The following is a 264,146-nucleotide window of genomic DNA, read 5'->3' as shown; positions in this document are numbered from 1 at the left end:
GGCAGCCCGGTTCACCCACAGGAAGCGCGGATCTGACAGAGCAGCCCCGCTCACCCAAACGCCAGCGCAGACGTGACCACACAGCACCGCTCAGCCAGGCGCCAGCGCGGATGTGACAGCGGGGCCCCGCTCACCCAAACGCCAGCGCAGACGTGACCGCACAGCACCGCTCACCCAGGCGCCAGCGCGGACGTGATTCCCCGGCACCGCTGCCCCACACGCCAGAGCTGACATAACCGGGTATCCCTGCTCACCCAGCTGCCAGCGTGGATGTGACAGCGGGGCCCCGCTAACCGACACGCCAGTGCCGACGTGACCGCGCAACCCCGCTTACCACAAGCAAGCGCGAACTTGACCTGGCAGCCCCGCTCACCCAGGCGCCAGCGCGTATGTGACAGCGGGGTCCCGCTAACCCACACGTCAGCGCTGACGTGTCCACGCAACCCTACTTACCCACACGCCAGTGCAGATGTGAGTGGGCAGCCCGGTTCAACCACCGGCAAGCCCGGATCTGACAGAGCGGCCCCGCTCACACACGCCAGCTCGGACGTGACCGTGAGGCCCCGCTCATGCGGACGCGAGCGCGGACTTGAGCGCGCGGCCAGACCCGCTCACGACGACGGCTGCGCGGATGTGGCCGCGCGGCCTTGCTAACGGTAATGCCACCGCGGATGTGATTCCCCAGACCCCCTCGTACCAGCGCGGACGTGACAGCGGGTCCCCGCTCACCCAAATGCCAGCACAAATGTGACTGCACAGCACCGCTCACTCTGGCGCCAGCGCTGATATGACAGCGGGGCCCCGCTCACCCACACTCCAGCGCAGAGGTGACCGCACAGCACCGCTCACTCTGGCGCCAGCGCTGATATGACAGCGGGTCCCCGCTCACCCACACGCCAGCGCAGACGTGACCGCACAGCACCGCTAACCCAGTCGCCAGCGCGGACGTGATTCCCCGGCACCACTGCCCCGCACGCCAGCGCTGACATGACCGGGTTGCCCTGCTCACCCAGGCGCCAGCGCTGATGTGACAGCGGGGTCCCAATAACACACACGCCAGCGCGGACGTGACCGCGCTACCCCGCTTTCCACAAGTAAGCGCGAACTCGACACGGCAGCCCCGCTCACCCAGGCGCCAGCGCGGATGTGACAGCGGGGCCCCGCTCACCCAAACGCCAGCGCAGACGTGACCGCACTGCACCGCTCACCGAGGCGCCAGCGCGGACGTGATTCCCCGGCACCGCTGCCGCACACACCTGCGCTGACATAATCGGGTATCCCTGCTCACCCAGGCGCCAGCGCGGATAGGCCATGTGTGTAGAGGAGCCTCTGAAAGTGGCTTGTGAGGGCTCACGATGTCGGTGGAGCTGGGTCCCAGAGAATCACCAATGCAGAATGAATGTTGTTAGCCGTGCTGATGCAGACTTAGACTTGAGGCTTGCTTGGGCCTGCAGCTTGATGCGAAGAGGCCTCAACAAAGGACAAAGGCTTCTGCCAGCACCTCAGCCCTGGAGAGAACTGCTCCTTCAGCCCTCAACTTGAAGCCAATAAACATATTTGGGTATTAAATCATAGAATCCAGAAATGTTTCAATTGCTTTGGTTGTCACATGCTTATAGTAAAGAAAGCATGGTAGTCATGTTTAAAAGTACACTTTACTTGAGTAATAGAAAAATATAGTGAGTTAAGCACAGAACAATGATAGCTTAAACTATGGCAATAGTCACAAGATGTTTAGTTTCTGCTTTCTCATTTAAAAATAGCTTCACTGATGCATGATTATGAGATATTTTGTGGAATCCTGGTTCTTCAGCCTAGCGCCTCTTGTTCTACAATATAATTTGGTGTTGCTGATGTACTGTCAAGCAGGAGGAGAACTCCAGGTCACAGGAGAATTTATGAGTTTGTTTTTGCAGAAGGAATAAATGCCTTTAAGAAAGTTGTCACCAGCTGCTGACGCTCAGAATTCTGTTTGCCCAAAATATTATCTGTGACTGAAGAAACACAGACTATCCACTTAGTTCTCTGAAACTCCCCCTTGCTTACTCCCAAAACATATAAAATTCTCTAATTCTGCTTTTTGAGGAAGACAGATATGAGAGATCTTGCTTTCCCATCCTCTTGCTTTGGCTAAATCAAATAAACCTTTTTTTTTTTTTTAATATCTCCAAGCACCAGTGTCTCAGTGTTTAGCTTACTAGTATATCAGGTACAAGAACCTGAACTTGGGGAAATGGTTCAGTAATAGTTCCTCCCTGTAGGAGCCTGGCACTTTTTGAGCTGCTGGCTCAGTGCCTGACCTCAAAGTGAGTAAGTCTAAGTCCATGATCCAGTCTTGTAAGAGAAACGTCTGCAATTCAAGAAGCCCTGTATCTCACTCAGCTACAATCTCTACTGGTTTTCACAGCCAGAAGTTATGGGGACTTCTCCTTCCGGCACTGGAACCCTGGGCTGGTGAGCACTGTCTTAGGCTAGGACACGTAGCTCCTCAGAGGGGACCTCTGCATCTGAGATATCCCTCCTGTTTCTTAACAGCCATATGTGGGTGTGGGACCAGCCTGTTACATGTCTCTACCCCTCCTACCAGTCTCAGTGTGGCTTCTTTATATGCTTAATCATAGGACTTCTGTTCACCTAGCAGTCTTCATGGGGTTCTCAAGGGTGGTTGTCCTATAGTTTAGTTGTAATTTTAATGTGGTCATGGGAAAAGGTGAGTGCAGTGTTTACCTACCCTGCCATCTTGACCAAAACTACACAGAAGAAACATTTCCCCAGCATTAGCTCCAGTAGAAAAGTCCTGGGAGAGCTCTCTGAACAGTCCTTAGTTACAGGACCCATCTGAGTGCTGGAGGAACAATCAATGATATCAGTGATGTCAGATGGGTAAAAGCAAATGTCCATCCTCTACCACTGCCATTTCCATGTGTACTGAGCACTCATGGGTCCCACAGGAGGCTCCAATGGATTGGCAAGCAATATTGATTAGGAACCTGAACTCTCTAGTCAGCCTGGGTTCAAATCGCAGCATTTCATTTATATATTGCAGGTTTGGGATTAGTAGTTAACCTCTATAAATCTCAGATTCACCTGATAAATGATGATAATTCTTTTTACCTCGCAGGGTTTTTGAGAGAATTAAAAATGAAATATTACTGTAAAGCACTAATTACAGTTCCAGGTTTACATATAATAAGTACTCCATAAGAGTTAGGAATGATGATGATGATTCATTATGGAGTATCTCTGATGGATGACTTTTTATTTCAAATCAGCAAAAAGCAGCTGACACCTTTGTCCAGCATGGAGAGGAGAGGGCAGCTGTTTCATTCAATGTACAATACATTGTCTTGGTGCCCTTATATTACATAAAGACCCTCTTGGGGCTGTTTTTCTCAGCAAGGGGCTGTAAGGAGAAAGGCTAAGTAAACTTTGTAGATCCCTGTCATGGGTATTCATCCTATTGTGCCCGCCCATTATGTTTTGAGTCACCTTTTAATATTTGGGGACATTTCTACAGTTGAAGTATCTCCCACAAAGTGTTGAGTTCCTAGCCTGCTTTGCAGCCATGTCACAGAGACATTACCAGTCATAACCACCTGCATGAGTCTTTGAGTCTAGAGATCAGCATGAATAAAGAAGGTCTGTGATGAGCTTTCGTTCTGTAGGTGGCAACAGAGCTGTCTGGCCTTTGGGGTAGGAGTGCTGCCTGGCTGAGCTTCCCATGTCAAAAACGCATCTGATGTGCTCCTAGCAGTCACAGCTGCAATAAGTTGGAATACTTGCATTTAGTGCTTAGTTTTGGTGGCAGCAATGGCAACCGATTTCTCACTGAGCCCTTTTAAAGTGAAACTTTGGTCACTATTCCGGAAAAATTAGCCTTGAACCAGTTTCTCCAATTCTCTTAATGGTAATGTGAACTACCTTCTATTTTTAAATGTGTCTCTTTTATAGCTTGAATTGGCCAGAGTGGACTCAGTTGTTTGTCTAGAAGCCTAACAAGTACAATTCCCCTTCAATGTTTTATTCTTGGAAAAAAGTGGGGGAGGTCTACTTCCTAATGTGTGTTTACAAACATCAAAAACTATTGAACTGCTAATTCTAAAAATTCTTCTTCACAAGAGTATCTACTGATGGATCTCTGCACAATAATTCAAAGATTATAGGCAGTTCCTAAATGTTGAGAGTATCTAAGAAGCTGAATTCAGTTCCTCAAAAAATTAAAAATGGATCTGCCTTATGACCCAGCAATTTCACGTCTGGGTATTTAGCCTAAGAATCCCAAAACACTAATTCGGAAGAATATATGCACCCCTATGTTCACTGCAGCATTATTTACAATAGCCAAGCTATGGAGGCAACCCAAGTGCCAATAGACAAATGGATAGAAAAGTTGTGGTACATATATATAATGGAACGTTACTCAGCCATAAAAAAGAATGAATTCTTACCATTTGCAAAAGCATGAATGGACCTAGATGGTATTGTGCTCAGTGAAATAAGTCAGACAAAGACAAATACCATATGATTTCACTGATATGTGGAATCTAAAGAACAAAGTAAATGAACAAACAAAATTGAAACAGACTCATAGAAAAAGAACTGATGATTGCCAAAGGGGAGGGGCATTGGGGAGATGGGTGGAAAAATGAAGGGATTAAGAAGTACAAATTGGTAGTTAAAGAATAGTCGTGGATATGTAAAGTGGAGCATAGGGAATATAGTCAATAATATTGTGATAACTATGTTTGTTGTCACATGGGTATTAGACTTATTGTGGTGATCAATTAGTAAGGTACATAATGCCCAATCCTGGGTTATATACACCTGAAACTAATATAATATTGTATGTCAAATGTAATTGAAAATAAAAATTTTAAAAATAAATACATAAAAAATAAAAAGCTAAATTCAGAAAAGGCAGTTTCATTACTAAGGTATCATCAATATTATAACTACACCATTATATTTTCCTAGATAAAAGAACATGGGGAAATAATCAGTTTGATAGTTCTGCAGAACTCAGATGTTATGGAAATGTCATGAACATTTTATTGTCACTCAGTTGGGCTGCATAAAAGAATTCCTGAACTACAGTAATTACTTTCCAGATACTTTTAATTCCTGTCATATATTTGTCACACTTATAAGTCAAGAGGCTATGTGCTGCAGCTGGAGCCCCATCATGTTCAAGGAAGCACAGACCACACCTGAGTTCTAGATATGGCTCACACCTTTAAAACACAGTGAGAGGGAACTAAAGATAGAGTCCAGCCCCCATTATCGTTTCTCCGACCCTTTCCCCTTCAATCTGATGCAGTGCCCTGGATTGTTGCTTGGCCACCTTTCAAGATAATTGGAGATTCCCCATATCTGAGATTAATTGTATTGGAAAAGGCCAGTTAAATTTTACTCAAAACGGGCTTCAGATTTTCATGGCATATATCATTTAGGATTTTATTTTTAAAAACAAAACTGAAAATTAAAAAATTAAATTTATTTTGTATTTAACAAAATATCGTTTATATTTGCAACTAAGTGCCAATTCTCATAATGAACAGAGAATGAATTGCACGTGGATTTTAAAACATATTTTTCTCTACGAAAATGCATTCTAGCAAAATACAAACATCCCTTAGCTTTGACTTTCACAGCATTAGAATGTAGATTACTTTTGAAAAAAAATATATCGTAGGGCCTCTTCATTTTTCTCACCAGTTTTTCTTTAATATTTTGGCATTAAAAAAACACTTTTTTGAAGGAAATTTTGATCAGCAACCTCTTTAGTTTCTTTCCTTCAGTTTTTCAATGAAGCAACTCATCCAGGTCTTCATTTGTCAAAAGAGCCCATCATTCCCCATTTCTTTCAACATCACCTGCATCCATTTTATGAAGTTATGGGTATTTTACAAGGTCAGTACCACACTACAACTTGAATGTGCACTGTATTTGCTAGCCTTTCCAGATGTTTACAAGGTTGATGAACTGACCAGAGACTAACCAACAACGATGTTGACATATTGGGCCTAGCTAGATGTGAATAATATGCAACAAGGAGTGAAGTGCAATTTTATAAGTGGTCAGTTCATTGGGGAATATCTCCTTATTCCCATGACTTTGATTCTTTGTTCAACCTGGAGAGAATGGGTAATATATACTTCGAATCACAGGGATCCTTTTACCTACCACTCTGCTTTTCTTTGAAGAATCCACCCACAGGGTTTTTGTCCTCTCTACCTCACCCCTTTCCTACTGCCTGAGTTCTGAGGCTCCCCGCCTATATCAGTTCTTCTTGGCTAATGTCCAGAAATCGGTCTCACAGAGGTGGACCTTCAGACACACTTTCAGAGTCCACTTGGCTCTGTCTCAACTTTAACACATTAAACCAGTCAAGACATTTAAGGTTTATAACTTTGTTCAGAACTACAGTTCCAAGTCAAATGTGTGTTTTTAAGATGAAATAATATGGGTTTTGGTAAACTTTTAATGCCACATGGTAACATCAGTGTCTCAACAACAACAGAACCATCAGTGTTGGAAACCTAACTCTTTACTGAGGATATGAACACAGTCCATAAATTAAGAAATACTGTTGCATATTTATGTTCGAATAGTTTCCTATCTATTTAGGCATGTTTATTACTTTGTCTTTTAATTTTAAATTTTGAAAACTTAGCTTACTACTCAGAATGAAGTATTTTCTGGCTATGATAAGTTCAAATCATTACCAGAAAGTGAATTGAGCAATATTTTCATGTTATAATTTAAAATATGGCTTTTTAATAAAATATCATCTAAAACACTTATGCTATTAGATAACATTCTTGAAATGTGTGCAGAATAAATGATTGTTTATTTTGCTCTTTGCTATTTTAAAGCAATTTTTATTGGTTTGAGGGAGTATGCTTCAGGATATAAAGTACTTTGCCAAAGTCTGTAATTCCTTTTTTTTTCTTTTTTAATGTCATACAGGGTGTGGTGCCTTTAGAAAAATTTTTAAAAGTTGTAGTTCCTGGTGTTTATTTTTTCTTCTCCTTTTCAAAAATGATAAAATAATGAAAACTTCAACAGGAAAATTCTAGTTCCTATTGCTGGCTGCTGGTTTTCCCCACTGTTAAAAGTCAAATTATTCCCTGAAGCTAGTGTTTACTTATTTCCTTGCCAACATCATTTATGTTCTTAATATTGTAACACAGTATTAGAAATGGAGTCTTGATAAGTACTAATTTAATGGGGTTTTTTTGTTTGTTTTTTGCCAAATGAGGCATTTAAATCAGGCTATATCCCTTTTGTGGTGGTACAGTTGTTGAAAATCTCAATAAACCCATCATCTTGTTTTTTTGTTTTTTATTTTATTTTATTTATTTATTTTTAGAGAGAGGAGACAGGAACGAGAAAGAGAGGGAGAGAAACAATGTGTGGTTGCCTCTTGCGTGCCCCCAACTGGGGGCTTGACCTGCAACCCAGGCATGTACCCTGACTAGGAATCAAACCAACAACCCTTTGGTTTACAGGCCAATGCTCAATCCACTGAGCCACACCGGCCAGGGCTGTTTTCTTTTCTTAATCCCTAATTATTGGGAAGCAATTAACAAAATAAAGATTTTAAATGATTTTTCTGTAATTAAACGGAAGCCTTGATTTCACAAACCTGAAATTGTTCTTCTTAGAAGAACATATTCTCTGTAAATCTTAACTCAGCAATACTACAAAAAAAAAAAAATTGTTGGTAAAGATCTTTCAAAGAGATACCAGCAAAGAAACCTCATTTTCAGAACATGACACGAGAGGGTGGCATGTAAGATTCTGGTTCTGTCTTCATTACTTGACATATATTGACAATTCGCTCACAAATCGCTTGGCTAAAATCGCATTTCTAAAACCCCGCACAGAAACTCTTTCCGTATCTCATAGACCAATTAAAAAGAGGCGTCTCCAGATAGACATTCTAGTAAGACTGTAAGTTAAAATATAATAGAATTCCTCTTCTGTTTTCTTGCCTTGGATGTGGCTGTTTGAAGGATGCAGAAATAAAGGAGGAACCCCGGGTTTTCGAGCAAGCACTAATACTTTTTATTTAAAAGCAACTAGGGGAAAACACTCCCCAAAGCAAACTATGACCCCCACCCCGTGATAGTCTGTGGATCACGGAGCAGGGTCCCGCTTGGGTACCAACGGGTGGCGGTGGGGGAAAGGAGTGCCCCTTTCATCCTTCTCGCCACAGGCCTGCAGGCAGGACGTGACCAGGCTGTGGGTCCCAGGTGCCGGGGAGGAGACGCTCGCCCGCCCCGGGAGAGGAGGCGGCTCAGTCTTCGGAGCCGCCCCTCCCGCCCCCGAGAACAAACGGGATATTCAGCAGTGGCCAGTGGCTGCCAACAACTCCTTGGGGAAATGAAACGTCGAGTCAGGCTGCCCAGCAATCGCTTTTAAAAGCGCCCCCACACCGCCAGCCGCTCACACCCGGATACCTGGGCTGCCGCAGCCGCGCGCGTGTGTGTGTGTGTGTGTGTGTGTGCTCGCGCGCGCCCGCACGCGCGGGTTAGAGTGCGCGCAGCGGTGTGCCCCAGTGTGCGCCGGGCTGTGAGCCTGGGGGCGCGAGCGGGCGTGAGCAGGGCGGGCAAGCCCGGAGCGTCTCTACTGGCCATGAGCGGCGCGGGCGCCTGGGCTGTGCTCGGCCTGCTGCTGGCGGCCCAGCTGTCGCGGCAGCAGCCCCCGGAGAGGTAACGCGCCCCCGCCCGGCTCCCTCTTTCCTCCCTCGCTCTGTCTCTGCAGCCTCGCGCTCAGCTTTACTCAGTCCGCTCCGAGCGCCCAGGGACCTAGCGGTGGGCTGTCCCCAGGCTCCTGGACCGCGCAGGGCCGCGGGGCTCCCAGCTGCCCCCATCCCTGGCCGCCCGCGAGCCACTCGGCTGGCCCCGCCACCACGTGGCGAGGGCGTCATCTGACCTGTGTCTTTCCTCCCCGCGTGTTTATGCGGGCGGAGGGAAGAGTTAGGGCCCAAATATCTGGACTTCGGTTTACTTCTATTTTTTTTTTTCCCCCGGGAGAAAGACGTAAGCTTAGGGAAAAACTCGAGCCGCTCCCGGAAACTTACCTCTTCGCCAGCCCCTGAGCTGCCAGGCGGCCCCAGCAGCGGGGCCGCAGGACCGACCCATCTCTTTCAACACCTCCCTTTCAAGGGGAGGAGAATTAGGCATCTCTCCAAATATGGGAAATTAAAACTTTTTTTTATACTAACCAGTTGCTTGTCTGTCTTTAAACCACACAGCCTAGCGCTCATCTTTCTCACTGCCCGTTGTTAAAATTTCCGTTTACTATTTTCCTACAAGATTTTACCACTACGTGGAAGAGGACTTGGTTACATATGAATGGATGGATGGATGGATGGATGGATGGATGACAGAATGATCCATCTTGTGTTACTATGATGGAGACAGGTGACAGCTGGAGGAATGTTTTGTCAGTGTAAAGAATTACTGAGCTTTCAGGTCCCTTATATGGTGCAGGCATTTATTAATCAATATTGTCATCTATATTAATAGGCTACACCTTTCTGAAGTTGACATGTTTCAAATTGTTTCCCTTTTATTTCCCAGACCTGTTTTCACATGTGGCGGCGTTTTTATTGGAGAGTCTGGATTTATTGGCAGCGAAGGTTTTCCTGGAGTGTACCCTCCGAATAGCAAATGCACTTGGAAAATCACAGTAAGCGTATTTTAAAAGGGTCTTCTCCTCAAAGTTTGGGTATTAGAAACAACGGAAGACTGCTGCTTTTTCCTTTGAGATCAAGATTTGAGTTAGACAAATGCCTGATAGTGAAATGCTGGATTTATCTCAGCTATTTTGGAGATTTTTATTAATAGAACCAGTGGTGTCCTGCATTAGCAGTTGGAAAGGGCGCAAGATGAAGCTTGAAGGAATAAATTCTTACAACAGATGTGTTTCTGAAAACGCAGCCTGACTCAATTGAGTTTCATGGATTAAAAATTAAAGCTATTTTCAGTCAAAGGTCTGTGGTAAAGATTCTTAGAAGCTATTTGTTGCCTGGGTCTTGCATAAACGTCTCCCAGTGGGGAACAGAAGATCAAAGGTGGTGCTTATCCCTGACTACTTTACACCCATTACAGAAAAAGGGGTGGGGGAGAGAGAGGAGAAAAAGAAAAAAAAAACTCAGTTAATGTCCCTGACTTGAAACCACCACTGAAGACAGTTTAAGAATGAGAATAGATTTCATTTGTAGGTGAAATCTAAAGAACAATGAATGAACAAATAAAACAAACAGACTCACAGAGAAAACAGACTGATGGTTGGCAGAGCTGAGAGGAGTTGGGGGACTGGGTGAAAATGTGAAGGGAATAAGGACTACAAGTTGGCAGTTACAAAATAGTCACAGGGATATGAAATACAGCATAGGAAATATAGTCAATATATTGTAGTAACTGCATGGTGACAGGTGGGCACTAGAAATATCAGGGGAACACTTTCTAAAGTGTATGGTTTTCTAACCCCTATGTTGTACAACTGAACCTAATACAAAATAATATTAAACGTAGAATAAATAAGTTAGCAAAAAAGTGAGAATAATAATAATTGGGAACTAAATATCAAACAAAGGCTAATAAAATGCCCAGCTGGTCAGTAATGGCAAAAATTATGCTGAGTTAAGATAAGATGTCAGATTTACAGCCACACAGCTTTTAAAAAAAAAAATTGGATTTAGAGTCAGCTAGATGGAGTCTTCTTTTCGTCAGCATAGTAGTGACTGTTTTCTTTTTCTTTTTATTTATTGATTTGAGAGAGAGAGAGAGAGAGAGTGAATGAGAGAGAAACATCAATTTCTTGTTCTATGCATTTATGCATTCATTGGTTGCTTCTTGTATGTGCCCTGACCAGGCATCAAACTCAAAACCTTGGTATATCAGGACTATGTTCTAACTGAGCTACCTGCCCAGGGCAGGAGTGACTGTTTCCTCCTTCATTCTTTAGTTGTTGGGAAATTGTTTGGTAATTGAACACACTGGTTCACTGATTTTGCTGACCACAGATTATGATTTTTAAAAGTAGCTACCTCTTATTGAGCCCTTACTGTGTGCCAGGCACTTTGCCAAGTAATTAACAAGTACAATCTCACTGAATGCTCCAAATAACTCTAAGAAGGTAACATTATTATCCCCATTTTATAGCTGGGGAAGCTGAGACCTAGAACAGTTGTATAAAATGACTGGATCAAACATTTGGTAAGACCCACTTTATGTACAGTGAAACCTATTTTACAATGAGGTGTTCCCACCAAGAAGGTCATTTGACAGGCTGATAAGAGGGGCCCCTTCCATAATATAAACCATGGTTCTTAGCTGCATTGATGCCCTCCTATCAAATACCAACTAATTATCTGATGAACCGGCACAGATTTCGTTATTCTATTTCAACACATGGGACCAGGAGAGCATAAATCGTAGACAATAGCTCTTAAATATTGATATTAACATAAATTTGAAATAAGGCTTTGAAATAAACATAAAAAACAGCCTAGTTTTCATATTATAGTGTGTTTCAGTTGGAATTAAATGGCTGAGAGACATCACGTGCCTCATAAGGAGGAATTCACAGTTGGCCATTTGTTGGGGGTACTATGGGACATTGTTGGTGTGGCTTCAGACTTTGATTGGGGATAAGGGGTGTCCAGTGAAGGTTTTCCTCGGTAAAAAAGTGATGTGCCTCAGGAGAGGCCTGGTTGCCTTGTCCTTTCATGTGGGAGCAGAGGCAGTGCAATGGATGCTCCACCTGGATGCCATGTAAGTCATGGGAGCTTAGCAGTCAGACATCCCTAGATTCAAATTCTCGATCTATCATTCAAGTTGTGTGATCAGGATTTATCTTCTTTAAAACTCAGGACCTGTTGTGAAGATGAAATGAGATAGCACATATAAAGCCCTTTAGCAGTGCCTGGGACATAATAAGTGCTCAGTAAATGTTAGCCATTACTGTTTGAGTTCTCATTATTCTTGTTATTGCTGGTATTGCATAGTCCTGTCTTCTGCCCTAATATGGCAGATCACTGCCACCCCCTCACCACACTGGGCTTGGCATCGGCTCAAAACAATGCAGGCTTTTAGGGAACTGTCTACATTGTCATCTGTATCTTAATGACCTTATTTCTGTGCTTGCATTCTCCTATATATAATCTTACGGAAGCAGTTCTGTGTGAGTTTGGGCTTAGTCAGCTTCCAATAAGAGAGACCTAAAATAACAATGGCTCAAACAGAGGTTTGGTTCTCTCACATAGGGATCTGGAGTTAGGCAACACAGGAGTGGTATGGCAACTTCACAGTCATTAGGCACCCAGAATTGTTCTCTCTTCCTGCTCTGCATGCCATCTCCTTGTCCAAGATTACTGGCCAAGTTCCAGCCATCATGTTCATGTTCCAGACAACTAACAGGAAGAGAAGGGCATTCATCCTCCCTTTAAGGGCATTGTGCAGACTTACATGCAACTTGCTACCTACATTTCATTGGTGGTTCTTAGTTACATGGCCACTTCTAGCAACAAGGGAGCTGAGAAATTCAGGTCTTCTACGACTGTGGAAAGACAGGGAAACAGGCAGGCAACATATTTATTTGTGCAGTGAAATTGAGAAATAAATGCCAGCCTTTTTTGGAAAAAAAAAAAAAAAAGGTCTTTTGAAAGCATAGTTAATGCAGAAGAAATGACGGCACAATGTGCTTTTCTAGTTAAAAGCTTTATAGTTTTAACTCTTAGCCAGTTGAGTTTATTCTGTTTCAAGGGGCTGCCTCTTTTACATTTGCATATGAATAGCTGCCGAGAACTTCCAGAGGAGCCCAGCACTGTCCTGGTTTTAATTACAGCCTCAGTAGAATGTTCACAAGGCCATGGGTGCTCCCAAGGTCTCAATGTAACATCTTTATTTCTTTGTATTTCACAAAGAATAGCACTAATTTGTAAAAAATTTTCATGGACCTCTCGTTTGTCAGGGTAGCAGAAGGGGGCTCCCCAGCTCCTGCAGATCGTAGGGCAGATGAAAGTATGAGAACTGTGGTATAGCTGCAGCTGGTAGTTGTGAGGTCTTTCACCCATTCAACAAATGTGTGTTGAGTGCTGGGTACTGCTGCAGTTATGGCAGCAAACAAGGCAGCCAAGCTCCTTGCCCTCCTGCAACTAGTTTGAGGAGACAGGCAATTGATGTTTACCAGAACAACTAAATAAGAAAATCAAGTTTTGATAAATGCATTATAAAAATAGAATAGATATTGCCATTAAGAAAGCTATTATGAAAAAAAACAAAACAGAAAATAACAAGTTTTGGCAAAGATGTGGAGAAATTCGAATCTTTGTTGCTGGTTTAACTGCGAAAACAGTATGGTGATTTCTCAAGAAACTTAACATAGAATTACCATATTATTTAGCAATTTCACTTCTGGGTATATTCCCACAAGAAGGGGAAGTAGGGACTTGATCAAATATCTATATGTCCCTGTTCATAACACCATTATTCACAATAGGTAAAAGGTGGAAGCAGTCTAAATATTTGTCCACAGATGAATGGATAAACAAAATATGGTATAGACATAATAAGAACAGTATTCAGCCTTAAAAAGTAAGAAAATTCGGACACCTGCTACAACATGGATAAAAACATTTTGCTCAGGGAAATAAGCCAGTCACAAAACAGTAAATATTGTAGGATTCCACTTATATGGAGCACCTGAAATAGTCAAATCATAGACAGAAAGTAGAATGGCGCATGCCAGGGGCTCAGGGAGAGAGAATGGGTATTAGACTTGGTGGGGACAGAGTTCCCATTTGAGAAGATGAAAAAGTTCTGGAAATGGATGGTGGTGATGGTGGCACGACAGTGTGAATGTACTAACGTCACTGAACTGTACTCTTACAAATGGTTAAAATGGTAAGTTTTATGTATATTTTATCACAATAAAAATATATTAAAAATAAAGTTGTGGGACGTTTTATAATTCCATTTACATGAAATGTTCAGGAAAGGAAAATCAGTAGAAATGTAGAAGGAGATCAGTGGTTGCCTAGTACAGGGGATAATTATGGGAATTAATAGTAAATGGTCAGGAAAGTTCTTATTGAGAGGATGGAAATGTTTTAAAATTGACTTATAGTGATTGTTGTACAACTTGACATACTAAAAATCATTGAATTGTGCACTTTTATAATTTATAAAATATACCTTAAGAAAGCTGCAAACATACATACACAATATAGAGGTGGCATGAGAGTGGCTACAGTGCTGGTTTGGATGGCATTGTCTGAGAAGGCCACTTTGAGAAGGTGACGTTTACGTGGAGGCCTGAGTGATGAGGAGCTAGTCATGTGAAAGTCAGGGGAGGAGCATTTTAGGCAAAGAGACCAGCAAGTGCAAAGGTCCTGGGGTGTGAAGAAGCTTGATTTGTCTAAAGAACAGCCAGGTCAGTGTGGCTGGGACACATGAACAAGGGGTACAGTGGAAGGAGAATTTAAAAAGGGGAGCAGAACCTTTCAGGCCATGGTGAGGAGGAGTTTGAATTTTATTTTGAGCAGGAATCCACTGGAGATTCTTAAACAGAAGAATGAGATTAGAATATAGTCCCCCTTACCTGAAAGGGGTATGTTCCAAGGTCCCCGATGGATGCCTGAAACTGAAGATAGTACTGAATCCTATAAATACTATATTTTTTTATGTACATACAAGGTCTGTCCAGAAAAAGTCCAGCCATTGTTAATGTAACGAGAACAGTTTGTGTGACATCTAGGTAACCTGGCACCCAAGGAGAGTGACCTGGAGAATGTGCATGTGTGAACAATGACAACTGTACTACTAGTCAGTAGGGATGGTAGATACCATTGAGTGAGCATGTATACTGTGTGGCCATCACATTCAAAATGACTGAATGAGTAGAGCAATGAATCTGCATCAAACTTTGCATTAAGCTTGAACATTCCTACATGGAAACTATTGGAATGATTCAGAAGGCCAGAGCTATGGGCAACTGGTGACTGGCAACTTCATCACGACAATACACCACTCATGCATCATGTCTTGTGCAGAGTTTTTTTGTGAAACATCAAATCACCTAGGTGATTCAACCCCCCTACAGCCCAGAATTGGTGCCCTGCAACTTCTGGCTTTTCCCAAAACTAAAATCACCTTTGAAAGAGAAGAGATTTTAGGCTGTTGATGAGATTCAGGAAAATATGAGAGGGCAGCTGATGGTGATTGGGGGAACTGTGTGAGGTTCCAAGGTGCCTGCTTTGAAGGGGACTGAGGTGTCATTGTCCTATGTACAATGTTTCTTCTATCTTGTATCTTCTTCAATAAATGTCTCATTTTCATATCACCTGGCTGGATACCTTCTGGACAGACCTCATGCATATATACCTGTGATAAAGTTTAACTTAAAAATTAGGCACAGTAAGAGATTAACTATAATAACTACTAATAAAACAAAACAATTAGAGTAACATATTGTATTAAAAGTTATGTGAACGTGGTCTCTCTCTCTCAAAATATCTTATTGTATTCTATGTACAGTGTGGTTATGCTGGAGACAGGGGTGATTCACATCCTGGGTGAGATGGAGTGAGATTTCATCATACTACTCAGAAAGATGAGCAATTTAAAACTTATGAATTGTTTATTTCTAGAATTTTCCATGTAATATTTTCAGACCGCAGTTGACTATAGGTAACAGAAACCATGGAAAGCAAAATCATGGAAGGGGGAATGACTATCTGATTTTAAAAGATTATTCTGGCTGCTGTGTGGAGGATGAATTGTAGGGAGTTAAGAATGGGCTCAGGGAGGCCAATTGGGAAGCTAACATGCTATTGAGGAGAAAGAAGATGGTGGAGCGGACAAGGGTGGTAACGGAGGAAATGAACAGACATGGAATCTTCTGCCTTCAGCAGTTGTCCTAACGGCTCTGAATGCAGTTAGTGGCACCCGGCGAGAGGCTGGACGTGCCTGGCTCTGGATACTCACTTGCAGCTGCTCCAGACAGGGCTGTGCTCTGGTTTGTCCTCATCCAAGGCTGTCACTTGAAGGCATTCCCAAAGCTGGTTGATCCAGTCTGTGTTTTCCCTTTTTCCTGCTCCTGCAGTCAGTAAACCAAGAATAGCCTGCTCAGTGGGCAATTCAATACCACTTTTATTAAAACATCACAGAGACCTCTCAAGATGGAAGGGTCTCAGCATAGCCAGAGAGAAATATCCTGCTTCTCACCGTTCACCTGCCTCCCATTCGATTCTTCCAGAGTGGAAGTATGTCCAACAAGGAGGATTTCACCACCACATTGTTTTTATTAAACTCTATTTTATCAGTGGGGGATCGGGGAAAGTTTGATTTTAGCATCTGTATGCTTTGAGAAAGATGAATGCTAGTTGTGTTGAACTTTCTGGTATGGGAGTACAGCGCACAGACTGGAAATTTAGATTTGTCCTTAGTATATAGTATTTTAAAATTTTCCTAGTGATTTCTTGGGCTGCTGTACTGTCTAATACACTATCTACATTGGCTATTTCGATTTAAATTAATTAAAATTAAAGTAAAAATTAAAACTTTTGTTTGTCAGTCACACTAGCCACATTTCAAGTGCCCAGTAGCTGCATGTGGGTAGTGGTTGCCATATTAGACCGTATAGAATATGAATATTTCCATCATCACAAAGATTTCCTTTGGACAGTGCTGTTCTACAAATATTTTGAGGTTAACTTTTACTCAGGTAAAGATATGTTGAGAATGAAGACGCTCCATGCTGTTGTATGTGTGCTTTGCAAATGGGGAAGCTGATACTTCTGCATAGTTGTTAGAGCTGTGACTGGAATCAAGCTTCTTGACTCGGCTTTATTTTTCTGGCCACCACCTCTTTTTTTTTTTTTTTAATCCTCACCCGAAGACATGTTCATTGATCTTAGAGTGAGAGAGAGACAGACAGACATTGATGTGAGAGGGAAACATTGATTGGTTACCTCCCACACGCACCCTGACGAGGGATTGAACCTGTAATCTAGGTGTGGGCCATGACTGGAAATCAAACCCATAGCCATTTGGTACGCTGATTGACACTCCAACCAATTGAGTCACCTGGCTAGGGCTGGCCACTAATTCTTGGTGATCTCATGAAGTCTTAGGTTTTACTCATTAATTTTGCTGAGTATGTCCTCAAAAATCAGAGATTAAATCAGATAACTTGAAGGTTAAGAAATCATTAAATATTTTGCAATCCATGATGGAGTTGAGGGTTTCTTAGTTTCCTGTTGATTTTTAAGACTGTAACCTAAGGGCTTCTGCATAAAATACCTAGTCTACCAATGTAGGCAGCAGTTAAATATGACTTGACAGCTAAGATATGTATAATCCTTTAAAAAATGGTGAGTGGTTTTCTTCTGAGAAGCTTGTAAAGACAATAAGATTGGGCTGAGGCAAAAATCACCCCAACTGATTTAGGATGAGAGCCAATAACAACCTCTACCCAGCCCTGCAACAAGTAATGAACTCCGAGTATTGGCATACAAACATCTGGATGCCTCTATGACAGTGGTCCTCCTGCCGGGTATACATGTCCAAAGAGGCAAAACTCTGTGCAGCATGTACATAAGACAGTAAGAGAGCTCTGAGATCTCTAGAGGAAGTTGGGGAGAGTGGATCATTGTCAACAAGAACACAGCCAGTATAATATAATTCACTGCTACAGAGGCAAGGTCCATTTACAAAGAGCCCACCAGACATCATAGGTGCTAGAGACACACAAATTAATACAAAGGCTATGTGAGCATGGGGGACTGCCTGTGATGATGTTCTCCAGGCTCCGAGTGGGAAGTGAGATAAAACCCAACAGGCTTGCCTTCTTGGCTCCAAAGGCACCCAGCAGAAGGTCACCATATGAGAGGTCAAGGAAATTGCCAGTCAGGCGGCCACTCACTGGAAAAAAATGAAGTTCACCTCGCCACCTCAAAGCTAAAAAATTTTCAAAGGGTATCCATTTCCAACCGAATCAAGTTAAAACTCCTCTCTATGAGTTTTAATACCCTCTGCAATATGGTACCATCCAACCTACTTGGCCTCATTGCTTATCGTTTCCCTACATGGGCATTTAGTGCCTCATAGTGCTTAGAACAATGCTGACTACATAGTAAGTGTTCAATAAATGCACACTTCCTGATGGATTTTTAAGGATAAAAACAAGATGTTCCCATAGACTTATCAATAAGATAAAATTTCTGAAGCTGTTATAAAAATATATAACAATTGGGGAAAGTTGAACTTTGAGTAAATATTTGATATTAAGAGATTATTGTTATGTTTTTAGATGTGATAATGGTATTGTGTTTATGTTTTTTAAAAAATCCTTGTGTTTTGGACTGAATTGTTTCCCCCCCAAAATCCGTATGTTGAAGCTCTAACATCCATGAGACTGTATTTGGAGATAAGGCCTTTAAGGAGGTAATTAAGATTAAATGAGGTCATACCTTTGGGGTCCTAATCCAATAGGATTGTTGTTCTCATAAGAAGAGGAAGCGACACAGGAGGGCAGGAGCACAAAAGAAAGGCCTCGTGAAGACACAGAGCAAAGGCAGCCACCTGACAGTCAGGAAGAAAGGTCTCATTAGAAAACAACCCTGATGGCATCTTGATTCTGGACTTTCAGCCTCTAGAATTATATGCCAATACAGTAGTCCCTCTCTATATCATGGTTCACTTATCGCGGCCTCACTGTATCATGGGATTTTAAAAAATATTATATTTAATTATTTATTGTGGATTTTTTTCTATATCGCAGGATTTTGCAGTACTGTATATGTATGTTGTTAAAGTTACGTAGGTTTAAGAGTATAGAATAAAAGTAAGGTTCCTACTTTGTGGGGGGGTCTAGAATGTAATACCCGCGATAAGTGAGGGAATACTATAAATTTCTGTTGGTTAAAAAAAAAATCACCATTCCATTAATGATTTCATTATGAGTTCATTGCAAGCCTAGCAGATGACCAAAACTACTATTTCTTGGTCTTTTCATCCATAACTTGTGCATTTATAACCTCATAGTAAAATTAGAGATTCATATTGATGATTTGACACAATTTTTTTTAAAAAGAAAAATAGTTATTGGTAACAAAATAATACCTTGTGAAAGCAACTCTATTCAGAGTTTGACTTGGGCTACAAATGGTGTGGCCTGCTGAGTGGAACCAGCTGAATCTTTGTTTATAACAACTATGCAAATTAGAGGAAACTTGAAGCTTAGAACCTCTGTAAACTATCCTCTAATGGGTACGTAGGAATTGTTATTTAAAATTGGTTCAGGAAGTTAAAACTAAATATCACATTTGAATGTGTTAGGTTGTTGCTGTTATTATCCAGCAGAAACAGCAATTAATATGAAGAGATTGATGAAATGATTTTGTTTTTAGATTAAAGCGGGATATGATTTTCAAAACAGTTTTAAAGTGAGATAATCCATGTATGTGGTCCTATTGTTATTAATCATTATTGAAAATACAAGGTATTTACTTATTATTAGATCTCTTTATTTCAAAAAAGTTTTAGGTACAGAAATTAGCCAGTTATTGAAGAGTTCGTTTATTATTATAAATTGGGCTTGGGTAAAAGCAGTAAACATTTGAACAGTTTAAAATTTGATATTTGTTGAGGTCCTTCAACTCTAAAGTAAATAATGTGGAAGGACCAGAAAGTCACAGACCTTTGCCATAAATTTCAGAATTCTAACAATGAAAAGAATCAGTCATATTTAAGTTCAAAAGTATGTGGAAGGTTTTTCTTATTTAGCTAATTCATGCAGAAGGGGGGAAAAAGCATAAATTGTCATATTTAGATCTTCAGATTCCCCGGGTAATGCATGTGCTATCATTTTGAGAACTACCTTTTTTCTATTTAGCTGGAATGAAATATACAAGTTATTGTATAGATCATGGATCTAAAATAATGTGTCTGATTTTCAGCCTACTTTCTGTCAGCTGATGGTTTTGGTGCCAACTCAGTGCCAACAGGAATCCCCAATTTGGGGTGTGGTGAAGAGAGAAACTATACAGTTACAAACAGTGCAACTATGATACAGCATAGCTGTGGAAAGCATGACCATGAAAAGAGCATGGCTTTGAGGTGGCTCAGGGGCCAGGACTCTTTTGGGCTAGACAGCTCTGCTCCTCACTGGTTTTCTTCATTCTGTAACAGTCTCTCTCTGCTCTGCACTGCTTTGCACTCTGTTCCGTTCCGTTGTTTAATCTTTAGTGTTTCAACTCCAGCTGGGGAAGGCTAGTGGAAATAGAAAGTACTCTCTCAGAGCCACAGGAAGCTGGTTTATATACCAGAAGTTCCCGCCCCTGGTCCCTGGTTGGTCTGTCATCATGCAAATGAGGACTCCAAATCCTTGTAGTTAAATTGTTCCAAAAGGCACTGTTCTGACTGGTCAGAATGGAAGTGCTCTGATTGGTGGGTGAAGAAGCTGATGGGGATATAGCTGCACAGCTCTGATTGGATGGGGAGTCTCAGGGCTATTGGTTGAAAGAGGATTCCAGGAACTTCTTCCTAAGGGCTGGCTCAGATGGCAGGAATGCAGTGCAGGCAGGCAGTTCAGGTCAGGCTTCTCCCTGAAGTGCAGTGTGCATGAGAGGTCTCTGTGGAGAAATGGCTGCTAGGCTCCGTTTTCTTTTTTGTTTGTTTGTTTGTTTTGCTTTGCGCCCAGACAGCCACTGGTAGCCCTTTTTAGTACGTATCTTCTTTCACAGATTCCACTCTTCAAATATATTGTATCATTTCATTTGCATCCAATTCTGTGAAATCAGTGGCATACATGTTAGTATGCCCATTTCACAGGTGGGGAAACTAAGGCCTAAAGAACTTGTATTTTGTCTCTTATTGTCATGCTCACAAATGGTATGAAAAGACTAGCACAAAATTTCTGGCCAAGTGGTATAAAGGCACTATTAGGCACTTATTTCGCAAATTAATATACATTCACTAAATGTTTATTAAGAACCTGGTACATACTAACCATTGAGTTCAGCCCAAGGATCTAAAAAGACAAGGCATAGTTTCTGTCCTCAGGGAGTTTATAACCTCATACGGAGTAAACAAGAAAATCAGCAGTAGTTATGTGTATAAATAATTAATGCTCACTGTAAGTAGTTTTAAGTACTGAAAATTTTAAATTTAAATTATTAAAAGTCTTAGATTGTTTAAGATGAAAATATTTATTGCCTCATGCACACAGTAAAAGCTATTATGACCCATTTTACATCTACACTATTCTAAGACTTGAGAAATTGTTTCTATGCCCTTTGATTGATTTCACAGATATTTTTTTTAATGTGTTTTATTGCTTATAATATTACATTTGTCCCAATTTCCCTTCCCTCTGCTCCCCTCCACCTTGTGGTCCCCCTCTCTCCAGTTGTCCCCCACTTTTAGACCATGTCCATTAGTTGTGCATATAGTTCTTCTCAACCTCTCTCTGTCTATTCCATTCCCTCCTACCATGATCCTTAATTCCTATATCATCTCCCTCCCTCTCCCCGTTCCCCCTCCCTGTTGACCTCCTCCCAATATGTTCCCCGTACCTATAGTTCTTTTTCCACTCTCGTTGCCTGTTTAGTTCACCTTTGTTTCAATTCCCTAGCTTCTGTTGTTTCTTGTGATGCAGTTTTCATTTTAGATTTCATAGTTTTGATCCTCCTTTTTCTAAACCAGTCCCTTTAACATCTCATATAACAGTGGTTTGGATCTAATGAACTCTTTCAGTTTTATTTTGTCCTGGAAACACTTTCTCTGCCCTTCTATTCTGAATGACAATTTCGCTGGATAGAGTATTCGTGGTTGTAGGTTTGGGATTTTCATTACTTTGAATATTTCTTGCCAGTCCCTTCTTGCCTGCAGGGTCTCCCTTGAGAAGTCAGCTGGTAGTCTAATTGGGACCCCTTTGTACATGATTCTTTTCTTCTCTCTTGCTGCTTTTAAGATTCTCTCTTTATCTTTAATTTTTGACATTTTGATTATAATGTGTCTTGGAGTGGTTCTCCCTGGGTCCAGTCTCTTGGGAACTCTCCTTGCTTCCTGGACCTGCAAGTCTATTCCCTTCCCCAAGTCTGGGAAGTTCTCCTTTATTATATTTTCACTCAATTTTTCAAGTTCTAGTTCGTCTTCTTCGCTCTCTGGCAAGCCAATGATTCTTATGTTGGGCCTTTTATAGCTGTCCCAGAGGTTTCTGATCCTCTCATTGTTGCTTCCCGTTCCTTCTCTATATTCTGGTTTGTTGAGATGAACTCTGGATTTTTTTTCCTCACCATCTGTCTCGTATGTGGTTTTGTTGCTTTCGTTATGAGTGTTTTTCGCTTCTTTCTCATCTTTTTCCAGATCTTTTGTTAATTCTGTAAGCCACCTGATAACAATGGCCCTGAACTGAGCCTCTGACAGGTTTCTTATTTGTTCATCTGTCAGATTCCTCATCTGTTGCCTGGTGAGTTGTGCCACCGGGATTTCTATAGTTGTCTGCCTCATTTTGACAGATGCGTTTTGTTTTCTTGGGCCGGCTATAGGGGGCTGTGCCTGTGTACTCGTCACGACCCAGCGACCGGCACCGTTCGGCAGCCTTTCTTGCTGTGCCGTGGTGCTTTGTCGTCACAACCCAGCGACAGGCGCCTGTCCGCAACCTATTTCGCAGCCCTGTGGCGCTTTCTTTGGGGGCGGGGGTCCAAGATGGATTCACACAGTTATTCCGCTAGGAGACCGGGATCCGTCCACCCGCCCCCCTGGGCCTCACTGTTCAAGGCGATGTGGTGGCTGCTTTCCCCAGCGTTGGGGTCGCGAGCTGCCGGGGGTTCGACTGCAGCCGGGATTGTTCTCCCCACCGCTGTCCCAGGTGTGACCGACAACAGCTCCGCCCCCTTTCGCTCGTCCTACCTGCCCAAAGGGCGCCGCTGGTTTATAACTTCATACGTTGGGCTTCCGTGTAGCTTTATTTTCTGGAATTTCTAGTTATCTTTTGTTTTGAAGTAGTTGTAATCCTCTTTAGTTGTAGAGGGATACCGAGCGTGTCCGTCTAAGCCTCCATCTTGGCCGGAAGTCCTGTTACTTGATTTCACAGATATTTTCTATACATTTCTTGATTATTTCCAAATGTGCCTAATAAACAATTATGTACCATTGCCTTGGGAGTAATTTTGTTACTAATGTATGTTAAAGTCATTACACTGAATCCATGTTCCAAAAAACCTGGTTAAATTTAAATGATATTCATATTTATTTTAAAGAAATAATAGGTTAAAAATGTGATGGGGTTTATGTCTTCATATGGCTTCATGAGAATAAATTCATCAGTGATGGGGTATGGGGTTGTGTGAAAATTGAAACATATAGTGATGTTCTAGTAATATCAGTACAAGGTGTATAATTTGAGAAAACAAATAGTAAATTTAGACAGAAACTCAATATTTAAGTCAATTATACCTAAGGATATAGCACGGGGTTCTGAAATTACTGTGACTATTATTTGCCTGAAATAACCACAGCAGGAGCTATGGGGAATGGAATTTTGGCCTTAAATACATTTCCTGGATTTAAGCTACATGCAGGATTTAGAATTATATAGATACTTAAATTCCAATTTTAGTTATGGGTTTTTTTAAATATATACATATACATTGTTGGACTAGGCTCGGTTAGTTCAGTTGCGTGAATAATAATTTAACCCAGTGCTTGAGTTAATATAATTTACATCTGCTTCCTTAGTGAAGATGAGTGTAATTAACAGAGAAAGTCCACATACCCAGGCTTGAGGTCTGTGTGAAAAGGATAAGAGCACTATACCTGTTGTTTTTTGGTTGGTTTGTTTGTTTGTTTGTTTGTCTTTGCATTAACAGAGTATAATTCAGACTTCGTGATTCTTATGACACTTAAAACTGTCCCAGTTAGGTTTAAGATGATAATATACTGGAAGAATTGAAACATTTTCCTTGCTGCCTCAAATCCTTCTGGGAAGCAGGGAGACTATAAATCCTAAATAAATAAGCAAGTCGGTGACTTTTTCCCACTGGGGCCTCAGTCCAATTTTTTCTAAATTTGTCTAGTTTTTTTCCTTGCTTTTAAAGGCTTCTGCTGTTTGTTTTTGTTTTCTTTTCTTTTCTTTTTCTTTTTCATATGGAAATTCAGTGCATTTTTATAAACATGCTTATTTGTACATTTGCTTGTAATTTTAGTGTGATGCTCAGGCAGATGTCTTAATAAGTAGAGAAGAAAAGGAGAAAACATGAAAGTGGAGTCTTCACTGGGTATTTCTTTTGTCTAAAAGAGTATTTGCTTTCATATATTAATGACCAAAAAGTCATTTCTCCCTGAAACATCACTATAATAATGGAGTAGAGAGAACACATTTAAAAACCCTCTATTACATAAATTGAAAAGGCATTTAACAGGACTTTTTTAAATGCCTTATTAAAAAGACTGATTTTTTCTTTCATATCCCTTGTCCACTCAACTCATGATGTGAAATTATGGGCAGATATGAATTATTCCATGAATTTGCAGATTTTCCTTAAAAAAAAAAAAATCTGTCAAGTGCTGACACTAAAAAAGGAGAGTGGTCTCATGGGCTGGAGGCCAGGGAAGCGTTCAGAGGGCCCCTAATTCTAAGGTTCCTCTTCCTTTTTCACATTGTTCTGCTTAGAATCAGGGAAGTGCTCCTGCGGACCGTTGCTGCCCCACGTTCCTCACACATGGAAGTTTTATACATCTGGACTATTGGTCCTTGATCCAATAAAGAATGTAATCACTCTGTTCAATGCACTTTATCACTAAGCAGCTTTATCAACAGTGGCAATAGTGCTTTTGGATACTCTGAAATTTCTTAGACTAGGAACTTGGAAGAAAAAAGTGTTTTCTTCAGATATATCATTTGTTAGATAATGAGAGTCAATGTGGTAAGTCTCTGGAAAACCAATATAAACATCTAAAAATAAATGGAACAGCCGCAGAGAAGTGGGGAGTTGGAATTAAAGCCGTACAAGCCCTGCCACTAAATATCACACTTTCCACTCACCCCCAGGATACTCTGGGGTGTGGTGTATAATAAAACAGTGATTCTCCTAGTGTGGAGTGAGGCAGAGGCCATTTGCTTAGCCATGGACCAGGCTGACAAGAAGGGAACAGGTAAGTCAGTGGTGATTCTATTGCTGCTTAATGCTCCTATAAATGAATTGATAGGATCCTGATTGCCAGATACAAACTTCCTAAAAGACCTGGGCTACAGTTGACCTTTGAAGAAATCATAATTTATTAATTCATTAAAAGTATGTTTAACATACCTGCAAGAGATCCCCGGGCAGGGCTAGAGGAGGTGGGGTGGCTCTCCCTAGTCAGGGAAATGTCCCAGAAGTGAACAAGGGCACAGGGTGGCAGGGTTCACGGTGGAGGACTGTACCTGTGGCATTACTCAGTGACTAGAACAACGATGGGCACTGGAAACTCTTACTGACATTTCCTAGGAATGTGATGCAGTTTCCAGAACTGTCTAAGGTTGGTGTCACGGTTAGACCTGCCTTGTAAGGGTGATATGAGGATTGAAGGTGGTAGGAGGTTAAAGGCCCCTGGCACAGTGCTTAGTGCAAACAAGTACTAATAAATGGTGCTAGGGATGATTTTTTTTTTTTTTTTTTACTTCTCTTCCAGGGCTATAATAAGGCATCAAAGTGTGGTGTTTGTGTAGAACTTGTTTACAAGCCAGCACCTTCCAAGCTGGGTGATAATACCTTAAGGGCATGGCTAGTTCCCATTATAAATACCCATTCCTTCTCATTGTGTCCCTTCTTCATTTAAATTATGATTTTTATAAGACTTTGTCCACAGAAGTGCTCCCAAACCCTCCCTGCTTCTCTGTGAGCCATGTTCTCTCGACCAGCCACCTCCCACATTAACACCAACTGACAGTGTCCCTTAACTTTGGAAACAAGTGTGTTTAGAAGTAGAGAGAGGATTGTCAGTTAAAACTGCAAATAATTTTCTGTCTTTAGAGATGGATTTTAATTCATCTGTGTCCTTAACTCATCTTTGGATCCCCAGATCACCAGAATAGTCCCCTCTAGTTTTACAAATTAAGTAGTGAATTTATTCCCATGATATAGTGGGTTAGAGTATATAGTTTCTGCAGCCACACTGCCTGGGTTCAATTACCAGCTCCATTCTTGTGTTGGTGAATCTCCAAAGACGACACCCCAAAAACTACACCGCCTGGTATTCATGCCCTCTGTTGCTACCAAACATCGAATCTGGCCTGGCTCTGTGAAACAGTTAGAATAGGGCAGAAATGACAGTACATGATTTCTGGGGCCAGGGTATAAGAAATGTGAAAGATTTTGCCTTCGTTTCTTAAAATGTGCACTGTGGGGGAAGCTAGCTGCCCTGTGAGAACCACCATGCTGTGCAGAAGCCCACGCTAGCCACATTGAGAGACTTTGTGGAGAGAGGCAGATGCTCAGGCAGCCACCGGCTGCTTCAGTCTTCCCCAGTGAGGGGCCAGGGATGTGCGTGAAGAAGTCATCTTGAAGAACCAGCCCAGTTAAGCCTTCAGACTACTTAAGCCCAGCTGATAAATGGTAGGACTTACACTCAGCTGAGACCCATGAACCCACAGAGCCATTTGGGGTAGTTTGTTACACAGCAATAGATTACCAGAACAATGACTTACTAGCTGTATGACCTTGAGTTTGTTAGTATGACCTTGAGTTTGTTAGTTAACCTCTCTATGCCCCAGTTTCCTCAACTATAAAACATGGATAATAATACTCCCTACTTCATAGAATCATTTTGGGCATTAAATTAATTATTACATGTGCAGTATTAAGAGCACTGCCTACCATAGGTAAATAACTAAAAAAAAATATTATTCATCCATGAAATATATATTGAATACTGTATTTATAATGTGTCAAGACTTATTTTATATTCTAGGATTATAAAAGTGAAGGTCCTCGTGTGGATTGTGTTTACATTCTAGAGGTGAAGAGAGGCAATAAATAGATCACCAAGGGGTGGGTGGGGAATAAGTGCCGTAAAGACAATAAAACAAGGTGATGTAATAGAGATTAACACTGATAATATCACGTTTGAGCTGGAACATGGGTGATGTAAGTGTCTCCCCATGAATGGCTCTCAGAGCAATTGTGAGGTCCCTAGTGCCCTGCCTGTAGATGACTTAGTATGTAGTGGTAAGAACCACTCTGAGGCTTCTTGTTCATTATTTGTAAAGTATGAAATATCTTCTGGATGTTTATCAATGGAAAAGCTTTGGTCCTGGACTAAGGTTAGTTCCTGTGGAGAGGGTAGTGGGTTTGATTTGCACCTTTGCCTATATGTGTTTGATTTGTTTAGGTTTTGATTTTTGAGAGGTGCTTTGGGGATGTGCAAAGGGGAGAAGCTGAAAGGTCTGCTTTTGTGAGAAGTGTTGCCTTGGGTCCCAGTGTGATGCAGAGATGCACAACTCTCTGCAACCTTGCCGGGGGTGGGGGATGGGTGTCAGAATCATAGGAGAATCAGGAACTAGCACCCTTGGTCAGATAGAGGCTTCCTCTTCGTGGGCCCATTCAGGGAATTTGGAAGACACACCCATCAGCACAGGCATTTCATTTATCCATTCATCTGTTCATGGACACTTGGGTTGCCTCCACCTTTTGGCAATTGTGACTAATGCTGCTGTAAACATTAGTGTACAGTGTCTGTTTGAGTTCCTACTTTCAATTGCTCTGGGTGTGTACCTAGGAGTAGAATTGCTGGATCACATGGTAATTCTGTTTAGCCTTTTCAGGAGCCACCAAACTGTTTTCCAGGAGTAAGAGAGAAAAGACATGGCAAATCCTGTCACTAGGGAGCCAGACTGTTTTGTGGGCTTGTACAGATGTCCCTTGGAGATGCTCCAAACAACTAAGCTTTTTGGGACGGTGGGGGGGGTGGGGGGAGGGATTCTGGCACTGGCACCAAGCTGAAAAGACCTTAAGTTGTTGTTCTTTAGTGATTACAACCAAGCATGCCTTGTCTGGGGTCACATAAAGCCAGGCAGCTACTCCACAGAGTGCACAATATATTTTTTATTATTATAGTTGTGAGTTAGAATTCTAATGAATCTGTTTTCTTACCTGTATATTTACATAGTGTATCTCTGCACATCCTAGCTGTGCATATACAGGGTGGGGCAGTTGTTCATATGAAAACAATACAATAATTAATCAATAATAACACAAGAATAAACTCTGTTTCATGTACTCACAACTGTAAACCTACTTTTGTTCCACCCTGTATTGTTTCATTACCCTCTATAAATCTTAACTATATATATCTGAAAATAATGAAACTGTATTTCTTAAAATAGAAATAAATCATAGGATTATTAAGTCAGAAAAGAATTGGCACACAGCCTTCCTGTCCACCTTTCTCTCCTCCAGTCCAGAATGGGTGTCCACTCTCTGTGTTCCCACAGCATCTGGGGAGTATCTTCATTGCAGCACTGATCCCTGATTGTTTACTCATGTCTCCTCTTCAAAACTTGTAAAGCTCTGAAGACAAGGGCTTATTATAGTTATCTGTTCTCCAAGGAGCTGACATATTTTTTCACACATGCAAGAGTATCTGAGTGAAGGAAAGAATGTACAAATGAATGAATGAACCAGCTAATGAATGGGCCAGTTACTCCACCACCTACCTCAAGGCAGAATGGCACAAAAGCTACAGATCTCTGCAGAAAAGTATCCTTTTATTACTAAGAGCTTTGGAGAAGGAGGCTTGTTCTATGAAATTCTGTGGTCTGTGGACTGCTGCAAATACTGTTGAAAATACTCTTCTCCTGTGTCCCCCCTTCTATGTCTCTGGCTGTGCTCCATGTGTGCTATTTGCCCCCCACCTCTGGCTTTACATAGTCAGCAACTGTATTCTTGTACTGGGTGACCACAAGTCAGTCAGCATAACAGCGTCAGGGACATGTACACAGCCACTCACCATTTGGATTTCACATCAATTTCTTAGTATCTACTGTCCAGTATAGGTGAACATTCCAGATGCTTCCCAGAGTGAAGCTCTTCTTATGTACTCTCAATGCTGACATCTCACTACTCATTGAAGTGTAAATGTACTTTAGACTTCTTGTATATGCAGTTGTACAATGCTACAATATTCATGTGAGCTTTCGAAAGCTATTAACTTGATGTATAAAACTATTTTTCACTGGAACTTGTGAACAGTTAAACAGGGAAGTGAATAAACAGTATAAACTAAGAAAGTATATTATATTAGCTAATTAACTTTAGGAAAAATATTAATTTTTTAAGAACGAACAATGCTTATAAAAATAAGTAATAGGAGGCTGAATGATACAGATTAGATTATTATCCTAACATTTGTAGACTTGTTTGGTGAACTAACATCATAACATAATATTATATTAAGTATATTTAAGTTTTAGGTGTTTGATTTTAGTTAGGCCATAAAACTTTTGGGGAAAAATAAACCATTTTGGGGGGAATTCTTCACATTTTATGAGGCAGAATTAACAGTAAAATGTCATCCTGTTGATGACGATACTTGGCTCTGGCTGGACAGTGACTTTCACACTTACCCAAGACACTCATTCGACGACTGAAGCACAACTCTGAGGAAACAGACTTGTAACTTGTGTTGCAGGGCTGTGCAAAAAGAGGCAAGATCTTTCCCCCACTTAATGCTAGTTTGTGAGCTGAAATGAAGACAAATTGGAGCACCTGCTATGGATGCAGCAAGTAATCATACTGGTGTGGGAAGTCATGAAGTTATTTTATTAGCCTGATGCAACACATATTTACTGAGCACCTGCCATGTACCAGGACCATGCAGGCACTTGGGATGCAGCAGAGAACCAAGCAGACAGAGACTGATGCCCTCGAGAAGCTTTCCATGCTGGGAACAGCAGAAAGGCCTGTAGAGGGAACAGAATCAGTGGCAGAGGCTGAGGTCAGGCAGAAAGAGAGGGTGGGTCATATAAAGCCTTATACACCAATGTGTGCTACAAGGAAATAAACGAGGCAGAGAGCAGAAGAAGACTTCAAAATGGTTATTATTCTCTGAGAGATAAGAAGAGATAACTGTATACATAAAATAAACATAGGATACTAAAAATCAATAAGATAAAAGCACTCTTGGAAATTAATGACTTGATACAGAAATACTTGAATAGAAAGGCTACAAGATTAACTTGAAGAAGACACTGAGAAAATGGAAGAGGAGAAGAGATAAAAGAGCAAAGATGAGAAAACTCAAGGATATATCTAAGAAATCTTGATCTAATGAGAGTTCTAGTAAAAGGGAACAGATAATATGGGAGCAAAAGGAATTATCAAAGAAATAATACTCAGTACAATCAATGGCAGAAGACATACGCCAAGGAGCATCTTTGTTCAAAAACCGGCAAGTTTCTGGAGGAGGGAAATCATATGGAAAAGGAAAAGAACATCAGCCTATCAGAAGCTGAAAGGCTGTGCAACAATGCCTTTAAAAATGTGATGCCAGTTATTATAAAGCTACAATTCTGTACCCTGTCAAACTGGCAGACAAGTGTGAGCACAGAATAAAGATGTTTTTATATATACAGCACTTTAAAAATTTTATCTCTGTATACCCTTTGTGATAAAACTGCAAAAGGATGAGCTCCAGCAAAATGAAGGAATAAAGCAAGCAAGAAAAAAAGATAAAGGAGCCCTTGGGAATTCCCAAGTTGATGGAGAAGCAAGTCCCAGCCCATCAGCTGTGCAGCAGCCTCAGGAGTAGCCAGCCCAGGCTAGACAGACAGAGGACCACAGGATGGAGGGCTCCAGAGTGGAACTGATAACAAGCCAGTGCCTGTTCATTATTGAGAGGGGTTTTAGTGATAGGACTATAAAAAACTAAGAAAACTTAAAGAACAGGGCAACTATTAGCCCTAGCAAAAACAACACATAATGTAAAAAAAAAAAAGTAACAGGTTAGCTCAGTAGAGAGTAATATTTATGTGGTCACAGTAATGCAAATCCTGAATACTGATATAACCAGAATTTTGATGGGGGAATAGGAGAAATAATGGTAAGCAAAAAGATAAAATTTTAAAGGAGTAAATCAAGAAGTAGTAGTACAACATGTTACTAAGAAACAAGGAGAGCCCTGGCTGCTGTGGCTCAGTGGATTGAATGTTGGCCTGCAAACCAAGTGTCGCTGGTTCAATTCCCAGTCAGAGCACATGACTAGGTTGCAGGCTAGGTCCCCAGTTGGGGGCGTGTGATAGGCAACCGCACATTGATGTTTCTCTCCCTCTCATTCTCCTTTCCCCTCTCTCTAAAAACATAAATAAAATAAAATAAAGTAACCTTGTTAAAAATTTTAAAAAGAAAGAAAGAAAGAAACAAGGAGGTAACTTCCAAACAAAACAGTCAAAAGACTAAAACTGGTTGCCTCCAAGGAGTGGGTATCAGGGGTTGGGAGGAAGGGCAAGGAGTTATTTTCAATTACAGCCTGGTAGTGCTATTTTAGATTATAAACTATGGATGTTAATTTTTTGATATAAGAATTAGGTTTAAAAACAATTTTAGTCCTCTTGTTAGAAAGCCAATGTGCCCATGTAAACGCTGTTCCTTAAGAGAACACTGGCTGCTCACATTTGCATTTGTTCTAATTTAAATGTGCTTATTACTTTACTGTGGTTTCTCTCATCCCAGAAGGGAAAGGCTTTTTGTTTCGGTCCTAAATATATATATACATTTGTGTTTCTGAACCACTACATATTTCCCAGATGAAATTACAGATTATGAAAGCATTTTCTTGAAAATGTCATTTCAGATTTTTTCTTAGATCATTGCATAGACATCAGCTTTAAAACTTTCCAAATATCATACTCATGTGTCATTGAGAAGAAAACATGGGCGTCGTAGGACAAAAGGCCCCTAGCTGGCTTTGGTGTCTGTTCTCATCAAGCCTTGCTCTCAGACAACATGTACATGTGGCTTTTCCTCCAAGAATCTCCACCAATCTTGTTTGTCCTGAGCTCTATTATGTTGACAGCTTCTCAAGAATTGAAAGAATATCCAAAAATGACTTAAGTCTTCATTCCATTTTTTAAAGATGAGAATAAATTGGCTAGCTTTAATTTCCATGACCTATCTGCAGTCTTCAACCATGAGACACAATTAAGAAAAGGAAATGAATATCCTTACTTTTAAAAAATTATAATCCTGTACATGCAGATTGAGTGATTATAACAGCCAACTACTTGGGATGGATGTTTGTACAAACTTTTGGTGCCGTCTCTCATGTGTCTCATTGTGGCCCCAGCTTGTCCTGGGGGAGTCATAATAGTGGTGCTAGAGGCTCCTTTCACACTTTTGCACGGACCATCAAAATTGCAGCATGTACCTTGGTGATACTGAATTTTCTCACTTTTGCTATTGCTCCAAATAGTTTGTTGTCATTCTTGCTAGTGACACAGCCTGAGATTGTGTCTGCTTTGGGGTGGCCATATTACACTTCTAATGTAGAACTTATAAGCACCAAAAACACTGAGGATATCTCTACAGTTGCCTGTCACAGAGCTGCTGGGTAAGGATTACTGGTGAATGTCACTATCCATTTGTTAACCAGAGTAATTAACACAAAGTGCAAAACAAAGAACCCATAAACATCAGTGGCCCTCACAGCAAACAGGGCAGCTGGCTGGCTGTCCTGTGTAGCTCTCCTTGGAGCATTAACTCCTGTGTAGGTCAGGTGTCTCCTAGGACCCCCTTGTTTCCTCCACTGAATCCCCCCCTCAGAGCATAAAGAGAATTCCAAAAAGATTGCACAGAACAGTTTATGGGTAGGCCCGGAGGTATGTGCGTCACTTCTGCCTACAGTCTTTTCACCAGGACTTAGTCCCAGGGCCCCAGACTAACTAAAAGGGAAGCTGGCTAACATTGACTTCCTGTGTGCCCAGGGAAAGAGGAAACAAAATTAATGAACCTGCCCTGAGTCTCTGCCATAGTCAGGACATGAAAAACACGGTGGGGTAGAAGTCAGAAGACGTGGCCTCTGCCACTGACTTGCCAGGTGGCTTTAAGTAAGTCATTATAACCATTCTGAGCTGTTTCTTCCTTCCCATAAGGGTGCTAATGCTGCCTGCCTTGCGCTTGTGAGTTTACATTGTTATATATCATAAATGTAGGTGCTAGTAATAGGAATTGTGGCCCACACTTTTTTTTTTTGAAAATAAGGATCCCAGTCATTTATTCAATAACTGCTTTTGAACCCCTATAACAGTCGGGCATTGGACTAGCTATAGACAAGCTCTGATCTCTGGAACTTGCATTCTGGTGGAGACACAGGTGATAAAGAATCTGTGGAGAAATAACATGGTTCACATGACCTAATGCAGCCAAAGGGCTCAGGATAGGCCTCTCTAGAAAGGTGACACTTGAGCCAAGACCTAACTGATAAGGTAAGAGCAGACAGGTGAATATCAGGGAGCATAGTGTGCCAAGCAGAGGAACCGTAGTGTGCAAAGGCCCTGAGGTGGAAAACCAGCTTGGGGAGTTTCTTGAACAGCACAAATGTTGTGTGAGAGGGAAAGATGACGTTGGAGAGATGGTCAGGAGTCACATCATGCAGGACTTTAATATGTCTGGGCCTTAGTTTCCTCACCTGCAAATTCAAACTGGGGTAATAATATCAACTTCATAAGGTTGCTTGTAAGGGATAAAATGAAGTAATATGTATAAAGTGCTTAGAAAAATACCTGGCACCTGATGTACACTACCGAAGTGGGAGACTGTCAGTGAAGATTTTATTCCAAGTGCAATGGGAGAGTTTTGGACAGTTTTCAGCAGGGGGTATAACCGAGTCTCCACTGGTTTCCTCCCTCCTTCCAGACTGTCTTTCTTTTTTTTTTTTTTCTTTCTTTCTTTCTTTCTTTCTTTCTTTCTTTCTTTCTTTCTTCCTTTCTTTTTTCTTTCTTCTTTTTCCCTCCTTCCTTACTTCCTTCCTCCCTCTCTTTCTTCATTTCTTTCCTTATTTCTTCCTTTCTTTTTTCTTTCTTTCTTCCTTTCTTTCTTTGTTACAGGTGGAATGCCCTTCAAAAACTTAAAACATCACATGTAATTCCACTAATCAAAATGTTTTATTTCCAAACATTTATAAGATTCCATTTTTAGAAAGAGGAATATTTAAATACATATGAATAAGATCTTATAACCTTCTGATTTATCCCCCTCTTGACATATAGCCAAATACCTATTTACACATCCATTTTTTTAATCCTATTTTGAGGTATACGTGAGATGACTTGTGCATCAACACATGTCTTGAACTTCATGTATATAAAATGTGCCCTGCATTTTAGAACATGCTTACTTTCTCAAAGATCTCTTTGTAAAAGAGGGAAATCTTAGAAGATTAAAACAATGGCTTTGGAAACAATCAGATGGACTGTAGAAGTATCTTTTCACTCAGGTTAGTAAATGATGTGTTAGGGAGAAGAAACTACAGACACAGAGAAACGTTACCATTTCTACAGAAACCTACTCCTCCATACAGGGAAGCTGGCCTCATGTTTGCATTTTGCTCATAGTATCCTGAAAACACAAACCATCAGCTCAAAGTGCAGTCCCCAGTTTATTCCCAGGCAGCAGCTCCGGCATTGGCTTCAAGAGACTTGGCACATTAGCCTGTGACAGTAAGAACATCCCAGGGGCTATGGGGTGAGCTGAGGTCACTGTTGCAGCACTAGGCTTTAGTTCACATTGGACTTGGCTGTTGATTAAAAACAAAACAAACCATGAACATAGAATTGTTTTTCTACAGGCAGATAATGAATCCCCTGGTCAACATACTAATCTCACAAAACAGTAGCTTTGTCTAATTGCCATCAAAAAGCTTCTTAATTGAGTTTCTGTATTAAGTGTTAGCATTTACAGGTGATTTGCAATATAAAGTTTCTCAAAAGATACATATCTTCCATTTTGTAAGGAATGACTTAGAAAGGAGAGTGGCCTCCTGGAGCTCTGCTGCCAGACAGGGTTAAGAGCTCTTAGAACCCAGAGTGGAGCCACTGCCTCGTCCAGGATTTGTGCAAAGAAGCTGGTTTCTATTTAGCTCCTGATGATTAATACATTCAACAAATCTTGATGATGTGCCTTGAGACCACGCAGTGTCCAGAGGCTGGGGATGCAACAGGGAACGAGGCAGAAGAGATCCTTGTCTCCTAGAGGAAAAACTGACAGTGAGTAAGTTAGTGGGTTGAGCCCTCCCATGCTCAGAGGCCCGAGGGGCAGGCTGCCAACCTTGCAGAGTGGGAGGAGGGGACTGGGGATGCCTTCAGGAAGAGGTGATGTTGAAACTGACACCCAGAGCATGAGAGACGGAAGGGCAGAAGTGGGAACATGCTAAGCAGAAGGAATAGCTTGTAAAGACCCTGTGTAATTTTGTTTTTATTTTTATTTTTCCTTCTCCCCCTTCTCTTCTTCACCCAGAAAATTCATGAATGTCAGGTTGTAGAGTGATACAGCATTATCCCATTTTCATTAATTTTTAAAATACAATATTCTTTGCATTGATACACACACATATATAAAAGTATTTTGATTGCTACGGAAGGAAACTTACTAAATTTGTGACAGTGGTTGTTTATGAGAAAGAAAGGAGAAAGGGTGGCCTGGAATGTGGACAAAGAAAACCTAATTTTATCTGAAAAATTTTTATTTATTTTATTAAAGGAGACTTTAAAAACATGCTGACAAAATGTTAACTAATCAATTCTGGGTTGTTGGTGCCCAGGTGTTTGTTATATTGCTGTATATATCTATATATATTTCTGTATTTTCAAGATATTCTGAATGCCTTGGTTGAGTTGGTTAGGAGTCGTCCCACAAACCAAAAGGTCACTGGTTCAATTCCTGGTCAGAGCACATGCCTATGTTGCAGGTTTGGTCCCTGGTTGGGGTGCCTACGGAAGGCGACCAATCAATGTTTTTGTCTCACATCAATATTTCTCTCCCTTTCTTTCTCCCCCACTTCTCCTCTCTCTAAAATCAAAAATAAAAATAAAAAAGTAATTAAAAAACATATGCTTAACAAAGAAAAATCAAGGATACAGACTTGATTCTTCAAGTGCAAGGGTCATCTTCAGAGAATATGCTTTCCAAAGTCCTTTAGAGTGACCGTACAGGGGATGTTAGCAAAGTTCACATGACAGGCATCAGACAGTCTTGGTTACACACATTAGTATGAAGAACAGCTGCCGTGTGACAGTGAAGTGTTGCATTGTGCATCTCACTTGCTATAGAATTTCTATTTGGCCTTTAGAGCAAGATGGGTTTGTCTCTGGTTACAGCAGACCCATAGCTGGTACAGCTCTCCTCTGCATGCTTCTTCCGAAGAGTTATTGCTGGGGTTGTCGGGATCATCATGTTTTCAAAATTGCAATGATGTAACCCAGTTTCTATTGCTGAACATATTGCGTCTCATTCCCAGAGAAGCATCACCTTTTTATTGCAGTGGGGCCAAGTAAAGGACTTCCGAGAAGGAATGACTTATCCCGGGGAGATGAGTGTCCAAAGCCTATATCCATTTCAACAGCTGGATTACAGGAATAAATCAACAGAATTTTCGTAGTGTCAAAGAACTGAGAACTTAGCAATTAAACAAGACGGTGCCACCCTAACATCCATCCCCTGGCCCCCTTGCAGTCATCTAAAGACCTCAGGAAAGTCTTCTTCTCTTCTTGTAAATTTTAGCTCCTGGCTCTCTCTCACTGTCTTCAACATTCCTCCTTGTCATGAATTCAGAGTAATTTCAATATCTGCCTGGATGATCCTTTTGAATCTTTAACCTCCTCTCCTCCAAAGAGCTTATCCTTCATCATTCCTCAGCCATCCACTTCCATTGTCATTGTCTTTGCCTCCACCACAGTCTAGGTGGTTACTGTCCTCACCTCACTGCATCCTGATTTCTATCCTGGCAAAGCTTGAATTGCATGGTGGGTCTTTATGGTTATTCCCCTGCCTACATCCTCAGCTCTTGGCCCTCCCTTCTTCCATAGTCCTTACTTAGCAAACACACCTCCCTCTTGGTCGCCAACCTACCACGGCTTAAATCCAACTCTCTGCCTGCTCTGCACCCCCACCTGGGGACCTGAATGTGGCATAGCAGCCCTACTATATTTTCCTAGTCCATGTACACACCTTCTCCTCTGTTCTCAAACTCCCAAAGCTGCCCTTACATCCACTCTTGCTGCTGATGACCTTCTTTTCTATTTCACTAAGAAAAGAAAAGATATCAGAAGAAAAGTTTCATATGCTCTCACAACCTCACCTACTAAGCTGCATGCATCTGCCTTCCCTCCTCTCATGTTACTAAGGCTGCCTCCTCCATCTGTGCCTTAGATCAAATCTCCCCCTGCCTGCTCAGCATTTCAGCAGCAATTCTCCCTCTCTCCTACTTCGTCAGTTTTGCCCTCTCTACAAAATTATTTCTGTTGGATACAAACATGCCTTAATGTAGTGCACTGTAAAATCCGGTCTTGACCGCACATCCCCTTCTAGTAACCCCCATATTACTCTGATGATCCTTCCAGCAGAACTCCTTGAAAGGTTTGTCTATATTCATTATCACCAATTCCTCTCACTCCATTTTCACTTTGATCCTTCTCTTACTGGGCTTTCTCCCTATGCTCTCAAAACACAGCTTTGTCAGAGTAACCAGTAGCATGTGGTTGCTAAACTCAGTGACCATTTCTCAATCCTCATCTTCCTCTTGACCCTCATCACTTGGCTTCCAGGTACCATCTTCTAGTTGCCTTCTCCTTACTGACTCAGCCTCTGTTGTGGTTTGACCTTATTGTGAATAACTGATGACATTGTAGTGAGGGCCCCAGGGCTCTATTCTTAGACCTCATCCTCCTTTTTAAAAAATCTACACTCATCTCTGGGTGGAGAGTCTTATAGCTATGAATTAACTTCCATAATGTTTATCAATACACTTATACCAATAGTCATTATTCATGCAAGGACAATCCAAGTTAATTTAGTTCAACCTGTTTTCCTTGGCTGGGAATTTTTCAATAATTCATAGACAGCTTGTTTATATTTAAGGTTACAGATGGTATCATATTTTCCACAATAGAGATTACATGCAACAAAACAAAAGAAAACAAAAAACAAACAAAAAAACAAGGAAGTTCTATAACTGATAGTTCAGTGAGAATGTTTAAAAATTAAATTGCATTTACTGATATCAGTTTATTAGACTGTGGCTTTGGAAATATTGATGTCCACACCGTTAAGATAAGCTCCTAGCAGTATCTTCAAATAATTAAAAATAGATTGTCCTCATGGCCCAGCAATTCCATTTCTGGGAATTTATCCGAAGAAACCCAAAACACTTAATTCGAAAGAATATATGCACTCCTATGTTCATTGCAGCATATTTACAACAGCCAACCTATGGAAGCAGCCCAAGTGCCCATCAATAGAAGAGTGGATAACAAAGCTATGGTACATATATACAGTGGACTATTACCTGACCTTAAAAAAAGAAGGAAATCTTAACTTTTGCAACAGCATGGATGGACCTAGATGGTATTATGCACAGTGAAACAAGTCAGTCAGGGATAGATAAATACCATATGATTTCACTCATATGTGGAATCTAAAAACAAAATTGAAACAGAATCATAAACACAGAGAGAAAACTGGAAATTGCCAGAGGAGAGGGGGTTTTTGGGACTGGGTGAAAGGGGTGAAGAGATTAAGTACAAATTGGCAGTTATAAAGTAGTCCTGGGGATGTAAAGTACTGCACAGGGAATATAGTCAATAATATTGTGATAACTAGGTATGGTGCCAGTTGGGTACTGGAAATATTGAGGGAACACTCTGTAAAGTATATGACTGTCTAACCACTATGCTGCACACTGGAAACCAATACAAAATGAAATTGGAAGGAAAAAAAATAAGCTCCTAACAACTAGAATGCAACCATGGCAGAACAAAAATATTCCCCTTCTTGTGCCTACTCCATTACTGTTTCTACATTGGAATGGGTATGTGATTGACACAAATGTTAAACAGCACTGAAACACTTCCTCTTATCATAAAAATAAAATTCATGGCACTGCACTCACCAACATGGTGAAGCCATGTTTATGGTAAAGCATCTATTGACTCTTGAGTCTGTGATAGTTACTTAAAATGAATATAATTGTAAAGATGAAATAAATATGATCAAGACTTCATGACTAAACTAATGAAGAAATTAAAAGATGGTGTGAACTAGGGTAGAAATAAGGCTTCTGTAAGAATTCTGTCAAATGCTTTTGCAGTCATTTTTTCCCTACCTATTCAGGAAACAAGGAGGGAAGAATCATAAGAATTATATGGGGAAATTATGAAGCAAGGTTCATGAGAAAGAGAAAATTCATCTTTTCCATCAGTGCATTGTGTTTTAATGCTACCTGGTATATAAAGTTTTCACCTAGAAAAAAAAAAAAAAAAAAAAACACCTTAGTTACTTTAAGAAGAGAATGTTCAACTGTTACTGAGTTAATGTAACCAGTATGTGTACATAGTTGATCTGAACTTTTCAGTACCCAAAGTGAATTATCTATAAATTAGCTGCGCAATTGTCAAATAATCATTGCAGTTTTAACTTGTTAGAAATATTCTATATATTGAGATTGTCCCATTGTATTATTTGTGAGAAATGACATTTCAAATGTTTCTTTGCCAAGCAGTACCTCTGGGTGCCTTCGTGTTTTAGAATATTCAAATGTGTGCTAAGGTCCTGTCAGGACTAGTATTCTTTGTAAGTAATGACATAAATTAATAAGACTGGCCCAATATTTTGAAGCTTTGTTGAGATAAATTTCCTAGGAATAACACTGTTGTACCCTAGAGAATTGTGGAATTTGTCAAATATAATACTTACATTTTATTAAGAGTATCTTTTCTGGCTTAGTTTAGGTTTAAGGGATGAAAAAGTACCATCTTGGATATTATACTTTTATTTGCTCACTTTAGTAATTGGCTGAATGTGAAGGGCTCAGGCAGTTTTCATGACACAGTTTTCCAATTGGTTTTTGGCAGGTTCCCAAGGGAAAAGTCGTAGTTCTCAATTTCCGATACATAGACCTGGAGAGTGACAACCTGTGCCGCTATGACTTTGTGGATGTGTACAGTGGCCACAGCAATGGCCAGCGCATCGGGCGCTTCTGCGGCACATTCCGGCCTGCAGCCCTAGTATCCAGTGGCAACAAGATGATGGTGCAGATGATTTCTGATGCTAACACAGCTGGGAATGGCTTCATGGCCACATTCTCAGCCGCCGAACCGAATGAAAGAGGTATTGTTTCCACATCATGGCCATTACAGCAGTAAGGGTGGCTCATGGTTATTGAAGGTCTACTGGGTATGAGGCACTGTTCTAGGCACTTGATATGTATTTACTGCTTTAACTTAAAGTTTAAGAAAAGTTCTTCTCAACAAAGAGCCACAAAAGCACCGAGACCATAAAAAAATCATATCTTTTTTTTAGAAGCCCATATATATTCTTTTAAAAATTCAAATATAGAAATTCATGGAGTAAAACTGGGAAGTTTGCACACACATATACACATATAGATATAGAAACATGCCCATCTCCTGATTGTTGTCCCCTCTTAGAAACTGCCATAGCTGGTGGTTCTCATACCTTTCTATGTTCACACACACACACAAACACACACACACACACTCTGCAATAGCTTTTTAAAAATTTAAGTGGGATCATGATGCATTCATTTTGTTTATCAACTTTCTCTTTTCATTTAACACTATGTGTTGTGGTATTTTCATGTCAGTACATGTAAGCTCCCAAGGATAGAAACCTCTACTCTTGAAAGTTAACAGCAGAGGGCAGGATCTGTTGAGTTTGCAACCTTCTGCCAGAGGGCACACCCTAATCTGCTCTTGCTTTGGCCTATTGTGCAACATTACTGTTTTGGAATGTCATAGGACAGAATGTGGAGCTGACAGAGCAGCCAGAATGTTTGGAGGAAATCCTGGCTGGGAACTACAGAGGAATTGAGACCCAAAGTATACACATAAAACCCACCCTAATCTTTGGCAAACAACTAAATTCTACATATATGGGGGAGAGCTCAGTTGGCCTGGCACAAAAGCATCAGCTGGAAGATGAAAGAACTGACAGACACTATGGCTGCTGCCCATTGCCAGACATATTTTGAGCTTGGGTTAAATGGCAGCTAGAACAAAAATTATTTTTCATGGGAACACAACAGAATCTAGAGTCTCTATCATTCATAATGTCCACTATCCAGTCATATTATGAAACCAGAAAAGTGTGTCTATATTCAAGAAAAAAAGCAATCAATAAAAAATGACCCTGAGACAACTCAGCTGTTTCAATTAGCAGACAGCACTTTAAAACAGCTATTAGAAATATGTTTAAAACTTAAAGGGAAATATATGTATAATAAATAAACAGACTGAGAATCTCAGAAGAGAAATAGTAACTATAAAAAAGAATAAAATGGTAATTCTAAAACTGAAAGATACAGAATTTGAAAATTTTAAATTTACCTTATGGGTTTACAATCAGATTGGAGATTATAGAAGAGTCACTGAATCTTGATAGAAATGATCTAATCTAAGGAACCAGGAGGGAAAATATTAATGAGAAAGAGCCCTCAACACCAGTGAGACAATAGCAAGTGGTCTTACACATGTGTGATTTGTATACCAGAGAATAAGAGAGTGATAACAGTAGAGAAAAAATATCTGAAGAAATAATGGCTTGAGGCTACCAAACTTTAGGGTAGCACATCGATTTATAGACCAAGATCAACAGAGCAAATAGAAAATTAAATTATAGAGATCTAAAGATAAAAAGATTATCTTAAAATCAATCAGATAAAAACCAAATTACACACAAGGAAAAGGTGGTATAAATTATGACTTTCTTTGAATTAGAAACAATGGAGGCCAGAGAAAGTGGAATAGCATGTTTAATGTGCTGGAATAAAAATGTCAATCTAGAATTCTATAGCCAGTCTTCAGAAATGAAAGCAAAATAAAGACATTTTCAGATAAACTCTCACATCACAAAAAATATTAAAAGAAATTCCTCAAGTTAAAGGGAAATGACTCCACAGGATAAAATGAAGGTAATCGAAGGATTGAAGGCCACTGGAGATGGTAAATAGAAAAGACTACATATTATTTTATTTTCTTCTCTTAATTTCTTTACATGTATCTGTTCAAAACAAAACAAAAACTTACACTGTTGTGGAATGTATAATGTATATGTATAATGTGTGTTCTATACATGTATATATATGACATTAGAACAAAGGATGGAAAGGTAAATGGAACTCCACTGTTGCACATATGCATATATGTATATAATACGTGAAAAATACAATATTGACTTTAGAAAGATTGCGATAAGCTAAAGATTAAAATACAGAATTAATATTATTCAACTAACCAAAGGAGGCAGGAAAGGAAGAACAAATGAAACAAAAGAAAGGTGAGATTAATAGAACAAAATAGTAAATGGTACACTAAACTCAAGCGTATTAACAAATACATTAAATTCAAAGGATTAAATATTCCAGTAATAAGACAGTAATTATTAAAGCAGATGAAATAGGAAATTCCAACGCTATGTGGTATTCAAGAAAGAGCTTGAAATACAAAATCAAGATGACTTCCAGTCAAGATGGAGGCATAGGTAGACACATTTTGCCTTCTTTTGCAACCATAGAAATAATTACAACTAGATCTCAAATAACACCCAGAACCATCAGTAAATCAAGTTGTATGGAATCCTGACAGCCAAGGATTTAAAGAAGCCACATTCATCCAGACATGTAGGAGGGGTGGAGTCACAGAGATGGGCAGAGAGGTGTGGTGGCATGGTGTAGTGCAGACAGGCAGCTGCAGAATGGATGATCCCCTGTTCATCTATGGTGGATGAAAAATAGGAGGGATACATTGGGAGCGAGATAAATGCCTCCTGGCTATAAAAGCCAGTGGGGGTTGGGGCGGTGGAAGAAACTGCTGGATTTCCAGGAGACTAGGCTTAAAGGGCCCTCATGGACTTAGAACATATGCAAACCCACCCACCCTGGGCTGCACCACCAGGGCAATGGCTGGAAGGATGCCAGTCACACTTGGGAAGTGGGTGAAATGACTGGAAATGGGGCAAGTGCCAGGTAAACCTCCAGAAGTAGGCAGTGGCACAGTCCCCTCTTGGAGCCCTCCCCCTACAGATCTACAAAGTGATAAAGCGGGTTGCCCATCTTGGTGGTTCCCAAAGGCTCTGCCCCACACAATTTACCAGTGCCTTTTCTACAATAGGTCACAGCACTAAGGGGGTCAAAGCAGCTCTACCCAATACAGAGAAACAAACACAGGGAGGCTGCCAAATTGAAAAGACAAAGATTATGGCTCAAATGAAAGAACAGAACAAAACCCCAGAAAAAGAACTAAACAAAATGGAGATAACCAACCTATCAATTATAGAGTTCAAAACACTGGTGATCAGGATGCTCAAAGAATTCATTGAGTATGGCAACAACATAAAGAAAGAAGTTAAGGTTATATTAAGCAAAATAAATGAAAATCTATAGGGGAGCCATCAGTGAAGGGGAGGAAGCTGGGGTTCAAACTGATAATTCAGAACATAAGGAAGAAATAAGCATTCAACAAGAGCAGCAAGAGGAAAAAATAATTCAGGAAAGTGAGGGTAGTATTAGGACCCTCTGGGACATCTCCAAACATACCAACATCTGAATCATATGGGTGCCGGAAGGATAAGAGGAAGAGTGAGAAACTGAAAACTTATGTGAAAAAAATAATGATAGAAAACGTCCCTAATTTGGTGAAGGAAGACATACAAGTTCAGGAAGCACAGAGAGTCCCAAACAAGTTGGACCCAAAGTGGACCAGACCAAGACACATCATAATTAAAATTCCAAAGATTCAAGATAAAGAGAGAATCTTAAAAGCAGCAAGAGAAAAAGCAGAGAGTTACCTACAAAGGAGTTCCCTTAAGACTGACTGTTAGCTGATCTTTCAAAAGAAACTTTGCAGGCTAGGAGGAACTGGCAAGAAGGATTCAAAGTGATGAAAAGCAAGGACCTACAACCTAGATTATTCTATCCAGCAAAGCCATCATTTAGAATGGAAGGGCAGATAAAGTGCTTCCCAGACAAGGTAAAGCTAAAGGAGTTCATCATCACCAAGCCATTATTATATGAAATTCTAAAGAAAATTATATAAGAAAAAGAAGATCAAAACTGTGAACATTAAAATGACAATAAATTCACAGCTATCAATAAGTGAATCTAAATATCAAACTAAGCAAACAAGCAGAACAGAAACAGAATCATAAATTTGGAGATCTGGCAGGGGGAAGGGGGAGAACAGGGGGAAAGGTGCAGGGATTAAGAAATACAGATTGATAGGTACAAAATAAACAGGGGGATGTTAAGAATAGTATAGGAAATGGAGAAGCCAAAGAACTTATATGCACAATCCATGGACATGAACTAAGGGGGTAGAGCTGGAGGACGGGGTGGGAGTACTGGCTGGAGGGAGACAAGGGGGGGAAATTGGGACAACTGTAAATGCTTAATCAATAAAATGCCTTTAAAAAAAGAAATACAAAGTAAAAATTGGTGGTGTATGAGAGGATGGAAAAATATGTACCATACAAACATCATTCAAATTAAAACCAATACTTACAAAAAGACATTGTTACAAAGATGAAAAGGCAACCTACAGAATGGAAGAAAACATTCACAAAAATATCTAAGAAAGGACTTTTATTCAGAATAAACTAAAACCTCATACAACTCAGCAATAAAAAGATAAAGACCCCAATAAATGTAAAAAAGTACCAACACTTGAACAGACACTTCACAAAGGAAGATATATGAATAGCTGCTAAGTACATGAAAAACTACTCAGCGTCATTAGTTAACAGGGAAATGCAAATTAAAACTACATTGAAATATCGGTACATACCCACCAGATTGTATGAAACATCAAATGGTGGCAAAGATGTAATGCAACCAAAGTGCTCACACCCTGAGAGGTGTAAAATGCTACAACCACTTGAGAAATTTTTTCAGTAGTTTTACATGAAGTTAAACATCTACATCTACTCTTGGCTCAACAATTGCACTCCTGGGTATTTATGCAAAAGTATTGAAAATACATTCCACAAAGAGATTTGTACAAAAATGTTTCTAGCAGCTTATTCACCCAATGATGCAAACTGAAAACATCCAACTGCATGTCCACAGGGAAATGGGTAAACAAATGGGAGTGATTCCATACACTGGAATACTGCTCAGCTATATAAAGGAACAGATTACCAGCACACACAGCAGCATGAATGAATATCAGCTGTTGTGCTAAGCAGGGAAAACCAGACACAGAAAAGTAGGCACTATATGATGTCCTTTACTTGGAGGTCTAGAGTAAAACTAATGTCAGGTGGAATTGTTCAGAAAAGTGGTGTGGAGAGTCAGCAGATTGATACAGGGAAGGGATACAGGAATTTTGTGGGAAATGGATTCTCTATTGTCATAAGAGTATGGTTTCCATGGGTGTATCTAGTTTTCAAAAATTTACAGCAAAGTTTGTGCATCTCAAAGAGTATATAAATTTCCCCAAACCTGTAAATTAATAATAAGCAGGGGATTGGATAAGGGTATTGATAACAACAATAGTAGGTTGATGCTAATTAATTGTTGCCACTGGGTGATGGATACATAGAAGTTCATTATATTATATTTATTTTGTATATGCTTGAAATATTTTGTGAATAAAAAGTTTTAGAAATCATTTCAACCTCAATTTTAAAAATACATTTTCATAAATTTAGAGATTTTTTTTAAGAATGATCATCTGTGTTAAAGAAACAGTTCACTAAACCATATTAATTTTTACTTTCAATTCAATTTCTTTGTTAAATTTAAGTAAAAATCAAATTTAGAACTTTGTATTAAAATACCTTTCTGAAATTGTTAATGTTAGCCTATCAACCCATATGCACAGAGATGTCTGAAATAATGTTTGTAAAGTATTAACTGTGGTTAGATTTAGGTGGTAGTATCTGGGGTAAGTTTTTACTTTCTTCTTTATGCTTTTCTGTATTGCTGAAATTTTATAAACATGTATTGTTTTTACAAACACAAATTATTCTTAAAATTATTAAAAATATATATAACATATAAAGTGTTTTAAGTAATAAGAGTTTTCTATACCAACTAATTCAAATTTTGTCCATGGCATGGATTTTAACCCTACTTATAAATACCCCTGCCTTGGGGGGTTCTTAACATCTATGTCATTTGTTAAACCTGCATGATTTCTGAATGAGTGCATGCCCAAATGTTTTGTCTTTACTTCTCTGAAAAAATGGAAGAAAGAAAAGAAGCTATGGCCCTGACTCCACTTCTTTACTCTCTTGTGTTGATGTGATATGTCAAGTAACAGAGATCACTTGGATGTGTGTGTGTGTAGAGGAGACTGTGTGACCATTTTTAAGAGAAAATTTAAGAGCTTCCATCATTGTCTTTACTATACTACCACCTAATATTCCAAATTCCGAATCTCCTCATGGTTGCATTGCAATAACTTCTATGAGGATATAAACTTGGATTTTTTTTTTTTTATATTTAATAACTTCAGGGGATCAGTATTGTGGAGGACGCCTTGAAAGACCTTCCGGCTCTTTTAAAACCCCCAACTGGCCAGACCGTGATTACCCTGCAGGAGTCACTTGTTTGTGGCACATTGTAGCCCCAAAGAATCAGGTGAGATTCCCTGAAACTGTGAAGAAAATACTCATGTGTGAATTGTCTAGACAGTGTGAGGGGCCCAACTCTCAAGAGCTACTAATACAGGGCAAGGGAGGTGCTGCTGGACATACGGAGACTCAGATTCAAACTGCCTTTGCACTATTTGACTTGCAAAGTCATGGATTCTGTTTCCTATTCCATAATTGCAGCTTTCAAAACAGGTTTTGAAATATAAATGGTAAGCAAATCTCATGTGAGATTGTTTAACCCTATGGAAGATATTATAACCAGCAACCGCTAATTATGGGAAGATAAAAATCCCCAAAGACCTGTATGTCCATTTCAGGCTAGCCTTTGCTCACATGGCAAACCCATCACATCCTCAAAATAGTCATCCAGTTACCAAATCGAAAACTGCCTGACTGCTTCACTTTGACAACACCAATGCAAACACGCCATATCTTCTATTCAAAGGACAGGCGGTCTGTTGTAAAAGCTAGTTGTTTTTTAAAATTGAATTTGTGCAGATTTCCCACAAATAAGTTTATTCATTGCTGCACAATAGTCATCAGAGAAGGTCTGTGTTCCAGTGCTCAGTAGTTTGTGGTGATATGAATTTGTGCCTTTTCTGGGACCCACGTTCACATGTTAATTGCAGGACAAATCTTAGCCTGGAAATAAACCAAGCCTACTTTGTGGACTTTTGAAAATAACTTATCCCATATTTTTGTAGCTGTAAATGAACAGAGCTCCTAAGTGGACGATCCTAAGTAAGGTTGATCTGGGATTGAAATAATCTTTTGGGATGATTAAAAATTAAAGCAAAAGGATAGCACAAGAAATATGAATACCATAGAAAAAATATGAAAACAAGCAAGAATAATTTAAACCACAATGAATACATTTTTACAAAGGAAAATCATGGCACCCTCCAAATCTGGGGAGAGGAAGAATTCCATTTGAGGATATTCAGCGATGCTATTTTGACCCTTCTAATGTTGTGCTTTCACTAAAGCTTATAGAACTAAAGTTTGAGAAGTTTGATGTTGAGCGCGATAACTACTGCCGGTATGATTATGTGGCTGTGTTTAATGGCGGAGAAGTCAACGATGCTAAAAGAATTGGGAAGTATTGTGGTGATAGTCCACCTGCGTAAGTAGCACGTTTTGTTTTATGAATATATTAGAGGCCCTAAACGTGTTTCTTATCCAGTTGCTCAATTATATTTTATTTTCTGAAAGATTTTATGTTGTTTTGTTCACAAATTCCTGGGTTCCATAGCAGTGGAACCAACACAAAGAGTAGGCAACCTTTACAAGTGCAGAGAGGCCTAGACAGCCAAATAGATAAACAGAAGCAGAGTTGGTGATGCTCCAGGGGCAGATGCTGAGTCAGATGCGTGGGTGTGTCACTGGTCTGCAAAGGTGAGGTCAAGCATTAGAGTGAATGGGAAAAATTCTGAGAAAAAAACAGGGGCTACTTACTGGGGATGCAGACAAGGAAACCAGGAAGCTTATGACAGATCCAGGTGATTTTACCTAATCAGGTCTTGGCCTGGATCTTTTGGAGCCTTGTGGCTCCTCCTCACATTTTTTTGCTCAGATTTTTGGTGAGTGAACCTGAAAGGTACTTATCAGAACATTTATGGAGTGATGAGCTCTGCCACTTACTAGCTGTGCGACTCTGGGCACATTACTTAACTCCTCTATGCTGTATTTTGTTGCAACAGATGACTGGGTTTCGGTGCAAGGTATTTCACACCTTCATATACAAGACTGGGCAAAGCGACAACTGCAATTACTAAAGCTCGCCATCAAAGTCACCATTCTGCCAAAGTAAACACCCTTTCCCACTCTGTTGCCTAAGCGTAATAGGATTATATACATCACCTGCTTTTACATAATTTCTATGGTTTCCACAGACACATTTCAGTTAAAGTTTTTTTTTCAATTTAAATTCATTTATATTCAAGTTTGATAATAACTAAGAATTTTTAATGCATTCAAGTTAGTTATAATTCAAACATTAGCATATCCAAATTTGACTTCATAGATGAATGTGTTGAAGAAAGGCGCATTTCTAACTTAAAGAAGAGTCCCTTATGTTCTCTTCCCATGGCTGCTGCAACAAATTACACATGAAGTGGCTGCAAACAACACATTTGTTCTCTCCCAGTTCTAGAGGGCAGGAGTTCAGAATCTGTCTTGCTGGGCTGACATCAGTGTCAGCAAGGGCTGGTTCCTTCTGGACTGGATGCTCAGAGGGGAGAATCGTTTCCTGGCCTTTTTCACCTTCTAGAGGCTGCCTGCATTCCTCACGGGGGCTGCTGCCTCAGCTGGGCTCCTTCCTCCATCTCTGCAGCACGTCGCTCCTATCACGGCTCGGTCATCATACTCCTCTCTGGTCTCAACCTTCCTCTTACAAGGATACTTGTGGTTACGTTTAGAGCCCACCTAGTCAATCTAGGATGCTCTCCCATTCTCAAGATGCTTAATTTAATCTTCTCTGCAAAGCCCTTTGCATATAAAGTAACACAGTCACAAATTCCAGGGATTCGAATGTGGACATTTCAGAGCCATTATTCCACCTATCACACCCCCCTGAGCTCCTCCTTTTCTCCCTGAACTTCTCCTTTACCCAGTAGTCCTCTTTTTCTCCTTCTGCAGCTTTGCCTCCTTTTTTGTTCCTCCCCTGTAACCTATAAACTTAAATTCTCCCAAATTAAAAAAACAAAACAAGGCAAACAAAAAAGAAACAACAACTTCCTGTCAACTCTGCTCCAGCTTTTTCTGCCATGTCTCTTTCTCTTCAGAGCTAAATATTTAAAAAAATAATTTCAAGTTTCATTTTCTAGAAATATGGTAAATAAGCTACCCTTTGAAACCATCCCCGAATAAATACCAAACAATGTTCCTAAAGTAAAAAAAAAAAAGAAGAAGAAGAAGTTAAAGCATTGCAGAGTTGGCAAAATCATCCAAGGTCATAAGGATGAGAAGGCCAAATACAGAGAGATAAACAAGTACTGTATTTGAAGGTGGCAGGTTTCTTCTGGACGTGTGCCAGTTTTTGATGACCTAGAACTTCATTTTTAACAGACCATACTTGGGAACAGAAGACAAAGCTCAGGGTCCCAGCAAAAGAGAAGATTGGATCAAAGACCACAGCATAAATAAGGAACCTATAGAAAGTGACAAGCGTGATTGAACTCATTTTCCCCATGACCCAGGGAGGTAGTAAGGAAAATTGGCTGTTTTGGGAAAAAGAGGTTTCTTTGAGAATCCCTAACCAAAAGACAGTCCATATGTGAGTTTGGGGTTACAAGCTAAACTACTTGACTGTTCAGAAAAGACGCAGTCAGGAATTTAGTTTAAAGAGTTTCCAAGCTGGCCTTGGCTGGTGTGGCTCAGATGGTGTAACCAAAGGTTGTGGATTCAATTCCCAGTCCGGGTGCATGCCTAGGTTGCAGGTTCCATCACCATTCTGGGAAACCAATCAATGTTCTTCTCTCTCCCTTCCTCTCTATCTAAAAGCAATGAAAAAAATGTACTCAAGTGTGCTCACAGGGGCTGACAGAAGAAAACCAAATTCTCTCTGAAAGAATGAATCTTAACTTATCTTTAAGAATACCTATAAATAAAGTTGTAAGAAACATAATTTCCCAATCAAAAGAATCATGAAACACAAATGAAAAGCCAACTAAACAAGAATCAGCAGAAATAAATAGTACAATCAGACCCATAGAGGACACATATAGTAAAATTATGATATGTAGAATGTGAAATATATATGCTTAAAGAAATTCATGCAAAATATATTAATTGAGGGTCTACAAAGTGCAGGCTATTGAAAATACAACAAGAAACAAGAGACTTTCAGAAATGTTCAAACAGATTTAACAGAGAGCTTCATAGAATTTCCAGAACTGAGACATATAATAATTTAAACAAAAGATTTAATATATGTGTTAAATGATGAGATTTAATATATGTGTTAAATGATGAGGAAGAGTTAGAGAACTGAGAAATAGATGTGAAATAATTATTTGGGATATAGTACAAAGAGACAAATATATGGAAAATATAAAGGAGAGTTAAAGAGTCACAGAGGCTGGAGTGAAAGGATCTTACACACTTAATATACATTTAATCAGAGTTCCCTAATAAAACATAGAGAATGTAGGAAATTTAATGTTTGAAGAAATAAAAGCTGAGATTTTTCCAATGTAGATGAAAGATATCAATCATCAGATTCAAGAACTCAATAAATACTAAGCACTATATATATTAATATATCCATTCCTATGTGTATTATAATAAAATCACAGAACAGCACAAAGATGTTAAAAACAGCCAGAGAGAAAAGACAGATTATCACAAAGGAAAGACAATAACAACTGACTTCTCGATAGCAACAATGGAAGACAGAAGATCTTAGAAGAATATCTTCAAAGTACTGTGACAAAATAACTGTCAAGCTCAAATGATGAAAAAACTCTCTTTTGTGAAATGTGGGTGAAATAAAGACCTTTTCAGTTAAACAAGAGGTGAAAGAGTGTATTACCAACAGACCCTAAACAAAGAAACTTCATTATGAACTTCAGACAGAAAGATAATGATCACAGAATAAAGGACTGAGATGCAGGAAGAAACACTGAACAAAGATATTGGTAATGAGAGTCGAAGGATTCTGAGGTCCTTGTGTTATTTGACAGTAGAATGAAGATATTAAACTTTATAATATGCTGAAGTAAATATGGATGTTAAATTTAGGGTAACCTCTACAAAAGGTGGAAGTCTTTAACTTCCAAGACAGTGCAGGAAAAATATGAAATGAGAAAAAAGAAAAAGAAAAAGAGAAACATAAGTGGTCAAGATGGAGGTGTAGGTAAATGCAGCTCGCCTCATGGCACAACCACAGCAAAATTACAGCTAAACTATAGAAAAACTATCATTCAGAACCATCCGAAAACCAAGCTATATGGAAATCCAACAACTAAGGAATTAAAGAAACCACATTCCTCCAGACAGGTAGGAGGGGCAGAGGGGCAGAGGCTCAGAGACACAGAAAGGGCTGGTCCCAAACCTACATGTGGTAGGTATAAAACAGAGAGATATCTCGGGAGCAAAGGATCCCAGCCCCACACTAGACTGTGGAGGTTACTGAATCCGCAGTCCCCCAATCATGGATGAAGAAATTGACACAGAGACAAATGACCTGGGGAGGAAGAAGAGAGTGCCCCGGGGGGGGGGGGGGGGTTGTCACTCCTGATCTTCTTCTCAACAGAGCGTTTATTGAGTTAGCTATGCACAGAAATGCTTGGCTTGCAAAAGCAGCCCTCCACCTAACCATAAAGAGGATTATCAAAGAGGAACCTAGATCAATACATTGTAATAATCTGTTAGACTTTCTGGGGTCAGAGCACATTGCAAAAGATTAGATTGTACTCCTTGAGTTAAGCATTCTGTTGATAGTAAACATCCTACTGATACAGATCTAAAGCTAGGTAAAGCAGGAAAGGCCTCAAAAGATACATGCATTCCTATTTCTTCCCCTCAGTGTGTGACCAGTGGTGTGGTATTTGGAACATGCCACCAGCTACTTCCCATTTTGGGGCCTAGCTTGTGCAGCAGTTACAATTCCCTATACCACACAAAACAGTCTCCTACACTAGACCACCCAGCCCAGGGTTCCAGTGCCAAGGAAGATAAGTTCCCATAACTTCTGGCTGTAAAAACCTGTGGGGGTTGGGTCGGCAGAAGAAACTATGGGATCTTAGGCAGCTCCTCTTTGAAGGCCCCACACAACGACTTACTCAGACTCACTCCCTGTGAGCTCCAGCAGCAGGGCAGCACTTGAAGGGCACTAGTAGCATACGAGAAGGAACTGAAGTGTCTGGCATCAGGGCCAGAACTGGAGAACAGCTTCTCCCAGACAGAACTGCAGATAGTGACCATTGTTCTTATTCTGAGCACTCCCCCTCACAGAGCCACAGTGCGGTGGCACCATATCTAAGCTTCCATCAACCTGGCTCACACAGTTAGCCCCTCCCTGACTATTACCTAAGGGTCCAATTTAGGAACTTACCCAAGCTTCAGGCTCCTAACAGTGGATTTTCCATATGAAGAGCTGGGCTAGGTGCAGGCTTCAGACCTTCTTAAATCAGTTCAAACAAGCAACAGCTGAGCCCAGCCCTTGTACCTCCTGCTGAGTGGCCCCAACCAGGCACTAGCAGCAGCCATCTGCAGATTGCTATATAGCTTACACAAAGGGGCCCCAGACAGAACACAGGGGGTAACTGACCTTGGCCTGCACCACATGGGAAACCCCAGAGCCTGCACACCCACTAAACAGTTATAGACCATGTCAGAGCACCACCACCACCACCCCCATCTCCACAAGCAACAGAGGGAGGTGGTGGTTGCTTGCCAGTGGTCACAGACAGCCTACCAGCTGCCTAGCCTAGGTAAATCCCTCCCATTAATCTGCTGACAACAATCAAGACTCAACTACAAGAGGATGGAGTACTCAGCGCACAGAGAGGGTGCACCTCGAGTACCCAGCTTGTGGGGTAGGGGAGGTTGTACCATGAGACCCTACAGGACACCTACTACATTATGCCAAAGAAGCTCTACTTAATACATAGAAACAAACACAGGAGGCTGCCAAAATGAGGAGACAAAGAAATATGACCCAAATGAAAGAACAGAACAAAACTTCAGAAAAAGAATTAAACAAAATGGAGACAAGCAATCTGTCAGATGCAGAGTTCAAAACACTGGTTATAAGGATGCTCAAGGAACTCAGTGAGTACTTCAACAGCATAAAAATAATCCAATCAGAAATTAAGAATACACTAACTGAAATAAAGAACAAATAACAGGGAATCAATAGCAGAGTGGATGAAGCTCAGAATCAAATCAATGATTTGGAAGGTAAGGAAGAAAAAGACATCCAATCAGTACTGCAAGAAGAAAACAAAAGAATCCTGAAAAACAAGAATAGTGTAAGAGGTCTCTGGAAAAATTCCAACAGTCACATCATAGGGGCTCCAGAAGGAGAAGAGAAAGAGCAAGAAATTGGAAATTAGAAAAAATTATAAAAATTCCCTAATTTGGCAAAGGAAGTAGCCATAGAAGTCCAGGAAACACAGAGAGTCCCACACAAGATGGACCCAAAGAGCACCATCCCAAGACACATCATAATTAAAATGCCAAATATTAAAGATAGACTCTTCAGAGCAATAAGAGAAAAGCAGAGTTACCTATGAAGGAGTTCCCATAAGACTATCAGCTAATTTCTCAAAAGAAAGTTTGCAGGCTAGAAGGGATTAGCAAGGAGTATTCAAAGTGATGAAAAGCAAGGACCTACAACTGAGAATACTCTACCCACCAAAGCTATCATTTATTATCATTATCATGGAAGGGCAGATAAAGTGCTTCCCAGACAAGGTAAAGCTAAAGGAGTTCATTATCACCAAGCCATTATTATATGAAATGTTAAAAGGACTTATTTAAGAAAAAGAAGATCAAAACTATGAACATTAAAATGACAATAATACCTATCAACAATTGCCTCTAAAAAACAAACTAAGCAAACAAGCAGGACAGAAACAGAATCATAGATATGGAGAACTTGGGAGGGTGGCCACTTGGGTGGGGGAGTCTGAGGGAATGGGGAAAAGGTGAAAGGATTAAGAGGTACAAATTGGTAGGTACAGAATAGGCAGGGGATGTTAAGAGCAACTATAGAAAATGGACTATCCAAAGAATGTATATTCATGACCCATGGACATAAACAAAGGAGGGGGGATCACTGGAGGGAGTGGGGGGGGGTGGTCCTGGATGGAGGGGGCAAAGGGAGAAAAATTGGGACTACTATAATAGTATAATCAATAAAAAGAAACATAAAAAAAAAAAGGCAGGCCAAATAAAAAGCACAGAATAGGAGGGTAGAGATATTCTCTAGATATATCTGTAATAAATATAAATGCAAATGTATAAAATCATTAATGAAAACATAAAGACTCTTAGACTGGATAACAGAGAAAAGATTCAGTTATGTGCTGTTAATAAAACTCATCTCCATAAAATAAGAACACAGAGCATTTGAGAATACAAGATAGAAAAGATATTGAAAGCAAAATCTAATTGAAAGAAAACTGGCATTACTTTATTGATATAATAAAAAGGTTGTAAGCAGAAAGTATTACTAGAAATAGTTACTATATAATGATAAAAGGTGCAATTTATAAGAAAGATATAATAATTGTAAACTGGTATGCATGTCAAAAATATATAAAGCAAAAAAAATAAATGAATAAAAAAGATCTACAAAGTCCATTATTATAGTAGAAGATTTTAAACACATCTCTTTCAATAACTGACAGATTAACTGTGAATTGCAGTAAAATGGAAGATTAGGATGCAGAAGATTATAAAACAACTAACAGGCTTGTTCTAACGGATAGAGAACATTGCATCCAACAATATGAGAAAATACTTTTTTTTCAAGTAAAAATGGACACGACTTGGGGTAGTGAACACACAGTACAATATACAGATGATGTATTATGGAATTGTACACCTGGAACCTATATATAATTTTATTAACCAATGTCACCTCAGTAAATTCAATAAATAATTTTTTAAGCGATACAAATAGGATGCATATCCAGCCTCCCTTGGCCCCCAAATTTTGACACTATACTTAACAGTAAAGGTTAAATCTCATCTCAAATAAAATACAATAGTCAATTTAAAAAACACAGAAGAAAGAAAAATCCAGAATTGCCAAATAATTATTAAAGAGATTTGATCCACATTTAAAAGTTATCAGGGGGTGGGGTTGGGGGCAGGCCCAGATTGCATTTCTCCATGAGTTCTAACAGACATTTTAGGAACAGATCATTTCAACACTACACAGATTCTTCCAGAGAAAAATAGGGATTATTTCACAATAAATTTTATAATGCTCATATAAACTGATACCAAAGCAAGATAAGGAGAGTACCAGAAAAGAATATTAAAGATCAATCTCATGTATGAATGTGATGAAAAATAAAACCTAAAAGAAAAAAAAATACATTAGCAAGCGAAATCTAACAATGTATAAAAAATACTCTTTGCCCAGAAATTCAAGACTGGCTTGAATTTAGAAAACCTATTTTATACATTACCAGGTTAAGGTGTGACTTGCAGACATTTTTATTTGTTGAAAAGATTAATTTATTCAAGAATCTTAAATAGCTTGAATTTAAGAGGTTTTGTTTTTAAAAAGATATTTTAATAACAATATAAACTACTCAAGAATAAATTTAACAAATGGTGTGCAAGGCCTTAATAGAGAAAATTATAAAACCTTAAAAGACCTAAATAAATGGAGCTATATACTATTATCGTGAATAGGAAGAATCAAAACCATTAAAAATGATTGGTTTTCATTAAAGCTGACAGCCTGACTCTGAAATGTGCGAGGAATTAAAAGCGGGTGGGAGGATGGTGCTAAGACAGCTTTGAAGAGGGACCTGGCAGGAGGATTTGGTCACTGCAATGGGGCCTGTGTCAGAAAGCTGCTGTAATTAAGACAGTGGTTTCACCAGAGGCACAGCCAGAAACATTCCACACGGCTCTGCACATTGGGCACAGCACAGAGACCCACATGCAAAATAAGGCAGGGACAACTCTTAGTCATATGGGGAAATGAATGTGTTCATATCTAATAGCACACGAAAGTTAATTACAGATGGATTGGGTCTTCAATGAGAAACTTCAATGAAAACTTCTACTCATCAAAATACACCTTAAAGAGAAGGAAAACAGAAGGCACAAAATGGAAACATATTTTAAACATATATCTGACAAAGACCTAGGTTTCAGAATATGAATATATCAAGAAATCCTAAAAATTAATAAGTAATTCAGCACAACTCAATAGAAAAACTGGGCAAAAAGCATTTCCCAAAGAAGAAAGATACACAGTGAATAATCTTTCAATAGAGTACAAATTGGTACAACCACTTTAGAACTCAGTTTCTCATTATCTAATAAAGTTGAAAATGAGCATCTATCCTGTGACCCTGGGGCAGAGTGTATACCCTCTGCTCCCAGGGTGCCCACTACCTGTACTCTTGCCCATGTGCACCGCAGACATGTGCAAGGACGTTCTTGACAATATTGTTTGTAATTAACAGCCAAATGTTAATCAAGAAGAGAACAGTTAAATTGTGTTACAGCACACCACAGCAGCGAAATGGTGGATGACTCACAGTTACAATGTTGAGGGTAAAAAAATTACAGAATAATATACACCATAGCCTTTCATTTATATGAAATTTAGAAGCATGCTCACTATATATATATTCTATTGTTTAGTAATGCATACATATTTGTAACTCTACAGGTAAAAGCAAGAAAAGGAGAAACACAAAAGTCAGGGTGGCAGTTGCCTCCGGGTGGGGGCAGTGGAGTGGGCACAATGGAGGGGCTGCTGAGACCACTCACGTGTGTGGACATTGTCTGGAGTAGTTTGACTGCCTGCCAGCAGCTAACACTTTGACCAGAAGATGTTCCTACAGTAGAGTACTCTGGGGTAGGGCAGTGCAGGAAAAGAGCAAACCTGCTTAGGGAGGTTTCCCAGTGAAAAGCAAGATTAGAAAGAAGAAGGTTGGGGGCAGGGTGGGAAGGAGAAGGGTGTGTGGTTTAGTGCAGTCTCAATACTATGGAATTCAGTTTGGAAACATTTACTTCACCCCAGCCTGTGTGGGCACTAAGTCAGGTACCTGGAATACCAAGAGAAGCCATTAGGCGGAGGGAGTGTATCAAGGCAGATCAGTAAATTGGCAAAGGAATATCCTGGGTGAATTTCTGAAGGAAGAGCTGGAGTTAGAGGCCGAAGGGAGGACAGACTCCAGGCAGAGGGAGTTCCCTTAGCACAGGCACACAGGAAAGAGATGCATGCTCTTCCAGAGCCTACACTTTGAGGTGGGGCTGAGAGAGAGAGAGAGAGAGAGAGAGAGAGAGAGAGAGAGAGAGAGAGAGGGAGGGAGGGAGGGAGGGAGGAGGCAGGAGGGTTCAGTTTGGTTCCATGTCCTACAGACATTGGAGCCCTCCAAGTGCATTTAGGCAGGAAGTGACAAGACCAGTGCCTCTGGACCCCGATCCTAGACATGATGAGCAGGGAGGCTGGTTAGGAGGCTGTGGCCATGGTCCAGGTAAGGTCAAGGAAGTTGGGAGGAGTCATAGAGATGGAGGAGGTGGATCAGGGAGAAGGTGGATCAGGGAGAATCATTTAGGAGACAGACTTGGCAGGTCATGGTGGTTGATTGACTAGTGATTGAAGAACAGGACACCTGTGGGATGACAAAGCAGAAAAAGCCCATATAGCTGCCTATCAAAAATGAAGCATCCTCCTCCCCCTATTCCTGGGGTGTGCCAGGGCGGAGTCAATCCCAGTGAGATTCCTTCTTGCCTTTCTAGTGATTTGTAACATTGATTTGCAGGTGCAACACTTGGTCCTCAGTACATTTATGGCTCTGTGATTCTGTCACATTCATACGAAAGCTCAGTAGCAATATAACAAAAATATGACTGTTACTAAAATACTCTTCCTTGAGAAAATTCAATTTCCAATATATGCTTCCAAGATTAGTTCATAGAAAAGGCAGTGAATGATCATTATAATTATAACATCCTGCCTAGAAGACTGACTGGGTTGGCCTTAAGGTTTCCTTTGGTGATTATAATAACTGCTTTTTGTAATTTTATCATTTAAACAAGAGTAATGTTTTATTTATAACTGTAGTTGAGAATAGTGTTTTAAGTACACTGTTTATATTTATTTAATGAAATGTGTTTTCAAAAGCAAGATAGAATATTTCTGTTAAAGGCTTGATTCTCAGAAGCATTATTTAAATCACCTTGTTCACTTTTGTGACCAGAACCCCAAATGTAGGTCCTGAAGCTCGGTCGTGGGCTTGCCGGGTCCCTTGGCTCAGAATGTAACAACCTTCAGGGCAGAAAAGATCTTGCAAGTTTTTCTGGTTGGGTCAAATATAGATATACCCTCCCCTGGACCCATCCCCACTCAAAGTAGCTGATAGGTGGGAAAAGTGAGCTGTCTCATTATTTGCTGTCCATGATGCCGAAGAAGTGATTCAGCCAAGAAGATGCCTCAATAAATGACTTTAGTCAAATCATCAGTGCAATTATATGACATGTTTATTTTTTCCACTTCTGAATTAGTTTTTAATTAGAATTAGCCAAACAACATTTTTTGCCATTGTTTACATAATAATAGCAAAAGTTAAATGAAACTACTGTCTTGTATAATAATGCAGTTTTCCCCTGAGATCTGAGATCTTTTGAGACTCAGTTACTATTACCACTAAGTCTTTAGTATCAATGAAACAAGCAAGCCCCTAAATAGCTTTAAAACTGAAGTTTTAAATGATGCCCTTCATGACCACGAGAACAAAATAATCACTTTTCCTTTCTCCTTCAGGACATTTACTACCAAGATTATAAACAGAAATGTTTCCCCTCCAGGCACGCATAAGAACACTCATGGTACATGAAACACAAGTCTGGTTGCACCCTGCACGGCTTTCTTGTCTCCAGGCGACCAGCCCTCTGACTATGTTCTCAGGGTCTGGGAACTCATTCAGTTTCTCCATCTGCCTGTCCAGGGCCAGCATCCTGGCTCCCCAGGCCTTCTAGGACCCAGAGTCCCCATTCAAAGAAGCTGTGCGATTCCCATGTCTGGCTAAATCCTGGGGTGCTTGTGGAGAACCAGCAACAGCTCAGCGTTTACATGGGTCCCCAGGTCCGGCACCGTCTCTGGAGTCAGCTGGTCCTGGGTGCAGACTTCATCTCTCCTCACAATAGCCCAAGTGCCTTGGGCAAATCACTTGATCTCTCTCAGCTTCAGTAGCCTATCCCATAAAAGGGGGATAACAGTGTGTGATGCAAATAGAATTTGTTGGGTTTTCGTAAAGCACAGTGCCTAATTTAGCAAACACTTAGTAAAGGTTAGCTGTTAGCATTGTTATTGAGCATGTTAAGGTGTTCTCTTTTTTAAAGTATTTTAGTATTTAAATATAAACGAGTAGTACTTTGTCAGAAATTAATGGAAATCTAGAAAATTCTGCATTTCAGAGAGGTACCACTTAAACTTTAAAATACATATCTATTTAAACATGTTTTTGTTCTTTTAGGCCAATTGTGTCTGAGAGGAATGAACTTCTCATTCAGTTTTTCTCAGACTTAAGCTTAACTGCAGATGGATTTATTGGGCACTACAAATTCAGGCCAAAAAAATTACCAACAACTACAGCATCACCAGTGACCACTACATTCACTGCAACTACAGGTAAGTTTTTCTGCTTTGAAGTTTGTTCATAAACTTAAGGAATATTTAAAAATTTATTTTGAAGTAGAAAAATCAAATAAAAGGAAGATATTTGAAACTAAAATAAGTTAAATAAGATGAAAACACATGTATGAGAATAATATGACTCCATTAATGAAAGAAAAGTATACAGTATAAGAATAATAATAAGCTAATAATTTTTAAATGCCATCTAAGAAAATGATGACTACTTAAAAATTACTAAGCACCCTAGTAATAGATCATTATAAGACTAATTTTTCTTTTCTAGCACTTACAAAATTGTGGTTTTCTTTTTATTACATAGAATTATGGTATTTTAGGTTGAAGTTCTAGGGCCTTGACACCTGCCTGCTTTCACTTCTGACCGTATTTGATTGGCCTTGTTTTTTGTTTCTTTTGCTTTGCTCCAAAATATGTCATACAAAATATATTATTTTTTCAAATTGGAGTAAGTCAAGCAAAAATACAGAAGTCAGTTGGGAAAGTCTGGTCTGGGGCATGCTCTAAGCATTTGAGGCAGGACTGGGTCCCCTGTATCTAGCTTCTACATTCTGTCAACTCCATCCACTGGGATTTTAGACCTCAGATATAAAATCTACATCTTGGCAGAAGAGAAAAGTGAGCAGGAAGGATCTAAGGTTAAGGAATGAAGCAGGTTGAAATAAGAACAACTTTATGGGCCACTATTTTCTGTCTGCTCAAACTAAGGCTATTTTCTGAGTACAGGCACTTCTTTAGGAGCTGATTTTTCTGAGCACTCCCTAAGTGTGCTCCCTTGTGGCGTGGAAGAGTACTGCCTCATGTTACAGCAGTATTCCTCCAGCTTATCTCAGTGGACTCTTGGTATCCTTATCCTTTTCAGTGAATTATCAGGTCACACCCACACTGCTTAGTGGTTCCCAGCTTTTATCTCCAGTCCTAAACTTTCTCTGAAATTGCAAACATGCATTTGTACTTATCTCCTAGAGTTTTGTAACTGCTAAATATTTAAGTTAGAACCTATCAAACACAACTTGTTTTTATCAGTTTTCTGCCTTGAACCTGCTGCTTCCCCTCCTGTTTACCCAGGCATGGCCCACAGCATCAGAGCCACACTCTAAGGGTCATCTTTGACCTCCTCTGTGTTCCCTCCCCACCGCATGCCCCACCACCACCACCACACACACACACACACACACACACACACACACACACAGCTGACAAAGCCATGCTCTACACCTGTACCATCCAATACGCTAGCCACTAATGCGTACTTAAAATGTGGCTAGTGATACTGAGGAACTGCATTTTTAATTTAATGGCGTTTAGAAAGCCTCAAGTGGCTAGTGCCTACCAACTGGACAGCTTGGGAGCCCAACTCTTTCACGTGGTATGTAAGAACCTTCACACTTCGTCCCTATTCTCTCTTTCTAGATTCAACATTAGTCCCTACCACCTCTCTCTGTATGCTCTAAGTATTTTGGATTTTATCCTAAGTGTGGGGGAAGCTGTTGATGGATTGAGCAAAGTTCAGGATTAGATCTACACTATGAAGAAGATCACTCTGGCCACTGTGAATGGATTGTAGGGGGCAAGGGCATCAGTAGGTTCTTGTGGTCATCCAGAGGAACTGTGCTGACACAAATGAAGAGAGAGTCAAGAGATGTTGATGATTGTGCAAGCCAGGGACCTTGGGAAATACTGACAGGGCTTGTGATTAACTGGATGAGGTAGATCAGGGAGGTGTCAAGAATGCCTCCTGAGTCCCTGACTTGCAAAACCTGGGGCGGGGACGTGGGGGGTAATGTAGCCATTCACTGGAGCTGAGAACTGAGTTTAGGGGTAGATTCATCAGTTAAGCTGTGACCTTGCTGGATCTGAGGTGTCTGTGAGATACTCAAGTGGAGATGTCATGTGGACAGTTACATCTATGCGCCCCCCCCCCCCCGACCGGAAGATAGATTTAAGCAAGCTATCTGAATTTGGGAGTTATCAACAAATACATTGTTGATACCATGCTCCAGAGTGAGATTGCCTAGGGAGAGGTTAGGGGTGAAAGAAGGAGAAGGACTGGAATTAAGTCTCTAGGAATGCCCATGTATTAAAGGGGAGGATATGGTGGTGAAGGAGACTGGAAAGGAGAAGCTAGGGAGGAGGCAGGGAGCAGCAGCATGGGTCATGGAGGTCACAGAATGCAGTGTTTTAAGAAAGAAGTGGTCAGTAGAGCCAAGGGTTGACGAAACTTCAAAAGAGGGAAGGATTCAAATGTTTCTGTTTGATATCATGGCGTGGAGGCTACTGGAGACCCTCGTAGACTTGTGTGAGTGCAGCCATGCAGGCAGAAGCCAAACAGAGTGGCTGAGGTGTGTGGAACATGGTGAAAAAATCGAGACACTGTGTTCTGGCAGCTCGTTCCACAGGTTTGGCCCTCAAGGAGGGAGAGAGGCCTTGAGTGTCTGGAACAAGTTAAAGCTAATGCGAAGCAGCCAGCGAAGGAGAACATAGTGGCAGATGGAAGGAATGAACTGAGGGGGAAATTTCTACAAAGGTGGGAGGCTGTGGCCTCCAGAAGGCTGACAGGACAACCCTCAGACTAGAGGTGGAGCAACCTCCTCTCTCGGGAGAGGTAAGGAAGACAGAAGCTACAGATAGCGACGACTGGAAGTTTTGGTGGGGATCTCGAGGACATTCTCTTCTACGAGCTCTGTTCTCTATAGAAAATAGACAGGCTTGCCTGCAGAGAATGAGAAGGGAGTTGGCAGGACCGGGGCTGAGGAGAATGAGAAAGAACTTGAAAAAGAGCTGTGGAAATTGGGGAGCTAGTTGATCCATCAAACAGCTTGTTACCTTGAGGAGGGGACTATTTGTGTCCTCACGAATGCTACTGCTTTTTGATTCAGTTAATTAGGTAAATTTCAGCCCCCGACTTCTGGAAGAGTGTTCCTCTAAATGTTTACTGAGATCTTTCTCTCACGAAGAAATGTGTGTATGTGTGTGTGTGTTTAAACTGTTATATCTATTTAATATTAAATTGTATATATTTTAATATTGTAATTCACTTCAGATCTCTTCTGGAGTTACACTGGGGTACAAATTAAAAGTAAATAAATAAGTAAGTAAATAATAAATTCACAAAAGAGATGGCAGAACCTACTAAAAAGGCAATATTCCAACTGCAAATTCTTACCTACCAAGTACAATTTTGTTACAGTTGTTTTATTTCAAATATTCTTCCTAGAATATGACCACATAAATGTAAATAATTAGCAAATATTTTTGAAACATTTTTAATGGTGGTGATGGAGATTAAATATTTTTATTTTGTTAACTCGTGGTTTCTCAGTCTTGGCACTGTTACCATTTTGGGCCACATAATCCATCGCTGCTGGGCACTGTCCAGTGTAAAGCTACCTAGCAGCACCCCTATCCCCTGGATGGTAGTAGCATCCTCCTAACTGTGACAATGAAAAATATTTCAGACAGGCAGTGACAGGCTCAACGTAAGTGTTTAGCAATTGGTTGCAGCTAATTGCAGATATAACACTCTTTACACACAAGAGGTGTTTCTAGAAAAACCTTTAACTAGTCACATTTAGGCAACTGCATATTTTAAATGCACCAAGAAAGCTCCTTCCACCTTGAGAGGGAACACCATAGGATGCCTGTGTAAAGTGAAAAATTACCCTATATTTTCTGAGTCCATATTTGTTACACTACATTTTTCTAAGCAGGGCAGATGAAGGCTATATTTTGGAGGGGTGGGTTATAGTGCTAGTTTTAGGTAAAGGAAAAAGAGAATAGGGCTAAATATGGGTTATCTTTTATCTCCAGTTTAAAGTTCAGCAAAGGGTATTCAGTTACGCTGAGGAAATTGGTGCAGTAGTCGGTAGCATAAAGAATTTCTTTTGCCTGCTCTTTAATTAGTTCATTGCAATGACATATTGGTGGCTCGGGGAAATAAATGAGAATTATAAATTGATAGATTCATATTGAAATACCAGTTATACTTGAATTGATTTTCCTGAATCTTACGACTTTCCTCTTTGAATTAAGGTTTAAAACCCACCGTGGCCATGTGTCAACAAAAGTGTAGGTGGACGGGCACTCTGGAAAGCAATTATTGCTCAAGTAACTTTGGTAAGAAGTAAAACTAGCCTTTTTTCTTTAATAAGAAACTTGAGGCTGCATGCTTAGTCTCAAAGGAATAGCCATGAATGTGATGGTACAGGATAAGTTACACTCTTGATTTACCCGATGAAATATTTTCCCACGCGCCAAGGTGTGCTGACTTGTGCTTAAAGTGCTGGATTTCACAGCTGAGAAAAATATGTGTACAGAAAAATATACTTTTTCACATAAACTTAATTTGACTCCTGGTACATGATACTGTTGTTGTTCTGTGTATCCTGGCTAGCTCAGTATTCCTGAGAAAAAAACCTGTGTATTTTTTGTTCTCACATATTTTTCACATATTACTTTTTCACACATCTGTAATTCAACTTAAGTAAATTAGAAACAAAGTCAAGCTGGCCTCTCTCTCAAGAAATTCAAGTATTTCCTCTGTGGGGTCCTTCCAAAGTTCTCAATTAAAATTTGGAAATCAGAAATCCATTTGGGAACATTCATAAAGTGGAATCTGAGGAGACATTACCTAATTAATGACTTAGAATTTATAAAAGCTCTTTACACTAAAAAATAATTGCATTTTTCATGAAAAACACTCAGGAGCAAAAGATATCAAATTTAATTATGTTATTTATTTGCCAAAGGAATATTTAAGAGAAGTCTTAACAGGAAAAGAAAGTTGCTGTAGCCTAAAAGGTTACCCCAAACCCAAGGCCGCCCGGAAGAGGCTCTGCCTGCCGCTGGCAGTGTGGCAGGCAGACCGTGTGGTAGTGAATGAAGGCACTGAGGAGTCTGGGCCCTAAAGCCTGCTGGAGTTGACATGCTGGTGTCTTCAAGTCACTGGCATAAAATGAAAACAGGCAACACCAGGTGTCATTGCCAGCACAGCCAGTCTCATCTCCTGTAGGAACTCTCCCTGCCTGTCCTTTGCAGCCACCTCTTCCCCTTGGCTACAGACTGGCATTTTGCAGTGAGCATTCATCACCCAGAACCAAAGTAAGACAGAAGAATTCTGATTTTATGAGCTTTGCACGCTGCGTAAGCATTGAATGCTCACTTTACCCCTGAAAGTTCCTATCAGCCAAGTCCAAAACTTGGCTTATTTCACTGTGACTCAGTTATGTGGCAAAATGACCAAATACTATCCCCAGTGGCTCATCAGTTCCTAGCGGCATCGGTGACAATCCTAGCAGCAGTTTCGGTTGTCACAGTAACGAGAAGCTCCTGGTTTTCTAGGCTGGGACAGGGTACATGTAAAAGTCATTCCATGCTAGTCCTGTACCACACGAAACTGCCTCCAGCTAAGTGCCAAAAGCCTGCCTTTGAGAAACAAAGGAACGAAACTCCTTTCTCTGAGGGTCACGATGGAGAAATGAGAATTACATAATGAAAAGCAACTGAATTTTGCTAGAGTTGTTTTTTTATAAGAACATGTTTTGTTATACCTCAGTTCTCTACTTTGACTTGTTAAATGAGATAAACAGGGTGGATAAGAAAAAGAATATCAAAGACTCAGAAAAAAACCAACCAGATATTTACTGATAATTAGAGAGAGATGGGGATCCGTGGGATAAACCAAAGTTCCAGGAGAAAGGACAGCTAAAGAAAGGGGTGAGGGGAGACACAGAAAGGTAGGCGCCCACCTATCTTCATAACCCAACCCCCCTCATATGGTGTTGCCTCTACAGATTCAAGGTCTTGTTGAGTATGTACATTCAGAGGCTCATAAGTCTATACTTACCTTATTTGGTAATTGCCCCACATATTGGATGAAACCTTGTAGGGACCCCTTTTCAGCGCTAGATGACAATGCAGTAGCTGTTTAGGTTTCTCTCCTAGGTTTCCGCACCCAGCAACATGGGCAGCATGACAGCTCCATAGCTCCTTTCTTCAACCTGAATTGTGGTGACCAGCATAGTATACAAAATCAAATTTGATAGTTTTGTTAGGGCCTTCTCCTTAACATTAAAATGTTTGCCATCTGAAACTCAGAAAAACATAAAATCATTTTCAGTTCTGCTTACCTTTGCCTCCACTGTTACATTCTTTGCAAAATGTTTTCTTCTGCAGTATTTGCTGGCACTGTCATCACAACAACCCCTAGGGGTGGAAGTCTGCACGCCACAGTCTCGCTCATCAACATCTATAAAGAGGGAAACCTGGCGATTCAGCAGGCTGGCAAGAACATGAGTGCCAAGATCATTGTGGTCTGCAAGCAGTGCCCTCTCCTCAGAAGAGGTAAGTGTGGAGAAAAACTTGAGTCTTTGTTGTAGAGGAGCTCAGGGGCAGAGAAGGGACCAAGAGAGCTACTCTTAGCCACACATGGGTCTGTCCATGCCATGGCTGCTTAAGGGAAGTCAAGTCAGGGCTTCTGGTATAGAAGGAAGACCATGGAGTCAGGCAGGATTGGGCTCTAGTCCCAGTTCTTGTAATGTGGTCAAGGACGAGGTAGTGGAAATGATGAATGAGTCCAAGAAGCATTTGGAGTTGGCTCATTATGGAACAGACACAGAGGAGCCGTTCAGGAGAAAATGCCCAATTATTGCACTTAAGGTACCAACACTATATTTAGAGGAAAATATGCATCGAGGAAAAGGCAATTCAGAGCTGAAGTTCAGAAGAGAGAGGGGCATATATGGGCTAGAATTAAAGATTTGAGGATCATTTTCAGATATAGGATCAGTCAATCCATAGATGAGAATGAGTTTATTAAGAGAAATTATGGAAAAGGGAAAGTTACTCCAGAGCCAGAGGCACATAATTTTTAAACAAGCTCTTTAAATTACAAAATTAATATATGTTCCATGGTTTTTTAAAAGTTTAAGAAAGTAGAGAAGGGTATAAAATAAAATGTGAAGCCCTTTCCCCTTTAAACCTAGAGGTACTATGAAAATTCCAGAAAGTTTCTATCCATATACACACTTAGACAAATGGGACCATACTATACATATTCTATTGCCACTTTCCCCCCACATAACATATGTGTAGATGTCTTTCCATAAACAGCAAATCTGGAGCTTTCTCTTTGGAATAGTAATAATGCCTGTTGTCCCATTGCATGATATATGCCATGATTTCTCTATCCAGTCTCAACTCATTACTTTCCTCAGACTTGTTACAAAACCAAAACAAAACAAATGAGAGAGAGAGAGAGAGAGGGAGGGAGGGAGGGAGAGGGAGAGAGAATATCCACTTCAAGAAAGCTTTCCTCTGAACTCACTTCAGAAAAGTCAGGAAGTCAGCAGTCTTATTGGTTTTTCAGAGGAAACAGTGAAGGCTCTATAAAAGATAATACTTATTGCCCAGAACTGCCATGAACAGCAAATAATGCACATCTAGATACTTAAAAATTTTATAATTGTACTAGCCTTTGGTGGCACTGCCAGCCCCACCTGGCCAGCTTTCATAAGCTTAGGGCCTCTGTGAAGACGTTATTAGCCCACAGGGAAAGGACTGAGCAAGAGAAAAGGGAAACACATATTTATCCTAGGACACACTGGGGAAGAGGGAGAAAAAAGAAAGTTGTAATACGTACTTCCTTTATGACATTTTTCTGAGGCAATGTAAATCTTCATAGTTGAACCCAACAGACCACAGTGTAGGCCCCAGTGTAGGCCTAACGTAGCCTAACATGCTAACATAATAAAAAAAATATGTAACAGATGTAAGTATTTTTTTAGTACTTATTTTCTGCAAGGGCCTACAAGAATGCAAAGAAGTATATGATACAACCATGCCCTGAAAAGTCTTACGTAGTATAGATACTTGGATATTGGAAAAAAGTTCAAGACAGCAGCTGAAGACAGTGGGTCATTCATTGCCAAATGCCTAGAAAATCCAAGAACACTGTGGGACTCTAGAGGCCATCTGAAGATGGCATGTCAGGGAGTAATAGAGGGACCTTGAGGAATGAAAGCCTTTCACATGAACACAAGGCATCCTTCTTGGTAGACACTCAGTAAGGACACAAGACCTACAGCACTGCAGAGCAGGACATGCCTGGGTCTAATCACCATCTGATCTCCTAGTGTTAGCACAGCTGGAACATGTTACTCAATTAAATTTAGAATTTTGCTGGTGAGAGTATTTTTTAATTATATTTTTTTGTTTATGCTATTACAGTTGTCCCAATTTTCCCCCCATTTGCCCCCTCCCCTCATCCCCCCACACCCTCAGGCAATTCCCACATCATTGTCCATGTCCATGGGTCATGGATATATATTCTTTGGCTACTATATGCCCTATGCTGTACTTTACATCCTTCTGACTATTCTGTAACAACCAGTTTGTACTTCTTAATCCTTTCACTTGTTTTTGCCCATACCCCTGGCCCCTCCTCCCATCTGGCAATGATCAAAATGTTCTTTGTAACTGATTCTGTTTCTGTTTTGCTTGTTTGTATATTTTGTTTTTTAGATTCAATTGTTGATAATACATATTTATTGTCATTTTAATGTTCATATTTTTTTATCTTCTTCTAAAAAAAGACCATTTAACATTTCATAGAATACTGTTTTGGTGGTGATGAAGGTTGTAGGTCCCTGCTTTTCATCACTTTGAATGTCTCTTGACAATCCCTTCTAGCCTGCCAAGTTTCTTTTGAGAAATCACCTGAAAGTCTTATGAGAGCTCACTTGTAGGTAACTAAGTGCTTTTCTCTTGCAGCTTTTAAGATTCTCTCTTTGTCTTTAAACTTTGGCATTTTAATTATGGTGTGTCTTAGTATGGGCCTCTTTGGGTTCATCTTATTTGGAACTTTGTGTGCTCCCTGGACTTATATGTCTATATTTTTCACCAAGTTAGGGAAGTTTTCCAGACACCGCCCCCCGCCCCCCCCCCCCATGATGTGAGTGATGGTATGCTTGAAGTTGTCCCAGAGGCTCGTTCACTATCCTCATATTTTTGGATTCTTTTTTTCTTTTTGATGTTCTGATTGCTTGTTTTTTGGTTCCTTATATTCCAACTCACTGATTTGATTCTTGGCTTCATCCACTCTACTTTTGATTCCCTGTTAATTGTTCCTTATTTCAATTAGTGTATCCTTAATCTTTGACTGGATCCTTTTATGCTGTTGAGGTTCTCACTAAGTTCCTTGAGCATCTATAACCAGTGTTTTGAACTCTGCATCTATTAGGTTGCTTATCTCCTTTTGTTTAGTTCTTTTTCTAGAGTTGTGTTCTGTTCTTTTTTTTGAGCCATGTTTCTTTTTATCCTCATTTTGGCAGTCTCCTTGCATTTGTTTCTATGTATTAGATTGAGTTGCTATGCCTTCTAGGTTTGATAAAGTGGTCTAATGTAGCAGGTGTCCTATAGGGTCCAGTAGCACAGTTTCCCCTATCACCCTAGCTGATGTGCCCACAGAGTGGGCTGTGTATTCCCTCCTCTTATAGCTGAGCCTTGATTGCTGTTGGCATGTCCAAGATCAACCACCACCTGTATTCTGTTCGAGACCACCTGGCATAAGCTACAGAGTGATCTTCAGATGACTGCTATTTGTGTTGGGCTTGGAGGTACCCAGGCAAGGCCAAGTGGTTTACCAAGGCCAGATGCTGCTAATGCCAGGTCTATGGCCACTTAGAAAGTGGTATGGGGCTCACTGAAGCTAGATGCTTCTTATTTGAGAGAATTTAGGAAAATCTGAAGCATGCACTAGACAAGCCATTCATATGGAAAAAGTCACTGGAAACAACTTGGGTGAAATCAAAAGTTAGGTAGGCTGGGACCTCAGGAAATCACCAGGGTGAGATGAGCTATGTTAGCCAGATTGATGGAGACTCAGATATAGCACTTGCCTGCTGGCTCTGTGGTGGGAGGGGTCAGAAAAGAAACAGTGGCCTCTGCCAGCTCTTTTGTCTGGGAAAAAGCTGGCCCCCAGCTCTCACCCTGATGCCAGACAATTCAGTTTCTCCTCATATACTTCATGTGCCTTCAAGCTGCTGCCCCCATCCTGGATCTCAAGAGGAAATGAGTCTGGTTAAGTTTATGTGTGGGCCCTTTCAGAGGAACTGCACAGGACTCCAACAGTTTCTGTCTTCCACAGCCTCAATCCCTGCTGGTTTTTATGGCCAGAAGTTACAGGGACTTATCTTCCTGGTAATGGAAACTTGGGTTGGGGGCCCTGGTGTTGGGCTGGGATCCTTCACTCCTGAGATATTCCTCCTGATTTTTATCTGCTATATGTGGTTATGGGACCAGTCCATTCCATGTCCGTCCCTCCTACCAGTCTTGTTGTGGTTTCTTCTTTAATTCCACAGTTATAAGACTGCCATTCAGCTTGATTTATGGGGGTTCTGAATGATAGTTGTTCTGTAGTTTAGTTGTAATTTTGATGTGGTTGTGTGAGGTGGTAAACCATGTTTGCATCTTGACTGGAAGCTACCTGATAAGAGTCTTAAGCTAGATCTTATCCTAGATAGAATAAATGTATAATTGGTATTTACAGAATATTTATATAGAGATAAATTATAGTCTAAGTTGTTTCAAACATGCACATGTAGGAAAAAATTAATTTATATTTTCTTTTTTTAGGTCAAAATTACATTATTATGGGCCAAGTGGGTGAAGATGGGCAAGGTAGGATCATGCCAAACAGTTTCGTCATGATGTTCAAGACCAAAAACCAGAAGTTCCTGAATGCCTTGGAAAACAAGCAATGCTAACAGTGAACTATGTTGATTGAAGCTTCATTCTGTCATTGCCTTTGAAAGATCTATTTTTCTCACTAGGAAAACAATCTTCTATTAAATATTAAGCATTCAAAAAGATTTACTCTTCACATGATGTAGGTATGAGACCTCCAGTATCGCTGATAGAAGTTCTGTGCCTGCACCCAGAGAAGCAGCTACCTGTGTGGTCAAAGGAAACTAATGGTATCAAGTGTTGACAGTTTGGAAGCAGTTTATTTATAAATCTCTGTAGAAGGGTATTTTAGAAACCAGTTTCGTGATGCTGTAAAAAAAGAGATAAGTGCAATATTTGCTCCAAGGTGTTACATTCTTTTCTTGCATTTTTAAAAATCAGTGCTGAATAAAATATTTTTAAATGATTATACAACAACCAGCCATTAAATGGCTTTTATATAAAAGAATATCCCCTGATATTTACAGAGAGGCGGTCTTTGTAACCATCTACACTTTGCTAAAACACTTATTCTGAGAACTTTGGGTGCTGGTTGGATCCAATAATGGAAACAGGCTATCATTCTTCTTGCAGAACCAGAAAATGTCAGTGCTCAAATGGTGTCCCTCATGGATCTGGTTCAACTTCTATTTCTGTTTTGTAATAGAAATTGAAGCTCAGGTATATTCAGTGACTTGTCCAAACACACATCTCCCATGAGAAAGAGCAGGCAATCAGCTTGGAAGTCATCACTGCAAACCCAGTGTCTGCACCACCACTGGAAAACACCCTCACTGGCCCAAGGAAAGCCCTCTTATCCTGACTTACAGAGTTCAGTCCTTGTTCTCCTAGCCAAAATCACAGTTGGTCATGTTTATAGGACCTGAAATTAGAAGTGAGCCTGATACCCCTATCCTGCTCATTCACAGTTAACTAGACCAGGCCGTGCCAGCAGGGATGCATTCTGCCTTTGACAACTCTAGTTTCACTCAGTAGTGGAAGAACTGTGAAAGGACTCCCCATTAATTGTACAAATCTGCTTAAAGTGCCACTGTACCTGCAATAGGTGTGGCCAACAGCCCTAAGGAGGTTGCTGGCTAGGAGTGGCAGAAAAGGGGAAATATAATTCTAGAATGTGCATGCAGCTAATAACATCCTTCAAAACATATAACTAAATCTGGTATTGTATAAATGGAAAAATCATAGTGAGAAAAATTTTTAACACTTTTTTTTCTCAGTAATTGGCAGATTTAAAAGAAAAAACAATAAAGCTATAGATAGAAGATTTGAACCACACAGTTAACTAGATTCATCTGATGGGTGCATATAGAACAGACCAAAAAGCACATTTCTAGTGTCAGTGTGAAACAGTTTCAAAACTTGCCCACCTACTGCACCATGAGACAAATCCCAATGAATTTCAAAGAACTAGTAATGTACAGACTTCCTTCAACAACGAGTAATTAGAAATTAATAATAAAAAGTAAATAGTTTAAAAAAAAACGTTGAAAATTAAGAAATTTGCTGTTAACTTCTGATCAAAAGAAAATTATTATGGGGACTCCTGACCAAGATGGAGGCTTAGACAGACACGCTGCATCACCCTCCACAACTAAGAAGAAATACAGCTACCTCAAAACTAGAGTCAACCAGAAGTTTCAGAAAACTGAGCTGCATGGAAATCCAACAAACAAAGATATAAAGAAGAAATACTCATCCAGACAGGAAGAGGGGCAGTGCTGGGGCAGAGAGGACATGGTGTGGTGGTGGCAGTACCAGCAGCAGCAGGCTGGTGGAAAGCATGATCACGCATTTTAAAAAGTAGGGAGGGACACCTGGGGAGCGCCCCCAGCACCAGACCTCGAAGCTATGGCTCCAGTGCCGGGGACAATAAAGCCTCATTGCTTCTGACTGTGCAAACCAGTGGGGGTTGGGGTGGAGGAAGAAAATGTTGGTTTCTCAGCAGAGTCCACTTGTCTAAAGGGCCCCCACAGTCCTAGAATGTCTGCAGACCCACCCACTCTGGGAACGACAGCCAGAACAACAGCTAGAGAGGTGCCAGTCCCATGCGGAAGTGGGAGAAGTGCCTGGAAAAGGGGCAAGTGATGAGCAAGTGATATTGTTCCCTCTCAGACCCCTCTCCCACACAGTGCCATAACGTAGTGAAACAAGTCGCCCTGTAATGACAAATACCTAAGGCTCTGCCCCTTACAATGTAACAGGTGTGACAGTTCTACCTAAGACAGGAGCCTGTCAAGATGAGGAGACAGAGAGGTATGGCCCAAAAGAGGAAATAAATCAAGGTTCCAGTGGGAGAACTAAGTAACGAGGAAATAGCCAACCTAACAGATGAGGAGATAGCCAACCTAACAGACACAGAGTTCAAAACACTGCTGATAAAGATGCTCACAGGCTTAACAGATATGCTTCATTATGGCAAATGTATAAGTGAAGAAATGAAGGCTATGCTAAATGAAACAAAGGAAAATCCACACAAAACCAATGGTGAAGGGAAGGAAACTGGGGTTCAAATCAATGATTTGGAACATAAAGAAGAAAACAATAGTCAGCCAGTACAGAATGAAGAAACAAGAATTGAAAAAAATGAGAAGAGGCTTAGGAACCTCTGGGATAACTTTAAACAAACCAACATCCTAATCATAGGGGTGCCAGAAGGAGAAGAGGAAGAGCAAGAACTTGAAAGGTTAAATGAAAAACTAGTGAAGGAAAACTTGCCAAATTTGGCGAAGGAACTAGACATACAAGTCCAGGAAGCACAGAGAGTCCCAAACAAGCTAGACCCAAAGAGAACTACACCAAGACACATCATAAAGTGTCAAAGGTGAAAGGTAAAGAGAGAATCTTAAAAGCAGCAAGAGGAAAGCAGAGAGTTACCTACACAGGGGTTCCTATAAGGCTATCAGCTGATTTCTCCAAAGAAACTTTGCAGGCAAGAAGTATTCAATGTGATGAAAAACAAGGACCTACAACCAAGATTACTCTATCCAGCAAAGCTCTCATTTAGAATGGAAGGGCAGATGAAGTGCTTCCCAGATAAGGTAAAGCTAAAGAAGTTCATCATCACCAAGCCATTATTATATGAAATGTCAAAGGGACTTATATAAGAAAAAGAAGATCAAAATTATGAACATTAAAATGACAATGAACTCACAACTATCAACAATGGAATTTAAAAAATAAAAACAAAATCCAATGAAGCAATCCAGAATAGGAACAGAATCATGGGTATGGGGATCATTTAGGGGGTTATCAGCTGGGAGGGGAAAGGGAGAGAAATGAGGAAATGGTGCAGGGATTAAGTAGCGTAATTGATTGGTACAAAATAGGGAAGTTAAGAATAATATAGGAAAGGGTGAAGCCAAAGAACTTATATGCACAACCCATAGACATGAACTAAGGTGGGTGGGATTGCTGGAGGAGGAAAGGGGGGGTACTGGGCAGAGGGGAGCAAAGGGGAAAAAAATTGGGACTACTGTAACAACATAAACAATAAAATATACTTTAAAAAAGAAAATTATGATGGAAAATAAAAAATATTAAGAAAACTATAATAAAATTGCTAAATATAAAATTTTGAAAATATGTGACATGCAGTTTAAATAACACTTTAAATTTTATGTTTACATTATTTTTAAAAGGATGAAAAATCATTTGTGAATGTACAAATTTTCTAGAAAGTAAAAGATCAGCAGAGTAAACTTTAAAACAATTTTTTATGTTTATTTTATTTAATCCTCACCTGAGGATATATTCATTGATTTTAGAAAGGAAGGGAGAGAGTGAGAAATATCGATGTGAGAGAGAAACATCATTGGATGCCTTCCACATGTGCCCCAACTGGGGATTGAACCTGCGACATAACATAGGTATGTGCCCTGACTGGAGATCAAACCCAAAAACTTCTTGTGCACAGTATGATGCTCCAACCAAGTGAGCCACCCAGCTAGGGCTTAATAAACGTTTAAATGGTAGGAGGAAATAAGCAGAAGAGCACAAATCGAGTTAAATAGTAATCATAAATAATGGAGAAAATTAACAAAGCCAAAAATTGATTCTCTAAAATGACTAATATAATTGACAAAACTGACAAGATGAAGCAAGAAGTGAAAAAGGATGAGAAAATGAGTTAGGACTGAAAAGGGAACCTACCTACAGATATTACAGGATCTTAAAAGGTAATGAGGTTATTCTGAACCACTTTGTGTCAGTAGGTTTGAAATCTTGGATGAAGTGGACAAATACCTAAACAGGGGAATTTATCAACTCAGACTCAACTAGAAATAGAATACTTAAATAGTCCTATAACCATTAAAGAAATTCAGTCAGTAATTTAAAATTTTTCTTTAAATAAAACTCCAGGCCCAGAGAGAGCCTATCAAATATCTAAGGACTAAATACTGTCAATCTAACACATACTACTCCAGAGTATAAATATAGAAGTAACACTCTGCAATTTTTCTATCAGCCTAATATAATACTTTTTAAATTATATTTCATTGATTATGCTGTTATAATTGCCCCAGTTTTCCCCCTCTGTCCCTCTCCACCCAGCATCCCCCACTCCCTCAGGCAATCCCCCCACCATTGTTCATGTCCATGGGTCATGCATATAAGTTCTTTGGCTACTCCATTTCTTACACTGTACTTTACATCCCTGTGGCTATTCTGTAACCTACCTATTTGTACTTTTTAATCCCCTCAAAGCTTTAACAGATGATAGGATCTAGGAACACCACCAGTCTGATTTCACTTAGGAATGTAGGTGCAAAAACACTAAATGAAATATTATCAAACAAAATACAGCAAACAAAATAGGTCATGATAAATTTGAATTTATTCCAGAAACACAACTGATTTAACATTAGACAATCAATGATCATACTTCACTGCATTAATAGATTTGTAATGCCAAGTAGGGAGAGTTTGTGCAACTAACCATTCAGACTCATAGGAGTAGCACAGTCCCTTGGTATCAATATCCTCAGAAAGATACAGCTCAGAGACCAGACCTTAATAGGACTGTGTCAGACACTCTCATTCTGTAGGGTCTTTGCAGCAACCATTGCTGATGTGTTTTCTTTGGCATCCATAGATGATGTCTCAGATTTATGTCTGGTGGGTGCAAACACTCCAGCTTCAAGTTCGCATCTCCTCAGAAACCAGTTACTCTCGTAAGAATCCCATAGGAATAACTTCCAGACTCACTTAGTTATAAGTGGTACATACTCAGAAAAGCCCAAATCTATGGCTCCCCTACCAGCTATTTATAATTCAATGATACTCTCATCCAATCCAATGCAATTATGGTCAATTTTTACCATCAGGAAGTTTGCTTTAGCAACATACTGATTATCATATTACTAGGTGAGTTAAACAAAGGTCAACTCTTAAAAGCATGGAGAAAGGTTCTGTTAAGCTCTATTCACAATAGATTAAAGGAGAAAAATCATTTGCTCTTAATAGTACACAAAAGCATTTGATGTAATTCAACATTTATTCATAACAAAGTAAACCCCGAGCAAACTATGAATAGAAGGGAACTTCCTTAAACGGACACGAAAACCTGCAGCAAATCTCATACTTAATGAAAAAATACTGAAAGTTTTTTCTTTAAGATCAGTAAAGACAATGCCTGAAATCAACATTTCTGTAAAAATTGTACTGCAGACTTTAGTTGGTGTAATAAGGGAAAAAAAAAAAAGTAAATTATATTGGACAGGAAGAAATAATGCTATTATAACACAAAGGTGATATGATTATTCAAATACAAAACTCAAAGTAACTTTCAGGTGATTAGAATTAACAGTTTCACAAGTTTGTTACACACACACACACACACACACACACACACACACACACACACACACACAGATCTACTAGCCCAAGGACAAACTTTCAAAGTTGAATCCACTGACAGGCCTTTCTAATGATGAGAGAGAGACATCCAGAGACACACTGAGAGAGGAACCTCTAGACTGCGGGTAGCAGGATGGAGAAAATTGAGCTTACCTGTCATTTACCTGATTGGCCAAAACAGTTCTTTTTTAAAAAAATTCATTTACCTCTGATATAAACCTGCTGTTTTTCATCTTTTATTACTGTAATTTAATTTAATCAAAAATCATCTCTCTTAAAGATAGTTATTTTTAAAGCATGCAATTAGCACATAAAATTTGCCCTCACTAATTTTGAGTTGCATATCTTAAATATGAATCTCAAACTGGGGGTAGGAGAAGGAAAATACATGTGAAAAGATCAAATTAAGGGAGACACTGTAATTGGCAACTCTTCTTTGTTCAAAAAACGTGTACGAATGGGGCAGTGATGCCAGAAAGCTAACAAATTAACTTATAATTGAGAAATTCAGAGCAGCCATTATCCTTGGTACCATTAATATAGTCTCAGTGTAATTCTTAATAATTAGAACCAACTGATTAGTCTCTCGGGGCCAATAACCTCACCCTATTTAATAGTTTATAAATCTATTTTCTGAGAAAAACAAAATTTTCTATTTCAATTCCAATAAAAATCCCAACAAGGTTTTGTTTGTTTGTTTATTGGTAGAAATTGACAGGCAGATTCCAAAATGCATATGAAAAAGAAGCTAGAATCACCAAAATAATTTTGAAAAAATAATACAAAATTCTTACCTAGGCATTTATTACAGCACTTCACTCACTAGTGATGGGTTACCAACTTTTGTGTTCCAATTTTCTTTTCGAATGGTAATGAATTTTAAGATTCCAGTTATTTTCTTATTTTAGTATGTTGTTGCATTATGTAATTTTGACAGGTTTATTGAAGTGCAGTTTCCATACATTAAAATTTACCCCTTTTAAGTATACAGTTTGATGAGTTAGGCAACCAATCTTCTCCCACCAGACCCAATGATCTGATTTCGGTTTCTATAGTTTTATCTTTTCTAGAATGTCATATAAATTGAATCATATATGTAGCTTTTTGTGACAAGCTTCCCCACTTAGCATAATACTTTTAACATTCATCTGTTATTGCACCCATCAGTTTTCCTGTGTCAGCGTGGCTAAGCTGAATAAGGTCTCCCAGAATTCTCTTCCTTGTAATGTCTGGTAGGGTGGGCAGCAAGAGTGGCTCAGGTGCAGTTTGGAGGACAGAAATAGTGAAGTGGCAGCAGTTTTTTGTTTTGTTTTTTTTGGAGGCACTTTTGCAGATCACATGTGTAACTTACTTGCTGGCTCAATCTGTTGGCATGGGGCACACTGGCCTACCGAGTTCCACTTTGCCTTGGATCCTCCTTCAGCTTCTCCGATTCCTGAGCCAAGTTTGTGTTTTGCAATGTGGCAAAGGGCAACTTTTCCATCAAATACCCACATCGTCAAGGTTAGACAGTGAGAAGTGACATTAGGCTCAGTGGGTCCTCATGGGTTCCAGCTTGTTCTTGTTTCTTCCACTTTACATGGGCCTTCCCAACCCAACTGCCTACTCTGTGAACTCCACGCTCTAGCACAAATGCAGAAACATCATGCAGAACACTTCACCAATTATGTAATGTTAAATCACTGGAAACAAATCACCACACAAACACACATGGTGCCTGGAAATATCTTAGCTGTTCTGCTTCTTCGATTGACTCTGACTGATACAATTCCCTTTCATTACTAAAAAACATTTCCATTGAATAAATGTACAATTTATTCACTCACTACTTGATGGACATTTCATTGTTCCCAGTTTGGGATGACATTCACATACATGTCTTTGTATGAACATATTATTTCAAAATATGGTATTTATAAAAATAATAATAGCTAAAAATGTTAAATGTGGATTTTTCTGTTCAACTAAACAGCTGATTGGAGATGGGAGCCAACCAAGGCTGCACTGGAAGTTTAAATTGGACAAAGATTACACATCGTTTTAGACAGGTGCTCTTGAATACCACTGACAACATGGGTCTGACAGTATTTCATGACAATGGATGGTTACATTTCTCAATAGATGCTTCTCAACTTGGAATTTCTACAGACCATATTGGGAAAAATCATTATGTTATATAGCCTCATGATTCTGTTGATAGGATGAATGACCAAAACACAAATTGTTCAAAAGAAAGTTTCAGAGAACAAGATATTTATTTTCCAATTGCAAATGTGGTAAGGATAATGAAAAATGCCATAATTCAAACAGAAAAGATTGCAAAAGGTGTGTGTGAGTTCATCAGCTTTATAACATCTGAAGCAAATCAAAGATGCTATCAAGGGAAATGGAAGACAATCAATGGAGAATATATTCTCTTTGACATGTCACCTTAGGCTTGGACAGTATATAGAACCTTTAGAATTATACCTTCATAAATTCAGAGGTTATGAAAATAAAAGGAATGGTAGAACAATCAGCTACAATGTACTAAGTGAAGAGCTAACAGAAGAGGCATTTACTAACTAGTTACCAGCTGGCTTAATATCTGCAGATGGTCAACAAAATGTTACGTTTACACATCATAGCAGCAGATTTCAGTATTCAACAAATTTAGTTTTTAGAATAGAGAAGCAAGAGAATCTGTATGGTTCCAAACCAGAGACATTACAAGAAAATGGCGAAAGGATATCTCCTTGTACATTAAATAGCTGTAATGCAGTTTCTGATGCTTGACTAACCGAGGTATTACTTTTGATTTGAGAATCTTTCTCATGAATGATTTTAAAGAAAAATTTGGATTTAAAAAATATTAAAATGTTTTTTACAAGAGTTTGTTGCTCTGTATGACCCCTGTATGCATTATATATTGCCACTTATTACTGGCAGAGATTTGTGGACAGTTTCTTATCTTCATATTGAATCATATTACTTTCGTAATTCAAGTAAGCAGCTGGTTTGATTCATATTTGTCCTTTCAATAAAATATAAGGGTAAACTCAAATTTTAAAAAAAATTACATGCGGCTGCCAATGGAGACAAAAAGGAGTAAAAAAGGGGTCTGAAGTTGATGTTTTGCATTTGAGGCCTCTCTTTACCATGATAAAAAAACAAACACTGAGTTGTACACTTTAAAAAAGTGAATTTGATGACATGAATTATATCTCAAAAAAGTATACTATAATGCAATGAACAGACTCAATTTACAATCTAATGTTGTTTTATTCACCCTTGTTCTTACAATATGCTGTCATTCAAAATATACTGCATAAGTAATCCATGCACACAGTAGGCACTCCATAAATATTTTTATTTAATAATTAGGTATTTTTTAGAATGACTAAAAATCCTGATGTAAAATCCCTATTGGGAAAAGTGCATAATCCCATTGTAGACAAAATATATAACTTTACATTAAACACTTTTATAAGAATTTGCCCCAAAGAGGGATAACACAATTTGGAAATTAAAAAGGAAAAGGTAAAAAGTAAGATGAAACACATACTAATATATTCAGACAATGATCCCTGGATTGTTGGTGCTTACAAACCAAAGGCTACCTGTACCCTGTGGCCTTAAGACCATCTGACGTTCAGTTAAGAAGGTAATTATACACCTAATAACCTCTTAACTGGAAATGTTGCAAGAATATATAAGCAATAGCCAATGAAAAAATTTTAACTATATCTTTTCATGAACATAGGAAAAAATTTTAATATATATTTTATTCTCCAATTAAAAAAAAAATCAGTACTTTTCATCTTAAGCAGCAAGAATGATCTACACAAATAAGCATGAAGTCACTTTTATAGAAGCTATGTTAAATTCTAAGGAAAATACTTTAGGAGAAAAGCTTAAGAACCTTAGTCCAAATATAAAACAAATCCTTGCATTAAAGGGTCTTCCAATGTTTACAAAAATAAAATAGTCTGTGACCACACATGATAAAGACATATCTTCTAAATCCTTATTTTGGGTTAGCTTTATAACTATGAATATTCACTCCAACTTAGAAAAAATTATACCATTATTATGACAAGGAAAAATTTAAAAACCACCAAAAACTTAACCTTAGGGAAGTACATAAACAATACTTTATTGCTACAAATAAAAAGCCTATATTTTTCAAAAATGATATAATTCTATAAAAACTAAATACATGGACTATATCAATACATGGAAATATATAAAATACTATCAAAGTGAAAAAAGCAAAATTAAAAATTTAGTGATTAAAACCATGTAAAAGTAAATATATTATAATAACAAAACTGAAGTGAATTTAAATTTATAGAGACATAAATAGATTCAAATACTCATTAATGTTGTTACTTAGGATTATAATAAAATTTAAAAAATAGACTATTGTTTTAGATGAAACTATACTTCTAAATGATATACGTGGAGTCCTAAACAGAGATTTTTTAAAACCATGACTTCAATATTTCAAGTTAATTCTGTGGACTGAGATCAGCCCACATTTACTGGTCCTCGTTTACAGAACTTTCTGTCAATATGTACAATAACTGACCTTCTTAAACATAAAAAGAAAAAACGTTAAGAGCACTGTTCAGATTAGAAAACCGAATAGGATGCTTACAAAATCTATCTACTAATCTGTTTTGCTTCCGTAAAAAGCCACTAACATAAAGTTTTAAAAAACTAATTCTATATACATATTTTACATAACAGACTTATGCTATAAATATTTTAAAGAATGGCTTTTACATAATTCTTTATTTCAATGCATATCTTATTGACTTAATTGCAAGTTATACATTCTTTCAGATTTATTATTGAAAATTATTCTCTACATAATTTGGAAAATGGTTAATTTCTCGGATAAAACATAGCATATTTAGAAGTCCGAAAGCCAAGTAAGTCCCTTATTTCATTTCGGAATTTTGACAGATCTTGGCGCAGTTCGTTGAGGTTTTCCACAGTGGCCTGATCCGTGCTTTGCATCTTCTGTCTCATGGAAGTCAAGTAACGATGCACCAAGCAGCACATCACTTTTTGGTAGTTTTCATCTCTCTTTTGTTTCAAATTTCTCCATTCCTTCAAAATAAGCAATAATATGATACTGACAATGGGCATAAACTATATTTAAATGAAGTGGATTAAAAAAAAATCAGACATAAACATATCTTCTAATGTTTTATTAGCCTATACTTCTGCCACTCTGTGTTATAACATTTAACACTTTTCTCAAACAAACACAGCTTGCATATATATTTGTCTTATTCATTCACCTTTATGCTTATTTTGATTCAAAAAGAGTCACTGGAATCCTCAGTTTATAGAAAGAATTAGCAAACCACAACCTACAGGTCAAACTGACCCATCTCCTGGTTTTTACGGCCTGTGAACTAAGAATGATTTTTACAGATGAACATTTGTTATTAGTTTGATGATATAGAGAACAGTAATTTCGGACCCCAATTAAACAAAATGTTATCTGCCCTCCCAAAATGGAATACATTTTTTTCATTAATTTTATCAATAAACACTTAGTGGAAATTTATGTTCTTTCTTGTTATATTACTACTCATATAAATCTTTGATTTTGTTTCAGCCTGTAAAGTCTAAATTATTCACTACTCAGCCCTTTACAGAAAAAGTTTGCCAACTTCTGGTTTATAGCAACATATACTGAATTATTTATCTATTGAATAACTTTCAAGAAGAACTAGAAAAACATGAGCTCACTACAGTAGTCAATCTTTATACTAACACAATAGAGATTCTGAATATTTTCCATGTTTTAAAACTGAGATGAGATTTCATAAAAAATTGTGGCTCTAGCTTTCACTCTAAATATTTATTGACTCCTTTCTTTATGTTATACTTATGCCATGCATTATGGATACGGGAGTAAAAAAAATCAGATAGTCCAAGGCCTTAAGAAGCCTGCTTATTTATGCCTTAGGAAACACTGAAACTAGGAATTGTTAAAACTTCTATGTTGCAATTCTAATCTCTTACCTTTAAACTGTTTTGCCTTTTAACCTTGCCTTTTGATGTATGAGAGCAAATCCATTTACTGAGGCTACTAATCATATAGCAGATAGTCTTTGGTGAAGGAATGATGTTAAAAGGTGGGGGTAATGTACACTTGTCATCAAAGTAGCTAAGCCACAACTTTGCTCGAGCAAACTTCCATTCTTTGTCTTCATGATTCTGTAAAAGGCAAATGAAAAGCAGCGTCGGGAGTGAACACACAAGCAAATGTACACACACACACAAGAGGGGGGACCCCCAAAAAACCAGAATTATCTTCTGGAGGGCGGGCCCCTTGCAGTACAGACGTCTCCTGCTAGGTGAGTTTTCTAGGAACCCATCTGCATCAGTGTACCAGCTGCTGTTGTTGTGAGAGGCTGTGTTAGGCCTCAGTGAAATTTTTTTGAAGACTCTTTCAGTGCATTTGCCCATTTCATGATGGGTGGTTTATGAGTGCACCTGCCCACAGCGCACTGAGTGTTCAGCAGTTTTTGACCAAAAATGGCATGACCTCCATGCCCTACCCTCCCTATTTACCCAATCCTGCCCTGAGCAACTTTTTTTCCCCCTGAATAAAAAAAGTCCTCAAAGGGAAAGTTTTGCCAATGTGGAAGAGGTCAAACAAAAAATGGCAGAAGCACTAAAAGGCATCAAAACCGACAAGTCCAAAAGCTATTTTAAACGCTGGGGAAAATGTCTTGATAGGTATAATGCATCAAATGGAGAGTACTTGGAAGGTGACTAAAGCTTAAACATGTGAGAATAAAAACACAAGTTTTTATAAATAAATTCTAAATTTTGGGGGGATCCCCCTCATACATGGGGGTGCAAGAGAAAAGATAGACCATTTAACTGTCCAAATGTTTCCACATCTTGTAGGTAAAAATTTGGTTCAAGATTTACTGTTAATATATAGTAGTTGTATTAAAAAACTTAATTTTAAAATGATACTAATTGTTAATCCTTATAATATTTGGCTGCCTTATCTACTGCATGCATTTGGTATGATCTAAAGAGAATACAAAGTTTTTAAAAGAATGAACACTTACTGCTATCAACTGAAAGCTTTTATGAAGCATTGCCACCAGCAGCTTGGTAAGCACAATCACAACTACCACATTGTATGTCCCAACAATAATAGCTCCAACAAAGGACTGCAATTCTTCTCCGTAGTTAAATCTTGTGACAAAGATTGCCACATGTGCTAAGGAGAAAATATACCAGAACAAAGCAAAGCAAGTGCCAATGAACCTGTAGAGAGGATTACATTTTTGTTTAAAATTAAAGAAATTAATTAGCAAAAATTAAGATTTCACTTATATCAACATTAAAAAGGGAAAACACTGATAATCCAAGAATACTACTTCATAAAATAAATTAGGTGAACCCAACAGTACAGATACGCCTTACTTTAAGCAAAGTACATTCAATAAGCAAATACTCCTGTTTAATTTCTTATTGACTTTTTGCTCATTCTTAAGTATATTTTATTGATTTCTTTTCCCTTTGCTCCTCCCTGCCCAGTACACCCCTCCTGCCAGCAATCCCACCCCCTCTTACTTCATGTCCATGGGTCATACAGATAAGCTCTTTGGCTTCACCATTTCCTGTATTATTCTTAACATCCCCCTGTCTATATTGTACCAACCAATTATGCTTAATACCAGCACCATTTCCCCATTTCTCTCCCTTTCCCCTCCCAGCTTATAACCCTCCAAATGACCTCCATACCTATGATTCTGTTCCTATTCTGGTTTGCTTAGTTTTTTGTTTTAGATTCTGTTGTTGATAGCTCTGAGTTTGTTGTCATTTTAATGTTCATAGTTTTGATATTATTTTTCTTAAATAAGTTCCTTTGACATTTAATATAATAATGGCTTGGTGATCATGAACTCCTTTGGCTTTACCTTGTCTGGGAAGCACTTTCTCTGCCCTTCCATTCTAAATGATAGCTCTGCTGGATAGAGTAATCTTGATTATAGGTTCTTGCTTTTCATCACATTGAATACTTCTTGCCAGTCCTTTCCTGCCTGCAAAGTTTCTTTTGAGAAGTCAGCTGATAGCCTTATAGGAACCCCTTTGTAGGTAACTCTCTGCTTTTCTCTTGCTGCTTTTGATTCTCTCTTTACCTTTCACCTTTGGCACTTTAATTATGACATGTCTTGATGTGGTTCTCTTTGGGTTTAGCTTGTTTGGGACTCTCTGTGCTTCCTGGACTTGTATGTCTAGTTCCTTCGCCAAATTTGGCAAGTTTTCCTTCATTAGTTTTCATTTAACCTTTCAATTTCTTGCTCTTCCTCTTCTCCTTCTGGCACCCCTATGATTTGGATGTTGGTATGTTTAAAGTTGTCCCAGATGTTTCTAAGCCCCTCTTCATTTTTTTCAATTTTTGTTTCCTCATTCTGTACTGGTTGATTATTGTTTTCTTCCTTATGTTCCAAATCTTTGATTTGAACACCAGTTTCCTTCCCTTCAACATTGGTTTTGTGTGAATTTTCCTTTGTTTCACTTAGCACAGACTTCACTTCTTCCCTTATGCGTTTGCCATACTGAAGCATATCTGTCAAGCCTGTGAGCATTTTTATCATCAGTGTTTTGAACTCTAATTTGTTAGGTTGGCTATCTCCTCATCACTTAGTTCTATCACTGGAACCTTGATCCGTTCCCTCTCTTGGGCCATACTTCTCTGTCTCCTCATCTTGACAGGCTCCCTTGTTTGTTTGCCTCTGTGTCTTAGGTAGAGCTGTTGCACCTGTTATATTGTATGGGGCCTTAGGTATTCGTCAGTATGGGAAACCTGTTTCACCACGTTGAGACGCTGGATGTGGGGGAGGGGTCTGAGAGGGAACAATGCTGCTTGCTCAGCACTCATCCCTTTTCCAGGCACTTCTTCTGCTTCCCGTATGGGACTGGCACTTCTCTAGCTGTTGCCCTGGCCATTTTTCCCTCAGTGGGTGGGTCTGCTGACGTTCTAGGACTATGGGGGCCCTCTAAACAAGCAGACTTTGCTAAGTGACTGGCAGTTTCTTCCTCCACCCCATCCCCCACAGGTTTGCACTGTCAGAAGCAATTAAGCTTTATTTTTCCTGGGACTGGAACCATGAGCTGTGTAGTCTGGTCTGGTGCAGGGAATGCTCCCCAGGTGTTCCTCCCTACTTTTAAAAATGTGTTACTGCACTTTCTGCTAGCCTGATGCTGCCACCACACTGCTTCCTCTCCACCCCGGCTCCACCCTCCTACCTGTCTGGATGTGTAATTTTTCTTTATATCTTTGTTTGGACTTCCATGCAGCTTGTTTTTCTGGAACTTCTGGTTGTCTCCAGTTTTGAGGTAGTTGTACAGTATTCCTTTTTAGTTGTGGAGGAAGATGTAGCATGTTTACCTACGCCCCCATCTTGGATGGAAGTTGGACTTTTTGCTCATTCTTAACACAGCAGTGTCTATGACCCTGTTAATGCCTAATTAGATTTTGTCACTCCTCTGAACAAAACTTCAAATGGCCATCTCAAGAGCCCTAAGTCCTTACAAAGCCCAAAAAGGTCCTACAGGATCCCCATTACCTTTCTGACCTCATCTCCTACAACTCTCCCTCCGATTCACTACATCACTCCCACCCCAGCCTCCTGACTTTTCCTTGAATATGCAGCCACACTCTCATCTCAGGGCATTTGCCTTTGCCATTCCCTCCACCTGCAAATGCTCTTCCTCCAGATACTGTACCTCTTTCATTGCTTGATCCTTCACCAGCTTTACATCTTTATTTGACTGTCACCTCTTGTGAGGCCTTCCTAACCACCTATCTAAAACTGCACCCTCTCACACACATGTCCCCCTTACCCAAACTTTGTCTCTCTAGCCCTTATCACTCTGTAACACACTATACATTTTATTTCTCTTATTTTATTGTCCATATCATCTCATTAGACTATAAACTCCATGAGGTGGTTTTGTTCCCTAATACTTCATTCACTCAGCACTTAGAACAGTGTTTGGTATATAGAAGGTGCTAGATGAATATTTATTATTCATTTAATCTTATTCCTTAAACAAGATGACATGAAAGTAACTAAGGAATAGTTGGTACATAACAGTAACACAACAAATATGCAATTCAAAACCCCTTCTTCATTATTTTAAGAATGAGGGGCAATATTCTGTCTGCCTCACAACTGGTAGTTCAATTCCTTATTGCACATAATTATGGTATGTATGTATTATAGTAGTAAATTAGGGGGAAAATTATTCATGAAGCTCTAATAAGCTCCTAACAAGTGTTAAAAATGTGAGAGACTGCTCTAATTGTAACAGTGACTGAGAAGCAGATATGTTGAACATCTTGCAATATGTACAACTGACAAAGAACTGTCCTGCCCCGCATGCTAGCAGTGCACAAAATGTCAAGAGTTCCTCTGTTCAGACAGACTGCAGTGGCAAGACAATGAAATAACTTGGACCTACTAATTATTTAATATTCTATATGGAAAGATAACTATCAAATGGCTCATAAAAATGAGTATTTCTTATTAAAAAGGAATTTCTTAAAGAAAATTTGAAGTTCTATTTCTGTAGGTACTAATTCATACATATCACAGTAAAGCAGCGATTTTCAGCGATTCTCAACTGGTGTGCCACGGGAATTTTTCAAACATGAAATATCTGACTAATTAGTCAGAGGCACTGACCCCCCCTCTCCCTTAGATTGTCAAATAAAATAATGACAACAGTCATTAGCTTTAGCTTTAGCTTTTTGATGTGAATAAATCGAAACTATATGTACTACTTTATTTTTGTAAAAGCACAAAAAATATATTTTCTCATGTGCCGCAGAATGTTGATAATTAGTTTATGTGTGCCATGAGATGAAAAGGGTTGAAAATCACTGCAATAGAGGGAAATATATTTACAAAAAATTTTAAAAGACACTCACGAATGAAAGGTATCATTGCTTTGCTGTTCACAGAAAATGCCGACACAGTCTTTCTGTTCTTTTGGAGTAGAGTCTTTATCATACAGTTGTGTCAATCCAATTGTGAAAGAAAACAAAACAAGAAGGAACATCCCAAGAAACTTTCCAAAATCTTGAAGCATCTGTCCCATTGAAATCTGTGGAATATATTATATAGGTGCTCATTCAAATTATCAAGAAAACAACATGTTAAATATTTAATGGCCAGGAAATAAAAGGAAGACAAACATATGAGCCACAAAGTACTGCTTTTGTTCCATCTGTTTGAGATAGTTTAGCACTTTGAAAACATCAAAACTCCAGCTGCCTAAAAACCAGCCATTTTATTCATGCCAAGTCTGCAGAGGACTTTGTTGCTGTGACGGTCAATGTAGAGACATGGAGATTTAAGAAAGAGCCTAATTTGCAAGGAATAAAATCTAAAGGGAAATAAATGCTTATATTTACAGCATCTTAAAATTTACAAATATACAATCAATATGAAAAAGTATTTCCTTTAATTTTTGCAACCAATTCTAAACCAATTCATCAAGGACAGCATTTCCTCCTCCAGGGCTGCCCTAATCTCTTGCTAAGGTAACTGATTTTCTTTCATGTTGGGTCCATTACAAGAAAACATTATGTGTGCAACCCAAATGAGAAGGTCTAGTATTAATAAGGGTGTCTTCTCTAATGTAGACATGCGTAGTCCACCTAGAAACTTCACTCAACCCTAATTTCATTCTTCTTCCAATCTGGGAAATTAGTACTTTTCACAAATTATTGACATTTAAATTGGCATACAGCTTGGATAATAATTTGGTATTATCCTTTTGATGTAGCAATTCTCTTCCTAAAAATTTAGCCAATAGACAAGAAGTACACAAAGATGCATGTGTATACAAGGATTTTCATTGCAGCATTGTTAGAGGCAGCAAAAGAAGAAGAATACCCTAACTGTTGTTTGTTAAACAGAATGGTACAGCTATGTGTGCTGGCATAGGAAGGTATCCATAAAGTAGTATGTCAAAAAAGCAGGGTATAGGCCATCTTTCAGTAATTCGCCAAAATGACTAACACAAAGGGAAAGAGGAGAGGTACCCGCTATATGTTCTCTAGGCCTTTTAGAAAACATGGAGTTGTTCCTTTGGCTACATACATGCGAATCTACAAGAAAGGTGATATTGTAGACATTAAGGGAATGGGCACTGTTCAGAAAGGAATGCCCCACAAATGTTACCATGGCAAAACTGGAAGAGTCTACAATGTCACCCAGCATGCAGTGGGCATAGTTGTAAACAAGCAAGTTAAGGGCAAGATTCTTGCCAAGAGAATTAATGTACGTATTGAGCATATTAAACACTCAAAGAGTCGAGATAGCTTCCTGAAACGTGTGAAGGAAAATGATCAGAAAAAGAAGGAAGCCAAAGAGAAAGGTACCTGGGTTCAACTGAAGCGTCAGCCTGCTCCACCCAGAGAAGCACACTTTGTGAGAACTAATGGAAAGGAGCCTGAGCTGCTGGAACCTATTCCCTATGAATTCATGGCATGATAAGTGTGAAAAAATAATAAAAGACTTCTGTACTGATAAAAACAAAAAACAAAACAAAACAAAACAAAAAAAGCAGGGTATAGAATAGTATAACTGTTGCCATTTCTATTTTTTAAAGGATGTATCAAATATATATTTTTGGATAGATATGGTTTAATATGCACAGGAAACCTCTGGAAGTTTACACAAGAAACCGTTAATAATGCTTATCTGTAGGTAGAGCTTGGTTTGGAAAGCAGACTTTCTCACTTTGAATTTCCTTTACTATATGCATTTATTACTTTTAAAGTATAAAAATTAATGTTTAAAAATAATCCTTCCTCCAATTTATCCAGGTCAAATTTATATAATTAAATCCAGCTTCAAATAAAATTCCTAATTGTGGAGCACCACTCCTTGTGATTTAGGGAATTGTAGCCCCAGCCCAAGCATGACCTGCTGCCAGCACTCTGGCTGTGCTTGTCTTTATAAGTCTCAACAATGGCTGCGTAGGAGACATACCCAAAAACCATTCAGAAGGTTTCCGTGGAGATTGGATTAAAAGAATATTAATATGCCTTAGAACTTGTTCTGCTTTCCTTTATCTTATAATTAAGTATAAACAATCTTTAACAGGAAGTATTTGAAACCTTGTACCTAGTGCCAATGTGGGGTCAAAACGTTTAATAGACCCTAGCATAGACTATGTGTTGTCCCCGCTGTATTGAAACTTGTAATCAGTTATTGTTGATTGTAACCTAGGTACCTGAAAGCTATTGATGATTTATGAATGTTGGTCTTATATCTCCCATGGTATCCTTCTCAATAAAAAGCATGAGGGATGAAGGTCTAGCTGCTGTTCTCTACTAGAGAGACAGTCACCTCCTTCTTCCAGACATAATGAAATGTCCTGGGTAAAAGTTATTTCATCAGACATAAGAGTGTCCTAGATAAGAGTTTATTCCACTGTGGTCACAAAGCCTCCGCTGGATAGAGCAACTTCCAACCGAGCCTAGGGTGTGTGAGGCACCTCTGCCTCATCTAATTACCTCAAGCCTGCCAAAGTAACATATGCCACTCACCACTGACACAAAATGGTAACAGCAGGCAAGTGGCCAAGCCCTTTCAGACCACTAAAAAAATGAGCTAGTTAATTAAGTATAAGAGGCACAGCCCTGGCTGGTGTGGCTCAGTGGATTGAGCACTGGCCTGCGAACCAAGAGGTTGCCAGTTCAATTTCCAGTCAGGGCACGTGTCTGGGCTGTGGGTTTGGGGGCGTGCAAGAAGCAACTGATTGGTGTATATTTCGCACATTGCTGTTTCTCTCCCTCTCTTTACCTCTCTCTAAAAAGTAAATAAATAAAAATTTTTTAAAGTATAAGAGGCATGCTAAATTTTTTAGACATACCACAAGCTAGTATCCGGGGCTCTACAGCAGTGAGATCCAATATGCCTGGCTTGCACATGTGACCAAACCATGTGGTACTTTTCAAAATCTTACGCTTACCTCACTTGGCCTCTTTGCAAAATTCTGACAGAAGAAACAGGGATCTTTTAGAATCAGAAAGTTCAAAATGTGTGTGTGGGTCACCTTGGAAAAGAAATCATTCATTCAGACTGTGAGTGCTTAGAATAAAGCTATACCATATTAGTAGAGAACTTAGTAAGTTATGACAGTAAGAATACAATAATTGCTTTAAATAACTTCAGAAAAGATTGCCTTTGAAGGAAATGTAGACACTGCAAACTTATAAATACGCTTCACCAAGAGTGAACATGTAAGATGCTATAATTTTAAGTTTAAGAATTTAGTCCCAAAATGCAATAGAAACCTTAATTTAGCATTACTAAGTTTAAAAGAGGAATTCAATTTTAATATCAAAATAAGCAATATTTAATGAGAAAACCACAAACTTCATAACTCGTTCTTTATTTTTTCTTTTTAAAATTATATTTTATTGATTATGCTATTATAGTTGCCCTGATTTTTCCCCCTTTGACCCACTCCACCCTGCATACTCCACTCCCTCAGGCAATCCTCCCAACATTGTCATGTCGATGGGTCATGCATATGTTCTTTGGCTACTCCATTTCCTATACTGTACTTTACATCCCCATGGCTATTCTGTACCTACCTGTTTGTACCTCCTAAACCCTTCATCTCTTCACCCATTCCACCACACCTCCCTCCCATCTGGCAACCATCAAAATGCTCTCTGTATCCATGATTCTGTCTCTTCTTGTTTGTTTAGTTAGTTTTTTAGATTCAATTGTTCATAGTTGTGTGAATTTATTGCCATTTTAGTGTTCATGGTTTTGATCTTCTTTTTCTTAAATAAGTCCCTTTAACATTTCATATATTAATGGTTTGGTGATGATGAACTCCTTCACTTTTTCTTGTCTGGGAAGCTCTTTATCTGCCCTTTGATTCTAAATGATAGGTCCCTGCTTTTCATGACTTTGAATATTTCTTGCCTATCCCTTTAGCCTGCAAAGTTTCTTTTGAGAAATCAGCTGACAGTCTTATAGGAACTCCCCTGTAGGTAACTAACTTCTTTTCTCTTGCTGCTTTTAAGATTCTCTCTTTATCTTTAACCTTTGGCATTTTAACTGTGATGTGTCTTGGAGTGGGCCTCTTTGTGTCCACCCATCTTGTTTGGGACTTTGTGCTTCCTGGACTTGCATGTCTATTTCATTCACCAAATTAGGGATGTTTTCTTTCATTATTTTTTCAAATAGGTTTCCAATTTCTTGCTCTTTCCCTTCTCCTTCTAACACCCCTATGATACAAATGTTGACCTCTTGAGGTTGTCCCTGAGGCTCCTTACATTATCTCTTTTTTTTTTAACTCTTTTTTTCTTCTTGTTGTTCTGATTGGTTGTTTTTTGGTTCCTTATGTCCCATCCAAAGCATTGATTTGATTTTTGGCTTCTTCCACTCTACTGTAGTTTCCCTATAAATTGTTTTTTTATTTCAATTAGTGTATTCTCCATTCCTGACTGGATCATTTTTATGCTGTTGAGATCCCCGCTAAGTTCCCAGAACTTCCTTATAACCAGTATTTTGAACTCTACATCTGACAGGTTGCTTATCTCCATTTCATTTAGCTCTTTTTCTGGAGTTTTGATCTGTTCTTTCATTTGGGCCATGTTTCTTTTTCTCTTCATTTTGGTAGCCTCTTTGCATTTGTTTCTGTGTATTAGGTGGAGCTGCTTCAACTCTGTGTCTTGGCAGTGTAGCCTAATGTAGCAGGTTTCCTGTACGGCCCAGTGGCACAGCCTCTTCTATCATCCAAGCTGGGTACTTGGGGTGCACTCTTTGTGTGGGCTGAGTACACCATCTTCTTATAGTTGAGCTTTGGTTGCTGTTGTCAGATCAATGGGAAAGATTTACCCAGGCCAGTCAGCTGCAAGTGGCTGTGACCACTGACCAACCAACTCCACCCTCCATGGAGGATCAACTGTGCAGGAGTAGGGTGGTGGTGCTCTGATGTGGCCTGTAGTTGTCCACTGGGTGTGCAGGCTCTGGGATTTCCCAGGTGGTGCAGGCCAAGGTCAGCCCCAACCTGTGTTCTGCCTGGGGCCACTCTGCCTAAGTTATAGAGCAATCAGAGATATATGCTACTTGTGGTAGGCTTAAAGATTCCCAGGTGAAGCCAGGCTGTGACTCTAGGCTGTCTGCTCCTAGTGCTGGGCCTGGAGCTCACTGAGGCCAGCTATTGCTTATTTAAGAGGATTTAGGAAGTCATGAAGCATAAGCCAAAACCAGCCATTCATATGGAAAAGCAGCTTGGGTGGGTCCACAAGTTGGGTGGGACAAAGTCTCTGGGAACTGTTAGACAGGTCAAACAATGTTAATCAGGTTGATGGAATCTCAGATATGGCACGAGCTTGCTGGCTATATCAGGGAGTGTTTAAAAAGACAATGGCTTCTGCTCACCTTAATGCCAGACACTTCAACTTCTTCCTATATACCAGCCTTTCAAGCTGCTCCCCCAGTGCAAGAGCCCAGAGGGAGTGAGTCTGAGTAGGTGAGGAACTGCTTGGGGCTCCAGCAGCTTCTTCCACCAACTCAATCACCAGTGGTCTTTGCAGGCAGAAGTTGTGGAGACTCATTTTCCTAGCACTGGAACCCTGCTGGGGAGCCTGGTGTGGGGCTGGGACTCCTGGCTCCTGAGATATCCCTCCTGACTTGTTATCCATCACACGTGGGTGAGGGACCAGCCTGTTCAGAATCTGTACCCCTCCTAGCAGTATGAATGAATGTGGTTTCTTTAATTCCATAGTTGTCAGACTTCAATTCAACTTGATTTCTAACGATTGTGAGTGATGGGTTCTATATTTTAGTTGTAACTTTGATGTGGTTGTGGGAAGAGGCAAGCTGTGTCTGCCCACACTGATATCTTGACCGGAAGTCCCATGACTTGTTCTTTAAAAGCACATTAGTTCTTGTGAATATGGACAACCCAAAGCAACCGCAGTGGGAATCACAGCATTGACATCAGCCTGAGGAGCATATTAACCATTCATGGGAAATGCAAACAAACATTAAAAACAGTGCATTTATTTTAGTCTGAGAAAGATTATAAGGCTTATTTATTTGTAAAAATAATACTGCTCTCTTAAGTGTTTACTTATTTAATACTTATTAGCAATTTTCCTTGAGAAATATGATAATTAAGAATTAAATGGAACTTCCAAGCAAGATGGAGGCCTAGACAGACACACTGCGTCTCCCTCCACAACTAAGAAGGAATACAACTACCTCAAAATTAGAGACAACCAGAAGTTCCAGAAAACTGAGCTGCATGGAAGTCCAAAAAACAAAGATATAAAGAAGAAATACTCATCCAGACAGGTTGGAGGGGTGGAGCCAGGGCAGCAAGGGTGTGGAGGTGGTGGCAGCAGCAGCAGCAGGCTGGTGGAAAGTACAGTCACACATTTTAAAAATTAGTGAGGGATACTTGGGGAGTGCTCCCAGTACCAGACAAGACTGTGCAGCTCATGGTCTCAGCACTGGCGAAAATAAAGCCTCATTGCTTTAGACTGTGCAAACCAGTGGGGGTTGGGGCAGAGGAAGAAACTGCTGGTCTCTCAGCAGAATCCACTTGTTTAAAGGGCCCCCATGGTCGTAGAACGTCCGCAGACCCACCCACTCTGGGGACAACAGCCAGGGCAACAGCTAGAGAGGCGCCAGTCCCATACAGAAATGGGAGAAGTGCCTGGAAAAGAGGCAAGTGCTGAGCAGGAGGCATTGTTCCCTCTCGGACCCCTCCCCTACACACAGCACCACAATGTGGTGAAATGGGTCGCCCTCTACTGACGAATACCTAAGGCTCCACCCCTTACAACAAAACGGGAGCAACAGCTATACCTAAGACACAGAGGCAAACAAACACCAGAACCTGTCAAGATGAGGAGACGGAGAAGTATGGCCCAAAAGGGGGAACAGATCTAGGTTCCAGTGGGAGGACTAAGCAATGAGGAGATAGCCAACCTAACAGATGCAGAATTCAAAAGACTGATGATAAAGATGCTCACAGGCTTGACAGATATGCCTGAGTATGGCAAACACATAAGGGAAGAAGTGAAGGCTGTGCTAAGTGAAACAAAGGAAAATCCACACAAAACCAATGTTGGAAGGGCAGATGAAGTGCTTCCCAGACAAGGTAAAGCTAAAGGAGCTCATTATCACCAAGCTATTATTATATGAAATGTCAAAGGGACTTACTTAAGAAAAAGAAGATCAAAACTATGAACACTAAAATGACGACAAACTCCCAACTATCAACAACTGAATCTAAAAAATAAAAACAAAATCCAACTAAGCACACCAGAATAGGAACAGAATTATAGGTATGGGGATCATTTGGAGGGTTATCAGCTGAAGGGGGGGAGGGGGAGAAATGGGGAAATGGTGCAGGGTTTAAGAAGCGTAATTGGTTGGTACAAAATAGACAGGGGGAAGTTAAGAATAATGTGGGAAAGGGTGAAGCCAAGGAACTTGGCTTCATGGACATGAACTAAGGGGGTTGGGATTGCAGGAGGGAAGCGGGGTACTGGGCAGAGGGGAGCAAAGGGGTAAAAAAAATCGGGACTACTGTAACAACATAATAAAATACCCTTAAAAATATAAGTAAATAAAAATTAGGAAGGCAAAAAAAAGAATTAAATGGAAAGATAAGGGTAATTAACTTATCAATACTGAAATTTACACAGTCGTTAATACTGAAACACAGCGAAAAATAAATACATCTGTCCTCCTAATCAGAAAAATGGAAATTATAGCAAATTACTAAGATAGGTAGCACCAAATGCTATTAATATGGTGAAAACAGTGCTTTAACATTGCTTATGTGATTGAAAATGATCACATCATTTTGTGAAGAAACAGAAATAGTGAGGCACTATAAGAATCATTTCTTTTGATATCTTAATGCCACTGAAGACTTATCCTTAGAAAATAATTTAACAGAGGCAAAAAGCTTCATACAGAAAGTAAGGTGTAGAACAGAGAAAACATATTGACAAAAGGAAGTAGGAACGATAATTTCTAGTCATTCTTCCCAATCTTTCTCCAGAAAAAGCTATAATTATCTATCTAAAAGTTCCCCAATCAAGTCATTCATGCTTAAAACCTCCTTTCCATGTGTTATAATATTCAAATTCCTAGCAGAGATCTTCAAAGCACAGCCAAGTCTTACTTTTTACAGCCTCACCTTCCCAACTGCAATCTGTGGTCCAAGTACAAAGGACATCCTGTCTTCTCTAAGCATGCCCTGCTTTTTTGACTCTGTGTTTCTGTTCATGCTACTCTCCCTTTGTTCTTTGCCAGGCAAGCGTTTCATCCTTCAAGGCTCAGATCAAATTTCACCTCCTCTAAGAAGCTTTCCTGACTCTCCAGGCACCCCTTCAGTCATGCTCCAAAGTACTTTGTATCTAGTCTCTAAAATACTATTTTTCACTTTATACTAATATTTATGTTCATCTATCCTAGCAGCCTTTAAGGGCGGGGCTATATCAGTAAGCTCCAAGCCTGACATATCAATTAAAATGCTGAATACATAACTACTTTTTATATGCTTTCTAAATCTAATACTACCATTTTCCAAGAGATATCACATATTTTTATTTTCTCTGAAAGGTGGGAACGGCTAGTATTACATCTGTCATTCCAAGTGACAAACTGAACCTCAGAGAGATTCCATGAACTGCTCAGGGTAACAGAATTAATAGATGGCAGAGGTAGAAGTGAATTCTTGCTTCTAACTCCTTCAGGTGCTTTTCTAAAACATCACTTTGTGGTTTTATCAGCTCTCACATTAAAAATTTGGGACTGGGTACAGTTAAGAAGGATTTAGTTCTCACCTAACAGTTCTAACATTGTGTGAGCTGAGCCTTAGTTTCCTGATGTATAAAAGGGCTGCATGATCACTAACTTACATGCTGTTAAAAATTTGCCAGACATTAGCCCAATCTATTCAATCAATATCTGTGAGGACAGGGCTTGAGAATGCAGATGATTCTGCAGCCTCACCAGTTTGGGAACCCTTAGACTACATGATCCTTATGTTTTTCTCTAGCTCTAACATTCTATATTTCTTAAAAGAAAAATATTCATCCTCCAAAGCCAAAACACCTGAAATCACTTTTTGTTTATTACAAATGACAATAATATTCCATTTGTGCTATACAGGCCACTATATTAAACCTAACAATTATTAATAATTCAGTAGTAATAAAGTATGCACTCAGATGTCAGACACTACATTAACTTTTCCAGTTTTCTTGTATTGTTTTTCAGGTCTGCTACAGCTAACTCCACTGACTATAGAGGGAATGGAGACTAGCTAGTCGTTTATGGAAAGCCCTTCAAGTGTCAGGTGCTCTGCTATGCATCTGTACACATTGATACATTTAATCCTCACAACAGACACAGAGCCCTAGACTCATAAAGATGAAGTAACAGTGAATTATGGAGCAAGATTATGATGAAAGCTTTGTGGTCTTCTCTTTCCTTTCTGTCTAATCACCCAACTACCAGTGTTAAAAGTTGTTTAATTCATTGGAAACACCTGGATAAACAGGACAAATTTTTAAAAATCTATATATTATTAAAGCCTGCTCACAGAAGTATTGTACAATAAAAGTTAATGAAGGGATTGTATTACTCTGCAGCATAGAAACAGAAGCAACTTTACAGAGTAGTTAAAACCAACAGCTCTGGAGCCAAATCACCTAGGTGGGAATCCCAGTTCTGCTACTTACCAGCTGCATGACCTTGTTCAAGTTACTTAAATTAAGGTCTCTATATCTTATTTTCTTCCTCTGTAAAATGGAAATAAAAGAGTTTGCCTCTTAGAATGATTGTGAGGATTAAATTAGGTAATAAATGTAAATAAAGATCTTAGAACAGCTTGGGTGGTGAACATGCAATACAGCGTACAGATGACGTGTTGTGAAATTGTGCACCTGAGACCTGTATAATTTTGTTAACCAATGTCACCCCAATAAATTCAATAAAAATGAAAAAATTTAAAAATAGAAAATATTTTTTAAAAGATCCACATTAAGGACTCAAATGTTCACTGATATTATTACTATGACCACCACTATTTATAGATTCTGTCTTCATGTCTTTATTTTTTAAAATATGTACCATTACTGATTTATACCCTACCATGACTCTTAACAAGTGCTGAAGTGAATTAGCAGCATTCTTCATAAAAACAGGAGAGCTAATATCAAAGAGCAGGCTGGTCTCTGGAATCAGACTCAGGTTCAATTCTTGACTTCACTTATAGGTTCTATGAACTATTTAACCTCTCTAATTCCTTAGGTTCGCCATTTGTAAAATGGAAATAAAAATAACAAGGGTTATATGAGGATTAAATAAGTGGAAAGGATTTAGCATGCTGCCCAGTGCACATAAAATGTCCAGTAAGTGTAAATTGCTGTTATTATTTTGAATAAGGTAGCTACAGCAACAGCTAGGATATAGCCCTATTTCTCCCTCAGCTGTTTTCTTTTCTCATGCCGATCAGCACTAGTTTTTCAATTCAACAATCATTTGTTAAATAACTGCTATGGCAAGGCAGTGAGTAAAGTGCAAATAAGAAAATTCCCTATCCTCGAGGACTTTTTAATTTAGTAGAAACAACATAACTTACAATTTTAGACCACCTAAATTTAACTGGGCTTACAATTAAGACAAGCTTTAGAAAGTACTCATTAAAGGTTCAAAGTATGAAGTTCATCAGATGGAATATTCCTTTCACATGGGAGCAGAGGTGAAGGAATACATTTTCTAGCTGAGAGGACGCTAAAGCTGGCACAGGTTCCCTCTCCCTGGAGCACCCTACTGCCACCTCCTTTCTACTTATCTTTCAGTGCTTAATTCCAGTGTCATCTCTTCTGGGAAGTCTTCTCTGATGCCTTGGACTGAAGCTCTCTATTTCAGCATTCACCACTCTCAAAGCCATTGGCTTGCTTATCACCCTTGGTGAACTATGAGCTCCTTAAGGAGCTTATTAGCCATTTTAGTACCCCCAGAGTCCAGTACCCACCAGGGACTCAATAAATGCTTGTTAAACAAATAAGTAAAATTTCAACAAGCAGAGGATATGGCTGGGGCATTCTAAACAGGGTAATAACATAAACAATGACATGGAAGTGGGACAGCATTGGACATGTGTGAGATTAGTGACTGGTCTTAACCCAGATGGAGACCTATTTCAGGAAGAGGCAAAGAGATGAGTATAGGGAGAGATGGCTAGAAAGCAAGTAGGGCAAGATTGTAGAAGGCCACTGTTCAGTGTCTACCTACAATATGTCACAAATGTAATAAATACAATCATAAAAATGTCAAATGCTAGCATAAGGGATTCAATCACTGCTGAATACAGGATCATGTTATATATTCCACCACAGGATAGTCCTAAGACCTTGATTTGCCTAGAACAGTCCCAGTTTACAGTTATTGTCCCAATTTAGTATAACTAATAGCATCCTCTTTATTCCCCAAAATGTTTCATTTTGGATGATAAAATATGGTCATACCCTAACAAAGGGAAAGATCTGTGTCTTTATTATAGGTTATATAACCAGTTAAAATAAAAGTCTATCAACTTCTAAATCTGCAAAGATTTGAAAGAAAAAAACAATAGTAAATACAGATAAATTTAACAAAGAACTGCAGTAATTACATAAAAACATTGTCTGAAATAGCAGGTTATGTACATAAAGGGGAAAAGTTCCACTTTTGCTAAAGTAGTTAACTTTATCAATTTCCTATTCACATTTATTTTAGTTTTATATTCATTATGATTATTCTAACTTAGTTCCTTACTTATGATGAACAAACTGTAAAAAAAGGAATTATAAATTTATACATAAAATTATTCTAGAATACTTTGGCACTGTTATGTAATACAAATCTATCATGTTACTAAGACTACACTAGAAAATAACTGTATTTGAAAACTTCTTTTTAAAAAACCTGAAAATATGACTCCATAGGCTCCCATTCAATATCTATTTTTTGCCCTCTTCCTAACTAACCAGATCTTGACATCTTGAGGGACAAAAAGCTCAATTAAAAGTAATTATCTCCTCAGACTTTCTTGTAGCCACAAATAGTCACATGAGCAAATTCTGGCCAATGAGTTACAGTTGGAAGTATTTGGAAAATAACTGTTCTCTTGATAAAAAAGAGAAAGACTGCAGGCCCAGGCTTCACGCCTTTTGCCCTCTGCTTTTCCCCTTGATATGATGACTTGGGGCAAGGAACTTGCAACCATGAGAATCATCCACACTCTAAAGATGGAGACGAACTTCTGTCTGAAAGATCTGCATCGTAACACCACATTAATTCTACTTGTACCTCCAAACCTCTCAGTTCTGAGACTGGCCTATACTAGACAATCACACGCATAGAATCAATAGTTGCCTGAGACAAAGGTGGGGGAAATACTGGGTTGGCCAAAAAGTCCATTTAGTTTTTTTCCATAAAATAAAAGACACATTTTTCATTTTCACTAATAACTTTATTGATTTGGATGTTTTCAGTATGTCAGCTATCTCCTGCTTTTGGTTTCCAGTGGGTAGAACCCTGGGGTGCTGCTAAACATCTTCCAGTGCATAAGACAGCCCCACAGTGAAGAATCATTTGGCCAAAATGTCAATAGTACCAAGTAACTTCGCAAACCACTTTTGACACATTTGATCAGTCACAGCACCATCCCCACATACTGCACAAGTCTTTTTTGTGTTTCTGTGTGTCTTTACCTTTCTTGAAATAACAAAGCATAGTAGGCTGAAAATGTCGCATATTTTCTTCCATCTTCAATATTAAAATGGCTGCACAAAAATTCACCAATTTTGATACGTTTTTTAAAAATGCACGCTGATATGACAGCTGTCACTATACAATCTAACAAAATTGTTTCGACGGAAGTTAAAGACAGCTAAGCACTACTAGAGCCATCATATGGAAAAAACTAAATGAACATTTTGGTCAACCCAATACTAAATGTAAAAAGGCACCAAGAAACTTTTTGGAGCAATACAAATATTCTATAGCTTGATTACAGTGGTAATTAAATGAGTTTATACATTTGTAAAGCTCATTAAACTATACAGTTAAGATGGGTACATTTTATTCTATGCAGATTATACCTTAATAAAGATAATTTTTAAAAAATAATTTGCTGAACTAGATCATAATATTTAAACATATATTACAATTAACCTGCAGACATTTTAAAAAATGAGAATACAACAAATATTTGTTGGCCTGACAAACTACTTGTTAGTTCTATGGCTATTAGAACTCCATAAATTATCCTGCTGGAAGAGAAAACACATACAACAGCTGAAATGACAAATGTGATTTTTGTATACACATCTATAGTTCCTTTGGGAAGAGACTAGTCAGGAAGACAAATAGATAATTTGAAATAGATAAGAAAAACAAGTAGATAATTCAGTAAGATAATAATAACATACTCTCTCCTTTTTAACTCTTTGTAGAAATTTATAAAGAAATTTCTAGTGTATGAATTTAGTGATACCATCAGTTTTTAGCTTAAAAAAATCAATATGCCTGTAAAAATACTATTGATTGTTGTTTAAAATATTCATAAGATATTAGTGGCAAAATTAAATCAAAATAAAGATGGTCTAAATCAGTGTTTCACATGCTATGTTTTGGTGGAAAACATAAAAGATGGATAATGACATTAAATGAATATAAGTAATGATAGTCTGATAAAGATTAAACAAGTTTCTTTACTTCTATCTCAGAGGCTTTAATATAATCATGTGAATTGTGAATTTCCAAAAGAAGTATATGGAATGCAGCGTGTCCCAAATTTATTTCAGTCAGACTCGGTTAAAGGGGTCGCACTTCAGTAAACACTGTTGAGGATGATAGCACAAACCAAATGAAATCAGGTTTTCTGTACATATTTTATTTTTGTATCTCTGGAAAAGGTAATTTTGCCTTTTATTTAAAATATCTCCTTTAAAAATATAAACAAAAATCTAAATTGTTAGTAAATTTTGATTTATCAGGGAAAAATAAATATTGCTCAGATTTTAAGATTTATAACTTAAGAATATATGTACAGCCAATCAAGTGGAATTGATCCCAGTTTCTAAAAAGGAATCAACCACTAAAATCTGGGGAATAAATTTAACCAATTTTGAGTCCTTTGTTTACTCAAACATAATAATCACATAAAACCTCAAAAGCTCAATTTCTTTAACTATAAAACACTATGTAAAGCTGGACTACATGAATTCTATAAAAATTTTTAGCTCTAAATATGCTATTTTCCACCTTATTACATTTAGTACTTATTAAACAAAGTGAAAAAGTATCTTTTAAATATAGCTTACATTACTTCAAAATTATGTAGTATTAAGTTCTGTTTACACAATACCTCTCTTATACTTATCACTTAAAACTTTAAATGTGAGATTCATTTTGGTAAGAAGCAGATTTTTATGTCCCTCCAAGGTCTGAAGTATAGCTATATTTAAAACATATCTATATCTGTGGACTGGGCAGAGAGGAACAATGGACTGCAGTTTAGTAAAGTGTGAATACCTGAAAGCTAAGGATTATCGTTGGGCCAGAAGCAAGTGAAGGAACACACTGTGTCCTTTCAATTGTTAATTATTTTCAAAAACAAAGGTTAGCTTTAACACCATGAGAGAACAATGTTCCAGTGGACAAGCAGAAAGACATTAATAATGATGACATCTAACAAATAGTCTTTAAGAAATTTTAATTATTTACCTGTAATGGACCCAAGATAGAGCTTGTTGTATACATGAAAAAGAGACGAAGGTAACTCAGCACATTTGCAAATGCAAAAAGCCCTTCTGCCACCAGTGTAGGATGAAATGCATCCCAGTCTTTCCGGTCAGCAAAGTCATGAAACTAAGATTAGGAAGAAAACCCAAAGGTAAATAGCTCTAGCAATTTAAGAAAATAAAAACATACTCCAATTCTTGAAAAAAAAAAAACAACTATTTTAATTATGTCTCCTTGTGGGAGATCACCATTTATGTTTCATAAAGTTCTCTTCTTTTAATAGAAATAATATTGTTTTAACTAAATAAAAGATCTTTACATAGATAAGGTAATATCATTACTCTATATGAGGTTTTCTCAGAAATTGTTAGGGTTTAAAAAAATTAAACAATTTTAAAACCTGTCCTTGAACTTTTCTATAAATGAAATGTTTGCTAGTTTTTCTTAATTCCACAACACAAGTTTAAAGTATGTTTACATGTTAATTTATTAGCTATCATATTAAATAAACCTAGTCCCTTGACTCAGGACTCTAGAATGAACCTTAGAAGCTCTTCTTCCTCCTATATGCCAATAATAAAAGGGGACATTGTTACCAGACATACAGTGGCCATGTGTTCCAATTGCCTGGGATCGTTGCAAATTATAAACCAGTTTTCCTGGCATAATTATTAACAGCATTTGTCCCCTTTCATTCTCAAAATGTCCTGGTTTGGTTAATATATGATCTGGGCACCCCACTTCTAGAACTAAAGAGACCAGTCTGAAAAAACAATGACCCTCAACTCTTTATTGAACCATATATCTATGTATGACCAAATTTATTTCTTAGTAATTTCACCACTCTGGTCATTGAGCATACCTAACAAACATGTCCCATACTACTGATTATTAAAGGAACAGAGTTTTTAATAAAGTAAAACGATGTTAGATAACCGGTTCACTTTTTCTATAGTCTATAAATTAGTCAAAAAATTAGGAATCTTTAGTTAACATAAAATCTATTAGCTTTTCTGAGCTAGGAGGAGCATAAATCTTTATAAAAGTAAAATTATCAAATGTCAATGAGGCTAGATTTTTATCAAATTCTAAATTTAAAAACATAGGCATCAGAAAATAATTATATATACATTACTTTTCAAGGTGTGTAAAATAAATTATGATTTGGAATGTGTGAAAAATTATATAATGAATTCCATTCATATAAGTTTTTTTCCCCCTGGCAGATATAAAGATATCTAACTCTAATTAATTTAAGTAACTTTGTGTTTTCATTTTAACTACATACAGGTTAATGATGTAAATAAACCTAGTTCAGATATAAGGAATCAGCATTTGGTAGAATGAAAATGTCTAGACAGACCTGGATTTAAATCCAGTCTTGGTTTCTTACTGTGTGGCCTTGGACAAGTTACCTAATATTTCTGAGCTTCCTTTTCCTTATTTGAAAAATGGGGATAAGGACATCTGTCTCATAGAGTCTCTGTGAGGATAAAATAAGATAAAGTATAGCAAATACCATCCATGGTGCTTGACATATAATAGGTAACCAACATTTAAAGGTAATTAACATCCTTTAAACTATTGGAAAAGAATGAAACAGTGTGCACTGTTCCCTTGCACAGGGATAGTTTTAAAATGAAAACACATCAGATACAGATTTGAGCCAATGTAACTCTGAATTAGGTAGCTAAATATCTCATGTTTTTCCTAAATAAACTTTATTTGTGTCTCCGATTGACAGTTAATAGTCACCTTGTTGTGAGCAACCACTTTGAGGGCAAAGGTTGCCAAATAAAGTGAATTCATGACAAAACTGAGTTGATTACGAGATTCTTCTAAAAAGTCTTCCAACCCTTCATACCAGAGCCTTTTAATGTCTGACCAAATCATCCCTAAAAAAAGGAAGAAAAAAAAAATCAGATAATGCTCTTTTAATTGAGTAATAAACTGAAAAATACTTTAAGACTCAAAGTATTAAACAAATAACATTTGCATAAGCTATAGCCTCATTAAGAAAAAATAACTTTTCGGTATAAATATTGAAATTTGAAACAAAATCATCTTAAATTTCATATTCTCTTTCACAGGGAGGGAGGGAGGTCAAACAAGCGTAAGAAAACAAGTAACTTGATGCCACACAGACACACGTCAAAGGCTCAGTTGCTGATGCTTTTCTCATCTATACTCTTACAGTGATCTCATTCAGTCTAGCAGTCTAGTCTAATAGCTTTAAATAGCATATATGTGGCAGACTTTCAAATTTATATCTCTAAACTCAACCTGTATTTATATAATAATATATCTAAACCTCTGTCTTGATTTCCACTTGTAGAGGTGTGTGGCTATTCTACATCTCCAACTGGATGTCCTACATGTCTGAACTGAACTCCTAATCTCTGCCTCCAAATTCACTGCACTTGAAGGCTTCCCCCCATTTTATTGGATGGCAATTCCATCCTTTGAATTCAGCGGTTCTCAACTTGTGGGTTGCGACACCTTTGTGGGTCGAACAACCCTTTCACAGGAGTCGCCTAAGACCATCGGAAAACACATATATAATTACATATTGTTTTTGTGATTAATCATTATGCTTTAATTATGTTCAGTTTGTAACAATGAAAGTACATCCTGCATATCAGATATTTACATTATGATTCATAACAGTAGCAAAATTACAGTTATGAAGTAGCAATGAAAATAATTTTATGGTTGGGGGTCACCACAACATGAGGAACTGTATTAAAGGGTCGCAGCATTAGGAAGGTTGAGAACCGCTCTTTTAATTGCTTCATCCAAATGTCCTTGAATCAGCCTTGACTCATATTTCTTTTAGATCACATATTCAATGCAGCAGCAAAATGTTTTGGTTCTACTTTCAAATATATATTTAGGATCTAACCCTTTTCACTATCACTTCAACTTCAAGCTACCATCATCTCTTGCTTGGATTGCTTCAGTAGCCTATCTGGTCTCCCTTTTTTCACTCCAATCTTCCTAAAATATATTCTCAACACAGCAACCCCTCAAAACCCAGTAGTAACTCCCAAAGGAGAGAGGATTAACCGCAGGTCAGAACTCTTTCTCCATGGGAACATAACCCCGTGTTATCGTCTATGAAAGTGGTTTCCTTGCAAACATATTATGTTAAGAAAAATATGGAAAGACAGCTATGTTCAACGTTATAGAAATAACTACTGATTGGGAAACTGCATCTGGACCAGGAAGACTATGAGTGAATTCACAGACCCTGAAGGTATACACAGCAAGTATATAAAAATGTGGAGAAACGCAAGCCTCAGCTTCTGTGTGCCTGTTGTGGAAGCCACACTCCTCTATAAGATACAGTTCCCGGAGCTCCAGTGGCACAATCGGTCAGCGCGCGGTACTTATAAGATACAGTTCTCCCTAGATTTGAGACTTCTCTAGCTGGCATAGCCCACATCCATCCGGATGGCCACATCTCATACAACTGAGTGTGCCCACAATGAGGTTTTGAAACAGCCCCAAACATCTCTAAGAACTGCTAATAAAGATGCATTTGAAGCTGCCATGCTGTACTGTTTTTATCCTACAAAGCTAAGTACACCTGGTGCCAGGTTTCTGCCTATTGTGTCCTATGAGTGTGAATGTGAACCCAAAATCACTGCTGCTGATTGTGCACAGTGGGCATTGCACCTTCCCTTACTGATTTCATTCAGAGTCAGAACCAAATTCAATACAATGGCCTACAAAGCACTACATTACCTCTCCTCTCTGACCTCCTCTCCTATGGATCTTTCCTTCTATTACTCCTCACTTTGGCCTCCTTGATTCTCTGCTGTTCTTCAAACACACAAGACTCTTGCCTTCAGGCCTTTACATAGGCACTTGGAAGGGCCTCGCTCAAATATCCTATTTACCCTTTCAATCTTATCTCATTTAGCACTTCCTCAAGGCATCCTTCCCAATCTCTATGACTAGGGGAAACACCCTTTATGTAATATGCTTGTTCTCCTAGCTCCATGACCTTTACTTAGTAGCACTTAACTCATTTGAGATTTTTAATTTATATGTGTGATTCTCAAGTTATTCTGTTTGGGTTTTTTTGTTTGCTTGTTTCTTTACTGTGAAGACAAACTGTTTGTTTTTGCCATGAGTGTTGGGTCCCATCTGTTTTTGCCTGTGCTTGGACAAAGTAGGTATATACATTTTAAAAAATACAGTTTTATAGTAGCTGTTCTATTATACTCTAACAGTTAAAAAAAAATTAAGTGAAAGAATACCATTAATATTCTGTACATTCATCAACAGTTTCTTTTCTCCCCTACCTTAAGTTTTATAATTTAACCCTACCTTCTCTGGATGGCTAAGAAAACAAACAGGAAACAAATGTACAAAAGTCACCATGAGTCAAAACTCCCTGTGCTGATTGTATGGGATAAATTGAACCAAGGAGTTTCTTTAGACATGCAGGCAAACAATTCCTACAAGTTTCCTCAGGACACAGTCAGGTTATATATTTAAGAAAGCCCAGAGTAATCTCCTTACATAAAAGGCTTAGAAGACATCCTTGGCAAGGTTTATTGAGATCTAAATGTTTAAAGTAGAAGCTATGCTGAGAAAAGTAAAAATAAAATAATTCCAGGAATTTTACTGGCTTACGCACATTTCACTGTTCTACTGAGGCAGAATATGATTAGAGAATAAATCATATGTGTGTTTGTATGCACGCGTGCAATAATGTTATTGAAGATGGGGTCATCGTGATTAAAAAGAGGTAGCCATAGTTTTACCATTATGAAATTCAGTGACAGCAGCATATTTATGCTATTCAAAGTACTATGACTCTGAATTCAATGAGTGTTTACTCACTGTTAGGGAATATAACGTCAATTTAATTCTTATACAGACTCAGGTCAACTGAATCTTATTTATAAAAGAAAAAATAATTTTTTTCTTTCTCACTATCTTTTAACAATAAGTTACAAATAAATAATATAAAATAATTTCCTTTCTTCATGACTAAGGTATATACATCAATCTTTTAGAAATAGTTTAAATGAATAGAGGAAGTGTTTCTTAGAGAGTTCTTTCAGCCTAATATTTTTTAACTTACTCAAATAACTTATACACAAATTTCAAATTGAAAAGATCTATAACAATGCAATTTGGAACTATATATGATAAAGTATAAATTATTCCCTAAATTAAAACATACTATTTTAGAAAAAGTAGCAGAAACACAGGAAAAAGGAAATATTAATAAGAAATTTTTAATAGTCTTTGACCTAAAGTTCAGATGTGTATTATTTTTACTTTATATACCTAATTTTTTAAAATAGTTTTTATTTTTCAATTACAGCTGACATACAATATTATATTAGTTTCAGTTGTACACATAATGATTAGACATTTATATTGTATAACTTAGGAAATGATCACCCTTATAAGTTTAATAGCCATCTGGCACCATACATAGTCATTGTAATATTACTGACCATATTTCCTACACTGTACTTTAAATCCCTATGACCATTTTTATAACTGGCAATTTGTGCATCTTAATCCCTTCCCTCTTTTAAGCTATTCCCCTAACCCCCTTCCATCCAAAACCATGTAAGCATTCTCTGTATCTATGGGTCTGCTTCTGCCTTGTCTGTTCATTTAGCATGTTTTTTAGATTCCACGTATAAATGAAATCACACGGCATTTGTCCTCTGTTCAATCCACCCCACACAGCACAACACCATCCCAATTCATCATGTTAGTACAAATGGCAAGATATCAGTCCCTTTATGGCTGAGTCATATCCCATTGTACACACATATCACCTCTTCTTTATGCATTTGTCCACTGATGGACACCTAGGTTGCTTCCATATCTTGGTTATTGTAAACAATGCTGCAACAAACATAGAGATGCATCTTTCTTTTTGAATTTGTGTTTTGGGTTTCTTCTGATAAATACCCAAAGTGGAATTGCTGGGTCCTTTTTGTCTCTTGTTAGAGCCTTTGTTTTAAAGTCTATTTTGTCTGAGATAAGTACTGCTCCCCAGCTTTTTTGTTTCTAGTTGCATGAAGTTACCTTTTTTCATCTACGTACTTTCAGTCTGTGTGTGTCTTCTGATATGAAATAAGTCTCTTGTAGATAACACATGTAATGGTCTTGTTTTCTTATCCTTTCAGTCACTATGTTTTTTGATTGGAGCACTTAATCCATTTACATTTAAAGTAATTGTTGGTAGATATGTAGTTATTGTCACTTCATTGTTAATATTTTTTATCTTTCTCCTCCTCCTCTCCTTCCCCCTCCTTCTTTTTCAAGAAGAACCCTTTAACATTTCTTGTAATACTGGTTTGGTGCTGATTAATCCTTTAGCTCTTTCTTGTCTGGGAAGCTCTTTATCTCTCCTTTGATCCTAAATGATAGCTTTGCTGGGTAAAGTAGTCTTGGTTGTAAGCCTTGCTTTTCATCAGTTAAAATATTTCAGGCTAATCCTTTCTGGCCTGCAAAGTTTCTGTTGAGAAATCAGCTGACAGTCTTATGGGAGCTCCCTTGTAGGTAACTAACTGCTTTTCTCTTGCTGCTTTTAAAATTCTTTGTCTTTAACCTTTTGCATTTTACTTAAAATGTTTCTTGGTGTGTGCCTTTTGGGGTTCATCCTGTTTGTGACTCTGAGCTTCCTGGATGAGCATGTCTCCTTTTACCAGGTTAGGAAAGTTTTCTGTCATTATTTCTTCAAATAGATTTTCAATTCTTTTCTCTCTTATTCCTCTCCTGTAGGTACCCATGTGATGCAAATATTGGGATGTCTAATGTTGTCCAAGAGCCCTCCTAAACTATCTTCATTTTTTAATATTATTTTTCTTTTTGCTGTTGTGATTGGGTGTCTTCTGCTACACCTTGTCTTCCAAATTGCTGATTTGATCCTCTGCTTCATTTACTCTACTGTTGATTCTCTGTTATGTATTCATCATTTCAGTTACTATATTATTCATTTGACTAATTCTTCTTTATATTCTCTATCTCTATTTTATCTCCATCTTATTGTTGAAGTACTCACTGAGTTGACCACCCTTCCCCTATATTAATTGAGCACTCTTGTAACCAGTGTTTTTAATTCTGCATTTGTTAGGTTGCTTGTCCATTTTGTTTAGTTCTTTTTCTGGAGTTTTGTTCTGTTCTTTCATTTAAGCCATGTTTCTTCGTCTCCTCATTTTGGCTGTGTCCCTGTTTGTTTCTATGCATTAGGTAGAACTGCTATGTCTCTTGGTCTTGGTAGAGTGGCCTGATGTAGTAGGTGTCCTGAGGGGCCCCGTGGTGAATTCTCTTGATCACCTGGGTCAGTATTCCAAGTGTAGATTGTGTGTGTCTTCCTGTTGTAGTTGAGCCTTGATTGCTGTTGGCATGTAAATGGGAGGGATTGACCATTAGGCTGGTTAATTATGAGGACTAGCTATGACTCCAGTGGAGGGACTGTTGTGTAGGAGCAGAACCTACCGAGCAGGATTCACTCTAGTGAGGCTCTGGTGCCTGCCACGTCCACCCTTTCTGTGTGTCACTAATTGAGATGGTTGGGTGGTGCTCTGGTGTGGTCTGAAGCTGGCAATTGTATGTGTTGGTTCTGGGGCCTCTTGGGAGAAGCTTTGGTGCAGACTAGCATTAGCTGCTGCCTGTGACCTGCCTGGAGCTCCAAAGTGATCTGCAGATGTTGCCATTTGTGCTGGCCTTGGACGTGTCTGAGAGAGCCTAAGCTGTGAACTAAGGCTGCTGACAAGCTTGAGGCTGCTTAGCAAGAGGTATATGACTCACCAAGGGCAGATGCTACTTGTTTAAGTTTTGTGAACCTTTGAAAGATTTTAGGAAAGTCAGCAGTATGAGTCGAGGCAGGCCTTTTGCATGGAAAAGCCATGGGAAGAGGCTTGGATGGACCCTTTGGTCGGGTGGGGCAGGGACTTAGGGAATCACCAGGGCAGGGTTATCAGTATTAGCCAGGTTGATTAAATCCAGATACAGAGCCCATCTGTATCTGCAGCTGGGTGGGGGAGGACTCAACAAAGGAACAATGGCTTCTGCCAGCACTTCTGTCTGCCTTTCCAGCCCTTTCCCTGAAACCAGACAATTCAGTTCCTCCAAGTATGTCTCTGACTGCTGCCCCAGCACTGCAGTTAGAGCCAGTGAGTTGGTCAGCAAGTTAAGTTTTTGAACGGACACTTTACAAGGAATGCCTGGGGCTCCAGAATCCCTCCTTCTCATTCAGCAATAATCCCCTTAGCCACAATACCTGCTGGTTTTCACAACCAGAAGTTATGGGGACTTCCTTCTCAGAACGAGAGCCCCAGACTAGGGCGTGTGATGTAGGCCTCCCCCAGGAGAACCTCCACAGCCTTCTGATTCTCAACCACCACAGTGTGTGGAATCAGTCTGTATTGCATCTCCAACCCTCCTACGGGTCTCGATGTGGCTCCTTCCTTATATCCATAGTTACAGGTGTTCTGTTTAGCTAGACTTCACGTGATTTTCAATAATGGCTGTTGTGTAGGTTATCAGTAGTTTTGATGTGGTCATGGGAGGAGGTGAGCATATGGTATACCTACTCTGCCATCTGACCAGAAGTTTGTTTTATCTACCTAATTTAAACATTAATGCACCATGGATTAAACAGTGCTAAAAGTAGAACACTGACTGAAATCAAGCTACTTAAGATTAATTAATTTCCAAATAAAAATAAAAATCCCAAATACACAAATTAAGTTTATAGCTGAAGAATTAAAAGTGACCATTTTACATTAACTGTTCTCAAATTACGTAATAATTGAAACAATCAAAAACATATTAATCAGTGTTTTGTACCATAGAAAAGACTAAATTTCAATATCCTTTTACTCTATAGCAAATAGAAAGATAAATCAGAAATGCTGAGTTAAAAACAAGGATGAAGATACAGAGAGAAATAAAGGAGATATCATTAAAAGTCTACAAATAGACAATAGATTGTACCTGAACTCCTTACCTTTCACCCCTATCAAAAAAGGGGCAAGGGCAACAGAAGGTCATTTAAAATATTCATTATACAGAGTTAATGCTTATAAAAACAATTTCATAAAAAAACTGTCATATATATATATACATACATACATATATATATATATATATTTTTAAACCTGTAATTTCTAAAGAGGTCTGGCTATCAATACAAAAAACTAATTTTTATAGAGTGAGTCACCAGGAAAATATAACTACAAAAATTCATAGGTTCTTAAAAGGAAAACTAATGATGTAATAAAACAAAATACTTAACTCTTAAAATTCAACCAAGTATAAAATATATTGCATTTCAAAATATGTAAGACTAGGTTCATACTCTTATACTAAAAAAAGCATTCATCAGCAAAATCTGTTTTTAATAATCAGAAACAATTTTAGAGACTGATAATAAAAACATCTTAACTTTCATGTAATTAATTAATAAGAGCTTTGTTCCCTTATCATCAAGTTCAGAAACATTTATCTTTAAAAAAAAGACTTCGACAATCATAGCAGTATTCAAACTCTTGATGTGTAAAGAGTGTAAAATTACAAATTGAGCACAGATATTTATAATGCTACCAAGCAAAGGAGAATGGGATAAATAAAAGCAGAATCTTTCAAAAGAGCTTAATACTTACCAATAATCCACACTATAAGAAGATAGTCTATCCTTTCAAGGGCTGGGCCCATAGTGTTTTTCTTATCCTCGTTGTAGACAAGAGAGTACAGGTTTAGTAACAGCAAGAATGTGAAATATGATGCTCCATGAATAATAAATTTCATAAAAGGTGTATGAATGATTCTGCCAAACTGAGATTTGGGAGCTATCAAATAGCAAAGTGACAAAAGTGGCCAAAAGATGCCAACTGTTAGAACAGTCATTATCTTCTTACAGGCGGGCTTCCGTCGGTAACCTGACATCTGTCCAAACCAAACAGTGTTCAGGAACTGCTGGCAGTTAGACTGGGAGACAAACTGAAAAGGAATACACATACAAAAGAAAAAAGTAAAGTGAACCTGTAAGTAGGATTTGATAATACTATTAATTGATATTTGAAGTTTTAATAGCTTAAAATCAATTTTATATGGTTCACATAGATTTCTTTTTTCTTACATGTAATAAAGAGTGTAGCGGTTAAGAGCATAGACTGTGGAGCCAGATTACCTAGATTCAAATCTAGGCTCTGCCACTTATTAAATGACCTTGAACAAGTTTTTAAACCTCCCTAAGCCTCAAATTCCCTGACTGTAAAATGGAGGACAGTAATAGTATCTACTTCATAAACTTGTTACAAGGATTAAATGTAATGCTCTTAAAATGGTACCTAGTTCATAGTATGCACTAGTACATATTATTGATTATTACTAGCCTACTTAGCTATTTATAACATTTAATTTAATACTCTTATAAAAATGTTTATGAGATTTCAAAATTAATAATTAAAATCCATAGAAAAAGACTTCAGTCTACAAAAATTAATAATTTTTCAAAGTATAAGCATCAAACATATATATAAAAACAATATTTTAAATGCAATAAAGATAGTCTTTAATCTGCTGAAAACTGAATTCTGTGTGTAGGAAAAATATTCCCAAATAAAAAGAAAATTCCAGTTCAAGTACAGAAAATAAGTTACCAAAATTTACAAAGCTTTTCAGTTTGTAAACCCCAGAAGCAATATTTTCTCAATAAAATGCTCACAGAGTGAAGTTAACTTAAGGATTCTGATAACTCTACATACAGTAATGTGATCAGGTTTGAAATTACCAAAGTAAAACACAAGTGATCATAATATCATTCATATATTTAAATTATATTTAGTTAATCTTCTGTTTTAAAATGCTTTATCCTGCAAGAGAATACAATTTGTAGAATGCAACACTGTAGTAAAAAAAAAAAAAAGTTTCTATTGTTGTTTATTATGCTTATCAAGAAATTTCCTAATATATTGAGTTGCCCAAAAAGTTCATTTAGTTGTTTCCATATGATGGCTCTAGTAGCACTTAGTTGTCTTTAATTTCATTTGAAACAATTTTGTTAGGCTGTATAGTGACAGTTGTAATATCAGCATGCAATAAAAAACTTATCAAAATTGGTGAATTTTTGTGCAGCCATTTTAATTCTGAAGATGGAAGAAAATATGCAACATTTTTAGCATATTATGCTTTATTATTTCAAGAAAGGTAAAAATGCAAATGAAACACACAAAAAAAGATTTGTGCAGCATATGGAGGAGGTGCTGTGACATGTGAAAAATGGTTTGAAGTTTCCCGGTACTAGTGACATTTGGCCAAATAATTGTTTGCTGTGGGGCTGTCTTAGGCATTGAAAGGTTTTAGCAGTACCCCAGGCCTCTACCCGCTGGAAGCCAATAGCAGCAGATAGCTGACATAATCAAAATATCCAAATCAATAAAGTTATTGGTGAAAATGAAAAATGTGTCTTTCATTTTATGGAAAACACTAAACAAACTTTTTGGCCAACCCAATACTATCCTTTTCTTAGGCACTTAAGTCTTACTTCATTCTTTATTCTTCTGCTCAGATTCAGGTTTTCTTAGGGAATCTTAATTTGTCTTTCAAGATGAAATACCAGAGAGAGAAATACCTTTTTCCTACCAATTACCCAATTTGGTAGCATCCCAAACTTAATGGTTTCAGCCTTCTCCCCAAATGTCAAAGCAATCTCAGGACTGTTTGCTGTCTTTGCCATCCCTCTGTAAATGATGATTTAATTAACAGTAATGTTAAATATGTAATTGGAAAAATAAAATTCCAATTGGAAATATTATTATTCTATGGTTGAGTTAAAATGTAGACACAGCCCTGCCCAGGTAGCTCTGTTGTTTGGAACATCATCTTATGCACCAAAGGTTTCAGGTTCTATGCCTAGATGGGGTACATATGAGAGGCAGCCAATCAATGATTTGTTTCTCTTTCACATCGATGTCACCCCCCCCCCAATGTTCCTCCCTGTCTAAAATCAATTAAAAAATCCTTGGGTGAGGATTTAAAAAATATTTAAAATGGAGATACAAATTCTTTGATACTCCTCTAATCAAGAGGCAAGCTATCAATGTTCCCTACCCTTCAACATGTGATTGTTTTAACCAGGAGATTCTGGAAGAAGTGATGCTATGTGACTTCTGAAGTAGTTCATAAAAGGTCATGCAGCTTCCACTTTGAAGAACACTTGCTCTTGGAGCCATACACTGCCATGTAAAAAGTCCTCCTACTCTGAAGCCACACGCTGTAAGGAAGCCCAGGCTGTACGTAGGCACCCTGGTCAGCTCTCAGAGGATCAGACCATCTCTTCGTAGCTAATCCACCATCATGGCCATACCCATCCATGGTTCCAGTTCTCAAGAAGCCCACCCTTTATGGACGTATCCACCTGAGCACCCAGCCCACTCAGAGCTCCCTGTTTGAGTCCTCAAGGGCCTGCTCAAGCACCGGAGGTATGAGTGCATGAAGGAGCCTCCAAATGACTGTAGCTCCCAGTCATTTGAGCTATCTCTAGGTGAGGTCCTACACACAGAGAAGAAGAGACAAATCATTTTTGCTGTGTCCTTTCTGAAGTCTCTACCTAGAGAATCCAAGAGCATAATAAAATGATTATAAAACTATTATAAAATAATTATGAAATGCTATTTTAGGCCACTAAGTATTAGGGTTGTTTGTTATTCAGGATTAATAAAGTCTATCAATTATTTGGGAAAATATTATCACTTAAGTTGATTTTGTATCTTGTTATCTTTCTCTTGTAACATTTTCTAAAATTTCATGTCTATTTTAAGTTGTGGGACAAGTAAGTACAAAAATTAGCCTAATATCTAGTCAATAATGTCTAGTCAAAATATATATCAGAGGAACGTTACATCGGGGTTTCTATTCTCTGTTTCTACTTACACATATTAGCATTGTATTTTCTTTTTAAACCACACAGGTATTTTGTTGATTTATATTTTTATAGCTACAGTGATCCAAATTCTTGTACTTAATGTTTTCCTTGTAATGTTTTACCTTAACCAAGAACCTTGGAATACTAGAAAAAATAAAGGATTTGTAGCCAGAGATCTGGATAAACAATATACTCTCTAGGTAATCTTAAAGTAACAATCTTAAAATCCCTGTATCAAAGCTATGGGGTTCTCCAGAAAAAATCCAACCATTGCTAATATAACGAGAACAGTTTCTGTGACATCAAGGTAACCTGGCAGCCAACGAGAATGAACTGGAATGCTCATGTGTGAACAATGACGATTTCACTGACTACAGTGGGAGCATTAGATGCTGTTGAGTGAGCATGTGTACTGTGTGATCATCGCATTCAAAATGACTGAGTAGAGGAATGAATCTGCATCAAATTTTGCATTAAGTTTGAACATTCCTCCACAGAAACTATCTGTATGATTCAGAAGGCTGCAGCTATGGACAACTGGTGATTGGCAGCTTCATCACCACAATGCACCCATTCAAGCATCACGTCTTATGCAGAGCTTTTTGGTGAAGCATCAAGTCATCCAAGTGACTCAGTCCCACTACAGCCCAGATTTGGCGCCCAGCAACTTCTGAGTCTTCCCAAAACTAAAATCACCTTTGAAAGAGAAGAGATTTCAGACTGTCAGTGAGATTCAGGAAAATATGATGGGGCAGCTGATGGCAACTGGAAGAACTGTATGAGGTGTCAAGGTGCCTGCTTTGAAGAGGACTGAGGTGTCATTGTCCTATGTACAGTGTTTCTTGTATCTTGTATCTCCTTCAATATTTTTCATATTACATGGCTGGATACCTTCTGGACATATCTCATATAATGAGGCTCAAATTTTCTATGGAAAAAAAAAAATCTGTTCCTAGCATCAAAGGTCCTGTATTTTGCTTTCTACGATTATCTATTTCAGACTCCATTTTTATATTCAAATGAATTTAATAAACAAGTTTAATTCCAACATCTATGTTGATAATAAAAATAATGGGTCATAGAAGCAATACCTTTAAAGTACCATTTATCAATACTCCACACTGTCAACTGGATATCATTGTATATATATAAAATGGTCAGTAAATTATCCTAAAAATAAAATTTAAAATTCATACCTTCCTTCTTCAAGTTCCTGAATCATGTGTATGTATGTGTATGGGGAGTAGAAATAGATATTTCCCTTAACAGGAAGGGGTGATTTCAGAAGAATCAGATTCAACTTAGTTATCTTATTATGCGCCTCTCCACCTTTGGGTTTCACAATAAATTAACAAATAAGAATCAGGAAATATAATATCTGATAGTTGATTTTTCAACAGAAAGACACTATTACTATAAAAAGGACTATTATAACTAGATCTGTAAAACAAACTATGACAAACAAATTATGAGATGAAAACTTCATTCTGCAGTCACAACACAAGCTCTTACCTGTGTAGCTACCATTTTGCAAAAATATTAATGTACATATTATTATTATTAAAATTATTTAAAATAATAGCAACTACCCCTGAATTCTTGCTTAATGCTAGTATTCATTATAACTATACATATTAATATATATATTAATTAATTCTTCAAACTAAAGCTCAGACAGATTCAATAACTTTCCCAAGGACACATGTTTTTATGAAGCAGAACTAGGATCTCAAACTATATGTGCTGGTCCAAAACCTTTGCTCTGAGCCACTACACTACTGAGGAAATAACTTAAATATATCACAGAAACCCTCATACCTCCTTTTGGTTATATTTGATAGCAAGTTTTAGACGACTTAAATTCATTCTTTCTTCTAATAATCCCCGTTTGTCAAGCGGCTCATCACTAGATGTATGGTTTAGAATAACTTCCAATTCACGTGAATTCCGGGCTTGTGCAAGCAAATCTTTAGCAAACATTTTACACTGCCGAGCTAGTTCTTCATAATCAGTCCTGCAAAATGCAACGAACGATTATTAGAAATGTCACTTCCATTCTTTAACTAAGCTATTTTCACTAGAAAAGTTTTGCTCAGTAATATTTTAGTTCGGATAGTGATACACAAAATCTGAAGTCATTTTATGCTGACAGTCAAAGGAAACCACTAGTGCATTAATGCTCCATGGTTTTGGGGGAAACTGTAGCACAATTATGTTCCTGGTGTTCACACTGATAATCTGAGGTAAGCACAATATTTCCTTATATATGCTGATATTCCTAGAAATTCTGATATTTGTCAACCAGTTCTTCACTTAACTCATTTGTTGGTATTCTCTACATTTAGTATAAAACTTCCCTTTATAGTACTTAACAACAGAAAATATGTTAATGCTATCTAATACATATTATTTTTTGTATTAATGAAATTTTTTAAAATAATAGCCTGCAACATGTTTATGTTACTTTTGATATTATAATATTTTAATTTTTAAAGAGCTCACTGGAACAAAAATCAAGTTAGAAAGATACTGAAACATGCCTAGTAAAGAATTCTTTGTCAGAATCACTATGCCTTGAAACTTATACGTAATTTAACTGTTAAAAGTAGGTTTAAATCAATTTGTGAGGAATTAAGAAGTTTTAATGGATAATTCTTTTTTTAAATATCAGTTATATTAAACATATCTGATATAACAATTTAAGAATAAAGTTAGAAATAAATAATTATGAGTCAACTGAACTTCAGAAAATAATTTTTATTCTTTTTTTCCTTAAAAAGAAAGGAAGGGAAAATAGGAAGATATCCCATTGATTAGTATTTCTATATAATGGGGTCTTCCATGAACTGGCTACATAAAATTATAACTCAAAAAGTTAAAAACTCTTTCTTAGGAGCTAACATTTTTGTCATCCATTCTCTGCATTTACTATGTAGCCAAAGTACCTAAGAATAAATAGTTGGATTTCTTTAACAACTGAAGTATTACCTGCTTCTTAGTCTAGGTAATACTAGACTAAGATGGGAACATCCATCAAAAGTATATTTTACAAAGATATCTCACCTTTAGATAAAGACTGCAAAACCACCAGAATCAAAGGTAACATTAATATATTTTATATACATAGTATGCTTAATATCTAATAGATTACTGAAGAACTAGTGAATGGCTGTATAGTTTAGATGGAAATATCATAGACTAGAAGCAAGAAGTCTTCTTTCCATTCTAGTAACAACTCTACTCCTACTTTCAATGTCAACTCTGTTCCTAATTAGCTGTTGATATCAGTAAAGCATCTAACCTATATAGATCACATTCCCTATCTAGAAAAACAACACACCATAGAAACAATTCTATGATCACTTCGAAATCTAATGTTATTAGTCTATGATTACAATATAATCACTGTGGTTGTTTCAAATTTATTTTGAAAGAAGTTGAAAAAATTCTATTTTATATGATAACTCAGAACTCCAATTATGAGATTATAATAGAAAGTTCATATTTAAAAGGAATATTCATTAACAGCCTCATGCACTAATAAAAAGTAGCAACAGGTTACATTTTAACTATGTCTTATCTATTCACCCAAGTATGTATCTTATCTCATTTTAAGTTGAAATAAATTTTAATTTATCCAAATTAAAATAATGTAGTTCCAACTCAAAAACTTATAAACATGTATTTTTTAAAAGTTCCTAAACTCAGAGCTATCAAGGACACACTACATATATTGCTGTAAAGGCAAAAGAAAATTTCAAGCTTCTTTTTGGCCTTCCAGTAAATAGAACTTTGAAGTTTCCCCATCTTCTCAAGCCACTGGAGGAGAGCAATGTCAGACATAGGCTCCATCATCAGCTGGATGTGAAAGGAAAGGTGGGGACTGGCAGGAAATCTTCATCAGGTCTTCCTTCCTTGGAGGGCACCAGGGATACTTAAACATAAGAGAATGACTCTAAGCTTTTCCTCAAGTTTACAAATGTGATTTTCTAAAAAAAATTTTAATGTCTAAGGCAATAGTTTAATAGGCTGTTTTTTCCAAAGCCTCCTCCACCCACCCCAGCTTAATACTCTAAGGAGAAATGATAAGCGTGATTCTTTGGGTAAGCAAAGTGCCAGAATTGCACATAACTCTTCATTTTAGAAAAGATGTCAACATGCTATGCCTCTCCTTATAGACACTCTCACCAGTGTACAAACAGTGAAAAGGGACTAGGTCTCTATGTGTGGAACAGCCCCAACATAGAGAAAGCATTCTATCTGCTTCTTAGAGTTATGAAGAATCACACTCCAAGGATAATTATAGAATGTAGGAATGAGGGGAGGTAGGACAGAAAGCAGTTATAAATAATTGTTTTCTTGACTATGGATACCACTCTCACTATTCTTCACACTGCCCTAGGATGCCTTTGGGAATGTTGAATGAAGCAGGGATGTAAGGGTGGTGCAAGAGGGGCAGAAAGCAAATGGGCAGGAGTGACCTAAATTACTCCAGGGAGGAGGAAAATCCCAAGAAGGTGGCAGCAAGGTCTTGTCATCTTGGATCAAATGGAAATAAATATATATTATAATTTGGCTTATGAAAAAACTCGGACTGAAAATATTCTGAAAAAATAAGATAAAATTTGTAATTTCCATTCATTCCCACCTGAATTCCACCTCCACAAGGCTTAGTTCTTTTAAATCAGCACTAAGTTCAAAAGCTCTCAGAATTGGATCTTCCTCTGTTAACATTATTAGAGACGGGCTGGCCAAACAACGATATATATCAAGACGAAACCTGTGATAAAATTTGATTCCATAATGTAAAATAAAATTATTACATTCATGAGATTAGTATTTTTAACTCACAATTTTCATAAACTTAAAATAATAGTATTATGAAATCAATAGAAAATCAAAACATACTTATTAAAAGATAATTTACATAAACAGAAAAAGACTTTAAAATATTTTAAGATATGACTATTGAAAAACTGTATATGTATTTCTTTTAAAGAAATTGTTTTAGTATTTCTTTTCATAGATTCAAAACTTTGCATTCTTCATTACAATTTAATTTTAAAATTTTCTATTGCTAAATGCAACATTATTTTAAAATATACTAATAATTTGATTATTAAATTTTTCCTTCTCCAATAATAAGATTAATATGCTAAATATATGTAAAACATGACTCATTCAACCAGGTTATTTTTTAAAGATGTTTCTAATCTTAATAAACAAACTGAACTAACAAGCAAATTAGAGACAGACTCATAGATAGAGAGCAGGATGACAGCTATTTGAGGGGCGATATTAGGGGGTGGAAAGATTAAGCAAAAGGAATAAGGACTCGTGGACATTGACAACAGTGTAGTGATTACAGGGGGGAGAAGAGTATAATGAGGTTAAATGGTAATGGAAAAAATACAGTAAAAAAATTTTTTTAGAAGAATGAAATCATGTATTTATACATAATCTAGATAACAGTTTACTCCCTTCACCTTCTGTAAACTAATTAATGTTCATATTCAATACCTAAATAGAAACCAAATCAGAAAGCTTCTGCTATAATTCTTTCATCTATAAATATACAACTCTTAATTTGTAAGTTTGGTAAATGTTATATACTATATATTTTTCTTTTAAATATAAATTTAATACATGCTTGTTATTTTAAGAAAGTAAGTAGTTTAGAAAGAGGATGCTCTAATCATTTGGGTGGTAATAACCTGTCAATGCTTGTTTATCTATTATGAGAAATGAACTACACTGGAGAGAGATGAGGGAGGCTGTGAGAGGAGGGCAGCGAGTACGAGGAAACTCTCTGTACTTTCTGCTCAATTTTGTTAAAGCCTAAAACTGCTCTAAAAATACAGCCCATTAATAATTAAGAAACCGTCCACCAAAGAAGAAATCATAAGAGAAATTAGAAAGTATCTTAAATATACTTACATTAGAAAGGAAGCAAAATCTAAAATCAATAAGCTAAATTTCTAACTTAAGATGTTAGAAAAAGAACAAATCAGAAGATTGCAGCAAAGTAGGTGGAAGTTACATTCACCTTCTCCAGACCCAAACTGGAATTACAACTAAATTATAAAACAACCAACCTAAATAACCAGCTGAAGGCTAGCAGAACAGAAGTCTTACAACCAAGGATTTACAGAAGAAGCCACATCAAGACTTGTGGGAAGTGCGAAGATGCAAAATGTGGGGCCCCAGTTTGGTAGTGAGAATCTGGAGGGATATCTCAGCTGCAAAGGTTCCCAATGAGACACATGGGGTCTCCATCCCACATTAGGCTCCCCAGATTGGAGCAACAGAGCCAAAAAATTTGACCACATAACATTTGGCTATAAAAATCAGTGGGGATTCTGTCCACCAGGGAGAGATGGGATACTGATAGAAACTCAAGTGCCTTCTAAAAGGGTCAGCATGTAAAATCTCACTCGCACTGGGCTCCAGCAGAGGGAGTGTGGATCAGAGCGAACTTGAGTCTTGCAATGACATACTGGGTTGTGTGGCTCCTGAAATAGAGATGAGAGGACAGCCACCAGAGTCCCCATGCTGAGTCCCTCACTTGCACTGCCCACAGATACCATCTTTCCTGGGGCAAACACTCCTCTCCAATCTGCACTGGCCTAGTGGGACTGTACAATCCCACCCTCCTGGCACCCCTGTAGCTCAGCTGACCTCATGACCTCCAAAAAGTTTGCAGCCCAGTCCTGTGGTATAAGCTTTCTTGAAGGGATCTTGATGATTCATTCAGGGAGAATCAGAGTTGTGTGGCTCTGCCTCAGAGACATATCCCCTCCCCGCCTACTGTGGGCTAGAAGAGGCCAGCACCACACCAGCCTGGACTACCCTGCCCCCCATGACAATAGCAATCCCATGGCTCACACCCTGTTGCCATAGCCAGGCACCAGCCTGGGGTGCCCCTCCCCCTATAGCCAGAGTAGCTGCTTCCAAACCCCCATAGGAGATCTACTAGGCCCATCAGTGGAGAACCATTAGATCCACCACCCTGACTCCTGGTGGCCCCACCCTGCTGCACATGTGCTCCACACTACTGTCAGCCTGCCATAGCCAACTTGGTTCCCTGGTGCAGAAGACTCTCCACTAGATCTGGGAAGACTCTAGAAAAAACTGAGTTGTCTGGCTCTTGGGTGAGGCCATTTTTTCTTGGGTGGACCATTTTTCCCCAGCTCATGCCCAGCGAGCATCACCACTCTTGTGCAGAGTTCTCCCTTCACACAACCAAACCTTGGTCTGTGTAGGACTGACAAACATTGCTGACCACACCCTGATGAATCCCTGAGACATGGCCTCACCACAAAGGTCCATGGGCATAAAGCAGGTGGCGGCTAATTTCAGTGTATCCTGAGACTGTCACTGAGTGGCTTCAAACCATCACTGGCACCAAGTTTGAATCTGTATCAATCTGGTAAACACCCCTACCTACCTGGTGACTCACTGATAGACCCCCACAAGCAACTGGTGTACCATCAGAGGCTATATCAGTATCTGAGCCTACCAGCCAGTTAACAGGTGAAGGAAGACCTCGGGGAGGCCTTTTGCTGACCTGCCCTTGAGTTTGGTACTGGTGGAAATGGGCCTTATTGTGCAGCAGGGCCCCTCTCATGCACACCAAGGCTCTGCAGAGGCAGTCACAAAAATGTGAGTCATGTCGTACCTCCAAACATGTAGTCCAGCATTTGTCACTGGCAGCGCCTCACATCTACCAGTACTGGAACTCCTCCCAGTGCGTCCCACAACCAACACAACCAGTGGTACAGACCACATCACAGCATCACCCAATTAGCTCCATAAGCAGCACACACAAAGGAAGGTCTTGGAAGACACTAGATCCAGTTGGGGCGAATTCAGCTTTGTGGAGCCATTCCCCACACAGCACCTATGCATTGCATTTAGGGTTGATCCTCAGAGTCAGCTGAAGGGGCAACCTCAACCACAGATGAGCCAACAGCAATCAAGACTCAACCACTGATACAACAGGACAGGTCATATAACCTACACACAAAAAAACATTTCTGCAGCACCTAGCTCAGGAAATTAGAAGGACTACTCTGAGCCTCACAACATGAGGCCACAATACCAAGGCATGGAATATCTACTTAATTCCCAAAAATAAATAGAGAAACAGCCAAAGTGGAGAAACAAAGAAACATGACCCAAATAAAAGACAGGGAAAATCCTAAAAAAATTAATAAGTAAACAAAATAGAGGCAAGCAAGCTACAACATCCAGAATTCAAAACAATGGTTATGAAGATGTTCAAAAAAGTGGTGAGAACTTCAATAGCATGGAAAAAAAAAACAAAGAAACCATAAAATAGAATCAGAGGACTTCCGGTCAAGATGGAGGCATAGGTAGACATCCTTTGCCTCCTTCCACACCATAAGGATTACATCTACCTCAAAAGAAAGAAGAACCAGAACTACCAGAAAATCAAACTGCATGAAAATCCAACAAATGAAGATGTAAAGAAGTTAATATTCATCCAGCTGGGTAGGACGGGTGGGAACAGGGTGCTGGGGTGAAGGGGACATGGTACAGCAAGGCAGTGGCTGCGGCCAGCTGGCAGAAAGGGCAGTCACACACTATAAAAGCTTGAAGGGACACTAGTGAGCGATCTCAGACCCAGGCCAGACTGTGCAACTCATGGTCCCAATGCTGGAAAAATAAAGCCGCATTGCTTCAGGCTGTGAAAACCAGTGGGGGTTGGGGCTGTGAAAGAAACTGTCAGGATCTCCAAAGAGTCTGTTTAGAAGTCCCCAGGGTCCTGGAATGTATGCAAACCCACCCACTCTGGGAACTATCATCAGAACAACATCTAGAGGGGCGGCATTCACATTACAGGAAACAGGTGAAGTGACTGGAAAAGGGGCGAGTGCTGAGCAAGCAGCATTGTTCACTCTCTGACCCCTTCCTCACATTCAGCACAACAAAGTGGTGAAACTGGTTGCCCCACTGACAAATACCTAAGGCCAGCCCCTTACAATGTAACAGGTGCAACAGCTCTACCTAAGTCACAGGAGATTGTCAAGTTGAGGAAACAGAGGAGTATGACCCAGAAGAGAAAGCAGATCAAGGCTCCAGAAGGAGAACTAAGTGATGAGGAGATAGGCAACCTAACAGATGAAGAGTTCAAAAAACTGGTGATAACAATGCTCACAGAAATGATTGAGTACAGCAAACACATAGGGAAGAAGTGAAGGCTATACTGAACAAAATGAAGAAAAGTACACACGAAACCAATGGTGAATTGAAGGAAGCTGGGGCTCAAATCAAAGATTTGGAACATAATGAAGAAATAAGAAGTCACCCAGTAGGGAATAAAGAAACAATAATTGAAAAAAATAAGGAGAGAAACCTCTGGGACAACTTTAAACATATCACCACCGGAATTATAGGAGTGCCAGCAGGAAAAGAGGAAAAGCAAGAAATTGAAAACTTTTTTGAAAAAATAATAAAGAAAAACTTCCCTAATTTTGTGAAAGAAGTAGACATACAAGTCCAGGAAGCACAGAGAGTCCCAAATAAGTTGGACCCAAAGAAGAACATATCAAGACACATAATAATTAAAATGTTAAAGGTTTAAAGATAAAGAGAGAATCTTTAAAGCAGCAAAAGAAGAGAGTTATCTACAGAGGAGTTTCCATAAGACTGTCAGCCGATTTATCAAAAGAAACTTCACAGGCTAGAAGGGACTGGCAAGAAATATTCAAAGTCATGAACAGCAGGGACTTACAACCATGATTATACTATCCAGCAAAGTTATCATTTGGAATGGAAGGACAGAGAAAGTGCTTCCCAGACAAGGTAAAGCAAAAGGAGTTCATCATCACCAAGCCATTGTTATATGAAATGTTAAAGGGACTTATTTAAGAAAAAGAAGATCAAAACTATGAACATTAAAATGACAACAAATTTACAACTATCAGCAACTGAATCTAAAATATGAAAACAAAATCCAACTAAGCAAACCAGAATAGGAAGAGAATCATAGGTATGGGGATCATTTGGAAGATTATCAACTGTGAGGGAGAAGGAGGAGAAATGGGGAAATAGTGCAGGGATTAATAAGCATAATCAGTTGGTACAAAATAGACAGGGGGAAGTTAAGAATAATATAGGAAAGGATGAAGCCAAAAAATTTATATTCACAACCCATGGACATGAACTAAGGGGGGTGGGATTGCTGGAGGGAAGGGAGGTACTGGGCAGAAGGGAGCAAAGAGAAAAGAAATAGAAACTTCTGTAACAACATAATCAATAAAATATACTTTAAAAATAATCTATATTATAAGAAATGTTAAAGGGCCTTCTTTAAGAAAAGAAAAAGGGAGAATATATTTATAAATAATAAAATGATAATAAATACATTCCTATCAATAATCAATAATCACCTTATATGTAAATGATGTAAATGCTCCAATCAAAAGACAATGAGTAGTTGAATGGATAAGAAACAAGACCCATATATATGCTGTCGACAAGGGGCCCACTTCAGAATGAAAAATATGTGCCCACTGAAAGTAAAGGGATGAAAAAGGATATATCATGAAAATGGAAACCAACAACAGCTGGAATAGCAATACTTATATCAGATAAAATAAAATTTAAAACAAGAAAGAATAAGAGATAAAGAAGGACATTACATAATGATAAAGGGATCAATCCAACAAGATTATATAACCCTTTTAAATATTTATGTACCCAACATAGAAGCACTTAATATATAAAGCAAATCTTGATGGACAATTGAGGGAGATATCAACAGTAATACAGTCATAGTAGGGGATGTTTACAACCCATTGACATTGATGGATAGATCTTCAAGACAGAAGTGAACGAGGAAACAGCAGTCCTAAACTACAAACCACACATGTGGATTTAATTGATATCTTGAGAGCTTTTCACCACAAAACAGCAGAATATACATTCTTTTCAATGCACATGGAGTTATTTCTTAGGATAGATGACAAGTGAGGACACAAAACAGTGTTCAAATTTAAGAAGACTGAAATCATATCAAGCATCTTCTTTAACCACAATGGTAGGAAACTAGAAATTAATTACAAGGAAAAAACTGAAAAACACACCAATACAGAAAGGCTAAATAACAAGTTAATAAACAATGAACAGGTCAACAATGAGATCAAGGAAGAAATCAAAAGTTACTTTGAGACTAATGAAAATAAACAAGCTAAAACCCAAAACCTATGGCACAGCAAAAAGCAATCCTAAGAGGAAAATTCATAGCAATATAGACCTTCCTCAACAGACAAAACAAACAAACAAACTCAAACAATCTAACCTTACATCTAAAAGGATTAGAAAAAAATAAACAACAACAAAGCTGTGAAGGGAAAGAAGGAAATAATAAAGATTATATTAAAAATAAATGACATAGAGACTAAAAATAAATTACAAAATATAAATGAAACTTAGAGTTGGTTCTCTGAAAAGATAAACAACTGACAAAACTTTAATTAAATCCATCAAGAAAAAAAGAGAGGACCCAAACTGATACAATCATAAATGAAAGAAGAAAAGTAACAACTGACACCACAGAAATACAAAGGATTCTAAGAAAATACTCGTATCGTATCGGCAGCCATCCGTCTCGAGAGACGATGGTGTAGCTTCTTAAGAGTCTATCTGCACCGCCGAGAATGGTTGTGCAGTCCGACTCGGGAGTGACACGGTATCTGTCTCCTCCCGTGTTGAATCGACATCTTGCGATGACGCTGGAGTGTCCTCTCCAGTGAAGCTGAAGCTACAGAGCCTGGGCAGGGTGATATGGAGGGTCTGCTGTTGCCCATGCAGCAGACCCCCCCTCTCTTCGCAGCTGAAGGGTCCAAGGGAAAGACGGAGTCAATACAGCTTGGCTTCAGGTGCGCCGCAGGAGTTGCCGGTATTGACTACAACGTCAAACCGCCTTAGGGACTCCGGCTCCGGATTTTCTGTCGGGGTTTACTCCCTTAGCCTTTCCCCTGAAGAGGTATGCCGCAAGGCAGCGGAGGTTTTTTGGAGTCAGAGTTTTCCTTCTCTGATGTGCCCTGACTGGAAGATCGAACCAGCGACACTTAGCTCGCAGGCCGACGCTCAGTCCACTGAGCCAAACCAGCCAGGACATAAGAAAATACTACAAATAAGCATATGACAACAAATTAGACAATCTGGAAAAAATGGATAAATCAACAGATACTCTTCCAAAACTGAATCTGGAAGAGTAAGAGAATCTGAATAGACAGATTACAATTGGTGAAATAGAAGCACTTATGGTGGAGGTGCCACACACACCCTAGGCTCGGTTGGAAGTTGCTCTGTCCAGCAGAGGCTTCGTGACCACGGCAGAACAAACTTTTACCCAGGACACTTTGTTATGTATGAGGGAAGGAAGGTGACTGCCTCTCTAGTGGAGACCAGCAGCCAAACCTTCATCCCTCATGTCTTTTATTGAGGAGGATACATATGAGAGATACAAGGTTAAAATTCATAAATTGTCTATTGTATTCAGGCATTTGACAGTAACAGATAACATACACTAATTCGGGAGTCACACTGACTGATTAGAGTCAAGGTCTATAAGACATTCGGACCAGGTGCAGGATTCCATATACTCCCTGCTAGAGATTGTTTATGTTACATTACTGATAAGGAAAGCAAAGCAAGTTCTAAAATATAATGAGCATAATGAGCATCCTTTGATCCAATTCCCATGGCAACCCTCTGAGTGGTTGTCAGTCATGTTCCACACACAGCCTTATGTTGAGACTAAGAGGCAAGTGCGGCCAGAAAGCTGGCGGCTCTGTCATGCTCAGGCCGGGGCTACAGTTCCTTAAACCACGAGGAGTGGTTGCCCACAAGCACTAATGAAAATACTCCCAACAGCCCAAGCTGGTGAGGCTCAATTTGTTGGAGCATTGTCCTGTACACCCAAAGGTCACAGGTTTGATTCCCAGTCAGGACACATACCCAGGTTGTGGGATCAAGCCCCAGTTGGGATGTGATGAGAAAGCAATCAGTCAAATGTTTCTCTCTCATATACATGTTTCTTTTTTTTCTCTCTTTCCCTCTCTCTCTACCTCGCTCGCTCCCTTCCTCCCTCTTTCTCTCCCTCTCTCTCTCCCCATTCCCTTCTCTCTCAATGAAAAATATCCCTGAGTAAGGATTTTAAAAAATCCCAACAAATAAAAGCCTTGTATGGCTTCACAGGAGGATTTTACCAAACATTCAGAGAAGAAATAACACCTCTCCTTCTCAAACTATTCCAAAATATTCAAGAGGATGGAAGGCTTCCTAGCTCACTTTACAAGGCCAGCATTATCCTAGTCCCAAAAACAGATAAAGACACTATAGAGAAGAAAATTATAGGTTAATATCCCTGATGAGAATAGATGCTAAAATTTTCAACAAAGTATTAGCAAACTGGATCCAGCAATACATTAAAAAGATCACACATCATTATCAAGTGAGATTTATTCCAGGAATGCAAGGTTGGTACAATATCTGCAAATCAATAAATGTGATAAACCACATAAACAAAATGAAGGATAAAAACCACATTGTCATAACAATAGATGTGATCTATTGCATTTGATAAAATCCAGCAGCCATTTATGACAAGAAACTCTCAGCAAAGTGAGAATAAAAAGAACATATCTCAATGTAATAAAGACCATATATGACCAACCCACAGCCAACATAATACTCAGTGGGCTAAAACTAAAAGCATTTCCCTTAAGATCAGAAACAAGACAGACATGTCTGCTTTCACCACTCCTATTCAAAGTCCTAGCCACAGCAATCAGATAATAAAAAGAAATAAAAGGTATCCAAATTTGATAGGAGGAAGTAATAAGAGTCATTATTTGCAGATGGAATGGAGAAAAAGCATTTGATAAAATCTAGCACCAAATTATGATAAAACTCTCAGCAAAGTGGGAATAGAGAGAACATAACACAATCATGGCCATATATTACAAACCCATGGCTAACCATAAGAAGAACTGGAGTAGATGAGGCAAGATTAATAACAGATAGGCAAAATTAATGAAACAGGAGAATGCCATCTTCATAGACAGAAACTAGGAGACAAAATTTTTAACTTCAACATGTAACTGACAGCCATTGATGAGACTTCAGTTTCCAACCTAACAACTGCAGTTAACATTAATATTTCATTATTTTAAATCATTGGGGTGACATTGGTTAACAAAATTATATAGATTTCAGGGGTGAAATTCTGTAACACATCATCTGCATATTGTGTTATGTGTTCACCACCCTGAGTCAAGTCTCCGTCCATCACCATTTATTCCCTTTACCCTCTTCTACATCCCCCCACTTATCTTTCCCCCTGGTAATCATCATACTGTTGTACTGTTGTCTATGTCTATGAGTTTTGTTTCTTTCTTCACTTAATCCCCTCACCTTCTTCACTCAGCTCCCCAACCCCCTCCCCTCTGACAGCTGTCAGTCTGTTTTCTGCATCTATGAGTCTGTCTCTATTTTGTTTGTTAGTTTATTTTGTTCAACAGATTCCACATACAAGTAAAATCATATGGTACTTGTTTTTCTCTGACTGGCTTACTTTACTCAGCATAATAATCTCCAGGTCTATCCATGCTGCCCCAAAAGGTAAGATTTCCTTCCTTTTTTAGGGCCAAGTAGTATTCCATTGTGTAGACGTACCACTGCTTTTTTATCTACTCATCTATTGATGGACACATGGGCTGCTTCCAAATCTTGGCTATTGTAAATAATGCTGCAATGAACATAGGGGTGCATATATTCCTTCAAATTAGCTTTTCAGGTTTCTTAGGGTATATTCCCAGAAGTGGAATTGCTGGGTCATAACGCAGTTCCATTTTTAATTTTTTGAGGTAACTCCATACTGCTTTTCACAATGGCTGCACCAATCTGCATTCCTTTTCTCTACATCCCCACCAACACTTACCATTTGTTGATTTATTGATGATAGCCATTCTAACAGGTATGAGGTGATATCTCACTGAGAGTTTAATTTGCATTTCTCTGATGATTAGTGATGTTGAGCATCTTTTCATATGTCTACTGGTCATCTGTATACTCTCTTTGGAGAAATGTCTGTTCAGGTTCCTTTTGCCATCTTGTAATTGGATTATTTGGTGATTTTTGGTGTTGAGTTTTATAAGTTCTTTATAAATTTGGAATATTAACCCCTTATCAGATATATTATTGGAGAATATGTTCTCCCATTTAGTGGGCTGTCTTTTCATTTTGTTGATGGCTTCCTTTGCTGCGTAAAACCTTTTTAACTTGATGTAATCTAATTTTCTTTTTTCTTTTGTTTCCCTTGTCCAAAGAGCTATCTCAAAAAATACTGCTATAAGAAATGTCCAAGATTTTCTACCTATGTTTTCTTCTAGGACTTTTGTGGTTTTGAGTCTAACATTTAATTCTTTAATCCATTTTGAGTTTACTCTTATGTATGGTATGTGTAAGAAGGTAGTCTAATTTCTTTTTTTTTTTTTTGCTCATATCTGTCCAACTTCCCAACACTATTTATTGAATAGATTATTTTTACTCCATTGTATGTTCTTGCCTCCTTTGTCAAAATTAATTGATCTGGCTCCTGTGGCTCAGTGAATTGAGTGTCGGCCTGCGAACCAAGTGTCGCTGGTTCGATTCCCAGTCAGGGTACATGACTAGGTTGAACATCAGGGCCCCAGTTGGGGGCGCGTGACAGGCAACCACACAGTGATGTTTCTCTCCCTCTCTTTCTGATTTCCCCTCTCTCTAAAAATAAATAAATAAATAAATAAAATTATTATTTTTTTAATTAATTGACCATAAAGGTGTGGGTTTATTTCTGGTCCTTTTTTCTGTTCCATTGATCTATATGTCTGTTTTTATGCCAGTACCATGATGTTTTTATTAGGGCATCACATTTCTAACTAATGAGAATATTAGCCATTAAGAAGAAGATGCAGAACATTAAACTGATAATATTTGTTAGTTCTGCAAAGAGGAGGATTAGAATTGGTCAAGAGACTTCCAACCAAAATTAAAGTTAGAAGTTTTACAAGGATTTTAGGAATTATTCACACATTACTTGGATAACTAAAATAAATACTTTTTAATAAAAGAATTCCATATTCCTAAGATTATTCTCAATGCCAACATCCTACTGTCTTGGTAGATACTAGATTTTATAAATTCAATTGCTTTCAGGGGTGAAGTGGGTAATAATATGAGTAAAGCTGAGTGTACATGAGGCTTACAGACATTCAAATTCAAAATTATGAAAAACATTGTGCAGATTAAACAAAGCACTTCTGCAAATTAAATTTAACCTGCTGTCCCTCACTTTGCCATCTCTCCCAATTTCACTTTCTCAACCTTTTAAAATTGCCTTCCTTTAAATAAGAAAGATTTCAAATTGTCCTTAAAGTTATTTGAAATTTCACATCACATAAAATTTTGAGACTAAAACCAAATCACAACAATTATATTATTGAAAATGTTTTTCTAAACTCAATGGCCCACTACCTTTCCCTAAGCCATTTAAAATTATTGCCCCTAGACCTTATCCTCACCTGAAACTGCACTCTCTCTGAAGTTTAAAAACCAATATCTTATAAACAGAGATTGCCTCACTTTCTTAATGCTAACATTGGTTCTTCCACTTCACTGATCCCATATCTCTTTTTATTCCTTTTGTTAGCCTCCTTTTCTTCTCCAAGTCTACTTAGCCATTCCTGAAAGTGACTTTAGACCTTTCTTATAACTGCTTTCTCAAACATGAGTAACAAACTCTCAAACTCTTCTGCAAATACACTAAACCATTTGCAGTTCTCCAAATAAACCACAATCACATTTTGTACTCTCTTTCACTTTTTAATTCCTATTCATACTTAAAGGCTGAGCTCAAGCCACAGCTCATCTAAAAGCTTTCAGAACAAGTGTTTTCCTCACCTCAAACCAAGCAAGGTAGTGGTTCTTTCCAGCCCCAAACCACGACCCTAACTGCTTCAACTACAAACATTTAATAGACATACAATTTGGAAAATATTTATAGTTAATATTAAGAAAGGGTTTTTAAACTAGAAGAGGCCTTTAACTCATCTTACAGACTAGTCATTTTAAAAGTAAAAAGGTAAATGATATAGTCAGCTGTTGACCAAAGTGGTCTTATCAAAGAGAAATATAAATCTCATTGTAAATAAACTTAAAAATATAAAAAATTCCAGTTCAACCTCTGCAAATAAGCATTAAATCAATTTCCAGGAGACTTTCCCAATTTATGGATTTGTGACTGTCAGTCCATCAAAGCTCTGTTCATAAGGTGAATAAAGAGAGACTGTGGATATTTTACAGTTTTTTTTCTTCCATTGCTTTTAGAGAGAGAAGAGAGAGAAACATCAATTGCTTGCTTCCCATACATATTCCAACCTGGGATCAAACCCGCAACCATTTGGTGCATGGGATTATGCTCCAACCAACTGAGCGCCTGGTCAGGCAATATTTTATAGTGTTAAGCTAATTTTATATCTACTGTACAACAGTCCTTAACTAAAAAAAATATCTTGTCAATGATCTGCCTATGGACTTCCAGACCACATTTTCCATAGTAAATGTTATACTAGATACTATTTTATATCTATATCTATCTATATCTATCTATCTATCTATCTATCTATCTATCTATCTATCTATCTAGAGAGAGAAACAGAGAGAGAAGCTTATGCTGAAAATTAGAATCTAAAGCCTGGCCCAGAATCATATAACTCATTCAACATGTGTGACCTTAATCAACCTGTCCAGGATATGGTACTTTCTTGTTTATTCACTCCTTAGTTGTTATTACTATTTTCAACTGGGGAGAATGGGAAGAGAAATAGACGTAAATATGTATTGTGGGAAAGAGAACATAAGAGGCATAACAGGTTAATATTTAGGTAGGTAGAAAACAATTTTCATTATAAGAAGATAGGAAGTGGTATCTCTACCCTTCCTACTACTTGGAAATTCTCTTAGATTAATAAACTCTGCTTCTAAAAAGCAAATAGTGCTTCCAGCCCCCACCAGTAGGAGTATGAAATAAACCTTATTCATAATTTGAAAAAGTTTCCTAATTATTCATCACTTAGTAAGCATTTCTTTAAAAATGCAGAACTCATTGTATTAAGAAAAGGAGCTAGAAGTTTGGCTTTCATAAGTCATCCCCATATCATATTAAAAGCTACAAAGAAAGAACAACAATTAAAAAAACTTCTTTGTATCTTATTGTATCATACATTTAGTAATCAAAAAATCTTAATTTTCTAACCTGGAATGTCGGAGGCTGTCCTTTTTGTTTTTTGCAGAACACAGTGTGCATTCACAGCCAACCGCATGGGGCTTGGGTAGAGATACATCCTGTTTTAACAGCATTGTAAGAATTTCATAGTTGTTACGATGAGCAGCTAAAATGACAGGTGCAATGTCCATAGTTGTTGAATACTCAGGATTCTGAATTTGCTCCATTAGTTTCTGAAAAATATTTATATAAACTGTCAAAAGTTATTTGTGACTTCAAAGAAACTTAAGTATCTGAAGAATAAAATGAAAAAAATTGGAAGCACAAAGAACACAATTAAGAAATATGATAAACATTTTTTCCAGGATAACACTTCTCTTGAAACCTCAAAATTTAACTTGAATTAATAAATGTTAATATAATCATGACAAAATCTTCAATAGGAAACATTCATTCAATTAAATTTCTGTTTTCCTAACAAAGAAGAAGAATATCTAGAGAAATACATTAGGAAAAAGTTTTTAATTTTCAAAAGATTACAGAAACATGCATGACAAGGATAAAGAACAAGAATTGTAGAAAAAGGAATATAATGAAAAAACAGAAATGTTAAAAACAGGCAGAGCATAAATGCATGAGAAAAACTTTAAAAATTCCACCCCTTGTGGCAAACCTTGCCTCATATAGCAATGAAGCTACTTGAAAGGGCTAAGTAAATGGGAAGCACTCTTTATTTTGTATAATACTCTACATAGTCTCAATCATTACCTATATTACTTTCTGTTACAAATGCACAATACACTAACAATCATAGCTACTATAGGCACTTTACACTTATCCTCTCATTTGATCCTCACAATACCCTGCAAAATTGAGCATTATAATCCCCATGAAGAAACTGAGGCTCAGAGAAGCTAATGTGCCTGAGGTACACAACAGAGTGGCAAATTGCAGATCATAACTCACATCTGTATTACTTCCGAGCCTGAGCTCCTTTCACTACATAGTCTCATGGGTCTGATGATGGCATGACATGAAGAAAAAGACATTAGCAAATAAAGACTCGGGGTTAAACAAAAAGGCTGACTATTTTATGATTATTGCATATTCCTTCTACTACTTCTCACTTTTTCACAGAGGTTTTCCTGAGAATTGTTTCATTTCATAGTATAAGCTGATCAAGTTCAGGGTTTACATTGTAATTTTTATTAAAACTGTAAAAGTAGTGCACAAACATTATAAAATATCTAAAATATATAGAAAAGCAGAAAAAATAATACAAATATCCATATTCCTACTACCCAAAAACCACTTACAGTATCTCTTTCTGATCCTTTCTCTACCAGATCCCCTTTTAAGGACATCATTTTTGGCATAAATAATTGGGCACCAATAGTTAAAAATAATGGTTCCTAATATTTTGAAGATCAAAAACACTTTTAATGATCTCATAAAGCTAAAGCCCAGAATCTTCGGGAAAAAATCATGTGCAGAATTCTGCATGCAAAGTAAGGCATTTCATAGACTATATTTTCAAGATATTTTATTTCAATAATTTAAATAATACCCACAAACATCTTTATGAATACAGCTTTTTTTGTTTTTTTGAAATTTAGGATTATCTCATTAACACAGAACCCCTGAAGTGGAACTATAGATAAAAAGGCCATAAATAGTTTCGAAGCTCCTGATACATATTATCTAAGTCCTTTAATAGCTTATATTACCAGTAATATAGGATGTAATCATTCCCTCTTTATGGTTTACTCACCAGCACTGGGCATGATCACCCCCAATTTATGAATAAAAAAACTATCATAAAATATTCACTTCCCTTTGATTACTGGTAAATTTTAATATTTTCTAACATACTAATTTTTGGCCCTCTTTTATAAATAGTTTATTTACATACTTCCCATTTAGTTACTGAGAATTTCAAATTAATGAATTTATTTAAAATTACAGAGAAATCTAAAAATTTAATCCTCTTCCCCTTTATTATTGGTTATGAAGAGGAGAAAAATGTATTTGATCTCTTGAGAAAAATGCTCCTCATTTTTCTATGACACATTCTTAACTATATGAAAACACTATTAGACATAGATAAAAGTTCATCATTTCACTGTTGATAATATGATTTACATGCTACAAAACTGTATTTGAAAGTCAAAATTTATTAAAAGACAATTTTGATAAGCCAAGAATACAGAATGAATTTACTGAAATGGTTTAAAAAGTGTATATAAAATATTTGAGATTGCCTGTCTAGAAGTAATAAGGCTGTTAAAATGTGATCTTGATGTTGCTGAGAGAATTCAAAGGCTTTTTGTTAGCAATAAAGTAGAAAGTGTTCTTTCACTGAGCAAGTGAAGACTACAATGGCCTTATAACCCAGAATTCAATTGGTAGTGGTAATGGAGATGAAATAACAGCAATCAGTTACTCCAATACCCTGGTACCCCACTCTTGCTGCCAAGAAAGTAAACGGGTTTAAAGGCTAGAAGGCAGAATAGGTATACCAAAATATAATAGCAACTGAAGGATAGATGACATAAAATTGAACAGGATTGTAGATATTTCTGATTGTTTGGATAGGAGCTATATTTTTGGCCCTTTTTTACTATTTCTGTTGGTTTCTTACCACCAGTTAAGCTAGTTGGTACCATCCTCTGGAGAAAATCATACTTACACAAACTTTTTAATAGTTCCGATTTGAGTAAAATATTTCAGTTAATACATGAAAAAGTATGCAAATAATGCCAGATCATGTACAACCAATATATACTGTAATTCTTTCTTAAGCAATATTTTTTTCTGAGTATAGGCAGTTTACACTCCAGCAGTTATTGAAACTGATTGTTTCATTACAGCTTCATCAATAATGAATGGTGTATATTTAAAACTTTTATATACAACAAATAATCTTATTTTTAATATATAATTTGCCTGATTATTAATGAATATATTTCTAATTATAAAAGCAATAAAGAAATACAAAAAAGGTAAGAAAATATCCTTAATTTGGCAATGAGATGACTGCTACTAGATAACGTTTTGCTACATTTCCATACAGTTCCTTTTCTAAGCACGTTTTTAACCTTGGATCATATTACATATACAGTTTACTATTCTCACTTTTTTCACTTCCTATAGCATATTTTTTCATGTTCCTAAATATTCTTTAAAAATGCCATTTTCATATCTATGTAATTATTTATATTTCCAATCTTCTATTTTGAGATACTTAAGTTTTTTCACTGCTACATATAAGATTACAATGAACATTTTCATCCACATTTCTGACCTTTTTCTAGGCAAACTCCTAGAGGAGGAAGCACTAGGTGAAGAAATATGAACATCTCTCTTTTTTCTGACACATCCAGCCAAAGTCCTATCCAAAATACCTCCCTAACCAATGGGGTAGGAGACTATACTATTCCCTTGCCGTCGGTGATTATTATTTTCTTTAATCTTGGCTAATTTGATAAGCAAATATTAGAATATTATCTATGATTATCAGTAAGGTTTAATATTTTAAATTTTCTGAGATTTTTTTCATGTCTTTCTCTGGTTTTGATGTTTTCCATCAATTTGTCTAATATTAAGATAATGAACTTCTAATATATACTGCAAATGTCTTTTGCCAGTTATCCATCTGCTTTCTAAATTTTGCTTGATATCTGAATTCCAGAAATTTAACTTCTATACAGCCAAAGACTGTGCCATGTGATTTTTCTGTCCATTGCCTTTGTTCTTAGAAAGTACTTCCTCTCCCAGTCAGTTAAAAAGTCACCTACATTTTATTCTAGTTTTCTTATTTCATTGTTTATATTTAATTCTTAAATTAATGTGGAAACTAATTTGTATCTTCAACTTAACCTGCAGAATGTTCCAAACTAAAATACTGGTCCACATTGACAAAATTATAGAAATATGATTAATTTTTAAAAGGTTACCTGAAAACAATATTATTCTTGCAAGTGCCTACTTACTTTAAAGCAATATTTTACAGACTAAAAGAAATCTGTTTTCTTAAGACAAATAAATTTGGGGGAAGAAAAAGATACTAGTGGGGCAGGAGATCTATTTTGGTTTAAAAATCCAAATTAATAAACATTTAAAAGTACTAACTACTATAGTTGGTCATGATGATCGTTTTGATCGATGATTAAGCAGTTTATCAACAGCTCCCACTACTTCAGAGTCGATTGCCACCAAAAGTGCATCTGTGGACTTTAAAAAAAAAAAGTTAAAAATGAAAATGGAGGATAAAAAGGTAAGCTATTTATTTTACTAATTCATAAATAAAACTATTTTTTAAAAACTTAAACTGTATTATATACAGTAATTCTGAATTTTCAAAAATTTAGACTGTACAGTTACTTGCCTTAGCAGTACTTATGTGTAGCACAATACACACATATCTGTTTTGGTTTCATCATGTGAGTTGGTAAAATAACGAATGCTTGATAGAAGGGTTTATTAATGAAACAGTGCTGATCTATGCAGTAGTTAGAGCTGAAAATATTTTTGAAGATCTTTACTCTTGAACTTTGGACCAAAAGAATCTTAACATTCCAAATCTATAAAAGAAATAGCCAAGAACTAGTACTAAAGGTAAAAAATCATGTTCAGTCTATTAACAATGATCATCAATGCAACCATGAAGATAGGACACAATGGAAAACATATAAATAGAAAGGGGCACCCTCTGTTCTCATCTTGAAAACATATGGCTGACTTAATGGTACAAGTTTGAAATTAATATCAGTGATTTAATCAAGTAAAAAACACAAAGAACTAGACTACCAATGTCTTTAGAAACAGGAAGGAAAAGTGACTGTAGTTTCACCCCCAAACTTCAGCTCATTTTGAAGCTTCAACTTTGACAGGAGAAAAATATAATTAGAGGCTGAGGAAATAGGGACTTTCAACTCTTTGTAACAGCCTACATAATAGTTTTATTATGATACTTGGAAGCTGTGATGTCAAGTTTTGAGATTTATTATTTACTTATTTATTTAAGGAAAACTATAAAGGCAGAAGGGAAACATGCGGATAAATAATGATTTATTCTAAGAAAATGACCTGATTGTTTTCAATCTGTATAGTTTGAAACTGTTATAATCTTTATCAACTATTTAAATCAATGTTCTCTTAAAAATGAAAATACCAGATCTTTAATATTCTTCATAGTTGGAAGGAATAAAGGCTTCATTACTTTATCTAGATGTCAAAAAATAGTACTAAAATTTACAGACTTCATCTAGATGTCTAAAAATAGGACTAAGCATCCCCAAAATAGGTTTGGGAGCCACATTCAACCATTAGGAACCACCTATGTGTTCTCACAGGAAAAACTCCCCACTCTGATAGAAAACTTAATTCATTATTTTATTCCCTAAAACTTTTATGGTTCATTGGTCTATAGCCTAGTCTGGATAGCTTAGAATTATTAGTCTTCTGCTTTGCAAAAATTTCTCTTGGGTTTTTACTTTTTATTGCATTCGATCGGGTGAAACAAAAACAAAAAGAACCATGGGTTCTTGACTACTTAACATTTAATTTCTGATTTTAAATTTTAACCTACAAAGCTAACTATAGTAATGCCACTGCTCTCAAAGTCAAAACCAGGCAACTCCAATCATCTGAAATATAACCATGAGTCCAATTGCAATCCACCCCCCCCCCCAAAAAAAAAACACATACTGAGTGATCACAAACTAACTTCATGGGCATCATTTCCCAGAAGGAACTGCCTCAACCACACTGACTTAAGAGTTATCTATGAATGATGGATATCTGGTTTTCCCAAGTACCCTTCAGATCTTTACTGAATAAGAGAACAACTAGATTAAAACCAGCAAAGTAGGGAGAAAGCAAATAATTGCTAAAACATTAATAGAGCAAAATCATTGTCAACACACAGCAGTCTGAAACCATTTACTGTGACAAACGTGTTTAGTTTCAGACTAAATGAAGCAAAGTAAAATGATTGCATTCTCCATGATTCCTACTTATGATGGTAAAGTTAAATTATATTCAGATACACTATTTTAGTAAAGAATAAAGAAAGATTCGTGTTAAATCTGTCAATTCTTATAAGAATAAGCTTCAGGTATAAAATATTTATGTAAAAAAAGCCATGTAAAGGAGTAACCACTGACTTACTCTGTACAAATGGTATGGTATTTGGTAAACCAAAGGTATTTCTATATAGGATGTTTTAAATTATTTAAAAATACCTATAGGTATACAAAATGTCCTCATTAGTTTTGCTTTCCAATTTCTCACAGATATTTGACCACTGCTTATTAAAATCTATTCAATTATATACTTAATATATATTAATGAGGCTGCTATCTTCCTTCTCCCCTCTGAAATTTCAACAATTCCCACACTCTTTCCTTTAAGCTCAGAGTAAGAAGCTACTTATTTCCTTTCTGAAGCTATATAATGCTCTTTTGTCTTCTACAGCACCTTGGTTCTTCATTCATAGACATACCAGTCCTAGTCCCCACCGCTCAAAACATGAAATACTTCCTCACTCTTTGCTAGTTTGACTGGATCCTATCTTTTTACCACACAAGTTTTCTTCCTTACTTTGCCAAACTTCTCAAATCCAAGCATATCATTTTCTAAATTCTAATGATGCAAATTTCAAAATCCAACGGCCTTTCCGCCTCCTCGTTTTCCTTGATTTCTAAGCATCATATTAAAACTGTTTCTTTGGTTTTCACAGTGTGGCACTATCCTACCTCCTTCAATGACACCCTTCCCTTCTAGTGCCCTTTATTAATATAGATGTCCCCTAAGAAAGAACTGCCACTGGCCATCTGCTCTTCTCTGTGATTTCGCTCACCCTCACCGATTGGGGGGTCATCCCCATGGTCGTCTGTGCTGCATCTCTGCAGTCTGAGGGCTCCCTGGAAATGAAATCTTCATCTGTAACTGTCCATGGGAGACTGCCTGATATCCCCCAAATAAATAAGGCTAAAACCAGAATTCACATTTCTCTGCCCCAAGCTTGATTTCTATTCTTTGTTTTTCTTTCACCTTCCAAGTTATCCATTTTTAAGATTTCCAATTCATCTTGGATTCCTCAATTCTCCCCTCTAAGTTTAAATGTTCACTAAATTCTATCAATTCTTCCTCATAACATCTCTCACGTCTGCCCCCCCCCCCCCATTCTTATAGCCACTATTCCCATTCAGGCTTTAACCTCTCTATATCAGGATTACAAACTGCTCACTGAAGCTTAGAGCATTCCTCATTTTCCATTTTCTGTATACTGGACATAGCCACTCGAATAGTTTTTCCAAATACCACTGGTCAGATCACATCCTTTCTCAAGATCATTTCATGATCCCATTATCTACCATATAAAACCTAAATTCCTTAGCCAGGCAATCAGATCATTCTCACCAGTTTTCTTTCAGTTGTTTTTCCAGATACTTCCTACTACTATGCACCTCAAATATTTTGTTTAAAAAGGCTAAATCAATTCACTGTCTCAAGGATACACATTGCACATGCCTTTGTATACATTCTTCTCCATATCCCCTGTTTCTGGCCTATGTACACATTTTTGAGAGTAGTTTTGGATACTGGGCAAAAGCATGGACTCTGGAGCCAGAACCTGAATTCAAATTCCAGGTCTGCCTTTATACAGTGACTTTAGACAAGTTACTTAACCTTTCTGTACCTTCGTTTCCTACTCTATCAACTATAGATAATAATAGTACTGAGCTCATAGTGGGCTATCATGAGGATTATGGAAGTTGAATATATTTAAGGTTTTTGACACATAGTAGCACTATATACATATTAGCAATTATTACGATTTCAAAGCTCAACTGACACTCCCATGAAATTTCTTTTGATAGCTCCAATCCACAGTGATCTTCTCTTTTCTATGTCTCCAAAAACATTTATTGTAAACCATAAAAGTTTAAGTATAAAACAGGGTCTCCCAATAGGGGCGCTGTTGACATTGTAGGCCAGATAAATCTGTGTTGTGGGGGCAGTCCTGGGCATTCGTTGTAGTATCTTTTGGAGCATCTGTGGCCTCTACTCATCAGATGCCAGTAGTAACCCACCCCCCAGTTGCAACACCAAATATGTCTCTAGACAATGCCAAATGTCCCAAGGGGGGTAAAATTGTCCTGTTGAGAGCCATAAGTATAACACAAGATAAAATACATGAAAACACTTAAAGTAATATATAAGGGTCAAATATTGTAGTATTACCACTCAGCACTTAACAAATATATCAAATATATTTTTGTTTTTTAAAATGATTTGAAATTCATCTGTATTTTGATTGTCCAATTAGTTTTAACTCATGTTTTACTTATTCATTTCCACAACAATCAGACCCAACTGAAGGCCTTGGACATTTGTTGATGGATACAGAGCACAGTGAACTGAGACAGAACACAATGAACTGGAAAAAGCATGAAATTTGAAGTCAGAAGATCAGGTTCAAATCTTAGGTTCGCCCCTAGTTTAGAACTTCAGACAATTCACTAAAGTCTATGAGCTTCAGTTTTCTGATCTGTAAAATTTAACACCTAAATAGGCTAGCTATGATGTTCAAATGTAATCAGATACGTGAAACAATCATGTATATATTGGAGATTATATACATGGAATTATATGTGTAAGAAGACAAAAATGATTATTATACCATAATACCTCCTTTATCCAGAATCATCTGGGACTTCCTTTATAACCTTATTTTCTATGTAACTGAAGCTTATGCCTTTGAGTGTTTAACTTTGAATTTTAAACTATTTTGATGGAAGTTTTCTGCATTTAGAAGTTTTGTATATATTCTTCTTTCTTCTAAAACGATAGGTACTGAATATAATTTAATTTTTCCTTACTGACTGCAGGCCATGGTTATAAACATTAATTACCATTCTAGCATACAGCCTCTCAGAGATAATCATATTTGCTATGCTGCTGACATCTTTATTAAATATAGTCAGGGGTACTGCACCTCATTTTGCTCTGTGGTCCTCATGCCCCTCTGCTCCTCTTCTGTCTAGAGATTTAGAAACTAAGCAACTACATTTGTTAAAGTAGAATATAATGAGCAAGCATAGGCTTTGAAGGAGGCTTCAGAAGTGTTCCTCTGACTAAAGTTCCTAAGTGGGAAACTTCCAGGCATCTATCTACTCTGGCTGGCTGCTCAGAGGTATTTTTTACTTACTTTCTAGGTCTCATTGATGTTCTGGATAACTGAAATTGCCAGGAACACAATTTCTTCTTCTACTCTAAATATGTGTAGAGACAGTACCATATGTTGTACATATAACTAACCCATTTAAATTTTTTAAATCTTCTGAGTGCTTCCTAATGCCACTCAAAATATATATATGCCTTATCAAGTTAAAGCTAAAACAGAGCAAACAATCATACTATTTGAAGAGAAAAAAAAGAACCAGAATTCATGTGCTAAGTCCCATCATAAACAAACTAAAAGAAAAAGGAAAATATTATTATTAAATTTCCTTCAGAATCTCTTGACTGAATTCTTTCAAGACTTATACACACAACTTTTCTTCTACCTGAACTGATAAGAGATATGAAAGCTCCGTATATTCCATTTTTAAAATATTCATTGGTTATAAGGAACATTAAAATTCAGGCTGAAAGGAAAACTTAATAACTTAGGAGAAAATTGGAGTCAAATTGAAAATTGCTTTATGTATCAGGAACATTTGTTCTTATGACTGTAAATTGTATGGGTCACAGAAAAATCTTTCTCCCTCTCACTTCTAGAACCCTTGTATATTTTTAAATACATAGTATTATGTACATATAATATTTTAATAATATGAATAATAAAAAGAAAGTCATCTTTAAGTCAGGATAATTTACCTCTGTCAGATGTTGTAAAACATTTAAGATCTGGGAGCAGGGGGAGTGAAAGTTGGGAGAAAAAAATAAATCATGTCAAAATCAAGTTTAAAAAAAAAGGCTTTCGATTTGTTTTTAGAACTTTTCATGCCTCAAACTAAATAAAAAGTGAAAGAGAAGAAAGAGAGGAAGGAAGGAAGGAAAGAAAGAAAGAGGGAGGCAGGGAGAGGGGAAACTAGAAGAAGAAAACATGGAATATTTAACGGTACTTAGAAGCTACTGAATAAAATTATCTAGCCTTGTTGTACCTGACAACCGTAGTCCAAAAGAAGCTGCAGTATATCCAAATTTTCGTTTTCAATAGTTATTGTAACAGCATTTCTCCCAAGCACATCTACGCAATTTATGTTCAAGTCACCTGAACTGCTTTCCTCCAAAATCTTTTTAACCATATAATAGTCACCTAAATAACAAATACAAACATAATTTAATATTCATGACATATTAAATATGAATGACTGTAAAGAAAGCTTAATCTGTTGATTTTAAAAACCTAAACTCATTTTTTGTATATGGAAATGTGTAAAGAAAATGTCAACATTTCCTTGTTGAAAACTTATATCCTAATAAAAGAATACATAAAAGTAAAAAAAATTTTAATATGCAGTTTGAAATAAAAGTTGCTAGTTTAAAATTTATGACTGAATGATAAGGAGAGAAACTCTTAGAAGATATGTAAAGCAATAAAGAATGTCCAAAAACATGAACTGGAAGCTAGAAAAATTATAAGCTTTAAGTTTTACATCTCAAATACATACACACAGATTTTCTTGTACATCATAATGATTAAAAATGAGATTGTGTAATAAATGGAGGGCATTATAAAGAGGTTTTACATACTTTGGAAAAGCAGTGTGAATGTGTATATGCTTGACAAAAGAATGCCTGAAATTCCTCTCATCTCCTCCCGACTCTCCCAACACACACACACACACACACACACACACACACACACACACACACACACCCTTATTTCGTAAATGAAGCTATTAGATTAAATGGCCAGGAAACACCTAACTCACAAAACTCTAAGGCAGGACTAGGACTAATGTTGGTAGAGGCCAAATTAAGAATAGTTCAAAGTAAAAATTTTAACCTCTCAGGAGCATGCAGATTTTGTTCTGCCTAACTCTAACCCACAACACCCATGGGGAAAAATGAGAATAATTATGGAGGTAATCATTTTCATGGGGGGGCCTGCTATAATTGTCTGCTGACTAGCTGGTGCAGTAATGAGGGATATAAATCAAAAAAAAAAAAAAAAAAAGAAAGAAAAAGAAATGCTAACTAGACAAAGAAAGCAAAGTGGGTTTTATTTATTTTCATTTTACTTTTTAAACATAACATGAATAAACCATTTTAAGTGACTTGCAAATAGTTGTTCTTTTAGACATCCATGAATTTAAAAACAGAAAAAGGAAATGAATGATTTCATGATACAGAAAGAGTAAATCCTAAAACTTGACTAAATAAATGAATAAGAAAGGTAACAGATTTTTTTTTGGTAAAATTTCAAATAGACCAGCTATTATTTTTAATCAATGACTTTAAAGTCTCCCACATATTTCGGAAGAAGTTGAACTCTAATTTTCTTTCACTCTTTTTTTTTTTTTTTTTGAAAATCAAAACCTGCTTTTACTGATGCACCAGTAACCGGATCCACAATTTGGAAGGGATGGTAACGTTAATACAATAATCAACAAAGCAAAACGAAATACACAGATATCTGAAATGACTTTCCAGTGACATGATGCCTTAATAAGTAAGGAAACAGAGTGCTCACTAACTGCTTTCTGATCTCATATTCTTTACTAACTCTTCTCCTTTCTTGATTGAGGCTTTCAGCTGAGGAATGGCCTCAGCTATCTTCTCTTTGAAAGGGGCGATTTGGGGGGATGCCTAGATTCTTCTCTATGCCCTTTTCCCCAGTAGCAATGGTGTAGAGAAACAGGGACAGTCTGTTTCTTGGGACTTGGAACATTTGACAACTCCTTCCTTTCTACTAACTGCATGCACAAGGGAAAAGACAAACCGGGCTCCAGCATGGACAGAGTGGCAGAGACTGCTCAAGCTTTAGCCTTGACTACCTCCATGCCAGCCCCCTGGATCCACCCAGTGAGGATTGTCAGCTAGTCCGAGGTAAAGTCCACATTGGGACTGCATTGAGATCAGGAGGATGATGGTCTTCCCAGCACGGAGTTGATGACAGGAACATCAAGTCAAGCTGGATCCAAATCCTTCAATTCTGCAGCAAAATGTTAGCTCTGGCAATGTCCAGGGGTGTCACACCAAAGATCTTATTGGGGTTGTACACTCCATGTTTCTTGAAAACTTCAGATGATTGGGGTGGTGGAGTTAATGGGTTTGAAATGATGCAGATCATGGCCTCAGAGCAATGCTCGTCACAGGCAGCAGTCAGGGTGACCACAATTGTGGCACTGGTGTTGAGTAGGTCATCCTGTACCATGCCTGGTTTTCTTGGGACTCTGGCTGGAATAATTACCAAATCACAAGCTTTCAGGCAGTCCGGCCACTGCTCATGTCCCAGGTAGCCTTTCCCAGTGGCTCTGAACTCAATGTGGCTCAGATGTGCTGCCACTCCAGGTGTATAAGCAGTATCATAGAGGGTCAGGCGGCTCACCAAAGGACTGTCTTCAGAAGCAAAAGTGGCTGCCCAGTTCCTCCAGAAGCCCAAGGTATGGCTACTTCAGCCCTGCTCTTGGCCAAGGTGCAGAAGCTGCAAGCAGAGAGCAGCACTGGGCGAGCGACCATGGAGAGCATGGCTGGGGCAGGCAGGGAGAGGACAGCAAGCCAAAGAGCTGGCGGCAGAGTGGGCTGGGAGGGAGGCAAGTTGCACCACCGACCTCCACACTGCTCAGGGCTTCCTGGCTCAGTTGCTGAACCCTAACATTCTGGATGGCCCATTTCCTTAGTTCCCTCAAGAAAACTAATCACAAAAAAAATATTTTCCTCATATCACTGCTAATTAATAGACACTAATGTTCCATGACAAAAAGTTATCAAACACTAAGTAAAACCATTAGTCACAGGTTGAACTGATAACAAAACTGCCAGATTTTCTTTGGCTTCATAATGTGTCTGAGAATTAATTTTTAAATTATCCTACTTGGGACTCATTAGGCTTTCTGAATCTGAGAACTTCTCTTCATTAATTCTGTAATATCTTCAGCTATTGTATGTTCAAATATTGCTTTATCCCCATATTCTTTTTTCTTCTATTGAAACTTCTATTAGGCATGTTTGATCATCTCATCCAATTTCTGTGTCTCCAAAGATTTCTTATTTTCCTCTTTTGCTCTCTTTCCTGCATTCTGGATAATTTGTTTAGATCTCTCTTCTAGTCACTTATTCCTCTTTCAACTATTTCTGCTGATTAATCCATTCATTGATTTTTTAAAAAATTTTAATGACTTTTTAATTTCTATATGTCTTATTGGATCCCTTTCCACATTTTTAAGTTTAATTTCTTATGTTTTCATTTCCTTATTTTAAGCTTCTAATCATTTTAAGCATATTTATTTTGTGGTCTCTGTATGACAATAATCTGAAGGTCTTAGGGATTTAATACTATTTGTTGTATCCACTTGATTTGCGATAATGGATGACTGTCTTCTGAAATTTTAATTTGGGCATTGCAAACTTATCTTCATGCAGCTAACCTGTGGGAATCCTGGCAGCCTAGTTTGAAAAATTGTCCCACTAAAGATGTTTTGCATTTGCTTCTTCCAGGTAACTCAAGAGGTTTTGCTGCCCTATGATTTTTTTTTATTATTATGTTAATTTCTCAGTTAGGTTTTCCTAGACCAAGTAGGCAGTATTAATTTAAACTCCAACTCAGCATGAGGCAGGTACAAATTCTTAGGAGAGTCTTATTTACAAGCTTCTTTGTAGTTTCCCTGTTCTGGTGGATGAGTTCTTTTCCTCATCTAACTCCTTGCTAAAGGTACGGTTCTTTAAGACCCTGGTTTTATGTTTAGAGTGTGTTACAATTTCTATATCACAAAAACTTGGCATCCAAAGAAATTTCACTGAATCTCATAACTGCAATATATTGATACGGTATGGGAATTCTTTTAGTCCTGATAATTTATCCATTTAGTCTCTTAAAAGTCCCTACTCATCACCTCTTAAAGATAGCTTTTGTTCTGCTCATTAAATATTATTAAACTACTAATCCTAGATCTTAAACTTCATTAAATTTGGCAGAGTCACTTATGAAGAAGTTATTTATAGCACTGGAAGCAGGGAAGAAGAGGAATAAGTCTTAGGTGGCAATGACACCAATACAATAAAATTTAATCACTTAACACCCTTCACCAAAGTCTATAATACACAAGATAAAGGGATTTGGCTTAAGCTATATTTTTTAAACTGCCCAGATAAAAGATTGTGTACTAACAATATTCCACCTTCCAAAATATAAATAGGCCACTTAGATTAAATTGAGCATTTGTTTCTTCCCTTCAGACAGATTAGGCACAAACATGTATTTTTTTTCTTTTTACTTATGTATTTAGTTATTTATATAATACTCACCGGAGGATGTTTACTGCTTTTAAAGAGAGAGGAAAAGAGAGAAACATCAATGTGAGAGAGACATCAGCTGCCTTCTGTATGAGTCCGACCAGTGAGTGGATCGAACTTTCAACCAAGGTATGTGCTGCCCTGACAGGGGATCAAACCTGCAACCCAGGTATGTGCCCCAACAGAGTTCGAAACTGCAACCTAGGCATGTGTCCTGACTGGGAATTGAGCCCAAAACTTTTTTGTGTACAGGGTGGTGCTCCAACCAACAGAATCACCCTGCCAGGGCAAACACTTTTTCCCCCCTTAATGGTTCTCACAAGAGCACAGGAGAGCACCTCCATTACAGAAGAAGCTCCTAAAGGATGGGGTTACACATCATTTATTTCTTGGTGAGTATCTTTCTGGAACTTACAAATACATTGGGAGGATGAGTTATAGAAAAAAGGAGCAAATTAAAATGAAATAAAGAAACACCTGTGGAGTCCTGACTGAAGCTCAGATGACTGGAGCATCATCCCATATACCACAAGGTTGCAGGTTCGATCCCCGGTCAGGGTACTGGGGTAAGCAACCAATGGATGTTTCTTTTCTCACATCGCTCTCTCTCTCTCTCTCTCTCTCTCTCTCTCTCTCTCTCTCTCTCTCTCTCTCTCTCTCTCTCTTTCTCTCCCTTCCTCTCTCTTTGAAAAATAAATAAACACATGTGGGTGAGGATAAAATAAACAGTTGTGGAATTACTACAAAGAAATTCAAATATTACAGTACTTGAAGCAGTGAACTGCTCAATGATTAGTGTGTTTTCAACTATCCACTAGGATTTGGGTGATTAAAGTATTTTTTGTTAAAATAGCAATGAATCATATACTATGCAGCATTGGTTACTTGAAAAATTCTCCTTCACAAAATACTTAAATGTTATGCTTAATGACAATCTGTGAAATGTTTGTTCAATTGTATCTACAGGATGCTCTTTACCTCTCCTTTTTGCAAAGTTTTCCTCCCTCACAGCATATACCTTATTACGTTAGATACCCCTTGTCAATATAAAACTTCCTAGTACACAGGAAGTAAGTAGTCAACATAAACTGCCCAGTACTCTGCATTTTTTCATCCCACTGCCATCCTCTCTAACCCCTTCCAACACTTCAAAAATCTCTTCTCAAATAGCTTTTTTTAAAAAAATTTCCCATTAAATATAAGTATATTAGGTAAGGTATTATTAAAACAGCAGCTTCATATTACTTCTCCCAGAAACGTTGCCCACTTTAGAAGTATGCTTAGCCCAAAGGTATGCAAAGTTTATGTTGGATTTCAGGCATCAAAGCACCCTGCTTTACAACGCATCAAATCATACCACAAAGGTGACACAAGACTCTAAACTAGACTGAGCCAAAGGATAAAGATGAAATTCAGCTCTCTCCATTTCCCCTCTGACCTCATGCTGAAATTTCAAAAAGGGCCTCCTGACTCATTAATTACAAATCAAATTCCCTGAAATGCTCTTCATGGGGAGTTGGCAGGGACTGAATTATTTCATCATTTCCATTTTCTGCCCAAGAACTGATTGTCAGCAGCTTAAGGAGTTTATATACTTTTAGCTCGTGAATATATACTAAAAGATACCATACACTCAACAGTTACTTTAAAACAGGTGAATGAACATGAACTATAAGTACTTTAGGTGCTCCCTAATTAACCCTTTCAGCAGCCAGTAGGCCTGAAGTAAACAATAGGCTTCCACAAATAAAAGTGGTTCATTACCATACCAACTTTCAATGAGAGAGGAAAAGACATGGGTGGGTAAGAATTACTGCTTAATATTTCATAAAACAATGCATGTGCCGGCTGTTGTTTCAATTAACCTTTACTTCTGAATTGCAGCATTCTATGTCTAAAAAGAATACGTGTACTTTCTGAGAATTTATTTTAGCAGGCCCAGGCTTAACTTTATATCACTGGCATAAGAATTTTCAATTCACTTTTTCTTCTAAATATTTTACAAATGAAGGAACCATTGTTGAATTTGAGATGATTTTCTATCTCATTTTCAAACTCAGTAATAACCACTATTAAGTGGCCACTACCTGGATCAGCACTTATCTAGACCTACTGAACTAATTTACATAAAATCTACCTACACAAACTATGAAATAAAACTCTAGAATTTTTTTTTCCTTTTTTCCTAGTTTTTTTTCTTTACTCCTTAATCTGTGCTGACCTTTCAAAGGCCTACCCATCCACTAACATACATATAACCACCTCATCTCCACAATTTTTGCTTTAGGAATTCTTTCTAAGTGTTATATTGTGAATATTTTGTATATGTAGAGTAAGATTGCAAAATGAAAAGGATGAGAAACATAGATGTCTTACAGTAGATTTGCTCTGGTGCTATTAAAGCTTTTTGCTTTTATTGGATAAACTTAAGCCACAGAAATCAAGCTTTATAAAACATTCATAGATAGCAAGTTTAATCTTCAACTACTAAGCCCAAATGTAAACATATCTTTTCTAACATAAATGATTTTCATTCATTCATCTAAAATTAGATCAATATAACATAATGGTTAAAAGTACAGGCTTGCTCTGACTGATGTGGCTAAGTTGGTTGGGCTTCAGTCCACAAAGCGAAAGGTCACTAGTTTGATTCCCAATTCCCAGTCAGGGCACATGCCTAAGTTGAAGGTTCAATTCCCGGTAGGGACACATAACTGAAGGGAACCAACCTATGTTTCTCGCTGGCATAGCTGTTTCTCTCCCTCACTTTCTCCTTCCCTTCTCCTCACTCTAAAAATAAATAAATAAAATCTTTCTTTCTTTCTTTCTTTCTTTTTTTTTTTTTTTAAGTGCACGCTCAAGCCCCGGCTAGCATGGTTCAGTTAGTTGGAGCATCTGTCCACAACCAAAGGGTCACTGGACACATGCCCAGGTTGCAGGCTTGATACCCGGCTGGGGTGCTTGCAGGAGGCAGTTGATCAGTGATCTTCTCTCTCTCTTCCTTCCCCTATCTCTCAAATTAGAATAAAATAAACCTTAAAAAAAAAGGACAGGCTCAAGATAGACCCAAGTTCTACTACTTCCTAATGAATGTAACTTTGGACTAAGTAATTTTAAAATTCTGCGAAGCCTCATTTTCCTCATTTGTTCAATGGGAATAACAACTGATACAGCTCACGGAATTGTGAAGATTAAATGAAATCACCTATGAAAAGTATATGAACTCTACTCCATATAGCTGTTTTAGTAAAGAGTTACCATTTGATTTTTACGAAAACTCCAATGTAATAGTGGGAACTATAGCTACTTAAGGAAATTTTCACTTTTAGATTTGATTTGGGTAACACTAAAAAAGATTTAACAATGTGAATACAAAAAGGTTTAAAAAATACTGCTATAACTCATAATTATTTTTTCCATGTAAAAGTACACCGTAAGTGTAACAAATAAGCCATTTTTCCCAACAGCACATTTTACCATATCCAAAAAGACCCTATTTACTCTGGGGATGGGGGGGAGAGCATGTATAACTACAAAAGCCAAATCTCTCTAAGTATCTTAATGATGTTATAAAATGGGAAACTGACAGAGGATGCCAAGCGATTTCAACTGGCACTACTGGATAGGCTACAAAAGTGTCACATATTAAAACTTTTTTTTGAGATATATCATGCAATAATCTTAAATATACACATCACACAAGTACTTAAACCATATTCCTCAGATTGAGAGGGATATTAAATTCCCTTTCTTGCATACTTTGTTTGCTTTAAAACAATCACACCTCAGTAAGCTGGGGGAGATGCAGCAGTGATTTACTCCTTCTAGTACAACACATTCTTTCTCTTCCCCTCTCAGGGAATTTTTTTAGGGAAAAGAATTAATACAATCCGCTCCAGTAATACTAAACAATTTTACATAACCCACAGACAATTATTTCTGTAAGGTTATAAATATATAGTCTATGCTCCTTCACACTTCCAAGACTACTCAAGGTTGTGTCCATGGTGGACTTTAACAAATACTTTCATTATGTAATTTAATACTATTACATAAGAATATAAAAGTGGCTGACATAGGTGCACTTTATATGTCAATGTGTTCGCAAAAAGTTGTGTAAATAAAACCCTACTACAAAAGCAGTAAGAGAAGTTAGAGAAACTGCCACTTATTAAAAAAAGCACTCACGCCTACAAACAAAAAATCCTCTGTAGCTAATCATCTCACAATGTAAGCTGCCCTTTGGGTTTATGTTCTGTAAGTCTGCATGATCCGAAACAGAGTGTTCCTAAGAGAGCATGGCCATTGTAAGGGGTGAACATTAATAAAGGGAAACCTCATTTGAAATGGTGTCAGGAGGCCAGCAGGGGGTGCTCACATGCAGTAACAGGGGAGGTCAAATTACAGGAAGGGTTTATTATCAATTACAGACCCCAGCAGATGAACCTCAACAGGAAAGAATAATCAATGGTAGACTCCAACATAAAAGTCGTACATCATCTCTCCTACAAGAAATCCACCATCCCAGCAACTCAGCTAATGAAAAACCATCGTCACTCTTAACTCTCGATTTTCTCCAATTAACTTTTGTTCAAAACTACCCTTCCCAACTTCCTTCTCCATAGAATAACTTTCCTCTCCTTTCCTTGTTGGACTTGCCGATGGCTTCTGCTGTAGCTTGCTTGTCCCAACTTGCAATTCTTTGCTGTTCCCAAATAAATCCATTTTTGCTAGTAAAATAACTTCTATTTTTAAGGTCAATAAAGGCAAGCTGAATAGATTTAGAAGAAGAAATTATACAGCACCTTTTTACACACAGGAAATAGAAATAGTCTTAGGACAACCAGTTTCCCATCCCCCTTATTATATGCAACAAAAAGAGGCGTGCTTAAGTGAAAAGACTTTATATGGCCATAAAAGTGATGGACCTCTAGTTTTGTTTTGTTTTTAAGAAAAACATATTCCACATTTTTGCCCTGTAACCTTCCTCTCCAATAAAAAGCACGAACAAAGTTGCTCTGTAAATTTGGAGAAAGTCTGGGACTATTTCTTCAGTCCAGTCTTTGTCTTCCCCTAAGATATTGATATACCTAATTCCCTTCAACAGTCACTGAACACGAAGGCACTGGGTGGCTCAACTTAAATACTGTAATACAAGCAAGATTTTAATGAAAAGGAAAGAGCAAAACCAGGTGAGGGCCCATACATATGAGGCACCTTAAGCAAGGTCATGGAATTTTCTTACTAGACAAGTCCCTGGGGCTTCCAAAAAGAAAGAAGGGAAGCCCCCAAAGGGAGCCCAGTTCACTCAGGTGGTCAGTAGCAGAGGTAGGGCCCACGACTGCACACCACCACCCAAACACAGGACGGCCCCAAGGGAGGTGCGGGCCAGCGCCAGCGCCCTGGCTGCTCCGGGCCTCGGAGAGCAGAGGAGGCACGCGGGGTGTCCCGGAGCACCCCCAGAACGGCCGCCCGCGTGCGCGCGCGGGGGAGGCAGGACAGACGCTGGCGTGCGGGGAAGAGGGAGGGCGCCAAGTTGAGACTTCGAAGAGTATAAGGGTGTGGAGGGCAGGGGCGCCCGGAGCAGAGGAAGGGGCTGAGGTCTCACCCTTGTCGCACGCCAGCAAGAACAGCTTCTCATTCAGAGTGTTCTCCTCCTTCACCTCCCGCACATCCTTTAGCGCCATCACCTCGTTGGGCGACGAAGAGAAGGATGGGGAAGACAGCAGGGAGGAGGAGGAGGCGCCCGAGGGATCCGTGCTCGGATACAGGCCCGCCATCATCGCGTCCCATGCTGGGGGCAGGCCAGGAGACGGGGGTGTAGCACCCCCTGACCCCAGCGCCACCCCAGGGCTGGAAAAGGGATGGGTCGTTCCCAGGGCTGCCTCCGCGCGCGGCCCGTTGGCCCGGAAGGGCGTCATGTCCCCCGGGAGCCAACACTCGCCCTCCACGGACAACCCCAGGTTGGTGGCCGCGTTTGCACGGCCTCGGGGCCAGCGCCCTCTCCCCAGCCGCCTGCGCCCCGGCCGAGCTGGTCCGCGCCGGTCCGGGGACGACAGAGTGGCGGGCGCCAGGGCGGTGGCCGAGCGCGGGGCCGTGCCAGGAGCCACTGGGGCCGCGCGGTGGCGGCCCGCTCTAGGCAGAGGACGGGTGAGCAGTGGGTGACAAGCTCCGAGAAGCGACTCTACGAACGTCTGGGTCCAGAGCTGTGAGAACCCCAGTCGAACTGCGTCCCCAAGAGAGATGCTCGAGATTCTCCTCACGTCATCTTCCCCTCCGCGTCAGCGTTGGCACGAGGGCGGTGCCTGCAGCAGGCCGGGCTGGTGGAGGGCGGGCCTGTCGATGGGCGTGGCCTCAGGGCGCCCCACCCCCATCCTAGAGAGCTGCCTGGCGCCTGATCGCTCCCCCTGTGGAGAGGGTACCCAGCCTCGGCTCCCCTCCGTGCCCAGGGTTGGGGCTGGAGGTCACCTTCCCGGTGTCCCCTGCAGCACAGAAGTAAATACGCAGCAGGTTGGTTCGTCGAGCTGCTGACAACATACGCTCAACTGAACCCCCTTGTGGAATTGCCAGTTCATTTCCTGTACCTGTGTCCTCTGCCTCGCCCGGAGGCCAGACTAGCCACCTGCATTTCTGGACTCCTCTTTTAAAGACTCGTTTGTGACAGAGGACCGGCTAGCATTCCTGATGCCATACATTTATTCGCATGTAGTTCAGGAGTACTGACTTTTTTAGGATCGACTCTGCGTCACAGCCCTTCTTCAGTGGTTTCATCTTCACCTTTATAAATCTGATTTTAAAAGATGGGTGCTATTCAGGCAAAAGCTCACTGAAGCACAGAAGTGCTACTTCCTTGAATAATTTATTTTCTTACTCAAGCTTTAATTTAAAGCAGATTCCTTCACCTTTAAAACCGGGGGTGGAGATGGGGGAGGGGTCCTAGAAATTATATGGCTTGAATAATTATTATTGCTTTCCACAGCCAGCCATACAAAAATCTAAATTGTGCCATCAAGGCTTTAGGTTTTTTTAAGCAACACATTAATTTACTTCCACGTATCTTGTATTTGAGGGAAATACATCTTGTTCTGTTTGGATTGTTTTATTCCATCCTGTCCCTGCCAACAACTCCCAAATTTCCTAAATATATCTTTCTCATCATTCAGAGTCCTCTTTAGATCTTCTCTACGAGGCTTTAACAGACAAGAATGTCCACCTTTCCAAACATTTTCATGTGTTTACTTCAAAATAGTAATTATTGAATCATTTTAGTTCTTTTTATCTGTAATAGATCATAAACCTCCTCCATTCTATAATGTTGAGTTCAGTTCCAAATTTGTATATTTGTTGGAATGTCAAAGTTACTCATTGTAAATTTGTGGCCAGTGATCCCAGTGCTCCATATTTGGGTTTCTGTGTGTGAGCTTAGACAGTAAAACTTCTACTCAGTAGCAGAACCAATCTAAACCATGACTCATCCAAAAGTTCCAGTGTTTGAGGGTAAAAATTCAGACAGCTCAGAACTATACATACCACTTTTCAGTCTATGCAAGCTTCTGGGTTTAGATGATTCCCATAGAACTTCATTAGGTTTGGGGTTAATTTCTTAGATTCAGGGGAATTTCAACCTACTTTAGCGAATAGGCTTATGAGGCATTCCAAAGTATTAGAGGGATTTTCTTCCTTCAAAGTAAGCCTGTGTTGCTACTGCATCCTGTTCATCAGAAGTCTTGGAATCAACTCAAATGCAGACGATTCTCTCTTGCCTCTCTGGCGCCTTCTTTACCTAGCACAAAGTGGGAGTATTTTAAATATCCCCTGTATGATCTGTTTGTTTTGCACCTGTAATATGGAGACCAATGATGGAATTATAATGAACGATGGAATGCAAGATTCAGAAGTAGCACATTACTTAGAGCAACCTACCAAACCACAAGTACACAAAAGAACCTTCTCCAACTCCAGTTGGAGAGACAATCCAGATTCAGATCTAGTCCTTAAGTAGAACAGACTCTTACCTACATCTCCAAATGCTCTACTTCTCCCTCACTATTTCTAGGCCATATTTTCCTGTTTCTTTTCCTAAAATGCCTACAAGACTCTTTCTGTTTCAGAACTTTTGCCCTTGTGCCCTCTGCTGAACACTTGCCACCTAGCTCCTCATCATTCATATTGTCTGAATATCACATCCTTAAAGAAACCTTCTCTGACCACCCAAATGAAAATAATCTTCATCCCAGTTCGCAAGTCAGTCTCTATCACATTACCATTTTGTTTCTCCTACTGCGTTTATCACTAAAATTCCCATTTGTTTATTATCTGTGTCTCTTCACTAGGATAGAAGATTCATGAGGTCAAAAAACTCGGTCTTCTCTTTTTCTCTGCTGAACCTCCAGTGTCTAATGTCATACCTAGATCATAATAGACAAATTTATGTTATTTAATTGGTTGATTCAACAGAATTACTTCAGCACAAAATAAATGTGTAGTAATATGCAGCTAGTCTTTACTAAAATTCTTCATGTTAAAGGCCAGAGAACTGCCCTGGCCAGTTAGCTCAGCTGGTTGGAGCATCGTACCCTGTAACGAAGGGTTGCAGGTTCTATCCCTAGCTGGGATGCATATGGGAGGCAACTCCCCCCAAATAATCTAATACAATCTTTTTGTTTTAGCCCTGGATGGTGTGACTCAGTGGATTGAGTGCCAGCCTTCAAACTTAAATTCCTTGCTGGTTCAATTCCTAGTCAGAGCACATGCCTGGGTTGCAGGACAGGTTTCCAGCTGGAGGAATGCGAGAGGCAACCGGTGGATATATCTCTCACACACTGATGTTTTTCTCTCTCTCTTTCTCCCTTCCTTCCTCTCTCTGTAAAAATGAATAAATAAAATCTTTAAAAAAACATAATTTTTTTTTGCTTTAATAATTAGCAATTTGTTTTACTAACTAGTAATTAGGAGTTTTGTTTTACTAATTACTTTAGTTTCTCCTTTCTGGAAAATTACCTTATGATAGATTAATTTTCATGGTTGTATATTCTTTAAATGAAATAAATACCAAACATATATGTACATACACAGAATTTTTATTAAATATACTTGGTGAGAAAAAGAACACACTAAAGTGCTAAATTTCATGTAAATCAGGTAATAAATATATTGGTGAAAAAACGAAAAGGAAAAACATGATTTAAATAATCTCACAAAAGAGCAGGAACATATCTTAATTGTCATATAAGAAAACAATCATCAAAATATAAAAGGAAAGGAAATCTCTCTTGTAGAAGAATATATTTCATAGTTCCACCTCTGGATAATTTCAGTTAAAAATTCTATTCTAAACACATGAGAAGTCTCAGTCTTAACAACGTATACATTTTAATCAATGGTAAAAAGGGGAGTAAGACATCTCATTCACACTGACATAAAGTGACAGCATTTTTGTTGCACAGCAGTTTCACTGGCACTAACAGTGGAAGATCAAGAAGGTAGATTTCTGAATTCAATTGTTAGCAAAGAATCTCTCTACTGCTAAAAATTCAGACAAAAATAAGTCTCAGGTCACACAAGCATTAACCAAACATTGCCATCTTGTAGAATAGGAGGTTGTGGGAAAAATATGTGAAAAAATTCTATTTTAAATGTAGCTTTTTGCTAAAGAAATTCAGTGGGTATGTTCTAAATTATTTAGGGCTTCAGTATAAATCAAAATTAGCATCTGTGATATGAAGCTAACATTATAGTGTCAACATGTTTTGAAATCATCTAGCCAATGTTTGGCTATAAATATTTGGAATACAGTCAAAAAATAACTATATGCACATCAAAAATGAGTATTTCTAAAAGAAATTTACATGTACCAAATAGCTACAAACTGAAAAGTACACACGGAGGGAGGGCACAATAGACACTTGGCTGACTTACCAATTATACATGCCCTATATGAAAACCCAGGTAATTCAGGTGCAACACACACACACACACACACACACACAATTTCTCTAATAACATCCTATTAGCATATATATCCTGCTTGTTATTACCAAACTAGCATATGTAAAGTATCAATGCAGTTAAAATTAAGTTTTAAGTAAAAAGCTCTGGCTCTGACATAAGAGAATGAACGTGGAGTTTATTTAAGAGTTAGTTCTGATAAGTAAATATTTTAAAATTAATAGAACAATAATTGTCACTTAAAAGTTTTAGACAATACAGAAATTTACAGAAAAGCTAAAGTTTTAGTCCACTGCACATAGAGGAAAAAAACAAAGGGATTAAACTGGATTATGACTTTGAATACATTTATGATTAAAATTAACACATACACACAAATCAAAACACATTTCACAGTAGGACTTGCAAAAAAAAAATTTTGTATTGGTCTTTTTTTGAACCATGAAAAAGAAATTAGTCTTGTTTTAATGAGACTTTCAGGAAATGAAATTAATTTAATCATGAAATGTCAGCTTGATAATGAACATATTCTACTATCAGTATCTACTAGTAAATTAATTGTTATCCAAAAAGGTCGACAAACTCTAACTAGTACGAACAGGATATTGAATTCATTAATGAGTTTTACAACTGTTTGAGCATACAAATAATCTCTGGTTTCATACCCACTACATTTCTGAATTCTGTAAACTGTGAGGCATTCAATATATTTAAATGTGGCAGAAAATCATATTAAATGTTTATTTTATTCTGTTCAGTCCTTTTCCCATTAAGCATGCAAACACTGTCATAACCATCTTTGGTTTCACTTCTACGAGGTCATCAGGTAAGGCATATATCCGGGCACCAATCTTTCGAGCCACTGAAATGGCATATCTTGAAAAGACAAGAAAGATATCTTAGTATTTGGTACCAACTGTGTTTTTACTTAATATATGTTAACAAAAGAAATATTTTGATAAGATTTAACTTTACAAAAAGGTTAAGTTTATGACTCTTTAAATCATATTCCCTATACAAGTTGTACTTGAAAATGTGAATTTTAAGAACATAGTAACCCTACCTGTAAGGCTTTAAGAAATTAAAAAGCCACTATGTTCTAATATAAACCATAAAAGCTTACTTAGCATTGTTCAGCTTGTCCTCTCCAGAAAGGTCTTCTCTCTTTACCATTTCTTGACGAACTGCATTTGGTGCAATGGCATCTATTAAATCTAGGACAGGTAAACTAGTGCTAATAGATCTGTCCTAAAAAACAAAGAATATGTGAACATTCATATTAGACTGGAAGGTCCTAACCACATAACTGAGAGCAATTTATAAATTTTCTTGATACTTAACATTCAGATTTTCTGCAACCAGCACAAATCACACAATCTATTTAAAATACACTTCTGTCCTGGCAGGGTGGTTCAGTTGTTTGGAGGGACATCCCATACACCAAAGAGTTGTGGGTTTGATTCCTGGTCAGGGCATATATTTAGGTTGCAGGTTTGATCCCTGGTTGGGCATGTACGGTAGGTAGTTAACCAATCAATGTTTCTCTCTCCCTCACCCCTCCTCTCTAAAATCAATAAGCATATTTATTTAAAAATAAATAAAATATACTTTTCCTTCCATCTTTCCATCTTTCCAGAGCTTACAGTGTAGAGAGTTGTCACCCTACCTAAGGTATGTGGATGTGACAATCCCTAAAGTATGCTAACTACAGTATTCATTCTATTAAAAAATAAACAATTTTTGAAAGAGAGTAGAAGATAAAATTTAAATGAATAGTTTTGCAATTATAGTAATAATACATTTTTTTAGAGCATGGTTTCCTAAATGTTCACTTAATATTTTTCAGAAAGAAAAATGATAATGGAAGGGAACTAACATATACAAAAGCATTATTCTTGTAGTTTTACATTTTCAGCTTATATAATCACTCTAACATCCTGGTATTAAAGAAATTATAATCTCTGTTTTAAAGATGAAGAACATAAAGCTCACAGAACTCAAGTGATTTGTTCACATACCCAGGAAGTACAGAATCACTATTTGAACCCATAACTGCCCCACTCCAAGGTTTTTCCATTTTTAAAGTTACCTGCAAGGAAAACTAAAAATGGACAACTAAATTCTAGTGGATGGAGCATTGCAGTTGAAGTCAGAAATCCTGGTCTGAAGTGATTTTACCACTTACCAGTACTTGAACAAATTCTTTGTTCTGTCTCTCAGCTAGAATAGTGGCCCTGCTGGCTGCCTATCCAAAATCTGCTCCTTACTAAATACTTTCTCCAGCCTAACAAAATTCACATTTTTGCTCTGTATCCATACTTCCCAAACATGGATATGTACTCCAAGGAAAGCTGACCCCCTCCACAGCTCCAGGGGTCCTGAATTAGTCTAGGCCATGCATTCTGAGGATAGGGTGATCAAATTACTCTTTTATGTATACAGCAGACATACAGTAACATCTATGTTATTAAAATTTCGTGGGGGAGGAGTGTTTAGGAAGATAATGTCTAAAAAGACTTCTTGGGTGAACAATAATGAAAAAAAAAATGCTTGAAAAACACTGGTCTAAACCAAATAGAGTCTAAGACACATTGATTTAATTTGGGCCTAATTTAATTTAATGCAAGGCCCTTCCTACTTAGGAAGTTATGGAAAGCCAGCAATCCCTCTCCCTGGATGTGAATGATAGGATAAAACCTCTATAACCAGGAGTTACCCTGTAACCAAGAGGAGAACCAGCTTTAGGGTGAAGTTGGCAGTTTACATGGCAGAGCAGAGATGGACAGAAACCTGAGCCCTGAATGACATACTTCAATTACTAGCTCAACCAACCCTGAAGACTATCCTACACCTTTGGATTTCTGATATTGTTCTGTATCTTTTCTTTTGGTTTAAACCACTTTAAATTGGGTTTCTGTTACTTGAGCCAAAAGTATTCTTTCCTAATTACTACAGTGGAAATGTCATAGGATTCCTAAGAATATTAGGATAATATAAGTGAAAGCATCCAGTACAGTTCCTAGCCAAATGTTGTTATTAATAAATGTTTGATAGAACAACAGGAAGCCTGTGAAATAGAGTAACAAGACTGCTCTCTTGGGGCCATGATATACAAGCCACTGCTTTATTAATTTTAATTATATTAAAATACATATTCTTCATTTTTAGGAATGTTCATTATATGAAACATTTGAGGGGCATAGAAGTAAAGGGGTAAAAATAATTAGGGTCCTTCAGTCTGTCTCATGCTGGTAATTGGGATCTGCTTCTTTGGCATCTTTATTTCTGAAAAATTCTCACAGCTGTTTTCTCAAAGTATAGTCTGCAGACCACCTACATGAAAATCATTGGAGGTGCTTGTTAAAAGCACAAATTTATCCCTACACTCAAATTAATGAGTCTGCAGATGGACTAGGAATCCACATTTTTAATAAGCTTTCTAGATATACACTATTATGTTTTCTAAAATTAAAAACATCAATGTAATTCTATAATAAATTTATAATTTCTATGTGCTTCCTTTTCATAATATTTCTGTGCTGATTCAAAAAACAGACAAGTGACTTAATTATGTTACATTTTGATTACTTATTGACATTTGTGAGGTTTTTTTTTTAAGTTTGGGGAAAATTGTTCATTTGTTTTGTTTTGTTTTTTAGCTTTACTGAGGTAAAACTGACAACTAAAGTTGTAGGATGTTTAAAGTGTAGGTCTTGATGTTACATATTGTAAAAGGATTCCTCCCATCTAGTTAATGATCACATCTATCACTTCATATATTTATATATTTATTTTATATCAAATGAAAACATATAAGTTCTACTCTCTTAGCAAATTTCAATTATACAATATAGTGTTAACAATGGTCACCGTTTTATACATTAGATCCTCAGATTTTATTCACTTTATAGGTGAAAGCTTATATACCCTTTGAGTTATTTTAAATATTTCTTCATTTAAGGAAAAATTGGGACAATTGTAATAGAACAACAACAAATAAAGATATTTAAAAAATAAATAGTTCTTCACTTAGATATACGAAACAAATATTCATTTTAGGAAAAACTTTTATTGAGTTGAATGAAAATTTACATTTTAAAGATTATATCGGATCCCTTATCTCCCTATTTCCAAGAAAACAGGCCTATCTTCCAACTCCTCTGACTTGTATATTATCAGTGAAAAACATTTTACTTTTGCAAAGGGATTAGGGGTTACAGTAAAACCCTTAGTTTAGTATACAAATATATTTTCATCATTTTTCTTCCATATTCCTTAACTTACTCATAAAGAAACTACTTAAACAAAATGAGTTTGTAGAATCTTAAAGAAAACTAGACTAGAGTCTGGCCTGATTTTCAAGATAATGAATTATACCATCTCTTTTTCTTAATTTGATACACATTCCTATTAGAACATTCCATTCAATTGTTCTTCCTGTCATTGCTGAAAGTAAAAATGGGGGGAAAATGATGTAGCTGCCAGAGTTCCCTAAAAAGTTCAACAGGAAGCTTTCCATGTGTGATGCCCTTTATATATTGGCAGTACTAATAGCTTAAGAGGCCCCACTTATTGAGCAATTGATATGTGCCATGTACTATTGAGCACTTTATATTAGTTAACTTACTTGGTTTGACAACAAACTCACAAGATAGGTACTATTAATGTCTCCATTTTAAATAAGGAAAACTGAGGCATAGAAAAATCAGGAATTTTCCCAGGTCACACAGATACTAAATGGTAAGCAACAAATAAATTCAGCTTTATTCATCAAGATATGTAGATCAGCTGCTAGTATAAACTGCTAAGGTTCCTATATAACACATGCCCTTCTTGTGTGCTTCCTACTTCACGTGGTTGGTTTCTATAGTATTACTGACCCTCCATACAATTCCAGTTTTCTTATTTGCCTCCTTCCCTGAAAGTGAGCTCTTTGAGGACCTTATGTAGCTACTGTGACTGGCAAAGCACCTCGCACAGGGTAAGCTTTGAATACAGGGGATGGCAAAATAGGTTTACAGTTGTTTGTATAGATAAAGACATGCAGGTTATAATTATTACAATAGCTTTATTAACTCAGAAGAATGTCACAGTGCAAATGTATACCTACTTTTGCTCACCCTTGTATTTATGGAATGAATGAGCAGTATGCCACACACCTTGTAAGTGGCTGAGCCAAAGTTAGACCCAGGGCCATAACTCCAAAGCTTGGTTTTCATCTTGCAGTTAGACATATCTGGGTGTGAAATCTAGCTATTCTGCTTCTCAGCTATATGATGGTAGACAAGTTATCTAATTTTTCTAATGCTCATCTTTTTTGCTTATAGAGTTGAAGGGAAAAAATAAACAATAATATGTAAAGTGCTTAGCATAGTGACACATAAGACTCAATAAATGGCAATCATGATTATTATTGACTGATATACCCCCCCTCCTTATATTCTTGGTGAGGAAAATTACTTTGCCACTAAGAAGGATAAATTGTTCTTTTCTAAAATTTCTAGGGTATAACACTGCCTTAATTATGATTAATAGGTTCTTACTAGTACCATTTATAGCTTTCAAATATAATGCCTTCCTACAGGTGGAAAAAATCTCCCCATCCCAACTACTTTTCAGCATTCACTGCCACTGCCATATTTCTTAACTATTTATACTCTCTAAAGATTTTATTATCAAGCACATACTAAATGCCAAGTGCGCTGCAGTATGTTTCTGCCACCTCAGTTTTAAGTAAAACTATACTCTCAAGTCTACCTTTCTCGGTGAGTTCTCTCTCTTAAAGGGTTTGTGTATTCCCATTTTTCAACTATCTCTTTCATTCAACTGATCACCAAGTCTGTGTTCCAAGTTTTATATCTCCTTTCATCCAACTCCTCACTTCCTGAAAATGACCTCAAATTCAAAAAGCTTGAAACTGAATCCATCTTCATTCCAGAAGGGAGCTGCACCTCATGAAAACCCATTTTTGTTATCATGTTTTCCATTTTCCCAGATCCCAAATCAAGTGTTTTCATTCCTCTCTCTCCTGTGCTTCTCTAAATCGAGCAGCCAAATCCCACTTCTTTTACAACAGCAAATAACTCTTCATTCTTAACATTCTCAGTGACCATCGCTAACTCCAGATCCTTTACACCTTGAGTTCAGCCTCAGCTTCTATGCATTGTCTCCATTGGATTCTTCTTCCTCCCCATACTGTTCACCAAATTCAGAACAGTGTTCCTAAAATAGTCACTCTTCCTACGTTACTGCCCTTACCAATATCTTTTATTAAGGCCAGATTCCTCCATAATATTAGCCCAGGCTATATCTTGCACTATATTACTTAGGAATCATCCTCTATTTCTTCTAACCTTCTTGGACTTGCCTTTATTTAAGATGGACCCCTTCTAGCTTGTTACACCCCTCCTGTTCTCTTCAAATCCAAATCCCTCCTCTCTGTGGTGCTCAAATCAAATCCAGCTTTCTCCATCACTCTTCACTGGCCATTCACTTGGAAACAATCAGTTAGATTTATCCATAATATTAGTTGAATTAATTCTTTGGAATTTATCATTTACACTGTAATATCATTATCTTCTCAGTTATAAATAATTGTCTTTCAAATAAATGATGAACACTCTGAAGGCCAAATTAATTTCTTGTATTCTATATCTTCTTCTTTGACTAGAAATGTGACTAATAGTAAGAGCTCAATAAATATGTATTAATTTGTTACTAAATATTTTCTTAATGTATTTAATTATACACATGCTTAATATTTTTCATAAATCAATATACAAATGCATATAATTACAGTAAAACAACTTTAATGAGTAACTGTCAATTAGAGAATTTTATATATCCCCTTTCCTGTTTTACATTTTTAAGTTGTGTTTTATGTCTAAAATATATAGACAAATCATGGACTGATATACACATTTTTTAAATAAGCAACATTAAAAAGTTAATGCTATTAGTTCCTTCCAAGGTGTTAAAGAAAAAACATATTTGAACTAAAACTCAGGCAACATCTCTGCCAGCATCCAGCAATCCTGTTAAACCACTTGGGGCTCAGATTTTGGTAAAGATGAGAAGATAGAATTTATCAATTTCTGACATTTCTTCTGCTCTACAATGTTGTTAAATATATAGGCAAAGGCAAAGAAGAGAATAAAGATGTGTAGACAACTCTTAGGAGAACTTAGGGAGTCATTTGTTTGCACTGTTATTTCAATGAAAAATACAAATTGCTGATTTTTCACTTACAATAAAATCACAAACACAAGGCTCACTGAATGAATGTGTACAAGCAGACATGCTTAGTTGTAGCTAACATCAGCTTGCATGCAAAAGCAAAACAATGAAGATGCATGAAAATTAGTGGGTGTGTATGGGCAAATTACATTTCAAATGCTTTATGAATCATCCACAAATGCTTGGAAGTGAGTGTTAAGTGCCATTATGAAGCCACATGACAAGATTTTTTTTCCTACCAGTTTCCTCAATTCCCACTTGAATCCATTTGGCTGGCTCTGTTATGCCTTGGAAATGATGTCAATACAATTCTGAGATTGCTGCTAGGGAGCACAAAACATTATAGGTCCTATAGAAACAATAGGTTTTAGCTGTTTTTTCATCAGACAATTGAATTTTTTGGCTCTTGTCTATTTTTCTTAAAGATTAAATTATCAGAGTCTGATGATATTAAGCTGCATTTATCCTCAATAAGACAATCAATCAAAAATCTAAGAATTGAAACTGTATGCATTTGATTTACACATACCAAATAATTAGTATGCCTAAGCTCACAAACTATGTTCCTGAGATATAATATTAATGTAATTCTGAACCTAAACCAATGTAACTCCCAATAAAAATTTCTTCCTAGACTTAATTCCCTACTAAAAAAAATTTTTTTAAATAGCTTTTGATTACCTTGAAGCTGGAAATAGAAGTATTTTTGTTTGCATTTTTAAGAGTCTGATTGACCCATTTAATTATAATTTCATCATTTACTTTTTCACCTTCTCCAAGATCTGATAATACATTCAATGTGTACCTGTAATAGAAAAGATGTATATATGAGACTGAAAGGAGTGAAATTTTCTCCCACATCATTTGTATCAATATTTAGATAAATATTTAAGAAATATTTCAGTTCTAATAAATATTTCTAATTTTAGTCTGGTATTTGCACTTAGTTACATTCCAAAGTTACAGAGCTCAGTAATCAGAAACAAAAACTACCATATTGTATTTTAAAAAAAAAAATTAAAACAACTCCTCACAAAGCAGTTTTTAAGAGACATTAAGAACAGTGATTGTTCCTGGAGATGTATCCACTTTTAAAATAAAGAATTATTTACACAGAATATATTATCACAATTAATATTTTCATAGTATATTTCTTCTGTTTGTTATTCTTCAAAATGAACTAAAATTTTAGTTCAAGTGATTTGTTGGAGGAAACTCGCTGTGTTGCTATAAACGTATCAGCCCTTACCTTCTCATTAGCTGCCACACCAATGCCAGAGTAAGTGTCGCGTTCCCTTCATTGAGGTCCTGCCCAGCAATGCCAACCAGGGAGAAGTTGGCCTGGTTCTTCCCAAGGTCCACTGCATAGTTACAGTTTTCAATCTATAAATAAGTAGAAGTGTTGGTACAAAAACAAATTTTAAATGATATATCTCTTGAATCTGCGAGGTTAGTTCAGTCATATGTAAGATAACTGTGGTGACACCTTAAATTTATATTAGAGAATTTCACTTCAAAATAACCCAGTGGAATTAAGAAAATAATTATTCCAATTTTATAGTTGAAGGTATCCAAAGCACTGCAGGGTTAACCTAGATAAACAATTGGCTAGAAAGTTTTAAGATCCTTTCTTACCTTAAAAGTCTTGACTGTCCGAGATTATGAAGCTTATTGTTGGCAAATCTATGACATAAAACCTAGGTTCCCTGAACTCTATTAATAAAGGAAATAACTATAGTTTTGTCTAAACTTAAAATTAAGGAATATAGAAGAAATTGTTTCATTAACAGTTTAACTTCATCTCTAATATTCTTTATCTAGATCTTACTCATCCTCTGAAATTACACTGTTAGCCCATTTTTTTCAACAAAGGCTTAATCTTAACTGTACCAGCTAATAATAATCTATCCTTTGTTTGAACTCCCAATAATGCTTATTTTGTAATGCTTATGCACCATCATATACTCATCTTTAGCATTTTACATACTTTCTTTTTCCAAACAGAGCAAAGCTCCTTTTAAAGGGCAAAAATTATAATATGTACAAATCTATATGATACTCTCCCTACCCTGGCCCAGCACCCAGCACAGTATTCTGTCTATATATAGTAAGAATCTAATGAACAAACACTAATTATTTATACATATATAAAATATATATAATCTACATATATATACATATAAATTCTATGTATTTGACTCTTGTATCTCCACTGAAATTGTAAACTCTTGTAATCTTGTAATATACCACCAGTAGTAAAAGTGCTTAATAAATACTTTTTAGAATAAAATAGTTAAGAAAAATAGTATAATTGGTTTTTCCTGATTTTCTTTCCCAAGTTAGTTGAGGCCTCATTGCAAAACAATTGTATCTAGGATACACAGACACATTTTTCTAAGAACAGAAATATATTTCCAGAAAAGGTGAGAAGGGGGCCATACAATAACAGAGGTTGCACAAATAAATGGGTATTGTTCTTTAAAAAAGAGAATTCAAATTCCCAAAGGTTAATGTGTTACAAATAAAAATGCAAAAAGATCTTTTGAGCCTGTTGTAGTATCTGCTTGGTTCTCTTAAATAAAATCCTTTATATGTATTCACTTTCTTAAAATACAATAAATAATATTCCAATATTCTTTATTTTTCCTAGTAGTCATTACATTATCAAGTTAGTCTGCCTACTAGAAGCATATGCTATAGAAATGCAGATTTGAAAAAAATGGAACAGATTCCTAATTTATGGAAAACAGCATCAGAGCTCTGATTATGTAACAGTGTGAACCAGAGAGATAAAAACCAGTGTATTTTCCACTGACACCAATTTCATTAGGAATATTTTCTAGCAAATCATAATAATCACTTAAATATAAAACATGTTTCAATGAAAGGCCATTTGTTTTATAGTTTGAGCAAAATTTCTGAGGGAGATAATGGTCAGAAAGAAGCTAAGAGTTACAAGCCTAGAGGCCTAATATACCAGGTATGACAAGCACTGAAGGAAAAATGGAAATGAATGCTGCATAAGGGAAAGATGTGTTCTATATTTTGGCAACATTTTTTTAATCCTTACCTAATGATAGGTTTATGGATTTTAGAGAGAAAAGAAGGGGGCAAAGGGATGTCCATGTGAGAAAGTAACATGGATCAGTTGCCTCCCCCATGCCTCCACCAGGGATCAAGCTTGCAACCTACGTATTTACCCTGACCGGGAATCAAACTCTCAATCTTTTGGTGTATGAGACAACACTCCAACATTTGATTCCAAATTTGGCAAAACACTTAAGATATGAAAAGGCATACACTAAAGAAAAAATAAGAAATTAGGTTTTGAGACTTCCAGCCAAGATGGAGACCTAGACAGATACACTGCGTCTCCCTCCACAACTAAGAAGGACTACAACTACCTCAAAACTAGAGACAACCAGAAGTTCCAGAAAACTGAATTGCATGGAAGTCCAACAAACAAAAATATAAAGAAGAAATACTCATCCAGACAGGTAGGAGGGACGAAGCCAGGGTGGAGAGGACGCAGTGTGATGGCAGCAGCACTGGTGGCAGCAGTGGCAGGCTGGCAGAAAGCGCAGTCACACGTTTTAAAAAACTAGGGAGGGACACCTGGGGAGTGCTCCCAGCACCAGACAAGATCTCGCAGCTCATGGTCCCAGTGCTGGAGAAAATAAAGCCTCATTGCTTTTGACTGTGCAGACCAGTGGGGGTTGGGGCGGAGGAAGAAACTGCCAGTCTCTCAGCAGAGTCCACTTGTTTAAAGGGCCCCACAGTCCTAGAATATCCACAGACCCACCCACTCTGGGAGCAACAGCCAGGGCAACAGCTAGAGAGGCGCCAGTCCCATACAAAGTGGGAGAAGTGCCTGGAAAAGAGGTGAGTGCTGAACAAGCGGCATTGTTCCCTCTCAGGCCTCTCCCCCACAAACAGCGCCACAACATGGTGAAATGGGTCGCCTTCTACTGATGAATACCTAAGGCTCCACCCCTTACAACATAACAGGAGCAACAGCTCTACCTAAGACACAGAGGCAATCAAACACAGAAGACTGTCAAGATGAGGAGACAAAGAAGTATGGCCCAAAAGAGGGAACAGATCAAAGTTCCAGTGGGAGAACTAAGTAACAAGGAGATAGCCAACCTAACAGATGAAGAATTCAAAACACTGATGATAAAGATGCTCACAGGCTTGACATATATGTTTAAGTACGGCTGGCGCATAAGGGAAGAAGTGAAGGCTATGCTAAATGAAACAAAGGAAAATCCACACAAAACCAATGGTGCAGGGACTGAAACTGGGGTTCAAATTAATGATTTGGAACATAAGGAAGAAGAAAACAGTCAGTCAGTATAGAATGAAGAAACAAGAATTGAAAAAAATGAGGAGAGGCGTAGGAGCCTCTGGGACAACTTAAAACGTGATGACATCCAAACCATAGGGGTGTTAGAAGGAGAAGAGGAAGAGCAAGGGATTGAAAATTTTTGTGAGAAAATAATGAAGGAAAACTCTCCAAATATGGCGAAGGAAATAGACATACAGGTACAGGAAGCACCGAGAGTCCCAAACAAGCTAGATCCAAAAAGGACCACACCAAGACACATCATAATTAAAATGCCAAAGGTGAAAGATAAAGAGAGAATCTTAAAAGCAGCAAGAGAAAAGTAGAGAGTTTCTGACAAAGGGGTGCCTATAAGACTATCAGCTGATTTCTCAAACGAAATTTTGCAGGCAAGAAGGGACTGGCAAGAAATATTCAAGGTGATGAAAAGCAAGGAGCTATAACCAAGATTACTCTATCCAGCAAGGTTATCATTTAGAATGGATGGGCAGAGTAAATACTTCCCAGACAAGGTAAAGCTAAAGGAGCTCATCATCACCAAGCTATTATTATATGAAGTGTCAAAGGGACTTACTTAAGAAAAAGATCAAAACTATGAACACTAAAATGACGACAAACTCACAACTATCAACAACTGAATCTAAAAAGTAAAAACAAAATCCAACTAAGCAAACCAGAATAGAAACAGCATCATAGGTATGGGGATCTTTTGGAGGGTTATCAGCTGGAAGAGAGGAGGGGAAGAAATGGGGATATGGTGCAGGGATTAAGAAGCATAATTGTTTGGTGCAAAAGAGACAGGGGGAAGTTAAGAATAATATAGGAAAGGGTGAAGCCAAAGAACTTATATGCACAGCCCATGGATATAAAATAAAGGGGATGGGATTGCTGGAGGGAAAGGGGTACTGAGCAGAGCGGAACAAAGGGGAAAAAATTGGAACTACTGTAACAAAATAATCCATAAAATATACTTTAAAAAGAAATTAGGTTCTTAGAGGTAAGCCCTGTTTATGACAGTACTTAACACTCTAAAAATGAATCTACTCCCTGAGAATGTAAATGTACAAAGTTCAGAGCAGTGGGCAAGAACTGGGCCTTGGAAATTCCTAAAATTGTCAGGAACCTGTAAAAGATAAGAATGAACACAACAATAAAAAGAGGGCGCAGTCTCACAGCAAAATGGAAGAAATGATTACAAAGCACTTCTAATATTTCAAACAAAAATAAAGATTAGAGCATATGGAAAATGAGAAAAATCATATAATGGAGTACAGGGTTCCAAGAGAACTGTACTGTAGTAATAATTATTACTGTAGTAATAATGAAGAAAGACTATTTAAGTGGGGCAGCCTCATGAACATGAAGCAAAGTGATAACTGGTGATGAATATACAAAGTCCACAAAAAAGTCCTTGTGATACTGGGTCATGAAAGTACTGCTTATTTTTTAAACATCTTGAATTTATTTCAAGCCTTTTGCTTCACTGTATAAACAGCGAGTATTTGTTAAAAGGAAGCACTCTATGTATGATTCATTTGTGACATCTTATAGTTAACATAAAAAATTCCAGGTATAATGAATGTGTTTTTTGTTTTCCTGTTACAATTTGCATCTGAAAATTTTATTTTAAAACTTTACATGAAATTAGTTAACAAAATTTTCTGAATTCTATTTCCATGATTAGAATTGTAGGCATTTAAAATGCAGGCATGTCCAACCACTGGAAATATTGAAAAATATGAATCTAAGTCTCTTAAAATCATACTAGTAACTAATTTTAATATTATGATATATTTCCTTTTTGTCTTTTTTTAAGTTTTTTAAAAGTATAAAGTCTATAAATACATATTCATTCTAGAGATCTGAAGCACAGAAGTCCTTTTTGGATGCATTTCTCTCTGTGTGTATTTTAAACAAATTAGATATTTTTATGTACATATGCCATTTTTTACCCTGCTCATTTCCATGTCCCTTTTAGTAAAATACTCAAAACACTATTTTTAAGTACATTTTACTTCATTTTATGGGTAGATCTTATTTATTAACCATTATGAAACACCTAAATTTTTTTTTTGCTCAGCAAATATTGCTATGATGAGTATTTTGGCACACAACTTCCTGTCTTTCTCATTATTTCATCAGGTAATAAGTAAAATTATTAAATCAAAGGAATTTTTGAAGATTATTGATATGTACTATATTACCAAACTGAATCTAGAAAGGTTATAGAAATGAACATTTCCTCTAACAGTGAATGCAGTGCAATGCAATTGTTTATTTTAAATTGCATTTCTTTATTTTCATATGTATTATTCATTGTTACTTTTTTTGTAAATTATTCACTCATATTGTCCACTGCCCCATTTTGCTACTATAATTTTAGTAATAGCAATTACATTTTGATTTGTATGAACTATTTATATGTTAAAGATATTAACTATTTGCCACATTTATTGCTAATGTATTTCCAAGTTTATTGTTTTTGTTTGCTTTTCAATTTTGCTTATGGTATTTATTTTTGTATACATAAGTTTAAAATTTATATGTAATCTGGTATAACATTATTCTTTGTAATTTCTTTATCATTCTAAGAGTAGATAATTGCTCCCCTTTTAATATTTGTCTATACATGTTGATTTTAATCATAAAAAATGCACAGTCCTTCTCAATTTGAGTTGTAAATGTTAAACATGACCTTCGATTATATTTTTCATACTTAATTCTTTTTTTGCAGCTTTAATAACATTTACTTTTTATTTTTCAATGACAGTTTACATTCAGTATTATTTTAAAAGTTTCAGGTTCACAGCATATTTAATAATAATTTTTAATCATGTGACTTATATATGCCTCTTAAAAACATCAGTTTAATTACTACATAGCAGCAGCTGACTTAATAAAAAAATTTGCCAACCTCTGCCCAACTGTCCGATATCAAGTTTAAGTAATTAATTAAATTTTTAGACAGTCATATACTTTACAAAGTGTTCTCCTAATATTTCCATACCCACCTGGCACCATACATAGTTATCTCAGTATTATTGACTATATACCTATGCTGTACTTTACATCCCAGGACTCTTCTGTAACTACCAATTTTTACTTCTTAATCCCTTCACCTTTTTTATCCAGTCCTCCAACACCCCCTTCCCGCTGGCAATCACCACTCCAGTCTCTGTGACTATGAGTCTGTTCCAATTTTGTTTATTTTTTAGAATCCACATATAAGTGAAATCGTATGGTATTTGTCTTTCTCTGTCTGACTTACTTCACTGAGCATAATAACCTCTAGGTCCATCCATTCTGTTGCAAATAGTAAGATTTCATTCTTTTTTATGGCTGAGTAATACTCCATCATACATATGTAACACTGTTTTTTTTATCTACTTTCTATTGGGGGAGCAGGGGCTGAGGATCAGGAAGAGAGATAGAGATGGGGAATTAGTAAGTATTTCTGGGAATCTTCTGATAAGTGAGAAGTGGATGTGAACACTAAGAGTTTGAATTGCAGCCAGATATTAAGAGCTTTGAATGTCATATTAAATAGTTTGGATTTTTAACTGTAAGCAGTGGGAAGCCATCGAATGCTTTTGAGCAGGGCAGTGACTTCATATAATGAACTATAAGTTGATGGGAGAATAGTAAAGAGAACTGCTCATCTCCAGTATTCCCCTTCCTCAAGTGGGGGAATCTGTGATGTACTTGGTTGAAGTTCACGTTTGTTCTATTGAATTGCTATTTCATTATTCAGCTTTGGTTTTGGTTTTGGTTTTCCTTTCTGTCTTATGCATCAGGCTCATTTGCTTTTAAGACTTAAAAAAAATTTTTTTTGTTTGTTTGTTATGATACATGTAGCCTGTAGTCTTTTCTTCCTTAGAAATCATAATATTCACTTTTGTGTACACTGCCATATCATAGTTGTACACACACCTCCCCAACATCCTTAGGGCTTCCTGAGGACCAACTCCATGCCTTGTACTATTTTATATCTTGCATTGCCCTGTACAAGTGATCAATAAATATATGTTGAAAAATGTTAACAAATAACCAGTACAGATTTGGCAAGTTCTGGCAATTATAAAATAGTAATGTACTTATGATGCATCTCAAAGAACATTAAGTACTACGATTTGCTAAAGATAGAAACGAGTGTATAAATTGTCTCTGACTGGGGAAACTGCCTTCATCTTTCCAAACACTTATTAAAGCACACTTGTAAAAAGGCTATTCAGTTCAACACACTTGGTTTAAAACAGAACTGTGGTAGCAGATCACACTTTACTAAGTTTTGAAAAACTCTAAATCTTCTGTTTTATATCAGGACTATAATAACATTATTTCATTCACCTTCTTCATGTTCCCTCCAAGAGCTGGATAAGGAGGTTTGTTGACATGGCTCCAGTTGACTGGCACGCGGATCATTTCATAGAGCTGGAAGATCACTAAAGCATCTGCGAGATCGCTAAAACAGGAGGAAAAGAAGGTGAGGGAGGAGGAAATGTTGCTATTACCTAACTTTATTAAGCACACTAGAAATGGGTTTATGTTTTTAAAAATACAAAACTGTCACTTAATGTTTAAAGAAGGACAGGATACATCATTTGACCCAGAACTTTTAATCTAGAAATCTGTCCAAAAGTTTTTCATAGATGTTTACAAACCTATACATGTACAAGGACATTCATTGCCACAATATTTATAAATTTGGAAACAACTTAAAGACCAGGCAGTAGAGGACTAATGAATAAACTATCCATACCATGGACTCCTGGGCCCCCATGAGACATAATAAGGCAGATTTCCATATACTGACATGAAAAGCTTTACGAGGTATATTACAATTAAAAAGCAGCCCATAGAACACTGCATAGTTTATTATTTCTCAAATTTATTTTCGAAATTAAGAGTATTTAAGTACCTATATATGCTTTGGGGCTGTTAACAGTGATTATCTGTAGGCTGGGGAAAAAAACATTAGAGGGGTTAGGGATGGGTTATCATGTTTTATTTTACTCTGCACACTTATTTCCTGAAACTTGTACATTGGGAATGGAGTTCATATAGTGCTTATGTATTATTATTTTTAAAACTTTTAAAAGATGATTAAATAAAAATCCCAACAGCTCCACAGTAGGCAGCTGTTCATATTAAATAACAAGGGTAAAGTGGAAGAAATTTATGACCAAGTAGGAGCTACTGAAGTAAAGAGTACTACTTTGGATTCAGAAAAACGAGTTCTCCTGAGGTGCTCAAATTAGGTCTATTGAGTCTGTTTTCAATTCTGTATGCTAAAGACACACAAAAATAAAGACTGATCTTAAACTTGCTAAGTCTGTGATGTATAATGCAGCTTTCCTCTCTCAACAACTTGTTCACTGAGTTATGTTTAGCTAAGATTCATATTAAAGTTACCTTGCATCTGTGACATAATATATAATGTGGCTTTTCTCTCTCAACAGCTTGCTTTATGATTATGTTTAGCTAAGATTCATATTAAAGTTAATTTGCATCTCTGAGCACACACCATATGCCAGTGAAGGGGGCATAGCTGTTGCTGAGCCATGGAGGGAGAAAGTCTATTATGACAGTAATTAAGAGCTGACTAGGTCATCTATAAGCACACGGAAAAATTTGTATTAAAAAATCACTAAAGTATTTGTATAGCTTCTGGAATCTCATCTATTACATGAATTTTTCTATTTCACTTTAAATGAATTTACTCATTTCTATGTCGCATTAGGTATTATTATTATTCATGTTTTTCAAATAGAGAAACTGAAACCAAGAGAGTTAAAGTGATTTCCAGAGAATTCAAGATGTGTTCCAGAACAACTTGTCATAGAAAAATTCTAGGGCTGATAGTTCTTAAAATACATTTAATCACTTGTTTAGAGGGAGAACTTTCAGTTAAAATCAATCCAAATTATTCTAATACTTTGGCTTAGTCCATATTTGATATACTTAGGTGAGGAGCTAAAATCACTTACCGTGTTTAGGAATATGATCCAGTTACAAATTCATGGGCACATGGTTCTGGTGGCAACTAAACCCCTAGCTATTGTTTTTCTATATACAATGGTTCTCTTTAAGGTCATATTACTTTTAAGAATTTTCTGAATTCCCTTTCCCAAGAAAAAGTTACATATGCCTAGAAGCCTTGTGTTAGCTATTCAGGATCTAACTACAAATAATCTTTAACTAAAAAATTTGGTCAATTCTCTTCTCTACTGTCAACCATAGAGAACTCTAGTGTTCTTGACTTTTATGAGCAATTTACAATGAGTTTCAACAAATCTTAATCCCCTAGTTTTAAATTAACTTTTAAATCAAAATAGAAATACATTCTCATTGTAAAACAAAACAAAATACCATACCTAAGTTACTAAGATTAAAAATAAAAGTCTCCTCACTACCCTAAAATGCTACCACTCAGGTTGCATAGTTTAGTATTAACCCCTCCAGATTAAAAAAAATTAATATACAAATATGTATACAATCAATTTTAAAATAAAAATAGGATCATACTAGACCTATTATTCTTTCCTCTCAATTATATATTTTAATATATATTATTTTATTTTATTGTTGTTCAATTACAGTTGTCCCAATTTTACCCCATTGCTCTCCCCTGCCCTGCCTACTGCCCCACTCCCACAGTCAATCCCCACCCTGTTGTCCATGTCCATGGGTCCTTTATACTTATTCCTTGACTAGACCCTTCCCTGCCTTTCCCCCATTATCCATTTTCCCCCTCCCCTCTGGTCACTGTGAGTTTGTTCCTTATTTCCATGTCTCTGGTTCTACTTTTCTCTTTTGTTTGTTTTGTTCATTAGGTTCCAATTATAGGTGAGATCTCTCAATTATATTTTATAGACATTCTTTCAAATGTCCATAAAGACGTAGTCACACCTCACTTCCAGTATTTGAGTCCTTTAATGCTCTGCTATGATAAGAGTTCCAGATTAAATGACATATATTACTTGTCATTTAGCTGGAATTTACATAACCCTACGAGTTTATCAAATGAGTCTATCACATCAAAGCCAGTTACCATAATAAGGCACTACTGTTTTATATTTTAAAGAATATTTTGAATATATACCAACAAGCAGAAATTACTCCATCATAAATCCTCAATTAGCCAATGAACTTGGTCTTTTGTGGCATTAATCCTCAGTTCAGATTTAAATAATAATTTAGTTAATGTTCATGAAGGCATTTCCTTGGCTGTGCAAATTATTAATAAATTTAGTTAATTAGGCCCTTTTTCTTAAAAATATACAAGTTTAGTTCTTTTGCATTTTTGAAGCCAGGCTGGTAGATCCTATAATAAAGAAAGTAGGAAGGTCTCCTTTTCAACCACACCTAGAAAAACACATTTTCATTAGCATTACCAGAGAGCACATGAAATGGTTCAGTAAAATATTTTCTTAGTCCTACGAATGTTAATAATGTAATGTCATTTTTAAGAAAGAAACAATAAGATAAATTATATATGAAGGAAAGCAAGTTATTTCTACAAATTGGAAAAAATATACACTACAAAATATGGTAGAATTGAGGTCTTGGCAAAAATAAATAGAATGTGACATAATGAAAAATACTGACATAATGATAAGAACTATTTATAAAATACTACTATTCTACTAGGTTAAAATGGAAATAATTTATTTCCCTGATTAATCGTTATAAAAGAGTAAGATGGATAATCTTTACCAAATTATTTGTATCATCAAAAATTATAACTTACCATATTATCTTTTTAAAAATACTATACTTTTTTTAAATTTATTTATTTTTATTTTTGGTTTTTCTACAGTTGTCCCCTTTTCCCCCAATTTCTCTCCCCCACCCAACCCACCCCCTCTCCCGCAATCATATCCCTCCCTGTTGTCCATGTCCATGAGTCTTTCATACAGGCTCTTTAATTAAACCCTTCCCTTACTTATCCCCCTTCTCTCCCTCTCCCCTCCCCACTATTGACTGCTATTCTGCTCTTTGTTCTATTTAGTTCCTTTGTTTGTGTTGTTCTTTAGTTTCCTGTATTAGGTGATATCATATGGTATTTTTCTTTCTTTGCCTGGCTTATTTCACTAAGCATAATTCTCTCTAGTTCCATCCATGTTGTTGCAAATGGCAGGAGTTCCTTCTTTCTTTCTGCTACATAGTATTCCATTGTGTAAATGTACCACAGTTTTTTGATCCACTCATCTACAGATGGGCACTTAGGTTGTTTCCAGCGCTTAGCTATTGTAAACAGTGCTGCAATGAACATAGGGGTGCATAAGTTCTTTTGAATTGGGGTTTCAAGATTCTACGGGTATAATCCTAGTAGTGGAGTCGTTGGTTCAAAAGGCAGTTCCATTTTTAATCTTTTGAGGTAATTCCATACTGTTCTCCATAGTGGCTGTACCAGTCTGCATTCCCACCAACAGTGCAGTAGGGTTCCCGTTTCTCCACATCCTCGCCAGCACTTGTTGTTTGTTGATTTGTTGATGATGGCCATTCTGACTGGTGTAAAATGGTATCTCATTGTGGTTTTTATTTGCATCTCCCTGATGGCTAATGATGTTGAGCATTTTTTCATGTGTCTATGGACCTTCTGTATGTCCTCTTCGGAGAAGTGTTTGTTCAGGTCCTTTGCCCATTTTTTAATCGGGTTGTTTTCTTGATGTTGAGTCATATCAGCTCTTTATATATTTTGGAAATTGGTCCCCTGTCTGTGATGTCATTGGCAAATATGTTTTCCCATATGGTTGGTTTTCTTTTCATCTTGCTGATGTTTTCTTTTGCTGAGCAGAAACTCTTTAGTTTGATGTAATCCCATTTATTTATTTTTTCCTTTATTTCTCTTGCTTTAGGAGATGTATCCATGAAGAAATTGTTACGTGAGATATCTGATATTTTCTTGCCTATGTTTTCTTCTAGGACTTTTATGGTGTCACGGCTTACATTTAAGTCTTTGATCCATCTTGAGTTTATTCTCGTGTGTGGTGTAAGTTGGTGGTCTAGTTTCATTTTTTTGCAGGTCCCTATCCAGTTCTCCCAGCACCATTTGTTAAAGAGGCTCTTCTCACTCCATTTTATGTTCCTTCCTCCTTTATCAAATATTAGTTGACCATAGAGGCCTGGGTTTATTTCTGGACTCTCTATTCTGTTCCACTGATCTATATGTCTGTTCTTATGCCAGTACCAGACTGTTTTGATTACAGTGGCTTTGTAGTATCGTTTGATATCTGGTGTTGTAATTCCTCCTGCTGTGTTCTTCTGTCTCAAGATTGCTTTTGCTATTCGGGGTCTTTTTTGGTTCCATATGAATTTATGGAGTATTTGTTCTAGGTCTATGAAATATGTCATTGGTATTTTAATAGGGATTGCATTGAATCTGTAAATTGCTTTGGGTAGTATGGCCATTTTGATGATGTTGATTCTTCCCATCCAAGAACATGGTATTTGCTTCCATTTATTTGTATCTTCCTTAATTTCTTTCTTCAATGTTATGTAATTTTCAGAGTACAGGTCTTCTATCTCTTTGATTAAGTTTACTCCTAGGTACTTTATTTTTCTTGTTGCTATAGTAAATGGTATTTTCTTTTTTGTCTCTGTCTCTGCTATTTTATTGTTGGTGTACAGAAATGCCTTAGATTTCTGTATATTTATTTTGTACCCTGCGATTTTGCCAAATTCACTTATTATATCGAGTAGTCTTTTAGTGGAGTTTATAGGATTTTCTAGGTATACTTTTCTTTTAAAATCCGTTCCATTGCCAATTCCCAACATTCTGAAACTCTAAACGTTGGCTAAAATTCTTGTGATTTTTATAAAATGTTCTCAGGTAAACATACCTATCACTTGAAACTAGAAAAACTGGACACAAGTCATAAAGCTGAAACACAATAAAATATTTACCTGTACAAATGATTAATGTATGGGTTGACCCCCAAGGAATTCATCCAGTTTCGAAATGTCCTCTCCTCCTTGCTCTCTCCTAGAGTAGATACAAGTTCACACTGATGATTCAGGTCAAAAGGAATCAAGAACTGCATTTTAAACCATTCAGGCAGGTACAAACTGGCCATACATACTTTGCCATGGTTCCTATGATACTACAAATTTTTTAGGGGCCAAAAAACCCTCTTATTGCCAAAGTCCCTTTTTTCTCTCTGTCTAGAAAGCCTCCATTTGCTCCAAATTTTTCCATCTAGAGTTCCTTACTTGATGTCTGTGAACTACTGAGCCATGGGTTTCTCTGTCCAGAAAAGTAACAAACTTATGTAGCCATATATGTAGTTAGAATTACATGCAAAGCGATTAAGTAAAAATTAATAAAAGAAAATCTTTTAGCGGTCAGGGTAAAACTTGCACATAAAACAGAAATACAAAAGCTACACCTTTTCCAAAGCAGTAGTACTAAATTTGTACAGATAGGGTTTTACACAGCAAAGTTACTGGGCACACAAAAGTACATTTTAATTATACCAAATAGCAATGAAAGAGATGGGATTACAGGTTATATAAAAACAAGTACTGAGGGAATAAAACTGTTTTACAGGCTTCTTGAGTTATTTTAGATTGTCATTATTGAAAATACATAAGGGACACCACCCTCACACAGGGTGCAAAAGAAAGACACATTTCCCCATAGTCCCTAGACCTCAATGATTACCTTAAGAAGAAATTCCTGCAGGCACAATTATTTAACCTGTGGTTACTGAAACTCCCTGAGCATTCCCTTCATAGTAGTGTTTATTTCATTTATAAGGAAAACATGGGCTATCCTATTACACGATGTGAGCAGAGAGAGATGTGTGCTCTCCTTGCCATTTCTACCTTCTAGTCGTTTCCTAGACTGCATAGTCCTAGGTGACTATTACATTATTGTTTGTTTTTCAGCAAAGTTAGGGGACAATGGGATGGCTTAGCCTGAATCTCATCACCAGACTCCTGAAAAAATGAAACATTTATATAGTATACCTCTCACCACTTCTAAACCAGAGGCAAGTTCAAGTCCCTCTCTAGAGTTTGTCTCATGTGAGACTACCAGGGCAATCTGGCCTATAAATCTACAACCATCTGAGCGCCAGGAACCATTGGCGCAGAGCCATCTCTGCAGGCATCTTCAGACTCAGTGCCACAGATATTACAAACCGGCACACCCAGAAGAGAAACCAAAACCTTGTCAAATCTAAAGGATTCTGTTTTTTGTGCCACTGTTCAGGAAATAATCTGCCCGCTGTACTTTCATGTGGTTTTCAATGCCATGACCTAATAGCTTTCCCAGAATGTTTGAATTCTTGCTCTATCATATATCATACAATTTCTTCCTTAAATTTTGTTAAATCTTATGTAGATAAAAAGTAACTGATTAATCTGTTGTACCTGCCACTACCACTTTATAATAAATAACCCGTACAAGAACATTTTTTAAAAGAACCAAGTTAAACTAATTATTTCTAGAAACATGCTTGCCTTATTTTATAGGACTTATTAAACAGATGCAAATTAAATATCTGAACTTTCCCCAAAGTGACATAAATATAAACATAGTATAATCAACACTTGATGCATGTGGCTTGGGTTTACTTTTTAGTTGTTTCTCTATTACAATCTGTTATTTTGCTGTATATGAATTTTTCCAGTAATAAAAGAATTTTTACATTATTTCCATTTCTGAAAATCCAAATTATGTTTTAAAATAGCAAACATTAGTAACATAACAATTGTTTAATTTTTAATTAAAATAATATTTAAAGTCTGTTGAACCTGATAATGTAGTTAATAATATTTAAAAGGACACTAAACTTATACCTTGACTGTCTTCTTAAAGTATTATAAGTTTCAGAGGTTCACATTTCTTCCCATTGTTCTCAACTAATTATACCATTATTATTTTAATTTTTAATACCTGGTAAGTAAAATAAATTTTTTTTAATTGAGCACTTATTTATCTAATACCATTTCTAGTCATCTGGGTATAAAATGTTCAGAGCCAGCAGCACTATGCATTTGTGCAAGAGCCACGGTAAAGCATTAAAAAACATATGTATTCCAGGTCAGAAATGTTGCCTGCATTGCAGACAACTAAAGCTACCTTAGGAGTAAAATCTTAATTGCTGATATAAAAGACAGAAATAAACTACAAAATATTCTTTTCATTTTCTGGGTCAAACTGACATCTGCAATTGAAAAGTTTCATGAATAGTAACAAATATATTAAAAATATGCTACTAAGAAGAAAAGGAACTAATATATTTAACACTATCTGTGTTAAGTGATGTACTCTATTTTCTTCCTCTATCTAACCATTATTGAACATATACTATATGCTAAAATTTTTCATTCATCCATTTTAACTTGCTTTGTAATACTTCAATATAAGTATTATTAGTCTTGTTTTAAATATGAGAAAACCAAGGCTTCACAGAGGTCACTCAGATATTCAATGGTGGAACCATGATTGAACAAAGTATAATTCCACGGCCTGTGTGTTTTCCATCACCACAGATTAATTCTGACATGGTCTCTCTATACATAGCCAATATATTTGGCTCAATTTCATATGAAGGTTTAATATTTAGTTGGGTTTTTGATTTTCTTTAGTTCCATATAGATAAAATTCTTTGCCAATGAGGACATACTAATATATGAATATGGGATGTGATAAGGTCAAGCTTCAAACTTCATAAGGATCTATAAATACAAATTCACAGAGGAAAAAATTCCAATGACAGTCAGAGTCAAATACATTTTGGCAGATGTATCAGGACATATATATGTTCTAAATAAAGATGATTGATAAATATTTCCCATGATATCTTCTTATATAAATAAAGTAAATACTAATGGAAATATTTAGCAATCTGATTCACACTAAAAAATTCCAAAAGCATGCCGAACACTAGCAAAAGAATTCAAACGTTAAAAATAGGAGAACGAGCAAGTTGGAAAAGATATCTAGCAAGAATTTGGTGACTATAAAAAGCAGATCATTTTTAATATGCCACTCTAAACAATGCCTTCTAATGTAAGACGGAGAGATTCTGAAATTTTCCAGACTCATAAAAACTTAGCAGTCTTTCTTTTTATTTAATATTTTTAAAATTCTAATTTCTCATCCTAAATTCCTCTGTTGAAAAATCTATTATCTATCTTCCCTCTTAATTATCTAAGTAGAAAAGATAGTCCTTACTTTATTTTACTGGATTTCAGGAAGAGTGAATTGAATTAATCATATTCCTCAAAGAACATATTGTTAACTCTGAAACTTCTTTCACTAATTAAAAAAAAAAAAACCCTGTCATTATAAAGTGAACACTGGTGGTGGCAGTCAAAGAGAAAAAGATCATGAAACTGATTTCCCATTGTGTCTCACTAGGGAAGAAGGGAGTAAGTAACGTGGGTGATGTGAGTGAATGAAGACCAAATCATCAAATTCTCTGCACCAAGAAGAATCCCTACGTGAGAACTACCTTCTCTGAACCAGGGCAATTAGTGGGAATATTTTAGGATTGGCCCCACCTCTGACAACTGCCACCACTGCTGCACTGTTCTGATTTTTAGTCGATGCTAATGTGGGTTTTGGTATGCATGTGAGTGACAGGGTGAGAATGGGAAAAGAGAAGAGAGGCTGGAAAACAGATAAGGAGAAAGACCTAGATACTGAGAATGTATCTGTCATTATGACAATTCATATATTGTAAGCTTCAATGATATTCAGTAAGTGAAACATAGTTAAATAATAACAAAATAATCCATGTGTTAGAATCTAAATAGATCTTTTCAAAGATTACTTGTGATAAAAGATGACTTTGTTTATTTATAGGAGAGGGATAAAGGCTTAACATCAAATTATGAAATCCAATTGTCAATATTAATTTTTAATGTGTTTATAACTACACTATTCCATCATTATGGAAGGCAAATTAGGTGGAGAATCTCCATAATCAAGCCTTGCCCTGCTATCCTAATTAAGTTGCATTTGTGTTTCTTGCTTGTCATCATGCATTCTTTAGGCATATTAAGACTGGAAAAAAGAAAAACACAGCATGAACAACACAAAAAAATAAATATCAACCCAGATAGAAAGAATAAATGGTACTAATAAAAAGAACATTCAGAATGAATATATTTATAGAGTATAGGAAAGTACTAAATACAGTACCTACATTAGGAGGGGTCAAATCTGCATTTCATGAAGCAAAATAGGAAAGTATTATAAATTATGAGACAGATAACAATAGCCCACACACAAGACAAGTATGAATATTGTAAATTTTTTTAATGTACACTAAAAGCATTAAAAAGAAAACAATACTAGAGTCAAACTGTAGCTTTCAAAGGAGAAAAGCTACAGATAATAATTTTTCCAATAGGTAATTCATTGTCCATATTCGTGGTGGAGTTATGTTATGTGGTCATTTAAGAGAATATTTTTAATGTATGATAGTTTTCACTAACATCTCATAGAGAAATGACAGACAAGTGTAAGATTTACCCCAGCACTCTCTTTTAACCAAAACCAACAACACTTTAATATGAACTTTTTAATGGATGCACATGCCCACACACAGTAAATTACATCTCCCACCACACCCCCCCACCTCTGACAGTGAAGTAGAACAATAACATAAGAGACATACAGGGAATCAATTAAAGCCAGAAAGAACATACCTTCCAATAAATTCATATCGATGTCATTATTATCAGGCTTGTGTAGGCATGGGTATGTGTTAAACAGATTAGCTACAAAAGCTAAATTAAGTTTAGGATTGCCTGAAACCACATCTGCAGGAGTAACAAACTGTCTGCAGCCCAGTTTATCTGCTTCTTGAAGCATGAATCCAGCACGCTTCAGGTCATTTTTCTCCTAACAATGATACAAAATAAAAATGGTCAAGATTAAACTTTTGATTGGCATAGCTTTATACACACACACACACACACACACACACACACACACTTATTTATTTATTTATTTATATGAAATTCGTCGTCGTCGGCAGCCGTCCGTCTCGAGAGACGATGGTGTAGCTTCTTAAGAGTCTATCTGCACCGCCGAGAATGGCTGTGCAGTCCGACTCGGGAGTGACATGGTATCTGTCTCCTCCCGTGTTGAATCGACATCTTGTGATGACGCTGAAGCTACAGAGCCTGGGCAGGGTAATATGGAGGGTCTGCTGTTGCCCATGCAGCAGACCCCCCCTCTCTTCGCAGCTGAAGGGTCCAAGGGAAAGACGGAGTCGATACAGCTTGGCTTCAGGTGCGCCGCAGGAGTTGCCGGTGTTGACTACAACGTCAAACCGCCTTAGGGACTCCGGCTCCGGATTTTCTGTCGGGGTTTACTCCCTTAGCCTTTCCCCTGAAGAGGTATGCCGCAAGGCAGCGGAGGTTTTTTGGAGTCAGAGTTTTCCTTCTCTGATGTACCCTGACTGGAAGATCGAACCAGCGACACTTAGCTCGCAGGCCGACGCTCAATCCACTGAGCTAAACCAGCCAGGGCAAATTACTCTTCTGGAAACATAGCTAATAATAGCTCAAAATAAGGTCAGAATGTGCAGGAAGTCCAAATCAACTTCCCCATTTCTTTTAAGTCAATAAAAATAAGCCTCTGAGTCTTCTTGCTGGGACCAGAGTAATATTTCACCCTCATTGCAGACATTCTCAACAAAACTCTCAAGTACTGTATTCGTAAACTCCTACTGATCAAATTATAGATGACTTGATCAAGGCCATAGATTAGAGTGCCTTCTGGCTAAGAGGCTTCGTTGTCTCACCCATTCTACCCTAAATGATATTTTCAGTAGACTCTTTTCTCAATGAAAACAAGTTGGAATATTATATTTTAATAAAAAATATTAAAATCAGAAGGAACACCACTTTTTACAGTTGCAAAAACCCCAGAAACAACCCAAATGCTTATCAAAAGAGAGTAGATAAATGAACTGTTATATTCACACAATAACATACAACAATATGAGTGACTTAGGAGTACAACGTATTTAAAATGAGCACTAGAAATTTAAATACAACGTGATAAACGTTATATGAAGTTAAAAAGTAAAATAAATTAATTTTCTAAGGACTATTTGGTTGAAAGGGAACTATATAAAAAGAAAAGCAAAAGAAAATGAACAGAAGATTCAAGGTGGTTATTATTACATTAAGGTAAGGCAGAGAGAAGGCATTGGGAAGAACTGCAGAGCTAAATTAATGTCAGGGTCTTACCTTTCTTGTTGAATTGAGAGTTCATAGGCACTTATTACAATTTCAGAACAAACGACTACAAAAATATTTCGTTTTCATGTTTCCTTGGGTTCTTCCAATCTGAGGCAGTTTCTAGACTTTTATTTTTTACTTTTATGTTCTTGACACTTGAAAAATACTGGTATACTCTACCAGTTATGCTGTAGAATATCATTCAATTCGAATGTGTCTAATGCTCTCTCTATGATTAGATTGATGATATGTATTTTAAATATTTTTTATTGAGATATAATTCACATCCCATAAAATTCACCATTTTCAAGTACACAATTATGTGATTTTCAGTATATTTACAAAGTTGTAAAACCATCACCATTATTTAATTCTGGAATATTCACATTATCCATCCCAATCCCCAAAATAAGAGTGAATAACTGAATAAACAAATGAATATGTAGGGATCCATGATGACAATGTAGCATAGAAGAATTATGACATCTAATTCTATGCACCAGACTTGCAGAAAAGCAGAAATGTAAATAAAATCAAGTAAAGTGGTAAGTTTAATGCTATTAAACAACAATAAAACATTACTAGAGTAGACATCAACAAATCACAATATGTGGACCTTATATAGATCTTACTTCAAAAAAACTTTTAAAAGAAAATCTGATATTGTGAGCCAATTGTAAATGTTAATGCTGACTAAATATTTAAATGACATTACAGATTATTGTTAATATTTTCAGGTAAGGTGTTATGGTTATATTTTACATCTTTATCTTTTAGAAATACATAATGAAATACTTATTGATAAGAAGATACGATGTCTAGGATTTGCTTCAAAATAATATGGGTGAGGAAGGAAATAGGCAGGTGATAAAAGTGAAAAAAGATTGACTATAAATTGATAGTTGTTGAACCTTAGTTCAGTATACTAAGTCTGTTCACTTTTGAATGTTTGACATTTCACATGTTTTTTTTAAGTTACTAATTTTTTGACTCAAACTAATTTGCAAATTTGTATACTTTTGCATTACTAAATTTCTTAGGTGTTTCATTATAATAACATGAAATATAATTAAGTAACAAGTTGCCTTTAAAAACAAATGTTATGGATATTGTACTTTAAATACTTAATAGATTTTCATGGCGACTATAGTCTGACCAGATTTTAATGTTTCCATAGAACCGTCCCTGGTATTCACAACTTAGGCTAAAAGAATGGGCTTCCTAGGGATTGTGTGAGATGGATCAGTATCTGTATCAGCCCTTCCTACACCATAAATACTAGAAATTGTCATCTTTTATTTTGTGTTTTTCCAAATATAAGTTGGAAGAACTTACAATCAATTGCTTAGCAATCTCATAATGGCTTGTTGCTTGCTTTCCTAGTACACAGTGATAATCACAAAAACACCCTGTGAGTCCCAGCTATGTTGCACCAGGGAAAGTAGATGTAGGGTCGATTCCACACAAACTCAAGGTTGGAATTCTGCAATTCCCTTTCTTCATGTAAACCAGATGACTTAACATGGAGATTTGGAGCTTAGGGAATGAAAAAACTTCTGAAAACAAATTTAAGGAAGAGCTGAGGACTCCACAGGGAATGCTGCCTGTTGAGAACTGCACTCTAAATTTGACTGTACTCATTGGTCAAACTCAGGGATTTTCAGGCAAAGGGAATGGGGAATTATTACTGGGTACAGGTTTCACTATGGGATGATGAAAAAGTTCTAGATATGGATAGTGGGGATGATTGCACACAATGAAAATATACTTAATGCCACTGAACTTTACACTTAAAATGATTTTTAAAAAGTAAATTTTATGTTTATTTTATCAACATTTCTAAAAAATTTAATTAAAAACTCTACTCACATTAAATCCTGAAAGATCAATGGCAATAGCAGGTCCATCATCCCGGTCACCTTTAGGTGAGATCTGATCGAGCAGATGAAAATAGGCTCTTGAATCCTTCAAGGAAAAAAATAAAATAGAATTTTTAAAATAAAATCATCACTGGAAAAAAAGTGCTGAAATGGAGGAAATAGCCCCCATATCAAGAATGGAATAATAACTCTAAGCCTAAAGATTATAGGTTCTTGAATGCACTATGCTCTTTTGCACTTCAGAGCTTCTAGCAACACTGTTCTCTACGTTGGAATACTCTTCCTCACCATTTTCATTCATTTACATTGCCAAGCATCAGCATCAGTTAAGATCAGGATGAAGTATTATATTTTGGAAGCTTTCCCTAGATTCTCTAATGTGACCACCTATAATAAATCATCCAATGAAGTCATATCCAAAGATGGCTATCATAATTCTTCCCTGTACATTCTTATGGCTTCTCCCATTAAAAGTCAGAGTCTATCTGCCCTCCCCTTTAACTGAGACTGGACTTGTGACCTGCTTTGACCAATAGAATGCAGTTGAAGTGGCATTCTGGGGATTCCAAGCACAAGCCTTGAGAGCTTCTGCTTTGGTCCTCTTGGAGTCAGCTTCCACATATGAAGTGCAACCATCTGAGACTGTCATGCTGTGAGGATGCCCAAGCTAGTCATGTGGAAAAGCCTCCTGGAGAAGCAGTGAGTCACTAGACATGTGATTGGTGCCCTTGCTCACATTCCATACCAGCAAAACTCATAACTGAATGTAGAGTCTGTGATCCAAACCAGAACCATTTGAGGCAGAATCACCCAAGTAAGCTGCATTAAGCCAGAGAATTCTGAGAAACAAGTTGTTATTAAGGTTATTACATTTTCAAGTGTCTTGTTATACAGCAATAGATAACTGAAATATCCATCTACTAGATGTGTTTTCTCCCTGTGTAAGCTTCTCAAGGGCAAGGTCATTGCATCCTCTATGCCTGGCATAATGTCCCACAGGAATGATTTAATAAATATCTGATGAACTTAATTTTTAAATGGAAAAGCCCGCTGCAGCCAGGGGAAAGGTGGAACTCCCTTCAGGGCACTCCAGTCCTCCTCCTCCTCCTCTAGTCCAGTCCTCCTCCAAGTGTGCAGCCTCCAGGACAAGAGCCCAACACTCTGGCTGGGTGCCTAGGGTGGAGGGCTGACTTGCAGCAGATTTTTCTTTCTCTTTTATTTTATTTTTCCATTTAATAATTTTTTATTTTTCAATTACATTTGGCATACAATTTTATATTAATTTCAGGTGAACCCCCCAGTGATTTAGACATTATGTAATTTACTAAGTGATCATCCTGAAAAATCTCATACCCATCTGGCACTATACATGGTTATTAGATTATTGACTACATTCCCTATGCTGTACTTTATATCCACATAACTATTCTGTAACAACCAATTTGAACTACTTCTTTGGTTTTTGTTGTTGTTTTTTGTTTTTGTTTTTTTAGAGGGGGGTAGGGAGGGAGAAAGAAAGAAATATTGATGTGATAGAGAAACATCAATTGGTTGCCTTAGGTATGCACCCCAACTGGGGACTGAACCCACAACCTAGGCATATGCCCTGAATGGGAATCAAAAACCAGCAACCTTTCTCTTTGCAGGACAATGCCCAAGTAACTGAGCCACACCACCCAGGGAGTTCTTTTTCGTTTTCTTTTTAATCCTCACCCAAGAATATGTTTATTGACTTTAGAGAGAGAAAAGGGGAGAGAGAGGGATGGGGATAAAGGGAAGGAGTAGGGAGAAGAGAGAGAGGGAGAGTGAGAAGGAGAGGGAGACGGAGAGGGAGAGAGGGAGAGAGGGAGAGAGAGAGAGAGAGAGAGAGAGAGAGAGAGAGAGAGAGAGAGAGAGAGAGAGAGAGAGAGAGAGAGACATGAGAGAAAAACATGAATAGGTTGCCTCCCATACCTGCTCTCACTAGGTATGAGATTTGCAACCCAGGTATGTGCCCTCACCAAGGATTGAACCTGCAACCTTTTTGGTATACAGAACAATGCTCCAATCATCTGACAACTGTCAAAATATTCCCTATATCTGTAAGTCTTTTCTGTTCTACTTGTTAGTATATTGTTTTTTTAGATTTAATTATTGATAGATATGTATTTATTGCCATTTTATTGTTTATACTGTTTATCTATTTTTCTTCTTTTAAAAATGACCCTTTAACATTTCATATAACACTGACTTGATGGTGAAGAACTCTTTTAGCTTATTCTAGCCTGGGAAGCTCTTTATTTGTCCTTCGATTCCAAATGATAGCTTTGTTGGGTAGATTCACTTAAAAAATAACTTAATGTGGCTTCACCAAGAAGCAAAGCTCAACTTATTTTATAATTGCCTACATTTATCACCATACTGAATATAACATATGAGCCTGTATTTTGAGGGACGTCTACCTTACACTGTTAAAGAGGTGAGCTGTGAGTTGTGGTAGGGAATGGGAGGGAAGGCTATGTTCCATAGTTTATTTAAAAGCTTTACTTTTATATCACTTAAAAATGTCTTGGTCTTCAATAGGAGTACCAGAAAGACAAGAGAGAGAGCAAGTGACTAAGAAACTATCTGAAGAAATAATGACCAAAAACTTCCCTAACCTAGAAAAGAAAAACAAAAAAACAAACAAACAACAACAACAACAAAGCGCAAGTGCAGGAAGCACAGAGAGTCTGAAACAAGATGAACCCAAAAAAGGCTCACACCAAGACATACCACAAGTAAAATGCCAAAGAAAAAAGACAAAGAGGGAATCTTTTTTGTTTTTTTAAATTATATTTTGTTGATTATGCTATTAATGTTGCCCTGATTTTTTGTCCTTTGACCCCCTCCATCCAGCACCCCCAACTCCCTCAGGCAATCCCCCACCATTGATCATGCCCATGGGTCATGTGTATAAGTTCCTCAGCTACTCCATTTCCTATACTGCACTGTATATCCCTATGGCTACTCTGTAACTACCTATTTGTACTTCTTAATCCCCTCACCTCTTCACCCACTCCCCCACACCTTATCTGGCAACCAACAAAATACTCTCTGTATCCATGATTCTGTCGCTGCTCTTCATGTTTGCTTAGTTTGTTTTTTAGATTCAATTATTGATAGATTTGTATTTTTTGCCATTTTATTGTTCAACAATAATGAACTGTCAGAAAGAAAAACTAAGAAAATAATCCCATTTACTATTGTAACAAAAAAACCAAACAAACAAACTAAGGCACCTAGGAATATTCTTAATCAAGGAGGTAAAAGACCTGTACTTGGAAAACTATAGGACACTGAAGAAAGAACCTAAGGAAGATACAAATAAGTGGAAACAAAATGGAGATAGCCAACCTATCACATGCAGAATTGAAAACACTGGTTATCAGGATGCTCAGAGAACTCCTTGAGTACAGCAAAAAAATAAAGGAAGAAAAAAGTTTACCCTGAGTGAAATAAAGAATAATCCACAGGAAACCAACAGAGAAGGGAAGTAAGCTGGGATTCAAACCAACGATTTGGAATATAAGGAAGAGGTAAACATTCAACCAGAACAACAACAAAAAGAAACAAGAATTCAAAAAAACAAGGATAGGCTTAGGAACCTCTGTGACATCTCCAAATGTGCCAACATCTGAATCACAGGGGTGCCAGAAGGAGAAGAAGAAGAGCAAGAATTGAAAAATCACTTGAAAAAACAATGAAGGATATCTTCCCATACAGGTCGAAGAAGCACAGGGAGTCCCAAACAAGTTGAACCCAAAGAGGACCACACCAAGATACATCATAATTAAAATGCCAAAAGTTAAAGATAAAGAGAGACTCTTAAAAGCAGCAAGAGAAAAGCAGAACATTACCTACAAAGAAATTCCCCTAAGACTATCAACTGATCTCTCAAAAGAAATTTTGCAGGCTAGAAGGGACTGGTAAGAAGTATTCACAGTCATGAAAAGCAGGGATCTACAACCTAGGTTACTCTATCCAGCAAAGCTATCATTTAGAATCGAAGGGCAGATAAAGTGTTCCCCAGACAAGAAAAAAGTAAAGGAGTTCATCACCACCAACTATTATACAGGAAATGTTAAAGGGACTTATTTAAGAAAAAGAGATAAAAACTATGAGCATTAAAAAGCCAAAAAATTCAAAACTATCAACAACTAAATCTAAAAACAAACTAACTAACTAAGCAAACAACCAGAACAGGAACAGAATCATAGTTATGGAGATCATATGGAAGGTTATCAGATGGGAGGGGGAATAGGGAGAATGGGGGAAATGATGCAGGGATTACAGAAGCATAATTTGTAGGAACAAAATAGACAGGGGGATGTTAAGAATAATACAGGAAATGGTGAAGCCAAAGAACTTATATCTACAACCCATGGACATGAGCTAAGTGGGGGAATTGCTGGAGGGAAGAGGGTACCAGGTGGAGGGGGGCAAAGGGGAAAAAAAGTGGGACAACTGTAATAGCATAATTGATAAAATATACTTAAGAAAAAAGAAAAGTGGTGTCAACATATACATGGAAATTTCTGAATATGCCTTAATTTAGAAACTGAAAAATACCCAGTTACATAATTCTGGGTGATCCTCACTGGTGCCATGGGCTAGCTACCCAATGTGTCCTGGTGTGTGAATATACGCCTAGTATTCTACAATTTTTGTATAGAGATTCTTGAGAAGTAACTGCCTGCTGGGAGTCTGTCCAAATTTAAAATTCTTGCAAGTAAGGTTCCATAGCTCCTGATTGCTCTTTATTCACTATATAGTAGTATAAAATGAAAGGCCAGCATATACTAATAATTTTAGACTATGAGGATTCAATACCAGTTATGTTTCAGAGAACACTCTTTTTCTTTAAGATGCTGGTTCCTGGAAATCCCTTTCTGCAAGTGGTATGCATGGGTTAAGTCTTTGATCTCTTTGGAGAAGGCATAGGATAGACATCAACAGTGCTAGTGCAATCTGCACCAGAACACCATGGGAACATATTCATGCTTGCTGCCTGTTAACATTTAAATTTGTAGTCATGAGGTTACAGACTGGCTATATTGAAATTACCAGGGGTATTTTTAGTCTTTTTGTGTTCATAATGAAGAACGCTGTAACTACATTTTCTGAAAGTTAACATCAAGCAATCAGGCCTGAGTAGGGTGCAGAAATCATGCTCAGTGCACACGGACCAAACATTAGTCCTGTGTCACCACTCTACGGTGCCCCCACTGGACGAATTCTAGCACATGACATGGTAACACAATTTCTATGGGAAACTGACCACAGTCAGATTTTTCTTTTCTTCTTTGGAAAACAGTAAAGACAGTTGATTCACAGAGCTTTCCTTTCTTTTTTGTTCAGTCCCAATTTCACTACGTCAAAGATGTGTTCAGGAATTTCAGGTTACAAATGTGTATGTAAAGTTAACAAAAATAGGCTTTGTAAAAACTCAGCTCTTTCGATATTACACCCAAGTCTGTCGAGTTAAAATCTGTCCTTCAAGGGTTTGAGATATATACATATTGCATTTCATATTTTTCATAGGTGATGTCATGTACAGAGTTAAAGTACCAATGAAACACTAGCCCTGCAATCTCCATGTGTACTCACTGCAGTCTCATTTAACCAAGGGTTCTAACCACTAACATTGTGACTTTGCTTTGAGACCTTTTCTCTCCTCTGTACTGAGGTGCTATGAAGCCAGCTGACAAAGATGCATCACATGTCTTAGGCTGATGCCACTAACTGATTGATTTATTTGCAGTTTGAGCTATTTAAAGAAGAATAAATTTCCTTAAAAAAAAAAAAGACAGCCCCCCAAATCAAACTTTAAATGAGTATATAACAGATGAAAGCAGACAGCAGACAAAGTCACTTCAAAGAGAGAGACTGTCATCTACGCCATTACAGCAAAAACATAACCTTACTGAAAGTGTTAATGTATCTAAAGAGAAAATATGAATTAATATCAACACTGATTAACCTGAAAAAAAATCATAGGGAAGAAAAAGTCATAAGGACCCAAGTTGGTAATGCCTGTCCTGGCAGGGACCATGAGAGTTATTATGCAGACTGAATGTGTTACAGTTTCCTTGACAATGGTCTTCCAACAGGGAGGAAGTGTTCCAGCTACCGTGACTGAGAGACCTACCTGAAGACCTCCTTTCGTCTACTGATTCCCTGTGCCCACAGATAATTTGGTTCCCTATTAGCTAGTTATCGACCAAGTGGCCATAAGAGTGTTGAACTAGTCAGGTGAACAAGGGCCTCTAGTCTGACAAACAGATATAATCTACCTGTGGACTATAAAATGGAGTGAATGCTTTAATCTGCTAAGGAGCATCTTCTTCTTCTCACAGCCAGTTGTAGTTCTTATTAAAAGTCAATAAACCAGTTTTTTAAAGATAAAATTTTGTAATTCGCATTCTCAGAGAAATGCGAAATTTCATTTCCTACACTGTGATTCATATTTAACTCTGTATCCCTTTTGCTTTTACATTGTACATCCTTATGTTCCATTACAAATTTGAACATTAAAATGTAAACCTTAATGTCATGGCTGAAGTTGTTGATGGTATGCCATCCTGCATTGGTCAAATGGTAGTTCACCCATCGCAGCAGTAATTCCTCTGGAGAAAGCTTCATCAGCTCTTCTAGTTCCTCGCCTTCGTTTAGCAATGCAATCAAAGCTAAGAGAAAAACACTGAGATATAAATTCTTCCTGTAATAGGTATATGTCAATGAAAAGTATATATTTTTTATGATCATACCTTCATTCCTGGAAATCTCAATATCAGCAAAAAGACCAACTTTGATGATCTGCCAGAGAAGTCCCAAGACTAAGTGAGGTTTTCCTTCTTTGAGGTCCTGTGCACCAATGTTGACCACCGTACAACCAATGGCTGAGGCAGAATTCAGGGCTAGGTTTAAATTTTCCTAAATTGCCACAAAGAAGAATACCCATGAGGAAATACTTTTCTAAAGTCTTATCAACAAGTTGTGAAGGTAAATAACAATGGATTGTAAAATTTCAGATCTTTGAACACAAGTAATTTTTAAATAAGCAAAACACCACTACTCAAAAGAAAAGTTCCATGGTTTTAACTATTGCCTCTATATGCCAATGACTTTCAAATCCCATCTCCAGCCCACACTTTCTCCCAGTCCCAAAAGTACTTCATACTCAAATGTCCAAAACTGAAGCAACTTTCCTGCCATGCTTCCTTGATCTTCCTCTAATCTCCTGTTAAAACTGGTTTTTCTTTATTTCCTGTCTTGGTTGATAGGGCCAACATTCATTCTTGCCTTCTTTCTTCCTAAGTCAGAGATCTGAGCAAATCCTTGGTTTTCCTTGCCCACCACATCCAGTCACCAAAATCTGTCAGTTCCACTTCTTAATACCTCTGGAAACTGTCAGTGCCTTTCTTCAGGTTTCTTAATTCCTTCCTAACACCCATCTCAAATGGTCAACAATCTATCTTCCACAATATTCTGCTGTCAGTGATCTTAGTAAAACAGAAACCTGTTGGAGTTCCCTAGCTTTAAAACCTTTCAAATGTTCCCTGTCACTCCTAGTATGTCCTCTCACCCACTATATAGGACCTTTGAACTTGCTGTTCCCTCTGCCTGGAACTCACTTTTCCCAAATATCCATAAGTCCTTTAATATTGCTCAAATGCACCTAATGGCCTTCTCTAATTATCCTACATAAAATAGCAAGCATCACCACAACCACTGATGGCACTCATTAGTTCCTATTTTACTCCTTTGCATTCTCTGACATTATATATTTATGTGCTTATTATTACACACACCCCTCCCCCAGTTAGAGTATGAGCTCTATGATATGTTTGGGGCTGTTTCCCTGGTACTTAACACGTGGTATATGCTCAATAAATATTTATTAAATAAGTGGATGAATGGGTAGGAGTGATAAAAGGCATGGGGAGATATGTGAGGGTCAAGTCCAAATTCATAAATGGCAATCAAAAACCCTCAGGATTTGACTCGGGCCTCATCTGCTGATATTCCACCTATATAGTCCATGCTTCAGCCAAGATAGAAGGACCTTTTGAGCTCCCAAGACAATGCCAGGGCTTTGCAGGTAGTTTTTTGTCTAACTGCAATAAGCAGTAAAACTCGCCTTGTCTCATCAACAGGTGATGTCGATGATTCATGGGGAACTGGCTTTTGATGTTAATTTTTTAAAAAACCATTGGCTTTACTGGTACAGCAAATGACTTACAAGTAATTAGCTTAAAAATGGATTGAAAGTATGGAGCTAAAATCTGTTTCATAGAATAAATGGTAGCTTCTAATTGGTAAATACAACATTATTGTCTTACTGGTATTTAGGGAATAGGACAGCTACTATTGTCTAAAGACAATTTCAAACATGTTAAGAGCAAGAAGTAACAGGAGAACCCCATAAAGAGGTTGTTCTCCAAGTCTTAACATGGACGACTGCCCTGAGTGCTGAACCTTCCTTCCTGAAGACCTGCACTGGTGGGGAGAGACAAGAACAACGGGGAATCTCCACAACTGGGACATGAGAGTGATGTGGTTCTTCCTTGAGTTTTTGTGTCCTAATCTGTAAAACAGGATAACTTTACAGAGATGCTAACAAAGACACAAGCAAACACAGCAGTTTAACTTGAGTTACCCATCCATTCTCTCCCATCTTTTTCATGCACCACTGAATCGTGCCTGAGATATAGCCCACTTTACAAGGCAGAAAAAGTTCCACTGTTGCTTCAGATAGCTTCTCATGTCCCTTCTATTTTGATTAATTAACTGTTCAATTCTTTACTAACAATCTCATATAGGTACAGCAAGTTTTCTTTTAATTCGTACCACTTTGCAAATGTTTGTTTTCCATAAATTTTCAATTCAAGATGAGATCACTTTTGTTAATGATTTTCAGAGGGCTGTGCTAGACCCTTGTTGGGTCAATAAGGATAAAGGCATTATTCGTTATTCAGATTTCATCATTTGTGATATCATCACTTTTACTTAATTTGGAAATGTCCAAATGGGATCTATGATTTCCCTACTTTAACTATAATTGTCGTCGGCAGCCGTCCGTCTCGAGAGACGATGGTGTAGCTTCTTCAGAGTCTATCTGCACCGCCAAGAATGGCTGTGCAGTCCAACTCGTGAGTGACATGGTATCTGTCTCCTCCCGTGTTGAATCGACATCTTGCGATGACGCTGAAGCTACAGAGCCTGGGCAGGGTAATATGGAGGGTCTGCTGTTGCCCATGCAGCAGACCCCCCCTCTCTTCGCAGCTGAAGGGTCCAAGGGAAAGACGGAGTCGATACAGCTTGGGTTCAGGTGCGCCGCAGGAGTTGCCGGTGTTGACTACAACGTCAAACCGCCTTAGGGACTCCGGCTCCGGATTTTCTGTCGGGGTTTACTCCCTTAGCCTTTCCCCTGAAGAGGTATGCCGCAAGGCAGCGGAGGTTTTTTGGAGTCAGAGTTTTCCTTCTCTGATGTGCCCTGACTGGAAGATCGAACCAGCGACACTTAGCTCGCAGGCCGACGCTCAATCCACTGAGCTAAACCAGCCAGGGCAAAACTATAATTGTATGTAAAGTGAAATTAAGGTCGTATTTTTGTGTGTACATTTGTATATATATGTAAGTATAAAGTATATACGCATATACATTGTATGAATGTGAGTATATTAATTGCGCTGGAATTTTTTACGTGTTATAATGAACTAATTCAATTTCTTATACCCACTCTTGTTAGTTTCCTGACTTTTAGGTCCCTAATTCACTAATCTGCTTTTCAGTCTTATTCATATAATTTTTCTTTTAATAATAATAAGCAAGAAAATGCAGCTCAGTAGTACATTGGATAGAAATGAGAAAGTCTCTCAGATAAAAAAATGAGTCTTGCTATTAACTACTTGATCTGTCCCTTTCCCTTGCTTTCATAGTTACTGTACATCATTTCCATCCTTTTATACTTCTCTTCTTTCATATATCATTACTATATAATCCTATCATCATAAAGTGGAAAACTGTATTATCACTATCAGTATAATCTTTTACAAATGAATCAGGCTTCTTTGGGATCAAGTTTCAAGGAAAACTGGTAGTTTTCTAGCAGATCTATTCCCAGAGCTCTAAAATTACTGAATAAACAAGACAGATTTAATATCCACAATAATACTTTGCTCCTTCCCAGAGGCCTGTCTTTTCTCATTCTAGATTAGTACACTCTTTCAAGCATCCTTGAAACCTAGACTATTACACTCTACTCATATTGAAAGATGGTTATCTCTAAAAATAAAACTGTAAAAGACTTAGCCCCTCAGACCCATCATGTAGCTATTACAAAATAGTTACAGAATATTTTTCTTTATTTTCTTTAATGCACTGCATACAAGTATTAAAAGTAAAACCAAATACATTTATACAACACTGAGAAATGCTGTATTTCAGATTCAGTGCCTTAAAAAAATCGTGACATATATTCTAGAAATAAGACTTATATGAATGTTTGCAATAATCATAGATATTAGATGAAGCATCTTGACACAAGATGGAAAAAAATCTTCTGGCAATTACAATCAGAAATGGGCTTCTTCAAGAATGGTAGTTTCTGCTAAGGACATGCAATATTATTGGCTTACTGGAGTCGGGGACAAAATGTTGTGTTAGTCAACATTTAATTGCATACTTCCCAAGGATGGCAGGAAATGGGAGTACCACTTGGATGGTCCATACTTAACCACGTGCCACTGCCCTAAGGTCATACATAATTTCCTAATAGAAGAGACTTAACAACCTCAGCCAAATCAAGGATTGCACTTGCCAACAGAAATGAAGGAAAGCTCAGCAGTGCTCACTTCTAACAGCTGCAGTGTGACCAGCAGCTGTTTAGCAGTTGCTATGGCTACTGCCACACGAGAGTGGCAGGATGGCACAGGGATGGAAAGGATGGATTCTGCAGCAAGACCACTGGGATCACACCCTGGCTCTGACACTGGGCAATGTCTCATCATCTTTCGAATCACAGTATCTCATTTTAAGGCTGCTGGGAAGAGTCAAAGGGATACTTCTTGTAATACATTTAGAACACTCATATGCAGTGCATTAAGTACTTAGTAAATACAGTATTAATATCCACCCATTGACCTAGACATTTTGAGGGAAAAGTGTGGTAACTATAAAGTCCTGAACTTTTAACAAAAGGTGAATGGTCAAGCTGACTACAGAACAATTTAGTACAAAAAGAATAGCTAAAAATTTTGTGAAATGCTAAAACAAGCACTATTTTTTCAACCAACCAATGAAAACACTGGTATACAGCAAATATTTATTAATAAAAATAACAATTATAACATAACCTGAATACTATGATCTTAAGTAAAGAAGTTCATCCAACATACTTTGGATCTTAATTTCACTCATTACAAAACACAGTTGAATTTTTATTTAATAAAGACCTAGTTTTATATGAAACAAATCATGTTAAATCATAAGCTTTACTTGGACATAAACATCCATTAAGAAAGGCCTTATATTCTTCAACACAGAAAAGGGTTATTAGCAAAGGGCAAATACTTACAGAAACAGTAAAAGGGGTGAGCTTTTTCTTATTAATGGCTCTTTCATCAATTGTATCTGGTTCAGATAAGTTGATCATTTTGCTAAAGAGAAAATGGGAATAATTCAGTCTAAAATTCCTGGAAATGTTTTTAGTTTATTTTTGCAAGCAGACAAAACAGCTAAATTTTGAAAAGTAATAATAATCTCTTTCTTTACAATATTATACTGTAATTCATGTCAGGGACTTAATTTTAAATATCTAGCCCTGGCCAGGTAGGTCAGTTGGTTAGAGCGTCATCCTGATACTCCAAGTTTGTGAGTTTGATCCCCGTGTCAGGACACACACAAGAAGCAACCAATGAATGTATAAGTGGAATAACAAAAGCTCTTTCTCACTCTTTCTTTCTCTTTTTCCCTCTTTCCCTCTTTCTCTCTCCCCCTTCCTCTCTCTCTCTAAAATCAATAAATTTTTTAAAAATCTAAAAAATATTCCCTAACCTAAAAAAAAAATCCATCACTCTTAGCATTTCCTGCTGCATTTTCTTTATGTGAGTCTTGCCTTTATTTCATTTAACGATCATCAACATATAGCATTATAAACAAAGAAATTACTGAGAAGCCAATTTTCATTAAGTGGAATCAACTCCGTTAAAATTACTGTTGTTGCAGAAAGATAGGGAACCAGAGACTTGATCTTTCTAAAACTTCAATAATTCAAACACTTCTAAAGAAATAATATAAATTTTATCTTTATATTTTAGAATATATTTTGGAAAATACTCTTTCAATTCATAATAAGAATTTTCCCTGAAGGTCAGAGGAAGAGACCAGCATTGCAGGTGGAGGTCACAGCATATTTTTTCCTTTTTTTCTTTTCTTTTTATCATGAAGCCCTACTTTCATGGTCTGTATTTGTACTGAAAATCAAGATCCAGTGAGCTTCTGCCCTTCTGCTCTATGGAAGGTTTGTTTCTGTTTTACCTGAACTCACCTTAGGACACCTTTGTAACCGTTTGATGGGCGTATCACCCCAGTCAAACTCCTCACCTGACACTGTCCTTTTCCCCTCTTCCCTGCGGGGACCAGGTGCAGCCACAGGGGCCTCCCACTTACTCGCCTCTCATGTCTCTTCATCTTGCCAGACTACAGTCTAACTCAACAGGGTCTTCTTTCCCTGCTGATTCCACCAAGCCTGTTCCCTTGAACAGTTTCACTGGATAGTAGGTAGGGAGAGTGGGACTCATTCATCCAATCACAGTACATTTTATACGTAATGTCCTGAAAACTAATACCCTGTACTGATGGGTAGGTTTTTCTTCAAGTAAAAACACAGAAAAAAGACTGAAGGAAATATGCCAAAATGTTAATAATGGCTACATATGGGTGATAAGAATATTTGTGATGATTATTTTCTTCTTTGTAAGTTTTCTCCATTTTTATAAATTAAAAAAAAATAAAAAAACAACACTTGCTTTGTATCAAGAGCTATGCGGGACTATAGTACACACAACAAAGATAAGGCATGCCTTCAAGAGTTTCCAATGGTGTAAGCAGAAACAGCATAGAGTCAACAATATGACAAGGATGAACCACAGCATTAATGTCATCTAAATACAAATGAGATGTATCTTTCTTCAACATTTCCCCATGTTCCTGTCCTGTCAATAATCAATACTCCCTTATTGAGAAGTGAAAAAAGAAACCCTTTGAACATTTTAAAATGTATCAAAGGACTCATGACAGCATGGGTCAAACTGGAGAGTATTAAGCTAAGTGAAATAACCCAGGTGGCAAAAGACAAATACCATATGATCTCACCTACAAGAGGTATCTAATGAACAAAACAAACAATCGAGCAAAATAGAACCAGAGGCATGGAAACAGAGGACAGACTGACAGCCACAGGAGGGGAGGGTGATAAGTGGGGAAAGAAAGAGAAGGGTCGAGCCAAGGAACACATACAAATGACCCATGGACATGGACTACAGGGGGCAGATTGACTGTGGGAGAGGGGGAGTGAGCAGAGCAGGGGAGAGCAACAGGGGAAAATTGGGACAACTGTAATAGAACAACAAAAAAAGAAAAAAAGAAAACAAATATATCAGAGGATTAACTCAAAAGTTTCCTGGCATTTTTAAGGTACTAGAATAAAAAGACATCAGAAAATTAAGAAATTACATTTGAAAAAAAATTCTAGAAAACACATAGTACTTAATTTTCTATGTGATATAAATTCTTCAAAACCTATGCAGCTACTCATGAACTAATTCCAAAAGACAATGGATTTGCTGAAGTGTAATTTTCATTGAATACTCATCTATGGAGACAGTAAGAACATAGCTCCCATAACCCAGTGCTCAACTCACCAAAGAAGGATGCCATCTGCAAGTGATTTGAAAAGACTGTCATCATTGGGATTCATGGGTATGAGATGCTTACAGTCAGGGTCATTCTCCAGGGCTTTGTTTATCCAGTTAACAAAAGCCACTTTTTCTTCCTCTGAAAACAGAAAATCTTAGTAGCAAACCTCATTTCACAAAATTCATTGCACTATAAAAAGTTTTGTTCAAATATTATAAATGCCAATTATCAAACCTTTACTAAAACACTAAAGGGTTTCCAAAGGGTTTAAGAAAAGGAGAAAGAGGAATTCATTCCACTTTTTCATCTGCTATATTGAGGGGAGTAAGGCATATACTTTAAATAAGCACAATGAATATTCAGTTTTATTCTAAGATCTTTCCAAATATATATTGCTTCTGAGAGCAAATGCATCAGAAGCAAACCATCAGAGGCCAGATAAACACACACACACACTAACACACCAGGGGCAAAATACAAGAAACAATTATCCACAGCAATAAATTCCACCCCATCACCCCTGAAAAATTTACAGAGTTGGTATTTGGGGCTTACAACAGAAATACTGACTTCAATCAAGAGTTATTCAAATGAAAAATATAGGTCCATTTCTGTGGAACTTCTATAAGAAAACTGACACAATTTCGATACCTAACTGCTCTCAGCCACTTTCACCCTCATCTGCTCAGCACATGGCCTCTAGTGTGGGTACCTTGATCTTTAGGCAGAAATGCTGCTGTGTTAATGCAGTAGGGAAAATAGGAAGGAACTTAAAGGAAAAGTGTCTATTGCTTTATTATTATTATATAAATATAAAAATTAAACAGTATAAAACCTAAAAAGAAATAATTCCCATTTCCATCACTGTGTAACATAGCTGACCTTCCCCATTATTGCCTTATTGCCCCAGTTCCTAGAGTTAGGCAGTTTTCCTAAGGGCATATTTTGCAGGTAACCCCCAAATTTAATCCATTACACACACACACACACACACACACACACACACACAGTAAGAGAGAATCAAAAAGACACAAACATTTACTAATATTTCTCTTCTGTACATATCTGCCTTATCTCCTTGCCTCACCACATCTACTCAGGGACTTAAGAGTCCAGGGATTTAAAGATTAGTAAGATATTATATCATAATAATTAAACAGATATACAAGGAAATGAAACACAAGGGAAATAAACACAGCACAAGAGAGATATAAGCAATGTTTTGAAGAATTTGTAAAAAGGAATAATCACTTCTGGTTGGGGTGGACCAAGAAAAGGATTTATGGTGCTCGCTTCGGCAGCACATATACTAAAATTGGAACGATACAGAGAAGATTAGCATGGCCCCTGCGCAAGGATGACACGCAAATTCATGAAGCGTTCCATATTTTTTTTGTAAAAATGGTTTCTTGTGTCAAGTATTTGTGCATTTAGAGCTGGATTATAAACTATTCTTGTAAAATCTAGTTATTTTGAAAGATTTATATAATGAATTCTGGATATATGACCAATAAAACTGATGAAACAAAAAAAAAAAAGGTTTTATGAAAAAGGTACTATTTCAAGACAGATTTTTAATTTGTGAAGATGGGCAGGGAAAGGGAGGATGTTCCAGGTATGAGATATGAGACACCATTTCACAACCACTAGAATGGTTGTAATAAAGAAAATGGACAAGTGTTGGAGAGAAAGTGAAGAAGCTGAAACTTTCATACACTGTTCGTGGGACTGTAAGATGGTACAGATGCTTTGGAAAACAGTCTGGCAGGTTTTTACTTTAATGCTAAGCATAGACTTTCCATACGGCCTGGCAGTTCTACCCCTAGGTATATACCTAAGAGAACTCAAAGCATATGACCACGGAAAAATGTAAACACAAGTGTTCAGGCAGGTTCACCATAATAGTGACATTCTCCACAGAACGGAGTATTATTCAGCAATAAAATGAAGTACAAAATATGCTACGACATGCATTATCTTTGAAAATATTATGTCAGTGATGAAGTCTGTCAGGTGAAAGACCACTAGAGCATGATCCCATTTATGTGAAATTTCCAGAACAGGCAAATCTATAGAAATAGAAATTAGATTAATGGCTGCCAGAGGTTGCTGTCGGGGGGAATGGGCAGTGACTGCTACCAAGCGTGGGGTTTCTCTCTGGGATAATTAAAGGAGTCTAGATTGGGTAGTGATGATGAATGAACAAGGCTGTGAATATACTGAAATCTACTGAACTGTATGCATTAAAAGGGCAAATTTCATGCTACCTCAATTATATCTCAATAAAGCTGTTCTTTTATTTTAAGCTATTAAATGTTCTATATTTTATTCTAAACAGTGATTACATCATTGTATTCATATGTAAAAAAATCATCAAACCATATACTTAGGAATAGTGTACTTTATGTACTTTACTATGTGTGTCTTACACCTTGATAAACAACTAAAAAAATGGATAGTGATAGACATCAGAAAAGTGGTTACGTCTGGGGAGGAATAGTTACTGTTAGAGACATGAGGAAACTACTCAGGAGACAGAAATGCTGTGTCTTGATGTGGTTGCATCTTTACTTGTGTAAAAATTAGCTAAAAGATTAATATACACATGTAAAAATTCATTGAGCTATACATTTAAGATTATAGTACTTTGCTAAATGTATATATTACCTCAATAAAAAGGTATTTTTAAAAAGGAAGAAGCCTTTTCATTAGAATCAACAGGCAGAAATGGAGTCAAAGAGCAAATACATTTCAAAAAATGGAGGTACTACTACACTCTCTTATTGGGAAAAGATCAGGAAAAAAATAAGATGGGTGGGAGAAACACAAGTATATTGTTAGAAGAAAATACAGGTAGGAAGGAAAAGAATGAAGAGGATACTTGACAGATTTAGATCTCAAGGGAAGAAAGGTAAAAAAGTTACAGCGAGTTTTTGTGAAAAATTTTAAAAGCATAGTTCTAATTAAGTTATGTTAATATGAACAAAAGGAAGTTGGCCAAAGGTTCTTAGACATCCGGATCCTGTGCAGTAAGCTTAAAATAGGGCAAGCCATCTCATCCTGAGAGTTAATGTGACTGGATTTCTCACTGGGCAACAATCCAATGACTCTATCAGATCAAGCAAATCAGGTACTGGGGCTCCCTAGTCTCTTGGTTGCTTGATAAAAGCTGAATCAGGCATCTCAGCTCCCGGAAAATGTGAGGGAAAAAATCCTTGCAGTAAACCTCTCCACGTGTTCCTTGATCAGGTCTAAAGGTAAACTCATTTTACCAGGCAGGATGAAAAATCCATTCAAAGGTTATGATTAAACACGGTCAATGCTGAAAATATCTTTGTCACACACTGCGCCTCCTGCCACATAGTAGAAACTCATTGATTTCAATGATCCTAGGATTTTTCATTCTGACATCTCTGAAATTGAGATGCATTTCAAATCTGATGGCACGTTATAATTTAGTGTGATGTTCCCTCAACGGTACATAAAACAACAGTGAATTACAATAAATGGCATCTTAGATTTGATGAATATGAGACTTGTTGAGTGAATCAATGACTAAAAGATCAAATGTGAAGTGCGAGGTTACCTGAATAAGAATGCTGTGTGCCCTCACTGGAGATCGATGAAGTTCCTCCAATAGCAGTAATCCCTTCTCTCTTGTTAATTATTTTTCGGAATGTTTTGCTGATGTCTTTGCTTTTTAACTCTTGCATTAGCTAAAATGGGATAAAAGTAAAAGTGAGCCTTGATCAGATAATCATAGAAAACCTTGCAACATAAAGGAAAATTACTTAGACTTCCTTATTTATTTGGAATGACATCAAAATAAATATTATCCAGGTATTCTTGAAATTATTGCTTGTGTTCACAGATAACTCTAATATCATTTTACCAATAGCACAAAATGGACAAATGTTTGCATCCCAACCACTAGAAGAAATTTTGTTATAATTGAGCTTAAATTGGACACATTGAAACTATTCTTCTAGACTTACTATGATCTTTTATACTGAAACTAAAGAATAACTACCTACATCATAGTTTTAAATACCTGAATGAAGATATTTTCTGAACATCTCAAATGTATACATGTTAATGTAAGTAAGCCAACTCTTGTAGGAACTAATACAGGCTTAGAGAAACACCATCTCCCAGCCACTCTCTCACTGAACTTTCTAGACGTTGGTTAGGTTGAATTCAATCGGTTCTCCAAGCAGCAGCCAGAGTGAGTTTTAAAAAATGCAAATCTGATCATGTCACATCACACTCTATTCCTCCCCTATCACTGGCTTACTACTGCTCTCAGGCTGAAAACAAAAATCCTACAAGACTCTGCATAACCTGACCTCGACTTACTTCTCTAGCCATTTTCCTTTTCCCTTAACCACCTCAGCTCCAGCCATAGTAACATTTTCCCAAGTGCTTGGAGAGTACCTACTGTCCCTCAAACCACAGAGCCTCTAACAGGCTATCACCTCCGCCTGCCTCACACATTATTCACACATTACTCACTTCCCCAACCATTCCTTTTATCTGTTCAGCTCTGGGCTCAAGTCTTCACAGCTTCTGGGAGACCTTCCCTGAGTCCCTGGGTTCTCCAGCCTCCTCACCAAATTCTATTCCTTCTACTATAAGCTCTCAAGGAGACCTGTACTGCTCTGTCACAGCAATTGTCAGTTATCTTTTATCCATTTTTGTGATTCTGTCTTCCCCACCACATGCATACTCCATGGAAGCAGGGATCACATCTTTTCTTTCATTCAACACATTATTCACAGCGCCTAGCAGAGCTCCTGGCAAGAAAGGGGCTCAAATATTTGCTCGATGAATAAAGAATGCAAAACCAGACAATTTACATTTCATATTTACTTAATTATGATAATGGTTACATTTTCATATAAAAAAATATAGTCATGGTGGTGGTGTTGGAAAGAAGTAACAGCCCTTGCTCAACTGCCAGCTGGCCATAGCAGCTCATCCTAGCCATCTCTTTTGGCCTGACAGCTTTGAAATATACCATATTCAGTGTTCAGTTCTACAATCTATTTTTCTCTTATTGGTTGAGTCTTATGTTATTCTCTATCTTGTTCACAGAGAAGGAAAACTCTGACTCCAAAAAACCTCCGCTGCCTTGCGGCATACCTCTTCAGGGGAAAGGCTAAGGGAGTAAACCCCGACAGAAAATCCGGAGCCGGAGTCCCTAAGGCGGTTTGACATTGTAGTCAACACCGGCAACTCCTGCGGCGCACCTGAAGCCAAGCTGTATTGACTCCGTCTTTCCCTTGGACCCTTCAGCTGTGAAGAGAGGGGGGGGTCTGCTGCATGGGCAACAGCAGACCCTCCATATCACCCTGCCCAGGCTCTGTAGCTTCAGCTTCGCTGGAGAGGACACTCCAGCGTCATCGCAAGATGTCGATTCAACACGGGAGGAGACAGATACCGTGTCACTCCCGAGTCGGACTGCACAGCCATTCTCGGCGGTGCAGATAGACTCTTAAGAAGCTACACCATCGTCTCTCGAGACGGACGGCTGCCAACGATCTTGTTCAGTTCCTTGAGTCTTGAGATAGTTTAATAATGAAACAATGTTATCATAGCTACCATCAAAATTTATCTTATAACTGAAGATATAACTTATCACAAGGAAATAATCCAGTTACTAGAAGGTAAAGCTTCCATACCTTAGCTATTTCAGGTGAAAAATACTCTATTACTCAAGGCCAAATACTAAGATATTAAAATATTCTGCACACAGAAATAGTCAATGAGCACTAAATGCAACTCTAGCTTTACTAGGACATGAACTGTTGTTCTCGAAGCCTGCCTTCTAGTCCAACAATTTGAGAATGTTTTTTTCTTTTGTTTTAGGTATTATTTGTAGACATAGTTGTGATAACATCATCATCATCAACTTAAAAACAGCACCTTTTCTGGTCTCTGCAGCCAGATTTAACCAAAGAGACAGGGACATTATTAAAAATTCTTCTCAAAGCAATATGATCAGTAGCCAGGAGATGATTAGATTACTTACAGACACAAATTCTTCAAAACTGATTTTGCCATCTTTGTTGTTGTCAGCAACTGCTAGGATTTTTTCCACGATCTCGCGCACTTTGTAGCCAGGCAGAGGGAGGCTTGCTTCCTTAAACAGGTCCTGAAGTTCATAGTCACTGACATACCCACTGTTATCAATATCTGTAAGATAAATTACAAGCTGTCAAATATCAGTGGTGTCCTGACTGGTGTGGCACAGTTGCTTGGGTGTTATTCCTCAAAGCAAAAGATTGCTGGTTTGATTCCTGTCAGGGCACATGCCTAGGTTGCTAATTTGGTTCTGGGTGGGGGCACATGCAAGAAGAAACAAAGAGATGTTTCTCTCCCTCTCTTTCTCCCTCTCTTCCCCTCTCTCTCTAAAAAAAATATAATAATAAGTAAAATATTTTTTAAAAAGAAAAGAAAAGAAAAAACATCAATTGTACTATGTTGGAGAGGTACACTGAGATAGCTGTTTGGGAGGTTCACAGGCAGATAGAACCTTTCAGGTTTGTTTCCCAAGTGGCAGAAACCTTTTCTCCTGTACCTGAACTGTACAAGGTATTCTATACACTTTATGAAACAAAATCATATTTAAATGGATGTTTTCCCCATAGGAATATCATAGGTATTTTAAGTGCATATAGTACAAACATTGCTTTGACAAATGAAAAACGCAGGTTTAGCGCATGACTAATAGGTTGTTTCAAAGAACTCAGTATTGGGAAGTCTCAGGTATCTAAAAGAATTACAGCAGCAATGGCCATGGGGGGCCTCCACCTAGCCTTTAACTTCTCCACAGAATTTACAAAATGGATCTGCTGAACCCACACTTTGTATAAACCATGTGCATGTAAAATACACATAAGGCATTTCTGATCTACATTTCACCCCGGTGGCAGTTCTGTTTCGTGTGTTAATAATTCACTGCTTCTTCATAATGTATTTATGATACCATTATGTAGGCTGACTCATGTTTGATGTCATTTTGAGATTAAGTGTTCAAGAAATAATTTCACACCTGTATTTGGACTTTTAGAAATAGGTGTCCTGGCATTTTCATGCCATCACTGAGATGCCCTCCCCTGGGTTTTTCCTAGAGACTGCATATCACTTGTTGACACAGAACAAAAGTGACACAAAATACTTCTGCCCAGAGTTGGCAACAGAGCTCTGGGTTGTTTGGTGAGTTGCCTGGATCCGCCTTATACGGGCTCTTATAGCTCGTTTGGTAATAGTTGCTTTGGTTCCTGTATTTCTTTTTCCTCTCAGTAAAAGAGCTGCAATTCATGATAAAAACAGAAATTTTTCTTTTAAAGTTCCATGCACAAGCTTTATAGTTAATACTACTCAGAACATTAAAAATTTCTAAATTGGAATCTACCAATAACCAAAATATTGCTGTATCTCAAAAGTTGGTTAGAAAGCTAAATTGCTTGATATTGCAATAATTAATACTGTTTTCTTTGAATTCAGACCAAAATTCATCATTTAGTATATCACCATATACTCATTATTTAGTATATCACCAGTTCAGAATTGTTTCCTATAAGTCTGACATAGAAAAATAGACTAGACTGTTGTACTCCTATACCAGCACTGTGGTAGGAAATATTTAAAAATAAACAAGGTAAGAGGAAAAGTGCTTAACCACCATGCTAAAATAACAAGGACAGTTAAAAGTTAGGGCTCCAAAGACAGAAAGATGTGTGTGCTTAAATCCCAGCTCCATCCCTACGACCTCTGTGGTTTGGGTTGATGTGACAAGAAATAATAAATACCACTTTATAAGCATATATTCTGTGCCAAGATTTGTTAAGAACTTACCTTATCTCATGAAATCCTAATCCTTACATCTTGAATTAGTTAATAACTCTATTCTAATTTTTTAAATAAGGAAATCAAGGCTTACAGATTAAATAGCCATAAAAATCACATTTTCAAAAGAAACAAGACTTTCCTACAACTCAACAACAACAACAAAAAAGCAACTGATTTAAAAATGGGCAAAGACACGGATATATAAAGTACAGCACAGGAAGTATAGTCAACGATATTGTAATAACCATGTATAGTGCCAGGTGGAAACTAGAGATATCAGGGGAAATACTTTGTAAAGTATATGACTGTCTAAACACCATGCTGTACACCTGAAACTAAAATAAAATAATACTGACTATAAACTATAATTGAAAAATAAAAATTAAAAATGGTCAAAGGACTTTAGATATTTCTCCAAAGAAGATACACAAATGGCCAATAGCACATGAAAAGATGCTCAACATCACTAATTATTATGGAAATGCAAATCAAAACCACAATTAGATACCGCTTCACACTCATGGGGGGTGGCTATTGTATTAAAAACAAAACAGAACACAAAATAACAAATGTTGGCAAGAATTTGAAGAAACTGGAACCCTTTTGCATTGCTGGTGGGAACATAAAATAGTACAGCCACCCTGGAAAGCAGTACATTGTTTCCTCAAAAAATTCAACATAAAATTACCATATGATTCATCAATACCACTTCTGAGTATATCCAAAATAACTAAAAGCAGAGACTTGAAAAGATATTTGCACACCCATGTTCATAGCAACATCATTCACAAAAGCCAAATGGTAGGAAAAACTCAAGTGTCCATGGATAGATGAATGGATAAGCAAAATGTGGTTCAGACACACAACAGAATATAATTCAGCCTTAAAAAGTAAGGAAAGGATGACATCATGTGCTTTGACATAGATGAACGTTGAAGACATTATGCTCAGTGAAATAAGCCAGTCACAAGAAAACAAATATGATTCACAGAGGCAGAGAGTAGAATGGTAGTAGTGCTGTTGGGGAGAGGGAGATGGGAGTTAGAATTTAGTGGGTATAGTGACAATATAGTGACCAATGAAAACATTCTAAAGATCAATGGCAGTGACAAGTATGTAACAATGTGAATGGACCTAATGTCACTGAACTGTACACTAAATGGTAAATTTTATGTCTATCTTACCACAATAAAAAAAAAAAAAAGACAAGTATTTTAATCCCCTACTTCTCCATAGAAACCCCTAAATATTCCATCTAGTTAGGTTAGATGGGCATGTACTGCTGCCTCTAAGAAAAGTTTGTTGGTACTAATAAGTAGAGGGATTGCTGAATTTATGCATAGCAATTTATCTTGTAAATAAAGTAAGCAAGTACATATGCAGCTACTGTTAACACTTTCTCTGATACAGAGCAAATTATCCTGCTGTCAGAATTGTTCCAGGATTATTTAGTTCAAAATAACATCAAATAAATATTATATGTCTGTGAGTCATAGAGATTAAAGTTGGTGTGCTAAACAAAGCAAATAGATTACTAACTCACTTATTTTACTAAGACCTAGGTAGCACTTTTATTCAAACTACCAAAGTACACCTATAAAGTAACAGAAATGCCAAATTAAAGAGGTAAATTTTCATTACCTCCTCTATTTAAATGCTCAAAATGAGCAGAATATCCCAATAATTACTTGATTTCTATCTTGAAAAGACTCTGGGCACTGTATACAATACCCCATACAATGATTTTTTAGAACTCATAACAAGATCAAGGCATTCACTGTGAGCCTAATTCAGCCACCATGAAGACTGTCTTCAGAAGGATTGAGTTATTCTGGAGTTGGCTATACAGGGAGAAGGGGAAGGGCCTAGAGATTTGTAGACCTCACTTCATTTCATAGCAATAATTTATAAGTCACAAGCTTCCTGAGAGCTTTTTCTTTTTAAAGAGCTTTATTTTTTTAACCATAAATCTTTTGTCTTTGTATCGATCTCTAAAATTCATTCTGCATTGTATTTCAACTACATTAGTTTTTGTCATTATTCACTAGGTCTGTGAGAAGGCGAGGCACAAAACTGTGCTTATTATATCCTCCCTAGTCTACCATCTGACTCTGTTTTCCATGGACTGCACTAGAGAAGAAGCCTGCTGAGGAAGGGGCTAGGGTGCTGGCATCAGCATCCCAGTCTACTGACTTTTCAGCTTTCAGGGGGCTCCCCTTTCACTTGCATGCATTTGCCAACTAGAGCAAAATATGGTTATTCATATTCTCCTTGTTCGTCACAGGTTTCTAAGAGCAAAGTACAGAAGAATCACAATCCAATAGAGTATGAGAAAATATTTTTGGAAGAAAAATACAAAGCTGTGAGAATGCTAACATCGTCAAGACAAAACATTGAATGACTTTAAAAAGTGACAGAAGAAAAATAAGACAACTTTTAAAAACAACACTAAGAATTTTTTAATTATTCATGAGGGAAAAGGAAAATAAGCCATATGGCCTTTAAAAAGAATATGAAGACTTTAAAATCTTCTGCAAAGTCAAAAAGCACTATTGTTAATGACAAACACATAAAGGCCAGAGTTCAGTTTATAGACAAGGAAGTGTCTCTATATTTTTTCTCTGTAATGAGGATATCATGTAAGCATATTCAATTACACTGTCATTCATTAACCTGGATTATTCTTTGCAAAGAAATAATCAAAAGAATTCAAGGTACAATTGTCCTAGAAATTCAAGCCCAGTTTCAATTTCTCTTTCAGGAAGAAAAAGAACCTAGTGAAATCTAGATAGAAAAAAAAAAAAAAGAAAGAAAGAAATCTTGGGGTAAATGGGTCATGGTAGAAGCAATAAAAGGTATTGTCCCATTCCTGGAAGACTGATATCAAGCAGAAGAGTAACATCACATTTAGTTTTTCTCAAACATACCTATTTTATTAAATGCTTCTTGTAGCTCCTCCAGCTCCTCTCGAGAAATGGTAGTGGTACTGTTTTCCATCTTTGGACAGGAAAGACTACCTTCAGGTTTTTATATCTAAAAAAAAAAAAAAGCAAGGTTATAAAAAAAGCCCATTAGAAACATTTATCTAAGCATTACAGAGTACACAGGTAGTAAAATACCTAGAAGAAATCACCTGAGAGATCTGGCTGACAAGGAACAAATAGAAATAGATCCCCTGGTAAGAAACACCTGTTTTTCACACCCTGTGCTATTTAAGAACCTGCATAAGTTTCATTTACATTTTACCTTGCTATTTTAGTAAAATATGCATTTCAAGTTTGAGGAAAGTGTAGCATTTGTAAATGTAAAGGTAGAGATCAGAAAGTAAAATTTGAACATGTAAACAATGTCCACAAATAGAATCAAATAAGAAACATCTGACATCTGGAGATGGAGCTTGTGGCTTTAATGTTCAGCCATTGCCACCAACTCTCCCTTTCCTTGTGTGGGTCCCTCACTCTGAGCAAGTGATACAAACTAAAAGAAAAAAATCATGTAAAACTGGGTTGTAAGAAAAGCAAACAGTAGAAAGTAATTGGTAACACATGCCCCAAAGAGAAAATTAGTGCTGGTGGTATAGCAGTGAGCATAGCTGCCTTCCAAAACAGAAAATTAAAATTATTCATAATTCCACTATCCAGAAACTCATATCACTTTATTATTCATATCTATCTGTTTTACTTTTCAAGTACACATGTACCTTTTTAAGGAGTGAAAATTATGAGTATACATTATAATTTTTTATACTAATGCACTGTATGTTTCCATGTTCTTTATGAGAACAATGTTTAATGGTCACATATTACTATATCATAAGTTATTTGGTAAATCTTTAGTTTCATAGTATTTCTAGTGCTTTCAATATTTCATTATAAACAATGCTGAACTATGATGCTTATAAATATTTGTACATAACCATGTTTATTCTGTAAAGTAAATATTTCAATGTGGAATCACATTTTTAAGGCTTCTGATATGTATCAGGGCAACTCATTTTTTAAATGACTAGGTCGGCCTATTTAATGTAAAGTTAAAGATGAAAACATATTGTGTTCCACTTACATACACCTAATTACATTATAAATACATATTTCAGAAAATAAGTAAAAAAATGAATGTGTATAAAGGGACAAGAAGTAAAGCTAAGTGGGAAATTATCTTTTTTTAAAGAAGGTTACTTTACTTTATTTTTCTTTTATTTATCTGTTTTAGAGAGAGGGAAAAGGAGAAAGAGAGGGAGAGAAACATCACTGTGCGGTTACCTCTCACGTGCCCTCAACTGGGGATCTGGCATACAACCTAGTCATGTGCCCTGACTGGGAATCGAACCAGCGACACTTGGTTCTCCGGCCGACGCTCAATCCACTGAGCCACAGCAGCCAGGTGGAAAATTCTCTTTTTTATACACTTATATCTGGATAGTAGGCTCAACATCATCTCTGAACATTTGTAACTTTTCATGGAAATAACATCATTTTAAGAAAATTGATGTATTTAAAAATTTCACTCATTTAAAATCATTAAATTGTTTGAAGCCCTCTAAGGGTATGGCTCATTTGTCATTTGTAATCTGGATGCCAACTTGTTTAGTGTTTTCGGTGTTCTTTCAAAATGACAGATTTCAATCTCTTACAATTATTCTGGGCCTAGTTCTAATTAAATGTGTAATTAAATATTTTTGTGTTGAAATATATATACCATTGCCCACTATTTGATTCTAAACTTTCTTTTTTAATCTGAAAAACTCACATCACTGGAGTAGGGAAAAAAGGTAAACAGAATTCATCTTACTCCCTAGATGCAGTTTCTCACATCTTAGCACTAAACAACCACAATTTATGGAATTCTCACTTTTAAAATATTTTACTATATTTAAATCCACTAACAGGCAAAGTTATTTTCTATTGAAAGAGGTTAAGGTCCTTTTAGGATTTTCAAACAGTCCCCCAGGTCTGCAAAATGCTAATTCTGTTGATGGTGACTTTGAACTCTGTGGTTTTGGTTCTCCTGCGTACCTTTCCCATACTCAAAATAGTTTCTATCCCTTGCCTCAAGCTTTTAAAATAGTCCAATTTTAGCATTTGCAGTCCATAGAAAGTTTGCAAATTAAGGGCCCTTGATAGACCTTATATTTGAAATGATAAACATACCTGGGGTTCCATTCTTTGTTCATTCAAGCCTATTCAAATTTACATCATTTGTTAATTACATTAAACTTTTTTATTCTCCCATAATCAGGCAAAGCCGGCACATAAATTTATTGACAAATCAATTTACCCATGCAATATTATGTTTCTCATTAATTTAACTTTGTTTTTATAAGTATAAAGAAGTTGCTTTGAGTCCTTTGGTATTTAAGTGAAAAAAATACAAAAATAAAAGAATAATCTTCAAGGTATACTCTTAAAAAAACAAAGCAAGGTGCAGAAGTGTATGTATGATTGGGCATAAGGAAGCTATATCAGGTGTATGTTTATAAAACATTTTTGGAAGGATACGAGAAAAAGGTTAATGCTGATTGCCTCTCCAGGAGAAATGAGGGATTGGAGGCAGAGTGGGTAGCGACTTAGTTTTCAGTATATACTTTTTTCTTCATTTAAAAAATACAAGACTACTAAAATTAACTGAAAACAATACACTGAATTGTAGTAAAACACTGAAAAAATTAAAATAAATACTAGTGGTCTGAAGGTACATGTTATTGAATGCTGATAATGATAAGCTTAATATATGAGGTCTGTCCAGAAAAAGTTCAACCATTGTTAATATAAAAAGAATGGTTTGCATGACATCAGTATAACCTGGCAGCCAAGGAGAGTGGGCTGGAATGCACATGCATGAACAATGACTTCACTGTACTAGTTAGTGGGGGCAGTGGATGCTGTTGAGTGAGCATGTGTACTGTGTGACTGTCGTATTCAAATTGACGGAGTGAGTAGAGCAACAAGTCTGCATCAAATTTTGGATTAAGCTTGAATATTCCTCTGCAGAAACTATTTGGATGATTCAGAAGGTCACAGCTATGGGAAACCAGTGATTGGCAGCTTCATGACAACAACACTCCCACTCATGCATCACATCTCATGCAGAGCTTTTTGGCGAAACATCAAATCACCCAGGTGACTCAGTCCCACTACAGCCCACATTTGGCACCCTACAATTCTGGCTTTTCACAAAACTAAAATCACCTTTGAAAGGGAAGAGATTTCAGACCATCAATTAAATTCAAGAAAATATGAGGGAGCAACTAATGGTGATTCCAACAACGGATTTTGCATTGTTTTGAACAGTGGCAGAGACACTGGGAGAACTGTGTGAGGTCCCAAGGTGCCTACTTTGAAGGGGACTGAGGCATCCTTGTCCTATGTACAGTGTTTCTTGTATCTTGTATCTTCTTCAATAAATGTCTCTTTTTCCTATTACATATATGTTACAATTTTAAATAGGAACATATTCATTACAAAGCAAAATACTGTGGTTAAAATAGTGAAATCATTTACAGCTTTCCACAAAGGCATAAAGAGTTAGCATTAAAGTCATTCATGGAAAATATGTTGCCTCTTTTACAAGTATAGACTCATGCATAAATATATAATATCAATAGTTGTCTGAGTTGTTGCAAAGTTGTGATAATGTTATAATTCCTCAGAAACTAAGTACAGTATAGGCATTTTTACATAGCACAATGAACTTATTGCAACATATTCTGTTGGCTAAGAAAATACAGTAGTTTGCTTTAGTGTATAAAAGAGAGTTATAGTTACATGATCCCCAAATGCATTGCTTCATATGATATCTTTCAATTTAAAAAAATGTTTGTTATAATAAAATAGCACTGACTTTTTAAAACTTTATGGAAGAGAATGTATTTCATCAACAATTTTCAAAATAGTATGTAACATCTTACAAGAAAAGCTCAATGACCCTACTATAACTAGTAACAGAGTATTTTTTTTCTTACTAGACCCACACTTAGATGTTTAGTGTGCTCTTGCACTGTCCTAAGTACTTTGTGTCCATTCTCATTTAATCCTCATCACTCACATATAGGTGCTGTCCTCATTTTGGGTAATTGAGAAAGGGATGCTTCATGGGATGAAGTGGCTTTCTCAAGGTCTCAAAGTGAATAACTCTCTCACATAATAAGTCTAATAGCTAAGCTGTGTCAGAAATCCAACTCTGTCTCATTCCTGCCTCTAGCTAGGTATCCCAAATGCTCTGCAGTACCCCAAATATAATCTGGCACCAAGCCATATAAACACATAAATATGTATTTGTATAATAATCATACAAGTCGCAAAATATATGAAGCACAGATTATTATATACTTGTGAAATAAGAATTTGCATTTTAAAAGCAATTTGTCTCTGTAAAATTCTTTGTAAAGTTTTGAGTAAAAACTCTAGCTAGATCAACTCATTTTTCTCAAGCACCTTACTTGAAATTCCTGAAACACTTTAGAAAACACTAGAATTTACTTGGCAATTTTAGAAATGAAGAACCCATCACCTAATCAGTACCCAAACACTGGGCGTTGAAGAATACACACTTGGATGTCTGAGACATACACCTTCTTAAGACAACTCAGAAGGGCACAGTTTTCAAAAATCAGACCCAAAAGATGCCGCCCAGAGACAGCCAGTATCACTGACCAGACCCACCAACAGGGCAGGCTATGCTGAATTCTGTAGACAGATATATCTTCCCATGGATTTTCTTTTTCTTTTTTTTAAAGATTTTATTTATTTATTTTTGGAGAGAGACAGGGAGGGAGAAGGAGAGGGAGAGAAACACCAATGTGTGATAGACACATCGATAGATTGCCTCTCGCACACCCCCAACTGGGGACCTGGCCCACAACCCAGGCGTGTGCCCTCTGGGAATTGAACCAGCAACCTTTTGGTTTGCAAGCTGGCACTCAATCCACTGAGCCACACCTGCCAGAGCCATATGTTTCTTCAATAACTCCAACACTGCTTTCCTCCGCTGCTTTTTTTTTTTTTTAGCCCATATCATTTTAACTGAAGCCTTTTTTCACCAATGAAAGCTTTTCTCCCCGTCTCCTAATCCTCAAGTGTACCTTGACAAAATTAAATGTATATTTGGAAAGTAAAGGAAGTATATTAAAAAAAAATGAACTTTTCAATTTAGATGAAATTGATCTGGTCTTTTATCTTCCCTCCAATTTCTAACTTCCTTGAGACTTTAAAAGCCTTACCAAAATTAGCACAAGCAGTCCTTTACTGTTGGCAGGATCTGAAGTCTTTGGAACAGTTTCAGAGAAAAGGCATTAGGAACTGCCCTGGCACCAAGATTTTGATGTCTTTCTAAAGCTCCCAACTATGAGGGACCAAAGCTGTTCTTTGTTTCTTGGGTGTTCTTGGTTTTTTTGGTTTTTTTAGTTTAGGTTTTATTTTTTTTTACATTATTTAATAGCGTTTTTATTGTATTTTTTCCATTATCATTTAACCCCCTTATACTGCCCCCCCCCCAGCTGTTTTCATTTGGTACCTTTTGACTTCCTGGCTGTTCCGTTTTGCCTCCTACCACTGTGGCCTTAGACAGGGTCACCTGAGATTCTCAGTTTTCGAGGCAGCCACTGACTCAGGTCAGGCATCCTCCAAAAATTATGTTCTTCCCTTACTCCTTCCTCTCTCTAGTAATATAAAAAAAATGGCAAATATTACTGATGGCTTTCAATGGGCCTGGAAGTATGCTAATCTCACCCACGGGAGCTCACTATGTAATTATCTGTTCTTCTACTGATTAAATAAGCATCCTCCCTGAAAAATGTAAATTAGGCCTACAGAGACCAGGTAACCTGTCCAAGGAAGATAGACAAAAGAAGAGATTGAAAATCAAATGTTTCTAGACTTCCGGCCAAGATGGAGGCTTAGACGGACACGCTAGGTCTCCCTCTACAACTAGAGAGGAATACAACCACGTCAAAACAAAGGATAACTAGAAATTCCAGAAAATAAAACTACACGGAAGCCCAACATTTGAAGTTATAAACCAGCGGTGCCATTTGGGCAGGTAAGAGTTAAAGAGGACAGAGCTGTTTGCGATCGCACCTGAGACCCAGGCGGGGCGACAAGAAATCCCGGCTGCGGGTGGGCCCCTGGCAGTGCGCGACTCCAGCGCTGGGGAGAGCAGCCACCGCATCGCCTTGAACAGTGAGGCCCAGGGGGGCGGGAGGACGGATCCCGGTCTCCTAGCTGAATAACTGTGTGAATCCATCTTGGACCCCCGCCCCCAAAGAAAGAAAGCACCACAGGGCTGCGAAATAGGTCGCAGGCAGGCGCCGGGTCGCTGATTTGTGACGCGTACACAGGCACTGCCCCCGACAGCCGGCCCAAGAAAACAAAATGTATCTGTCAAAATGAGGCAGACAACTATAGAAATCCCGGTGGCACAGCTCACCAGACAACAGATAGAGAACCTGACAGATGAACAGATAAGAAACCTGTCAGAGGCTCAGTTCTGGGCCATTGTTATCAGGTGGCTTACAGAATTCACAAAAGAGCAGGAAAAAGATAAGAAAGAAGTGAAAAACTTTCATAACGAAAGGAACAAAACCGCATACGAGACAGAAGGTGAGGAAAACAAATCCAGAGTTCATTTCAACAAACTGGAATATGGAGAAGGAACAAGCAGTCAACCAATGCAGCGAGAGGAAATGGGAAGCAACAATGAGAGGATCAGAAACCTCTGGGACAGCTATAAAAGGCCCAACATAAGAATCATTGGTTTGCCAGAGAGTGAGGAAGATGAACTAGAACTTGAAAAATTGAGTGAAAATATAATAAAGGAGAACTTCCCAGACTTGGGGAAGGGAATAGACTTGCAGGTCCAGGAAGCAAGGAGAGTTCCCAAGAGACTGGACCCAAGGAGAACCACTCCAAGACACATTATAATCAAAATGTCAAAAATTAAAGATAAAGAGAGAATCTTAAAAGCAGCAAGAGAGAAGAAAAGAATTATGTACAAAGGGGTCCCAATTAGACTATCAGCTGACTTCTCAAGGGAAACCCTACAGGCAAGAAGAGACTGGCAAGAAATATTCAAAGTAATGAAAATCCAAAACCTACAACCACGAATACTCTATCCAGCGAAATTGTCATTCAGAATAGAAGGACAGAGAAAGTGTTTCCAGGACAAAATAAAACTGAAAGAGTTCATTAGATCCAAACCACTGTTATATGAGATGTTAAAGGGACTGGTTTAAAAAACAGAAGCTAGGGAGATGAAACAAAGGCAAACTAAATAGGCAACGAGAGTGGAAAAGGAACTGTGGGTACGGGAAGCATATTGGGGGGAGGTCAACAGGGAGGGGGAGTGGGGAGAGGGAGGGAGATGATATAGGAATTGGGGATCAGGGTAGGAGGGAATGGAATAGACGGAGAGAGGTTGGGAGAAACTGTATGCACAACTAATGGACATAATCTAAAAGGGGGGGACAACTGGAGGGAGGGGGGCCACCGGGTGGAGGGGAGCAGAGGGAAGGGAAATTGGCACAAATGTAATATTTTAATCAATAAAACACATTAAATCTGAAAAAAAAAAAAAAAAAAAAAAAAAGAAAATCAAATGTTTCTAGTGCCCAGGCTCTTAAATTCTACATATGGCTAAATTAACATTGCTATTCTCTCAGTGCAAGCATCACAGTTTGGTGGGGGGGGGGGGGTTGTTTTATTGTTTGTTTGTTTGTTTTCTGGCTGTATTTTAAAGGAATTTTTTTTGTCAATTATAGTTGACATTCAGTAATATTTTGTATTAGTTTCAGGTGTACAGCACAGGGGTTAGACAATCATATCCTTTAAAAAGTGTTCCCCTGATATTTCCAGTACCCATCTGGTACCATACATAGTTATTACAATATTATCGACTATATTTCCTGTGCCGCACTTTACATCCCCATGATGATTTTGTAACTGCCAATTTGTACTTCTAATCCCTTTCACCTTTTACACCCAGCTCCCTAATCCCCCTTCCCCCTGACAAGCATCAGTCTGTTCTCTGTATCAGAGTCTGTTTCTGGTTTATTTTGTTCTTTAGATTCCACATATGAGTGAAATCATATGGTATATGTCTTTCTCTGTCTGACTTATTTCACTTATCATAATACCATCTAGGTCCATCATGTTGTTTCAAATGATAAAATTTCATTTTTTTTTTTATGGTCGAATAATATCTCACTGTAAATGTGTACCACATCTTCTTTATCCAATCATCTATTGATGGGCACTTAAGACGCTTTCAGTATCTTGGCTATTGTAAATAATGCTGCAATGAACACATGGGCACATATATCTTTTTGAATTAATACTTTGGTGTTCTTTGGATAAATACCCAAGAGAGGTATTGCTAGGTCATAATGTAGTTCTTTTTTAATTTTTTGAGGACCCCCCCCCCCACACACACTGTTTTCCATAATGGCAGCACCAATTTACAATCCTACCCACAGTGTATGAGGGTTCCCTCTTCTCTACATCATCAGTAATACTTGTTTGTAGCCATTCTGACAGGTGTGCGGCAATATCTCAATGAGGTTTTGATTTGCATTTCTCTGATGATTAGTGACATTGAGCATCTGTTCGTATATCTACTGGCCCTCTGTATGTCCTCCTTGGGGAAATGTCTATTCAGGTCCTCTGGCCATTTTTTAATTGGACTGTTTGGTTTGTGGGAGGGCTGGTGTTAATTTGCATTTCTTTGTAAATTTTAGATATTCACCCCTTATCAGATCTATATTTGGGAAATATATTCTTTAATTCTATAGTAGATTTTATGTTTTGTTGATGATTTTCTTTGCTGTCCAAAAACTTTTTAGTTTGATGTAACCCCATTTGTTTTTCTCCTGTTTCCCCAAAGATACATATCATAAAAATATATTACTAAGATCAAAGTCAAACAGTTTACTATTTTTTTCTTCTAGTTTTATGGTTTCAGGTTTTACATTTAAGTCTTTAATCTATTTTAAGTTTATTCTTGTATATGGTGTAAGAAGGTGGTCTAGTTTCATTTTTTTTAAAGTATCCCAACACCAATAATTGAATAGGCTGTCTTTACCGTGTCATATATTCTTGCCTCTTTTATAATAGAATAATTGACTATATAGGCAAGGGTTCATCTCTGGGCTCTCCATTTTGTTCCACTGATCTATGTGTCTGTTATTATGCCAGTACTATGCTGTTTTGATTACTATAGCTTTGCAGCATAGTTTGATATCAGGTAGCATGATATCTCCAACTTTGTTCTTTCTTCTCAAGATTGGTGTGATTATTCAAGGTCTTTTGTGGTTCCATATAAATTTTAGAATTATTTGTTCTACTTCTGTGAAAAATGCCATTGGTACATATATATTTTTTTTAATTTTTATTTATTTATTTATTTATTTATTTATTTATTTATTTATAGAGAGAGAAGAGAGGGAGGGAGAAAAAAGAGGGAGAGAAACATCTATGCAAGAGAGAAAGATTGATCATTACTTCTTGGTAATGCCCCAACCGGGGACTGACACTGCAACCCAAGCATGTGCCCTGACCGAGTATGGAACTGGCAACCATTCGCTTTGCAGGATGATGCCCAACCAATTAAGCCACACTGGTCAGGGTGCCATTCATATATTGATAGGAATTGCATTGAAACCATAGATTGCTTTGGGTAATATAGACATTTTAATGATTTTAATTTTTTCTATCCATGAGCATGGTATATGCTTTCATTTATTTGTATCTTCTTCAATTTCTTCCCACAAAGCCTTATAACTTTCCAAGTACAAGTCTTTTACCTCCTTGATTAAGTTTATTCCTAGGTACTTTTTGATACAATTGTAAATGAAATTGTTTTCTTAATTTCTCTGATATTGTCATTGGTGTGTAAAATGTAACTGATTCCTGAATTAAAAGTTTTGTATTCTACTATTTTACTGAATTCACTTATCAGTCTACTAGGTTTTTGGTGGACTCTTTAGGGTTCTCTATAGTATCATGTCATCTGTAAATAATGACAGTTTTATTTCTTCCTTTCTAATTTGCATGCCTTCTCTTTCCTTTTTTCTTGTTGTCCTCTTGCTATGGCTAGGCCTTCAAGTACTATATTGGTTAACAGTGGTGAAAGTGGCATCTCTGCCTTGTTTCTGATCATAAGAAACATGCTTTTAGCTTTTCCCCATTGATATGATAGTAACTGGGGGTCTGTCATAAATGGCCTTTATTATGTTGAAGTATGCTCCCTTCATCCTCACTTTGTTGACAGTTTTTATCATAAATGAATGCTGGATTTTGTCAAATGCTTTTTCTGCACCTATTGATATGATCATATAATTTTTACCTGCCATTTTGTTTCTGTGCTGTATCATTTTAATTGATTTAATTATATTGAACCAACCTCCAATCCTAGGAATAAATCCCACTTGATCATGGTGTATGGTCTTTTTAATGTACTACTGAATTCAATTTGCCAGTATTTTGCTGAGGGTTTTTGTATCTATGTTCATTAGGGATATTGGCCTATAGTCTTCTTTTTCAAATTAGGCAATCAGGTAATGCTGGCCTTATAAAGTAAGCTTGGGAGTCTTCCCTCCTCTTCATTCTTTGTTAATAGTTTCAGAAGGAAAGGCATTAATTCTTCTTTGAATGCTTCATAAAATTCACCTGTGAAGCCCTCTGGTCCAGGACTTTTTTGTGTGTGTGGGGGGGGCTGTTTGATTACTAATTCAATTTTGAATTTCACTAGTAGTAACAGGTCTGTTTATACGTTCTGCTTCTGCTTGATTCTACATTGGAAGACAGCCTGTTTTTAGGAGTATCTCAATTTCTTCCAGATTGTCCAATTTTTGGCATAGTTCGTAGTATTTTCTTATAATCTTTGGTATTTCTGTGGTGTCACTTGTCACTCTCCTCTTTGATACTATATGATTTCATTTATGCAAGTCCTCTCTTTTCTGTTTTTTCTGGTTAAATATTTATCAATCTTGTTTATCCAAAGAATCAGCTGTAGTTTTCATTGATCTTCTGTATTTTATTTTAGATTCAAGTTCATTTATTTCCGGTTTGATCTTTACTACTTCTTTCCTTCTGCTAACTTACAGCTTTGGTTATTATTCTTTTTCTAGTTCCTTTGGGTATAAGGTTAGGTTGTTTGAGATTTTGCTTGCTTCTTGAGGTAGGCCTCGATTGCTATGAGTGTCCTCTTAGGACTACTTTCACTGTGAGCCTTGACTGCTGTTGGCACATCAGCAGGTGGAACTGACCCTCAGGCTGACTGGCTGTGAGGACTACCCATGACCACAGCATATAAGCTGCAGTGTAGGGGCTGACCCCATGGGGCAGGGTTCCCCCCGGTGGGGCCTGATGCCTGCAGAGACAGCCATTTGGGTGTGTCACTTGTGGAACTAATTGGGTAGTGTTCAGTTGTGGTCTGAAGCTGGTGACCAGGTGCGTTTGTTCTGGGCCTCTTGGGGAGGGCCCCTGGGCAGGCCAAGGGTAGCCGCTCCCTATGACTTGCCAGGGGCTACCTGGTAGGAGCTACAAAGTGATCCACAGTTGGTAGCTGCCTGTGCTGGGCCTGGAGATGTGTGGGAGAGGCCACACTGTGAACCAAAGCCAGCTGCTACCAGTACTGGGCCTGGGACAACTCAGCAAAAGGTACAGGGCATTTCCAGGCCTGCCACCGCCTACTGCCCATTGTTCCTCTGGTCTATGTATCAGTACCACACCACCTTGATTACTGTTGCATTGTAGTATGTTTTGAAATCAAGAAGTGTGACACCTCCAACTTTGTCCTTTTTTCCAAGATTGCTCTAGCTACTTGATATCCCTTGAGATCCCATGTGAATTTTTTGAAATTTTTTCCTGTTTCTGTAAAAATACCCTATAACTGTTCTTAATCTTTGTTCTTAGATGCAGTTAAATTACTTAGAAAGAGTTTGATCTTGCAGGTCTTGCTTTGAAGTTTTGTTAGGCAGAACCAGAGTAGAATTTAGACTAGGGCTGTGGTTCTCAACACAAGATGATTACATCCTCCCCAGAGGACATCTGGCAATGTCTGGAGACATTTCTGACTATAATGACTGAGGAGACATACTGGCATCTAGTGTATTGAGGCCAGAACACCCTACAATGCACAACAGATCTCCTTACAACAAAGAATTATGCAGTCAAATTTCTACAGTGTTCTGATTGAGAAACCATGCTCTAGGGGCTAATTATTCCCCATTATTAATGCAGGATGGCTCTGAGTATTCTACCCAATACACTGTAAATTATTACCTTTTATTTAGCCTGGCTGATGGTTTGAGTGCCAAGCATTGTTCTTTTTAATCTTCTCAGGTGGTTCTTCTCAGTCTCAAGGTAGTTTCCTCACACACATGTGCTGATCAGAATTCTGCTGAATACTTGAGGGGCACCCTCTGCAGATCTGTGGAATTTTCTCTGCGCAGTTCTCTTTCCTCCAGGAGTATATACTGTGAACTCTAGCTGCCTTTGTCTCCCCACATTCTCAGGTCGGAAGCCCTTCTACCCACAGGCACCTTCCTAGGCTGCAGTGAGAAAACCTTCTCAAAACTGCAGATGAGGCCCTTGGGGAGCTCATCTTGTTTCCTTCCTGACTCTCGAAGCTCACTGCCCCTTGTTGCCTGACTTCCAGTTTTTTTAAAATTTGAAAACCATCTTATATATTATGTCCAATTTTGTCTTTTGGTTTTGGGTTATTTCAGGCAGGAGAGCAAATTCATTTTGGCCAGAAACCAAAGTTTAAACTACATTTAAACTTTTTTATGTTTATAAGTTAGAAAGTACTTTATGCTCACTATAAAAATCTGGAACTACTGCAATACTTCAGAGGTACTCTTCTGGACTTTTTCAATTTACAGATATTCATATATCATATACTTAGATGCATGTGTAATTTTTTAAATGGAGTTGTACCATAGATTTTAAATATTATTTTAATACTACATAGAATGGAAAAGGCAAATGAAAACAATGACCTAACATCTTAAACTCACCAGGTTGCTATAAATGAAATAAATGATACATAGTTAAGTAGTACTAATACTACTACCGAATTGCATAGTAATAAGTTTTGTTGAGACCTGAAAACATACAAAAATGATGAAAAGTGCTGGAGGGGATATAAGAAATCAGAAACTCTTGTTGCCACATTGTTCTCCCAAGTGGTATATCTGTAAGAGGTGAAGACATGCATATTCTATGACCCTCAATTACACTTCTGGGAATTTATCCCAGAGAAACTCCTATACAAATACAGGGGTAAGCAAAAGTAGGTTTACAGTTGCTCATATGGAAAATACAATAATAAATAAATAAATAAATAAATAATAACAGAATATACTCTGTGTTTCACGTACTCACCTATATACCGAAATATAGGTAAAAAGCACAGTATTGTTACAGGATCAAAAAGTTGTAAACAATCTGAATGTCCACTATCAGAAGATTAGATAATTATAATAATATTCATTTCATGAATTATTGCACAAACATTAAAATAAAGTAGATACCTGTATTGATGTGAGAAAATCTTGGAAATGTATGTTAAATGAGAACAATGTACAGCAGATATCATCTGTAAAAATTTTAAAGCATTACAGTAGTTCTCTATGTTACTAATGGAACTGTTCATGGAAAATATAGAAACATCGGTGGGAAAAGTAATTAACACGTGCCAATTTCAGGGCTATCGGCAAGGGAAGGGATTAAAATAGGGACAGGCTTTCAATCATATCTCTAGTGTTCTGTTTCTTACAGAAAATAAAGAGTTGATATATAAAATAAATGGCAAATTGCTGACACTTTTTAAATCTAGGAGATAAAATATAAGTATCCATTATATTATTCTCACTGCTTTTTCATATTTCATTATTTTATAATTAAAACTATGATAAAAAGCTTAAACAAATAAATTACATTAGGGCACATCTTGCAACAGCATACAATGGTCCTTCTTTCCATAATGCATTTTACTTAACTATCTTCTTCATTTGGCTTTAAGAAAATATAGCAGAAAGCCTATTTTTAAAGTAAATTATGTAGTACAGTCCAACCTCAGCTCTTGAGTGACTTGGTTCTCGAACAATTCAGTTCTAGACCAAGTTGTTCATGGGGAAAAAATGTCTGTTGTCTAACAAAACTTCAGGTCTCAATTCGCTACCCCACAACCCTTTCATGCTGACACCTGTATGATCAGTCACGTGTCTCTCAGGCAACAAACAAAGGAAATTCGGTTTTCAAACAAATCGCTTCTCAACTGTTTTCAGGAGCAAGCTAAATTGGAGAACCGAGGTTCTGCTCTAACTCCCCTAAATTAGCATTTCAATCTGGAAATACAAAGGAAGGCTTATGTGTTTTGAAATTTGTGTTTAGGCTTAAATAAAAAGCACCTGGAATGAAAGCCTAAATAATTAACAGGGGCTAACACAGCCAACCAGCCTGGACACAGAAATGCACAAATACAAAACAGTACTTTTTTTTACAGTTGATGTGATTCTATGTGCCGAGCACTTCATATAAATTATTTTTAATCCTTAAAAAAAAAAAAAAAAAGCCTAATTGTAGTAGTTAAATCTATTGTCACTGATAAAGAAACTCAAGCTCATTAAGGTTAGGTAATGTGCCCCATACCACCCAGTTGCTAGTAAGTACTAGAGTCATATAACTCAAACAATGGTGTCAAGGTCCATGTTGTCACTGCTCCATGTAAGGGTAGGCCCCGAAGGTACTATGGACTTGCCACGATGGTATTTAATTGTTCTGCTTTAGAATTAGTCTGACCCTGCCCAACTTTCACAATCTTAGAAAATTTTGCTTTTGTTAATTTCAGAATCTTAAAATAATATTAACTGGCTGATACAATGTTTTTGTACATTTTAATGTGATAGGGTTTATTTTCCTTTAAGTCTGTTTATTCAGTTGATATCAGTGTCTCAAGGCAAATTCACTAGGGTTTTATTCTTAGTTAATAATCATGACCTAAAGTTTGGGAAATAAAAAATAACTTTGAAACTGATTCTTCATGGTGGCCCAAAACCAAAGACTAAGGAAGACCACCATGATATTGCAAGGAACACATGCCATTATCCAGAGAAGTAAGTTCCACTCTTAAGTGCTTTCTAATTTATAAAGCACTTTGCCTGTTTTATCACATTTGACTCTTACATCAACTCAGTGAATTAAGCAGAACTAAAAATATAGCCCTGTCCAGGTGGCTCAGTTGGTTAGAGTGTCTTCCCGTGTACATTAAAAGACCGCAGGTTCAATGCCCAGTCGGGAGCATACCTAGGTTGCAGGTTCCATCCCCAGTCGGGGTGCAAATGGGAGGCAACTGATCAATGTTTCTCTCACATAGATCTTTCTCTCTTCCTCTCTCTCTCCCCCTCCCTTTCTCCCTTCCTCTTTCTCTAAAATCAATAAAAAACCATATCCTCAGGTGAGGATAAAAAAAAAAAAAAAGAACTGAAAATACAAATTTTCTATTATAATAGCATTATGTTTCCTCATATTATTTCATTCCCAGTCTACACACGAAGAAACAGACTCCAAGAGCTCAGCCTACAGAGCCTACGGCACCCACTGCTAAATACCAAAGCTGCTACAATTTTCAATGTGCCTGAGTTCTAGTGTTCCCCATTCCTTTCCATAGTCCACACTGACTCTTAAATGTTCAAGAGCAATGAAGACATGAAATAGGTTGACAAGACAACCAAGGAATCATCTTTCCACACGATATTTAAGGAAGAGATCTGGGCCTCTTTTATGTAGATGGTGAAATTAGATGGTTTGAGGTTTACAAAACAATTTTCCACATGGTTTTTAACTTTCCTAAATCTATATTTAAAGTCATATTCTCCCTTTTTTAATAATTAAAATCTTACTTATTTACTTACTACATTCAACAAGAATTATCATCCATAAGCAAGATAATGTCATGAGCATGTAAACTAGCAGGAATAAGCAGGGGTTTTTCAAGGGTATAGTATTAAGTATTACTAATACTACTACTGATTTTCAAAATAAATACTATAGAGATGAAAACATACAAATATGATGAAAATCAGGTTAGAAAGTAAACAGAAATTTAGATAAATATGTTATATTTGAAGTGCCTGTACTTCCTATATGGCATTGATTCTAAAGGTCTTTTGATTTTAGCCTTCTTGATAAAAAGTTACAAACCCTCTACACAGAGAAAAATGCACAAGATCTGAATTTTACATATGATTTCAGGGAGTTTGTGGGTGCACACCCCACCCTCAAGCCACCAACATGGACCTTTCAGAAGCCTACAGGCTCCAGGTTATGAACTCCAGCCTCAGGTTTTCCAAAAGTTCCTTTGGGAAGAAAACATTTAAAAAGAATTTTCTTGGAGAACATGCTCTCAACATCAGTCTTCCACTTTTTCGGTGGAAAATAATCAGTTAACCATCAAGGACTGCTGATGTAAAACTAAGCAACAGCCCTGGCCAGGTGGCTCGGTTAGTTGGAGCATTGTCCTTGTACACAAAAAGGTCGTGGGTTCAGTTCTCAGTCAGGGCACATACCCAGGTTGCCAATTCAATCTTCCCAGTTGGGGTGCATACGGGAGGCAATCGACTGATGTCTCTTACATCGAAATTTCTCTCTCTCTCTCTCACTTTTTCCCTCCTTCTTCCTCTCTCCTCCTTCCCTCCTTCCCACTTTCTCTCTCTCTCTTGCCCTTCCCCTCTCTCTAAGATCAATAAAAAACCATAGTCTCAGGTGAGGATTAAACAAAACTGAGTAATAAAAAACTGTGCCTTATAAAAGGCAAACATGTACACATAAAAACATGAATCATGTCTCATAAATGTACAAACAGAATTGTGTGGAAGAAAAAAAGAAGAGGCAAATACAGTAGTCCCTCTCTATACCGTGGTTCACTTATTGCAACCTCACTGTATCGCGGGATTTTTTAAAATATTATATTTAATGATTTATCGCGGATTTTCCGCTATATCGTGGGATTTTGCGGTACTGTATACATATGTTGTTAAAGTTACGTAGGTTTAAGAGTGTAGAAGAAATCTAAGGTTCTTACTTCATGGGGGGGGGGGGGGGAACGAGAACATAATACCCACAATAAGTGAGGGAATACTGTACTTCAAAATGGGTCTGACAAAGATTTCCCTAAGAGGGTAGTGTTTTAAGCTGGCTGACCCTTGAAGAGTAAGGAGACTTGAAGTTGTGGTGTGGGTGTAACAGATGTTTCTAAAAAAAAAAAAAAAAAAAAAAATCTTGACTCACATTTCTGAAAATTATCCCTCTTAGAAAAGACTTCCAAGCTTTAAGAATTACTTACTTATGAGTTAATAGGCATGCAGCAGTCAAAAAATAGATAAAAAACTAAATGGGCACTGTTGCGGTGGCTCAGTTGGTTGGTGCGTTCTCCCATAACCCAAAGGTTGCTGGTTCAATTCACTGTCAGGGCACATTCCTAGGTTACGGGATGGACCCTTGGTCTAGGCGCATAGGGGAGGCAACAGGTCAATGTTTCTCTCGCACATCGATGTTTTTCTCTCTCCCTTCCTTTTTCTCTAAAAGCCATGAAAATATGCCCTCAGGTGAGGATATAAAAACAAAAACAAAAAACTAAATGGGGTAAAAATCCAGATAAAAACCTTAAACGTTATCTAGTCCAATCCCCTCTGTTTACAGATGAGGAAACCGAGGCCACACCCTTGTGAGGCCATATCTCATGTACTCAGAAGACAACACAGTCACCAATAACAATGGTCTCCACCCAAGTGCAGATGTAAATATTAGGAATAAATACTAGGGAATACAAATAGATTTATAAATAGCTAACATATGTATTTTCACTAGCATCCTAATTTGGTCCTTTTCACAAATGATCCCATGTCACAAACAGTTCAAGTGATACTCCAGAAGAGGAGAGGCCACAAAGCAGGGGCTGCATAGCGAGCTGTCATCCCTTTGGTCACTTCCTGCATTTGACATCCTGAAGTTTATGTATACATACCTGGTGGAGTAAATTAATGGGTTATATAATCAAGCTTATATCAAACCTATCTTCACCAAATGGCCAAGTAGCTTTAAAAGACGCCTGCAACAAAACAGGGTACTGAAAATATGCTATAAGCATAAGAAAATGGCAGAGCTTAGTATGAGTCTCCACCAGCTATGTTAGAAAATAAATCAGGGGTAAATATGACCACAAGTTGGATATACAATTCAAAATTACCAAGACTATCAAATTATAGCTTTACAGAGTCATTGAAAATGAACATTGCCCTGCATATACATTGTCCCATGAGGCATGAGTTAAGGATATTATAAAATCCATCTAACTAACAGCACATTTTTGCTGGTGAAAAAAAAAAAAGCATCTCTTCTACTTTGCAAGACTGAGAATTGAGTTAGAAACCCAACTGGGTTAAATAGATTTGAGAAAGTTAAAAACTATGTGGAAGGAAAGAGAGTGAAGAAACCCTGAAAACCTCAATTCTAATAGAAGGATGTGGTCAGAAAGGTCGATAAACCTTTAGAATTCTTAAAGCAATTGAAGCCACACACACTGAGCATTAGAGATTAAAGTCAGCACTTAGAAGAAAAAGTAAGGAGTTCAAGATGTGCGTGCTTCTAGTGCACACCTAACCCCCAGGGCCGCTCCCTCCTCCACAGGCTTAGTGCTGGGTCCTCAGCAACAGGGTCTTTCACAGAACTGCCTCTCCGTTTGCATGAACATGGACTTTTTGAATGGCTAGAAAAGGCCGCACCATTAGTAACATTTGTAGCTATGCAAAGTAACATAATAAGGGTAATCAAATATCATGCTTTGGCTAGTAAGCTGATCTAAACTGGGAGTATAAAAGAATGCTATGCCCCTCCTCTGCAAGAACACAATTTAGCATTTTGGCTGAATCATTATGAAAGGACTGGCACAGTGTACAGCGTTCGTTGGGTTCTGGACATAACAGGAAAGGGAATTCTGGTTCCTAAGAAAGTCACAAAGGTTTTTCTTTTTTTTAGAACTATGTGAAATTTGTCCATAGCACCACCCTGCAGAGTTAATTGGTCACGATGTGTTGTTTCCTTAAGAGCCACAGTGTAACTGTATTCTGAAGCATATAAATAAACTTAAATGGTTGACTGCTTCACATAACTGAGTAGGTTAAGTCTAAACTTTCTACTTAGGTTTGAGAGCTCAGGTCACTGCAAAGGGGAACATACTTAACTTTTAAAAAGCTGGCCTCTTTTAAGAAAACTCAGGAGTATTTAATTCTTTGGCACTAAGACCTATGCAAATTGCCAGCAGTATCAGTGACCAGGTTTCCTCGACATGCATCATTTAAGACTGTCTCAGTTTACATGGGTTGGGAACTGCTCATTTTCTGCTTTACGAAGAAAAGAGCTTAAGTAAGACTACTACAGCTTCCAGGGTAAAGATATATGGTTCTCAGTCAACTTCAGAAACCATGAAAAGTGCTCAAAGTGAAAGAGAACATGCTTATCTGTACACTATTTATAAGGAACCTGTTTATGCAAGTCTTCAATGAAACAGTGAAAAAAAGCTTTGAAGCAAGAGCATTATCTCCAAATACATTTTGGTACTTAAAAATGTAGAAGAGCAAAAATAAAGATAAAAAATGTATTTCAACTTAGATATTTTCTTCAGACTTCAGACGCTGGCATATAATCTTCCCACATCCCTTGCACTGGCAATATTCTATTACCATTTGTTTGATGTATCGGTGGAATCCATTGAGAAAAAAAGAGGAGTTTTGCTTACCCATGATTAAACCATAGACTGGAAGAGCAGTGTCATCGGACTGAAAGAATCAGTCTTTGAAGCAATAATACACATATATTCTAGATGGCACAGAAAGTGTATTCAGTCACTTCAGCATTTTCCTAAGTCTCTCTATATATTCCCAAAGGGAAAATTAAAACCAAATCAAAAATCATAAATTTAAATTTTTTTATCCAACCCTGAATAAACCAAAACAGTTCTTTCTTACATAACAAATACTGCTTAAGGAAGTAGCTTTTAAAACAGAAAAAGTAAGAGAGAATTAAGAATTATGTGATCCTTACACCATGGTTACTATTTGCATTGATTAGGCAAAGTCCAATCCCGAAAGCAAGAAATGCCCTAGAAAACAAACAAGTAAATAAAAAAACCATGAAGGTGTTTCTCTCAATCTGACAATCAAAAAGGCAGCTCTGAAGTCCAAGGCTAGATCATTGCTATTAATATAAGGAAATACTCTGCATACCTGCTTCTAAGATTTGGAGGTCCAAGAAAACAAATCCAGAAGACTTAAAATTCAGTCTCTATAAATGGTGTATTCTCAAATAATCCTCTGACAAATTCAGTGTTTGACCAAAGAACACAAGCAACTCCACACTGAAATGTTCTGCCTAGAACTACAGATTTTAATCTTAAAAGAACTTGGTCACAAGTAGAAAGGCCAATTTGCAACATGGGTGTGGCTTAAAACTATAAAATAATCAAGAGGCAAAATGTAGATGCCATTACATTTCTGCTGGATTATGACTGTGCTTTAAATATATCTGGATAGTCATATTATCTTTTAAATTCCACTCAATCAGGTCTTTTTCCTATGAAATGGGATGGCCCTATAAATACTTTTATATTTTTATAAATATTCCTTTGTCATTCTAATTCTGCAATAGCAATTCGGTTTTCACCATGTGAAAAATCATTTAGCAATTAAATACATACTGAGATTCCTATAGCTAGAAAACTGTGTTAAAATTTTTTTTTAAAAAATACTTATTGATTTTTTTTACAGTCATTAGACCAATTTCAAGCAAATGTACAAAATTATCTTTGAATGGTAACTGGAAACATTATATAGATTTACACAGTGTTAAAGCAAGGAAGTACCTCAAGGGGTATAGTCCCATTTTACTCTTTAAGTGAGAGGCAAGAACAAGTTCACTTATAAAATCTATAATCTATTTTCACTGAACAGTTAATTCTCAGAAGAGGAAGTCTGAAACACCTTTTAAGAGAGCTTCAAAAAGTTAAGAATGGATGTTAAAACCGCTTCACAAGATGAAAGAAAAAGTTAAGGGTTTGTATGTCAAAAGCCAGTTTAAAAATGAAAGTACATACTGTATAATTCCATTTACATGAAATTCTAGAAAATGCAAACTAATGTATGGTGAAAGGAGATCAATGGTTGCCTGGAAGAGGGGAGGAAGGAAGAGTGGACTTCAAAGGGCCATGAAGAAACTTTGGGAGGTAATAAAAATGTTTTGCATCTTGATTGTGGTGATGATATTGTGGGTGTATAACCTATCAAAAATTCCTGAATAGTCCAATTTAAATGGGAATTGTCTATTATACCTAAATTATCCCTCAGTGACTGTTAAAGTACACAAAAATGCATTTACTATTTAGAAGGCATCTGTATTTACAAAGGCTTACTGTTGCTCTGTGTGGCCACAGAATGGTAGGACTAGGACCATTAAGCAGAAATACCAGGAGACAAATTCTGTATCAATAAGGAAACACATTCTGTCCAAGTGGAGCCCAGGGTACCTCTGGAACACCACGACTCTCTTCACTGGGCCTGGGGCAACACAGGTTCCAAGTACATTTTGGGGGTGCAAATGATGTTGTCTTTAGGATTCCTACATGGATAGCTAGAGAAGTGAGCATTAATGTTTCTTGCATCAAAAATTCCATTATTTCAAGGAGGACCATGTACGGAGGCTGTGGCCTGACTGCTGTGGTGTGAAATTCTGCAAACCTCCAAATAAAGCATTGACTTGCCACATCTGATTTCCCTCAAAGACTTCACTTTGCAGGAAGAATCTATTATGTACCAAATGCACCCTTTGAGAAAACAGATCTGGTGTGGTTATTTTCTGATTTAAAAAAAATAATATATACAATGAAAATATCTAGAAAGTAAGAAAACGTAAATTGCTCTTAAGCACACCATTCATAAATAACCAGTGTCTATATATGATGAATTTCTAGTCTTTTCTTCTATGCACACGCGCATGAACACATTTTTTTTCCCCATTAAAGTTGGTATCTTTTAGTATACAGAGTGGGGTAAAAGTAGGTTTACAATTGTTCATATGGAAGACAATATAATAATTAATAAATAATAATACAAGAATAAACTATTTTACATTCTCACAACTATAAACCTACTTTTGCCCCACCCTATATAGTTTTAGTTAACTTGACTAAGTAAGATATTTCCCATATCATTAATCACTTTTTGAAAACATGCCTTTCATGCTTCATAATAGTCCACATCTGTGGGGAATCTCTCCTTGTGGTTTTGAGAATTGTAGCCCAAGCTGTGAGCCAGACACCCCCGGGAGGCCTTTAAGTCTCAGTGGAAAAGGCTGAGCAGCAGACAGGACCAAAGGCCACTCAAGAGGGTTCCCATGGGAATTGGGTTTAAAGAATGCATATTATGCTTTGGAGCTTGCTCTGCTTTTCTTATCTCTTAGTTAACTATAAACAATCTCTAGCAAGGAATGTATGAAACCTTGCACCTAATGCCACATGGCGTCAAGATGTTTAATAGACCCTGATGCAGACTGGTCACTGTGTTCTCTATACTGATAACTGTAATCAGTAACGGTCAACTGTAATCTAGGTGCCTAAAAGCTAATTGATTTATGAATTTTGACCTTGTATCTCCCATGCAACCCTGGCTGGTTTGGCTCAGTGGATTGAGCGTCGACCTGCGAGCTAAGTGTCGCTGGTTCGATCTTCCAGTCAGGGCACATCAGAGAAGGAAAACTCTGACTCCAAAAAACCTCCGCTGCCTTGCGGCATACCTCTTCAGGGGAAAGGCTAAGGGAGTAAACCCCGACAGAAAATCCGGAGCCGGAGTCCCTAAGGCGGTTTGACGTTGTAGTCAACACCGGCAACTCCTGCGGCGCACCTGAAGCCAAGCTGTATTGACTCCGTCTTTCCCTTGGACCCTTCAGCTGCGAAGAGAGGGGGGGTCTGCTGCATGGGCAACAGCAGACCCTCCATATCACCCTGCCCAGGCTCTGTAGCTTCAGCTTCACTGGAGAGGACACTCCAGCGTCATCGCAAGATGTCGATTTAACACGGGAGGAGACAGATACCGTGTCACTCCGGAGTCGGACTGCACAGCCATTCTCGGCGGTGCAGATAGACTCTTAAGAAGCTACACCATCGTCTCTCGAGACGGACGGCTGCCAACGATCTCCCATGCACACCTTTCTCAATAAAAGGCATGGGGAACGGGAATCTTGTGCTCTTCTCCCTTAGAGAGATGCTGCCTCCCATCCCTCCAGACAAAATAAAGAGTATCCTGGATAATTTTTTTTCTCCACCGTGGTCCTGAAACCTCTGCTGGACAGGGAGTTTCCAACCGACCCAGGGCGGTGGAAGCAGATCAGCCTCACACCTCATGACTACCTACACAATGCTTTATTTAATAAGCATTCATGTTGGTAAGTAAGGTGCTTTCCAATATTTTCACTTTAGAAATGTTATTCTTGAACATAGAAAATGGATAGAAAATAAGGGAACTTACAGCTCTGAATCCAACTTCTCTTAACATTTTATCGACTTCATTTTGTTACAAGCAATTTCACTTTCCATCCTGCTAGGAAGTGTGGTAGATGGTTAAAATGCACAACATGGTACCTGCTACCTTTATTGCCAATAGTTTTTGGGGTTTTTTTTTTCCCTTGAGTGCCTACTATGAAACTCAATCAAAATTACAGAGAAAATATACTGATTTGCTCTCAATAACAACTATGTAGAAAATGATGTGGTGCCGAGTCATTGATCAGAGCCAAGTACATGGTGCAGTTATAACAACCTGTGAAGGCAAAAGTATTGTTTGAGCCATTGCAATTACTCAATAAACAATGAAAAATAATAATCACACTCAAAGTTGCTTATGTAACTCAAACTACTTGATAAAACAAGAACATTTAGAAAAGAATTTACTTTTCCGGGTTTGTACCTTCAGGGCACGAGCCACATTTTAAAAATCTCTGTAAACCCACACATATTTGTTTGGAGGTTTGTTTATAAGAAGCATTTCTACAATATTTAAAGAATTTCTTCTGTATCTTAAAAGTAGTCCATTTCTCAAACTTCTAAAATGTCAAGGTAGCAGTAACTCTTCAGAGTGGAGGCTACTGGAAGGAACGAAGGAGGTTTCTTGGGCTCTGGTAATAATTTAGCCTTCTTGGTGTAGGTGTTGATGTCATGAGAGATTTTGTGACAATTCATCAAGCTATATACTTTATGATTTGTACATTTTTCTCCTTGTATACTATTCATTAATTAAGGATTCAAAAACAAAACAAAAAAAAGTCTACTCCTTTGCCTGACAGGACATGAATGACCCTATTCAGGAAAAGGTGATTGGAAACCTCATCTGTAAAGTCCCCGTTTTACTCACTTTAAATTAAACATTCTTAGCAATGTTCTTCTATTAACATCATTGTAAGGAAACAATAACTACACATCCCTTGTAGAGTTTGGGTGTATCAATTCAACAGGCAGTTCTGAGTATCTACTACATCCAAGACATTGTAGGACTTCTTTAATGCTATACAGATTTAGGAAGGACAACATAATAGCAAAAAACTCAAAAACAACCTTTCAAAGAATGGCAGATGATATGGATTCTTTTCATCATTTTAATTCAGTTACTAGTAAAAGTGAGTAGATTTCATACTTTTAGCACCTTGGAAAATATTTCCTAGAATAAGTAGGTGTCAAAATTTGTCATAAATATGTGTTGTCATAGATAAATGGGTAGGAAGGTTTTTTTGAAGGGCAGACCAGACAGCTGGAATTGCATGAACAGAGCTGCATAAGCATGAGAGCATATGGCATGCAATGAGTAACTGAAAGCAAATATCCTGGCTGAATGAGTGTGCCTACTTCACATCACAATAATCTTATTCTCAATTTAAATGACCAGAGAAGCAGGCACAACATGAATTACCTCCTTTTGAAACTCACAGAGATAAGTGTTGCAGAGCTCTGCTTGATACATCCATATATGAAAGCCCTGACACGTTCTTTTCAAAACTACTTGTTTTGGGATCTGACCCTGAGATCATTTCAATTTAGAAAAATATACAGTTAAATCACATTTTCTCATACACATCAACATTAGTGCCTGGAGCCCCACTGGCACTATTAACCACCGTGTCTTACCTGTCAACAAAGGCAGACAACGTATCTGTGGCAGTCAGAATAATTCCCCCCAAATACGCCCCAAACCCTAATCCCCAGAACCTGTTAGAATATGTTACCATACATGGCAAAAGGGACTTTGCAGATGAGATTACAGATAAGGACCTTGGAATAGGCAGATTATTTTGGGATATCTAGATAGGCCCAATCTAATCACGTAGGTCAAAGAGCAGAGAACCTTTCTCTGCTGGCTGAGATGAAATAAAAGGAGGTAGGGGAGAGAGTCACGCATGGTGTGCTGGCTGTGAAGATGGAGGCAAGAGGCCATGAGCCAAGAAACTCAGGTGGACTCTAGAAGCTGGGGATGGCATGCAATTTACATCCAGTAATAAAATGGTAATCTCAGGCCAACCACCTCAAAAAGCTGAATTCTGCCAACAACCCACATGAGCCATGAAAGAGATACTACTCTGGGCCTGCAGAAAGAAGTGTGGCCCTGCCAGCAGCTTGGTTTTAGCCCAGTGGGCACGTGTCGCACTTCTGACCTATGGGACTGTCAGATAGCAAATGTGCTATTTCAGTCACTATATTTGTGGCATTTTGTTATGGGATCAATAGAAAGCTAATATAGGCTCAAACAATTTTATTCAGAACAGGATGTTCTTATCACCTTGGCCTCACAGTGCCCACAAGAGAGAAAAGCTATCATTTGAGAGAAGCAGATGGGGAGGAGGAATATGTTTGGAAGGAGAGGCCAATATTGGCTTCCTTAAATGTTCCCCCTGATAGGATATACACACAAATTGGAAGTTAGTCAAATATTCTGTTTAGCAGCTTAAAAAACCCAAAAATTAAAATATTCAAGATTCTGCTAATAATGATGAGTAGAGATGCCTCTCTTTCTTAATCCTACCTAACAGACTAGGGTCCAGAGATTACTACAACTGACATTAAATGTTACCCATTAAATGCCACTGCAATGAGGTATAGTGCTTCTTATGAGGAGTCTTAAGATCACCCTGTGGAGCTTATTTTAAATGCAGATTTATGAGCTTCATCCCCAAGGACTGTCATTTAGAAGTTTTAGGGTGTGGCCCAGGAATCTAATTAGGATCAAAATTAAGAATTTCTAAATTTTGTCCCCTAATGAATAACTAATATTGCTGAAAGCATTTCCCACTTCTCCCACTAACTACCCGAGACCTCTCCTATTTTTAACAAGACCCAAAATGCAATTCTTGTCAGGAGTTAGTCTAACAGGTAACCCATACAACAGACTAGATGGTTAAGAGTATAGATAATTAATGGTACAAATCTGATATAAACAGATCTATAATGGACTTGACTCTGCTGCTGCCTCTTACCAGCGGAGTGCTCAGTTTCCTCATCTGAGGGAATGACAAGACCTACCTACCCATCGGGTCATTATTACAGATGTAGCAGTTCTTGAAACACAGTAACTGGTTAGCTACAGTGATTATTAATACTACCATAATTCCATTTTTGGATGAAGTCAGAGCAAAATATTTATAAGCAGAAGTAGTTTGAAATCTGTAGCATTTTTCATTCCTGTACAGTATCTAAAAAGATTAAATATTTAATAGAAACAAGCTTCCACTCTGGACCACATGGTACTGAGTATGTTTACAAGACACTGTGTTGTGGAAAGTAAACAAAAGGAAACAAAACATCCCTATCTCTTTGAGGTTATTGTGAGAAATAGTAAAAACTGAAACCAAGGAAGCTGAGTTGCAAGATTTATTAAGAGGAACCTGCTGGGCTGTCTCAACGGAGAGAACAGCAGCTGGCGTACAGGCTGACAAGGTTTTAAAGGGAGGGATAGGGGATGACTGGAATAGGGTATCGGGGTGCCTAGTGATTCGTTGGGCCTGGGGGTAACGGCGGGAACAATGGCTTGAGTCTGGGGGTAACGGCGGGCGCAATGGTGGGGACAACGAGGCACTTGGTGTTCTGTTGGGTATGTTGTTCGGGAGAAGGTACTTGGTGATTTATTGGGTGTGTTGCTGGGGAGAAGAATAGAATAAGGGAGTAAAAAATTTTCTACCTCCTACTGGTGTTTTGCAGGATTTGAGGAACTTTTCACTGGACTGCTCAATAGTCATTGTTTGTGGTTTTTACTTCCTGCTAATCAACTTATTGGGTGGGGGTTTTTGAGGCTCTTACTGAACCTAAGAGTTATATATACCCAAGGAGGCATAATTTTATACTATGCCTCTAAAAGGGCTGGCTAAAGCAAAAAGAACATTTTTCCCAAGCACAAGCATTTGGGCAATTTATCTCTTTTTTTCACCTTAGAATATTAAATGCCAACTGTATGGATTGTTGAGACAACAGTCACTGAGTATTTCAGTGACTAACCAGGCCTCCGTTCTAATTTGAAAACTGCTGAAACTGAACAACATGCTCCAGGTTACAGAGCAAGTTTAAATAATCTCCTCTGCCAAGTAAAAATGAAGAACATAAGTAATCATGTCCATAAACAATATATAGAATTTAATAACATGAATACGATTAGACACAAACAGGAAGCAAACAACGGTGTGGCTGAGTCCATGCCAATGACTGATGATACTACCACAGTCAAATGGCCAGTAGTTGGGTCATAACTTGAAAAATAAATTGGAGACTAAATTTTTAATTAATACAACACAAAATAAATGACTAATTTTAAAGGATGATGTTGGAAAAAAGACAATACCTACTTCATTACTTTTTCTATATCCTTTAATGTTCTTCCTGCCTCTGCTTGTATTTATTCCTTCATGATTCCTTTTTCTCTCATTTATCCTTCATAGAAAAGGCAGGAAACATTCGTCGTCGGCAGCCGTCCGTCTCGAGAGACGATGGTGTAGCTTCTTAAGAGTCTATCTGCACCGCCGAGAATGGCTGTGCAGTCCAACTCGGGAGTGACACGGTATCTGTCTCCTCCCGTGTTGAATCGACATCTTGTGATGACGCTGGAGTGTCCTCTCCAGTGAAGCTGAAGCTACAGAGCCTGGGCAGGGTGATATGGAGGGTCTGCTGTTGCCCATGCAGCAGACCCCCCCTCTCTTCACAGCTGAAGGATCCAAGGGAAAGACGGAGTCAATACAGCTTGGCTTCAGGTGCGCCGCAGGAGTTGCCGGTGTTGACTACAACGTCAAACCGCCTTAGGGACTCCGGCTCCGGATTTTCTGTCGGGGTTTACTCCCTTAGCCTTTCCCCTGAAGAGGTATGCCGCAAGGCAGCGGAGGTTTTTTGGAGTCAGAGTTTTCCTTCTCTGATGTACCCTGACTGGAAGATCGAACCAGCGACACTTAGCTCGCAGGCCGACGCTCAATCCACTGAGCCAAACCAGCAAGGGGAGCCAAACCACATGTCATCAGCTGTGCATACTGAATAAAGTTCCTGCTCCTTCAGAAACAGGCAGTCCTCCAAGTGTTACTGTAACTAGAGAGGAGATGATCTAGGGCCTTCGGGAAATGCTGCCTAGATGATTTCTCTGGGTTAATCATCAATTACTATCCAAACCAGGTTGGCTGACTCAACAGCTCCCTCCCTGCCCCAGCAAAGCCAAGCCCTCTGCTGTTCTTCAGCGCCTCAGGCATCGCATGACCACGCCTCCTACCCCTGCTTGCCATCCCCGGGATTGGCAGCTTTGCTTTGGTGTCCTATTCTGCCCACCTACCCATATCCTGTAGATGGTGCTTTTGATGGGTCTCAGATGACACCCCGGCTCCAAACCCTGCAGTGGAGCTGGTCTTCCTCAGCTGTGCTCAGCCCCACTCAGCTCCTGGAGCCCCAGCAGGGTTCAATGTCCTTAGTTCCTCTTTCTCCAGAAGGTTAATCTGGATAGCAAAAGGTTTTCCTTAAGAAGAGCAGCAGAATTAAAACGCCAAACAAAGAAAGAAGAGAGTGAAACCCATGCCAGGTCTTGCATTCTATAGCCTCCATCCTCCTGGGGCCCCCATCTCAGGGCTCTTGTAACTTCTTCACCAAACCAAAAGCCTCTCCTGGCTACCAAAGGGATAGATGGCACCGGGGAACCAAATCCTGCCTAAACACGTGTCCTCTGTGGCTCACTAAGTGTTTTTTAAATTTTGCAGCTAACATATAAAAATTAGGAAATTAACATAAAATTCACATTTCTATTTTATCTTTGGAAATCAGAAGGTCGGGCAATACTGAGCCCACATTCCACGTGATAACACCAGGCTAAGCCAGTGACGGTCATGCTCTTTAGATGAGGCGTAAGCAAGTTTGCCACAATCCTTATGACCCACTACCATCCTCATTTTCCCACTGCCTTTCTTCCACCAAACATATGTGAACAAACAACAGGTAAGCACAAGCTTCACTTCCTGCTACTGTTAATTTCCCGAGATATCACTGAACTCAAATCATAGTATTGTGCAGTGGAAAGAAAGAAACGTATGTATTTTATTTCCTCTGCAGCTGGTTGTCACATCCATTACCAGTCATGAAGTCACAATTGTAGTAATCATGAACAAATGGGCAAGTGTTTACCCCAAAGTGGCCCAGACTCCTGGTGAATGAGGTAAAAGAGGGTAAAGGAACTCAATATAAAAAGCCAATTTTCTTTTCAATATCTCTAGTTTCTTAAAAGATCAGAACTCATGAGAGAAAAAAAATAGCCAGATCCTTTGTTGTTACAGGAGAAAAATTCCACAATCCAAAGTCACCAAATTTAGAATTTTATGGCACATTTAATTTTTTTAATTACATATGAAGCAAATAAAAGTTTATTGTTTTTAGAAAGACCCTATCACCAGATAGCCCTTTCCAGTTAGCAATAAACTAGATTTCAGAAAAACTTTAAGAATTAAGTAATTAGGAAATGACCACTGTGCAATAAAGTGTGCAAAAATCTTTTCTTGTCTCAAGTCACCTGTTGTTGGCATGTACAGTGAACTGGTTGAAAGTATTGCTATGCAATCAAATGACTGCAGTGTCACAGACAGAGACTGGCTCCAGAGTGCACAAGGTGGGTACCTCTTGAATCCCTAATGTTTGTCCGTAAGTTTAGTCAGTCAGTGTGAAGGTACCTATTTGATTTTCAAAATTCTTCCTTTTCTCACTTCTTTCTTTCCAAGGTCAGCACTTAAATGGGAAAATAAAATGTATCACCTTTACCTGCCTTTATTCTCAGAGACTTTCTAGAGCACTTGTATTTTGCATAACAGAACAATTGTATATTATATGTTAAAATTGATATATTATGCAAAATAGATGTTTTGCAGAAATGCCATTGACCAATAACTAATGGAAGAGTTGATTTTTTGAAGAAAGACCCTAATGAAGTTAATTATGTTTAAACACATATGTTGGATAATTTAAGTAATCATTAAGGCACTTCACTATCTATTTGTGAGAATAAAACCATATAGAGCTGGTTCTAGACCAGGAGTTGGCAAACCCAGCCTGTGGGCCACATCTGGCCCACTGACTCCTTGCACACTGCCTATGAACTAAGAATGGTCTTTGCATATTTAAACAGTTGAAAAAAAATTCAAAAGAATGATAGTTTGTGACATATAAAAATTATAAGAAATTATAATTTTAATGCCCATAAATAAGACTTATCAGAACATAGCCATACTTACAATCCTTTATGGCTGTTTTTGTGGTTCAAGAACCGAGTTCAGTAGCTGAGACAGAGACCATATGGCCCACAAAGCCTAGCATACTTTTTATCTGCCTCTTTACAAAAAAAGTTTGACAACCCTTGGTCTAGACTGTTGTTTCTATGAGGGAAAAGATTGCTAGGGCATAGCTCAGTGCCTGGCCCCAAATTGTGTTCAGGAAATACGTGATGTAAGAATATGGTATCAACATAAAGAGCGTGGGGTGGGGCTACTCACATGTACTAAAGACAGTTGTTCTCAAGTAATAAAGAGCCTTTTTCAAACAGTATTAGAGAAGACTGCTCCTATCTGTGTAATCCAGCCAGGGTCTTTGTTACCCTATAATGCTAATGGTGTAATTTTAGGCCATACTGAAGAGAATGGGAAAGGGCAGATCATGAGGACAAACTAAAGAGGACTTCTGCATTTTCCAGTAGTATACTTCTATAAAAATAATGGTATCACAAAAATACAACTGAAGAAAATTAGTTTGGAAAGAGCATTTACACAAAAATATATACAACCTAAGTTCACCACAACCTTATTTCTAGAAGCAGCTGCTAAAAAGGTTTGCAAAGTCTTAAGTTGCGTCTGTGTTTGTGCGTATATCCAAATCACAGTAAGTATTAGGTCTCACTGTAACCTGTGCTATGTAGACAAAATCCAGAGTGTTGCCTTCAACCTAAGGAGCCTCATTTGTAAGGAAGTACAGCGACAGCTCATTTCTAGAGAGAGCTATCAGCATGGTGACGGTTCTAATGTAGGCGATTTCTAACAAGGCAAGTTGATAGAACTGGAGAATATTTATTTTGGAGATGAAATCACAGTCCTCAATCTAAATTAACTTAATTACTAAACATTTCAGTAAACTTTTCTGTCTTTATTGGAACTGTTTTTGTGTTTTTTGTTTGTTTTGCAAACTAACCAGTTATCTTGCTTCAAGAAAAGGTGGGCAGAAGCATTTATTGTTTGCTGAATAGTTATGTGTTCTCCCTCACTCCCAGTGGGGTCATGTGATTAGTTTTGGCTGATGAGCTGTGAGTGTAAGTGATTTATGTCTCTCCAGGCCAGATCCTTTCAGTGCGTGATCCTGGAGCTTACCTTATTCTGCTAGGATCATTTGGAAGCCCCATGTGAAAACAAAACCACATGAGATGGTGCATATAGAACAGCTGCATGAAGAACAGCCAATGCACACTGCCATTTATGTGAACAAGAAATCAATAAAGACTTCAGCAATAATTTGTTACTGCAACATATCCTACTCTATCCTGACTTCTAAAGAAAGTCTGAGCAGAAAGAAACCTTCCATCAGTCTGTAATCAACCAATTTGGGCTATTTAAAAGGATTAGCAGCATAAGGAAATTTTCCAAACTTTCCTCAGACAGGTACCTGTGAAACTTTATTATATCATTTCAAGTGTGTTCACAAATGACCACATTTTATTTGATTCAGAGGTATGAAAACATTGAAAACCAAATCCTCTATGCCACTCACTTATCAAAAGAACTTAAGAGCTGACTGAGGCATACATTGAGTGTGTACACTGAGTGATGTAACCACCGACAAGCCTTAGCTGATGTTGTCCACCCACATAGTTCCTTTCCTGCTCTATGACCCCTGGGCTCCAGTTTCAGGAGCCGCATGTGGCACTGGAATCACACTCCACAGGCAGGCACGATGGTGCAGTGCCCTCGGCAGAGCTGGTGCAGTTTTCCTTTGTTAGCAATCAACAATATGCTTAACCAGACTGGTTCCAGTGGGGCCTTGAACACAGAGGTGCCGTCTCTGTCGGCTGGTGGTAAAAATGCCCAGTAAGATAAGGATGCAAGCCTATGTCCCTCCATACATTCTTGATTTAAAACCCCTGGCAACCCTGGAGCCTGACAGACAGCAGGTTATAAACTTCCACAGGCCTCGGGACAATTCTCGCCTTAACTACTGACGGCTGTGTAAGGCAGAGGCCACACCGATTCTGTGAGCCTCAGTTCCTCCCCATTCACAAGGCATTTGTGAAGATTAGTGGGTGTAGGTAGAAGTACTCACTATATGTTAGACTCTTGCTGCCTCAATGCCATGGAATTCTTCTTAAAGTTAATCTGAATTTCTATTAACTTTATGTTTTATTACAAGCAAAACAATATTCTCAGTTACATTTAAAGCAGTGAAAAATATACCTTTGCCTTTATCCTTAGATCAGATGCTTTGTAATGAAAGTCTCAAAAATAAATTCTACTACTTAATCTGATCATCTTCAATGTGATCAAGTCCTTGCTATGAAAACATATCTTGAGTTAAATATCTGGTCATCTTCCGAAGGCAACTGAATTGTTTAAATTTCTAAGAACTTTTTAATTACACTTCCTGCTGGTTTCCAATTCTGTAAGGGTATATTTTTATACTTCAAGTAAATTGCTGTAATTTTTTTCATAGTAAAAACCAATGTCACCACAGTCTACTCATAAGGAAAAAAAGAAAAATGAGACAAATTCCAAAAGAGGGGCATCCTATAATATATTTACTACAAGGTTCACTACTCCTCAAAATTCTCCAGGTCATCAAGAAAAACCAAGGACAGACTTCCGGCCAAGATGGAGGCTTAGACGGACACGCTAGGTCTCCCTCTACAACTAGAGAGGAATACAACTACTTCAAAACAAAGGATAACTAGAAATTCCAGAAAATAAAACTACACGGAAGTCCAACATATGAAGTTATAAACCAGCGGTGCCATTTGGGCAGGTAAGAGTTAAAGAGGGCAGCGCTGTTTGCGGTCGCACCTGGACAACGGGGGGCGGCGAGGAATCCCGGCTGCGCAAGCCCCTGGCGGTGCACGACTCCAGCGCTGGGGAGAGCGGCCGCCGCATCGCCTTGAACAGTGAGGCCCAGGGGGGCGGGAGGACGGATCCCGGTCTCCTAGCTGAATAACTGTGTGAATCCATCTTGGACCCCCGCCCCCAAAGAAAGCACCACAGGGCTGCGAAATAGGTCGCGGACAGGCAGGCGCCGGTCGCTGATTTGTGACGCGTACACAGGCACTGCCCCGGAGAGCCGGCCCAAGAAAACAAAACGCATCTGTCAAAATGAGGCAGACAACTATAGAAATCCCGGTGACACAACTCACCAGGCAGCAGATAGAGAAACTGACAGATGAACAGATAAGAAACCTGTCAGAGGCTCAGTTCTGGGCCATTGTTATCAGGTGGCTTACAGAATTCACAAAAGAGCAGGAAAAAGATAAGAAAGAAGTGAAAAACTTTCATAACGAAAGGAACAAAACCGCATACGAGATAGAAAGTGAGAAAAAAAAATCCAGAGTTCATTTCAACAAACTGGAATATGGAGAAGGAACAAGCAGTCAACCAATGCAGCGAGAGGAAATGGGAAGCAACAATGAGAGGATCAGAAACCTCTGGGACAGCTATAAAAGGCCCAACATAAGAATCATTGGTTTGCCAGAGAATGAGGAAGATGAACTAGAACTTGAAAAATTGAGTGAAAATATAATAAAGGAGAACTTCCCAGACTTGGGGAAGGGAATAGACTTGCAGGTCCAGGAAGCAAGGAGAGTTCCCAAGAGACTGGACCCAGGGAGAACCACTCCAAGACACATTATAATCAAAATGTCAAAAATTAAAGATAAAGAGAGAATCTTAAAAGCAGCAAGAGAGAAGAAAAGAATTATGTACAAAGGGGTCCCAATTAGACTATCAGCTGACTTCTCAAGGGAAACCCTACAGGCAAGAAGAGACTGGCAAGAAATATTCAAAGTAATGAAAATCCAAAACCTACAACCACGAATACTCTATCCAGCGAAATTGTCATTCAGAATAGAAGGACAGAGAAAGTGTTTCCAGGACAAAATAAAACTGAAAGAGTTCATTAGATCCAAACCACTGTTATATGAGATGTTAAAGGGACTGGTTTAAAAAAACAGAAGCTAGGGAGATGAAACAAAGGCAAACTAAATAGGCAACGAGAGTGGAAAAGGAACTGTGGGTACGGGAAGCATATTGGGGGGAGGTCAACAGGGAGGGGGAATGGGGAAAAGGAGGGAGATGATATAGGAATTGGGGATCAAGGTAGGAGGGAATGGAATAGACGGAGAGAGGTTGGGAGGAACTGTATGCACAACTAATGGACATAATCTAAAAGGGGGGGACAACTGGAGGGAGGGGTGCCACCGGGTGGAGGGGAGCAGAGGGAAGGGAAATTGGCACAAATGTAATATTTTAATCAATAAAACACATTAAATCTGAAAAAAAAAAAAAAAGAAAAGAAAAACCAAGGACAGTCTGAAAACTGTCACCGCCAAGAGAAGCCTACAGAGTAATGACAAGTAAATGTAATATATCATAAATGGTATCCTGAAAGAGAAGAAGGACTTTAAGTTAAAAACTAAAAAAAATATGAATAAACTATGCACTTTAGTTAAGAATAATATAATAATATTGGTTCATTCATAATAACAAGTGTACCACACTGGTGTAAAATGTCAGTAACAAGGTTAACCGTGTTAGTGTGTGGGCATACAGGAACTCTATCTGTTTAATTTCTCTGTAAATTGAAATTGTTCTAAAATGTAAAGTTTAATACAAAAAGAAATGTCACCACAATGAGAGAGACCACTTCACACCCACTACGGTGGCCTTAATAGAAAAGATAATAATAAGTGCTGATGAGGATATGGAGAAACTCGAACCTTCATAAGTGGCTGGTGGGGTGTAAAATGCTGCAGTCACTTTGACAAATAGTCTGGCAGTTCCTCAAATTGTTAAACATTGAGTTACCATATGACCTAGCAATTTCACTTCTAGGTATATGCCCAAGAGAAAAATGTATGCCCCCCCAAAACACTAGTTCACAATGTTCATAGTAGCATTATTCATAATAGCCAAAATGTGGAAACAAATCAAACTGCCAAACTGATGAATGGATAAATAAAACATGGTAGATACACACAATGGGACATTATTCAGCCATAATGAGGGAAGTACTGACACTACAACATAAATAAAGCTTGAAAACACTATGCTAAGTGAAATAAGCCAGGCACAAAGGCCTCATATTGTATGATCCATATATATGAAATTTCAAGAATATGCAAATTTATAGACAGAAATTAGATTTGTCATTGCCTAGACAGGGTGAAGGAGGGGTGCAATAAGAAATGAGGAATGAGTACTAATGGATACAAGGTGATGAAAATATTCTAAAACTGTACTCTTTGAGTGAACTAGACCTCAATCTTCAATAAAGTTATTTTTAAAAAGAATTACATCCTGTGCACCAAGACACCAATGGAATACCATTTAATACTATTCAAAGCAAAGATTTTGACAATGTCTGGTTGATATGAAACCTTGAATGCCCCTGAGAAATCTTGCTGCTTGCTTTTGTAACAAGGGCACAACACATGGAAGAACCTGTGCACACGAAGGCCTGATATTAGCAACATCTATAACATAAGGCCTCCTGAAATTGTTTCCAAGATGTGAAACAGGACTCAGAAGAATGTTCCTATTGATATCTAATAAATTAATTTGAAAAACTGTGTATCATTGTGTACCCTTTCAGTATACTACCTCAGAATGTAGTCATTTCCTCTGAATTATTAGAAAATTGCATTCACCTTTCTCCCATTATTTATTGTTCTAGTCCTACAAAAAATGTAATACTAACCTTACAGAAATACGTCAATGTCCCACAGCACAACATACATAGGTAGAATCCATCAGAAAAAAATTTAGAAAGTTTAATCATTTTTATCCTACATATTCGAGATGCATATTAGCAGGAAATATAATCGTTTTAAAAACAAAACTACTTTGTTCAAAATGAAAGAAATGAAGTTTCTCCCTTCCCATGTTAATCAAGTCTAATTTTATGAATCAAAAACTGAATTACTGTTAACATTAAGAAACTAAAGCCTAAGGTAGAATAAAGTAACTTCTGGTTTTTGTTTCATTAAACTATGGGAAAAAGAGAAATCCAAGCTTCTAGGAGATCAGTGAATTCACACACATTGCTCTGGTACTCTCCTACTCCTAATCCGATTTCTCTCAAAACAATAAAAGATACTTTGAGAGAAATAGAACCTCAGTTTATTTTAAAGGTGAAATTACTTTTACATACAAGGATTGTTTAATATTGTAAAACATTATTATTACATATTATTATTTAATCTGTTTCTGGAATAGTTTAGAACGCATATGAATCTACAAAGATCCCTATGCTCTGAATTCAAGCTATGCAGCTGTCTCTTGGGGTAATAAGGCTGGAGTATCTCTCAAGATTTACTGTCATTTAAACACAGAAAGGGGTTAAAGGATCTTAAGTCTCTACAAGCAAGTAGAAGCTAGAAAGTATTAGGTATGTAAATGAGGAGGCAATTGGTATAGCTTCATGTATTCATTCATTCCTTTTTATCTTACATTCCTTCAGAGCTCACCAAGTGCCTGCCATGCATCAGGCAATGGGGCTACAAAGTAAGAAAGGCATGATCCTGCCCTACATGACCCCAGATGTGAACAGAACTTAGAATTCAATCAATCTTAGTATGAGAAGATTTTGATTTAAAATGTGTTTGGTATCTTTCTACTTACACATTTTATCTCATTTGATCCACACAAAACAGAACAAACTACAGCCACCAAGGTACAGACAAGCTGAAGGACTAGGAAGTTCTCCCACCCATGAAACCTCTTAGCTCTGAATCTTGGGCAAAGGGGGTGAGTCTGTCAGCTCCGTCCCACTCACTCACTCACTATGCTACCTCTTCTAACTTCAGGTGGTAAGTGGCAGCATCAGGGTGACAACTTCTACTTAAAAATCCACCTTTTTTTCTTTCCCCACCACAATGTAGTTCTCAGCGCGGGATACTTTTTAGGAGACACACATGGAAGATTCTCAAATTCTCCAATGAGACACAAATGTCTTCCCCATCTGTGGACATCCCCTCAAAAGATTTACAGAAGAGTGCACCCTGGCCATAGTTCCCTCTAATTTCCAGACAAGCTCTTCAGTACTAAACCAGTAGATATTTTTGAATTTATAGCTAAAGTAATTCTGAAGACAGACCACAATACTATTCATCCTTACCTTTGGAATCTTTCAGCACTTGACATCAGCTTGAGATGATCTGCTCAGGACACCGTATTTGTAGCCTTAGCTTTAACTCTGGAAATCCCTTGCTTCACAGAACAAATACTATAATCACTACACCTAGTGACGCATTCACTTATGTATTTATTTTTGTGATTCATTTATTTTTGTATCCTTTTTATAATTTGTCTCGGAATTTGAAAGTGGTTATTTTTCTATATTTAGCATACTTTTGAAAGACAGAGAAGCCTTTAATGATGAATTAATTTTTGCAAGTCTTGAAATACACATGTTAAAATGAGAACCAGGAAGAAGTATTTTTAGATCAATGCACTGTAAGAAATGTGGTTCCTCCTCTCCTGGGAGTGTTTGGAGGTAAGAAGCTGAGAGTAGGGGTAAGCCAAGATAAGCCTATGACTCAACACTGCCTACAGAGTAAGTGCAAGTCCCGCAACCTCATGTTCAAAATGTTCCACAGTCTTCCCTTTCTAGTCTTGTCTCCCCGTACTTCCCAGAATGAACCAGTACTCACCCAGGATGAACATGCATTTCCCTGTTGCAGCTCTGTTCTGAGGTTTAGTTGCCCCTCTATCTGGAATGCCTCCCCTATTCCTCCCCTGGGTGACCACTCTACCTGGTGAGCACCTGCCCATCCTTCAGTGCCAAATTCAAATGCCCTCTCCTCCATTATCTTCTTTATGTAGATATGCTCCCTCATTTCAAAGGGTTTACAAAGATGCATACAACAGTGTGCCACAATGATTTTTAAAACATGCAATACCTGACCATTTAGTCAGGGGCACTGGCCTCCTTTCCCTTAGATTGTCACAGAAAATGACAATAGCCAACACAACAATAGCCATCAGTTTGAATGGATCAAAATTATACCTATTCTTTTTGTCAGATTGGCAAAAAATATATTTTTAGTGTGCCACAGACTTTTAGTAGTAATTAGTTTATGTGTGCCATGAGATGAAAACAGTTGAAAATCACTGGCATAAAACTGAAGGCAGCATAAATCATTATCCCCTCAACTCTGCCCTGCCTACCTAATTATTACAATGAAAAGTGAACCTTCCTTCTCAGTTCTGTCACACCTGGTTTCTGCCATTCTCACTGATCTCAGGACCAGCTGCCCTCATACTAGAAGCATGAATTCATGCATGTTTAATCATCCTCCAAGATAACATGTTTTTCTGTGGGCAAGGAAGGAACTTTCTGCAATTGTGTAAGTTCTGGCTATTCCAAACATACTTGTTGAAAAAGTTTAACATTATGCCCAGATTAACGAAATAAAACCCCAATACCTACATACCCTTTGAGTATACTAGTTGTTCATAAGTGATTTTGGTTACCTCCTAACATCATCTAACTGATGCTGGCTGCTCAGCTTTCTGTGGGTAGAATGGCTTCACTGGCTGAATAGCAGTTATTTTAAAACATGTAACACAAGAAAAAGTCTAGTTTCATGGCCAGGGAGGGAGTGGAGGTGGTAGAGCCACGTAAGAAACTTCCAGAGAGGGACAAGGGGCACAAGGCCACACCCACTTGGTAAATGAGGCTAATTTAAAACAACAACACAATAACCAAAAAACCCTGAATCATCAATTGTGTGATGATAGTCAAGTTTCAATTCAAGAAAACATTTTTTTTCCTAGCTCATCTATCTCATACCCCTATACTCTAGCTGGGTGGTTCCCAGAGTGTCAACCTCACTCAGCATTATCTAAGAACTGGCTGAGATGAAATTCTCTGGCACCCACCCTAGACCTAAAGAATTAGAAATTCTGGAGTTGGAACCAGGCAATCTGTTCTTTAACAAGCTCTCTAGGTGATTCTTATGCACATTCAGGCTAAAGTACCTCCTGTTTCCTGAGTGGACCAGCTCTTTTCTGTTTCCATGCTTTTGCTCATGATATCCCTTCCCCCAAGGAATGCTCTTTCCTCTATTCTCTGTAGATTGAATTTATACTCTCCTTTCAAGGCTTAGCTCAAAAGTCTTGACACTGTCCTCAACCCACTGAACTGAATTAACTACTCCCCATCTGTGTTCCCCCAAGGCTTCATTCCGCCCTTCCCCCTGGTGCCCACCCATGTCACAGGTTGTCCCTGTGTTGGCCTCCTCCATCTGATTGAGAACCCAGGGGTACAAGGACTATGTCTCACTCATAGCCTTGCCCCCAGACCAATTCCCTTTACTCAATCACATCCCTTTGATTTTACAGAGGAGAGAACATATTTTTCTGGAACAAGCCTCTGATTAACAAGAACAATGCTGAGAAACCTCTAACTCCTCTCTCCACAGTGGAAATTAATAAATATCCTATCTAGTGAAATCTTAAGTTTCAGGGGCAGTCGAGACATCACTTAAAGAGATGTACAATCAGAAAACACATTTAGGACTTGATCAAAGTCAAATACAAATTTCATAAAGAAATCATTCCCTCTAAGAAATTCTGAATGTTTAGTGGTCAGTCAAAAGGAGCTCCTAATGGTAATTTATTATTATCATTTAGATCTTATTTATTTAGTTTTAGAGAGGGGAAGGGAGGGAGAAAGAGAGGGAGAGAAACACCAACTGTGGTTGCGTCTCATGTGCCCCAACTGGGAACCTGGCCCGTAACCAAAGCATGTGCCCCAACTGGGAATTGAACCAGCAACCCTTTGGTTCTCAGGCTGACACTTAATCCACTGAGCCACATTAGCCAGGGCTCCTTATGGTAATTTAAAGATCAGATCAGTTGGCCTATGATCAGGGCTGTGGATGGAAAGTCAAAGTCTATGCTTCTGTTTCTGACCCCATGAGAAGGGAAGCCTTTTCTTTAACTGCAGGTTTGATGATTAAACAAGGCATTGAATGTGAAAGCAATTAGTAAACTACAAGGTAAGGAAGTAAGGTATCTAATATAATTATAATAATAAATTTCTGACTTTGCTGACTTTCACTGATAAGTGGCCAAGACTTTGAGAATGACCTACCTTTTTGAGGTTACTTGGCTTGGAAGTGGCAAAGATGGAACTCAAATCTGTGTCTTCTAAGTTGACATAATGTGGGCTCGGCATTGGGACCATAATGATGGCCAAGACAGATACAGGGTCCCTGTCCTCATGGAGCTTCAAGATAGCCCCAAATCTATGATAGCTATTGCTAAAAAAAATGTCATTGGTTTTTTGTGAGCTGTGTTTCACAGCTGGCAGCTCACTGACCTGATAATACTTAAACTTATTAAGAACTGGGACTCTGGGAAACATTTCCTAGACCCAAAGAGCATCCCAATGAACCTAAACCTGAGGAGAGAGGAAGGAAAGGGAGACTCTACAACAGCAGAATGCTGGTGGTGTTCAAGTGAAAGAACGCAGGAGTCCTTGTTCTCAAAGGCTATAAATACTAACTTGATATCTAGCTAAAGGTTCAAGTATGTACTAACTTGATATTGTCTTTCCACCAAATTATTGATGAATAGCATTAAATTCCTAAGCAGAGATTCATTTATCAAACCTCAAAATTCTAGTTTGCATTGATTTTCTTCTATAAAAGTACAAAGTGAGTATATATCATTGAAGGCAAAAAAAATTTTAAAAAGAAGAAACAAACCAACATAGCCATAAAAGATAGCATTTAAGATGACAGAGTGAAATGAGTCAAAAGGTCTACTTGTGCCTTTGATCATTCACTGTAAATGAGTTGGCTCTGAACCTGCTTCTCTTTTATTTCAACAATTTAATCTGGATTTTAAGCACCAGCTATGGGAATAATGTGTGAATAAAGTTGGTACTTTCTATCTAAGACATTCAAATTGCTTGATCAACATCCGTCTTAGGTCATAGATTGTCAGGCATTACTTTGGATTTTATAATCGTGATTTGTGGGTTTAGGTTTACTCATTTATTCACCAATAAAGAGGGTACCACATGGGAATTCACTGTTGGGGAGAAGGTTTACACAAGCAATCCTTGGCCCAAGGCATAATTAACAGGACTGATCCTTCTATACACATTTAGCAATATTTTACTCAAATCCTATCCAAATTCTATTTTGACAGCACTGGTAAACTCTCATGTTTCTTGGTTCTTCAACAAATTGAAGGGACTTCTGCCATTTTTTATTAAAAATGCGTTATTTCCTAGAACTGGACCTTTAAACCATTTAATTTATTGAGTTTCTCAATAATAGAGTAACTCTAGTTTTCTCTAATATCTTGAGTCTCTATGGTCAACTACTCCCCAAATTCTTTCATTTTTTATCACAAAGAAAGCCCCCCTCCACAAAACTTCTTCCACCTTACTAACACATCCATCCATCTCACTACCAGAAAAGACAGTTTCTCCTGTTTCTTTGCACAGCATGTCTGTATGCAGTCAGTTATCATCCAAACATTCTTATAGTTTTACAGCTCTGGATTGCTCAAAAGAGTAAATCATAAAAATTTAGTTTATTATAAAGTCTAAAGTCCCCTTCACAACTGGACTTTATGAACAAACTATCTGCAAGACTACTATACTAGAAAATAAACTTTCTAATGAAACAGATGTTTGAAATAAAAGAAAAACTCTCCTAATCACTCAGCCTCTCGCCCTTTCTGTGTGCACAGTATTACTAAACAGCAACTTGTTTTCACAGAAGCCAGGCTATATGTTTCTCGCCAAAAACAGCAAGCAGGAACTTTCAGACCCAGCAGTACTGAAAAGGAATAAGGTGATCAAAGTTAACACAGCCTCAACTCTCAAGAGATTTATATGTCAGCAAAAATTTCCAGCAATCAGCTTGCATAGCCATTTTGTAACCAATAAACCTATATGGAGCACAAAGGCCTCTTTCTCCTTCTCCCTGATTTTCATCATTATCCAGAATAAAATGTTGATTCAGCTCTTTGTTCAGGGAAAGAGCTGGGTGGTATGATGAGTTCCTGGATGTTGAGACGAGTAATGGGTACAAGCAAGAAGCAGATGGCCTTTCCTTTCACATCTGAGCACAGGCCCTGAGGGTGCACAGAACCAGCTCAGGAGAAGGAGAAGCAGGGACAGGAAATGGAAAGAAGGCTCAGACAGCACCAGGTGGGGTGGGAATAACATTCTCAGCTGGATTCCATTTTGAAACCCTTAAGAGATTAAGTTCCTGTGGGGAGGGCAGGTAATGTTTTCTCACAGCCAACTCTACTGGTCAAATTCCGGGCCTGCTAGTCTTGCCTCTAAATTACTTGTCTCTGACCTGGGGCATTACCTGAGGTATCTACACACACCTCCAACTGCAACCAAGTCCACACTGACTCCAGAACTTCCAAATCTTGAGGGATCCAGGAGTTCAGGTCTGGATTCTCCCTGGGGGTTTTGACCAGAGTTCAAAGGCCTGAGATCAGGGTAAGGGTCAAGACTCACAGACTGGAAATTCCAGGGCATCCAGCAGTGGATCCTGCCACCCCAAGGGAAGAAAGTCCTTACAGACCTCACCACCCTAGAGTCTGCTGGCTCATACACAGGGATTCCCACACATCCCCAACTCCAGAGGTATCACCTGGATCATTACCCACTCATGTCCATCACCCCAGTTCCTCCTGAAAGAGTGAGAGAGCAGAACAGAAATGGCTTTATGGTGAACCCAGAGAAAGAGTTGCTGTCTCTCCCTCCAGGAATGCTTCAAGACTGAAAACGAGATAAAAAACTATGTGGAATAATTTTTAAGACAAACCAAAACCCAAAACAAAAGAACAAAGATTCATCGCTGTTGTTTTTTTTCTCAGATTAAAGTCTGGCTCATAGAATGTTGGGGTTTCACCAGCCAAAATGTGGTGAACCATTATGAATGAGTGCAGCCTAGGCATCTGTTAGGGTTACCATGGATTAAGTTTTGTATTTTGTTGAGATATTTATTTAAGCTTTCAGTGCATGAAGTCAGGCAGAGTTGGGATCAAAGCTCAATTCAGCCACATGTCAACTGTGTGACCTCAGAAATGTGATTTTATATTAGCCTCAGTTTTATCATCTGTAAAATAGGAATAATTGCACCAATCTGATCAGATGGCTTGTAAAGATTAAATAACACATTGCTTGTCAAGTGTTCAGTAGTGTTCAGTACACTGTCTGGTCATGGAAAACATTCTATAATACTAGTTACTAATATTACTATTATTATTTTGAGAAAGTTACATAATAGTCATTTTAACTATAATTTTAATATTTGGGCATTTTTTAAGTGTATGAGACATTAACTTCAACATACCACCTGATTTTGCATTTGGCTATCCAACCAATTTTAACTAATGTTCCAATTTTAAAGAAGTTATCCCACTCTACCTGCCCAACGCTTCCCTTCCTCCCAGGAAGCTGTGTCTCTGCCCTCAATTGCTCTCTCTTCTTAATACTTCTCTGAGAAAAAAGCAGCACTGCCAGTTGAGGACAGTGACCAACTTGCAGGTGCATGTGCCACCCAACAGCTCCCCAATGCTGTGTGTAACTCAATGGAAGGGCTGTGTTTTCATTTGCAACATCTGTTTCAACTAAACAAATATTCCAAACTGGTATGTGGGTTCTCAGGAACTACCTTCTGTCTTATTTTTCCAGGTAGAGCATCTGATTACAATTCTCTTTCTCTGTCTCTCAACCTTACTCCTACTGTCCTGGGTCATAAACAACATGGCCATCACTAACCACCTCCTGGTACTGTAGAATGTCTCTACCAAATACACTCAGTCCAAGGACTTTGGGCCAACATATTTATGTCTTCTGCCCCTGACAAGCTAAGTTACAGTGACCTTTCCAGACTCCTCCTCAACTCTCTCGAATGCAGATTCCCCAAAACGCTGTCTTACCCCCCTCATCACTCTGCATACTCAACCTTGAATAGGCCAGTTATCCCTTTCAATGACAAGACATCATCCATTGGCCGTCAAGTTCCTCCTTTAGTTGACCTCCAAGGGTTTTAGATCCGCAAAATATTTCAAACCAGAGTGTCCCATTGCCAACTCAGCTTCATCTTGGGGCCAACAACCGCAAAAAGTAAGGGTTAATGAAACAAGCATAGGGCTAGTAGTGAGAAAACCTGAGTAGAAGTTCTGGCTATACCACTTACTAGCTTAGTTAAGCATATCTCAGTTCCTCCTCTATATAAGAAGGAAATGGCCTGGATAAAGGGTACCTTTCAGCTCTAAAATCCTAAATGCCCACCCTCCCCTTGAGAAAACACACTATTTATTTATCCATCCATTTATTCATGCCATAACTATTGAATGTCTAACACTGTAAAGCTACCATGCCTGGAATTATGAGGGGTTAAATATCATCCCCCAAAGAGCTTATCATCTAGAATGAGAAATAAGACAATCACATCAATAACTGTAAAAAACAGAAAAAAAGAGTGTCATAATTGGAGGTACCTATAAACAGAATATTACAAACCTATAGCCAACACACCAAGCCTGAAACTAAAGTAATTTTCAACATGTCTTTCACCAGATGCTTTTTCCTTTACACCATTTCTTAAGTCTGTGCTCTCCAGTCTGCACTTAAGAGTGACATGCTTAAATCCAGGCCTCAAGTGGGCATCAATCTCTTATTATAATTTTACCTCTGTCCCCAGCACATCCCTAACTGATGTGTAGCCTCTCATCAAGTTATGAGAATCACCCAAGTCAAGCTGCTTTGACTTGACAACTGTCTTGCTACAGCCCGAAGGAGGCCTGCCCCATATTACAGAACATCTACATGAAATCCTTTTAAAAACTATCTGTACTTCACTTCCTCCCTCCCACAAACAGTGGCTGAGAACATACTTTGTACTTCATTCTGGGTGGGATGTCTGAGTCATAGACTTTAACCTCCAAGAGCTTACACACTGGTCAAGAAGCTGGGACATGTGCTGAAATACAACTATTCAGAAATCGGAACAAGGGGGATTCTAACAGCACAGATGACAGTAATAAATGCTAGAGGCTTCAGAAGATGGAGAACTACTTTCTGGCCACAGTAACCAACGAAAGCTTCTAGGAACAGGTCACACCTGAGCTACTCATGGCAGCATGGGCAGGACTTCAGGGAGGCATGCAAACAGGTTTTCTGGCCCATGGGCCCGATGTGACTGAGACAGAGATGGAGGGCAGTTTCAAAAGCAGCAAATACGTAGTTAGGTGGGGCTTGGGTAAAAGAATACTTTGTTTTTTTTAGAAAGGATACTTGTTGAAAGAACTTTACAAGGTACTAGCAAGTTCAGCAGCAGGAATAACTAATTATCTGCCTAAGTCTGACTACACAGTAGAAAGATGTTGATGTTTAACAACCTAACCAAACTGTGAAGAGAGAATTAGCAGGGGGATGGTAAAAGGAGCCCTGAAAATCAGAAAACCTGGGTCCCAGGCCTGGCTTTGCCAAGGAAGGGCTCCAGCAGCCACAGCAAGTCATTTAACCTCGCTGGTCTCAGTTTTCTCATTTGTAAACTGAAGCAGCTGAACTGGCTGACCTGGAAGGTCTCTGCAGTCCAGAACTAAACGAACTGTATATTATTTCTGCCATTAAAACATTCATTGGGGGGTGGGGGGGTAGAGGGAAAGTCAGGTAACATATTCCCTTTCCATATAGGTTTCTCTTCCTGAACTAAAAATGTGTTTTTCCTAAACTTATTAATTCTATGTATATGCCTCCCACATCATAAATTTAACAACATAACCTAAATAATGTTCTCTCTTTGTGTGTGTGTGTGTCTTGTGGCCTAAAATTGTGTTTATGGCTCACAGGTTACCCAAGAAATTAGCCTTGTAGGAGTGTAACCAATACCACAGCTCCAGGGCAAAATACCTCTGGTATGAGCCACAAAATGTGACAGAGTAAATAAAGGAGAAAAAGTGAGAACTCTTGTTACCTAAAAGACCACTTTCTTTTAATAGCATCAAATGAGGCCTGAAATACCAGTTATGTAGAAAAATAAGGGGAGGAGTAGAAATCTTAAATTTTAGAAAGTCTCTTCTTAAAAATGCAGCTAGCCCTGGTCCGATAGCTCAGTTGATTAGAAGGTTGTCCAGATGCGCCAGGGTAGCAGGTTCCATTCCCCCGCAGGGCACATACAAGAGTCAACCACTGAATGCATAAAAAAGTGGAACAACAAATCCATGTCGTCTCTCTCTCTCTCTCCCTTCCTTTCTCTAAAATCAATAAATTTTTTTAAAAATTTAATGCATAAAGTTTTTGGCACTGAAATTCGCTGAAAGTTTGCGTTTCTAATGCCGCATTCGGAGGCACCCTGCTCCATCCAGGAAAGACACCAAACCCAGAAGCCACGGATGCGATTTCACTCCAGCCCCATTGGTCCTAAGCACCAAAAGGCGAACAAACCGGCACCGTGTTCGAGCTAAACAGGCTGAATCAGAAAGCTGCAGCAGCAGCAGCCACCCACCCGAAGTTTAAGAAAGATTGGAAAACAGCGAAATTAACTTCATGCAGGGAATGATAACACAGTTCTCAGGCTTAGTGTGTAAACAGCATATATACACAATTGAACACCTGGCCAAAAAGGGCAGGAGAGCGTCCAGACCTCGGGGGCTCCGGTTGCCGCCTGGAGAGCGAGGGGAACCTGGGGAGACTCCCCTCAAGCCGCTGTGCGCCAGCGACGAAGTGAATCTTTGTTTCTGCATATGGGTCCAGCCCCCCTGTGGTACCCCACCGCCGCGCTCCGTACCTACAGCCGTTGTCCTGCCGGAGCCCGCAGATCCACCGTGCAGCTACTTCTCTGCGCTCGCCTGCTGCGCTCCCGACACTGCGCATGCCCGGCCGGCACCCAGGCCAGCAAACTCGGAATCCACTTACCGGGTTTTGGCTGCAGCTGCCAGGGAAAAGGACTCGAGTCCAAGACCGTGGGTTCAGCATGAGCGCGCTGGGAGAGGCCAGTGGGAGATTGGATAAGCGCTGCGGTAACGTTACCCCTACTGCCAAGTCACTCAGGACTTAACGCTTCTCCCGGCCTAAAGATGACCACCTACATCTCTGGAATGAGCCTTAACACATTCATTCTCACTTGAGTTGTTAAAACACAGATTCCACATCAGAGTTTCAGATTCAGTGGGTCTAGAAAGAGAGAGCACAGTTTACATTTATAGGTTTTCTCGGGGGAAACTATTGCTACGAGTTCCCACACCAGGTTTTTCGAACCAGAGAAAAGGGGATAGTTTTCTCTCCCTCCCCTTTTTGAGATTTCACAAAAACATTTTCTCTTCATTAAACAGCCCCACCCGCTTCAAAAATAAGTAAATAACTACACCTCACACTCAAACAAAGGTGGGATATTTCCTCTGGCAGTGAATCAAGTAAATGGAATGCAGCCCCAAGAGTGCTCACATAGTTTCCTGGTATAATCTATTCTTGTGGTCATTTCAGCTCTGCGGAGCAACAGGAGGGGCGCCTATTTTGCTGCGCCTTTAACTCAAAGTCCTGTGTGGTACCCAGGAAATCTTGAGAAGGTATCAGTAGGGCTGGAGAGATGAAAAGATGTTGAAATTATTTTAGGAACCCAAAGGAATCGATAAGCAATTAACAATGAAAGTGTGTGGGCCAAATTTGGGGAAGATAAGGATTTTTTTCCCTGCCTTTCACCTAGAGAAATCAGTGGATTTAGTATCCTTATCTGAGCCCAGATATATCCTTATCTGAGCCCAGGAGTTGGGTATGTAAGTAGTCACAAAATATTTCTTAAAAAATTAAACACACATCTGCCATAAAAGCCAGCGATTCCATGCGAATGAAAAAGGGGTTCTGCAATAAAATTGACAAGTCCAATGGCAAAAAATAACCTCACAGGGTGATCTGATCATAAGCTCCTAACGAGGCAGCTCATGGTGGGTTGTCACCCTAGGCATATAACTTTTTTAGTAAAAGGTTTATCCTCCCCTTAAGCAAGTCCTTCCCACTTGTTGTTAGGCATCTAAATTAACATAGCTTTGAAATTCCAGAGTATTCTTATTTTCAGAGCCCTCTAAAGCACCGAACCTCAGGAGAGCCCATAATCTGTTAACTATTCTGTTATCAAATGCATGCCTTGCTTTTTCCAACCTCCATGTAGTTTTGCTTATGTTACCTTCTTAATTCCAAATGTGTCATTCTCCAGAACATTTGAAATCTTGCTTCCCTAGAGTTGTCCTAAGTTTGGCTTAAATAAACTCGTATAAAGATTCTCTACAAGTTTGGATGTTTCTTAAATTGACACAATCATAGGTATTACTCAAGAGAAATAAACACATATGTTCAGCGCTGGCCGGTGTTTTTCTGTTTGTTGGAATGTAGTCCTGTAAACTGAAAGGTTGCTGGTTTGATTCCAGGTCAGGGCACATACCTAGGTTGCAGGTTTGGTCCCCAATCAGGGAACATAGGAGAGGCATCTGATGGACGTTTCTCTAACACATCAGTGGTTCTCTCCCTCTTTCTCCAACCCCCTTCCCCTCTCTCTAAAAATAAATACAAACATAATCTTAAAAAAAAGAAAGAAAGAAAGAAAGAATAGACACAGATGGTGAGCAGTTAGGAACTGAAAGATTAAGCTGAGTAATGATCTCAGAATGAAGTCAGCCAAATAGGCATTGGGCGGAAAATAGCCTTTAGGGCAGAGAAGGGTGATCAGACAGTGTATTACATCCTCCATCCTCCCCCACACCTTGCCCATCCTTATTCAAAAAAAATAAAGTCAGGTGCACCATTAACTGAAACAGATGGGAAGTATGAAAAGAGCTGTAGAGGGTGGCAGAGACTGTTCATTGTCTCCAAATATCTTTTCGTGTATCGTATGTGTGGGTAATGCCGCTTTTGAAAAGTTCCCATTATGCCATTTTACTTTTATGAAAGAGCTACAATAGTACTTGTTTTTATTAACTAAAAGACATCTGAAGAGGACCTTTGCTTTTAGAAAAAGAAAAGAGAAGAGAAAACAGCATTTGGCATTTGTTTTGCAGCAGCCCTTACAGACGCATGTGCACCTGAGTGGCAAGAGGAGCAACGCCAAGCTCTCTTTCCAGCAACCGCACTCAGCAGCTCAGCATCAGCTGCCATAGCTTTCAACTGTGTCTGTCAGCATCTGGGCTTTGCCTCGGATTATCTTGTGCATCATGAGTAAGATTGTCCTAAGGGATCAGAGATGCCTAAGAGAGCACATAAGGGTGTTACATTTAGGGTAAAACTCAAAGTAATTAAACATATTTGGTATGATTTGGTAGGTTATTTGGGGTATGGGGGAATACTCAAAAATGTTTCCATATAAATGAATTGTATTTGTTTCTTTGCATTGCTCCATTTTGACTTATGAAAGCTTTCATAGGAAACCTACTATTCAATAGTGGGTAAAGCCTGTATTTATGAAACGATGGCATATCAGAATAATAGGTAATTATGGACTAGTCAGTAACAGATACTGTGATTTGCCCCAACTCTTTCCTTGGATGCCTTCCTAGATAACCAAAATTACATTTCCCAGATTCACTTGTAGCTAGGGATCCAGATACGAGACTTGATTGAAAACCGAATTGCATGAGAGAGGGGTGAGGTATGATCCTCTTTTGGCAGATTCCTGACCCTTTCAGAGTTAGCAACCTCCTTGACAGGAAATTGTGGGGAGGGGGGGTCTTGAATTTTCATGATAAAGTCTGTTTCTCCCAAAGATTCTTTATATTATCTATATCTCTTAACAAACCTCTTTATTATTAAATCAGCCAAAGTGATGTCAATCCTGAAAAAAGGCACTATCCATCTGGGAAACAAGTTGTCTTACTCAAAAATGATCAGTAAATAAATGAGAAAATGAATACTAGGAAACTGTAGTTCAAAAATCTTAGTACCAAGTACAGAATACTTTTAACCTTGGGGTTAAACTTCCTAAGCAGGATTCAAAACCCAGCAGCCATAAAGGAAAAGATGGACAGACTTGATATAATAAAAATAATAATTTCTTTAGGACAAGATCAAGTAACAGACTAAGTGAAAATATTCTCAGAATATAAATCAGAAAAGGGTTAACATCTATAATTTATTAAAATGCCACTGTAAATCAATAAAAAGACTCAACCAATTAAAATCAATAAAGTACTAAATAGATAATTTATAGAAAAATAAATCCAAATGATTAATAAACATATTAGTAAATGTTTGAACTTGCTGGTAAATAGAAAAATGCATATAATTATAGATAAATCAAATCAGAATCTCTGGAATTAAAAGCTTCCCACCCACATAATTTCAATGTGTAGGCAAGGTTAAGAGCCATTGCTGTAAAACGTTAACTCAAAGTGTGGTCCATGGACAAGTAACATCAGCATCACATAGAAAGGAGCTTATTAAAAATGCAAATTATTGCCCTGGCCAGTATGGCTCAGTTGGCTGTAGCATCACCTGTAAACTGAAAGGTCTTGTGTTGGATTCCTGATCGGGGCACACGCCTGGGTTTCAGGTTCAGTACCAGGTCGAGG

The 264,146-nt window shown here is 37.8% G+C and overlaps 4 protein-coding genes, 1 non-coding gene and 2 pseudogenes across 6 annotated transcripts; 4 read left to right on the top strand and 3 right to left on the bottom strand.

Moving 5' to 3' along the window:
* The first annotated feature begins 8,368 nt into the window (after nucleotides 1-8,368).
* On the top strand, nucleotides 8,369-71,409 carry PCOLCE2 (procollagen C-endopeptidase enhancer 2). The gene is made up of 9 exons (XM_090275579.1): nucleotides 8,369-8,717; nucleotides 9,591-9,699; nucleotides 40,120-40,375; nucleotides 46,741-46,865; nucleotides 47,866-48,002; nucleotides 60,061-60,215; nucleotides 64,269-64,352; nucleotides 66,411-66,578; nucleotides 70,869-71,409. The coding sequence occupies exons 1-9, from the start codon at nucleotides 8,641-8,643 to the stop codon at nucleotides 70,997-70,999; spliced, it is 1,242 nt and encodes a 413-aa protein (XP_090131705.1). The 5' UTR covers nucleotides 8,369-8,640; the 3' UTR covers nucleotides 71,000-71,409.
* Nucleotides 71,410-78,656: 7,247 nt separating this feature from the next.
* LOC150021131 (nuclear transcription factor Y subunit beta pseudogene) lies at nucleotides 78,657-79,548 on the top strand (annotated as a pseudogene).
* A 2,015-nt stretch (nucleotides 79,549-81,563) lies between these two features.
* On the bottom strand, nucleotides 81,564-154,408 carry TRPC1 (transient receptor potential cation channel subfamily C member 1). Its single transcript, XM_090283651.1, has 12 exons — nucleotides 153,962-154,408; nucleotides 144,057-144,211; nucleotides 133,912-134,114; nucleotides 120,232-120,363; nucleotides 117,402-117,597; nucleotides 112,321-112,657; nucleotides 104,426-104,565; nucleotides 102,653-102,796; nucleotides 87,802-87,977; nucleotides 83,924-84,125; nucleotides 82,860-83,054; nucleotides 81,564-81,932 (listed from the first exon to the last, which is right to left on the bottom strand). Exons 1-12 carry the CDS (start codon nucleotides 154,272-154,274, stop codon nucleotides 81,705-81,707), a joined length of 2,421 nt encoding a protein of 806 aa, XP_090139777.1. The 5' UTR covers nucleotides 154,275-154,408; the 3' UTR covers nucleotides 81,564-81,704.
* LOC150021130 (large ribosomal subunit protein eL21) lies at nucleotides 88,870-89,375 on the top strand. The gene has a single exon (XM_090283524.1). The coding sequence runs from the start codon at nucleotides 88,889-88,891 to the stop codon at nucleotides 89,369-89,371; it is 483 nt and encodes a 160-aa protein (XP_090139650.1). The 5' UTR covers nucleotides 88,870-88,888; the 3' UTR covers nucleotides 89,372-89,375.
* Nucleotides 145,588-146,589, bottom strand: LOC150021129 (malate dehydrogenase, mitochondrial pseudogene; annotated as a pseudogene).
* A 3,005-nt stretch (nucleotides 154,409-157,413) lies between the features above and the next one.
* Nucleotides 157,414-260,445, bottom strand: PLS1 (plastin 1). Of its 2 annotated transcripts, none has more exons than XM_090275570.1 (16): nucleotides 260,381-260,445; nucleotides 212,700-212,805; nucleotides 207,950-208,113; nucleotides 205,505-205,634; nucleotides 201,924-202,056; nucleotides 199,577-199,658; nucleotides 194,766-194,931; nucleotides 194,542-194,684; nucleotides 187,967-188,062; nucleotides 184,553-184,748; nucleotides 179,792-179,870; nucleotides 174,230-174,344; nucleotides 166,787-166,920; nucleotides 166,219-166,342; nucleotides 159,425-159,549; nucleotides 157,414-159,177 (listed from the first exon to the last, which is right to left on the bottom strand). In XM_090275570.1, the coding sequence occupies exons 2-16, from the start codon at nucleotides 212,767-212,769 to the stop codon at nucleotides 159,042-159,044; spliced, it is 1,893 nt and encodes a 630-aa protein (XP_090131696.1). In that variant the 5' UTR covers nucleotides 212,770-212,805; nucleotides 260,381-260,445; the 3' UTR covers nucleotides 157,414-159,041. The 2 variants fall into 2 exon arrangements, with proteins under 2 accessions (XP_090131696.1, XP_090131700.1); XM_090275574.1 differs by lacking the exon at nucleotides 260,381-260,445 and adding an exon at nucleotides 233,051-233,169.
* LOC150021127 (U6 spliceosomal RNA) lies at nucleotides 203,204-203,310 on the top strand. The gene has a single exon (XR_016513909.1). It is a non-coding gene; the product is annotated as a U6 spliceosomal RNA (small nuclear RNA).
* Nucleotides 260,446-264,146: the final 3,701 nt, after the last annotated feature.

This window comes from Furipterus horrens, unplaced genomic scaffold (genome assembly GCF_987537825.1).
Source record: "Furipterus horrens unplaced genomic scaffold, mFurHor1.1.pri manual_scaffold_1, whole genome shotgun sequence".
NCBI lineage: Eukaryota > Metazoa > Chordata > Mammalia > Chiroptera > Furipteridae > Furipterus > Furipterus horrens.
The sequence above is the reverse complement of the archived record's forward strand: the minus strand, read 5'-3'. Positions and strand labels throughout refer to the sequence as shown.

What these genes read in the sequence shown, in the direction of transcription:
- PCOLCE2 (XM_090275579.1), top strand. Translation starts at nt 8,641, where the DNA reads ATGAGCGGCGCGGGCGCCTGGGCTGTGCTCGGCCTGCTGCTGGCGGCC. An exon ending in CGCCGAACCGAATGAAAGAG is followed by an intron (nt 40,376 to 46,740) that starts GTATTGTTTCCA and finishes TAATAACTTCAG; the next exon opens with GGGATCAGTATTGTGGAGGA. An exon ending in TGTGGTGATAGTCCACCTGC is followed by an intron (nt 48,003 to 60,060) that starts GTAAGTAGCACG and finishes TTGTTCTTTTAG; the next exon opens with GCCAATTGTGTCTGAGAGGA.
- LOC150021130 (XM_090283524.1), top strand. Translation starts at nt 88,889, where the DNA reads ATGACTAACACAAAGGGAAAGAGGAGAGGTACCCGCTATATGTTCTCT.
- TRPC1 (XM_090283651.1), bottom strand. Translation starts at nt 154,274, where the DNA reads ATGACGCCCTTCCGGGCCAACGGGCCGCGCGCGGAGGCAGCCCTGGGA. An exon ending in TCTTATAGTGTGGATTATTG is followed by an intron (nt 104,566 to 112,320) that starts GTAAGTATTAAG and finishes TCCTTTTTTTAG; the next exon opens with GGATGATTTGGTCAGACATT. An exon ending in CTATCTTGGGTCCATTACAG is followed by an intron (nt 87,978 to 102,652) that starts GTAAATAATTAA and finishes TATATTCCACAG; the next exon opens with ATTTCAATGGGACAGATGCT.
- PLS1 (XM_090275570.1), bottom strand. Translation starts at nt 212,769, where the DNA reads ATGGAAAACAGTACCACTACCATTTCTCGAGAGGAGCTGGAGGAGCTA. An exon ending in CGATATGAATTTATTGGAAG is followed by an intron (nt 179,871 to 184,552) that starts GTATGTTCTTTC and finishes TATCTACTCTAG; the next exon opens with GAGAGAGCAAGGAGGAGAGG. An exon ending in GTGTGGCAGCTAATGAGAAG is followed by an intron (nt 166,343 to 166,786) that starts GTAAGGGCTGAT and finishes TTTCTATTACAG; the next exon opens with GTACACATTGAATGTATTAT.